This window comes from Ctenopharyngodon idella, chromosome 1, assembly GCF_019924925.1.
Source record: "Ctenopharyngodon idella isolate HZGC_01 chromosome 1, HZGC01, whole genome shotgun sequence".
NCBI lineage: Eukaryota > Metazoa > Chordata > Actinopteri > Cypriniformes > Xenocyprididae > Ctenopharyngodon > Ctenopharyngodon idella.
Genome location: NC_067220.1, coordinates 39,298,064 through 39,561,503, shown reverse-complemented (window position 1 = coordinate 39,561,503; position 263,440 = coordinate 39,298,064). Strand labels below are relative to the sequence as shown.

At 36.6% G+C, this 263,440-nt stretch overlaps 10 protein-coding genes across 28 annotated transcripts; 3 read left to right on the top strand and 7 right to left on the bottom strand.

Moving 5' to 3' along the window:
• Positions 1–1,430: 1,430 nt before the first annotated feature.
• Positions 1,431–14,973, bottom strand: ugp2a (UDP-glucose pyrophosphorylase 2a). The gene is made up of 10 exons (XM_051910599.1): positions 14,595–14,973; positions 14,255–14,382; positions 11,832–11,939; positions 8,911–9,096; positions 7,321–7,454; positions 4,884–5,181; positions 3,665–3,862; positions 3,349–3,591; positions 1,765–1,869; positions 1,431–1,675 (listed from the first exon to the last, which is right to left on the bottom strand). The coding sequence occupies exons 1-10, from the start codon at positions 14,608–14,610 to the stop codon at positions 1,568–1,570; spliced, it is 1,524 nt and encodes a 507-aa protein (XP_051766559.1). The 5' UTR covers positions 14,611–14,973; the 3' UTR covers positions 1,431–1,567.
• Positions 14,974–17,215: 2,242 nt separating this feature from the next.
• mdh1aa (malate dehydrogenase 1Aa, NAD (soluble)) lies at positions 17,216–28,547 on the bottom strand. Of its 3 annotated transcripts, none has more exons than XM_051910623.1 (9): positions 28,315–28,547; positions 23,173–23,271; positions 21,337–21,433; positions 20,302–20,477; positions 20,009–20,131; positions 19,502–19,678; positions 18,743–18,856; positions 18,540–18,629; positions 17,216–17,652 (listed from the first exon to the last, which is right to left on the bottom strand). In XM_051910623.1, the coding sequence occupies exons 1-9, from the start codon at positions 28,366–28,368 to the stop codon at positions 17,530–17,532; spliced, it is 1,053 nt and encodes a 350-aa protein (XP_051766583.1). In that variant the 5' UTR covers positions 28,369–28,547; the 3' UTR covers positions 17,216–17,529. The 3 variants fall into 3 exon arrangements, with proteins under 3 accessions (XP_051766583.1, XP_051766601.1, XP_051766592.1); XM_051910641.1 differs by lacking the exon at positions 28,315–28,547 and adding an exon at positions 23,861–24,043; XM_051910632.1 differs by lacking the exon at positions 28,315–28,547 and adding an exon at positions 23,380–23,445.
• Positions 28,548–50,444: 21,897 nt separating this feature from the next.
• On the bottom strand, positions 50,445–84,250 carry otx2a (orthodenticle homeobox 2a). 6 transcript variants are annotated; one of them, XM_051908962.1, is made up of 9 exons: positions 84,018–84,250; positions 82,454–82,645; positions 79,058–79,159; positions 56,245–56,275; positions 55,082–55,172; positions 54,832–54,927; positions 53,098–53,215; positions 52,728–52,879; positions 50,445–51,599 (listed from the first exon to the last, which is right to left on the bottom strand). In XM_051908962.1, exons 7-9 carry the CDS (start codon positions 53,192–53,194, stop codon positions 50,841–50,843), a joined length of 1,008 nt encoding a protein of 335 aa, XP_051764922.1. In that variant the 5' UTR covers positions 53,195–53,215; positions 54,832–54,927; positions 55,082–55,172; positions 56,245–56,275; positions 79,058–79,159; positions 82,454–82,645; positions 84,018–84,250; the 3' UTR covers positions 50,445–50,840. The 6 variants fall into 6 exon arrangements, with proteins under 6 accessions (XP_051764922.1, XP_051764913.1, XP_051764894.1 ...); XM_051908953.1 differs by lacking the exon at positions 55,082–55,172; XM_051908934.1 differs by having other exon boundaries at positions 54,832–56,275.
• An 8,974-nt stretch (positions 84,251–93,224) lies between these two features.
• gprin3b (GPRIN family member 3b) lies at positions 93,225–100,749 on the top strand. 2 transcript variants are annotated; one of them, XM_051909177.1, is made up of 2 exons: positions 93,225–93,382; positions 98,080–100,749. In XM_051909177.1, exon 2 carries the CDS (start codon positions 98,173–98,175, stop codon positions 100,159–100,161), a length of 1,989 nt encoding a protein of 662 aa, XP_051765137.1. In that variant the 5' UTR covers positions 93,225–93,382; positions 98,080–98,172; the 3' UTR covers positions 100,162–100,749. The 2 variants fall into 2 exon arrangements, with proteins under 2 accessions (XP_051765137.1, XP_051765147.1); XM_051909187.1 differs by lacking the exon at positions 93,225–93,382 and adding an exon at positions 93,470–93,607.
• Positions 100,750–107,667: 6,918 nt separating this feature from the next.
• On the top strand, positions 107,668–132,177 carry zgc:154142 (uncharacterized protein LOC555481 homolog). Its single transcript, XM_051909333.1, has 20 exons — positions 107,668–107,879; positions 108,810–108,946; positions 110,207–110,300; positions 110,803–110,943; positions 111,286–111,383; positions 113,713–113,839; positions 113,946–114,170; positions 114,819–115,040; positions 118,987–119,127; positions 121,699–121,935; positions 122,137–122,322; positions 124,084–124,193; positions 124,484–124,584; positions 124,989–125,266; positions 126,609–126,772; positions 127,758–127,941; positions 128,036–128,254; positions 128,368–128,508; positions 128,760–128,984; positions 131,270–132,177. Exons 1-20 carry the CDS (start codon positions 107,753–107,755, stop codon positions 131,416–131,418), a joined length of 3,306 nt encoding a protein of 1,101 aa, XP_051765293.1. The 5' UTR covers positions 107,668–107,752; the 3' UTR covers positions 131,419–132,177.
• Positions 132,178–133,685: 1,508 nt separating this feature from the next.
• Positions 133,686–190,922, top strand: fam13a (family with sequence similarity 13 member A). 5 transcript variants are annotated; one of them, XM_051870021.1, is made up of 27 exons: positions 133,686–133,927; positions 137,591–137,789; positions 140,261–140,470; positions 143,784–143,961; positions 147,155–147,302; positions 149,563–149,649; positions 151,363–151,455; positions 153,858–153,950; positions 156,363–156,565; positions 160,536–160,577; positions 165,706–165,747; positions 165,905–166,066; positions 167,904–168,060; positions 170,898–170,965; positions 171,507–171,546; positions 177,658–177,760; positions 181,130–181,195; positions 183,019–183,235; positions 183,321–183,462; positions 184,153–184,234; positions 184,473–184,678; positions 185,020–185,103; positions 185,203–185,298; positions 187,340–187,423; positions 187,881–188,077; positions 189,336–189,437; positions 189,544–190,922. In XM_051870021.1, exons 1-27 carry the CDS (start codon positions 133,901–133,903, stop codon positions 189,665–189,667), a joined length of 3,252 nt encoding a protein of 1,083 aa, XP_051725981.1. In that variant the 5' UTR covers positions 133,686–133,900; the 3' UTR covers positions 189,668–190,922. The 5 variants fall into 5 exon arrangements, with proteins under 5 accessions (XP_051725981.1, XP_051725235.1, XP_051727557.1 ...); XM_051869275.1 differs by lacking the exon at positions 133,686–133,927 and having other exon boundaries at positions 137,494–137,789; XM_051871597.1 differs by lacking the exons at positions 133,686–133,927; positions 187,340–187,423 and having other exon boundaries at positions 137,495–137,789.
• An 833-nt stretch (positions 190,923–191,755) lies between these two features.
• Positions 191,756–223,375, bottom strand: herc3 (HECT and RLD domain containing E3 ubiquitin protein ligase 3). The gene is made up of 25 exons (XM_051875682.1): positions 223,221–223,375; positions 221,464–221,786; positions 217,910–218,069; positions 214,234–214,310; positions 213,920–214,141; positions 213,063–213,154; positions 212,658–212,788; positions 211,335–211,489; positions 210,796–210,869; positions 210,286–210,410; positions 208,834–208,893; positions 206,139–206,250; positions 205,745–205,934; positions 205,470–205,633; positions 205,159–205,272; positions 204,726–204,749; positions 204,554–204,643; positions 203,587–203,757; positions 202,050–202,193; positions 201,105–201,271; positions 197,920–197,983; positions 195,752–195,834; positions 193,926–194,109; positions 193,719–193,821; positions 191,756–193,362 (listed from the first exon to the last, which is right to left on the bottom strand). Exons 2-25 carry the CDS (start codon positions 221,687–221,689, stop codon positions 193,154–193,156), a joined length of 3,141 nt encoding a protein of 1,046 aa, XP_051731642.1. The 5' UTR covers positions 221,690–221,786; positions 223,221–223,375; the 3' UTR covers positions 191,756–193,153.
• A 1,129-nt stretch (positions 223,376–224,504) lies between these two features.
• Positions 224,505–247,910, bottom strand: LOC127506238 (probable E3 ubiquitin-protein ligase HERC4). 2 transcript variants are annotated; one of them, XM_051883680.1, is made up of 25 exons: positions 247,762–247,910; positions 233,460–233,695; positions 233,088–233,205; positions 232,934–233,010; positions 232,591–232,812; positions 232,057–232,148; positions 231,837–231,967; positions 231,565–231,692; positions 231,397–231,467; positions 231,197–231,306; positions 230,905–230,964; positions 230,704–230,809; positions 230,430–230,616; positions 230,183–230,346; positions 230,009–230,083; positions 229,514–229,603; positions 229,343–229,426; positions 229,151–229,252; positions 228,871–229,011; positions 228,300–228,466; positions 228,089–228,149; positions 227,395–227,465; positions 225,668–225,851; positions 225,472–225,574; positions 224,505–225,249 (listed from the first exon to the last, which is right to left on the bottom strand). In XM_051883680.1, exons 2-25 carry the CDS (start codon positions 233,671–233,673, stop codon positions 225,038–225,040), a joined length of 2,970 nt encoding a protein of 989 aa, XP_051739640.1. In that variant the 5' UTR covers positions 233,674–233,695; positions 247,762–247,910; the 3' UTR covers positions 224,505–225,037. The 2 variants fall into 2 exon arrangements, with proteins under 2 accessions (XP_051739640.1, XP_051738887.1); XM_051882927.1 differs by lacking the exon at positions 247,762–247,910 and having other exon boundaries at positions 233,460–234,665.
• LOC127502994 (probable E3 ubiquitin-protein ligase HERC4) lies at positions 224,505–247,927 on the bottom strand. 2 transcript variants are annotated; one of them, XR_007927167.1, is made up of 25 exons: positions 247,530–247,927; positions 247,173–247,287; positions 247,012–247,088; positions 246,670–246,891; positions 246,441–246,532; positions 246,216–246,346; positions 245,960–246,087; positions 245,788–245,858; positions 245,583–245,692; positions 245,290–245,349; positions 245,086–245,191; positions 244,815–245,004; positions 244,568–244,731; positions 244,409–244,483; positions 243,733–243,828; positions 243,562–243,645; positions 243,347–243,448; positions 243,064–243,204; positions 240,512–240,678; positions 240,140–240,200; positions 237,943–238,013; positions 237,550–237,733; positions 237,353–237,455; positions 236,773–237,134; positions 224,505–224,887 (listed from the first exon to the last, which is right to left on the bottom strand). XR_007927167.1 is itself a non-coding variant. In XM_051876871.1 (24 exons), exons 1-24 carry the CDS (start codon positions 247,786–247,788, stop codon positions 236,923–236,925), a joined length of 3,021 nt encoding a protein of 1,006 aa, XP_051732831.1. In that variant the 5' UTR covers positions 247,789–247,927; the 3' UTR covers positions 236,345–236,922. The 2 variants fall into 2 exon arrangements, 1 of the variants encoding a protein (XP_051732831.1); XM_051876871.1 differs by lacking the exon at positions 224,505–224,887 and having other exon boundaries at positions 236,345–237,134.
• A 575-nt stretch (positions 247,928–248,502) lies between these two features.
• Positions 248,503–257,766, bottom strand: LOC127503889 (E3 ISG15--protein ligase HERC5-like). Of its 5 annotated transcripts, none has more exons than XM_051881683.1 (24): positions 257,470–257,754; positions 257,142–257,259; positions 256,978–257,054; positions 256,634–256,855; positions 256,278–256,369; positions 256,051–256,193; positions 255,725–255,852; positions 255,561–255,631; positions 255,356–255,480; positions 255,039–255,098; positions 254,830–254,935; positions 254,563–254,752; positions 254,277–254,440; positions 253,309–253,382; positions 252,932–253,016; positions 252,760–252,843; positions 252,579–252,683; positions 252,297–252,440; positions 250,070–250,236; positions 249,828–249,888; positions 249,633–249,703; positions 249,345–249,528; positions 249,149–249,251; positions 248,503–248,849 (listed from the first exon to the last, which is right to left on the bottom strand). In XM_051881683.1, coding segments are annotated over exons 1-24 (2,790 nt in total). In that variant the 5' UTR covers positions 257,684–257,754; the 3' UTR covers positions 248,503–248,847. The 5 variants fall into 5 exon arrangements, with proteins under 5 accessions (XP_051737643.1, XP_051734456.1, XP_051735246.1 ...); XM_051878496.1 differs by having other exon boundaries at positions 248,503–248,935; positions 257,470–257,750; XM_051879286.1 differs by having other exon boundaries at positions 248,503–248,935; positions 256,051–256,181; positions 257,470–257,750.
• Between the last annotated feature and the right edge of the window lie 5,674 nt (positions 257,767–263,440).

Here is a 263,440-nt window from a genome sequence, read left to right as displayed (position 1 = left end):
AAAATTGTAATATTTTTTAGTTATTTATAATTTATTATTAATAGTGCTGTCAATCGATTAATTTAATCACATTTTTCTGTAATCGCGATTAATCGCACCTAACATTAACGTTTTTAATATATTTTTATATTGTAATTTCACATTTAATCTTCAAATTAATGTAGAAACAACATAAAAACAGTATATTTTAAATATTTGATCTAACAGGTAGGAAATATCCAGAATAGACCCTTTTCACATGTCCGGGTTTCTCGAAGTCGGGTAGTTCATAGTTGGGTAAAATTCTATGGCGGTGAACGAGAGAATACATTAAATATAGTTTTTGTGTCCCCATTTTCTCAAATAGCAAAACAAAAACTCGAAACAGAGTTTTCACAAATTTCAAAAAGAGGAGAAAAACAGAGAGATAACGGCAGTTAGAAGAGAGAAAGATGTCAACTTTACCGTCACTCCCACAGCTGCTGTATTAGAAACACCCTCATACAGCAGTGTTAACTAGAAAAGGTAATACAATACTAAGTATAGTGTTATAAATGTACATACATTTAAAAAAAAAAATTAAAATATAAATAGGCTATTTACGATGCTGATGACCGTTAAAACGCGTCATCACAGTCCGTGAAAAGAGTCCATCAAAGCAGTTATCAAACACTTCACAGTCTTCACTGCATAATTAAGATTCAAATATAGATTAATTTTTATTAAAGCTACAAAAGTTATTTAATTAAGAGCAGTGAGTGTTTTTTCTTTGATTAACATTAATGACGGACTGTAGCAGGTTTATAAGGCTGCTGTCACTTTAAGACCTGTCGCACATGACGCGGATCTGCATCCTATTTTCTCACAACTCTTTGGGTTCATTTATGACTTTAACTCATTCAAGACTGTGTTTACGTGGATACTCAACAAATTTTCATATTTTGTTTGAAACAGCATTCTGTGAATCAAGTGTGTCTGTCTGTCTGTCAGACAGCGCGTGCCAGGACCTGACGTTCTCTTTTGTGTCTTGTCGTCGCGGTTGAATGGTTTAAAAGCATTTTGCACGAATAAGAGCCTGGTCCTATAATGTAACGCTAGCTAAAGGATGACGGAAAAAAAACGGATGCTGCGTTAAATATGTTTAATGCGTTAAAATGGGGAAAAAAATAATCGCATGCGTTAACACGTTAATTTTGACAGCATAATTATGCATTTACAGTCATTTGAGCAATTTTCTACACTCCAAAATCAACATTTTGAAGATCTAAAACATTTTAATTTCTGCTGTAAAGTGTAAACATCCGTTTTTAAAGGGACGTCTACTGCTTTCATCCTCTGCCACTTCTGATATTAATCTTTTACTGAGTGAGCTACATAGTAGCAAACCAGTCTTGTTAAAACTGAATATACAGCCCTTTTTGAAATTCACTGTGAAAAGCATTGACAGGAAATGGTTTTCTTATGGGCATTTAATACTGATAATATGGACGGCTTTTGATGGTCACACTCAAATCTGACACACATTTCCACACATACACATATAAATGTCCAGGTGACATGTTGGACAGCTGATGTGGTTGTAAAGGCCTCAGTGGTCCAGGATGCGCAGGTTTCCTGAAACGATCTTGTTCTCTAGCATCGCTCCAGCCGGGATGTCAATTCTGTCTCCATGATTGGCAATAATGATAACCGTTCCCTGTTGTACAGAAACAACAAGTTAAACAACAAAACAACACACAATGCTTGTGAATGCTCACAAATGCCTACATCCATATCCATCCGTACCTTGAGTGTGACTTGTTTTCCAAAGGTAACGTCCCCTGACACAGTGAGGTGATCCAGTTCCAGCATGTCTGGGATGCTCTCAAACCTTTTCAGGAAGTCTCGAACCTAGAAAGTTCAATTTCTTTTATGCTGATATGCAAAGTATGTTCTTACAAAGTATGCTTAATATGAAAACATGAAAATGTATAAAAAGTACTGATTGTGTAATTGTGTAAAATTACTGAACAATGTTTCAAGCCTTAAAAGCTTGAATAACTGAATTATGTCTTGTTTTAAATGTAATATAAAATAAACATTTTAAATCTAAAATATTATTATATATTAAATATTTTTTAATATTATTAATAAAATAAATAATTTAAACGTATTTCATTACTGAACAGCTCATTTAATGTTTAATTGAATACTTCTAGGAAATGATTAACTTTATTAACATATAATTTATATAGTAATAATAATATAAATTGCTTATTATAGTCTATTATTATGATAATGAGTGACTTTACATTAACTTTCCCTGCCATTGACAGAATTTTTTAGCTTTCTGTGTTTTCACTGTTATACGCTAGGGGCGCTATTACGCATCTTCTGAAAGTACAGAATCTCTGGATCAAAACAGGCAAAAAATGAGCAGAAACAAGCGATAAAAGCATTGCTTATGCACGTTGTAGTCTTGCCATTTTCTCAGCTTTTTGTTCAAACTGTTGTTTTTTATGAAACTTACCCACATTCAAGTGTTGATTAAAAAAAGAATAAATGTAGCTAGAATAAAATAAAATAAAAAAAGCAGAGCAAAAAGCAGGCTCTGTTCTTTCTTTTGATATATTGCATGTTTAGATATTCATACTATAAAATATTGTGACCATGAAATTTTTATGAAAATTATCAAAAACACTGGCGGTGGCTGGCAACTTTAAGTAAAAAAAAAAAAAAAAAAAAACACTGGTGGGGAAGAAGTTGAAGGGCTTTTCACACTTGAAATAGTTAACCCTGGGTCATTCTAAACAGAATCCAGGGTTATTTTGCTTCATGTTTCACACTGTTTCACGTTTCACATTCATAATTTACCCGGGGTTAACAATTAATCCCAGGTATTCGTAAAATGATGTTTCACATTAATATAATACATAAATGTAAGAATAAAATGGTCTCTTCACTTAAATTGTCGCGTTTTCTGTCAGCATACTTAATTTACAGTTTATATACAATGCGCAGTGTTTCCGTGACTGTCCAAAGCAGGCAAATATGAGTACGCGATTGGTGGTCTGTGCCAAGCATCTAGCTGTAACATTTTAACACCACATCATTTCACACTGTACAGGTTTGGCACCGCAATGTGGGGTTAACACTGCAAAAGCAGTGCTAACCCTGCTCTGGAGCAGGCTTTCATAACCCCAGGTAAAAAGGGGGCGCTAAACTCGCTTCTAAATTACAAGTGTGAAACGTTCCATTGCCCCGGGTTAAAAACAGTGTTTAGAACAATGATAACCCGGGGTTAAGCGCAGTATGAAAAGCCTTCCTGTCTAAGTGGGTGGCTCTTGGCTAGAATAAGCCGCCCAGTGAAAAGTCTGCCTCAATGCTTACCTTGGTGAAGGAGCTGCCCAGTTTGACATGAGGTGTTGAGGGGAACTCTCTCTTGGGGCTCATGGTCAGAGATCCCGCGTCCATGCTGTACAAGTTGGACATGACCAGCAGGAGGTCAGAGGTAGTTTTGACGGGCAGGAAGCGGCTACGGGGCACGTTGATGCCAAGCGCGTTTTCGAAGCTCTTCATGGCAGAGCCCACAGCCGTCTCCAACTGAATGACATTCAGACCGCCATCTAGAGTCTGGAGACAGAAGAGGAATGCTGTTTCGTACACAAAAGTTTACATGTGTTAATGTAGATGGTATGGTGTTCACCTTAGGGTTAACAATGATCTCCATGTCCATCGCATTCTTTTCGTGAAGCCTTTTAATGGCCGGCAGGCTGATCCACAAGTTGTTGGTGTTGAAGATCTTGAACTTGGTGACAGATTTAAACTCGTCTACATGAGCTTTGGGCACCTGAGCGATCTCCAGCAGCCTGAGTTTACCATCATACTGTGTCAGCGTACCACCCTGAAACAAACAACAACAACAACTGATTTGCATTAGCCAATGAGCGTCAAGGCCCTGATATACTTACTCAGTTGTTTTTCATTCTTCGCTTAGGGGTAAAAGAACTTTTGCAGCATTATGCTTTTAGCGAACATCCCGACGCCGTCCACACTGCTGAGAGTGCGGTTTAGATGAATATGTGAATGTGTGCCATGCACTTTCCTCTCAATAGCAATACAAAATTGTAACGAAATTGACAGCTGAGAGAAAACAGCAGTTAAGAAAGTATCTGATCATAGCGATGTGGATTTGTTTGCACCAGCTCTGTAATTCAACACTCAAGTAAAGTAATGTCACATTGATTTATAAAGCACTTTATACAATAGACTGTTTAAAAGCAAGCAGCTTTACAGTATTAAACATGAAAAACAGAGTCAGTGTTGTGTTTGATCAGAATTACAACTTCAATATCTACTAAAAATGCGGCTCTCCAGCGTTCATGTTTTTACTCACGTCTGACCTCAACAGACTGAACAGAAGAAATGAACTGGAAAAGATATCCATGTCAAAGAAGGCAGTATATATAATATAATATCATATAATACTAATTAAAGTCACACATTTATTTATATAGCACTTATACTACAATATACTACAATAGAGTGCTTTAAAGCAAACAATTTTACGGTATTAAAAATGAAAAACCGTGTCAATGTTGCTTTGAATTAGAATTACAGCTTTAATTTCTACTATAAATCTGCACTCCAGTGTGGTCATGTTTTTACTTGCATCCGACTTCGACAGACTGAAAAGAAGAAATGAACCGGAGAAGATTTCCATGTCAAAGAAGGTGGAGCCACAGAGCACAACTACCTATTATGCGATGTTTACTTTTCTGAAAATTTTGCTTTGGCAAGCTGTTTAAACTCCAAAAGCAACCCAAACCCAAAAAATGAGAAATTTTGAAGAATGTTCATGTTGCTCTGCTTTTGTGTTTCACAGAATGAAAAGAGGAATACATTAGCATGGTAAACATGCTCACCTTCACATCAGCTCGCGTCTTATCAGTGACCTCCATGACGAATTCACAGCGTTTGCCGCTGGGCTGGCTCATCAGGTGGTTCAAGATGTGCAGGTCCACTGTGGCGCCCAGGTTATCAATGTTGGACACAAAAATGTACTCTTTCCCTTCAGCGATGAGCTTGTCCAGCAGGCCGGAGTTGTAAAAGCTGGTATAGATGTCTCCGTGCCCAGGCGGGTACCAGGCTTCTTCATTCTCACCCGTCAGGCCCATGTTAGTGGCCACTGGTAACAACGACTCCTTATTGATCCTGGGATACCTGTGCAGGAGCCGAAAAAAGACAAGTTGACAACCGAAAAGCAGTTAAAGGTGCAGTAAGCGATATCTGAGAAACATTGTTGACTATTTGAAATCAACCCAAACAAACACACCCCTCCCTTCATTGCTCCACCCCCAAAACACGCAATGCAAGAGTGGATATCTCTGTATCATAGATGAAGTGAAGCAAAATAATGCTTCATAAAAAAAACAAAAAAAAAACAAAGATGACGAATGAACGACAAGGAAGAACAAAAAGTGAACATACAGTACACAAGAGTATATACAAGCAAGAGTTGGTTGTTAGTCTCCAGCAACACACCAGCTCCAGACAAACAATGACACTCAAACTGTCCTGTTACTATATAGCTAACTTTAACAGAAACAACGCAACCTTGCGTCCGCTTTCAGGCCTTACTGCTTACGTCTCTCCAGCGCTGGAAAGCTTTTCTAATATTAATGTGGGTCCTAAAACTCTTGCCTGATCATAACCCTTTTTTTCCCCAGTGATATTCTAATGACCTTTTCTCTTTTGTAATGTCTCTCAGCCTCTTTCTACAATCTCTCTTTCTACAGTCTTTCTTCAAATCTCCCTCTCTCTCGCCCCTCATCATCATGAGTGGACATGTCCCCAATTGCTGATTAGCTCACTCTCTCTCCTCCCCCATCATGAGTGGACACGCCCCCTACTACTGATTGGCTCACTCTCTCCTGTCCCATCATGAGTGGACACACCCCCTACTGCTGATTGGCTACAACTGTGTTGTGCTGCTCTGTCCAATCCACTTTCAACAGTGTTTCTCAGAAATCACTTAAAGGATTAGTTCACTTTCATATAAAATTTTCCTGATAATTTACTCAACCCCATGTCATCCAAGATGTCCATGTCTTTCTTTCTTCAGTCGAAAAGAAATTAAGGTTTTTGATGAAAACATTCCAGGATTATTCTCCTTATAATGGACTTCAGTGGCCTTCAAACGGTTGAAGGTCAAAATTACGCAGTGCCAGTTAAATTTTTTCCGTAAGTAGAATAGGGAAGGCGTAGGACGTAGGACGTACAGTGCAAGCTTTTTGAAGAATACGAAAAGTACGGTTTTGGTAAATCATTTGTTTATATAAAGCATATACATTTACATTTTTTTCGAAAATGACCGATCATTTCGCTAGATTAGACCCTTATTCCTCGTCTGGTATCGTTTGAAGCTGCACTGAAACTATAATTTTGACCTTCAACTGTTTGGAGGCCATTGAAGTCCATTATAAGGAGAATAATCCTGGAATGTTTTCATCAAAAACCTTCATTTCTTTTTGACTGAAGAAAGAAAGACATGGACATCTTGGATGACATGGGGGTGAGTAAATTATCAGGAAAAATTTATATGAAAGTGAACTAATCCTTTAATGCTTTAATCAATTTTAAAGCTGTGGCCTAGCAGTTGGGTGAATCAATCTTGAAATAATAATACCACAATAACTGATGTTTTACTGTGAGAATGGATGTTCCCTAAAGCTGGCTGATATTTTTTTTTTTGCATATTTACAATATATTAAAATTAACAGAAAATACCAGTGTTCTTTTTATGTGGCCATTAAGTGTTTTGTATTTACAATATAAAACTTTATATTTACAAAAACACCGGAACAAATGATTTTCAGGACATTCTTAGAAAATTTGAGTACTGTATTTTCTGGCAAATGAGTTGCACTGGATCAAAATTACATTACTGAGAGAAAAAAAAAAAAAACACTGATATAAGAGATATTTTATTATTACGTTCAGAAATAATATAAAATACTGATAAATAAAGTGAAGGGTTCACAAACAAACATTTCAGTTCCCTTAAATTTAAATCCTTTAAATTTAAAGGTATTCAGAACAGAACAGGAATGAAAAATATAATTATAAAACAAATTATAGTGCCATTCATTTATAAATGCCAAGCCTAAAGAAATGTATTTAAAGCAAAATTGCACGGTTTGTGTGCTTGGTGTTAATAGTATTATTTAAATCGCTCAGGAATATAAGTCACTGCATGTTTCTGATGATAAAAAACTGCGACTTGTATTCTGTAAAATACTTAAAGTTCATATTTCTCGCTGGCCTGCATAAGGATGTGTGTACTTGTGTGTGTGTGTGTACCTGCTCTGGTTGAAGGTGTGTATCTTGAGGCGGTGATGTGTGTACTTCTGCAAGATCTTCTTAGTGTCCTCATCCGTGTTGAAGGAGTTCATCAGCACCAGCGGCACGTCTGCATTATATGACTTATTTAGATGCTGAAAGAGAAAGATTCACCCGAAATCTTTAATTCGACACACCAAAATTCTCCAGTCACTTTATTTTCGTTGTTCCATGTGAAATAACTTTATTATATTTAAATATGATCGCAAAAAAGTCACTCAATTAAATTATTTTAGATGTTAAAATACATTATTTTCAAAACTGGGAGCAAAAATCTTAAAGAACACAATGTTTTATTGATAAGGCTGTTCGTATGTAGTTATGTAGTAAAACAGTCAGTCATGTCACTGCAGAGCCCAGCACGGGTTGTCATTTCAGTGTAGAAAGTGTAGCAGAGGTATTTTTTATTACATAACAAAATAGTATTTCTTTTGAATTTCTTTCTAAATTTCTTTTCATTTTGTCATGTGGAAAAAACCTGTTATTATGCAACTCTGGAGTAAACAGTCATTGACACAGAGGGAAACCTTTACCAAGGTCTGAAACTGCAAACAGGGTCTTACATCATCTTAAATAGATTGTAAATAAGCCAAAGAAATGTCTAAAACCATGTACTTGAACTATAGGACACATCATTCACTGTTCTGAAGTTATACACAATTCAGTTGTTCAATTATAAAAACTTACAAAACATACAAAAAAGTTTGATGTCAGTAAGATTTCTTTTTAAAGGGGTCCTATTATGCCCTTTTACAAAGTCTTGATTTTGTTTTTGGGCTCTACTAGAACAAGTTTTCATGCTTGAATGTTCAAAAAACTAATTATTTTTCACATATTTGACATTGTTGCAGCACCTCTCTTCCCAGTCTGCCAGTAACGCTCTGTTTAGTTCCTGTCTCTATGAAGCCCCTCCTTCTGAAAAGCACAATGTGCTCTAATTGGTTGGCTGGATCAATAAATAATACAATTATATAGCGCATTTGACAAATGTGGGTAGTTTTAGTTTTACTTCAAGCATGTTTGGGAAATGTCACGCCCCTTACCATAACCAGGAGTTTCAACACACTATTAATGCAACTTAACCAGGTCTCGCCTCTTTTATTTCGGTATGCCTTGTTCGGGAAATAATGAGTAATATTGTGACATGTTCATTCCTGAAAGAAAACTCAAGACTACAATGGAGACGTTTCAGGGAGTTCAGAAACCGTGGACTCTGATATAGAGAATAACTCTCTTTGGAGTGACTTTGTGCTTTGGAACTTTGCAGACCTTTTCATTCTCAAACAGCAACATTACACACTAAAGAAAGTTAAAAAAGCCTAATAAATTAATACTTTTATTCAGCAAGTATGCATTAAATTGATCAAAAGTGACAGTAAAAACTTTTACAAAAGATTGTCTATTTAAAATAAATGCTGTTCTTTTGAATATTCTATTCATCAAAGAATACTGAAAAAAAGTTTATAACATGACAATCTCATCAGCAGTTTTTGCTGTTAATCGTAATGCTCTTCTTGTGAATAATGGCAGGAAGCAAGTGTGATGTAATACCTCAATCTGCTGTACAGTCAGATCCAGGAAAGTGTTTTCATTCCGCACGCTGATGAGACTTTTGGGTCCTTTGCAGCCCATGCTGGTCCCCAAACCTCCATTGAGCTTCACAACAGCCAGTTTATTTAGGCTGGATGCCACATCTGCAGGAAGACCCTTCAACTTGATCTTCTCATAGGGCTGGATCTGTTGAAGCAAGAGAAATAATGAGGGACAGAAAGACACATATAAACCACTGAGCTGTATGGTTGCATGCCAATAATATTGTTTTATTAGAGAAAGTCCTTTTTTGAGGTTAACAGGACATCGCTTTTATTCAGAGCGAAGATTTTGGGATGTATACCTTATTTCACTTTTCAGTGTAGGGTTTATTTACTCCAGTCAAACAGAGCTGGTCCTTCAAACTGACCTCAAAAATCTCATATCTTGCAAAGGCATTAACCCTGAGATCATGACATGAAGAGCAGAACACTGTGAGAGCTTTGAGAGACTGAAGCAGAGACTTACATACTATTATTACATATTACTTTATATGAATCATAAGCTGATTTAATCAGATCTCTCAGAATTTGGGTGTGTTGTATTTGATAAGAGCTTCCTGTGTGCAACTGATCTATATCTGCACACACAGATGAACAAACCATGAATTAAAATTGTGTAAAGCAAGTCTTCCTACGGTAGTTTCATCACAGCAGCAACTGTTGAATTTATTTCACTGCTGTCAAGGCAAAAAGGTCACAGTCCAATGACTCAGAGTCCCCAGCAACTAGAAACTCTGTGCATCTAAACTTCAAGTTGCCATTTTATTGATTTTCCTTGTGGTCCACTTAAAATGTTAGTCTATCATTTTGCATCAAAAACAATTCAAAATAATTTAAATTTTTGGGTTAAAAAATATTATGCATTCATGACAAGCTTATCTGACAGCATTTGTGGCATAATGTTGATTACCACAAAATTAACTTCCACTTAATTTCTTAACTTTTTTTTCTTTGTAAAGCAAAAATCTTGTTTACACTTATAATGGAAGTGAATGGTGCCAATTTGTAAACATTAAAGTCGGCATGACACAGACGTTAAGATGTTTTTTTTCTTCCCTATTGTGACGTATATCCATGTGAAATGGCTTTAAGAACAAGAAAAAATGTAGGACAGGACTTGATTTCGTCCATGGGGAAATGATAAAACAAAACATTTGAGATGCCGATTGAGAAAACGACACGTCGATTGAGAAAACGACACAAATACACACTCGTTCAGCTGTCCGATCAAGCATCCAGCCAATGAGCGCTTCCACGGATGAGGACTGAAATAGGACCATTGAGAATTATGCTTTACGCCTCAATGCTGATCTAGAAGCAGCCGTGACGTTTATTTCGTAATGGGTGTGATGAGTGTCGATCTAATGGAGCTGATTTCAGATCAGCCTGCTTTACTACGTGCTGTAACATGAGTTTCACAACGGCTGAGTGAAAAGAAATGTCAGCCAAGGTTGTGGGATGCTGGAAGTGCTGTACTATTCATAGTTTAACCTTCAGTGTGGGGGCATTTCTAGAGGGTTAAATGTGGGTTATTTGGGGAGGGGATCAACAGGGAAATGTCATGGACTTGATAAAGCACCCATACACATGCACGTTCTGCTGCTGCCGCTGCTGTTCAGCGGCTCTATGAATGTGGTGATAGGAAAGTTGCAGAAGCACAAGCATATTTAAAAAAATATGTAATATTTTATAATTTTGTGTTTTAAAAAGGACATCTATTTAGGACAACTGCAGTTGAATTACATTATATGTAATGTACACCTAAAATGTACAGTGGACAGCACTTTTCAAATGCACTTATTTATTTTATAAAAAGGAAAAAAAATATTGGGAATGATTATATCCTGTTTTTTTTAAGTAAAAATGAAAAGAATTGTTTTTTTTTCAATGTATTCATAATATATATATATATATATATAAAAGGTTATCATCGTTAGCTAAAACTATTAAAACATTTCTGTTAATTGAAATAAAGATGAAAATAAAATAAAAATTAAAATAAAATATTAATATTTATTAGTTTAAATATTAGTAAATTTAAACAAAAAAATCAGAAATGTCGCCTTGGTAACAAACTGAAATAAATAAATAAACAAATAGTATATATTATATTAGTATATATTAAAAATATATACTAAAATGACAAAAGCACAAAGAAATTACTGAAAATTAAATTAAAATTAACATGAAAACTGAAAATATAAAAATTAAAGCTAATTCAAAATATTAATGGAACTATAATAAAACTAAAATAACACTGGTAATAATGTGATAATTAATATGTAACATTGCTGAAACAATATCTATTTTTAAACAAAAAACATTTTCTATATACACAGTAGTGGCCAAAAGTGATGTATAGTCTAGGAAAATTGACATCTTCACCCTTTATTCAAATATTATTAAAAATGTGTTAAAGATTTTGTAAGCATATTGTGTAGTTGTGCTTGGAGTCAATTGTTTTATTTGTGATAACTGCAGAATTGTGCAGACAATTTTTGGCCAGCCTGTCATACAAAGAAATTATGAACACATGCACAAAAAAAACAAGAGAGAACCAAAAGAAATATTAATAACTGACGATGTTGTATTCAATGTGTGCTTTTTCTTTTTGCACAGTAAAATAAAACCTGTAGCTGTAGTTTTTCTTTTTTGCCATATAATTTTGTCAGATAAATACCTTAACGAAGTTTAGTGTTTTGTTTTTCCTTCATACTTAAAATATTTAAAAAATATGATTTTTTTCCCCCTAGTATTTTGATGGTTAAAACTTGTAGGGTCATTAAAAACAAATATCCACTCCGAACATTACTTTTGGCCACTACTGTATATCTTAATATGTAATTTTTAATTCCTCATCCAAGCACTCATCAGTCTCACCGAGTCTTCAGGTGGTCTCTGGATCTTGGCCCAGTCAACAGACGGTCCCTTCTCCTGAAGGAAACGGTGAAAGAGCTTCTTGAAGCCCTCAAAGTCCTTCCTAGAGATCTGCCAGAGCACAAACAAGCATATTACAGTTACATTTCTCACAATTTCAGCACATTTTTAGCTTGGTAGAATGTTAAGCTCTATATCCTGAAGTTCAGTATTCAATAATGTGGATTGTTTCAGAGCCAATAGTGAAGAAGAGTCTTTCTATACGAAATCAACAAATCCCAAGTCACACTAGACAGGCAAACATTTGTGAGGGTTTTGGGAAGCTGTCAGCCTTCACCAGAATTATGAAGAGAAAATACATCTAAAAAAAACCCTTATCCCATTGACTGCCATTGCATTACTGTACACAAACTGCACACTACAACACACTACTCCATAGAGATGAACTTGTATTACACCTGAATATTACATACTAGAATATTGAATCTGAATGATTTCTAAAACTGAAACTGAATCAACACATCATAGAGTTACGGATGCGTGATTAATCATATCCCTAATTACTCTGTATAACACTGTGCAGCATAAATGCATAATTAATACTCCTTTAACCTTTAGACTAAACCCTCTGGTGCTGCATCATGGGACGACAGACTGTAATTAAGGCACACTTCCTTCGTTAGGTCAGAGTTTCATAAAAACTAATTAATAAGACTGCATGCTGTGTGTGCCATAACTGATCACATTATTAACAGCAGCTTCATTGTGAATAAACATTGCAAACTAGGCTGAATAAAATAGATTTCCAATATGCGCAAAAGACTTCAAATTAATCACTTAATCACTTATTTTATAAAGGCAGCTATTTACTATTTATTTAGATGCTATTTACACCAAGTGTAAATAGCATATTTTCTTAGCGATAGATGCTATTTACACTAACTGACAATAGCAGCATTTTCTTAGCGATATGCTATTTACACTAGGTGAAAACAGCGATAGATTCTATTTACACCATGTAAAAGTATCAGTTCTTGGCAGATACTATTTGCACCTCAGTATTTTTGTACATCAATAGGATGCAATAATATCATTGAGTGTAAATTATTATATTTAATAAATTATTAAACGGATGCTGCCTTATTGGGAGAATAAATCCCTCCCTACACCTTCCCCTAACCCTACCCAATAAACACTTTTAATATTATTGAACACTCGTTCGCAGTTTATTTTCAATTTTAGAACATTATTTTCATTTTTATTGAAAATAAATGCATTTCTGATGTGATATCATATGTGATGGGAAATGGAGAAGAGCAAGCTGGATCTGAACCCGCATCGATCGCTTAAAAAGTCAAATCTGCGAGCCTTACTCGCTACTGCTGCGCCACTGAAGACGTTGAATTCTGTGCATCTTTTTTAAAACTTGAGTGGTCCAACCAGACATTGGCGGGCGGAGCTAGTGTAAATAGCATTTGCCAACAAGGGACGCTATTTGCACTTTCCGTTTTATATTAGGGCAATGCGTGTACCAAGTTCTTAGAAATATAAACATTTTTTGGTAACACCTTACAATAAGGTTTCATTTGATAACTATTAGTTAACGTATTAACTAACATGAACTAACAATAAGCGATACATTTGTTAAAGTATTTATTAATCTTTGTTAGTGTTAGTTAATACAACTCCAGCTGTTCATTATTTGTTAACTAACGTTAACTAAAAGTGTTTTTTTTTTATTTTTTATGTTACATGCATTTTGGAAAAACAATCATACTTTTTTCAAAACAAATTTAATGTGTTTGATTTAATGACTCAAAAAAAAAAAAGTCAAGTGGTGTAACCTTCAAGTAAAAAGTGATCAAATATTTACCTTACACCTTGAATAAATGTGAGTATACACATTATAATCATTATTTTCAAATTTTTCACAGTAGAAATAGGTCATACAAAGTTCATGGATTTTTTAATCATATATATCATGAAATTTTCATTATTTGGCAACCTGAAATGTAAAAAAAACCTATTTAAAATGCATACAGATACAGATATATCTATATCTTATATTTATTATAGTAATAATCTGTTCATTACTTTAATAATTCATAAAAATAACTTACGTAAATAAAATCTTGATGTGCATCACATATGATTATGGAGGTCTACTGTCACAGTCTGTATGATTTGCATTTATAATGTATTTTTGAATAATTTAAGAGATACAGACAAAAAAAAATTGCTTCAAGTCATTACGGTTATTGACCCTTAAAACAACGCAAGTCTATAGCACGTTCCCATTCTGCTATGTAAACATGTGTGTGGTGATATTTGGGTACATGTGTGAGTTGGGCATTAGACATGTATATGGAGTCAAGGACAGAAGCACCACTGGAACGAGTGCATAGTTCGCAGGACAAAGGACTCACCTCGGCCTCCAGTGTCTTTGCGGTGGTCAGGAGCTTCTCCAGCTCTGTGTGCATGGAGTTCTCATGCTGCAGTCTCAGCTTCTCCTGAAACTCCGCCATCCCTGCATTAGGACTGCTTCTATACAGATCTGACAAGCAAACACAAGCAAAAGAACACATTACTTACAATATTAAACGCTTTGATGACTTTGCAACTGATGATTATTATCATATTTTGTTCTACCATGGTTCTCTGAAGTACCATGAGTGTCATGTCAGTAATGTAGGTATATATCAGAGTAGCATTATTATCATCTAACACCATTGTACCACCACAGCAGGCTATGAAGAAACCACTTACCAGCAACAAAAGACATGATTTAAGAACTTCTGACAGCTCCCAGCTTTAAAAAACAGTATATATCAATCCTGAATGGATTTCACAAGTCAAGAGATGTCCAATTAAACCATCAACTGTAGTACAGTTTCTTCTATTACACTATATAAAACTACAACAGCCTCAAAGTAGCAGTAGCAAGATGCTTTGAGAACATGTACAGAGACAAAGCGTTCAAAACAATGCAACCAGCTCCCAGCATCCGAACTCGAAGCGAACCCTCAGTACAGCCTGATCAGATGATATTTCAGACAGATTCACAGACTGTCATGTTCAGGACACCCGATCAGGGCTTTGTAACGCACTGCTGCAATGACCGAATGCGCAAAGAGAGAGAGAGAGAAATACGCACGATTCTTTTAATAAACTTCAGCACTGCCCACCCGTCACGTCACGGACTCGGGGGAAAAAGTAAATAAGTACAGAAACAGTGAACAACTGTTGCAGGTGCATTATTTAATGTGCCAGGTGAATTATTAATCACTTCACCATCGCTTTGTCACGTGCAGCACGAACTGGACGCTGTTGACACAGGATGCGTTCTGAGCGCTGGACGTTCGAATGGAACGCGTTTTTGAATCCGTCTCTGCTCTACTGGTGGCGGGATTTTGATTAATCCCATTGAGTGACAGGAATCTTTTGAATTCTTTCACAAAATAATAATAATAATAATAATAATTGACTGAACATTTCTTTGGGTAAGTGAATTCGGTTAATTAAAACACCGTTTCTTTCTTGGGTTCGTCTGCTGTAATTGTGGTACTTTTGATTAGGATTCATCCCAGTGACTCGAATCTTTTCAATTCGTTCACTAAAACGTTTCCTGTTCCTTTCTGTGGGTAAAATGACCGAACCGGAGTGAATCCGATTCGTTAAAAAAAGTTTAACGAAACAAAGTCATTTTGATTGTGTTTGTGTGTCAGTTTTACACATTCTTCTGCCTTCATTCTCTCTGAATTCTTGTTCAGTGAATCGCGTTCAGACTCAAAACTGTATTGTGAAAGTGTTATTATATGTTAGTATAGTATCGAGATACTATTATAGTTTTTATTTTTCTGTTTTCCGTTTTCATTTTAATAATTGCGACTTTATATCTTACAATTTCGAATTTTATCTCGCACTTTGCGGTTCTTTTAGCTATTTTGAACGCAATAACTGTTTGAACGCCCCCTTTAAATGTCAAGTGAACAGTTACAGTTTGACTGATAAAGCACACAGCTATTGCATGAGGGGAAGTTATCTTTTTCTGCTTTAATACTGACCTAAATAACTGCTTCTGTCTGTCCAAACACGACAAAAGTCATAGATAACCTCCTTTTCCAGTTGATAGGATTAAATCTGTCTTTGCCCTATATGAACTCCAAGCTCAATGGCCCCTTGCAAGCAAGCACAAGCACACTGCCCACACAGATAGTGGTTTTGAGGGGTTGGGGAACTATAATACTCAAGCACATCTAGACAGCAGACAGGCTTGCTTTGCTCATTTTTTGACAAGCCATGCGAGGATACTCACGTCCACTGCACAAAACGCTGCTTCAAGGGCGGAAGTGTCGCATGAAATCGGTGTGTGGGTATGATGTTTGTTAGCGGACCAATCAGAGAAGGGGGCGACTTGGCTCGACCAATCAGATAACAGCTATTTGGGTTTATTTGTGGATGGCGTTCGACTGTGAAACAGCGTCATCTCTTGGATATGGTTGTAAACAAACACACTTTTATTTTATCCGTGCTTTTATTTAGCCTATAATAATTACAGTTTTATATGAACGCTTTATAAGAAAAAAACAACAACAAAAAAAAACAACATTTTTTGCTAAATCATAATTTACCAAAGTCATAATTCTGACAAAAATTAGAAATTACGACAAAGAAGCCTAAATCATATTTATGAAAGTCGAAATTGACATACCAAGTTATAATTGTGACAAAGTCGAAATTGACATAAAAATTATATCATAATTTGAATCTGATGGCACAATTGTAACCTTTTATGTGATAATTTCGATTTTTTTTGTCAATTTCTTTATCTCGTATGACTGTCAAAATTTCGACTGTCCTAATTTTGACTTTTCATCTCATAAATATTACTTAGTATGTTATAATTTTGACCTTTTATGTCATAAATAGGATTCACCAAAGCATGATTGTTTTTCATGTGGTGGAAATGAGCTTCCATAGGTTTACCATCTCTTTTGACCAATGAATTTCAATAATTGATTGATGATGAGTCCTTCTTTATTAATAGATAAGGATTTTTAAAATAATTACTTGCTATTATTCATATTCACTGTAATAATTTCATGACTCTCCCAAGCCATGAAATAATACAGTACTAAAATTTTATTTCCAAGTTCTCCATGTTATACAAGTAAACTGGCCTGACTTGCTGTCTACAATGAAACAGGAGACTCAGACCAAAGCTCCAAGCTTCCCCTGGAGCTAATTATGGAAACCTATTTACACAATAATTTTGAGCTAAATATTCAAGTAGCTTTTTTATATTTTTAACTTCAGTGTGTTCATAGCTTGAGATGATATAGACATGATCTTGAATGAGAATGGCATAATCCAAAAAAAATCTGACATCCATTTTCCACATGTACTTTTATTGTTGTATGACAGATGATCATCATTTTGGTCAGGACAACCATGTGCGTAACGGTTATAATTGGAAAGGTTCTCCTTCAGGTGTTGCCCCGGACACTCCAAGCAGAGTAAGTTACATTGCAAACGTTTCTTGAGAAGTTACACACGCACTCACGCATACGTTAAGATACATGAATATCCACACACACACACACACACACACACACACACACACGGTCAGCTGTGAATTCTACAGTCGGGGATTTGGGGCCTTTGAAGGGTCTAACTGCTGCGGTGTTGTCGTGGAGTCGAGTCACGCTCCAAGGAAGGTGACTGCCGTGTCTCTCTCCTCTACCAGCTCAGCGGAGGTGGCGTCCATCTTAGCGCGGGAGAAATCGTTGATGGAGAGTCCGTCAACCACCTTCCAGGTCTTGTTCTGTTGGGGTCGACATACAGAAACACATGGAAATGATCAGTACTTACATAAGCCTTCTAAACCTTGTATTTCTAAACTACTACTTAATGCTTTGATTTCATTTCTTTATTATTTAAAGTGCCCCTATTATGCTATTTCTAAAGATCCTAATGTTGTTTTGGAAGTCTTCTACAATAGGTTTACATGCATCCAAGGTCAAATAACACTTTAATTTTCTCATAATATACACTGCAGCATCACCTCTTTTCTCAGTGTCTGAAATGATTCAGTAAAGATTCGGTCTCTTTAAACCCCTCCTTTCTGAGAACCTGCTCTGCTCTGATTGGTCAGATGGCCCAGTCTGTTGTGATTGGTCTACCACTTACAGCGCGTGTCAGAAACGAAAGGCTCATTACCATATCTGAATTTCAGCATTGGATCTTCCTCAGCGCTTGATACACGGTGATACGAACAGTAACAATGGTCAGTTTTACCGTTTCAATTCAAGGTTGAGTCCTTACCCTGTAAAGTAGATTTGCTTTTGCAACGCAGAAAACAGTGTCTTCTCGACATGTTGACAACATGAACCAAACTTATCTTAGCTACAACTAGTGTTTGAGGGTCAAAGTAGACATTGTTCGAGGGCAGCCAATGAAGAGCATAGGCTGGCCTTTTGCAAATTTGTTCAAAACCTACGCAGGTTCACACAGGAAGTAAGAGTAGAATTACTGACGACTTGTCCATTTACCGTGCGCTTTGATCTTTGAAACTTTACAGACCTTTCACATTCACAAACAGCTATATTACAGACTGCATGAAAGGTAATATCCAAAAAAGCATAATATGAGCACTTTAATTTTACTGTTTTTTTTTTTAGGAATTTAAAACTTTCAGTGACGAAGACAAACCTTAATCTTAACAGGGAAGGAGTACATGAGATCATCAGGAACTCCATAGGAATTACCAGAGGAGTAGACGCCCATAGACACCCACTCGCCCTGCTCAGAGATGCATGAATAAACTCGTTGACATGGAAATATACAGGAAAAACTGGAAATGTTTTACTTTACTTTCAACTAGACACTCAGTGGAAACAGAGGTGCAAACTCACATCAGGAGTGCCGAACCAGATGTCCCTCATGTGGTCACAGATGGCTTTGGCAGCAGACATTGCGCTGGAGAGCTTCCTGGCCTTGATGACAGCTGCACCTCTCTGCTGCACCGTCTGCCGTAAAGAAATGAAAAGATTTACAGATGGGTAAATTAAAGCAGTAAAATACAAGAGGTCATGTGTAAAGGTGCGGCCACATTAGAGCTTTGTCTATTGTCAACAGTGCAGCGATGAAACAGAGCTCACACAGAAGTCAAGCAGCTTTCTGCTGGTCAACACAGTGAATCTGACTTATGAGGAATCTGCATGGGGAGATCTTTTGCCCTCACATGCAATTCCGGATTGCATGGATTACTATTAAATCATCATGAAAATTTGCCGAACAACGATAAAGTAATGCTACTTTAACAGTGACTTTGCCTCAGATCAGTTTAAAGGGCTGCACAATTCGGCCTCAAATTTTGTTATCAATGTCAATATCGCTATGAAATAAAATAAAATAATAATTATTATTATTATCCCTAGATGGAACTATCCATTTTTTAATAAACGTAAGACCCGACAAAGGCAAACATAATTTGTTCACCATTTACAAATGTGACAAGTAATTTCTTTGATCTTTCTTTTGGGATCACTTATTTATACTAGAAAAAATTAGACCACAGACAGCAAATTTTGGCTTTTCAGACTTTTCACCTAGAAAAAAAAAAAAAAAAGGGCCTGATAATCTCACAAAGGTGGTTCAGATGCTGGACTTACGGAGATGAAGTCGCCCTTCAGCCAGCTTTCATCATTCACGGCGTCAAAGGCTGCCAACTCCTTCCCATGGTGGTTCACGATAGCGTGGTGCACATCTGGGTACTGAGTTGAGGAGTGATTTCCCCAGATAATCACATTCTTCACATTGTCAGAGGACACACCAACACGCATCGCCACCTACAGGCATGGAGGAAAACTGCAGATGAGCAAGAGGCCTGTATGTGCAAACAATGTTATCTGCAGGGAGAGCTAAAAGTTCCTCTAAAATGGCATATGATAATCACACCTCATCTACATTGACATCGAAGTCACTCTGATGGTCTATGAACTAGAGTACATAACTACAAATAGCTGCTCTAGAACTAAGCTAGTTGTGGGACACTGCATTGAGTTGGACAATAAGAAAAACTCAGTTACCTGCAGCTCTGGAAAGCACAAAGACTCAGTTAGAGAACTTCAATAAAGCAGAATAACAACTGAAGGTGAATGAGGCAGTGGGGTTCGGACCTGAGAGCGGGCCCTGTTATGGTCCAGACGGGTCAGGCAGGAGAAGTTCTCCTTAGGAATGGACGGAGCAGATTTGGAGGCGATCAAACAGTTGGTATTGGCTGGATTCCCGACAACTAGCACCTATGCAAAGAAAAGAAAAAGTAAACGGCAGAACAGCAAACACCAAAAACTGGTCTGTATCAATTTATCACATTGTTGTCTAACATTAAATGGCTAGAAAATTCATGAAAACTATAAATCAAGGGCACACAAAAATAATTCAAGCTGCATTATTTGTTGCAGACATTTACCTTGACAGTCTTCTTGGCGTACTTCTCCAGTGCTTCACCTTGGGTTTTAAAAATGGCCACGTTGGCCTTCAGAAGGTCCTTTCTCTCCATGCCCTCTTTCCTTGGCATAGAGCCCACCAAGATGGCAGCATCAAGGTCCTTGAAGCCCACCTCAACCTTATCAGTAGGAATCACATCTGTGAGGAAAGAGAAACAAAAGGACACATTTAGGTCAACAAAATTCCATGACAAGTTCATTACTGATTTTTAAAGATCATTGTATGAAACCTTTCCAGCTATTATTGCAAATTACACATAATTTTATGAAAAAAATATCTAAAAATAAAGAAAAATAATTGCTTGTTAAATGTTGTTAAAAAAAAAATTTGTATATTGAATATTAAAATAAGTTATAGACTATTTTAGTTGAGCAAGCAAGGGAGAAACGTGTGACTGAATGATAAACTGCACATGCACACATTTTAGCATCATTATTGGGTAATGCAGCCTTATTATATTTCTACCTAGACTATTATTTCTCAGGAGCATGTGCTGACATTATCTCCTGACACTTTCATCTCTCATCACCATAAATCATTTATCAGGCTGTCGATATTTCTTGAAGTGGCTCATTTCACTGATAATCTTCAGAATGACAGTTAGTAAAGATCTGTTTATCAGAATGGACTTCAACCAAAGCACAACGTCTGTGATACAAGTTGTTCGTTGGCCTCCTCCTCCTCTCCGCCTCCCATTGTTGCGGCACCATCACGATTCTCATTGGTCAGTGACTATCCTACAGTGCGAGCCAATAAGATCAGTCAGAGCTGGTTACACCTCCCTGCTCTTCAAACACAGCGTACCACATGCTGTTTTATGCTACTGCTGCAGATCCGTTCTGCAGAGTCATGCTTGCTCTTCTGCATTTTAATACATGCCACATGCTGGCTATAAATAAACCAAGCTGCAGTAGAAAGCGTCACTTAAGAGTCCGACGAAAACTGTTCCATTGTGATCAGGTCCAAATTGCTTAAATCAAGAGAAGTAACCCCTCACCCCTCAGAAGAGGAAGAGCACAATCCTGCAGTTCCATGACGACCCCATCCAGCACAGGCAGCATGGGAGTGATGTCCAGAAGCACCAAGATGATTGGCTGACAGAGGCAAGGAGAAACAACATGCATGTTTCACTGCATCAGCCACAGACAAAAAACATGTTCGGAATAGAATACGTGCAGCATAGTATACATTTCAGACAGCATACATGCAATCATACACTTCGTACAAGTCGTCTTTGCGTTTCAGGTTTTAAATTAGTGAGTAAGTGACATCGAGTATAAGTGAATGCACATTTTGACAAGCGCAGCAGGGAGTAGTGATCAACCGATATGACTGATGTTGATGTAATGCCAACATAAAACAATACATATATGATATAGGCTAAGCTATTGAGATGTACACATACAATGAAATTACACATATTTAATGAACATTACCAAACATTTACACAACATTTACTCAAGACTTACTAAAATGTTTGAAAACGAATAGTTCAATACAGGCTATTGACGGCCACCATTTGGTGGCTCTCTAAAGAAGAGCACCTAATAATGCCATAAATAAATTTATATATATAAAAAAAACATTTGCATTTATTTATGGGAGCTTGTTTTCACCCCTGAATAAAGAATACAAAAAAAAAGGTAATTGTGACTTTTTATCTCATAATTCTGACTTTTTCTCAGAATTGTGAGATATAAACTCGCAATTACGAGTTATATAGTCCAAATTGTGAAATATAAACTAAATTATGAGAAACAAATTCAGAATTGCAAGATATAAACTAGCAATTTGGACTTCTCTAGCAATTGCGATTTTCGCAATTCTGACATTTCTTTTCTCAGAAATGCAAGATATAAACTCGCAATTGCAAGAAAATATCAGAATTGTGAGCCGACTTTTTTCTTAGAACTGGACTGTTTATATCTCACAATTTTGAGGAAAAAAATATTCTCTCGCAATTGCAAGTTTATTTTACAGAATTGTGAGTTCAGTTTAGATCTCGCAATTCAGACTTCATAAGTCGTATTTGCAAGTTTATAGCTTGCAATTGCAAGAAAAATGTCAGAATTGCAAGACAAACTCACAACTTGGACTTTTTCCTCGCATTTGAGAGTTTATATCTCACAATTCCTTACATTTTTTTCTCTGAATTGCAAGATATAAACTCGCAATTGCAAAAAATTGTGAGCTGACTTTTTTCTCAGAACTGGACTTTATAACTCGCAATTGCAAGTTTGTTTTTCATAAATGCGAGTTTATATCTCATAACTCAGACTATATATTTTATATTTATTTATATCTTGCAATTGGAAGAAAAAGTCAGAATTGAGAGCTAAAAAGTCGCAATTACCTATAGTATTTTTTTATTCCGTGGCGGAAACAAGCTTCCATATTTATCTCTCAAAACATCTAGCAATATTATTGTTGTATTTTGCTGTTATCATTCAAATAAGAATATTTTATTGTTATAGGCTACCTATATGATTAGGCTATTAATTATTGCATCAATTGTATTGTATTATCGGAAACATAAACATTTACCTGTATCGGTCGATTTCTAATTATCAGTTAAAAACAATCCCAAAATGACTAAATATTTCAAGTGGTCCATGCATATATGCACACAATACATGATTTACGTACTGCAGAAATAGTCAGAGCCTAATTCTGAACATACACAGACATGCATCACAGAGGGACCAAAAGAGTCCCATATTTTAATCACACATTCTTATATAACACAAGAGCATGGTTTAAAATCTAGTTTGTTCCACTTGCAGTTTCCCCCCAGTGTCCCGTTACGCAATAACACAGTCCGTCTCTGTCTCACCTGGTCCTTGCCGAACACATCTCCTTTAGCAATGCTGTAGAGCAGAGAATAGGCGATCTGTCCGGCTGCGCCAGTCACCAGGACACGGATCGGTTCGGCCTGCAATCAAACACAAAGTCAACAGCATGACCTATTTATGTGAACAAAGGCCTAGCGATCTGGAAAGAGTCACAAATCACATCAGAAGTTGCAGATTTGAGTATTTACCTGTTTTACACAGTCTATGGTATTTACACATAATTGTTTCAGCGAATTCATTTCTATGTATATCCTCAGTGAATGAATGAAACGGGAATGCAACGGATGCTCCGCACAACTCGACGCACCGTAACGATGGTAACGTCACTGTGTGCGCGAGACTGTAACTTCGACGAAAATGTCCACCACGAAGTATTTACAATGTGACAAAATAGCGCCAATGGGTACAAACGATGCCACCTCATAATTACACCCACTCCACAAACACGGAAATGGCAGTTAAACGTTCATAAAACTGCTTCAAAATGATTCGATATGAATAGTTACGTGGTTTGTGATCACAGATTTCAAATTAATCCAGATATAAAAACCTAAATCTCACCCAAAAGTGATTAAATCAAACTAACCCGCCATTTTATACAAAAAACACTGCGAACTTGATTTATGCTGAAATATCGTGCAGGACTAAAATGGAGGGATGAAATCTCACCATGTTTCAAGTCTGATTGTGCAGGTTGAGATGTGCGCCAAAGATGTGCTGCTCTGCCACTCAGACTGAACGGAGGGTCACCTCTATTCTTGTATGGAAATGTCATATGCGTTCAGACACAGAAACGCTGTACACTGGGATATGTAGTTGATATAGCTGCTCTCCCCCACCAACCAGATTCCAGAAGGAACTCAATTACCCATGAGAACCCGCGCTGACGCCCTCCCATCCTACACGCCCCCTGCACTACCATATATGGAGCATAAGCCTTAAGAAACGTATAAAGGTCGAGTTTTGAAACTCCTGTCGAGTTATGGTGTAAGGTTTGGGTCCTTGATAGGTTTATGAACACTAACTAATCTGTTTCAAATGGCTATTATGTTTAAGTTTTGCCATTTGAGTGAACAGACAAACAGAATAAGCATCTTTTGCAGCCTGATAAAGAGGACATTAAAGACAAAAATTAGTCACATAGGCCTGTGTGTATATCCTTGTGTACTTTAGAATAGACATTAAGAGGACATTAAAAACCATTAAAGACTGTGTGTGTGTGTCTGCCTGCCTGTCATATGCTAAAAATATATAAAATCGAAAAAGTTTTGGCAGGGTCACAGAAGGTTGCTCAAAGCAGCTATTTCTAACTCTGCTCAAATGTTGACACAATAGCTTCACGTTGGATCAACCTTCAGATGACATTAACAGAACAGCATATGTAGACCAGTAAGAGCCCTGCAGATTCCTGTGACCACTTATACCTCAACTTCCACTGAAGCACAAAAGGCTTTTGGAAACATTCTCAAACCATATACTGGATAACATGATCAACATGTTTTGTTCAAGAGGCTTAAATCAAAGTTCTATGCACTTTTCTCTTATATTGTTATGCTTATAATATAATTTGAGAATTTTTATTATAAATTTCAAAATAAAAGCACTTTCAATAGTGGACTCTTACTTTGGACTCCATTGAAATATATAACTAAGCTTACTGTCAGTTCAGTTAGAGTGAAATCATGTTTGTGCTCTCTGGGAGTTTGTGTAAAGAATCGAAAACAAGTTCCCCTGTCAGCACAGCCATATTTACATATACACACATGTCATGCCAAACTAAAGACGTGGTTTCACTTTCACATAGAAATTCATTAACTCCACTGTCCTTAACGGAAAATGTCCTTTCTGGCTGAACAGGAAATGCGTAAGAGCATGTGCATTTCCTAAAGAGACCAGTAAAATCAAATAGCTCATGTGCTTTCACTTCTGTTGTGTGATTTTAGTGTTTTTAACCCTATAAAGCCTGTATCATATTTGATACATTCATTTCTAAGTTATCAACATGACAAAACATTTGCTGAAAAATCTGTTGTACACAATCTACAACATGCCTTCTGTCACCTGATTGATATTTTATACTTTTAATCAAGTAAAAGGCCTTTCAGAATCATTCTAAAACATACTGTACACCTTCAGGTTTTTTATAATATTTCAAGATGATCAATTACTGGACTGAAACAACTTAGGCTTACTTCATTATCCATACATCATTTTTTTTTTAGAAAAATCATGTTAAAAATATGAGTATCAAATATGATACAACAGGCTTTTGAGGAATGTTCATCATTATATTGCATTGCATTATATGTTTTACCCCACAATTAAAACTACAGAGCTTATTAAGCATTTTAATATCATCTTAAAATATTATTCAGAGATATACATTCAGAGTGACAAATTATATTTATGCATTTCATGCAAGTGTGTCTGTTATACTGTTATAAAAATCTCATTGATTTACATTACAAGCTATTAGAATTTAATCCAGAATTTCATCTCACTTTTTGGCCAAATAAATATTTGCACCAAATTGCACAGTTTAGGCCTCTGAATAAAATTGAGATTCTTTTATATGTAAGTCATACAAGCATGATACTCAACAAAATTTAAAAATTTGGCAATGATTTCATACACTATATTGCCAAAAGTATTGGGACACCCCTCCAAATCATTGAATTCAGGTGTTTCAATCACTTCCATGGCCACAGGTGTATAAAATCAATCACCTAGGAATGCAGACTGCTTCTACAAACATTTGTGAAAGAATAGGTCGCTCTCAGGAGCTCAGTGAATTCAAGTGTGGTACCGTAATAGGTTGCCACCTGTGCAATAAGTCCATTCGTGAAATTTCCTCACTACTAAATATTCCACGGTCAACTGTTAGTGGTATCATAACAAAGTAGAAGCAATTGGGAACAACAGCAACCCAGCCACGAAGTGGTAGGCCACGTAAAATCACAGAGCGGGGTCAGCGCATGATGAGGCGCACAGTGCGCAGAAGTCACCAACTTTCTGCAGAGTCAATAGCTACAGACCTCCAAACTTTGTGTGGCCTTCAGATTAGCTCAAGAACAGTGTGTACAGAGCTTCATGGAATGGGTTTCCATGGCCGAGCAGCTGCATCCAAGCCTTACATCACCAAGTGCAAAGCGTCGGATGCAGTGGTGTAAAGCACGCCGCCACTGGACTCTAGAGCAGTGGAGACGTGTTCTCTGGAGTGACGAATCGCGCTTCTCTGTCTGGCAATCCGATGGATAAGTCTGGGTTTGGCGGTTGCCAGGAGAACGGTACTTGCCTGACTGCATTGTGCCAAGTGTAAAGTTTGGTGGAGGGGGGATTATGGTGTGGGGTTGTTTTTCAGGGGTTGGGCTTGGCCCCTTAGTTCCAGTGAAAGGAACTCTTAATGCTTCAGCATACCAAGACATTTTGGACAATTTCATGCTCCCAACTTTGTGGGAACAGTTTGGGGATGGCCCCTTCCTGTTTCAACATGACTGCGCACCAGTGCACAAAGCAATGTCCATAAAGACATGGATGAGCGAGTTTGGTGTGGAGGAACTTGACTGGCCTGCACAGAGTCCTGACCTCAACCCGACAGAACACCTTTGGAATGAATTAGAGCGGAGACTGTGAGCCAGGCCTTCTCGCCAACATCACTGCCTGACCGTACAAATGCGCTTCTAGAAGAATGGTCAAAAATTCCCATAAACACACTCCTAAACCTTGTGGAAAGCCTTCCCAGAAGAGTTGAGGCTGCAAAGGGTGGGCCAACTCCATATTAAACCCTACGGATTAAGAATGGGATGTCAATAAAGTTCATGTGCACGTAAAGGCAGGCATCCCAAAACTTTTGGCAATATAGTGTATGTCAGGCTTTACAGGGTTAAACCCTGGGTTTATAAAACCTTGCAAATACAGTGTTAACCCCAGATTGTGGTGCTAAATGTAAAGGGGAGGTCAGGGCTTGTTGACACAAGCAAAAATGACAATTGATATTTTTATTTTTTTACATTTTTGCTTTGTATTTTTTTTTAAGTTTTAATCTTTCAATGCTAAAAAAGCCTATAATTAACTATTTAATGGTTGGTTCCCATTGTGATCTTGAATATCAAAACATCATTACTCTATAAAATGTGACATCCCCACCATTACAGCATGTTGTCACAAAAAGTCAACATGTGTTAAATACGCTGTATATTTCTTTATGAAGTATGAAGTGTGAAAACATAGAATAACCCATGATTACACTACCTCAGGATTAAAAATGACCCAGGGTAAAGTGATAAAAGCCTCTAATGGGCTTGGATCTGTTCCATGACCCCTTCTCCTTCATGTTTAATGATGCATTTTTACTATCATAGTCTCCCTCTGCATTTCACTGTTGTGATCAGCATGGGTGTGAGTGTAAAATGCAGAGCCTTTTAGAGTCCAGTGCTACATATATTTGCTCCTGTTTGGGACAGAGGTACTTCAGCCAAGTTAACATTACATAACACACCGTTGGAAGGGTGGAGCGGCCGTATGGGGCTCCAGACTGGAGCGAGTGCTATCCATGGTGCTGGACTCTGCTTGCCAAAACATCGTAAATGAATCATCAAAGAGGTCGCTGCCCTGCCGCCGTACTATAAAATTTCAAGGCGTGCATAATGAATGAAACTAATGCCAGTATCAACCAATCCCTACTGGAAAATCCAGCTTAGTAACTGTGTTTTTTTAAACATGATAGCAGGTCCAAGATGGTTTTTACTTGGTCCACTGACTGGTTTACCAGATCTTAAATCTAACCTGATCACCTTAAATTGCTATGTCCTGCTATTAATTACTAGTCCAAGATGACCATCTTGGGCCAGGTAAAGACTAGGTTGGACTACCTTGGACCAGCTATAAACCAGCTACCACATTCCAAAACACAGCAACCATTTTAATATGGAATTTCCAGCATGCAATCACTTGCACTTAGCTTTAGAAACTATCAGATATATGGCGAATTATGCTTTAGCATGCACGGTAAGGATAAATCCTTAGATAGTACTGATATTTTAACGCATACGGATTGTGTTCAAAGAAAAACCGTACGTTCATGGTGCATCTTACGCCTCCGTTGTCAAGGAGAGGCGTCTTACCTGCGCCGAAGCCGTGCGCACCACCAAGTACATAGCCGACAACAGGGTCAACATTTTCAAGCAGTTTGTCCCTCGAAGTGTCCGATGGAGTCTGTTTTTTCCCTCGGAATACAAAAGTGGGTGTTTAGGGATGTGCTGAGACGCAGAGCGGTGTTCTGGTAACCTGAGCTCAAAGGCGCGAGACAGATACACAAGAGCCGCTTCCTACTTTCGTGCGGAGTGTTTTCACAGTCACCCTTCCACACCTAATGAGCTTTGGGAGACAAAAATAGCTCGACATCGAGTAATCTTTCCGCCATTTCTGATCACAAGGCTAAATTAAAGAGGTGGTGATCGGAGCTGCGAAATTTGGGGGTGACGTCAGTGTAGGATTGATGCTGCAACGCTGAGCTGAGTGAATAAAAACATCCCTCATGGGCTTCAGCAGGACATGCTGCGGATTTCCAGATGAGGGGACCCACGTTCACAGGGACGAGTGCTTTGATCATGTAACCTGAAGTATAACAATGGCTAGGCATTTTATTGTGGGTTATAGTTTTATTTAATTATTTATTTATTTAACAATGCATAGGCCGTTTATACATTGCAGTACGTTTTCATGTCCCCTTAACCCTCTGGTTGTTTCATTTGGAAGTCACACTTGTGTTGTTCGCGGTCAAAAGGGACCCAACACCTGAATTTTTTTTTTTTTTTTCATTATTAGTAAAATCCATGTAATATATTTTTGTTCAATAATATTTTTTCTTTTGTTTTTTGAGAGAATTTAATGTTACTAATTAATATTAATCCAATTATTATGATTTAAAGGCAGATTAGTGTCATCTGGTGTGAGTAATAAAAGAAAAACATGTATACACATCCTATATAGCTCTATATAAAAAGGCTTGTAAACTCTATAGTTGTTTTTAGACATAAAAATGTACTTTTATTAGGTTGTGGATTTGGATATATATTTAGACATTCTCAAAGACGTTTTGGCAAGGTTTAGATATTTTTTGTTTGAAATGTTGATTTGAAGAGTCAGTTTTTCCATTAATTTTACTACAGTCAAACCTGAACACAGAGAAAGACATTTTGTTATATATATATATATATATATATATATATATATATATATATAACATCAAAATTCAATAAAAATTTGAATTTTATTGAACACCCACCATGATTTCAACCAGAACGCGATCTAATCTGAACGCGATTTCAACCGCGATTCCACCCATTTCATTTTAAGGTTTACACGACAGTGCTTTCATCAAAAAACGTAAAACCTTTTATGCATTTCTGCCGTTCATTTCCACGACAAGAGTGTTTTGCGGGCCTGAAAATGCCAAGCGTGCCACACAAGTCCTGAAAAGTGAAGCCAAAGCGTCTCGATCGCCCCCAGGTGGCTAGATGCAGAATAGGTCATAAACCCCGCCCCTCTACATGTAATGTAATGCGACGTGAGACAAACTAAACGGTCAAATTACACGTCAAATATTTCTTTTCCAAATATGGTTTCTGTCATTTTAGGCAGTTTTTAATCATGCTGATGTTAGTTAAAGTGTTCGTTCTTTAAATAAATTTGTTTTTAGCTAGTTATTTGATGCTACAAAAACGCGGGTTTCCATGTAAACTACAAAACAATGAATTTGTAAAAACAGTGACGTCATGCGCATGTGTATCACGTGTTCAGTCTGTAGGTGCGTAGTTTTTCTTTACAAAGTGACATCGCCAACTACTGGCCTGGCATAAATAATACACCGTCGTTTTTACGGATTTGTGTGAACGGGGATTGTTTTGACAACGTTGTCGTCTGTACTCGAAAAATGCAAAGGAAAAATGTTTCCGTTTTTAGTAGTTGTTGTGTAAACACCCTCAGTTAATGCAACAAAAATTATTTATGTTTACAGCACTTATTCTTAGTTATTTACCTATAGGCGCTAATGAATCAGAAGTCTCACACATTCGAAAAAATAGCTTACTTCCACGTTGCAAAATAAAGTGCATATTGTATATAAACTCTACACAGTATGCACATTTTCTGTGAATATTTGGCTATTCTGTAGTTTTACTGAGTATTAGCAACTTTTACTCTTTACTTGACTACATTTTTGAATAAGTATATGTACTCTTTACTCCACTACATTTGTAATAAGCAAAGCAAAAACTTATTACATTTTGCATGCCACCTAACTTTTTCTGCAGCTGTTTATTTCTGCTACAAAAGAAGCATTATTGCCATCTACAGGACACTGCAAGTACTACATCTTGTGTGGTTTGACCTTACTCACCCAAACTTGTCAACAAGGCTTCTTTACGTGAATGCGAGTGCATTAGCAAGTAGTTGTGAATTGCTAGTGTTTTATAAATGAGATGAGGACATGACTGCAGTCGCCAATGAGACAGAAACTGGCCAGTGCAAGAAGGACAAGCTTTTTAATTTTACTTAACATTATTTTATTTATCTGTTTATTTATCTGAGCTTTTTGAAGAATGTTGATTTACTTGTGCTCTTTTTGAGCTTAACTGAGACTTGATTGTCTATAGACGTTTAAGAGGCTGTTGTGTCAACCTTTATTTATTGCAATTTTGAGGTGTTCGGTTTTATTTTAATTACAGAAAATAAATATTGCTCTTCCCACAAATCAACTGTTTCTTGTGTCTCACTCGCATGTCTCTTTGGTGTTGAGGACTAGTGCATCTTTGAGCCAACATTCAGTATGAGTAAATACTTAAGTACTGTTAAAATCAGATACTCAAGTTGTTTTGGAATTGGTGTCTTGTAACTTGTAATGGAGTCATTTTGACTGTAAGGTATCTGTACTTTTACTCAAGTATGGTTTTCAGGTACTCTTTACAGTAATAGTAAGCGCAGTGTGGCAGAATGACCATTGATGTGTTCAGTAGTGAGCCACATGATGGAGGCAAAGTACCTTCCTCAGAGACACGTGACAACAAGATGGATTTCTGCTGCACTACTTGCATCCACCAGAAGAGGGCAGCATAGTGTGGCCATAAATGCTTCTGAGTGACTTCTGTTTAACAGTAGGGATTACACAAGTTATCAGGCCTGCTTTCAGCACTTGCCATTTGAAACACTGTCATTTTACAGCCAAACAAACTTCTCTGAGCATATTAAGCACACAGTGTCAACAGTTCATTGAATGAGCCTGCCTGTGAAGAGAGACGGCATTCCTCACTTAGCACATCATTGACAAACATCTTATGCTTGATTAAACAGCCAAGAGCCATGTTACACAAGTCATAACCTGACCTCCCAACACACACTTATTCACAGAGCACATTATTATCACCTGTCAGAAGTGAGCCGTTTTAATGAGCATTGTAATTTTGTCTGGACAGAACAAAACTTTTGTCTGCAATGACTGACAGTTTCAAGAAATGGAGAAGGACATCATTCATTCAGAGGCCAAGACATCTCCCCTCTCTCTGGTTTCTCTTCTTCTGTCAGTCAATGTGAAATGGCCAGAAGAGAACTGCAAGAGCTATTTTCAATAGTTAATGGGTGTGAGTGCCTTGTTCCTGTCCTCTCTCTGTAATTACACTAGCCGTGACAGGGGCTGTCAGTACTAGATTAGAGCAGCAAGGCATGCTGGGAATGTAGTTTTATTTGCACATTTTAAGAATCGTCTATCATTGCATACGTTAACCAAAAAATACTGCACAGACAGACATCAAAATCATTTTCTTTAAAAGGAATAATCCTTACAAAATTAGAAAATTATTATTTATTCTCCTTTATATTTTATTATTATTATTATTTATATACTATCATTATATTAAAATTTTGAATTAGTTTTTATTTTTTATATTTTTTTAGTTTTCATTTTACTTTGTTTTAATCATTTTGTTACATGCTTATGTCATTTTTTTTTTTGGTTTTGTAATATTTCTTTTTAGCTTTCATTTATTTTTTTATTTCAGTTATAGTTTTAGTCATTTTAATACTTCAGTTATTTTATTTCAGTTAGCTGCCAAGGAAGAGTTTAAGTTTGAAGTGTAATATTTATATTTTGTTTTATTTCAGCTTTATCAATTCCATATTTTATTATTATTTATATACTCTGTTTAGTTATTGATATATTGAATTAGCTTTGATTTTTATATTTTATTCAGTTTTCATTTTACTTTAAGTTTTAGTAATTTTGTTTCTATTTACCTTTGATTTATTTTTTACTTCAGTTTTAGTTATTTTTGTACTTTTTTTGTTACAGTTTTAATAACTTTTAACTTGCACCTTTTTAAGTCAGTTGTGTTAAATGAAAATGATTTTTTAAAAACAAACTGAACAGTATTGTAAAATAATGTTTTTGAGTCTATTTAATAGTTAATAGTGAGAACTTGACCCTAATCTACTGAAAAGTCTAATGAAAAGAGCTGCATAAACCTTCAATGCACCTTCTTTTGTGTTTATGGAAAAAAAAAAGAGCATATGGGTTTGGAACAACATTAAGGTGAAAACATAATTTCTGGCTTCCTAATCCTTTAAAGCTGATCATTATCATGATTGTGACATCATTGCAAAACAGCTTATGAGATTCAAATACAACAAAATGGAATTTTGGATGTATTCCAATGGAATCCATTCATCTGTTTCTCTGAAGCTCCTCCATGTGTGTTATTATGGTCAGAATGTGTTGCTGTAGGAGGACAGTGGAGAACTGTGGGCATTCTATCCTTGACACACACTTGAACCCTGCGCTTGTGATCAGACCTGTGATTGGTGGGTTTATCATGAGCTCTGCATGATCATGAAAAGCTGCCCCACGAGCTCTATGTGAGCTGTTTGTGCTGTGACCCGATGACACTCAGTGTCTTGAACTGCACAACTTTTCAGCTCTCATGCTTCAGCCCTGCTGTGTCCTGCTGCGAGACAACACAACGGCTTTGTTCCAAAACCAAATCTCTCTGTCTACATAGGCAGTTTCCTTCTAAGGCAGCATTCTACTCTAAATGGAACATCATAAAAAGCAATTTAGTACACTATACATATCGTAGAACCACCATTTTTGGTTCCTCAAAGAACCTTTCAGTGAACACTTCTTAAACATTTTTTTTGTGTGTGTGGGAAGAACATTTTAATAATCTAAAGAATTTTTTTCCACTACAAAAAAAAAAAAAAAAACTTTTGTGGAGTGGAAATGTTCCATGTTAAATGTTCTTCATTGAAGCATAGATTGCAATAAAGACACTTTTTTTTTTTAAGTCGGCATGAAACAAAAGTTGCGATAGGCTTTTCTTCCCTATTGTGACTTATACTCGAGTGAAACGGCTTCTCGAACTAGAAGAACGTAGGGCGGGACTTGATTTTGTCCATGGGGAATTGATTGGATGGTTGTGGTTTGCTATTGGTGGATCTCATGTGAGTGACAGGTTGCCCCGCCCTCACGCCAGTAAACACGTCATCAGAGGAGAGATGAGCTGCAAGAGGGGAGGGGAAGATATTTTGATTAAACATTATGAGGGCACATTAATTAAATAAAAAAAAAATGTGCATGATAAATCTTTTATAACAAATACTACAAAATGCAAAAATAAGAATTGACAGTTTTGGTTTCATGGTGACTTTAAGAGTGCAGGTACATACTATATTTAGGCATTAAAATACATTGCAGTCTGAAGGAATGTGTAAAGTAGAACTTTATTAATATATTATGAGTATAACTGACATTCTGTGCCCTGCAGAAAAACAATATCCATGTTTACTCTAGTTTAACATGTTGCTTTTACATGCTTTAATATCGTTCTTACTCAAGAGTTCATTGGAAGGTAATATGTGCGATCAGTATCTTAATACGGGTAAAGCACACACACATTCCGACAGGGATTAACCAACAGAAGCGGGATTGCTATCTTCATCTGGATTATTGTAGACTAGCTGATAAACCGATACGAGACGCTCACGGAACACAGAAGCAATCGTTCCTGGTTTTGTTTTGGACTGGATGTTTTCGATACTGCATCAGACACAACAGATCTTGCAGACATCTCGTCGTCTCAATGACAATGCTGAAATTCCAACGCACAAAGATTACTAAGGTTAAAGGGTTAGTTCACCCAAAAATGAAAATTCTGTCATTAATTTTGTCGTTGCACATGTTGTTCCACACCCGTAAGACCTTCGTTCATCTTCAGAACACAAATTAAGATATTTTTGATAAAATCCGATGGCTCAGTGATGCCTGCATTGACAGCAAGATCATTTCCTTTTTCAATGCCCAGAAAGCTACTAAAGACATAAAACAGTTCATGTGACTACAGTGGTTCAATCGTAATGTTATGAAGCGACGAGAATACTTTTTGTGTGCCAAACAAACAAAATAACTACTTTATTCAACAATATGTAGTGATGGGCGATTTCAAAACACTGTTTCATGAAGCTTCGAAGCTTTACGAATCTTTTGTTTCGAATCAGTGGTTCAGAGCGTGTATCAAACTGGCAAAGTCACGTGATTTCAGTAATCGAGGCTTCGTTATGTCATATCATAAGTGTTTTTAAGGGGCGTGACTTTGGCAGTTTAATACACGTCCCGAACCACTGATTCGAAACAAAAGATTTGTAAAGCTTCAAAGCTTCATGAAACAGTGTTTTGAAATCACCCATCACTACTGTTGAATAAAGTCGTTATTTTGTTATTTTTGGAGCACAAGAAGTATTCTCGTCGCTTTATAATATTAAGGTTGAACCACTGTAGTCACATGAACTGTTTTAAATATGTCTTTAGTACCTTTCTGGGCATTGAAAAAGGAAATGATCTTGCTGGCAATGCAGGCCTCACTGAAAAATATCTTAATTTGTATTTCGAAGATGAACGAAGACCTTACAGGTGTTGAATGACATGAGGGTGAGTAATTAATGACAGAATTAAAATTTTTGGGTGAACCCTTTAATGTGTGAAAAAGTCAAATTTGATGGAAAAAGCATAATACTACTGCTAATAACCCAACAGGGAACGTTCTCAGAACAACGTTCTGGCAAGGTTCTGTCAAAGATATGAGCAAAAATTCTTCCAGTAACATTAATAAAACATTTGTTCTGAGTTATCTGGTCTTTAATAATGTCCTCATGATGTTAGCACAAAAACATTATTTATACATCATTCATGGGACATTTTTTTTCTGAAAGAGTTGCATGTTCGTCTAATGTTACTACTTGTTTCAGAACGTTCAGAGAACATTCGAAAATAATGTTCCCACAATGTTTGCAGAATTATAAAATGGAATGTTTCCTTAAAGTTCACAACCAAAAAAAATAAGTTTTGAATGTCCAAAGAAAATTCAGAAATAACATTTTCATAACTTGGGAACGTTACCAAAACATTCTTAGAACATATTTTTCAGTGCTGTCAAATCAATTAATCGGAGACTGTAATAATTTACAGCGTTTATTGGAGGTTATAAAGAATTATATAAAGATTCTGCACTTTTTTTTTTTTTTTCCCCCATCAACTTTACATTCTCAGAATGACTCAAATGTGTATTAATAAATGACTGTTAATAAATGATTGTCTTCATAAAATTTTGTTCTCAGCAGCAAAATGTCTTGCAGGTCAATTTTGATTGCAATATATATATATATATATATATATATATATATATATATTAGTTGCAATCAAAATATATATATTTGTTAGCTGGAAAGGTGCATAATATAATATAATATAATATAATATAATATAATATAATATAATAAATATAATATAATATAATACCTTTCAAAAGTTTGGGGTCAGTAAGAAATTAATACTTTTATTAAGCAAGGATGCATTAAATCAATCCAAAGTGACAGTAAAGACATTTATAATGTTACAAAAGATTTATATTTCAAATAAATGCTGTTCTTTTGAACTTTCAATTCATCAAAGAATCCTGAGAAAAAAATCTTCATGGGAAAATCTTTCGCCCTATCTGAATAAATTACATTTCAAAATTTATTAAAGTATAAGTTTTACTAAATTTATAAATAAAGTTTTAAAGTCAACTTTACAGTGCAGAATTTAGCTTATTCACTATGTTTCTGATGATACTGAATATGTATATTTTGTGGTCTGTTGTTATTTTCTTATTCTGCTGTCATCAGGGTGACATCTGTCAAAAGCAGACATGATCTCTTGATCTCATCATCACGTACCAAAGAAGGATTTTTTTTGCCACACACACACACACACACACACAGACACACAGACACACAGACACACACACACACACACACACACACACAAGTGCAAGCATGCATGCATGAAAGCGCACACATGACAATACACACATGCATACGCACACACTTACACTATGAACTGTCTTGTCTGCCATTATTTTTAGAAAGAGACACTTGATCGGCCACTAGGATGCTTTGGCTTTTAAACACTTGCTCTCTCTCACATGTACACTGGCGCCGCTCTGTCCCTGTCCGGGGCTGAATGGGAATCCTGTGCAACCGGGTGCGGTTGTGCAGGTTGTTTTCCTGCCCTCCTCATCAGCCTTTTCTTTATCTCCTTCATGTCTCCTTTCTTCTCCTCACCCTCCCTCAGGGCCTGCAGGACGAGCGAGAGAGAGACTCTGAGGAACTGTAACTCTAGAACGGAAATTAGTGTGACGCAAATTGGGTTTGGATGTCTTTTTTTTTTTTTTTTTTGAGGTGTGCAAATGCACTGAAGTGATCAGTCAAAACAACCCAGCCAAAGCCTTAAAGGCCTCATAAAGATTTGGGAGTATTTTAAATTTATTTAGATGAAATAGTATAGAACATTGGTCATAACATAAATATAATTAACGGCTTATCGTTGCATTGCATTGGTGCATTCCCTTTTCAAAAGATTAAGGAAAATGTGATCTGACACATTGAAATATCACTGTACGTGCAGCTTCTCAGTGATTTATTTCACATACAGGCCGTTTGTCTTAAGTCAAACGTGTGATGATAACAGCTCTGCCATTTCAGGACAGATATTATCAGGCGATGTTAATCAAATTGCAAGATTTGTGCCATCAAATCTTTCATTGTTGCTGAGGACAACTGCAACCAATCAGATTCATCTGCCTTCTCGGTCTGAATGAGATTAGACCGTATCCACACACCACAATACAAGACTCATGAGGGTCGTAATCCAGATTACTGTTAAAACCATCGTTACCTGAAGAGATTGTTGTGTAATCGTTTTGTTTGAGCATCCAGCAGGATCGATCTTATTTTAAAGCATTTTAATCCCTCTGATGCTCATTTCTTTGGCTAGTATTGTGGCTCTGCTCTTTCTTTCTAATGGTCAGATAGACTGATAGAGGAGGAATCTATCCTATAGTACAGGCTGGATCAGGAGTGGGAGGGCGATAAGACTTTACCCCGCCGTTTTTGTCTCAAATCCCTTCAAAAACCCTTGATTATTGTACTGACAAACAAAACTGAATGCCTACCCAGCTAACAGGAAACATTCTCAGAACTTTAGCCAAGGTGCTCTCAACGTTTTGAACAAACATTCTTCCAGTAACATTAATAGAATGTTTGTTCAAAGTTATCTGGTCTTTGATAATGTTCTCAAAACATTATTTATACATTGTTTATTTTACATTGTTATTTTTTTCTGAAACGTTTGAAGGGGCAGTCACACTTCACTTTTCATTCCATTGATTTCCATTCATGCAGAAAGTTCATGCGAAGAAATTTCACATTATGAAATTGTTCCAAAGTTCAAGTTTGGTGAACTCTGATCTGCAAATTACTGTCCGAACTGTCCATTAAGACCGTAGGGTGTCCTATTTGTCATTTTTGGTTTCAGGAGGGTGCTCGTGAGCGCCTCCTTTGCGTCTGATATGCACCCTCAATATGCACTTTTGCAAACCCACAAGCTCTGCAGCAGACTTCTAGTCAAAGCAGCATTATGTTACGGAAGTGTGGACTTGTTGGAGGAAGATCACGAGGGCTTAGGGTTCCACGTTGTATCACGTGAAGACGTGTGACCAATAGAAGTTCAATACGCCATGCCGTGACTTCTTTTCTGAATTAAAAGTAAAAAAAAAAAAAATTATTTGCAGTAAAGTGGAGTAGATTTGTTATATGTTGAATTTATGTTTATAAAAAAGATGCTGCAGAGTATGACGTCATATTATGACCGTTGCAGTGTCCATAGATATTTTGCATGCTCAAAGCTTAGTGTGGCGGTGGCTTGAGTGTTCATCTTTTTTTTTTAAATGTTACTTGTTACAGAATGTTCAGATGACGTTCAAGAGTAACATTTCTGAAATGTTTGTTTGCAGAATGATGAAATGGAATGTAACTCTTTTCCCTCCATTGATGGAATTTTCTAGCAAATGTATTTTGAAAATGTAAACAAAATGTAATTTCTTTGCATTTTATTGTAGTTTAGAGGTGACATGTGACCTTGATATGTTCCTGACAGGTGAAAAGTGTTTTTGCACAAAAATAACACTAAATGTCAAAAAAGCATGCTTTGAAATTCCCTGCCCAGTGTTAGATGGTGTACTTGCAACATCTACCAGCAGGGACTTGTCAAAACCTTGGTGACCATGCCAATTGATTAAATAAACTTCTGGTTTACAAATGTAATACAATGCAATTAAGAATTATGTTGCATTTTAATCAGGTAAACTGAGCAAGCAACAAAAATAATTTCGGTTACACTGTATTTTGATGGTCCGCTTTAGACATTCTGTTGACTACAAGTAACATTTCAACTACATGTCAATAAGTTGACATGTACTTGCAAAGTAACTTATAGTCAGTAGATTGTTTGGAGCATCAAAATAAAGTGTTAGCAGATATTAAGCAGACAGTCTACTAATACTCAACTAATACTCTAATGAGAGTTAGTAGACATGTAGGTGCAGTGTTACTAATAGTCAACAGAATGTCTTAAGGGAACCATCAAAATAAAGTGTAACAATTTTTTTTTACACTCATAAAGGTTCCAAAAGGAGGTTTTCGCAGCAATGCCATAGAAGAACCATTTCTTAAAAGATCAGTTTTTTTTAATGTGAAGAACATTTTAATAATCTGAAGACCCTTTTTCCACTATAAATGACCTTTTGTGGAATGGAAAGATTCCATGGATGTTAAAGATTCAACATGGAACCACAGATGCGAAGTGTAAGATGTGTCGTATTTTAACTTGATCAGTTTTGTGTCATAGTCGCTTCCGTGCGTGTGTGTGTTTCCTCTTCCACACATATCTAATTAAAGTGTGTGTTGTCAAACGGCTGATCTTTAGCGTGAAATCATCTTAGCGGATAGAAGGCCTGGGAGAAAGAGAGAGCGACAGAAAGAAAAGAGACAGGGACTTCAATCAGCTCCAGCTGGGATGGTTGTTTTCATTGTTGCTTGTATTAGCTGTAGTTTAAGCCTGTTTTCTACTTAGAGCTGCAGCTTTTGCACAAATGTTATTGCGAGCGCTCTCACTGTGCTCTTCACCTGCTCTGATTACTGAAGCCAAACATTTGTACAGCACTCACCAAAACATATCCACTACTATTAGAAACACATGATTTCAGTTTAGAATTTGGCATTGGCCTATTTTTGCAATTGCATATAGTTCCATTTTTATCCCTCCACTGTAAAAAAAACAAAAAAACAAAAATTCAAATTCTCCATTCAAACTTTTATTTTGTAAATAATTTCTAATTACGATCTTTACAAATTTTATTGTTTTTAAAACATGCTTTATTTGTGTATTAATATTTATTATATAAGGTAGGTAGCAGTTTTTTTTAAATTTCACATTGTCAGAGTGGCCTGGAAGGGAAAGCATGTACTGTCCATTAGCCACTAGGGGCGCAGTCTTGTTGTTGTTGTTTTTTAAATGATCTTAGTCTGCTTTTAACTCTACTTTTAGACATAGACAGCTTCCAAAATTGCATATAAATAGACACTTACTGTATTTTTTGAATAAGTAATTACTTCACAAATGCTACAAATTTATGTTATATATAGTATGAATGTAATCTGGACATACTACATCTGCAATGTTGTCATTATCATGTGACCGACCAGTGTCAGTTGTGTCACTTCACCGCCATTCATAAATCCTCTTCCGTGGCCTAATGGGATAGTAAAGTGTCCATCATATGCACATTTCAGAATCTCGCTGGAAGTAGTAGGTCATACTACCTTTTTGCCTACTCTTTTACGAGTACTGTGAATTCAGACACACTTCTTTTGTCACATACTGTTTTTCACCTACTATATAGTAGGGAAGTATGTGATTTCGGATGCAGCCACACACTTAAGAACTTCGCTAAGCACTTCCCTCGGGAGGCCATTTTGAAGAGCGTTCAACTTCATCAAGTGGGCCAGGGAAGTTTATATGAACAGACCCTCAACCCCTCGATTTTGACTGAGTGAACGAGTCTACTCAATATGTACACTTCAGGCAGCTCCATAGACCAAAAGGCAACAGGATTTTGATGTCACAACAGCAACTCACAGTCCTCGCACTTAATTTATCCACACACCTTTCACACACAATTCAAATGAGTTCAAAATAGTTTACTGCTAGAAGTTAAGTCAGGTAAATTAAGCAGTTTAGAAGAGTTATACAGAGATATAACATCATGGCTCCATTGCAGATTCCAATTGATCAAGTGCTTAGGGCGTTTCATTTAAACACAATGTAAGGGTTCGGTAGTGGGCACTCGTAAGCAATGACGTACATCTGAGTGAACGAGACGGAGGGAAGTTAGCGAGGGAAGGGCATAAAAAAAAGTATACTTAAACGCAGCCTCACTGACTTAAGATTCACAGTATTGATTCTTTAGGCTAACTGTTGGCCAGTTTCCCTCCAGAACTTTTTCCCCTTACAATTTTTATGACCATAAAAAAGGTCAAGCCCTAGTGGCCAGTGTTGACACTACATGCTACTTATTAGCCTTCCAGGACAAAACGAGGTAAAAATATGAATTAGGAATTATTTCCTTAAGTATGAGACCAATATAAACATTACTGGATTTACTGGATTTAAAACAGTGCAGAAGATGCAGGAACAGAAGATTTAGTCTCGGCCACAACAGGGAACGCTCTCAGAACTTTAGCTAACGTTCTAGCAACGTTTTCTCAAAGTTCCGAACAAACGTTCTTCCAGTAACGTTAACAGAATGTTCGCTCAAAGTTATCTAGCCTGTAATAATGTTCGCAAAACATTAGCAAAAAAATGTTATATATACATTGTTTATACGTTCTTTCTGAAACATTTAGGTGAATGTTCATCTAATGTTTTTTAAATGTTACCAATTGTTTCAGAATGTTCAGAACATTCAAAAGTAACACTGCCAAAATGTTTAAAGAATTATAAAATGCATAACTTAGAAAGAACGTTTTTAAATCCTTTAAAAAAAATGGACGTTTTGAATGTTCAGAGAACTTAATGGGAACATTACCAAAACATTCTTAGAACATATTCTTGTTAGCTGGGTACTTACATATGAACCTTCACTGTAATCCCTTACACACACAGGGAGATTCCAAAGATAGCAACAGTTCCAGTTGAGCCGCTCTGAGAGAGTCACTGCGGTGCGCCCAAATTGAAAGGGTGGGACCGGGGCCGCCAAGCATGAAAAAGGATAGAAGCGAGGTATGGGAGAGAAAGAAAGCATGAAAGAGAGAGAGGAACAGGGAGGGCGGCACCCTTAAAGGACCCCATCCCGCTCTCTTAAGGAAGATGAGAGAGTGCGAGTGACGAAGGATGAAAAAGAAGGGAGAGAAACAAATTATTAACACCCCACCGACCACTTTAAAGAGGACAAAAGCAGGGAATGAGAGAGGAGCGGACACAGGGAGAGGTGAAGACACAGAGGAGGGAGGGACGCTAACGTTTCACCGTTACACCCAACAGAGTTTCACCCGTTTCATTCAGCCACAGAGGATAAACTGACCAGATCAGTGTGTATGTGCATGTTTATAGCCACTATATATATATATATATATATATATATATATATAAAATACTTACAGGATGACTGCATTATTCCTCAAAAAATAAAACACAACCCCATAGAAATTATTATATGAAAGAATTAATATTAGAAATAATAAAAGCATTATATAAGTATAATATTTTTAAGTATTAATAAGAATTAATACAACATATAGCCTGTTGACTGTTAGTGTCCAGGTATAGCGGGACACTTGGCATGCTTTTTTAATTGCATTTTTCCCTATCACATATTTTAGTAATCATCATAAATTAGATATCATTCAAACGCTAAAATTCTCAAAATTCATCCAGTGAAATTGGACACCGAGTTAACATAGAAATGTTCTTTAAACCTTTTTAGTGGGCTCAATTTTTGTGATAGCAACTTCAAATTTGGAACACAACTTGGTTAGACATATATATGTATATATATATTTTGTATAAAATAAAAATGTTTAGTTCAGTACAGTAAACACACTTCTATTTTTACACATTTTTACACTTTCCTTTTTTTGAAGCTGCTTTCACTTTCAAGTGTCTTCTTTAAAAGAAAAGCCCAACCTTTGGTCTGATCTTTAATATTTTAATATAAAAATGTAGTACTTTAATATAGCCTAAAACTGCTGATTACTGTTTATATTGTTATATTGCATTTAAATGTGACTTACTACTGTCTGGTACTAACTTACATTTGCTATTACTCCACACTATAGTGATTCCATATGATGCTTGTTATTCTTATTTGTGAACTTATTTGAACTTAGTATTGTGTAAGGGAGTCACAAACTTTTCAAAAAATGTTGTATTTGTGCAATAATAATTGTTCTTATTAGAGATGCACCGATACTACATTTCTCCACCGAGAGCCGATTATTCAGAGTGAAATCTGCCGATACAGATAGTTTGGGGGTTCTGCCTTTTATACCGTTTAAATTAATGATAATTTCATTATAATTAATAATTAATTAAATCCTTTTTAATTATTATATTTTGAAAGAAATGCAAATAAAAACTTCTCTCCATTTCATCCACTTGTTTCAGAGTATCAGTTACAAACAAACACATTACTCAAATTAATATTAACACACATTAACTAAATTCTGAAATTTCTGAAATTCTGAAATTCTAAAGATTAAATGAATATATCTTAACCTTCAGAACGTTATTAATTCATACAATTACTATAAACATTGAACAATTTCGTAGCATTTTCTTTACACAAAGCACAAATTCAGTGCATTTTCCTGCCCTCTTATGATTGACAGGACATATCGGGCCTGAATCTTTTAAACGTTTTCTGAATTTTTTAAACGATTGGCCGATAGCCGAAAATTTGCTTTTATCGGCCAGTACTGATTATTGGCCAATATATCAGTGCATCTCTAGTTCTTATACATTAATGCTAACGATAAAGATAACTATAACGACGATAACTTTATTAGCATCCAGCCGATGATATCATTCTGTTTATTATAAGCACGCGCTGCAGTTTTGTCGTCTGCCGCTTTAAATGCTCTAGCTCTTTAAAGCAGCATGGATTCTGATTGGCTGTCAATGTTTTTATTGTCTGGAAAAAAAAAAATAGTTCTGAAAATTAGTCCAACGGTATATGCATGTGACCACATTGAATTTGCAATGTAAATGCTAATGTAATAAATGTAGATAATGTTGAAATACAAATTTCTTAAAATCTTTAAAATCAGGTTCTTGACTAAAATAAAATAGGCCAAGACATTTTTTCTTAATTAAAAGCAACAGTGGCTTTATCCTCTTGAAAGAAAACTTAGATTTTCTATAAACATACAACACTATGGAGTTTAGTTAGGGGAAACATCTCTAGACCTCATCTGTCCCATCAAGGACACAGTCCATCACCTGCATGTGTTGTGTTTTGGGTGCTGGTGTCCCCACCAAGACTCTTAACTAGCTTAACCAGCAAAACACCATCTAACAGAGTTAATGTTCTGGCAAGGTTATCTCAAAGTTATGAGAACATTATTAAAAGCCAGACAAATTTAAACAAACGTTCTATTGTACCTATGTTACTGGAAGAACGTTTGTACAAATTTGCCTGGTTTTTAAAAATGTTCTCAAATACATCAAAAACGTTATTTCTACGTTTACAGAGCGTTTTTCTGAAACGTTTTGGTTTTTTAAACGTTATCACTTACTACTTGTTTCAGAATGTTTAGAGAACATTCAAAAGTAACGTTTCCTTAATGTTTGCAAAATGATCAAATGGAACGTTCCCTTAATGTTTTCCCTTACTACTTGTTTCAGAATGTTTAGAGAACATTCAAAAGTAACGTTTCCTTAATGTTTGCAAAATGATCAAATGGAACGTTCCCTTAATGTTTTCCCCAACATTCGCATAACAAAGAAAAAATGTTTGTAACATTTAAAAAAAATGTTTGTTTTTAATGTTCAGAGAGAAATTAAAAACATTAGCAGAACGTTCTTAGGACATATTTTTGTTAGCTGGGATGTCCTCATTAGCTAACGTTAACATTGGGACAGCAACGGACCAGCATAAACCAGCCTAAAAATTGAGGTTCAACAAGACACTAGACTGTTGAAAGAAACACTATTTGCTTTTTATGATGTTATATCAGTAGCAGACACATACAAAACTAATTAAAATAGTCAGACGAGCACTTTCTCTAAAACTAACTAAAAGTGTGTTTCATAATGGCCACCAACATGCTCTTTGATTCCTGACCCATCAGAACTTCAGAAGTTCAAAGGGTCTGCTCAAATATTGTCTGAGTCTCATTCAGGACCATAAATAGTCATAAAGCGTGTGCGAGTGGTCCTCCAGACCTGTGGCAGATGAAACCTCGGGGTTTGTTTATGCTCGGCCAGCCTTAATCCTGCAGCTCTCTGCTGTCACTCAAAGTCTGACAGTACCCAAGGGCTGCTGGGAGATCCCTTTACGCTCTTGCTCAGACATGCAACACAAAGCAAACACACAACAAGCTCAGCTGTAAACACACTTTGGGCAGGGTTGTGGCATGCTGGATATAGTTTCAAAGTCAGAACATCGACGCATGTGTGTTCAGAAAACACACAAACAGATTGGAGAGGTCGAGCGAGTCATCTTTAGGGTGTTTGTGCATTTGGGGCAAGATGGGACCCTGTCATAATTTATTCACCCTCATGTTGTTCTGACTCCTTCTTCTGTGAAATAGCACAGCTGTACTATAGGAAATCTGTTACTTGCATTGATGGTTAAATATAGTTTAGTGTTATTATACAAATATATTAGACCACAGAATGCAGCGAATGCAGCGATTGGCTATAGTGAGGAAGGGAAAGTATATGTCATTTAGGGACGCTTAAGATATATTGCTTTTATCTAGTCTTAATCATCTTTTCTCTTTCCCCTAGCACCCATAAACACCCATCTACACAACATGCAAATCATTAATGCTTGCATGGTGGAAGCAGTGTGCAGTGAGGTTTTAGACTAATAGAGAAAATAGACTTAATTGACTCCTTTCTTTCCCTTATCTGAATTATTCAAACAGAGAGAGAAAGAGAGAGGGAGATATGGTAGAGCTGATACCACACATGCTATTGCATGGCTATTTTGAGACAGGGTCACGCCATGATCAAGTGCTTCAGTGAGACGATAGAAAAAAAGCAGAAAGACAGAAAGTACTGAGTCACTTAGCATAGAAAATGCAGCTAACCACACAATCATGCATAACTATGGTAAAACAATAATATAATAAGTTACTACCGTAGTGGTACTCCGGCTGAGTGAACCAGCAGCTCTCATATAATATTCAAATCAGGATGACGGAGATGCGCACCATTGGTTCTCGAGCATCTTGTAAATAAGCACTTGCTACTGATCTATTTTTTTTTCACTAAAGTGGCTGTTAGTATGAAAATTATTAGGAATTTCTTGGTGGACCGCAGCTGATATGGAAATTCCTAATGGGCAGTAGCACGTCCTAGGCAATCAGATCATATACCTTGAACATTTGATGGGTATAAATATGAGTTTCAAGAGTTCACACTTACAAATAAGTCAGATAAATTAAATGGTAAACGTATTTGGCGTGCTGTCCGGGGAGAGGGCTCCGAGCTCGGTAATTGGCCCAAACACGGATTACCCCCACCCCTCACCCCTATTCAGGTTAGAAAGTAAGCCAGTGAGTGTGAGGAGACGGGGTGGTGGAGGGATTCTGAAAACTGTCGAGGATCCTTAGGTGAGTTTGACTGTGATTATATATAGGCCTGCACTCATGCTGATTGATTACTGATTGTTGACAGCTGGTTGAGATGACGTGATAATTGGGTAGCTTATTTGACTTGCTCCTCCCGAACTTCGTAAATAAAACGTCATGTAGAGAAGTTCATGTTTGGGCATTTGTAATGGCTCATCATGGAGTTCTGATGCCACATAAGGCAATAACGAAGATTTGACTTATAATTTTTTTAATTGACCTTTATTTTGTATTATTCTATATATTCAGATTTTATATAAACACTGTTTGTCTACCCCCTAACATTCACATTCACACTTACGGATTTGGGCTGAACTATATGCAAGATGTCTACTTATATATCTTTTTATATATATCCTATATATTTTATCTAATTATATGTCCATATTATATAATGTACATTTTCAGGATTACAGTATGTATTCATGATTTGTAACTATATATTTAATATACAATTTTTATAATTTAATTAGATTTCTGACTATATATTCAAAATGTTTAATTAAACATTCAGAATCAGCAACTATATATGCATATTTCTAATTATACTTGTATATATTCAGATGTTATAAATTCTTTTTCTGTTCACATAATATATAATGAGGGGAAACCCAAGCCCACCTGGACCACTGCAGCCAGAGGCCCCTATTGGGGAAAACTGAGCTTCTTCCCTCGGGTCCGGAAACATGCTCCAAGTGTGTCTACACCCATCATGCCTACTTCAGGTGAACCAGAACCACAGATGACCTATCATGCAGAACATACACACAATATAACCTGATTATACTATAGAGGAAAACCTGCCGTAGATTTTGTTTATGAAAAAGTCATTAATGAACCTAGCTTCCTTTGACTTGCATCTGCTCCATGTAAGTCATACATGAGTGACAGGTTGCCCCGCTCTCGTGCCAGTAAACACATCATCAGAGGAGAGAAGATGCTGCAAGAGTGAGGGGAAGTTATTTTGATTAAAGTTTACAAGGGCACATGAAAAAAAAAAAATGTGCACAGATAAATATTTTTAATAAATACAGCAATATTCCATATAGAAAACAAGAATTGACCATCTTGATTTCATGGTGACTTCAAGCTACAGATTCTTACAAAGGTCATCATGCACGAGTGTGGTCCAGGTATAAACTCCACAGTGACTGCTGCTCACCACTATTGAAAGCCCCTGGACTGCAAAGTTTGTGCACCTCAAACCACACAAACAAAGCAGTGAAACACAAAAATAAGAGTCAATGTGCCAACGACCAGAATTTTTTTTGTTTAGCCTTTTTTATACTTTATTTTGATATACTTTTGTATAGACTTTTATGTAAGTATATTTACAAATATAAAAAGTATGATTTTTTTTTTTTTTTTTTTTAAAGCTACCCTTTATGTATGCTACAGTTAAAAAAATTGTGGTCAATAAGATTTTTTTTTTTTTTTAATAAAAAGAAATGATTATTGTTATTCAGCAAAGATGCATTAAATTGATCAAAAGTGACAGTGAAGACATTTGTCAGGTTGTAAAATATTTCTATTTCAAATAAATGCTGTTGTTTTGAATTTTATATTTATCAAAGAACCCTGAAAAATGTATCATGATTTCCACAAAAATATTACGCAACAAAACATCAACGTTTTCAACATTGATAATTGTAGCCTAATAAATATTAGAATAATTTCTGAAGGATCTTGTGACACTGTAATGTCAAAAATTCAGCTTTGCATCACAGGAATGAATTACATTTTAAAATATATTCACATAAAACAGTTATTTTAAATTCTATTACTATTTCACAATACTATTCTTGCTCTGAGTAACTGTGCAGATGAATACCTTTCCCTTCATAACAGATAATGCTTTACAATAACTGTTAGAGAGCTACATATGGCAGTTTGATATCTGTTTGATAAAATACCTTACTCACCTGTTGATTACTAAAAACGCCATCATCTCAGCATCGCTTTTACAACAGTCCAAATCCCTCAGTTCTCGCCATCTCCGAAAAGCCAAGCCAGTGTTGATTGTCCGTTGATTATGAACCCTGTCGCATTCTCTCTTTGCCAGCAGACTCTCCCCTGTTCCACGTCTTTTTTAAACGGGTGATTCCCCGGAGGTTCCAGATTTATCTGCTCCATGTCAAACTTTCTCGCTCGTTGTTCCAACTAACCTATGCCACTCTCACACCAAACACGCGTCGAAGCAGCCGGAGCAACTTTTCTCTATTTACAGATACGACCAGACACGCACGGGCGAGTGACGTATGTACGCAATTTCCCGCGAAAACCATCCCGTCGGGTCTAAAAACGCTTATAATAGGCTTACCATACTGAATCAGGGTAAGACAAAAACTGATGTATTGGCATTATTTAAATTTTGTTAATTTTGAACAAAAAAAAGTTACATAGCGTAGGCTACTTTTAAACTAATATTCATGTTTCCATAAGTGTTACAGCCCACTCCACCAACGACAGCACTCTTTGTACTTGAAATGTACATAGTTAAGGTCGATGGTTTTTATTTCTGTTGTTTAGTAATCTTCCTCAAAAAAATGGTGCATGACACCCTATGTCATCTTAAAGTCCCCCTGTAGTCAATAATTTTGTCCCTTAAAACTCATCTTTGGTCACCAAAATGACATATTTAAACGTTTTTGTTTTTTTTTTCCCTGTGAAAATAATTTCTTCATGCCTTAAAATAGCTTGGATGTAACTCTACACCCTTGCTTTATTTAGCATATGTGGATCCATGAATATGCATATAGTGTTGACTGGTGAATTTGCACATAATTTGTCTTAAAGCATATTAAAAACCACATAGACATATGAACAACATTAAAAACGTGATTTTCACCACAGGTGTTCTTTCAGTGCATATTGTTGGGTCTAGTCCTAGACAGTTCAATAAATACATTTTGAGATTTGATAAACAATTTCAGTACTGTTAGGTTACCACTTGATTTCCAATGCAAAATCTGGGTCCTGAACTAAAGAAGAAGTTTTATGTCATACAATTATGAAGTGTCTGAATACCGGGATAAGTACGGGAGATGGTGTTATGTGGTGAGAACAGGTGTTTGGATTACTTCGGTCCAGTTTTAACCAGACAACAGCATTCCTCAAACATGCTCAGAGATTAGTTGGGCTTGTTTGATGCAGATGTACCAAATCCCACGATGTTTGCGCCTCAGTAAGATGCCATGCAGCTACAGCACAGCAGGATTCCACTGACCAAACAAGCAAACATTGCCATCCCGTTTATCTAACCCTATTTACCCAGCTGCGTCTCAGAGAGTCTTGAGGTAGTTGATAATTAAATTCGTGATTTGTCATTTTTCTGTTGGATAAATAAATCTGCACATCTTTGCAAGCCACTGATTACCGGTCAGAATACCAATACGTGTTCATCAATGTGTTGATATGACTTAATTATTGTTTATATGATTTGTGAGCTTTTCTCTTGGATTGAATCTAAGCCACCCTTTTATTCCAGACAGAACTAAACAAATGAAATCATGAGCAGTTTACTCACTTATTAAACTGTGAAGCTATCCTCAATTCATACAGCTTTGTGAAACAGAAACATTTCCGTTTTGAAACTGCTGTAAAAGTTCCTACAGTTAACAGGCTAATGATGAACTACATTACTTTGGTGCCACCACCATTTTTGAGAAGCAACAAACCATCTGAAGCCATATGTTACAGTGATTTTACCATGGTAAAATGACTTTTAGGCCCTTTGTGTTGTACACATGGCCTTGAGTGGCTTATTACTTTATTACAAAATGAATAAAAAAAAACCCTGATTGGATAAGCCACTTCTGAAGCTGTAAATATTCATGATGGGTAGACCGTGTATATATATATACACACAACTGAATTAAGAAGATCACCATTTCTGTCATTTTGAACCTTATACTTTTAGCACAAGTTTAAGTTTAAGTCAAAAAGGAAATGAAAAACAATGTGTCTCAATTTTTAAGCTTATATTTATTAAATGAACATGAATGCAAATTAGTTTTTAACATCTCACATGAGCTGTAAGGCGCAAGTCACCTTTTCCTCTGTAAAGAAAATCATATATAAAATTATTATTGCCTTCATTGTTTCAAACACCACGTGTCTCTTTCGTTCAGTGCGTCGTGCCGGGAGTGCGACATATTTGGCCCTCGCTTCTTCCTCTGTCCATTGAGGGTGACGAAGAACCCGTCTCGATTTTAAAATGCACAAGAAACTTTGGTAACCCTTGTTCCTACGGCTGGAAAAAGTTGGCACAAAAGTCACTACTTCTTCCCAGTGGTGTCCGATGTTTAGGAAGGGACTTTCTCCAAAGGAAAACAAACAAGTAAACGTCAGTAAACAACATCAGAAGTCCTTACAAAACCTGAAAACGCCAGGCGGCCTGGTCTTTGTAGTCCAAGCAGTCCGCCGCCGCAGAACTGAAGTTCAGTTTCCATGATGATGCCACGGCAGCCTGCTCTTTGTAATCTTTGTAATCCAGACAGTCTGAGGAGCTGAAAGGCAGCCCAGTGCCGCCGTATCCCTGGTGAGGGTGGTGCGGGTGCCCGCCACTCTGCCCGATGTGGTGATGCGGGGCGGTGCTCAGCTGTGTGTGATGGGCGTGCGGGTGATGGTGGGCGTGACCTGGCATGGGCGCCAAGTAGGATCCGCAGTCCATGCCTCCAAAATAAGAGGCGGCGTTCGAGGTCGGGTAGCCCTGGGCGTAGCTGGGAGCCTGATTGTAGGGCATGGGATATGACGGCACTCCTGTGGAGCTCCCGGCGCCCGAGATGGCCCTCTGCATGCAGGACGCGCTGGCCGGGGGGGAGATGTCGGGTAGCGAGGAGGGAGCAGGGAGTGGCGAAACTGGAGCGGGACTCCAGATGGACGAGACAGGTGTTGTTCCTGAGGACGAGCTGCTGATCAGACTCACTCCGCTAAGACCGGAGGGGTTGGAGCCTGAGGACGAAGACGAGGACGATGAGGAGACGGCGGGAGGAGTGAAGTGACCGCTGCTTTCTGACCCCGGGCTCTCGCGGGACGGAGAGGGTTTCTTTTTCGCTGGGCGGATCTTCGAATTGCTGCTGCTCTGCTGCTGCTGCCGACACTTTGCCCTTCTGTTCTTAAACCAAACCTGTCAACAAACACGTCACAGGATAATGAGTGTTATGCTTATGGATGGATTGGAAATCTGCAAATATTGTCAATGACCTGAAATGTTACAAAAATAACTGCACTGACACTTTCGGATGAGATCAAAATCTGAATTGAATTGAGATGATACTATTTTTGCAACATCGACACAAGTTGAACTGAATTAACATTGAACTGAATAACAACACTGTTTTCTTTTGTAGAGCTGCTTTATAGCTGAATTGAACTTTCATAATTGATTAACTTTGACACTATAATTGCACTGAATTGAAACAACATTGAACTAAACAGAGCTCAGTAAAGACACTTTCGGATGAGAACTAAATTTGAACTGAATTGAGCTGGATAATGACACTAACTTTGCAACATTGACACTGTTATTGAACTTAACTGAATCAATATTCAACTGAATTGAGTTGAATAACAACACTATTGCCTTCTATACAGTTGTTTTACAGCTGAGTTGAACTTGTTTTATAATTGATGAACTTTACAACACTGAAATTGAATTGAACTGAAACAACACTGAACTGAATCAAGTTGAATAATGACACTATTGACTTCGGTAGAGCTGCTTTATAGCTGAATTGGGCTTGTTTCATAATTGATGAACTTTGCAGCATTGACACTTACTGAACTGAAACAACAATGAACTAAACTGAGCTGAAAAATGACTCTATTGGATAAGAACAAAAATCTAACTGGATTGAGCTAATGACACTCAATTTGCAACATCGACACTGTTATTGAACTACATTAAACTCATTTCATAATTGAACATTGCATCACTGACACTGAACAGAATTGAAACAACATTGACATACACTGAGCTAAATAACATTCTATTGTCTTCCGTAGAGCTGCTTTATAGCTGAATTTAACTTGTTTTATAATTCATGAACTTTGCAATAGTTATTGAACTGAATTGAATCAACATAATTTTTAATTTTCATCACAATTGATGAATTTTACAATATTAACACTTATTTTCCTGTTTATTAAAGCGAAGCTACTTTAAAACAATCTGTATTGTATAAAGCGCTATATAAATAAAAGTGACTTGACCTGAAATCTATCATCATTAGGAAACTGGCACAACAACACCCACCTGCACTCTTGACTCAGGCAAATTGATTTTCAGGGCCACCTCCTCACGCATGAAAATGTCTGGGTAGCGCGTCTTAGCGAACAGGTTCTCCAGGATGTCCAGCTGAGTGCGAGTGAACGTGGTTCTCTCTCTTCTCTGTTTACGAGGATTTGCTGCAACAGGGAATTAGCAAATCAAATAATCTAAATCAAGTCTAAAGAGTTTGAAAAGTCATACAGATGTACTTTAAAGTCAAGGTAATTTGCTTGAAGTGCTCTTGAATCATTTTAGAATTACCATGCATTGCTTAAAAGTACTGAGAAGTTCTTATTTGTTGCTTATTTGAATAAAGATTCTACTCTTTAAATGTTTATCTTTTAGGGATGCTTACCCGGATATCCCACAGAGGGATGGAGGAGGTCCATGGTTGCCCCGCTGAGCCCCAGCCCGTTCATGGCATAGGGGGCCTGTTTGAGGTATGACATCATTGTTGAGCTCCAGAGAGACACCTGCAGCAAGAATCAATGATTAAAATAAATAAAACAATAATCAAAAATGTGTTCCCCCCCCCCCAAAAAAAAATATTAAAAAGAAGACTAACAAAGTGCAGAAATTGCCTGTAATTTTATCACGCATGCAGTAGCCTATCACAAAGTGCAGCATAAATAAACAGCATTTGGATACACAGTCCCATTGTAAAAACATGTAAAACGCATCAAACGCATGTCACGAGAGTGATCATCAGTCTGAATATGACTAATGTCTTGCCTTTAATGATCTCCTTTTTCACACTCGACTAATCAAGGGCTTCACACACTAATTGGCCATTTGCATGTCATGCCCTGTTAAGCGCTCCTGATGGACGCAACGCCGCGGAGTGTTTGATCTTTTCTTTTGTCGCCGGTACAATTATGAATTTACTTAATGGTCGTTTTAATCTAACAGATGGTAACAGACACATTTAAAGAGCTATGTAAATTTCATTTATATATAAAAATAAATAAGTTGCATTAATAATTTAACTCCAGTTAGGGAAAGACTGAACTTCCAAAATGAATGAATGCACAAAAGGCATATAATATTAGTATTTAAATATTTAAATAGGATATATAGGCCATATATAGCCAACAATCTTACAGAACAAACGAACAAATAAAGTAAGTAAATAGTTAATTTTATTTTTTAAAACGAATTTTACTATTAGAAACGAATATCTGAATTGTTTTTTTTTTTTCCTCAAATCTTCTGCATTAACTCAAATCAGCAGCTCTGAAGCGCTTGTTTCGGCTGTTTTCGTGCACACAGAAGGCCGCTCGGATAAACTCGAGGCTTATCCGCATTTGGAATTATTTGGGAGGACCAAACTGTGTTTCGCTGCAATTGTTATGAGGCAATCGTACAAATGTATTAAGACAAAAGTTCTGTAAATGACATGTTGCGCTTTTTCTCCGTCGCTCATGCCTATGAATGGCCCCATTAATCCCACGCCGAGGACAGATAACATGGGCCTAAAGACTCCACAATCGAGCTTTAACTATATGTAAATGACCACTGAGTGTGCAAATTATTCGCCATAGCCATTTAGATTAGACCCAGAGGGGACTCCATTTGCAGAAGAAACCTTATCAACTAAATAAACGACACAAACTCTCCTATTCTCCGCGCACACTGCGCCTACTCTGCAAAGTTTGTTAATTACGACTGCAATTGCGCAATTATGTTCTGAAGGAAACAATTCTAGAAAAATATATTTATATAGGCTATAGCCTATATATAGACATAGCCTATATATAGGCTATGTCTATATTTTTTAAATATCTATAGGCAACGCAAATTATGTATAATTATTTTCCTAAAGCAGCATACAAATATATTTCTAAGCGCAACTTAATGAACCCACTAGAATTGAAAAATTAAGTTGAATTGCTGCCTTTAAAATTTACGCAAAATCAAAGTTGTGCCAGAGTTACAACCTGTGAAGTTTACTGCACTTTTAAATCACCCTAAAATCTGTGTGGCAAATGGATGGGAAAATATGTTGCTATACAATATAATTATCTGTAGGCTACCTTTACATTTAGATACTAGGCCTACTTAAAATATATATAAAACATTTATACTGTACCTTATATTATTGGTCTTCTGTGCTCTTTTCTTTGAGATCCACTGAAAATCCACAAAACCAAGTAACACTTTTTTTGAAGAGAAGTCTGAACTCCAGCTGGTTGGATTTGTTAGAAAACAAATTAGCCACAAACTTCAAAAGTTCCCAATATGACCAGAAAGTCCGTTTGCACTCAGTCAGATGCGGTGCCTAAAGTATCCACGCGTGATATTAAGGTGATAGCCAATGCTGACGAATTGAGATTGATCACCTTCTTGATGGCCTGTCCGTCTATGAGCAAAAGACACCTGCGGACCCGCCCACCACAGCCAATCAGAAGTCTCGCTTGTTCTTACAGACGACTGCTCTAGCCAATCAGAAAGAAGAAGAGCTATTTAACTCCTCCTTTTGATGCGACGACATATTAACCTGGCGTGTGAAAGCGCGAGTCCCGAGGAGAGTAAACTATTTGAATACACTTTTAATTCGAGCCTTAGTGAGCGTAACACCGCGGGAAAGGAAATACGAATGATAAGAACACAATTCTTAAATCGAGCTGTGTTTGGCAGATGAAAATGCGTCGTCAAATCTTTTCTGAGCACCAATTAGCCTATCAACATGCATAAACAATTTCATATTCACATGTACCCTAATAAAGAAAAGTTTGCTTGGGTATAAACCTGAAATAATTATAAGCACGTTTCAATTGATTAGGCTATTTTAAATGAGATTGTGACAAACTTTGAAGTCAGACAGTTTTAGAAATGCGCCTTCCTCCCTTCCTTCTTTTCTTGCGGATCAATTAGCCTGTTTTTTTGTTTTGTTTTTTTTTATCTGGATTTATTACACTAAAACATATTTAGCCTAAATACTATTCATGCAAAATGATTTAATTCAGTTTAAAAATTTGAGGCTGTTTTTTCTTTTTTTCCCCTCGAGGCTTAATATGCCTATATTTAGCTTATAGGTGGTGTAACCGAGAAAAAGCGACGTTAAAAGGAATGAAATTCTTTAAAAAATAAATAATTCTAATAGAATAGCCTATATGATCACGTGGGCCTGTTATATTTTTTTAAGAAGCATAAGCAGTGAAACGATTCTTTTTTTTTTAAATATTAACATCAAAATCAAAGTCAGTGTGGCGTAACACAGTTTAGTTTAGTTTTAGTTTAAACAACAACAACAAAACATAAAAACATGTGTCAAGGTCATTAAGTAAAAGTTTTTAGATGTAGGCTATTTAAGACAGGCCTATAGTTTAACATAATTTTAGATTTTAACAGGCTATTTATTAATTTAGGCCTTAGTTATTTGTTTGTTTGCTTATTTTTAACAACATGTAGGCCTAGTTTTTTGTTAAAACAACAACAACAACAACAACAAAACATAAATCAGAAGTGACCCCCATGTCAAGGTTATTAAAAAACAGAGTACCTACAAACTTCTTGATGTCGACTCGATGTTACTGCAAAATAAAGAAAGAAAGAAAGAAGAATACAATCAAAAGACTCGTGTTTTAAAGAAAAGTAGAACTTTTTTGACATTTTAGAGTGCGTAAATTATTAATGAAGAAAACTGTAACGTTAGGTTGCATTCAACTTATATGAATATAAAGATTTAAATGATCAGTTCTTCATATAAAGTTACGATGAGGCCTATATGAGAATAAGTCAATAAAAGTTTCATTCAAATCATCAAAAGGGCATTATATAAAGCCATATGCTTTCTATATTCACACAGTTAGCTAGCCTATATTACCAAATAAGAATTAATGCTTCATATCTGACATTAGCTACTACTGTCGCACCCACAACAGAGATATGAGAGACAACATAATCCCAGAAAAAACAACACGTACTTCTAAAACAATTTTGCGTCCACCAAAAGCTGTTAAAGAGGATCGATCCCGTAAAATCAAGATATCTGCTGGCACTAACCTATTGTCCAGGGGTATTTGTGTAATCCCAAAATGCAGTAGAGTTTCCTGAGCAGTATAAACCCGTAAAGCCGCGGGATCAGCCGGCCTGAAGCAAGTGAGTGTGTGTGTATGTGTGTGTGTGTGTGTGAGTGAGTGGTCTCTTTGCTAGGCGGATTGTCGTGTCTCTTGTAAATTGTCGGCGCTTATTAAAACGATGGCGCATAAAATCCCCTGTAAATCCCGGAGTTGTCAGAAAGCACGAGCGCCGGACGCGTCGATCTGTCAGTCACCGCGCGCGGCTTCTGCGAGAAGAGGAAGAAGCGGGAAAGTTTTTCACCTGGATTGCGGAGTTCATGGAGGTGGATCAGCAGGTAGCCATACCGACTTCCCATGCCCTGCTTTAAATCAGAAAACTATAATATGAGATTTCCAAAAGTTCTAGACTTCTTTTATCGGTTTAATCTACTTTTGTGTTTTGTTTAGGTATTTTATAGCCGCATATTTATGTTTTATTATAAATGAATTGGTAACGAATTGGTAAGAAGTTGTAGTTCTGTCGACAATATCCACCGAAAATGAAAATAAAACGTACTTTTCAATTCGAAAAAATAACTTCCTGTGTCGTTTGTGATCTAAATGATCTTGCTTTTTTTTTTGGTTAAACCTTTACTTTTAATACTTTTAAGTATTCAAAAGTTGCACGTCATTTCACACATAGCCTAATTTTAGATTGTAAATAGTGGTATTTATTAATTCAGGCCCTATTTGTTGGTTTGTTTTACTTTTTTTCATGAGAAACAAATCATTCTTCATTTAAAAAAAAAAAAAAAAAGTTTCTGGACTCCTACAATCTTAATGAATCTTCAGCTCAAACATGCTTCAGATATTCGTTTGCATTGAATACTGATCCAAAACTAAATCCATGCAGCACAATGTTGGGAGAACATCAAAAATGCTTTGATTGATAAGAAAGCTGCATTTAGATATCAGTTCAGTGGTGTCATAATGCCTTGGCTGTCAAAAAGGGTAAATATAGTCGAAAGTTAGTTTAAGAGAAATGTGCACATATCAAGCTTAATATCAAAGAAAGCATGACTGAACAAATGTACTGCAGATGAATTACAGCAGTGATTAGAGAGCTCACTAACTGATCGAAGCTTTTGTTCATGGAAAATTAAACTCGTAGCTGCTGCCAGAAAACAACAACCTCTCGCCTCTAGCTTTTAGCTGATCTCAGCTCAGAGTTTGCATTTTAAATCCAGATAACGTGACTGCTTCGAGACAGAGGTTCAGACCCCAGATCAGAATTATAATCCGAGACCCACACAGGCCCTCAGCACTTAACCTGAACACTATACATTATTCAGAGGACTCATTTTAGTTGTCTGAGTTGTGTAACATTACAAACTCTGTGCAGCATGGCGTAATAATTCATAAGAAACCTACACTCTTAAAAATAAAGGTTCATGGGACCTATCCACTGCACAAAAGGTTCTTTATAGTGGAAAAAAGGTTTTAAAATGTTCTTCACACTAAGAAAAAAAATGTTATTTTTTAAGGATCAATGAAAGGTTCTTTGGGGAACCAAAATGGTTCTTCTATGGCATCACTGGGAAAAAAACCCTATGGAACCTTTATTTTAAGAGTGTATTTGAGTTTCATGTCATTTAAGTAGCGTTAGTAATTAAAAATGAAGTTATCCCCAATTTTTTCCTATCTGGGGTCACAAAGACTAAAGAATTTCCATGACTTTTCCAGCTGTTCAAGATAAGAACTTTAAAAATAATGTTGTTGTGATTTTTATAAAGAAATTCCATAATGTTTTAAGATTTATTTGACTATTCCAGGCCCGGAAAAATCATAATTTTAAAATCATAATACATTTCCATGACCGTGGAAACCCTATATGACCATGCTCAGACCATGACCAAGTTCAGATAATGATTCTATAGAATTCAGTCCAATGTAATACAATATACGTAATGTATGTTGTTAATTATAACGTTACGTAATTAACCTAACAAAAAAAAAGCTGTTTCCTTCGATGAATTTCTAAGCAAAAACGTTATCATGATTACATTTGTGTTGTTCAGTGCTACTTTTGTATTATATTATATTATATTAATTATATATACATACATATTACATATATTAAAGCTATTATTAATATTTTGAATTAGATTTTTCTGTTTTCACTCTAAAGTCATTTTATTGTTTTTTCATTTTTATTGTTTTTTTTTTATTTTTAAAATACTTTTTATTAATTATATTTATTAGTTCTAGTCATTTTATGTTTCAAGAAAAAAAGGAGAAATGTAGCCTTGGTAACTAGCTGAAATTAAATAAGTTTAATTTTTTAATATTTAATTAATATAATCTTTTGTTTTAAGTATTGACAATATTTTTTATGGTTCTAGTTTTAATGATAATAACCCTGGTGACGTCACTTGATGATGGAGGGTAAAAGCCAAACACTCACTGTGAGTGTGGACATGAAGATAATGGAGAGGAGGGAAGAGCAGGAGAGTGTGGAGCTGTCAATCACAGCACAGGGGTCCCGCCCCCCTCATTAGGACGGTAAATAGAAGGGAGGAGTGATGAGAGATAGAATGAGAGAAACAAGACTCAGGAGGAGAAACCAGATCTTAAACACACACACACACACACACACACACACACACTACAATAACATACAAAAATCATCACTAGCACACTTAATTTGGTTATTTTGCATTTGAAAGCATCTTAGCTGCTATATAACCTCCAAAATGAAAATCTTGAAATTGTTTTGCATGATACATTACTATTCAATGAATAATGACTTAAATTTCAGTCTGTTCCTCAAACTGACTTCATTGCTCTTCAAAATTTCTCTTTCTGTGTTCCATTGTAAAACTAACAGTATGGGTTTGGATCGACATCAGGGTGAGCAAACAATGACAGAATTTTAATTCCTTTTCAAGCCAAGTTCATTTCTGTCACTCCTATATCCCATCTCAGCATTTCAACTACACCTCAACACCTGTTAACAAACACAAGCGGTTCATCTCAACAGGAAGAGCACAAGATTTCGCTGCCAACAGATGGAAGAGTGTGTTTCGTTTCCTTCAGGTCTTTCTTTCTTGGCTTGTGAAGACTCACGTTATAACTTGCATGGCTGCCATAATCTCTCTCTCTCTAACAATGCGGTTCACTGGTTACCATGTGAAGCTCACACAGCCCCACAAGAATGTGCAGGATCAGATCCTCATGACCCGCCCCACAGAAACGAGAGAGAAAACAAAAAAGAGAGGGATTAAGACCTGCCTGCAGGACCGAACGGAGAGGAGAGGGGAAACTCAAAAGTGGCTCTATTGATAGACAGTCTCAAAACTAGTTTCCAGTGAGAGGAAAATGCCATCTTGGCTGTCGTGATATTGATCCAGTCGTGTAAATTGCAGAGAGCAATTAGATTAGAAAAAAAAGAATAGTGTTAAAGTTTTAGCCGCTTTCAGGTCGTCTGACACTGAACATGCATCTCGTTTTCTATTGAGTATGAGGATTAATATAACGTGACACATACATCTTTGCGGTGTATAAAGGCAGCTTTAAATACAATAAAATATAGTATTTAAAAATGTTGAATTAGTTTAAATGTTTGTATTTTTCATTTTACAGTTTAATTTTAACTAAAATTATATATACATATAAAATAAATATATAAATATATATATATATATATATAAATGCTGTCAACTTGATTAATCGTGATTAATCACATCTAACAAAAGTTTGTAAATACATGTATAAGTGTGTGTGTGTGTGTGTGTGTGTATATATATATATATATATATATATATATTAATGCTGTCAACTCGATTAATCGTGATTAATCACATATAACATAAAAGCCAAATGTTTGGGACAACTGCCTTTACATGCACATGAACTTTAATGACATCCCATTCTTAATCCGTAGGATTTAATATGGAGTTGGCCCACCCTTTGCAGCTATAACAGCCTCAACTCTTGGGAAGGCTTTCCACAAGGTTTAGGAGTGTGTTTATGGGAATTTTTGACCATTCTTCTAGAAGCGCATTTGTACGGTCAGGCAGTGATGTTGGCGAGAAGGCCTGGCTCACAGTCTCCGCTCTAATTCATCCCAAAGGTGTTCTGTCGGGTTGAGGTCAGGACTCTGTGCAGGCCAGTCAAGTTCCTCCACAACAAACTCGCTCATCCATGTCTTTATGGACATTGCTTTTTGCACTGGTGCGCAGTCATGTTGGAACAGGAAGGGGCCATCCCCAAACTGTTCCTACAAAGTTGGGAGCATGAAATTGTCTAAAATGTCTTGGTATGCTGAAGCATTAAGAGTTCCTTTCACTGGAACTAAGGGGCCAAGCCCAACCCCTGAAAAACAACCCCACACCATAATCCCCCCTCCACCAAACTTTACACTTGGCACAATGCAGTCAGGCAAGTACCGTTCTCCTGGCAACCGCCAAACCCAGACTTATCCATCGGATTGCCAGTGTGATTCATCACTCCAGAGAGCACGTCTCCACTGCTCTAGAGTCCAGTGGCAGCGTGCTTTACACCACTGCATCTGACGCTTTGCACTTGGTGATGTAAGGCTTGGATGCAGCTGGTTGGCCGTGGAAACCCATTCCATGAAGCTCTCTACGCACTTTTCCTGAGCTAATCTGAAGGCCACACGAAGTTTGGAGGTCTGTAGCTATTGACTCTGCAGAAAGTTGGCGACTTCTGCGCACTGTGTGCCTCAGCGTGCGCTGACCCCTCTCTGTGATTTTACGTGGCCTACCACTTCGTGGCTGAGTTGCTGTTGTTCCCAATTGCTTCCACTTTGTTATGACACCACTAACAGTTGACCGTGGAATATTTAGTAGTGAGGAAATTTCACAAATTTACTTACTGCACAGGTGGCAACCTATCACGGTACCACACTTGAATTCACTAAGCTCTTGAGAGCGACCCATTCTTTCACAAATGTTTGTAGAAGCAGTCTGCATTCCTAGGTGCTTGATTTTATACACCTGTGGCCATGGAAGTGATTGAAACACCTGAATTCAATGATTTGGAGGGATGTCCCAATCCTTTTGGCAATATAGTGTATTAATATAACTGTGGTATGCAAATAGGCCAGAAAAAAGAAAACCAATCAGAATCCAGCATGATATGATGACCTCATCTTTATCAGTTATAATTTGCAAGCTGAACATTCTATTAAAGTCCAAGGGTGGGCTAAAGTGAGTGGAAGATCTTAAAATTCTAAAGTTTATAAAAAAAGTAGATTGTAGAATGCAGAAACTATCTGCAAAACAACTTGAATGGAGTTTGAATGAACTGTTTCATAAAAGTCTCATATAAGTTGTAGAAATGTAATGTAATTGGGGAACATCAATGCATCCTTCCTATGAAAAACTACTTCTGAACGTGTACTTTCTATTAATATATATGGTGCCAGTAATATATGGAAATTGCAGACATAAGGAAAACTCTTAAAAATCATAATTTGTTAAAAAAAAGAAAAGAAAAAGAAACTGTAATAAGTGAAAAGGCCATTTCTACCTGACCTGACCCTTAAAAATGACTTTGTGGATGTATCTTACTGTAGTCAGATTGACTGAGTCATATTAAATAACATGTTTGACATGAATAAAGCCAGTTCATTGTGATGGTACCACATTTGTAGGTCACTTTGTAACCGTGTTCAGAAACGTGAGCAAACAGCAGTCACTTCCTCCTCGAATGTTACCCACTAAAGCACCTAGTTAATCTCTGCTTCATAATCTCATTACTTGATATCACACCAACAGATTATGAGAGCCAATCTCCTAATTACCATGTAAAAAAAATACAGCATTAAAGTGAATTGAAAAAGTTAAGCCGTCCGGTCATCAAACTAATTGCAATCTATTGATTATGGATCTGAATCTTTATCTTGAGCTCAGTGGATTCACCATGGCAACTGGTGCGGCGCTGGCAGGTTGCCATACAAATGTCAGAATCGATCAGATGGAAATTGACTATTTAAATAGGTTGAGCGACATATGGACGAACCCACTGGAATAATGCTTTTATACAGGCCATTCCTGCCCCGCTGCTGTTCATAATCAGTGGCCAATGTGTTTTGCCTGGGTTAAGCCGGTTATTGTCACTGAAACATATGACAAATACAGATAACAAAGACTGTCGTTTATGTAATCAGTGTTTTGTTCTCAGCATTTTTAAAAATCCTTTAGTGTCCCAAGGCAATTATCCGTCAGGAACCACTGATAAACCTACTGCACAGTGTTAGCAGGCAAAACCATGTGACATACCTATATTCAGACAAATGCATCATTAAAAAACATCAGCTGATAATCATGAGGTTTTTTTTGGGGGGGGGGGGGTTATTTTGAGCAAACATTGTGTAAAATAATATATATATAAGTGCTATCACATCGATTAATCTATTTATACTCACTTGAATACATTAAAACAATTTAAACTCAAATAATCTGTGAAGCATCAACATGTCATAATTTTGCTCTTTCAGGCTTTCAAAATGTACGTTTTCGCTAATAAAAATGTAAATACTAGTTGTTATTAGGTAGGCCAATATTAGCAGTTACTATTATTAGTTGCACAAAGGAATTTGTGTAAAAGGAATTTGACTTATGGTGTAAAATGTGTGACTTGTGTTATATTTGACTACTGGACACACATGGACACTTCCTTATAACACTTTCATAACACATTAATGCATGTTCTTGCACTTATCCATATGTAAAATTACCTACATGCAGTCAGATAATATGGCAGTCCTGCCATTTCATAAATGAATATTTATAGAGACAATGTTTTGACTAGCAGGTGCATATTTTCCTGGCAGGCAGAAACTGTTAAACCTGAATTAATGTGAACAACAATCGCAAACATGCAGAACCTTTTCGGTTCATTTTTGCAACATGTCTCGATGGCTTTCCTCCTTTTGTGAAGGACACATATTACAGGCATACGACTTTCACTTAATCTGCAAAGCTCTCGAAAGCTCCTTAAAAAAGCTCCCTCTAAAACTTCAGTGCTTCACAGTCTTTTGTGCGTCTATTTTATTGCGCTTCACCCTGTTTGCTTTAGATAACAAATCTGCTGCTCACCCTCAGGGTAAAGGGAGCATTACAAATTAATCCCAGCTTTAATAAGTCCAGACTAAGCCCGAGTTTTCCCTCCGTAAAAAAAGAGAGAGGGAGAGAGAGGGTGGGTCAGTGGGGAAGATGAAAAGGAAGAAGGGAAAGAAATATATTAAAGCCTGTGATCACAGCCGGCTTGTCTTGTTTGTCATCCCCTCTTTTTTATTTAATCCTTTGCTCTGTAATCCAATTTGTCTATCGGAGTTTCGTCAGGGCCTCAACCTCCCCATCCACCTTTAAAAAGCTTGCGTTTACCATCTAAAATGATATTTCCTCTTCCTGTTTCCATGAAGGGGCCCGGTTTGATCCCAATGCACACAATTTTATTTACACAATTTTTTTCTGTTTATTTGTATTTGTATGTACACAGCCATAATTGAAGAATTGTAGTTTTGTTGACTTTTGAGAACCGAAATTCAAAGCTTTATGAAAACATATAACGGTTGAGGGTTTATGTTTTTGCAGGAATGGGAAGGCGTGCGAGTCAGCATAACGCTGGTCGTTTGCTCTCAGATGGTTGAAGGAGGATTATAGATCTTGATTTAATTACTGTGAGAGGATGAGTGCTCAAGAACTTAAGAGCTGCGCTCGCTGACAAATGAGTGGAGAGGAGCAAAAGACAGAAAAATATGCTATGGATATGTGTCCTATATCAGGGGTTTTCAAAATGAGGTCCACAGACAAGAAAAGTTTACATTTACTGAACTCTTCATTACGACCGTCTCACTGTGCTTTTTTAAAGACTGGTAAGAAATCATGAGATAAATTCTAATTATTTTAATATTGACAGTCAGTTTTTTTAGTTCTATATTTCTTATATAAATATATAAAAACTGGCTATTATATACTATATCTGATAATAATATAGTAATGCAACAATGTATATGAAAATGTAAAGGAAGGATGGAAGGATGGATGGAACGAACGATGGATAAATGATACAGCGAATGATGGAACGAACGATGAATGGTTGGATGGATGATATAATGAACGATGAATGGATGGATGGATGGACGATAGAAATGATAGAATGAACGATGAATGGATGGATGGGTGGATGGATGATAGAAATGATAGAACAAACGATGGATGGATGGATGATAGAAATGATAGAACAAACAATGGATGGATGGATGATAGAAATGATAGAACAAACGATGGATGGATGGATGATAGAAATGATAGAACGAACGATGGATGGATGGATGGATGATAGAAATGATAGAACAAACGATGAATGGATGGATGATAGAAATGATAGAACAAACAATGGATGGATGGATGATAGAAATGATAGAACAAACGATGGATGGATGGATGATAGAAATGATAGAACAAACAATGGATGGATGGATGATGTAACGAACGATGAATGGATGGATGGATGATAGAAATGATGGAACGAACGATGGATGGATAGATAAATAATAGAAATGATAGAACAAACAATATATGGATGGATGATAGAACGAACAATGGATGGGATTATGGGTGGATGGAAGAAATGATGGATAAATGATAGAACAAACAATGGAGGGTGGATGGATAGATAGATAAATGGATGGATGGATGATAGAAATGATAGAACGAACAATGAATAGATGGATGGATGGATAAATTATAGAAATGATAGAACAAAAAATATATGGATGGATGATGGAACAATCAATGGATGGATGAAATGAACAATAGAGGGAATGATGGATGGAAGAATGGATGATGGAATGAATGATAGCTAAATGATAGAACAAACAATGGATGGGTGGATCATGGATGGAACAAACAATAAATGAACTATGGATGGAAGAATGGATGGATCAATGACAGAATGAACAACATGATGGATGGATGGATGGAACAAGGGATGGATGGATGGATGGAACGAACTATGGACAAATGATGAAACGATGGATGGATGGACGGATGGATGGATGATAGAACGAACGATAGACAGAACGATTGATGGATGGAACGAATGATAAATAGAACGATAGATAGATAGCAAGATTCAACAGCACCATTACAACCTCACAACAAATGAAGGCTTAAATAACCGAACACTTCAATCTTCTGTGAGGCAGGAGCCACACAATGACGAACTCAACCTGAGCTCTCTCTCTCTCTCTCTGCTCAGTAGGTTACAGACCGAACAGAGCGGCATAACAGATCCTCATAATCTCATGACAAAAGCTAAAAGGTGTCCTCCTGTTCAGCGAGCAGACCGAGTGTATGATACGTGCGGCCTCCCGCAGCTCTCGCTGTCTGTGTCAGAGCTCTCAAAGACACTGGGACGGGAGCGGTGGGGGACAGGGAGCTCTCATCTCTGTCCTCCTCTCTTCCCTGAAAGAGCTTGATGTTTCAGAGGGAGTCCTCGTGTCTGAGGGGGTCCAATCTGGCTTCCTTTTCAGAGGGAAAGCTTATAAAACACACTTGTGGATGTGTTTGTGAGTGTGTAATGTCACTGCCTTTCATGTGAAGTATGTCATTTCGGGAAGAAAAAAAAGCTTTTCTTTCTCTTTTGCTAATCTAAGATGGAGACCGTTGAGGTTGAAATTATGTGGTTCATAACTGGGTATATCTTACGGCAGAAGTGTGTTGACTGCTATACTATTCATATCTTGAGATGCAGAAAATTCCAAAAAGTAAAAGTGCACTTTAAATACCCGAATGATGCACTAAATTAACGTAAAAAATGAAGTGTGGAATGTTGGACACTTTATGCACTCAACTGTCACAGCTTTAATTATGTAGTGGAGGAGGCGGGGCTATTAGACTACAATGTTTAATGACAAAATAACCTTATAACATTCATACACTACATGGAAGAGTACATAGTGCATAGGTACATTGTGTATAAGTGCATAGTGTATATGCATCATTTGGGACCTAACTATGGTATATATATTTGCATATTGAACAGTGGCCCCAAAAATATTTGGACACTTTAGACAGTTAGAAATGTGTGAATTTCATTAATAGCATCTGCAAATGCTTGGTGTCAAGGTGGTTTTTCATGAATATATATTTCTTTGAAATAAATGACATTTGTTTTGATTTTTTTAATATAATATAATATAATATAATATAAAGACATTTATTTTTTGGGAAACCACTGTCTAAATTAAATATCAGGGTTTTTATGGTTAACTAAAACTAAAACAAACATAAACCATTATAAAAAACATGTTCATTACTTTATATAAAATAAACACTAATAAAGCAAAAAAAAAAAAAAAAAAAAAAAAAAAATATTTCAGCTATAGTTGCCAAGGGAACGTTCTCATTTTAATTTAACTTGATGGACTACAATAAATAAAACTAAAACTGAAATAAAAATTATTAAAACTATAGACTTTTTTTTTTTTTTAAACTACTATTAAAAATGAAAGAAAAAACAAAAATACTAAAACTTAACTAAAATTACAGTGAAAATGGAAAATCTAAAAATAAAAACTAAAATCTAAAAATAAAAACTAATTAAATAATAATAATAATATAGTAATACAACAATGTATATGAAAATGTAAAGGAAAGACGGAAGGATGGATGGAATGAACGATAGATAAATGATAGAACGAATGATGGATGGATGATGGAATGAATGATGAATGGATGGATGATAGAAATGACAGAACGAACAATGGATGTAAAGATGGATGGAAGACCAAATAAAACTAAAACTGAAATAAAAAATGATTAAAACTATAGACATTTAAAAAAAACTACTAAAAATGAATACCCCCCCCCCAAAATACTCAAACTTTAACTAAAATTAAAGTGACAGTTGAAAATCTAGAAATTAATTAAATAATAATAATAACATTAAAGGGTTAGTTACCCAAAAATGAAAATAATGTCATTTATTACTCACCCTCATGTCATTCCACACCCGTAAGACCTTCATTAATCTTTGGAACGCAAATTAAGATATTTTTGATGAAATCCGATGGCTCAGTGCAGCTCAGGCCTGCATAGCCAGCAATGACATTTCCTCTCTCAAGATCCATTAATGTACTAAAAACATATTTAAATCAGTTCATGTGAGTACAGTGGTTCAATATTAATATTATAAAGCGACGAGAATATTTTTGGTGCTCCAAAAAAAATAAAAAAATAACAACTTATATAGTGATGGCCGATTTCAAAATACTGCTTCAGGAAGCTTCGGAGCGTTATGAATCAGCGTGTCATATCAGCGGCCATCACTATATAAGTCGTTATTTTTTTTTTTTTTGGAGCACCAAAAATATTCTCGTCACTTTATAAATGTCATTGCTGTCTATGGAGGCCTCACTGAGCCATCGGATTTCATCAAAAATATCTTAATTTGTGTTCCGAAGATTAATGAAGGTCTTACGGGTGTGGAACGGCATGAGGGTGAGTAATAAATGACATTATTTTCATTTTTGGGTGAACTAACCCTTTAATATAGTAATACAACAATGTATATGAAAATGTAAGGGAAGGATGGAAGGTTGGATGGAATGAACAATGGATAAGTGATAGAATGAACAATGGATGGATGGATGATGGAATGAACGATGGATGGAAAAATGGATGGATGATAGAAATTATAGAACGAACAATGGATGGATGGATGAATGGATGTAACAAACAATGGATGTAAAGATGGATGGAAGACCAAATAAAACTAAAACTGAAATAAAAATTATTAAAACTATAGACATTTAAAAAATACTAAATAACAGAAAGAAAACAAAAAATACTTTAAAACTTTAACTAAAACTAAAGTGAAAATCTAGAAATAAAAACTAATTACAAAATATTATGGTATCTCAGTAATACTAAAATAACACTGATGATAATTTAGAGTTGAGACTGTTTGTATTAATGTTATTTCTGTCGTGACAACTCTCTGAGTGTTTGGCATGGTAATGGATATGACAATGTTGAAATTTTTGGTCTTGGTGGAATAGATCTGCTACGCTGCTGCTGTTATTGCTACTGCTGCAGATCAAGTAAGGGACTTACTACTGCCAATACACACATGACACGCTGCTGTGTGCAAATAACACATGCTGCTGCTGTACAATATAGCATACAAGAATTACCCATAGCAGATATACAGGTGGAGCTGGGGAAGGGTTTCTGAAAGCGCGCTGCACTGCTAAGGCAAATGCTACTCATGTATTTTGAAGGATGAGCACGCATGTTCATTGGCTACTGATACAGCAGGAACCAATCAGCTGTGCCCTATAGATAACGATGTACAAGCAGGTTGAGTTAAAGGACCTATTAGCCTGTGCCATCTAGGGTTTCATGAGAGAACTTTGTATTAGTTTGTATTAGCCCTGATATTGTAGGTTGCATTTGGCTTTATATTCGGTTATATATAGTATATATCTCTCTTCTTTAAAAGGGATATAGTTCACCCAACAATGAACATTGTGTCATCATTTAGTCACACTGGTGTCATTCCAAATTCTTTCTTCTATGGAACACAATTTGTGTAGAATATTTTAGCTGCTCTATTCCTTATAATGAAAGTGAATAGGGACTAAGCAAGACTTTCCATGAAATTTCAGTCTGTTTCTCACACAAAGTTATCATATGACTTCAGAAGACTAATTACATAGTGCATGATTCATATAGACTACATTTAGGATACTTTATTTGAAATTTTAAAGGTTCGAAAACACCCGTCTCACATTACATTCATTGAAAAGATTGGCCTGGACAATCTGCCTAACAACCCCATTTGTATTCTTTGGAACAAAGAAGTCATATGGTTTGGAACAACATAAGGATTTATAAAAGCACTAAAAATCCTGATAAAACTCACTAACGTTTCTCTAATTGGCCTTTCGTTATCGTGCTCACGCGCTGACTCCAAAAAGAGCAACATTTCACATCTAATTACCCAAAGCTTCTTTTTAACATGTTCTTAATCTCTAGAGAGAGAAAATTTTATACAAACAACAATAAAAGGATCGCCGCTTCTCCGCAGACGTTGCCTTTTCTCGCCCGCTAAAAAGACAAACCCTGACCAGCACCAGATGTCACTGGACCGGCCAACATTGAGAGCAGTCAAAAGCAGCCGAGAAGCGAGGGAGGAGGGAGTGAATAAATTAATCACTCGCTTTTCTCTCTCTTTGATGGAATTAAGCTCACTCGCTTCTCAACGATCTGCCTTGCTGTGTGAATGTCCATGCGTTTAACATTTTTTTCTCTCTCTTTTTACTGGCACCCCCTCCACGCTCTCTCTCTCTCTGTCTCCATTCCTGATGGGAAGCATGAGGCCACCCAGAGGAGATGAAGGACAGAAAGAGAGAGAGGGAGAGAGAGAGGTAATCCCTCCGTTGTGTAGGGGTGCAGGCCCCTGTCCTTTACCCCCACATTATCCTCTAAAAAAATCCTCTCTGCACCCCCCCCCCCCCACCCCACCCCCACCCCCTTCTCTCTCCTAGTGTGTCTGCATTTACATACAGCAACAATGTGTGTTGCACCGGACTGATTAGTTGTAGGGGGAGGTGTTTGGTGTATGTGTGTGTGTTTGTTAGCATTGGGAATTGAGAACCGGTTCTAGAACCAGTGATTTCTATGACATTCAGTTCCTTTAAGTGTTCTCAAATGGCCGTGTTCTTCTGCCAATGCAGATGGAGCAACACTAAAATATTCAGGTATCCTGAATCATCAGTTTGCCCCTTGTGATACACTTTAGCACAGTTTTAAAATGAATACTTCATATGGAAATTACATACTTTAAAAGAATATCCTTGAGTGTGAACTGAATGTAATGTTTTTGGACTCTTAATTGTATGTTACAATTAAATTTGTATTATAGTTCAAATTTATATTTAATGCTATTCATCAAACTTAAGAGTGCTTTTTTGACCCACTTAAAAAGGACTTAAGTACAGAGCCCCGCACATGACATGAAGGAAAAAAATATTAAATCGTGTGCATGACACAATAATTCGTTCCCTTGTTTTACTAAATCGTGCACACTATATAAATTCATTTCCTCATTTTAAAGGGGACCTACAATGCCCCTTTTCACAAGATATAATATAAGTCTCTGGTGTCCCCAGAATGTGTCTGTGAAGTTTTAGCTCAAAATACCCCATAGATCATTTATTATAGCTTGTCAAATTTGCCCCTATTTTGGGTTTCAGCAAAAAATGTCGTTTTTGTGTGTCCCTTTAAATGAAATAAGCTGCTGCTCCCGGCCTGCTTTTTAGAAGAGGGTGGAGCTTGAAAAGCTTGTGCTTCAGTTGCTCAACAACAACAAAGCTGGACAATCTCACGCAGCCAAAATAATGAATGTCAGTAACGTGTTCAGCCTTACATTGTTCAAACTGGAGTCGGACAATGATGGAGAGACTCAGGGAGAAGTTACAACTTTTAGAATGCATCTGAACGTTTCTGAACGGTTAGTGGATAAATTAATGTAGTTGCTGTGGAGTTGATTCAACTCATCGACTAGCATGTGCCGTCATGTTAATCTTTTATGCAAAACCCATATGGACGCCCACTATAGCATACCTGTTTTGCCAAACAGAGCCATACACACCAGGCTAACGTTTATGATTGCTATCAAATGCTATGAATGGTCTGATAATTTTTCCAAAATATCGCTCGGACAGAAACGCTTCTTTTTTTTTAGCAATCAAGCTTGCCAGGGTCAACTCCAATCTAACGAGACTCTAAATAGTGTTCTGTGCTCGTCTGTGCAGCCAACGACAGAACAGTTAGCATGCTTTGGGCGAACATTTGCCATGGTGTTAGAACTGGTACAAAGTTGTTGCTTGCGAAAACAAAATGACTGCGCTGTGCATGGAAACATGCAGATTAAGGGGCGGTAATATTATAATACGATCCCCTTCCTACATCACAGGGGGAGCGAAATCTGAACAGCTCGTTTTTTCACATGCTTGCAGAGAAAGGCTTGTCAAAACTAAGTTACTAGGTTGTCCTTTTTCACGTTTTCTGGGTTGTAGATGCACCGGGGACCCGATTATAGCACTTAAACACAATTATAGCACTTAAACACCGATTATAGCACTTAAGTAAATTGTGCACACAATATAATAATTTATTCTCTCGTTTTACTAAATCGTGCGCATGATATTATAATTCACTCCCTCGATTTATTGAATCATGGCCACATTGTAATAATTTGTTCCCTCGTTTTGATTTTACTTAAACGTGGTCACGATTTAGTAAAACAAGGGAACAAATTACAATATCATGTGCACGATTTAGTAAATTGAGCGAATTAATTTATATTATATTATATTATATTATATACAGGGCTCTTTTCTAAAATTCTAAAATAATCATTAATGGAATTAAGGAACAGAAATAATTGAATACAGAAATACATAGGCCCATTATTCTATTCTTAGTGTGCGTGCGTATGTATGTGTGTGTGTGTGTGCGTATGTATGTGTGTGTGTTTTTGTGACATATCAGGACACAAATTTGTATAATGACATGGGTATGACATAGGTATTACAAGGAGAGGGTGACTTATGAGGACATTACCCCATGTCCCCATTTTTCAAAAGGCTTATAAATCATACAGAATGTGTTTTTTTGAGAAAGTAAAAATGTGCACAGTTTCCTGTGATGGGTAGGTTTAGGTGTAGGGTTGGTGTAGGGCCAGAGAAAATACGGTTTGTACAGTATAAAAACCATTTCGCCTATGGAATGTCCCCACAATTCACAAAAAACAAATGTGTGTGTGTGTGTGTGTGTGTGTGTGTATGTGTGTGACGGACTCCACCTCAACAATTAGTGAGGGAAACAAATCAGTGCAGTGTCACATTACTCCTCACACAAACACACACACACACACACACACACACACACTTTACTTAATGAATTAATCTCATACTAAGACATCTTAAGCTAACACCATTAACTAAAGTTGACTCAGGGGTGTAGGGAATCTCCAGAGACCCATGTGGAAATTCTGCTTAGCTAAATCCTATCTGCTTGTAGTAGGATGAGAACATCTCTCTGGGACTACAAATCATTTAGATTCATATACTGTAATTTCAAGTCAAATCCACTATAAAAAGTCCTTTTTATCCCCCTAACAAACACCATTTTCTCAGTCTCATCAGGACATTCACATGTCAATCAGCAAACCCATCTCAGTGGACGTCCCTCAAAACACAAAACAAACACAACAGGCACTAAAGAAAACAAGAGCGCTGAAGTTTGAAGAGCAGAGCGGTCTGTCTTTATCAGGCCGCAGGTAAGAGCGTCTGCGCTGGTTCACATGTGAATGGACCTCTAATTAGCTGCATATCTAACATGGAGAGCTCTGTGGAGTTAATGACGCTCCATTTAGGACAGAGCCTTTGGCTAAGACTTCAGTTTCTTCAGGATATCCTGAGTGTTTGTTTATCTGATACTGAGGTGGGAGGGAGAAGGAGGGAACCGGGGAATGAGGGAAAAAAAACACTTATAAAAGGTAGAAAAAAGTATTATCATTCCACGTAAAAATAAAAAGTAATGTGGGAGTAACAGTGTCGGGGAAGCTATTGAACTTATAAGCTAGTTTGTTAAGTATACAAGCTATTCATTATCAAGTTACAAACAAAGTAGACAAAGTAGATAGCTACACCAAAGCTATTCAGGGAGTCAATATCTTTTAAAATACATAAATCATTATGCTTACAATCAGAGCAGTATATTTATCTTGCACAACAATGTGAATTTATTAATTAAAAACAATAATCAACACTGTAAACGCAGAGACTTCTGTACAGTGATTCAAATCAGTGAATCAATTTTAAATGATTGATTTAAATGAATCGTTTCAGTAAGACTCAAAAAGATTCACCGAAATGAATCCAATTTCCCACTGCTACTAAAAAAACAGTGTTGTTACTTTTATCTTTTTTAAAACCAAAGACCATGGTCATATATACCATGCTGAGGAATGATTACAGTATTAATTTACCATGGTATTTGCATGGTACTCCAAGGTACTTTAAAGAATACACTGAAAATTTGGTGTAGGATTTACATTTTTCACTCAGAAATTGCTTGTAAATTTCACAAATAACTACTAAGAAACAGCAAGTAACATTGAATTAAATGTGAACTTTTGAAATTGAAAGACTGAAACAGTATTTTCTTAATAATCCTTGTTTATAACTTCGAAAGATCTTTTTTTTTTTTTTTTATAGTCTACCATAATGTTACCATGGTGCATATCCAAAACATTAGACTAATTAGAATATTTTCTAGTTTTATAATTTTTTGCGCAAGATAAATAGGCTACTGCTCTGATTGTAAAAATAAATTAGATGATTTACATAAAATCAAAACATGACTTTACTGTGGCAAATGATCAAAACAAAATGGCTTTACCACAATAACATAGTAATAACACTGTACTTTTTAATGTAAGAATAAGAAGCTAGACAGATGCAAGACTCACTGTGCAAGATCACTGAAATGCAATGCAATCAGAATAATAACGCATAAATTAATGGGCTTATTTTGCTATAAGGACTCTACATTATGACACTTATTATATGGCTAGTTAAATAAACTGATATAAAATACTGATTTGAAATGAAATTACTTTACTGTACAAAAAGAAAGTGCATAGTTAATTAAAACTAGCACAATTATACAGTTTTAGTGTCACTATACTAAAATACGTGACGACTGACCAATCAGAATCGAGTATTCCATCGAGGCGTGTAATAAATATACATATTTTTATCAGGCTAATTTAATGTGTTATAGTGCCATTCATCTCCTCTCAACTCATCTGACGGATCAGTCAAAGATGAACGGCAAATCTAAGTGAGCATCCTTAGAGTTGGGTCACATGTGTCTCTTGAGCTGGACGGTGACTGTGCTGAGTAAGAACATACTCTCCTCTAATGAATGCATGTTTGCCCCCAGCCTTTCAGATCAGCACCCTGAAACACACCTCCCTCCCCCTGCGCTCTGACCACCTGCCCCTTCCTTCTTTATCTCCAGATTTCCAGACAATGCCCAAGGGATCCTGATGCCTAATCCTCTCCATCCCTCTCTCTCTCTCTCTCTCTCTTTACCTCCATCCCCCCATCTCTTCTCCCAACACCCCCCCCCCCCCCCCCCCCCCCCCCCCCCCCCATTTACCCAGACTCCCCCTCTTTTTTTAGACAATGTTTGGGCATGTGATGCTTAAAATGTGATAATAATAATGATGATGCAGATGCGATGAAGCAACATTAAAAAAATGTGATCTAAACGAATCAACTTTGGAGTGAGCATTTATTAGCCTTGGGAATAGGCTTCATTTTCTCATAAATACTGTGACCAAATGATTTTTTATGATGACTGGATCTGCTAATGAAAAGTGAATTGTTCAAAAAGACTCAAAAACTGTTGGTTTGAATCAGACTAATGACTCACTGAATCTTCTTGACTTCGGTTCTAAAGCTCGTTCAGTTAACAATAAACAATTTGTTGTAGTAAATGTTACTTTTATACAAAAACAACATTAAAATATGTTTGTATTGTTGATTTTTTATAAAGTTAGCACAGTTGGTGCTGCCTCAAAAGTACTAAAAGAATCATTCATGGAATTGTTAATGAACTGGAACTGTTAAAAGGAATCCTTAAAATCCTTATGATTCCCAGCTATACAGTTTCTTGTCTCCTTTTCCATCTTAAAATCTAAAGAAATATGAGAATTCCATTTTTCCATATTCCCTGCACTGTGAAAAAGAATTGTTGGTTTAACTTAAAAGCAAGTTACCTGTTTAAGTTCATTGAAATTAAAAATTTGAGTTAGTACAATGAAGGCGACTGGTTTAATCAACAGAAACTCAAAATATTATGTTATCTGAACCACATTAATTATTGAAGTTGATGTGACAAAAGAAAAAATGTTGTGATAACAAATCACAAAAATATTTTTTTTAATTTTTAAAAAACATAATCAAGCTACCTTTTAAAAAACTTAGCTAGCTAACTAAAGTTGCCAACTACATAGAAGCCATTTAAGGGTTCAATATATTTTTAAATACATAAATTATGTTCGAAAGTTTGGGGTTGGTAAGATTTTTTGAAAGAAAAAAAAAGATCTTCTGCTCATCAAGGCTGCATTTATTTATTAAAAAATGAGCAGTAATATTGTGAGAAATTATTACAATTCAAGACAACTGTTTTCTCTTTGAATATATTGTAAATTGTAATTTATTTCTGATCAAAGTTGAATTTTCAGCATCATTACTGTCACATGATCCTTCAGAAATCATTCTAATATAATGATTTGATGCTTAAGAAAGATTTATTATTATTATCAGTGTTGAAAACAGTTGTGCTGCTTCATATATTTGTGGAAACCGTGATATATTTTTCAGGATTCTTTGATGAATAATCACAATAATCAACCACAACTACATATTTCACTATAAAAAGCAAGACGTAACCGCGGGGGCTTCAAATAAATCGGAAGAAATCCAAATCAATCAGAACCTGAATCATGAAAGAATCCCAAATCTACAGTTTGTTCATCTTCAAATCTTAAGAAATATGAGAATTCTCATTTCCATATTTCCTGCTTAAAACATTTTTCTTTCTGTTCCTCTAGAGTTATATATTTAAGACCAGATCTTTTCTATGCTAACAAAGCTCTCAGACTGGGGAACCCAGCTCCCCTCCACACCCATCTGAAATGAAACACAGACTAAGACTAAACTAAATCTGCAGAGGCCTGTGAGGGACTACAGCACAGATTCCCCACGAGTATCCCTTTCCTAGCACGCTCCTCCTTTCCCTTCCGTTGGAGGATTTGGACTTGAAACTCTTAGCATGTCTAACTCTTGAAAGATTATAGCAGTTATCCCATTTGAGTTGTTTAAGAACGGCATTCTTGCATGAGCCAGGTCAAAAAGACCACAGCGCTGATTACAAGCTGAAGTCCAGTGTAAAGCTTGGCAGAGTAACATTAATGAATGGTAAGCTTCTTTGGCCGTGTGCTCCCTAAAGAACCGGCCTGATAATATACTTAAGGCAGGACGCAGAGTTGTTTGTGTCAAAGCCAAGGTGGTGTTTGGCCGTCCCGCTCACGTAGAGGGGCTTAACACCAGACTAACAATGTGGCATCATTTACATCGCAGGCCGCTCAGGGTTCAGAAAAGCCTGCAATAGTAAGTAACAGAGCTTTAAGTGTGAGTGCTTGTCATGTTTTAGAAGCTTTTCCAAAGTCAACAATATTTATGTTTGAAGACCTGCTGATTTATTCCCAAACATCTAAAGTGACACATTTGTTTGCAACGGGTTTTGCTTTAGGACCCAGTGGACATCAAATGGCAACCCAACAAAAAGTTTCTTATGATCAAACATTGACTACATGCACCCCCATTTGATTATAATTATAATTAGGCAATATTGTGATCAGGGCTTGACATTAACATGTCATTTTACATATAATATATACATTTTTAAATTGTAGTCATTTAAAAGGGTATCTGAAACAATAAACTAAGTGCAATAGTGTTGTCAAAAATATCGATTTTTCAATACATATCAATACTGAAATATCTGAAACACTTCCAATACTAATTTTCCGCAGAACAGATGCATGATACCAGCTGCGCTTTCTCACTCTCTCATCTCTCTGACAGTGAGTTGACACACAAACCCGCCTCCCCTCACTCATTCATTTCATTTGCTCCGGATGAATATTGTTGGTGTTACAGGGCTTGAATTTCAACGTGGGATTGCCCGTATTGTGCAAAGTTTTACTCATTCCTGCAGATTTTGTGCTCACACCCCAAGTGTGCACACATAAAGCGGCCTTGAGATCGTTTTCGCTTGCATATTGTGCATAAACAGTCAAATACACACAAAATAATGTCAAAATGCAAAAATTAAGTGAATGTAAACAGTTAAGAAAGAAAACGCATGTGTAACAGTATAATGGGTCTGTGCTTCAGATCTTAAAGTTACAGCAGCCTAATATACCTGCTGCCAAATTATGGGATTATATTAAAAATATCTATATGTCAGTTTTCCCCATGGTATCGATGTCAAAATTGTGACCTCACTCGTACGAATTTGTAAGTTTTTTGCTAAATCGTGCAGTATTTTACGAGTTGCCGAATTCGTACAAATGACCTACCCCCTAACCCTGCCCCTAAACCTACCCCTCACTGGGGTTTAGACAAATCATATGAATTCATACGAGTGAGGTTGTGCGAATTCGTACGAATTAACCACCTTGTAATGTACGCACGAATTGATCATGAGATCAGGTTGATTTAATCACAATAAATATGCGTGAAAACACTTTAATCGCATCTATTCCACTCTGACCAAAGTGCGCGTGCTCTTGTGACGTACACGGATTGTCATGCACAAATAAACATAGTGGTGAAGAAGGCATCACAATTTTGTAGTGCTGAAAAAATTAATGTTGACAATGTATAATGCAATTTACTGATGGTCGAAAACATTGAAATTAAGACATTTTAGGCACGTCACTGAAAAAATCCAATACATCCACAGAATTTGACGTAAGTGGATTAAAACAATGGCCAGTAACACACCTACTGTATGTGAGTTCATCATTTGTGCTGCGCATTGGGGTCTGTGAATAATGGCGGTAAAAATAACCACAATTCTTAGCGAATAATCAGAATAATAAAAATTGCATGTTAACAGGAGTGAAGAGGTTTGATCTTGTCATGTAAACATCTTATTGCGATTAAGTCCTTACTCTAATTATTAGAAATAATCACATTATTGGTGCACATGCAAACGTAGTCAATGACATACAGTACATTTAATCAGTATCCAAATGTCAAATGATTTTTACTCTTAGTAGTCAATAATTAAACCATGATTGGACTGAATTTGCAATCTTAAAAGGACAGAAAACAAAAATTATGTCATCATTTACTCACCCTCATGTCGTTCTAAACCAGTATATTTGAAAAATGCCTATGCATTGACAATGACAATTTTTCAAAACAATATAATTATTTTGTGTTCCACAGAAAAAAGAAAGTCATACAGGTTTGGAATGATATGAGGGTAAAAGACAGCATTTCTTAAACTATGTACAATTGTATGGTTATCTGCATTTGATTTTCACATTAAGCATGTTTTCCATTTTTGGATGACAAATGTGGTAACAAATTACTGCATTGACAGATACACTAGGAAGTACCTTCATCAACGTTCCTTTCAAGCCATGTCTGGATTGTGGCACCTGGGTTATTCCAGTGTGGAAATCCAAGGGGAAAATCACCTTAATCCAGATGATTGTCGCCTGTTAATGTCATTAATGAACAGGGTTAATTAGCACCTATGTATCAGTATAAACATCAGTCAGTTGAGCAATTACCAGCTTTGTTGTTAATGAAAGAGTCATGTTGGGACACAATCACCACACCTACTTCTACTCACACTGACACATCCAAATCCCAGAAGAATCCACAACATAAAGACGAGACAGGAAAAAGAATTAAGTTTACAATCATTTAAAAATTAATCATATCTACTTCACCTCAATGAACAGGGTTTGACCTTATCCAGAGGGTTCATCCAATGTAAAAAAGCAATACATTACATTCAGCATGTGGGACTTTTTGAGACACAGATACTAAAAATTATAAGGAAACACATTAGACTAACTATTTCCTCAACAAATAAGTTCATATTGCACAACATTGCTGATTTGCCAAGGCTGCATAAATAAAGTATATGGTTATTGTTTCTGGGTTATTATTTTGCTGTTTATATATTTTCACTAAATGATTGTTGATTGGCATTGAGAATTTGGGTATTAATTTGAGTTCTATGTATGTCTATATAAAACTATTGCACTTTTCTTGTAAAATGTTGTTTTTTCAGCAGCAACGATTACAGTTCACGTTATATTATGAACCAAATAAAACAATATGCAATAATAAAATGATGCTGAATTAAAATTTCTTGTGCTAGCAGATAATTTTGTAAACAAAGACAAGATGTTAGCATTTCACTTTTTTTTGTGATCACATAAATTCAAATTGGCTAAAGAATATAGTGTTACTGGGAAGAATTAGAAAAGGATTATTCAAAAATCTCAGTGCATCAAGTTGCCTGGATTTTTCTTTTAACTTCTCAATTATTTTTTTTTTTTACAAAGAAAACTATAAAAAAGGCATCACAAACAGCTGGTCAATAACCCTCACAGTGATGTGACATACACTAATGTCCCCGGCCAGTCCTGAGGAAGTGTCTTCTTGCCATTAACGGGACAATAATGACAAAAAAAGCACTTAATCAGGCTTATTCAGTGCTCTTGATGAGGTCATTAAAATGTGTCATTTAAAGCCAAGCTGTTAACAATCACCAATCAACAATCAGCTGGTTAACACGTGATAACAAGACTTGTGGATTCACACCTGTGAAAGAGGACGATAAACAAATGAAAATGACATGGACAAGTCAAGAAGACTAAACATTTGTCTGCGGGCCAAAACAAATTAACAAAACTAGGAGGACGAGTCATAGGTTTAGATTAAACATTGTGTTATTCAAATACATAAAGAAAGCTGTGTTTGTACTAGCTGGAGAAAAAAAAAATACTAAGCTGATTAATGTTTACATGTTGAGAGTAAATAAATAAATAAATTCAATGTATTTCAACAATGTTACAGCAGAAGTGTCTCAAATCTTAATGTAAAATCTGTCTGTCAGAAAAGTGGTAGAAATATATATATGTAACATGTTATATATATATATAACATGTTAACATATAACATTTATAAAAAACATTTTAAGCAAAGGCCAGAGGAAGATGAAAAAAATAAAGAAAAATAAATGAATGTTACGCAAAATTTAGGCAAGTCACCACAACACTCAACTAGGAATTTCTGTCCACCTGAAATGTTGTTAATTCTCTTAGAGAGACAGACAGAGATCTACAATTATCCACCCCCTCTCCCTGCTAACAGTCCCAAACACAGATAACTAATTAGCTACATTACAGTCATTTCCATTTTAATGCTTTGTTTGCTGCCATTGTTTAGGAAAACAATGGGGAGAATTGCAAATGGGAGAGAACTGGTGAGACTCAGCTAATGAAACTGGCCATACACTGCCCTACCCTCAGGACAAAGAGAGAGAGAGAGGGGTTGGACTTAGAAATGGGGCCATTGATAGTCATTTAATTGACAGATATGACTGTTAATGAACTGGGACTCAGAAGCGAGGACTGTTAATGTTTTCAGAATAAAACTGCTTGATGCTTGAATTAAGTTTGAAAATGTAATAATAAGACATCAATACAGTTTTGCCTCTCATTTCCTTCCCAAACTCAAATTCAGTATTTCTTTCTTTCTCATCACCTTTCAATAGTCTTTCAAATGTTGTTTCAGTATTAACATGATGTTTACATACTTTTATCTAAAGTGACTAACAAATGAGGAACATCACAAGCAATTTGTCATAAAGCAAAATAAAATAACAATAAATTTAATGTAAATGTAAATGTAAACAAGATGTTTAAATTGTAGATGACACCTGGCTGGAACATGATATGATACATATGTCACACATGTTAGTTCATTGTAAATGTGAATCTCAGGAAACCTGTCAAGAACATGTTTGGGCCATATTTCATCTAAATTTCAAAAGGAATCACTTTTTTTTTTTTTTCTGCATTGTGGCATTCTTTTTTTTTCACGATATAGCACATTTTATGTTCAAAATTTTGTACTGTAAATAATGATGAATTAAAATTAATGAACTGAAATGTGTTTATGCATCATGGTATTTGTTGTAATGTCTTACAGTCTTTAGTTAAATAAGTAATAACTTAATCTGGGCATGCATATTAACTTAATGAATAAATTATTTTATATTATATAAATATATATGATATGCTATATTATAACATTATATAAATAATATATATATTTTTACCGTATTATTGTAATGAAACTAATGACAATCATCATAGAGAATGATAATAATTAAAATAGAGACAGACAAATAGACAGACAGACAGACAGACAGATAGATAGATAGATAGATAGATACAGAAGATAGATAGACAGACAGAGATAGATAGATAGATTCAGAAGATAGTAAGATAGATAGATTCAGAAGAGACTGACAGACAGACAGACAGATAGATAGATAGATATAGATTCAGAAGATAGATAGAAAGACAGACAGACAGACAGACAGACACAGATAGACAGATAGATAGATTCAGAAGATAGATAGAAAGACAGACAGACACAGATAGACAGATAGATAGATTCAGAAGATAGACAGACAGACAGACAGACAGACAGATAGATAGATAGATAGATAGACAGATAGATCGATAGACAGACAGACAGACAGACAGATAGATAGATAGACACAGACAGATAGATTCAGAAGATAGACAGACAGACAGACAGACAGATAGATAGATAGATAGATAGATACATAGATTCAGAAGATAGATAGATAGATAGATAGACAGACAGACAGATTCAGAAGATAATATATGATATATTAAGTAATATAAATATATGAAGTAAATTGTCATTCTGTTAATGACTTGTTCATTAGAGAATCTTACTGGTTGGAGAATGATGTTGTTAACTCTGTTGTGACGGTGTGAGAGCAGCTGAGGATTTTTTCTTTGGTTGAAGTCATGAGGTTTCAGTGTGAGGTAGAAGTCAGAAATCAGGTATGTGTGGAATGCTGGCGACGGCACTAATCTCTAATCCCCCTCTGAGTGCAGACACTGGAGGACCCCGGGTCACTTACTCTGAGAGAGAGAGAGAGAGAGAAAGACGAAGGATGAGAAAGTGCAAAATGAACAGAACTCGCCTTGGCTTACCTGCTTCCTGTACTTGTTGCTTCTGCTGACCAACCAGATTCGAGTTCCCCTTTGTTTGGAATGGAGTGCTCTATAGTTTACTAGGCCAACTACACTCGCTTTTCATTTTAATTTGCACATTAATAAAAACAAGGCTCTGCAGAATAGACATATGATGTTCGATGGGATTTAATACTCAAATATAAAACACTAAAATACTAATGTAGTCAAAACCTTCATTTGCGTTTTAAAATGGCATCTATTCTGACTAAGCCTTAAGGAATGAAGCTGAGAAAAATAGGTGAGGTAACCCAGTCTACCACAGCGACGGTCAGCGGGGGATTTTAACCGCCAACACACTAACAAGAGCCCTTTAATTTCTTAGTAAGTGTTGTAAGATTTGGCTTTGAGTTTTGACATGGCTTGTGGTCCCCTAAAGACTTTGAGGATTACGAGGGCCACCCAAGAGGAGCGAGGGCCGAGAGAGAGGAGCGGAATACATGAATTCGCAAAAACCTAGCTGAAAAATCTAAGATACGGATGGAGGCCAGGAATATGCCACCTAATGAGAGGTCAAGGGTCAAATGAAACATGCAGCATATGACTGGAAGAGATTTGCTCAATTAGTCTCTCTGGTTTTCAGCCCGTTCTCAAATTATTGCCCAACACACACACACACACACACACACAAGGTATTGTTTATAATATGTATAGGGCTAAATAGCATAAAATTAAAAATGAACCAATGAATCTATGCTAATGCACATCAGTCTCACAATTATATGAATGACAGTTTTGGTGCTCAAGGGTGAAATGACATCATTAGCATTAGCTGACTGCTTCTGCCCCCTATTGGTCCCAAAATATATAGTATTGGACATTTAAGGTACAAGCACACTTTTCACTTACACTCTAAGAAAAGGCCAATGTAACGGGTTAATATGAACATTTCTGTACTGATTTTTTCACACACTGTTAAATGTGGTAACCTGCTATTGTTAACTTAAAGAGCTATTTCCACCTGGTTTAACCCATCAAAATGAGCTTTCTTGGCATAAATGAATGTATTTAGTTTGATTCCGTGATGTTAAATAAAATTCTTGAATTGAATAAAACCAGTAAATTTAGATGTTACAATTTTTAGGTTGCAGTGCAGGTAATTATTTTTGGGAAACCAACCTGAGAATGGACCACTTGCGGCTAGGATAGGAAAAAATATTTTAATGTTGAAAAAAATACACAAATCTGCCTTTCCAAGAATTAGTAAACAAATTTAAAGGAAACAATGGTAATTATTAAATGTATGAGTATTAATTCTAACCTCTAGAATGAAAAAACGTCCCGTCTCGTGGCACGTGTGCTGTGTATGCTCATCATCGGAGTGTCTATGGTTCAGTGGGCTGATGGCCTTTATTCCCACCAATCAAATTAGATCCATAAATCCATTCCTGTTATTGAGGCCGCCACTGCTCAAAATCCAATACAGCCACTTCCCTCTCATCTCCATCCCTCTCTTCCTCTTCGGGTGCTGATGAGTTTAAACAGCTTAGCCTGGAAGAGAGCAAGTGTTAGCTGCAGTTTTAGTGTTTAGTGCTCTGAGGGGTTTAAACAGTAAGTTGCTTTGACATAAAGAGGAGGAGATGGACCACTCATGGAAAGACGAATGGGAGAAATCACAACACTAAATATGGCAGATGTAGGAAAGGAAGAGTCATCCTTCAGTTAAAAGAGCTAATTGCCTTTTTAATATAAAGGCATCGTCTGTCGTTTTGGTGTCATATGTATCATGATTCGACTGTTTAGGAGTCAGTAAGATTTTTCTTTGGATGTATTAAATTAATTAAAACTGAGAGTAAAGACACTTATAATGTTACAAAAGATTTATTTTTCAAATAAATACTGTTCTTTTGAACTTTCCATTCATCAAAGAATCCGGGAAAATATATCAAGGATTTTACTCCAAAATATGAAGCAGCACAACTGTTTTCAACATTGATAATAATCATAAATGTTTCTTGAGCAGCAAATCATTATATTACAATGATTTGTGAAGGATCATGTGACACTGAAGACTGGAGTAATGATGCTGAAAATTCAGATTTGATCACAGGAATAAATTACATTTTAAAATATTACAATTGAAAATCGAATAACATAAATACATCAAAATTATGAATGACATCAATTAATCAAAAACTGGCCTAAAGTTGTTAATTATAAAAATGAAGATCGACTTGTTTGCATCATTGACTATTCATTTTAACATGGTTTATGATTTGAAAATGACCGCTAATTCCGACCTTACCTAGGATTTGGCTATTAAATAGGATTTTGAACTTGTTTTGGCCTAGCATAAGAATTTTATTGAATTAATAAAGGAGGCACATTAAAAACCCTCCTGTTGTCTGGGGTCAGTTTGACCTGCATTATTTCAAAATGCTTGAAAAACTGGTTAAACTATTCATTTCTTCTTTAAATTTTGTGACTATTTCTCATTTAGGGTCATGAATGTGCATGCAAAGTGTCAGCTCAGATGTATTTTGGAAAGGCTGTACAAATTTTGTAACCACTCTTGTTTTGGGGTTGCGTTGACCAAACACTTGCAAAGACTCTTGTCAAATGCTAAAATATGAAATATACAAGAACTTTGAAATGTAAGACTCAAAGTTTACTTGAAACTGAAGACCTCTGAATTATCCAAAGAAAATTCACTGTTTCTTAGTCCAGTTGAGGTTCACAGTCCAAAAAAATCTGTCAAAGGATGTTTTTGGTTGTTAGTTTTTTGGATCTCAATTACTAGACACTAAAAAAAAAAAAGTGTGAGAAACCCATTTTACCCTCACAAGGGTTTGAGAACCAGTTTACACTAATTACAAATAATGTTAGATACTATTTATACTTATAGTTATTTGACCCTCAGTGTGCAAATAGTCACTACAAGTAAACAACTTTTTTTTTTGTATTTTGTGTCTATGCACATAAAATATGTGAGTCAAATCGAACACTAACACAATAGAAATAGATGGGAATTGTTAAATATTTCATATATTTTATATAGTTTTAGGCCCCGTTTACACTAGTGCGTTTTTGTTTTAAAATGCATAACTTTTGCTACGGTTACGCCTGTCGTCTACACTACGCCGGCATTTTCGAACCTTGAAAACGGAGACTTTCGAAAACGCTACAAACCCCGTTTTAGTTTGCAAATGCCGGGGTTGCGTTTCAGTGTAAACAGATCAAATCGGAGACTTTTGAAAGCGATGGCGTGGCTGCCCATGTTCGCACTGCGTATCCTTGACGACCGTGTAAACAATAACTCGGAGACTGAACTGCAATCTTTGCTGGCTTTGTTGTCATTTTTAGCAGCCATTGTGCAGTTAAAATCTGCATTTTTTAATACTGCACCTACCTACATGCACAAGAGGCAGCTGTTTACACTTGTACGCGCATGCCCAGTGTGCATGAATGGTCATGTGACACCTGTTTTTGTTCGTGTAGTGTAGACGGAGATCGTTTCTGAAACGCTGTGGAAACGCTAGTGTGGACAAGGATCGTTTTCATTTTAAAACAAAAACCACTAGTAAATGGGGCCTTAGTTTCTGACAAGCTACAATAGAGCTTGTTATACAATTTTCTGTTTCACATGACTCATTAGTGTTATTCATTGTGTTGATTTTTGGCAAATTGCATGGAAACCAATGTGGATCTGTATGACCCGTGAGACAAAAAAATGATACACAATTGTTTAACACAACAGGAGGGTGCATTTGTTTACAGAGAGCTTACGACTTACTAGACAACTCTAGCTTTATGAAAAAATCACAAATGTTAGTGGCACACTAAACTCCTAGCCCGTCGCAATTTAACTTTACGAACAACTGGTGCAACCCTACCCAGGTTCTGCTCCAAGTTGAGCAGTACTTGAATGCTCCTTATTAAAAAGTGTTAACGGTTAAAGTCGTGAGCAGAAATGAAATCTAAACTAGCTCTGGACCGGAGGGGTGGAGCCCGAGTTAATCCGAGGCCCTGGGCCTCTCTCTCGCAGATCCTTGGCCTCAAGAGGTGTATTGATCCTCGGGGTGAGATACAGAGAGAGGTTTGGGTCCGACCATCCCCACAAAGCCAGAGGGCCACACACACCTGTGAGCGAGTGTGTGTGTAGCAGCGCTAAGCCTAGATTAAGCTAAAGTTACCCGTCTCTCTCCCCTCTTGCCATGTCATTCAAACCCTTGATAGTTCTGCAGCCACACGGCACACACAAAGCCCCTTTCTGGGCCGTCCTCAGCATCGCCATCAGCTCTCAAACATCAAACAAGGGGGATTATGGAATTGCGAGAAGTCCCTAAGGGCGGAAAGAGAGACAAAATGGAGTTTTCCGAGGGAACCCCTTGGCCCGAGCGTCTTCTCTCAGGAGATTACTCTACAATTTGTTTCCTTTTATTCCGCCATTTTGTCCGACCTTAACTGCGCTACTGCGGCCGTACTGTAATCCCTGCGCTATGACAGATTACACACGGCTTTGTCAACTTGTCTAATACCTGACTGTGAGGGAATTGCGAGGTCTTAAAGCACTTAACTCCTTAAGAAGGTTCACACACACCTGATGCATGAGCACAATCCATGTCATGTGTCATGTCTGCTTTGTGATTCACTACTAATGAATCTGCAGCGAGTCATATGCAGGCCCAGATGGAATTTGCTGACTTTTTGGGCATTTTCTGTGCTGTTTTAGGGGGGTAAATTAAAAGGTTAGTTCACCCAAAAATGAAAATTTGGTCATTAATTACTCACCCTCATGTTGTTCCACACCTGTAAGACCTTTGTTCATCTTCAGAACACAAATTAAGATATTTTTGATAAAATCTGATGGCTCAGTGAGTCCTCTATTGACAGAAAAACAATTAACAATTTCAATGCCCAGAAAGCTACTAAAGACTATTTAAAACAGTTCATGTGATTCAACCTTAATGTTATAAAGCGACAAGAATACTTTTTGATTGCCAAACAAACAAAGTAACGACTTTATTCAACAATATCTAGTGATGGGCGATTTCAAAACACTGCTTCATGAAGCTTCGAAGCTTTACGAATCTTTTGTTTAGAATCTGTGGTTCGAAGCGCGTATCAAACCGCCAAAGTCACGTGATTTCAGTAAATGAGGCTTCGTTACGTCATAAGTGTTTCAAAATTTCAATGGTTCACCACTGGGGGGGCGTAACTTTGGCAGTTTGATACACGCTCCGGACCACTGATTCGAAACAAAAGATTCGTAAAGCTTCAAAGCTTCATGAAGCAGTGTTTTGAAATCGCCCATCACTACATATTGTTGAATAAAGTTACTTTGTTTTTTTGCCGCACAAAAAGTATTCCCGTCGCTTCATAACATTAAGGTTGAACCACTGTAGTCACATGAACTGTTTTAAATATGTCTTTAGTATCTTTCTGGGCGTTTGAAAGTGTAAATTATCTTGCTGTCAATGGAGGCCTCACTGAGCCATCGGATTTTATAAAAAATATCTTAATTTGTGTACCGAAGATGAACAAAGGTTTTACAGGTGTAGAATGACATGAGGGTGAGTAATTAATGACTGAATTTTCATTTTTGGGTGAACTAACCCTTTAAGTTAAATTCTAGTCAAATTTGCAGATGATACGATTGTCATTGGGCTCATATTGAATAACAATGAGGCTGCATATAGGGAGGAGGTTCAGAACCTGACAGCGTGGTGTGACATCAACAACCTGGTCTTAAACATCAAAAAGACCAAAGAAATTATTGTGGATTTTAGGACCACTAAAAAGATCACCCACAGTCCTGTGAATATTAAAGATGAGGTTGTAGAGAGAATCCATAACCACAAGTTCCTGGGAGTTGGGGTGATAATACTGCATGTTTAATAGGCAAAGCACAACAACGCCTTTTCTTCTTGAGAAAGCTAAGGAGAGCTAACCTTCCTCAGAAGCTGTTAGTCAACTTCCACAGATGTACTGCAGAGATCATCTTGACTAACTGTCTGACAGCCTGGTATGGCAGCTGTACTAAAGCACTGCAGCAGGTGGTGAAAACAGCACAGGACATTGTTGGCACTGATTTATCATCTCTTGAACATCTTTATAAAACTCGCTGTTTGAAAAGGGCCAACAACATCATTAAGGATATCACTCATCCTTGTCACAATTTGTTTCAGCTCCTCCCATCTCGAAGGCGCTTTCAATCAATCCATGTACACACAAACCGACTAAAAAACAGTTTTTTCCCCACAGCAATAACTCTGATATCTCCCTGACCATGTAAAATAAGTTACTGCTAAGTTATTTTTATGCTGCTATACATTTAATTACTTGTCTTAACATTGTAGTTTTTTTATAGCATTATTTATTGTATGATGTCAGTTATTTATTAGTAACTATTTCATTTTTTTTTTTTTTTAACTATTTTATTTCAGTAGATGTTGTTAGTTATTTGTATTGTCTTTTAATGCACTTCGGGGTTGGCACAATATAAATTTCGTTGTGTTACACAATGACAATAAAGTACTTGAATACTTGAACATGGTAAAATGTGATCACTTGAGCTGAGAATACTGCAGTGGTGGCTAAAGGCACTAAAATAAAGGAAACTATAATAAACTAATGAATCTGTAGGTTTTTATGCAGAAATCTCTTTCCGCTTTCTGCAGAGTTCTACATAAGCAGATTTCATGTGGGCCTTGCCATATGTAAATACTCCTTAAATATTTATGGATTATGAGCTGGTGTTGTTGCATGTTTGTCCTTGAGACAGTATGACCTCTGAGTGAAAGTGCCTGCTGAGATGAACATGAGGTGTGACATTCTCTTAATTGTCCTTGATGTCAAATAAAGAGACCAATGACAGAGCCAGTGGATGGATAAACCTCTAACATAGCACAACCTTAAAAAAAAAACTTGGTAAATCCAATAAAAATACAAAAAAAAAAAAAATGTCAACACCCACATCCGGGTCATATTTTCCACTTTTTTTCTCATAGATGGGTATAGAGACAGAGAGACAGACAGACAGACAGACAGACAGATAGATAGATAGATAGATAGATAGATCAAAAAAAAATCCTGTGAGTATAAGATACATAAGATAACATAAAACCGACATAAACTGAAATAAATCATATCCATTAAAAGTTAGTGTATCACAGGTTACTACGACAAAACAGAGTATGTTATCGTTTCCCATCTCTCATCCAATGGTGGGATGACCTTATTTTGAATAAAGTCAGGGAGGATTAAGAGGAGGATGTGGGGTGGGGGTGTCTCCATGGCAACAGCAGGTCCAGTCTGGGAGGAAGGTTCAAAGAGTAACAGATGCTGTCTTTGTGGGACATGTGTGGAGGGTGGAGACCTTCTCCACTTTAGAGAAGAAAGTGTAACATAACATATCCTCAGAGAACGAGAGAAAACCGAGTCCCTTAGCGTCATTTTGAAAGCTCAAATATGATAAATATACATAAACTAACCATTTTTATTCAAATCATTTTGGACTCAACAAACACAAGAAGTGTTTAGTAGTTCTCAAATCTCTCAGGCCTGAACAAGTGGACATTTACCCTTGGTTTCACAGACAAGGCTTAAGCCATATCTTAAAATATGTCAGTGCCATTGTTTTGTCTCAAGATGCACACCACCAGTAATGTTTTTTTTTCTTTCTAAGGTACGTTTATAAAAGCTACTTAAATATCCTAAATTAATTAAGGCCTAATCCTGGCTTAATCTAAGCTCTGTTTGTGATACCAGGCCATAAAGTTTTATTTTTGGCCAATATAATGATTATATCTATATATATCATAAAACATATATAAACTATGGAAGCACTACAACATGTCTTTGTTTCTCACATATTTATTCATTTAAATCCATGCCTTAAATTGATGAAAAATATAATGCAGTTCTATACAAATGTTAGAAAGTTACTATTATTTAAGTTAATTTACAGTAAACTTATTGTTTTTGATTGTATTTTATTATTATTATTGAATATATCATACATATGTAGAAAATGTATAAAAAATTATGAAATTCATATGAACAATGGAATGGTTTGACACAATATTCAATAAACTACACAAACAGATTGTGGGGGAAAAGTTGACACTGGTTACAAAATACTGACTGGACTAAATCACAACGCTGATAACAGTGACACCTAGCGGTGAACATGTTATATGAAGTTTGTCGATGAGACGGTTATGCCATCGTTTTTAAACAATATTAAATTAATTTAAACTCCGGATTAACTTTAATATGCTATTAGAAGACTGATTTATAGGAGTCAAGAGAGTTATCCCTGTATATCCCAGTATATAGAGCTGATGGCTTATTTGCATGAAGGAAGGTTTACTTCAGAATTTACCGTCCGTTTATAAAGTTTATGAAATCAAAATACCCGAGTTTCAGACATGTAAATATATAAAAGATTAATATACTTTGTTAAAAGTTATTTGACCTTATACAAACAGGTGGGGAAATAGACCACACTGTTTATAAATTAGAGACGCGACTAGTCAGAAATTTGATGACAGTGACACCTGCTGGTGAACCTGAGTCATGAGTCATTTTGAACTGAGGAGGTACTTGTTTTGTCATTAGGGGTTCAAGCGTGTAGCGGTGCAGCCCTATTGTAGTTGTTAGAGATTCCAATGATCAGCATTCTCCCCTAAAATTGATCGTGGATACCAAACCCTAAGTTGCAGAGACTTGAAACTTTTGAGGGATGATACCACCCCGTGTACAACGTCACCAAGGCTTGCCCCAATCGGCCTGATGGTGGCGCTACAGCGATCAAACGTACATTATGGCTCATAACTTCTAAACGGTTCGTCTTTTAGGCTCAAGTGTCTTATATCATTGGAATCCTTGGCTCAATGCAGACAAAATGCTAATTTTTTCAAATTTGATTCGGCTCAGATTTGATAGTCGAAAAATAAAAATTTTTCGGGTATTTGGATTTTTTGAAAAACCTACTTTTGTGAACTAGTCCTAGGTTTTTCCTGACCGGAACCAATCCAAAGATTTTCTGGAGTCTGACTGTCAATAATTGAAAAAAAAAAAAGTTGAAATTTTGATTCAGGTCCGCCACGGAACGGCAAAACGTTAGAAGTGGGCATGGCCAGTTTTACGAAAATGGCTATCCCTCTTGACCGGAATAATTTCACCAAACTCAGTACACCTATGTATGGGCTCAGTCTGTGGTCGCGTGAAAAAGGACACAACGACTGGCCACTTGGCGGCGCTATAACATGAAAAAAAACAAAACAAACAGCTGTAGCTACCCAACAGTCAGTCCGATTGACTTGAAAACTGGCATGTGGTGTATTTGTCCAAAGGTGCCATGATTGTCTTTGAGGACATCTGCATATCTTGAAAAACACGGCCGCCGTCGGCTAATGAATTTCGAGCAGCTGTCCGACAAGGTTAACGTAGGCCGATCGGAACTAAACTCGCTGGGCCTGTTTGACTCACGGCCCTGTGAGAAATTCAAAATAAATCGGCCACCAGGGGGCTTCCTTTGTTTTATTTCATGTGCATAAAGGATTGTATATCACACAATTTTTCACACATGCCCACAACATTTATAACACATGGTAGAACTCCTCATTCTGAGCAACTTTGCCTCTAGGACCACCGCTGTCAATCGAATCATCTGTTAAAATATTGGATATTATTTCAAAAACCTACTTTCACGTTGGCTGTTAAAAAGCTTTAAAACATATTTCCTTAGTAAATTGCCTGTTTTGGCTAAATGGTCTTTTCCATCTACGATCTAGGTGGTTACAGGCTTGCTAAATAAAACATAATACCTTTTTACGCATGTGCTTAAAGGCCTTAAAGTGCTTGAACCCTGTTGCTTGCAGCTATATTTTAAGAAAGTATTTATAACAAATATGCTATCATCAAGCTTATACACGTTATTTATTATAACTTGATTATTTGCACAATGACATGAAAATTAAAGTTAGACATTGCTATAGTAGCCTAAGTGAAGGATTGAAAGTAAGTTTACCTGAGGATGCCAGCTTGAAGTTAATTTCAGAACTAATTTCAGGCTCATGTTTGTGCTCTTTACACCCAAAATGATTAAGGCTACCAAATTCAACACTATTCCAAAACATTTTTTCGTTGAAGAAACACCTTGAATATTTCCTATTAAATTCTTAAATTATTTCAAATTCATTTAAATCCAAAACCATTTAAAAAAAAAAAAAAAGTTTAAGTTTAAAAAAAAAATGTTGTGAAAAGAAAATAACCTAATATGATTTCCATTTTCAAGAAAAAAAAAAAAACAGCGAGTTTAAGTTTTTTTTTTTTTTTTTATCCAATATTAAGACATTTTTTGATGGAAGGACATGAATTACGTTCCTTCTGAGAGATCCTCATATTATTCCTAGTTAACTTGAGCAGTTGATTTTCTTAAAGAACTGTGGCGTCATCTAGCGGTGATGGAGAGAACCGCATGCTTCCTGCTGCCACCCGCCACAGGATGATTGAACTTGCGGTTCGGATGCGCTTGGAAGGCGTGGTTTTATCTCACTGACACGCGCCTAACATTCTTTCATTGATAATCCGTCGAGTGCACTAACTAGTGTACGAGCAGCGCGACAATTGCGCACTAATCAAAAGGAAAATGATGTGAGACAGACGCACACGTACCAGGTAGGAATTTTATGCGCGTGTATTCTTATCTGCAGCTCCTACAGGGATACATCACAGTGATGAATTTGCCAACAAGGTCAAGTTATGGGATTTCAATAGGAGTCAAAGCAAGGATTTGTATATGAATGGGTGGGTTCAGCATTTTTTGGGGGGAAAATGATTAAACTAAATATTTTCTAATGTAAAGCTTTTTCTAACATTTTTCATGGTTTTCTTAAGATAATGGTAAGTATAACTAACAAATTCTTATTTTTAAGAGATATAACCAATTAATCTGGGTTTAATTCATTTATCATAATGCATGGTGCTGTTTAGACTTTGGTTTTGCTTTTTGTCCTACTGTGTGTGTGTGTGTGTGTGTGTGTGTAGGTCAGGTTTTGCCTATTGTGGGGGACCAAATGAACCCAGAAGGATAGAAAATCCTGAAATTAGCTACACTGTTGCCAATGGTTCTAAATAATGTTTTATATTGTACATAAAAATGTAGAATGCAAAATATTTAGTGATAGGGAATTGAATATCATTTAAGGAAACTGAATATAGCAGAAGCAGAAGTCAATGAAAAAATGTGTGTGCGTATGCGCACTCGTAACCCAATTTAAAGATGAGTTTGCTAGTATTTGCAAATGAAACGTGTGTGTCTCTTTGTGAATTGTTGCATGCATCGCAGTCTGTCGTCTTATTTACAGCCCCAATCAATATGCGTGACTTCGCCCTATTAAAATGGATTATTTTTAGGGTCATTTGTGTAGAGCCCTGTGTTAACCAGCTCCTGAGAAAGAGGCATTTCTCTGCCTGAAGTCTGGATGTATGTATGTTCTAGTGGGATATCTGCTGGATGTAGAAATTAATGTTTAATATGAGACACTGACGCCAGAACTTAATAATATTTGATAGTGTGTTCCCCACCCCCACCCTCCTGCAGATTCGACCGTCCTCCGAGCGGCTCTCATCAATGACAGGTCACAATTTGAGACTTGCCATAATTGACTTTCATGCTTTTGTCAGGCAATTAGAGTGAATGTTTCCGCAGTGGCCAGTGAATCGCACTGGCTCAGTGTTTCGTTTTTTATTTATTTATAGTGTGTGTGTGTGAGAGAGAGAGAGAGAGAGAGAGAGAGAGAGAGAGAGAGAGATGGCGCACAGTTTTACACATAGACTTTCCTCTAATGTTTGTTATCAACTTGAAAGGAAGAAAATGTAAAATACTATACCTACTAACTATACACTATACATTACTATTCAAACTTCAACAAAAGTGCTGCAGCAGAAAGAACTGTTTTGTTCATATGCATATTAGTGGTAAACTGATGGGTTTGTCATTGGCCAATGCAATAAAAACAAGGCAATCCAGATAGTATGATAATTATAGCAAAATGTAGCTGTTGTTTTATGAATACATGATGCTTAAAGGAATAGTTCACCCAAAAATGAAAATCTTGTCATCATTTACTGTATGAAACCTGTATGAATTTCTTTCTACTGCTGAACACAAAAGATATTTTAAACAATATGGGTAACCAAACCATTGACTTGGAAGTCAAAGGTGCCCATCAACAGTTTGATTACAGAAATTTTTCAAAATATCTTCTTTTGTGTTCAGCAGAAGAAAGAAATTCATACAGGTTTGAAACAACTTGAGGGTAGAGCGGCACGATTCTGGATAAAATGAGAATCACGATTTTTTGATTTCAAATAGAGATCATGATTCTCCCATGATTCTGAATATACAACCAAACAAAATAAAATGTAATTACTAGAGGTTCTGACAAAATATAAATTGCTGACTCTAATTGCTGGAAAATGTTTGAATGATTTAAAAAATGGTTTTGAATGAATTCAATGACTCATTAATAAATACTTGTTTCATTGCTGGATGAATCACCCTCCGACCCAATGTCCATACTATCCATCCTAAATAGTATGTGAGATTAAAATAAGTGTGTCCCAAAGCATAGTATGTTGAAAAGAGTATGCCAAAAGTCCCCGGATGGTCTACTATTTCCAGTAGATTTTGAAGTGTGGATCCGTGCACACTATAAAGGCTAATATTGCCCACAACCCATTGCACTTTGGACGAGGATTCAGTTCAGAACTACAAACACGAGTAAAAAGTGTTAAAAAAAACTACAAAACATGGCGGATATGCGCGACCGACGGTGAGAGGTTTGAGTGACTAATAATTAGTTAACTTGATAGAAAATATTTATTTAATGTTATCGTGTTATATTTAATCTGCAATACCAATGTGGACTTTTATAAAGATCCGATTGGCCATTAACTTTTAAATGCATGGGACGCAGCATCAGTGTTTTTGAACGAATCTTTGAAGAATCGTTGTCATTAATATAGTAGGATCACGTGCTTGAATCGAGATCTTTTTACGATTAATCGTGCAGCTCTACTTGAGGGTGAATAAATGATGACTGAATTTTGATTTTTGGGTGAACTATCCCTTTAATGATACTTCTGCATGCTCAGAATACTATAAAACATTTGTATCGTATTTGTAGTCTTCATCGGTGAAGCTATCATTGTTCAGGGTTGCTGAGGCTGTTATTTTCCCTGAATCAGCTGTGGTTTGTGTTCGACTGTCAGATTTCCATTTTTGAGGCTCCTCGGGGCTATTTGAGTTGCTAAGGTCAAAAACGGAATAATTGCTCACCAACTCTTCAGAATAGAGAAAGATATAGAATATGGTGGAATGAATTCTAATACTTACTTGCTACATTTATATGTAGACTACTAGTAAAATTGTTATAAAATATACTGAATAAAAAAAAAAAAGCCACAGTTTGGATTTAAATTGGCAAATACTTTACAGTCTGTGACTGGATCAATATTGTTGTGATTATATTGTTGTGTTTCTAGTATGTTATATGTTTGGGAACAGTTCTTTTAACCCTAATTGATGGAGTGTGTAGCTTTTCATTTCTTAAACAACCGTGTAGGAAGACACATCATGGCCATATTCCAGGATGACAATGTCAAGATTCACCAGGCTCCTTTGTGAAATTGTAAAAGAATGGTTGGGAGGGAGCATGAAGAATCATCACACATTAACTGGCACCTTAAATTCATTGAAGGTCTTTGGGATGTGCTGGAGAAGACTTTAGAGAGTGCTCACCTCTTGCATTGCCAATACAAGATCTTGACCAAAAACTGATCAAGTGGTGCATACATTTTTGGTCAAGATCTTGTATTGACAATGCAAGAGGTGAGCACTCTGTAAAGTCTACTCCAGCACATCCTGAAGACTTTCAATGAATTTAAGGTCTGGACTCAGAGGTGCCAGTTCATGTGTGAAAATGATTCTTCATGCTCTCTCCCAACCATTCTTTCACAATTCGAGCCTGATGAATCTTGAAATTGTCATCCTGGAATATGGCCATGATGTGTCTTCCTACATGGTTGTTTAAGAAATGAAAAGCTACACACTCCATCAATTAGGGTTAAATGAACTTTTCCCAAACACATAACATGCAGAAACATAATAATCACAGCAATAATGATCCAGTCATAGACTCTTAAGTAAGTATTTGCCTATTTAAATCTAAACTGTGGCTGTTTTTTTGACCGGGTAGTGTATATTGCTAATTATCATTATCATATACACTCTTAAAAATAATGGTTTCAAAAGATTTTTTTTCAGTGATGCCATAGAAGAACCATTTCCACTATAGACCTTTTGTGGAATGGAAAGATTCCATGAATTTTAAAGGTTCTACATGGAACCATCAAGAACCTTTACTTTTAAGAGTGTATTGAAACAATGTGTTGTTATGAGTTTTGATGCCTGCAATGTATTTCTGATCTAAATCATTTGCTAATGAATAGGATGGAGGGAGCATCACATAGTGAAAATATCTGGGATTGTTTGAATATTCCCAATAAATCAAATGTTGAATTAATTTGGCACTAGAAACTAAATCTGTCCTTCTAAAAATGTAATAATATATGCTGAAATGTATGAAATGTCAGTTTTTATATTATACTGTAGAGACAAAATGTACACTCTAAAAATGCTGAGTTGTTTCAACCCATGGTTGGGTCACATATGGACAAACCCAACCGTTGGTTTAAAATTTAAAATTAGATTTTTAAACCCAATTGTTGGTTTTGTCCATATTTGACCCAAACATGGGTTGAAAAATTCCATTAAAAGTCTATAAAACTGCATTTAATTTATTAAAATAAACTATGGAATATACAGTTAAACTCATGCAGTAATTAACATTACAAATATGTAATACAATTTGTATGAATTGTTTATTGTTTTTGGGTTTTTTTCTCATATTGTCTGTATATTTGCATTAGTAGTTTTTACATTGCATGTACATGTGAGACACGGGATTAAGCATTTTCCTAAATAATTTATAAGCCTGTGTTGTGCAGTGTAGTTGATGTTACAAAAACTGTTTCTATATTGATATAATGCTTTACAGAACAAGTAAAGGATGGCACTGCTACAAGTAATGGCTTATGATGGATTAGTTGTACTTTTGTTTCATTTTATTGGAACTTCCTACTGAGCTGTTCTGTACAGTTATAAATAACCTCAAACATTTACACTACATCATTCCCTTATAACTGTATATATTTTGCAGATAAATGTTCAGGCAGATTCTAACACAGTTCATTTATAATGATCGCAAGAAGACAGTGTATCTAAAATTATTTTTATCTCTCTGCTCTAGGGAAGTCTTGAAGGGGACAATATCAGGCTTTCAGAGGGGAACCAAATTGGAATATTCTGACTTTGGATTTTCATTACATAAAAGGGATTCAACATGGAAAATGTACCAAACCCCAAAAGGACTGTCACTGTCCAGATGATGCCTCAGCTCACCAGTATAGATGTGCTGGGAAATAAAGAGTTAAATGCTAACTGGGACATTGAGCCAAAGTTAACCTTAAATCAGGATTGCTCAGATCAGGATAATATGCATCTCAATTCCTCCATCAAAGATTCCCACACCACTCTTCTTGGAGGGACTGTCCTTGAAGACAAACACGTGTCGTCCCATGGCAGCGAAGAACACAGGCAACCTCAAAATAGTCACGTAAACATAAAGACCTCAGGTCAGTGTGCCAAGAGCACTGAAGGTAGAAAAACTGATTGCGATATGAATTCAAATTCAAAAACTGTCCTTTCGACATCCAGCCCATCATCTACAACTACATATAACGCTGACCAGGAGAGAAATGGCAATAGCACAACAAAGGCACTTCAAAATGAACAACATGAGCCCAAAGTACAGAGCAAAGCATCAGTAGTTCAAGAAACTAGTGCGATCAAAGTGACTCTGCACAATCAAACGCCAAGCCAGGCTCGGGCTCCCAGCACCAACAACACAATCAAGGACATGTCACTTTTATCTGAATCAAAAGATGTGAGTTGCACCACCAGCATAAGCATCAGCAGTTCCCCGCTTGAACGGGTATCCACTACCAATGCTCCTAAAACCAATCACTCAGTGACCAAAACATCTGGACCAGCACCTGGGACAAGAATTCAGACCCCGCAACCACACGAGATCCATCATATGCCGGTTAAAGAGGACAAATGTAGCAATGACGGCGTGAAGGATTTTAAACCACCAGGAACTGCTCAAGAGACTTCTTCTGGACGCCCATCTTCAGCTAACAGTGCAAGTCACTCGGTCCACACGGAAGTGATTGATGAGGAGGTCCAAACACAGGGAGCTGCTCCTGAAGAGCAGAAGCAGGTCCACTGTAAACTCTATCGTGAGGCATCTACCATGACTTCAGCAGCTGAGTTTGGCGACCAACCCGGCACGCAACGGCATGACGTGGAGGTGCAGGCGGTTGCTACAGTCTGCAGTCAATCTACAGCCACTAGCCCTAGTCTTCTGTCTCTACAACCCCATCGGAGATCAGTTGGCCTACTACCTGAGGAGAATGACAGTATAGCAGTGGTCGTTGGGGTGAAGACCACCTCAGAGGTCCCATCTGTTGTTGCATCCAGTACGATCCTCCCTGGGAAGCCTCCAAAGTCAGACACAGTGATGGTGCATGTAGATGCTGACCTTCAGGAAAAGTCCAAGCTTGGGCCCAAGCCTAAAGAGCCTCAACACAACAGCCAAAGAGGATTTTCGCCGCTTCAACCGGTTTATCAGATCAATATCGAGACCTGCAGCCAAAGCAAACAGTCAAACGAGACTACCTGTCACCTTCAGAGCCAGGGTTCACCTGCGGTCTCAGCATCTGGTCCTCATAAAGTGGCATGTGTGCAGGAGCCCAAGACAACATCTGCTCAGATCTGCCAGGATCTGCCAGAAAAATCGGCCAAGCCTCCTGCATTGAAATCCAAGGAGGCAAGTTCTGCAAAACCTCCAAAGGACATCACAATGACCACTCCTCCAACATCAAGCTCGACACCACAAAGTAAAAAGACAGAGCGCCAACAGAAGGGAGCGTCAAAGCAGGAGCATGAGAAAGAAGACCAAGAGGAGGAGAGTACCAAGCAATCCAAGAACAGTGTGCATGACGTTGTGTGGGACGAGCAAGGGATGACATGGGAGGTATACGGAGCGTCTGTGGATCCAGAGTCGCTGGGATTTGCTATTCAAAGTCACCTGCAGTGCAAAATCAAGGAGCATGAGAAGAAGATCATCACCCAGGCGACTATCAGAAAATCCTTGTCTTCGCCTCCTGGCAAGAAGAACAAGAGGAGGCAGGTTAACATCAACTTCAGGTCCATGTTCCAAAATGTCCGCCGACCCAACTGTTGCGCACGTCCGTCTGTACTAGAATGAAAGATGATTGGTTTTCATTGAGAGGACAATGTGATCTTCCATGAGACTGTGCAAAGCATGTTGGAAGATGTCTCTCGTTTGTTTTTTGAAGAGTTTGTTAAACATAGAAATGGTGATTTGAGTGTTATGTGGAGAACAGTAATGTTAAAAGAAAATATTTTTAGAAAAAGATGAAATTATTTATGGTGATAGTAAAGCTATAACAATGTTTAGAGTGCAATGGCAATAATTATAATTAATATAATAATAACAGTAATGATAATATGTAGCAATCTGCATGTGTATTAGTTCAGAATGGCAGTCTTCTAAATACCCAAGATTATGCACTGTACTGACGAGCAGATGTATGCATATAACCCTTTTTACCGACTTTGTTTAGTTGAATATCTTTTTAAACTTTAGTAGGTTTGTTTGGTAAATATTTGTTTTGCATAATTTTGTTTGTAACACTGTTGATTTATTGTGAATATATTTTATTTTATTTAGAAAAAAACAAAACAAAAGAGCTTCACAATGCTTATTATTATCATATTTGGTGTAAACTGAGCCTGTTTATGATTTTATATTAAAATAGTTTGGCAAGCATTTCATCATATGGCAGTGTCTTATCCTATCAAATTTAGCACAGTGTATATTATACCACTGACATATAATCATGGGCAGCGTGCCGACATATAGCGCCGTTACACTTCGGGCGACCCAAGTTCGAGTCCTGGCTCAGCGGACCTTTCCCGATCCCGTCCCCCCCTCTCTCTCTCCCATTTTGTATCCTGTCTGCTTACTGTCCTATAATAATGAAGGCAAAACGCCTTCTTCAAAACGCCTCTTAAAAAAAAAAAGATACATCATGGATTATTTTGGGGGTTTACATTTCTGTTGCATCTGTACAGTTAGATCTCATGTGTATGTCATTTGCAAATGCTGTATAATGAAAAACAGATCCTCATCAAACCAAAATTTAGATAATTTAAGCTTCAAAATACTTAGCATGATCTCAGAACAAGGCCGTGCACAGCTGCTGGAGGCCCTATAACCCAAATAGTCAGATAAATTTAAAGAAATGCACATTTTTAAAGCAATCCTTCTCTATTATTCATACCATCATTAAGACTGCTAATAGATTCCCTGTGGATCTCAGATTTGAACTCGCTGCAACCCTGCTGGAGTTCTGCGTGGTTATTAGCGCGTTGCTGTATGGTTGCTACATGGTTGCTAGGGTGTTTTTGGATGGTTGTTTACTGGTCCAAGTAAAAACAGATGACACCCAGATCTCTGTGATCTTCTGGTCTCTAGATATGACTAGGGTCTTTACTTCAATGTTGGTCTATGGTGTTTTTTTTTGTGTTTTTTTTTCCACCTGTTTAATCATCTTCCAGGTGAAAATCTTAAAGGGTTAGTTCACCCAAAAATGAAAATAATGTCATTTATTACTCACGCTCATGTCGTTCCACACCCGTAAGACCTTCGTTCATCTTCGGTACGCAAATTAAGATATTTTTGTTGAAATCCGATGGCTCAGTGAGGCCTCCATAGCCAGCAATGACATTTCCTCTCTCAAGATCCATTAATGTACTAAAAACATATTTAAATCAGTTCATGTGAGTACAGTGGTTCAATATTAATATTATAAAGCGACAAGAATATTTTTTGTGCGCCAAAAAAAACAAAATAAAGACTGATATAGTGATGGCCAATTTCAAAACACTGCTTCATTAAGCTTCGGAGCGTGTCGAATCTTTTGAGTCGAATCAGCGGTTCAGAGTGCCAAAGTCACGTGAGTTCAGCAGTTTGGCTGTTTGACGCGCGATCCGAATCATGATTCGACACAAAAGATTCATAACGCTCCGTTATTTTGTTTTTTTGGCGCACCAAAAATATTCTCGTTGCTTTATAATATTAATATTGAACCACTGTACTCACATGAACTGATTTAAATATGTTTTTTAGTACATTAATGGATCTTGAGAGAGGAAATGTCATTGCTGGCTATGCAGGCCTCACTGAGCCATCGGATTTCAACAAAAATATCTTAATTTGTGTTCCGAAGATGAACGAAGGTCTTACGGGTGTGGAACGGCATGAGGGCAAGTAATAAATGACATTATTTTCATTTTTGGGTGAACTAACCCTTTAAGTTTGATCACTTAGAAAAGTAAAAGCCACATCATTTGAGGTATAATTCATGTTCAAATGGTGTGATTTATGCCCTGAAGTTTAAAAATTAATATATAACCCTAAGTATGAGAAATAGTAATGATTAAGTGCTCCTATTTAGAGGTAAAACAGCAATTAGTTTTGTGATGGGTGAAATCAGCTGTCAGTTACTGTATGTTGTCAAGTAAGGTCTTATGAGATATCATTTGCCTTGTGAATGACTGAATGTTTAAATTTATTTGATGTGCATACCAAAAATGTGCCACCCCTAAAAAGCCACTGTTTGGATTTAAATAGGCAAATGCTTAAGAGTCTATGAGTGGATCATTATTGCTGTGATTATTATTTCTAGCATGTTATGTGTTTGGCAACATTTCTTCTAACCCTAATAGATGGAGTGTGTAGCCTTTCATTTCTTAAAAAACCATGTAGGAAGACGTTTTCATGGCCATATTCCAGTATGACAAAGCCAAGATTCATCAGGCTCAAATTATGAAAGAATGGTTGGGAGGGAGCATGAAGAATCATTTTCACACATGAATTGGCACCTCTGAGTCCAGACCTTAAATTCATTGAAAGTCTTTGGGATGTGCTGGAGGAGACTTTCCAGAGTGCTCACCTCTTGCATTGTCAATACATGATCTTGACCAAAAAATGGACCTTTTTATGGAAATAACATCCCAACATTCATTTCCATCAAGAGCTATATCGCCCACCCCTAGTCATAGGGCATCAACATAATTTCAGGTCAAACAATTGTAAGTGGACCCCTCCTCATAAAAGGGACAAATTTCCACGTCCAGGCACATGCATAGATTTTAGTATTTAAAAAGCCTTTACTTGCAGGGCTAAATATTGAAAAACACCACAGTTTCAGGTCATACTGTATGCAACCAAACGCAATGCCTCACTTACTTCAGGGAATTCTGCAGTTCTCGTAACTGCAAACCCAGCAAGTTCTCATGCTTTTACAGTACATATTATAGTCTATTCCCTTGCATCACTGTATGAAGCTCTCTATGGGGCCAGGAGCATCAGGAGATTACATCAGAGCTTCTCCCCGGTTGTCTGATCAGTTTTGCATCAGCTGCCGTCTCCATCACAGCTCCCCTTTGTTTACTTGCCGCTGCTGCATTAAATAATTGGAGGAGCTCCAGCGCTTCCTCTCATGGCGGCGCTCCCTGTGGAATATTTGCCCTACATATGTTTGTGCAACACACACACACACACATACAAACACACCTTGATTTACTCTCTCTGTCCTTCTCCTATACTGTACCTCCCTCACGTTTTGTCTATGTATATACAGCACGTTAAACCATTATGTCATATTATTTTATCAAAAAGCATTAGACACACAAATACCATGTTTTTTGTTATAATATCTATTAGATCAACGGTTTCTAGTTAATTATCTAATTAATAATTCTACAAAAATTTGCTCTAATCACAGTTATAATACATTTGAATTTTTACCTATTTATTGTGGGGTTCTAAAGTCTGAGACCTAAAAAAAAAGTAGTGCATGGATGATTTCAAAAGTGATCCCATAAAAAATAAATCCATCAAATGTCTGAGATTTGACTTTCAATGTCGCTGGTCTTTATGCCATTCTTGATTAACTCCAATGATTCCACCTGTTATTTCTAATCTACAAGATTAAAAATAGTCTGCATTGAAAATATTATTAAAATACTGAAGGCTGTAAAAAGAAGTTGCTCTCTTTATACAAGATACATGGGCATTCTGGTTATGTGGTGACAGCACTGTCACTTCCTATTAGCCACAATTTGTGAGCGGTGCTTTGAGAATATTCGGTCTTCTTATCAGCTCATATTAAATGCTAAATAAAATATCTGCAAATAGCTGCAGGGTGACAGACCATCATCTTCTACGTGCACCTGATCTCACGCTGAGACGCCGCCTGCCCTTCACTCTCCTCCTCCTCTTAATTAAATCCTGACAATATGGCGCTCTTCACTCACAGCTTCGGCTCCCAGCTAACAGTGACAGTCCAAATTAGGTGTCAGTAACTGTACATTGTACCCCACATATGACTTTATGGCAGGTGATATTGATATAATATTACATGAGATCTCAAATCCTTCTGTTTACTTCTACTTTTGTCCCAATCTTGGTGCCTTGATTGTCTGTATCTGGACAAAAAAAGATCTCCGTCTACACTACATGACCTAAAACGCATGTCACAGTGACCGTTCATGCACACTGGGCATGCGCGTACAAGTGTGAACAGTTGCCTCTTGCGCATGTAGGTAGCTGCAAAAATGGAAACAGCCACCAAAGATTGCAGTTCAGTCTCTATGTTATTGTTTACATGGTCGTCAAGGATACGGAGAGCGAACGTGGGCAGCCACGCCATCATTTTCAAAAGTCTCCGTTTTGTTCAGTTTACACTAAAATGCAACCCTGGCGTTTTCAAACTAAAACAGAGTCTGCAGCGTTTTCGAAAGTCTCTGTTTTCGAGGGTCGAAAACGGCGGAGTAGTGTAGATGACAGGCGTGACCATAGCAAAAGTTATGCGTTTTAAAACGAAAACACGCTAGCGTAAACGGGGCGTATCCTTGACGACCGTGTAAACAATAACATGGAGACGGAACTGCAATCTTTGCTGACTTTGTTGTCATTTTTAGCAGCTACTGTGCAGTTAAACTGTTTTTTTAATACTGCAGCTACCTACACGCGCAAGTCATATGCATGAACGGTCATGTGACATGCCTTTTTGGTCATGTAGTGTAGACAGAGAAAACGCCAGTTTAGACGAGGATTAAGACACTTCTTCTCATATACAACCTTTTTGGCGTAAGGGTTTCTATATAGAACCTTTTTTTCTAATGATGCATTTAAAATGATAAACTTATTAACAGGAGATCTTCTACAAATATCAATAGCTTTGTTCCATACCTCGTTTTCACAAATATCATTCACAAACAAAGTAACAAAGTTACGAAAATGCTGCAGACCCATTTTAGGCCTTGTTTACACTAGTGCATTTTCATTTAAAAACGGCGTTTTCAAAATGAAAACGATCCTCTTCTACACTGGCGTTTCCACAGCATTTCAGAAACGATCTCCTTATACACTACATGACCGAAAACGCGTGTCACATGACCATTCATGCACACTGTGCATGCGCGTACAAGTGTAAACAGTTGCCTCTGGGCAGCCACGCCATCGTTTTCAAAAGTGAAAAGTATCTATCAAAAATTGTTCTGAGAGATAAAACCTCTCCCAACATTTAAGTGACATTGTAATCCTATTGATAGCAGGTCATTGCCAGTAATTCCAAGTGAGCAACACACAGTTCCTCATTATCTTGATGAGATAATGAAGTGCCACTCGGTGCAGAACTATGCAAACTTATTTTTTCTCCAGAATTCCAGGAAGAACCTCAATGACACTCTTTAAAGAGCAGGCCAGATAGTGACACTGCTTTCCAAAGGCTCCTTCAGAACAAACCTCTGGTGGAGCGACTGAGCATATATGGGCCACTTCAATGAAAGGGGCTCTTTAAAAAGATCCTCTTTCATTCGCCCTGTTCAATGCCTGAGCAAACAGGCCTTGTGTGTGGCACAGCAAGCTGTTCTTTCTCTTCACTGTTGATTTTTTCTTCCCAAATACAAAGTATTCAGTCAATTGCTGGCCCTTAGGGTGTTTATTTTTAGACCCAATAGATCCAGGTATTTGTATGAACTAAAAAGTATTGTGTCCAGACATGCAGGAAAGTCATAAAGGGATAGTTTTAGCCAAAAATGAAAATTCGGTCATCATTTACTCACCTTTATGTCATTTTAAACATCTATGGCTTCTGTGGAACACAAAGAAGATATTTTGAAGAACATTTCCTGCAATGACAGACAATGGTGTCCAATTCATCTGAATGTCGCTCTCAGCAGCGTGGATGACGGCGGTATGTTCGTTAACAGTATATCGCAGCGAAAGTATTTCCAACTTCTTTTTACTATGGAGCCTTGCACATGACATGGAAGAAAAAAATAGTAGGCTAAATCAAGATTTACTAATTCGTTCCCTCAATTTACGCGCGCTCCCGATTTATAAATCGTGTGCACGATTTAGCAAATCGAAGGAACGAATTAGTAAATCATACACACGATTTAGCAAATCAAAGAAACAAAATAGTTAATTGTGCACGTGATTTAGCAAATCGAGGGAACAAATTAGTAAATCGTGTGCACGATTTAGCAAATCGAGGGAACAAATTAATAAATTGTGCGAACGATTTAGCAAATCGAGGGAACAAAACGGTTAATCGTGTACGCCATTTTGCAAATCGAGGGAAGGAATTAGTAAATCATGTGCAAGATTTAGCAAATTGAGGGAACGAATTAGTAGATCGAGGGAATTAATTAGTAAATCGTGTGCACGATTTAGCAAAACGAGGGAACGAATTAATAAATTGTGCAAACCATTTAGCAAATCGAGGGAACAAATTAGTAAATACTGAGTACAATTTAGCAAATTGAGGGAACAAATTAGTAAATCGTGCATGTGATTTAGCAAGTCGAGGGAACGAATTAGTAAATCGTGCAAACGATTTAGCAAATCGAGGGAATGAATTAGTAAATCGTGCGCACGATTTAGCAAAACGAGGGAACGAATTAATAAATCGTGCAAACGATTTAGCAAATCGAGGGAACGAATTAGTAAATATTGAGTACGATTTAGCAAATTGAGGGAACAAATTAGTAAATCGTGCACGCGATTTAGCAAGTCGAGGGAACAAATTAGTAAATCGTGCAAACGATTTAGCAAATCGAGGGAACGAATTAGTAAATCGTGCAAACGATTTAGCAAATCGAGGGAACGAATTAGCAAATCGTGCGAACGATTTAGAAAATCGAGGGAACGAATTAGTAAATAGTGCTCACGATTTAGCAAATCAAGGGAACGAATTAGTAAATAGTGAGTACGATTTAGAAAATCGAGGGAACAAATTAGTAAATCGTGCGCAAAATTTACTTTGTTTCCTGCATGCCATGTGCGGGGCTCCATATTTTACTTCTAAGCAAAGAACAAAAAAGAACTTCACCGTGAGTGAATCACAAAAGGTCTACAAGTGGTCTACAACCAAGATACTTCTTACTTAGTTAATCATTTGAGACTGTAATCATTGTTTTCACTTAACCGATAAGACTTCCTAGATAAAACCAGTACAATTTCCTAAATTTACAACCTGACCTGTCACACATGCAGTAAAATGCATCAAGGAGATACTCACAGAAATTGCTTTTGTGGATTTGCACAGTCAACCCATCCGAGAGTAAAGTACAGCTAAACAAAGGTCAACACAACATTATAAATATTAGAACATCTGTGAGGAGAACGTTAGTCAGTCAGCTTCGGCTGAAGATCATCACACTGTTTCTCGATTGGATGACGCTGAGGAACATCAGAACAAATGAAGTCCAAGAAAGGTCTGACAACCCTAGAGAAGAGCCTGATTTTCTTATTTGTAGCCCTGACTGCAGTCAGTATTGGACTAGTTGTGGTGTTTGTCATTGAGAAGAACAACTCAAGTCCAAGAGGTGGGTCAAGTCCAAGAGATCAAGATAATTAGTAATTTAATCAAGATAATTATTCCACTCAGATATAAATGTAGATGTTATAGAAATTTAAAGCATCTCAGTGGTAATAAAATGCAACAATAGAAATGGAGTAGTTATTTATGATTATAAGAGCATATAATGTCTAATCAATAGACTTAATCAAAGCCACAAAGATGTTTACTTGATAAACAACTAGTCTGTAATGAACCTCTGCTACTTTAAGTTCATGAAAACAGCTTATGTTATGTTAATTTTAATTAAATTCTAACCCAAATGATTTTCTTGCACTCTTCTTATAAACTCCAACTATAAAATTACTTTTGAATGATTAAAGTTATTGATAAAACTTTAAATCATTTCTCAGCACAAAAGTACTATAGCCTACGTTTGTTGAATCAGAAATCTGTGCCATACAATGCAGCATTCTCCTCTTTAGAAAGCACTTGAAAGCAGCATATACATGCAAATTACAACGTGAAACTGTGTAATACTCTCAAAAATAGCTCTCAGAAGCTTCCTGTAATCATTTTCTACTTCCAGAAGGACTTTTACACTCTGGTGCACATTAATGTAAAAGTTTCATGCGAGTGAAATTACACCTAAAGTATTTATCGGAGTATAATTTGTTGCAAAAGTTTAACTTACATTGTTTCACATAACCATTATTACCCATAAGATTATTTTTGCAACACTAATGATGAATGCAGCGCAATATATAGGCCTATAGGTATTGGCACACGCACATTATCCTTTCTTTTCAAATTCAGTTACCAGACTAAAACTGCATTATGTTCCACGAGGCTGAATCCATGAAATAGCTTCACCTGCAGGGTGCTGCTGAGGAAATGTAATCAATCTGTTTACACAGGCGATGTCAAATTCTATTTCTCGCTCTGTCTCTGTACGCAGAGGATGAGATCGATACGGGATGTGGTAGTCTGCAGGAGCTGACGGCTTCCTCAGGGGAATTTTCCAGTGGGAATTACCCCAGCAGCTACGACAATGGCATGAGCTGCAGTTGGCACATCACAGTAGAAGCCAATAAGGTACCGGGTGACACTTACCTCAGCTCATTAGCCGTTAGCTGCTCATTAGGACACTGTAAGGATTTTGTAAGATGACCTACATGCTTTGGTTTCTGAAAGCTCTTTGCACAGGCTTCAAATAGGGAAATCCAATGCTAAAAAAAAAGGGGGAAAAAAAACAAACATTGTTTTTAAGTGTCAGTGAAAGGGGGTTCTTATAACTACTATAATTTAAATATACATACTGAATGTGCTGTTTTTGGTATATTTATTTTACATTAGATTTTCAAGGTAGGTTAAAAACAAAGATCGTCTGAGCATGTTTTATAAGAAAATACAATATTCTGTATTTCAACTTCAAAATGTTTATTTCAATGTGTTAGTTCCTGTTTCTTTGTAATTGTTTGTGAAATTTACTACACTCTTAAAATAAAGGTTCTTTATTTGGTTCCAAGAAACTTTAACATCCATGGAATCTTTCCATTCCACAAAAGGTTCTTTATAGTGGAAAAAGGTTCTTTAGATTTTTAAAATGTTCTTCACACTATGAGAAAAATGGTTCTTTTAAAGGGCTAGTTCACCCAAAAATGAAAATTACCCTATGATTTACCCTCAAACCAACTAATGTCCTGGCTCTTCCAAGCTTTATAATGGCAGTGAATAGAGGATGAGATTTTGAAGCCCAAAAAAGTGCAACCATCCATCATAAATGTACTCCACACGGCTCCAGGGGGTTAATAAAGGCGAAGTGCGTATGCCTGTCTGCCGGAAGCTAGTTATTTTAGTTTATAAAGATTTAAATATGGATATTTTTCTTACACAAATGCATCATTTCACTTCAGAAGGCCTTTATTAACCCCCATGGAGCTATGTGAATATCTTTCATGATGGATGGTTGCACTTTTTTTGGGCTTCAAAATCTCATCCTGTATTCACTGCCATTATAAAGCTTGGAAGAGCCAGGACATTATTTAACATAACTCTGATTGTATTTGTCTGAAAGAAGAAAGTCATATACACCTAGGATGAGTGTGAGTAAATCATAGGGTAATTTTCATTTTTGGGTGAACTATCCCTTTAAGAACTGTTCACTGAAAGGTTCTTTGGAGAACCAAATATTGTTGTTCTATGGAATCACTGTGTAAACACCCTTTTGGAACCTTTATTTTTAAGAGTGTAGCAATTTCTAAATTGTTTCTACAACACATTATTTCCAGTGTAATGGGACACAAATGTGTACCCCATTCATGGAAAATTAATTCTTATGGTTTCTACTTATAGTTGATCCATCTGTGGTTTGAAGACTTCTCTATAGAGGACTCCAATACGTGTGAGGCCGACTTCGTCACTCTCAAGGATGAACTCGGCACCATTGGTGAGTCTTGTGCTGAGGCTGGTCATCATTTTGGCAAAACCATTTCTCTTCCCTGCAGAGAGTCCGAAAAAAAATCACTGTAAGTTAATTACCATGAGCGCAGAAGAGATCTGCCTGCATTTATTCCAGAGGGCATGAGGCAATTAACTTCTGACAGACTGAGTGAATGTTACCGGTCACCATTTTTTGACTGTTGAGCCATTGCTTATGCTAAGCATGTTCTGCCAAATTTTCAGTTTGAATGAGAGGAAACACATCAAGACAAAAACTGGTCACTCTACCTAAAGCAAAAGCGCTGTATTTTCCTGGGTATTCTAGTCCAGAGGTTCTCAACTGGTGGGTCACAACCCAAAAATGAAAAAATAAATTCAGATAACTATATAATCTTGATTAGTTAGGATAGCAAAATAAAAACTTATGAGAAAATGTAAGAGAAAATCTTTTTTATTGATGTCAAAGGCTGTGTGTTCAATAAAAACTCTACGATTTCTTTCTCTTGCAGGGAGGTACTGTGGTTATTCAACGCCTAAACCAATAGTGTCCTTAGGAAACAGCATTTTTGTGTACTTTGACACCAACGACAGATACACAGAGAAGGGATTCAAAGCCCTGTACCAAGCTGTGGCCCCTGAGACGGCGTCAGGTAACGACAATGAGAGTTACATAATGACTTAATTACATAACAGTATTATTAACACGGTGGAAGAACATTAGAGATTTAACAATGCACGTCTGTTGCACTTTTCATATCATCATTTAGTGACTGTATCGTACTCTGCCAGATACTGAGAGGCTGTTATAAGTGTCTCACTGCAGCTGACCTAGAAAGAGACGCAGCGCGTTAATGTGTGTGTGTGTGTGTGTGTGTGTGGTGTGTAACTGGGGTGTATGGGGGGGGGGGGGGGGGGGGGGGGGGGGGGGCTGTCAGAATACCCTTTTGGTGTCTCTCTATGCAGCTAAATCTCTCTCGTTCCCATGCTTCTAGAAATAGTTGGGGCTGGTGGCGTTCTTCAAGGTGACCGTGGGGAGCTGTTGACCCCTGGATTTCCTGCACAAAACTATGAGAATGGCGTGCTCTACCAGGTGCTTCCAATGATCAATATGACCTCTACACCTGCTCTTGAATTATCACAATCTGTCTTTTTCCCATTTGTTCTCTGGAGTCTGTATCTTTGTCCTTTTCCACCTACGCTATTCCATTGCTCTGAACATTGTTTTCAATATCTGCTGTCTTAAAGGGGTCATGAACTGCATTGTTTTATTGTTTTAGAATGTTTCCTGGGGTGCACTTAGTATGTTAGTATGATTTTTACATCAAAAATTGTCATAATTTAGAAATAAAAGGCATTTTTCCTACCCTGATTTTAGCCCTCTGATTTGAACGCTCTGTTTGAAGGGGCGTGTCTGCTGTGAGACTTCACTGTAAATGCCCACTGCTGTGATTGGCTAACATCTTTGCATATGAAATAGCTTTAGTATTACATGTTTAACTCTCTCAAAAACTTTTACCACATTTTTACTATTGCAGCTCTCAAGGTTAACTAATTGTGTAAAGTGTTGATTATATTTAGATCTATGGCATTTTATTTAGATTGTGGCATGAAAGGTTGCAGTGATGAGCATGTAGACGATCACAGACATAACTAACAGTGCAAACACACTGTAGATAAGAGATTCGATTATTACAGGAATTTTGGCGCGAGTACTCAGTCACTGATAAACTCGCGCTGTTTGATTGACAGCTCCAGCGATTGCAAAGGAAGCGTTCTTTGATCGCTTTCTATTTATAATTTAATCACAGTTTATTTTTTAATAATCACAAGATTATTTTCATCCTACTAAGAGAAACAATGTGAAGTTGACCGTTAAGTCATCACTTGTTTGATTTACTGGCACATAGACAAAGAACATTTGACTGTACATGAATCGTTGTAAATCAGAAATCACTGGTCACAGATCAGGCATTAGAATTAACGCTTATTTACCAAAGAATCCACAGTGTAATGTACCGCATAAAAATAAATAAAATAACCACATTCCTAGCATTAGGATCATTTGAAAGGTGTTATTTTTAGTCCAGTGAGTGATCCTGTGCTCTTCTCTCTTCCTCATCTCACTAACGCTAGTGGGCGGGGCCAAAGTTGCAATGGTGAAGTAGGTGTTGATTTTCTTCTGCAGAGGAGGTCTTTCACCTATCTATTATAGATTGGCACATTCCAGGATGAGTCGTTCGCTGGGCTTGGTAACATTAAAAGCTGTTTTTGGACTAACAAGGAAGTTTTCAGTTCCGAAACTTACAGGATATTGTTAAAGTATGATGACCTCTTATATATCAAAAGCTCAAGGAAAATTTGATTTCTCAGTTTATGACCCCTTTAAAGAGTGGACACAGTGAAATTTCAGCAAGCAGCTTTCTGTTGGTCACTGTGGCAAACTGACATAACCAACTGAAATCAGCTCAAGAACTTTTTCGTCCTCATTTGAAATTCCCAATCGTGTGGATTCCTATTGAAAAGACTGGATTTCGGATTAACAGTAAATGTGACCGCACCTTTAGTAAGATATAACCTTCACCATCATATTCAATAGCGTGAAATATATTTGACTCCTGCATTAGAGGAAATTGCCTTTGTTTTAAAGCGCTAATGCAAGCATCACCATATTGCTCATACTGACTGTTAGCGATTGTTTGTGCTACAGGCATGAATGATACCTCGGATTGAGAGTATGGTACTGTTCTAAGCGATTGCAATTGATTTTCAGCTGCCACATGATAAAACAAATGAAAAAAAAATCCACAATGAAAGAGAATACAAGCCATATTCTTTAGGAGATGAATATCACTGGGATTAGTTTCTTCTGACCAGGCCAATCAGCTAACAACCACCCAGAACAAACTAGCAATGTCCTTGCATCCATTCACAACATTCTAACACATTTTCTTCATAACTTCTAAAAATATAGTTCCATCATGTTTTTTGACAAATGTTTATGAATAATGAATCCAGTCCCGATCTGATTGCACACAGAGGAAATTGTGGAGTTTGTGAGGAGGATTTGATGATCAGTTTTGACATGGGGGGCTTTGATTGTGGAAGTCAGACTGCTGGAAGCTTCCTCACGGTGCGGCTCCATCTGGCAGGATATTTACCCACATTAGCTAATCTACAGCCAGCCTTCCAGCCTTCCAGCCTTGACTTGAAACTAACTAAAGATGCATGAGAAAGCACATTTTCACCAGCCCTGTCAGGATACCAAAATTGCATTTGGATCAGTCTATGTATTGTGCATTTGCAAAAGTGTGCAAAACAAAATGCCAAAAACAGCAGTTTAAATGCACTCTAATCTAGTTATTCTAAGGTGAGGATTAATGTTAAATTAACTAATTTTTTTATATGTATGTGTTGCCCAGTGGATGATACGCGTACCTGATTGGGAAAAGGTCCGGCTAACATTCACAGCTTTTGACCTTGTCCCAGAATCATGTGGTGACTTTGTGGACGTCTATGATGGTGCTTCAGATGGTGCCGCTCAACTGGGTGAGAACTGACATTTACTGAATCCAAAAAGCTTGCCTTTGTGCCTCGCCCAACATCTGTGCACTCATTTTTATCTGCCAAAAAACCTAAATCTCAATTACTGTAGGTCGTTTCTGTGGAAACAAGGTCCCGGCTCCGGTGTTGTCTAGTGGCAGTAGTATGGTGGTTCGTTTCAAGTCTGATTCGAGCGGGACTGCTAAAGGCTTCAGCGCCACCTACACCATAGCAAGTGCCCCACCAATTACAACCACACCAACAACCACCACCAAGACCACGACCACTGGACCAACAACCACCACACCAGTTCAGACACCCACACCTGCTCCAGAAGGTAAGTACAATAATGGCATTTTGAAAGAAACTGCATCAATGCATCACTTACCTGGTCATATTAAAGTATAAGGCTGATGATCAATGCACCTCCTGCAGTCTAATGACTAAGGAGGGCAAATTAATATGGCTTGTTGTGCACAATAAAGGGGATTAAACATGAAACTAAACAAATAATAAATCTAATTATGGCATTAAAGGTTGACCCAGAAGACAACTGTACTGCAGGCGAAGTTTATATGTTGCTTTGAAGTTTATTAAGTTAAAACGTTCTAAATTATTTAAGCTTTATATACATATATATATATATATATATATATATATCTTTAAATCTTTATTGATTTAATAATATTAAGTTCTTATTAAAATCTCTGACTTTTGATTGAAGACTTGGATATACTGGCAAATCTGAGCACAGTTTGACACTGCAAAAGTCTAAGTTTACACACCATTTAATTTGATTTCTTTCTAGGAAAAACAGTTTAGGCATTAAAGACATGAAGAGATAACAAGCACATTTTGCAGTGCTATCATCAAGCATGACATGCTTCTACCCTACATGAAGCCAGATGATATTTAAAGATTGCAGGGTCTGATGAATTTCTTTTGAGCATTATTGTTCAGACAATAACACTCACTCTCTGTTCAGACTCTGGCTGTGGGTCTCCTGGGAAGCTGTTCGGACGTAAAGGTCAGATAAGCTCCAAGAACTATCCTCAGGCTTATCCTGCAAACTTGAGCTGCTCTTGGGACATCACAGTGGATGAGGGCTTTCTTGTCAAACTGCACATCACTGATCTGGCCATCGTGGGTGAAGCAGGCCAATGCGGCACAGATAAACTCACCGTCATCGATAGTCAGCAGTCACTGGGTAAGACACGACACTAAAAAAAAGATACAAAGGTTACTTACTATAGCTTTATGTTTAATAAATGGTGCTTGCAAACTCTGAGACACCTTAGCAACACCCTGGAAACCACCCACAAGACCCAAGCATCATGGCGGCGAGTTTTGCAACGGGCATTTCTTTCAAAAAACATTAAAATCTAACATGTAATCTATAGTGCACTCTAAACAATGTTTTGTTTAAAACCAAAAATCTTCTAGTTTTGCAACTGCCCGAATCTGCATTATTAAAACTAGGCTTAAAGAGGACCTATTATGCTTTTTTACATTTTCAACTTTCTTTAGAGTATAATGTTGCTTTTTGAGCATGAAAAAGGTCTGCAAAGTTATAAAGCACAAAGTCACTGCAAGGAGTTATTCTCTATATCAGTAAGCACTGTTTCTAAACTCCCTGAAATGCCTCCATTGTAGTCTTGAGTTTTCTTCCAGGAACAAATACGTCACAATGTTCCTCATTTAAATAATTCCCGCTCAAGGTTAACACAAAATAAAGGGGCAAGGCCTGGTTGAGTTGAGTTAGTAGTATGTTGAAACTCATGGTTATGGTAAGGGCGTGAAATTTCTGAAACATGCTTGAAGAATTGACCAATCACAACACACTGGTCCAGCCAACCAATCAGAGCACATTGCTCTTTTCAGAAGGAGGGGCTTCATAGAGACAGGAAATAAACAGAGCGTTACTGACAGACTGGGAAGAGAGGTGCTGCAACAATGTCAAATATGTGAAAAATAGTGTTTTTCAAACATTCAAGCATGAAAACCTATTCTAGTAGACCCCAAAATCAAAATCAAGACTTTGTAAAAGGGCATAATAGGTCCTCTTTAATATGTGACATCCTCCAGTAATTTAATTAGATAAAATGTGTCAAGCCAGCATAGCACTGTGCCAAAACGTGGCCTATCAGAGACGACCTTCGACTCTGTTTTGGGGCCCATAACTAACACTAAATGGCACTGCTGGCGCAAGAGTAGCTGCCGTTCTCATCGCTCTCCCTTATCCCTCACACAAAGGGACTGTAAAAACTGATTATCATCAGTCTCCGTGAGGCATGAGCCAGCAGGCGAGCGTACTATAAATTACGGCTCCTTATTACTGAACATCAAACAGAGCTGTGAGCAGCCGATACGCTTATCTGCAGCAGCTTTTCAAGGACTGCACCCCAGATACTGTCAATGAGTCCTGGTGCAGGTTGAGAAAGAATGAAAGAGAAAGTGTGAGGGGAAAGAACCAAAAGTTTGGGATGTTTGAACTACAAGAAAAGACAAAAAGGACAAGTGTTTTTGGCTATTTGCAGAGCAGTGATATTGTAGAGGAATAGTACACCCCTAAAGCGTCACTTCATGTCTGCCCAAACCTGTATGACTTTCTTTCTTCCGTGGGGCAAAAAAACTGAATCGCTCTTGTCCTTTCAATTACAATGAATGGAGAATGGAGCTTTCATAAAAGTATACAGTATATATGGTTCATAAAACTATATTCCAAGAGTTTTGAAGACATAAACAGGTATGTTTAAAAAAAAAACAGATGGAAATGTATCACTTTTTATTGTAAATGCATGGAAAAGAGTGACCAGTGCATTCTTGAAAAATTCAGTGCAATAAAAGAACATTATTGGAACAACAAAACTCAAAAATAATAATTACTAATTGTTTTTGTGAACTAAATGTGATACTAAATGTGATTTTGTGATACTAAATGTGAATTATTCCATCAAACCACTGAACAAAAGGGCTTTGAAATTCATTAAATGAATAAAAACAAGTTCAGTTTTGGTCCACCAGCAGTCATGGACTGCATGGCTCATTTGTCTTGACACTGTGTCCTTACTTGCCTGTTGCAAGAGTGTATGTGTATGTTCTTCACATCACTTTCTTTATCCTGGCTGTCAAGATGAAGCGGTGTGTGAGTGTTAGTTCTGCTGACAGCCTGTATTACCCTGAAGATAGGAGTTCAACAGTTTGAATAGAAATGCATAACAAACCATGTTAACCTGAGCTATAGGCCCACAGTAGGCCTATATGGAATTCTTAATATTAATAATGAATTTGACTTGTATTGCAGGAATACTGATTAGCACACATGGCACGAGTTAATTTCTCTCACATAATTAGATGCCATTCGACAAATGAAATAATCATTATGTTCATATGAAATGGAGATGATGACTTCCTAAATGCTTTTTGTACTATTAAAGCTGAAGTATTTTTTAATGCATAACAACTTGCCGTTGTTTATTACTGACGAATCAAATCTACATTAACAACAAAGCTTGCACAGGCCCACCGTCGAGTAAAAAAAGTATATCATAATTTTCTATGATCCAATCATTAATTGAACACAGCTTACCTTAAATATTCATTTACAGTCACAGAAAATTCTTGCGCTGTATTTCGTGAATGAAAAATGAAAATATCAGACGGAAAACGCGTTAAGTAGAGTGAAAAAGAGACAGTTATGGTCTGAAAAGTATATTCAGGGCAAACGGGATAGTACAGTCAGGAATGAGCTGCTATTTAAACAATTCGCGCGCTTCGCTTGTCCAATCAATGACATCGACACCCCATATGGAAATACAAACTTTAACCCGGGGTTTATGAAAGTACAGTCAACCCTCGAATCCTGAATATCCAGGATTAATTTCGAAAAGATAAGCCCTGGGTTAAAAGTCCTCTAGAAAACTGTTTACCTGCAACAGGGCCGTTCACCAGCTTCACATGCAGGTGTTGAACTTAATAAACACCTTCTTCATCGCTGACAAAACATAGGATGCATTTGCAGGCTTGTTTTCAATTAACTGAAGGTAAAAAAAAAATCCACTTTATCCAGCGCTTATTGTTCTCTATGTACTAGAGTATCTTTTAATGTTTTACTTAGTGAGCAACGGCTCCAAACGATCCCTGAATTCGAATCAGACCGACGCGCGAACCGATTCAAACGGTTCTGCTGGCTAACTTACTGGACCGGTTGATTAAAAATTACAGACTCAGAAGAATGATTTATTCACGATTTTGGAGCATTGCAGCCAAAAGATTCAATAAAACATGGGACACGAGACACGAAATTACGACAAAAGATTATGACAAAATTACATAATTATAATAATTAAAAGAAAAAATGCAAAAAGTCATTATTAAAGCCTATTATAATTTAAAATATCATATGCCATAACTATGACTATATAGCCTACTGTATATATAATTATTATCCAAAGAATTATTATTTTTTTTTATGTGGCACAAATGGTCTTCCTTAAAGGTACAGAACCTAAAATAGCCTGTTTGTTTCTAAGAGCCAGGAGGGGGTGAGTGGTTTTGTGAAACTAAATGTGACCCTGGACCACAAAACCAGTCATAAGTCGCATGGGTATATTTGTAGCAATAGCCAACAATACATTGTATGGGTCAAAAATTATCGATTTTTCTTTTATGCCAAAAATCATTAGGATATTAAGTAAAGATCATGTTCCATGGAGATATTTTGTAAATTTCCTACCGTAAATATATCAAAAAAGTATTTTTGTGAGTGGATATGCATTGCTAAGGACTTCATTTAGACAATTTTAAAGGCGATTTTCTCAATATTTAGATTTTTTTTGCACCCTCAGATTCCAGATTTTCAAATAGTTGTATCTCGGCCAAATATTGTCCTATCCTAACAAACCATACATCAATGGAAAGCTTATTTAAGATGATGTATAAATCTCAACCTTCAGTCAGATGATGTATAAATCTCAATTTCAAAAAATTGACCCTTATGACTGATGTCTTGTTGATACAAGAAACTTTGACTCACATTTTTAGTGGACTTAAGTGCAACTGATGCAAAACCAGTAATGTCAATGTTCTGACTTTGTGCCATTAGATGCAGAGTAATGCAGAAACTTTCTCTTTCTCTTTTATCTCTCTCTCAGGCACACACTGCGGGTTTGTTCTTCCCCCAGTTCTTATCAGTGTCAGTAACAACATGTTGCTAAGTTTCCAGTCAGATGCTCGGCTAGCCGACCGTGGCTTCTCTGCCACATGGGAAGCTGTGTATCCAGAGGACCTTTCTGGTAAAACACCTTTGCAAACTTATAAAGACATCCATCTACTCACACCTACACACACACACACACACACACACACACACACACACACACACACACACACCTCGGATGAATCCTGCTGATGCAGCTGCGAGCCAACAGCCATCAGCAGCCCTGTGTGTCTTGTGAGAAGTGTGTGTGTGTGTGTGTGTGTCCTATGGAGATTTTGAAATCCAGGTAATGAGGGTAGAATAGCAATGCAGAATAACAAAAGAGTGTGGCAAACAAAAAATGTCAACATCATTTAATCGTCCAATTTTACCAATAATTTAATAATATTTTAGAACTCAAATTATATGTTTGAAATCTCATTTTAGAGTTGCACATCTCCAAACTGGAATAGTGCCAAATCGCTCAAATAAATGCCCTGGCTGACACAGTGGCAATTGAAAGAGCTATATTTCACAGTAAATATACACATTCCTGGATTTATGAAAAACATTTCCCCCTTCACCAGATGGTACACCCCTAAAAAAGGAGAGGAAAGCATCTGGAGTCATGCTGATTGACGCCTGCATTAACATGCATTGCAAGAGCTCACATTTAAAGCTTGTCTCTATGACATATTCTACTTAGACTCACAGTAAATTCTGCCTGCAGTTTCCCTCTGCCTGTGCAGTGAACTAGAAATGTACTGAACAAAAAGAAGGCCTTATAGGACATTTTATACTGTATATGTAGTTTTAATATCATTTTAAAACTTTCTCTGAAATACAAAAATGCTGTTAAAGGGGACCAATTATGAAAGGCTTGATTTTGTTTTTGGGGTCTACTAGAATAGGTTTTCATGCATGAATGTTCAAAAAAACACCTTATTTTTCACATATTTGACATTGTTGCAGCACCTAACTTTCCAGTCTGTCAGTAACGCTCTGGGGTGTGTTTCCCATACAACGACGTAACTCGTAACTCAACTAGCTAGTAATGACTGTTTCCCGAAACCGTATTGTCGCAATCCTGTCATTCAGCCATGTTGGTTAATGATGTCACGCAGGTGGTGGAGTAATAACTTCTTTAAATTAATCCGTTTGAGATCGATGTTTTGCTATAAATTACGGACATAGCATCAGAGGACTGCTTCTCGTTTTTCTCAGTTATTTTGCTTTATTTCCAGATTCAATCATAGGCGCGTTCTTACGTACTAGAGCACGTACTCTTCAAAAACGGCGCTTAAAATATCTTGACAAACTAAAATATGTAAATGACATTTGTATGTATTCGAAATAAAAGATATGCATTGTACTTAATGTCAGCTTGCTTATTTTGCCCAAGATAATGATTTTTAAAGTCCACATGTTATAAAAACAAGAAACTATGCTTCTAACCACAGCTCGAGAGCTGTCGTTCCAACCACACAAGTTTGCGATGCAGTTTGCGAATGTTCGTTTGAATGATGGTTTTGGGAAACACCAAATCATTGAACTATGTCAGTAACAACGAAACTTGTTTTTGCAATGTTTGTTGGCTAATGATGCTTTTGGGAAATGCACCCCTGTTTAGTTCCTGTCTCTATGAACCCCCTCCTTCTGAAAAGAGCAATGTGCTCTGATTGGTCGGCTGGACCAGTGTGTTGTGATTGGTCAACCGCTTTCAGCGCGTTTGGGAAATGTCACGCCCTTACCATGACCGCGAGTTTCAACACGCTATAACTCAACTCAACCAGGCCTTGCCCCTTTATTTGCATATGCCTTGGGCATGAATTATTTAAATGAGGATTCTTGTGACGTGTTTATTCCCGGAAGAAAACTCAAGACTACAATGGAGGCGTTACAGTGAGTTCAGAAACAGTGTTACTGATATAGAGGATAACTCCCGCTGGAGTGACTTTGTGCTAAAACAGTAACATTACACACTAAAGAATGTTAAAAAAAAAAAGTAAAAAGGCATAATAGGACTCTTTAAGCCACAAAACAGCTTTTACATTTTCTGTGATCTGTGGTCATCTGATTTTGTATATGATTTTGCAAGTGTAGCCCAATGACCTGGGCTGCATTTCCCAATCGTGCAAACCATTGGCACCAATTGTCTCTACAATCTACTTAAGCTGTGGTCACATTTACCATTGTTCTGCTGAATTTCATGAGCGAAATAGTCATTTCAAAAGAACATGCAGATATCGCATTTTTCATGCAAAATCACTGATTGATTAACAGAAATCTGTTTGGTTTGAAAGTGCAGCCCTGTACTGTTTGCAAGGAAAACCAGCTAAATAATCCCATTGTCATTGGGACAAAAGATATGTTTATAAAATTACAAAATACTGTCTCATGGATGGTTGGAAATAATGATAAAAGTTTCTCAATTCACCTGCCACTGGTAGGTCTGGCAAAAAGTTAATTTTGGACCATGGTGACATGTGGCTTGTCCTGGGCCTGGGGCTAAAACCTGAGATTCCATGTACAGGCTGACTTCTGCTTTAACAGCAAGACACAATTTCATGACATTTTGCTTGGTTGGAACAATTCTACCTTTCACTGTCACATTTTATAGCCGTTACTCTGTCCGAAAGCACCAAACCGCACTTATGATGTCCTGCAGATATCCAGGGATGTGGAGGTTTCTCACAGGAGGAGACAGGCATCATCAAGTCTCAAAACTGGCCCATGAACTATCCGGCTAACAGCATGTGTCTGTGGACCATACGCGATCCCAAGGGGAAGACCATTAAATTGACGTTCACTGACTTTGACGTGGAAGAGGCTGGCATCCTTTTCGGCCAGTGCAATGACAACGTGGTTGTCTACGACGGAACACAACCTGGAGCAAAAAAATACGGTGAGCGAGGACAAGGAATGCTTTGCAAGGGCACCTTTTTATGAGACCCTTTAAATCAGTTAAAACTGTGACATATTTATAACCTCCATTCATTCAAACCAGACATATGTTTATAATTTACCGTCCACTAAAATGGTAGGGCTTGCATGCTTTTAAGGACTATAGAGGGCAATACATTCAAATAAATGTACTTTCTTACAGGCCCCTTCTGTGGCTCCAAAATGCCTGCTGTCATCGAAAGCACAACAAATGAACTTGTGATACGTTTCTATGCCGACTATTTCATTGAGGGCAAAGGTTTCCGTGCACACTGGACTACCGATTCTACCTTACCTACCCCCACCGAACCTCCGGTGCCACCCAACCCATGGGATGACATTACGATAGGTATGAGCAAAATCATTTCAGAATCAGAATGAGATATATTGCCAAGTAAACATCATTTCCAGCAAATATGAAACAATACATAGAATCAATCAAGCGCTGATAATTCTAACCAGATATTGCATGTGTGTATTGTCACAAAGTAGTTCAAAGGAAATTCTACCTGGGCTAGAAATCACCAAGAACAGCTTAGTAAAGTAACCACCAAGCAATGCCATCACAACCACCAAAACTGCATAGAAATTTGGGTAATTTCTACAGTGTTTTATGTTCCCATGAAACAATACTGCATATTTTACATAAAATGTTAATCAACTTTCCATGCATAGATGTTCCCTAATTAACACAAATTCATAATGATTAGTACCTAAGAATAATAAAAAAATAAAAGAAAACCTGACAGGCAAATTCCTATATCCCAAATCATATTTTCTCAACTTCACTTTAAATTAAACATCACATATATGTATTTCTAAATGATTAATTTTGAGTATTAGTATACATTTATTTATTATCTTTGACATAAAACACAATTTATAGTTATAAATGTTTTTTTTTTTTTATGTGTAAAACCACTTAATTATTTTATGTCCCAACTCCAGTCCACCCTGTTACACTGGCGCTATTTGCCCTTTAAAATCTTAAGCATATGCCCTAAATCACATGACTTGCTAGAAGTGACATCATTTCCTTGGAGGGAAAGCAACTCTAAAGCTGCGTCTCATTTCGGAGGCTGCGTCCTCCGGAGGTCGCATTTGTTGGCCGCATACGTCATCGACACGGTCTCATTTAAGAAAAGTAACCATTAGATTGCAAAGAAAAGAAAGAAATTACAGTATTTTACACATCACAAGGAATAACAGTCAATTTTATTACCGTTACTTTTCTTAAATAAGACTATCCTTGATAATCCTTGATGACGTATGCAGACTTCTAATACGACCTCCGGAGGACGCAGCCTCCAAAATGAGATGCAGCTTAAGGCTGTGTCCGAAATCACGCCTTATACCCTTAAATAGGGCACTATTTGAGAGAACAGCCATTTGTAGTGGTGTCCAAAATCATAGTGGACGATCTCGAGTGCACTCATTCAATCCCATAATGCACCACAATAACGAGTGTACAACCGATGTACGCTCAACGGCTAGAGAATACCCATAATGCAGTATGAGGTTTGTGCCGAACGAATTCCCGCGTCTCGCCAGAAGATTGCGATAATTGATTATTTTGTTTAATTAAGGCTTATAGATAGTTTCCATGAAAGAGATCACAGCCTATATCAGTCATAAAGACCCTTTTACAAATGTGTTGTAAAAATGTTATGTAATCGGGTGGACATATTCCATATAATGTGAAATATTTGGTCATGATTATTAGATTATACAAGCCTGAGCTTGACCTGTATGTTTTTCCCATTTTTCCCTCTTAAAAGACTAAAAAATAATTTAATTTTACTTTTTTTCCCCAACAAACCTAATCGGTACAAAATCCACCAAACTGTAGGAATAACTCATGCACTCAAAACCACCCAGAACAATGACCTGGCAACCACCCCAAAGTTTGCTATGGCAAAATCCCTGGCAACATGGTCATAATTTTACAAGCACCGCTCACATTTTCAATATATTCCTGTGCAATACCAAAATATCCTTTGAAAACTCTGGTCTATTTTTCTGGGTAATTTAGAGCAGAGGTAATTGACAGCTGAAATCATTCAGCATGTTAGAAATCTCCTCAGATAAAAGCCTTCATCTGAATGCACAGACTGGCCTGAGAGCTGTGGGAAGCCCACGATCCCTCCCGCTGTCAACACTCGCATAGTCAACGGAGAACCTGCCAATGCTCACTCCTGGCCATGGCAAGTATCCATGCAGGTACGGTTACGCCTTCATCCAATCTCGCACTCTTCCTCGAAGAGATTTCAGATATCTTACATGACAGGAAAGTTAATGTTTGTCGTTTTATCTTATTAAAGATAAAATTATGTTTATCCAAAGCTAATGATATGAGAAATGAACTTACCATGATGTTACTAAGGTTAGTGTGCTTAAGGTCAGGTATTAATTCAGCTTGTTGCTATTATTAATTATGTTTGCTAAAGGAAGGATTAATATTAATATTGGTCTTAAGGACTAGGGATCTCTTACATTTGTTTTTGTTGAAGGTTTGGCGTGACTCAGAGCCTTCACCCAAGTTCGGTCATACATGTGGTGGAACTCTCATCCATAAGAATTGGGTCCTGACAGCTGCTCACTGCTTCATCAGGTTACAAAAATGATTCAAAAGTTTGGAATAATTAAAATTTTGTAGTCTCTTCTGCTCACCAAGGCTGCATTTATTTGATCATAATACAGTAAAAATTGTAATATTGTGAAATATTATTACAGTTTAAAATAAATTTGATGCTCAATAAACATTTCTGATTATTATCAGTGCTGAAAACATTTACATGCATGAACCTTTTCACAAATATGACACATGGAGCAAGATATCATTAAATTATTTTTAGGAATATTTTATTTCAATTTAATTTAAATGAGATTTTATTTATCTGTAATGGAGTATTTTTCATAGGTGATGATTTGTCTCAGTCCTGATGACCCCATCAGGGCTTTTGCTGTAATGACCGATTCGATGTACATGTGTGTGTGTGTGTCGATTTTCATCAGGTATGCCGATGAGCTGCAGCGCTGGAAAATGTGTTTAGGGAAACACAACCTGACCTTCTCTGAGCCAACTGAGCAGTGCTTTAACGTGCTTGGCATCTATCGCCACGAGGGCTTCCAGTACCCAACTGTGCCAACCGTGGAGTTTGATATCGCCCTGGTGCGACTGGATGGAGAGGTCACACCCACCGACCATGTTGATTTCGCCTGTCTGCCTTCAGCTGAGGAGGTCCTGCCCGAGGGCAAAAAATGCTACGCCACAGGCTGGGGAGATGAAACAGGTTAGTTTACTCATTTTAATCGCATGACATTGCTCTATGTTGTCCAGTCCCTGAATTAAAGTGATAGGTATTCAGCTTGACAGCTCAAACATGCATTTTGGTCTGGGACTACGCTTAAGCCTTGTCTGTGAAACCGGGGAATGAAGTTTTGAAGTGGTTTTGCTCATTTAAAGCTGCTGTAAGTGGTTTTATTACAGTACATAAAATGTAGTAAATCAAAAAACTTGGAGAGGCTTTCTGCCAGTTCTGTGAGTTTTGGGGAGGACTTCCTGTTTGTGGGTAGTTGATGTCAGGAGGTCAAAGGTTGTTAGTTTCAGAAGCTAGACTGTTAACTTCAGCAGCTGGTAGATGTCTTCACTACAACATTATTTAGGGGAAAAAATCTTTATCCTCTGATGGTCATTAAAAGTAACTCTGTGTTTCAAAGTCATTATAATAAATAAATGAATACAATCTTAAATGACAACTTTTTTAGATAATAAAAAATAATACTATTCTTGCATGCAAAATCAGTGTTGTTATTGTTAAATAAAGCTAAAACTATAAAACATAATTTTCATTAATTGAAATAAAACTGAAATCAGTGAATTCTTTATTTATATACTATTAAAATATTTATTTATATTTTGAATACACTTTTCATTTTATATTTTCTGTTTTCACTTTAAGTTTTAGTATTTTTATTATGTGCCATTTTTATTAGTTTTTTATTTCATTGATTTCATTTTATGTCAGCTTCATTTCAATTAAAGAAAATTATTTTTAATAGTTTTAGTTAACAATAATAGCACTGGCTGAAATAAAATATAAATATTAGATGAAAAACTTAAACTTAAAAAAATTAAAGCTGCCTTGAATGACCGGATTTATTTTATTATATTATACTAGATATTTTGTCAGTGATGGATTTTTGGTGGGGTGTTAACAGCGTGACTTATTTTTCTGTCTGCTACAAGGAACTAATATTATCGAGTGATCTGTCTCATGGCATTTTTTTTTACACTCAGGCAATTGGATACTTTTTCAACATCCCCATCTGAATTTGATTTATAAACATATTTGCCCTGATGTATAAAAACAGGCACTAAAAATGTACAGATCCAACATGTACAATATATACTCCCTGGCCCACATATCTGACAGTCCCGATAGTCCCCAAAGACTCTGGAGTGATTGCTCCCTCTGCTGTGCAGTTTTGATAATGCATCCTAGAATGCACAATCATATAAGGTTGGATTAGAATCCTTATTTATCTTCCAGTTATCAGCTCTAAGCCTTAACCTCTGCAGTAAGAGATAATAAGTAAAATATCTACAAATACATAATGCCATCTTGCCCACAGGTAACTCCACTGCTCCTAAAGTTGCTGAGGCATTGAACCAGGTGGCCCTGCCGGTAGTGCCGTACGACACCTGTAAACGCATGGACTACTGGTGGTTCCAGGTCAAGACCTCCATGATCTGCTGCGGCTACACTTTACCTGATGAGCTCAAGTCTGTCTGCCAGGTATGGAACTATTCTGAGATAAAGTAGAGTAAACATCTGCTGTATTTATATTCAATGGGCATTTTCAACTCTAATTTGAACAGATTGTCTTGCATATCCAATAGATACTAGACACTCCAAATATGCTCTTATTTGTAATTACAGTTACAACCAAATGAAACTGAGCAGAGCAAACAACAAACCAACCAAAAACAAGGATGCTAGTCATGGCACCAAATATAACCAGTCCTACTCTTGAGGCCAGGGGAGTGAGGTTTACACCTACAGATCTTATTAGCTTGCCTCCATTACAATCACTCCCCAAACCTCACTCCCATCTGGGTCACATCACCAAATATAACCAAACCGAATCATACTCATGCCTAGTCGAACCGGCATCTCCGGCATGGGAGGCGGGTGCACTAACAAGGATGCTAAAGACCGCAGTCTCTAGCGTCTGTCGGTAGTGCGCTTCTTGAGGCCAGGGGAGTGAGGTTTACACATACAGATCTTACTAGCTTGCCTCCATTACAATCAACCCTGTAAACCTCACTCCTATCCGGGTCATGGCACCAAATATAACCGGTCCTACTCGACCCGCTTTGAAAGGGATTCAAACTGGCGTTTCCCACATGAGAGGTGGCCACGCTAACAAGGACGCTAAAGACCGCAGTCTCTAGCGACCGACGCTTGTGTGCCTCTTGAGGCCAGGGGAGTGAGGTTTACATGTACAGATCTTACTAGCTTGCCTCTATTACAATCACCCCCCTAAACCTCACTCCCATTCCGGGTCACGGCACCAAATATAACCACTCCTACTCGACCCCATCTGAGTGTGAGTTGAACCGGCGTCTCCCACATGAGAGGTGGCCACGCTAACAAGGACACTAAAGACCGCAGTGTCAGGTGCTAGTGCACCTCTTAAGGCCAAGGGAAGTGAGGTTTACACATACAGATCTTACTAGCTTGCCTCCATTACACTCATAGCATTCATTTAATGTGATAGGGTGACTCGGGTGGACCCCTGGTATGCCAAGACAGCTCCTCGGCCCCTTGGGAGGTGCATGGCATCACTAGTTTTGGTCCAATCGGCTGTGTCTTTGATAAGAAGCCCAGCGTCTTCACTCGTTCCTCCGCCTACCTGCCCTGGATTGAGAACATCATTCGCAAAGACATATATGACCTCATCGGTATGTACGTTAGCATTGCTGGACGGGAGAATCTTGGTTCTTTTGGAATCAACTGAAGATTTTAGAATTTAAAAAGCATTCTCTTTTTCTCAAGGTTCTGGTTGTGGTGGCCTGAAGGATCTGGTTGGCACGGAGGGCATGCTGGCATCAATGGATCATCCATATAGTTACAGTAACAGAGCTTCCTGCCAATGGAATATCCGTGTGCCCACAGGACAAAATGTCTACCTTCACTTTAGCAACTTCTCCCTGGAGGATACCACACTGTGCCTCAATGACAAAGTCACTCTCAGTGATAACATTGGCACTCTAGGTAGACATATCCTATGTGGCATGTCCATATATACTAGTTTGCTCTCATGTGGGCCGCCGCAGTGTTTTGGGAATATGGATATAATATACTGTGTATCCTGCTCTTTTTCTCAGGTACCCACTGCAGCACATCTCCTCCGAGAGATCTAGTCACGGCTGGTGACACACTGACTATCAGTTTCTCCTCCAATGACAAAATTGTGGACGCAGGGTTCAGTGCCGAATGGAAAGCAGTGGATCCTGCTGACATAGAGAGTGAGTGAAAAAACAAAACACTTCTTTTCCCTCTGAGTGAATATTGTCATTCCATCAAATACATATTATGTTTAAGATTTGGGTTATGGTCAATGGTGTTTGCTAAGACGAGCGTCAGTGTTATGTTGATCATACATGCATTTCATTTGAACAAACCACTAACACCATAAAACAACCACTCAGAACACCCAAAATAACATCACATCTTCTCATTTCCATACTTTGGACCACCTTTATCTGTACATCTCCAGCTGCTGTTGGTTGCGGTGGGCACTTCACAAGTCAAAAAGGGGAGCTCCAATCACCCAACTGGCCCAATGAGTACCCAAGCCAAGCGGTGTGCACCTGGACTATCGACATCCCCTCAGCCACTGGAATCCATATTGTCTTCACTCACTTTGAACTGCAGGCTGTTAGTTTGCTGGGGCAGTGTGTGGATTATGTGGAGGTCTTTGATGCTGCTGGGTCATCACAAGGTTTGATTATATACCATAGCATAGTTAATAAATAGTTATAAATATTTCTGTCATGACAACTCTCTGAGAGTTTGGCATGGTAATGAGTATGACAATGTTAATGTATTTGGTCTTGGCGGAATAGATCTGCTACGCTGCTGCTGCTTTTATTGCAGCTGCTGCAGAGCAAGTTCGGGACTAGCCACTGCCAATACACATGACATGCTGCTGTGAGCAAGCAAGACATGCTGTTGCTGTACAAGCATACATGAATCGCCCCCGTAGCAGATCTATACAGGTGGAGCTGGGGAAGATGGAGGGTTTCTGAAAGCATGCTGCAAACTGCTACAGCAAAATATAGGCAAGAATTTGAATGTTGAGCAAGCTCATTGGCCAAAATAGTGGGAACCAATCAGCTGTGCCCTATAGAGAATGATGTAATTGCAAGCAGATAGGGTTAAAAGGTTAGTTCACCCAAGAATGAAAATTCTGTCATTAATTACTCACCCTCAATCCATATAAATTGAGCGGTTTAGTAGGGCCCTATGAAATCCATTTTATTTTTTCACAAATTCCATTTTTTTCCGTTTTAATTTTTCTGGATTCCGTTTTTTTAAGTTTAATTTTTTTTTGGACTCCAGTTTAATAGTTTAAATAAAATTTTAGTCATCAAAAAACATGTCTAATTAATTGAAATAATGAAACTTACCAACAATTTATTAAAAGTTTAACAAAAAATTACATTTTTTAGGGCCCTGTGATACACGTTTTATTCTTTCCCCTCAAATTCTGTTTTATTTTTTACCAAATTCTGTTTTCTGTTTTAACTTTTCTGGATTCCATTTTAATGGTTTAATTACATTTTAATAATCAAAAAGCATGTCTAATTAATTGAATTCTTAAAAACAACAAAATTTATTAATTAAAAAAAAGTATTTTTATGAGTTTTTTTTTTTTTTTTTTTTTTCAGAAATTCTGTTCCGTATTTAAATTTTTCCGGCAATCAAATGAACGCATACCATTTAATTTATCTTTTAATCATGAAATTAAACTTTTTTTGTCAAACAATGTGCTGCACAACAGAGCTTTACTGTTAAAATTGGAAGAAAAACTGAGATTATTCCTTAAAAAGATAGTTTTAATAATTTATTATTAAATTAATTTATCTAAATTCAAACGAAGCGGTTAAATGCTGATGAAGTTTCAGAGCGGCTCTGGAGATGAATTTCGTGCGTTCATTTCCTCATATAGTGAGGCGACAGAGGATAAAAACACAGCGGGCGTCGCACGTGCTTCAGTGTGTGTTTGTGTGTGTGTGAGGTAAATGAAACCGCGCTTCCGCGTCATTCATTTCAGAGGCACACAGACATGCAGGATTTATATTTAAATAGTCTATTTGTGGCATAATATTCACGGACAAAAGTCTATATCATGATTTCATTTAAGTGTACTGACCTGCTTTTTATTCAGTCATCAAAAATTGGACAAATTCCGTGACATTCCGCGTTATATACTAAATTCCGTTTTTATGACTGTATTCCGCGATTCCGTCCGCGTTTTCTGCATCGCGGAAATCATAGGGCCCCAGTTTAGTCCAAAATTTTTGACACAATCGCTTTATATGATGAACAGATTTAATTTAGGCTTTTATTCACATAAACATTAATCAACTCAGACATCAGTTGTGGTAAACCAATGGAACCTCAAGCATTTTCGCTTGAAGTGCAAGAACCAATGAGGTTAATTCTTGTGCGTTACACGGCATGTTTGAGCTTCTGCGAGAGCCAGTGAGGTTCGTGTGTTAAACAGCACGTTTGAGCTTCCACAAGAGATTTGTTCTTGTGCGTCAAGCAGGTTTGGTTGAGCTTCTGTTTATGTTCGCTGATCAATGTTTATATGTGAATAAAAGCCTATAATTCAATCTGTTCATCATATAAAGTGATCAAGGCTCTTCAGAAAATTTGGACTAAACTGCTCGATTCATATGGATTAGCTTTATGGTCATCAAAGTTTCAGTTGCGTAGCTGTCTATGGAGGGACAGAAATGCTCTATGGAAACAGCTCTATGGAGCTCTCAGATTTCATCAAAAATATCTTCATTTGTGTTCCAAAGACGAACGAACGGATTTGAAACGGCATGAGGGTGAGTAATTAATGACAGAAATTTCATTTTTGGGTGTACTATCCCTTTAAGGACTTATGAGCCGGCGCCGTCAAGAGTTTCATGGCAGAACTGTGGATTTTGTTGCTTTTATAATCAGCCTGCATTTTCCCATTGTCATACTGCATCCTGTTTCTTTGTTCAGGCAAATTTTGCGGCTCTATCCCACCATCTTTAACTGTCAATGGGGACAAGGCCACCATCCGCTTCCTCAGTAACAATGCTAACCAGAAAAAGGGTTTCCAAGGACACTGGACCACCGATTCTGCTGTTTTTCCTAAAAAACACGTCTAAAATGGGAAAGAGCTGTTGTGCGATTGACTGTACAAAAAGATTCAACAAGAAATCTGAGCTATTTTTTTACAGACTGCTGAAAGGTACAGAAGCAAGAAACAACTGGAATCCAGGCACCAATATGTGGATTTGCAGTTGCCATTTTGTATAAGACATGTTGAAGTTTGGGGTAAAATCATACCCTAGGTTATATAATCTATTGACAACTCATCAATTAAATATGTACCATATTATATTCTGTGTAACTGTTTCAGTTTTTGTCAGTGTTTATTAAAAAACCTCCATTATGATGAGCCTTATAGTGTTCAGGGGGGTGGTTAGATAATGTGTGCCAGCCAATCATTTTTACTTCTGGAACCCGACTGGTGCACTCTATAAAGACCTCACCAATGACATCGCCCTGATGTGATTGGCCAAAATGGTTACCATGACACCCAAGATCAGACCCAAACCCGAGTCTGTCATGCCTGCCGGAGATGTTGGTTACGTAACAGGCTGGGGGAATGACAGAGGTCAGAGGAACAAAGACCTGTTCATCTGAGTTGATTGATTTAGTTGAGCATCTGTTGTCATTTGTTCTAGTTGCTATTCAGTGATTAGTGAGCATCAGAGGATATTAATTATGCATTTATTGTGAAGTGATTACGATGCAAATGTAGGGTCAAAATGTGCCCTTTGACCTTGAAGATAACCCTTCTGAAATGTTAAGCAGTACATGGACTTGTAAATTATAATAGGTATAAATATTTTTTGAGTGTAGTAATGTATATTATTTCCTGTCAGTGGACCTCCTCAAATCAACCTGCAGGGAATGACGCTTGATCACATGCATGAACACAACAAATAATCAAGCTATTTGAAATGCCCTTCAGGTGTGCTAATGCTTAACTCAACTGGAAATGTCGTTTTAAATTCTGATATTGTACTTCCTTCTTGTGATTCTTGCTACTGATTTCACGCGCTAAACAATCTCTTCTTTTACCTAATGTTCAATAGGCTGACTGGTGGTCTGCTTGTGTGTAAGCCATTGGGCAGTGAAGCATCATGGGAAGTTCATGGTGTAGTGTAGTGTAAGTTTCGGTTGTAGTAAGTCATTGGCTGCAAAAATCGCATACTTCCCTACTATATAGTAGGTGAAAAACAGTATGTGACAAAAGAAGTAGGCCTATGCCCGAATCCACAGTACTCATAAAAGACTGCCAGACCACCTTCCGTATTCAACTTATAAAGAAAGTGTAACACCTCTCGTAGTTCAAAACACTTATGCTACGTCCTACACCTTCCCTACGCTTTTTCTGTAAGTTGAATACGGAAGGCGGTCTGGTGGAAGCTAGGTATTTTACTTTATAACTTAATTATGGATATTTTTCTTACACAAATGCATCCCTTCGCTTCAGAAGGCCTTTATTAACCCCCCGGAGGCGTGTGGAGTACGTTTATGATGGATGGAGGCACTTTCTTCAGCTTCATACTAGTTGGTTCCGTTCACTGCCATTATAAAGCCTGGATGCGTCAGGATATTTATTAATATAACTCCGATTGTGTTCATCAGAAAGAAGAAAGTCTCATACACCTAGGATGGCTTGAGGGTGAGTAAAGCTTGGGGTATTAAAGTGAACTAATCCTTTAATGGTAAGATAACTTTTGATAACTTCTGAATTTGTTCCTAAAATCTTTTGATCTAAAGGCAAATGCCAAAATGATTGAAAGTAGCTTTGTAGACAAATATACATTTTGAAATTGATGAGAATTAAACCTGGATAGTGAAGGAAAAGCAGCCAAGTGTCCAGCCTACATGTGAACTCCTTAAATAGTTTAAAATCATCCCATACCCAATTACCATGCATCCATTAGCGAAGCTTTTGAAGACCAGCACTCTTTGTACTCGTTGCACACAAAGACTTTGTCTTCAGTCCAAAAGCCTGTGCATGTGTGCATACAGATATACATGCCTTTTTATGTTGGTCTCGAATTTCTCACTTAAATGAATGACAAAATTCTAAAATATCAAAACATAAACACATGCAAAGAAAGCCAAAGTTTAATTTTCTTTATCATTTAAGTAGATTCTTTAAAATATATCCAACAGACAACAAAGACCCCTCATACCAACACAGACAAGTTGTGAATTGGTAAGTGATGCAGCTTCCTTTCATTTGCCCCATGTGGAGAGACTTTCAAAGGTTTGGGCCAGCTGGTCATGTGACTCACAACACCAGCCAATTGGAGCACAGGGCTCAGATTTCATCTGGTGAAGAGTCACTAAACTCCTCCACTGAGCTTTTAGGAAAGGGAGGCTGACTCCTCTGCTTAGCCTCTGAAGTTTTCCGATACATTTAATCGGTCCAAAGATGGACTAAACAACACATTATGAGCTGTGGACTTTGTTATGGGATGTTAAGGAGGCCACTGTAAGAAAGCAGAAGGATTTTGGGGAATTAATTACTCTTTCACCACAGGCTCTTCCTGGAAGAAGAGGGAGATGGGGGCTGGAGCAATAACCATCTGTGTAAGTACAAAAAAAACATGCTGGTCAACTCCATATAAGGCAGCCAGTTTGAAAGAGTGTGTGTTTGTATTTACACACTGAGGAGTTTCTGAATACATCAGTGTGAATGAGTGCTGGCTGTGATCCTGGACTTAAAACTGAGTAAAATCCGCTAGACTGAGGTCATTTCTTCCCATCTGCTCACAATGTCTCCTGTGTTGGAACTGTAAACATCTTCTGTCAACTTCAGTGAATCTTTAAATATAAGTCAACATTATTTTGGTGCAGTGTGCATTTGTCCAAAATTTGTACATTTAGGGGTACAACAGCTACTCAGACAGTAGGACAACTTTTTACCTTGTTTACCCATATAAGGTCCACAATCGTGTCGTATAAGGGGACATATTACTACTCTAAGGTATTAATATGTACCTTTTAGGTGTAGATAAGGCACAAAGTTGTCCCTTTAAAGATACTGCCCCATTGACAAGCTGTTGAACTCAGTTTTTGCACACTTCTTCTGGCAGTGTTGCTAGTTTCTACTATATAATAGCAGGGATGTTCTGCAGCTGTTGCTAGCGTGCAATGCTACAACCAGTTGCTCTCAGGACCACACACAGCATATGTGCACGCATGCGTGTGAGAAATGAATGAACATGCTGAGACTCGCTTCTCACCGAACAGAGATGGAGTTTGTGATATTTAACCATGTTCTTTTAACAGGGCAAATCCTGCATTCAAAATCCCACCATTTTCTTTGATGAACAGAAAGTTCAAAAGAACAGCATTTATTTGAAATAGAAATATTTTAACATTATACATTTCTTTACTGATGCAATTTAATGTGTCCTTGCTGAATAAAAGTCTTAAAAAAATCTTACAGACACCGAATTTTTAAACAGTAGTGTATTTTAGTTTAGTTTTTGAGCTAGCTTAACTACACTATTCAGCTAGACGTAAACAAGGTTAGACATGTTATGTTGAAGTAACTCATGTGATATGAGGAGCTTACTGAGGTGTATTTATCAGACTGTGGGGGAGGGTTTGAAGATCCACAGACCTCAAAGTAGGGGGGGCGTCATTAAGTAATTAGGACATTGTTTGAACTTGTAATGGAAACTTGCAGCACAGAGTTCTTTATTACCCTCATTGACTGTAAATAGCATGACTGTATGCAAACACATGTGTGGCCCTTTCACATATGAAGTGTTGTGAGGGTTGGGGGTGATTTCATGGACATCTGTTCCTGTAGGTCTCTCATGAGTAGCTCAGATGAGCTTATGTTCTTAACACCAAATTCAGGGACTTAAGGAAGCATAATGAGATGTATAGCTTTCCTGCTAACTAGATTAAATATGTACACTACTGTTCAAAGATTAGATTTTTTTTTAAAATGTAGTAATACTTTTATTCAGCAAGGACAAATCAAATTGACAAAAGTGACAGTAAAGACTTTTTCATTGTTACAAATAAAAGCAGTGTTTTCTGCATTGCTAATAATAAGAAATGTTTCTTGAGCAGCAAATGATCATATTAGAATGATTTCTGAAGGATCATGTGACACTGAAGACTGGAGTAATGATGCTGAAAATTCAGCTTTGATCACATAAATTGCATTTTAAAACATATCCAAATAGTAAACAGTTATTTTAATTTGTAATAATATTTCACAGTATTACTGTTCGTACTGAAATTTTGATCAAATAAATGCAGTCTTAGTGAGTGTAGGTGTGATTCCAAAAGGCCACTTAACAAACTGAACATAAATATTAGCATTTGCATGTCCATCATGGAAAACATAAAAGAAACCAAATCATAGTATTCAAACTTTTTTATGATTATGAAGCAAATTAGACCTGTAACTAAGAATAAAGTTTGTGTTGAAACCTATGAAGCAGCACGTCTCCATATATGCTTTAGTGTGTGTGGTAACAGTGGCTTCCTGAAGCAGATCCCCTCTGATTATTCTCCATGTATTCTCTATGCTGTCATGCCTGCTCTTGAAAGATACATGCAATTATATTGTATATGATCCTCTTACTATTGAAACAGAAATAATTGGTATTTGAGCTGATTATGCATTTGAGCATAAGATATGCACGTGTGTTTACAATGCAGCCTGGGTCACACTTTGCCGAACGAGGACATTTGGTACAGGACACCCAATTAGAAGATGTTCACAATAGGCTGTAGAGCACAGAACGAGCAGGAAACCTTCTCATTTATTGAAGGACTGCTAACAACATCTGAATGCAATCCATTATTTTGCTCTTTCATTCATAAGGATGCATTGTATCTGTATGTTTGTGACACAAAGAATGAATTTTGACGAATGTTACTTTAAGATCTTTCATGAAAAAAGCTTTTTGTTAATTTATTGTCCATATGAACTGTCTTCCATGATGCAACTGGATACTTTATTATTGCATTTTAAAAGTTGCTGCAAAAAGATTATATAGCCCTGCTGAAAAATATCTCAGCCTAAAAGGGTTTGCTGGTTTTCTAACTGGTCTCCTGTCTTAGGCTGGCTTAAGAGGGCTTTTTTCCCTTAGCAATATTATATAAGAAACCCTTAAAGAATTGACCATGATAACAATAATTTCTGCTACATTAAAACTTGCTATTAGCCAGATCAGTTGTAAAAAAAAAAAAAAAAAATGTTGTGGTAACCATCAAAATATGTGAATGCCTTTTAAATGATCAAGAAATATATATATATATATATATATATGATTATACACACATATTATATTATATTATATTTATTTATATATATATATATATATATATATATATATATATGTATATTTTTTATAATATGCAGTCAAACCAAAATTTATTCAGACACCTTGAACATTTCATTCATTAATACAGTTTATTCACCATAGTTTTAAAAAAATGGTAATAAAATATGACAAGATCTCAGAGTTAAACTGTGTCAGAAAAAAAAAAATCTTAATTATGTCAGATAACACTTAAGCAAAACATGGTCAGGTAAAAGTGTCTGAATAATTTTTGGTTCCAAATTTTTATCAATTTTACTGGTACTCCACAGTATGAAGAATTTTTGGGTATAATATGTCACAGTTTACTTTATTTTGCTATCCTCACTTACATAAATGAACTATAGTGTCCTACACCCACTAGTAAAAATATATCAAAAATGTCTGAATAATTTTTGGTTTGACTGATATATATATATATATAATTTATTTATTAATTAAATAAAGAAATGTTAAATATATATATATAATTTTTAAAAATAATAGCTCACCAAGCTCTTTTCATTGAAAGAAAATATTTATAATTTATATTTATTATTGTAAATTTTTGTTCACCATATTAGTGTAACTTCCTGAATGCATAACATTCAAAGTGTTCCTCCTCTAGAGCATGTAGGGTACACCCTGTTCTCTGGCCACAGCTGAGTTTGATATATTGTCAGCTGCCAGCTTGAGTCTGTGTTTCCACTCACCTGGTTACAGGTGCATGGCAACCTCTCCTGACGTAGACACACATACACTAGCCTCCCTCCCTCCTGTTTCCTGCCAGTGACAGATCCACCTACACTGGCAGTGGGAAAAGTCTCAGATAAAGGCTGATATATGGACTGGGGTCTTCATGATGCAGACAGTCAAAACAGTGGATGTGGTTGACTGCTCCTTTCTCTTCTGTTTTTCAAAGCACAACAAAGCAGCGGTGCAGATTAAGGAGGACATGAAGTGGATGGTGCAGTTGCCCATGATCAAACCTTCTCCGGTCACCGGCACAGGGGGAGAGAAGATCTTTGGTGTGTCCCTGATGGAGTTGAGAGATCTGGGGCTGGTCAAGGACGGGGTTCCTGTGGTGGTCCGGTGTATGGTGGAGTATCTGGAAAAGCATGGTAAGTGTCATGGTTTTCTAAGTTTTTGGTGTCAAGAAATCTGATCTGGGGACAATGATAAAGAATTAAAAGTAACCTGAGTATTTCTTTAGTGAGCTATTATAATGCAACTGATAAGATGTCATATCCTGGCCTGCTACATTCTCACAAAGAAATCATCAGGTGTCTAATATAGGCCTAAGAGTTACTTGGCAATTTATAATATATGATTGTTTTAAGAGGTGTAACAGGTTCTATAGTAACAAATAGCAGAGTACTTTGTTTTGCCCTATTAAACTTAATGGGAATGATCCCAGGCATTATATATTATATTATATTATATTATATTATATTATATTATATTATATTAATACACTGGTTTTAAGAAACAAGTTTTAAAAAACAGCATGTTTTCTTTTATATTAGTCCTTTTCTATTTTTCTTTTGCTACAGAAAACGGGTTGTTGACATAAAATATACATATTATTAATCATAAATTCATATTGCATTTAAGGTTAATTTATTCACACATTTATGTCTACAAAAGATCTTTTTCAAGATCTTTTTTATCATTTTAATTGCCTTATATACCTTTAATTTGAAGTAATCCTGTGGAGTGACATTTTTTAAAGGTAGGCTACAAACATTTCATCATTTCAACATTTCAAGTCATGATATCTCAATTGATATGAGGTAATAGAATTTTTTTTTAGAAATGTTATTTAAAACAGTTTTAGATAAAGTTCAAAGTGTGAGACATACACAACTTTTTTTGTTCAAAATTAACAAAATTTAAACAATGAGTCAATACATCATCAATCCTTCTTCCAAAACGCGTTTTTGTCTTACCCTGATTCAGTGTGGTAAGCTTATTATAAGTGTTTATATTTTAGACCTGAGAGGACGGTTTTCGCGGGAAATTGCGCACACGTGACTCGCCCGTGCGTGTCTTGTCATATCCGTTTCTAGTATCGGCGCTGCGCGGACCGGTTGGCTTATGACATCAAAGTACCGAGAGAATGGTTGGAAAGCATACGACTCCTTATGCTTTTGAATCGCTTTCGCGGTACTTTCATGTCATTCACCGATCGGTCTGAGCTTCGCCGATGTTTCTTGAACATGCCTTTTTCCGGCTATACTTTGACGCGTATGGTGTATAGGTAGGTTAGTTGTTGTCACAACGAGCGAGAAAGGTTGACATGGAGCAGCTAAATCTCAAACCTCCGAAGAATCAACCGTTTAAACAAACGCCGAACAGAGGCGAGTCTGCTGGCTAAGAGAGAACCGCGACAGAGCTCGTGATAAAACTTTTCGGAGATGGCTAGAGCTGAGGGATTTGAGATGTTGTAAGCGATGTGGAATGGATGCATTTTTGTTTTTAACCACTAGAGGGTAAAAGTTACATAATGTACCTTTAAAAAAATCACCTTTTTGTGCGCTTTTTAAAGAATACTGTGGGTATAATCAGTGCACTTTGACCATGTTGGCTGCAGTGAATGTGAACTGGCAAGTAGGCCTAGTCTATTTTTTCTTCCTGCCAATAGTACATGTTGTCTAAGAACACAAAGTCACAGCTTTTACTGCTTTAGTGAACGCTCCAAACCTTTAGTCAACAAGGACCAAGCTGTGACCATTACAATTAGGTAATTGGGTAACGGTTCAAGGTCAACCCAAATAAAAAAGGAAGGACGTGTACATTTAAAATAACACCATCTGATTTTTACCATTATATATGATCACTTTTGGAAAATTAATAACCTTTAATATAATAATTTTAGTGATATTTCATCGAGTATTTTGTATTTATTTGAAAACACAAAGGATAGCAAGCACAATTTTTAAGTTACAAACATTATAAATGTATAAAGAAGTTTAAATATGATTAATAACAACAGACAAAAACATGACAACTGCAAGGATGAAATAGAGAACAATACTATTCATACTATTACTATATAAATTTGTATGATAAAAATTGATCATGATATTCAATATGGGACATAGTGAACTTAAATCTGAATATTTCCTCACTTATTATTAACACAACATCGCTTGAATTAGAACTTTATCCATTAACCAAATAAACTTTCATTAGGCTACTAAAAGATTATAATTCGTTATTATCATATTTATGACATATTGTACAAACAAAATCAAACGTGATAAATCTGAAGCCTAAAAGCTGCAGTTGTGCTTGTTGTCCACTAGATGTTGCTGTGCCCTTTCAGATCAGCCAATCACTGCACTGGGCCTTTGAGAAAACATGGCAGCATGTTACTGTGACGCTACATTTGAACTTGTGAACACAAGTGTTTTACTTGAACTTGATTTTTATGTAGATTTTATTACGTTGAAAAATATTTATCAAGGTTAGCTCTGCATTTGAGCTAAGAGTGGCATACATTTGTTTATTACCTGCTGTTGAAAACCTAAATTGTTAGTTTTAACTAAAAATAACTTTGCGTCTCTCATATGATGCCACAATCTGTCAGGTCTTCGTCAGGAGGGTCTGTTCAGAGTGAATGGCAGTGTGCGGACAGTGGATAACCTGCGCCAGAGGTTTGATGGTGGAGAAGAGGTGGATCTGCATCAGGAAGCAGACGCCTTTGCAGTTGCCAGTTTACTGAAGCAGTTTTTGAGGGATCTACCTGAAGGTCTCATCCATCCCTCCATCCACAATCCTCTCATTCAGCTGCACCAGGGTGAGTCACCTTTAGTCTTCATTCATAAGTGGTGTGGTATAGTGCTTAAACATCTGTGCTGGTAACTGAAAGATTGTAGGTTTAAACTACAACAACATTTTATGTTAGATGCGATTACTCACTATTATATAACATCATTTTATGTTAAATGTGATTAATCATGATTATATAACAACATTTTATGTTAGATGCGATTAATCGTGATTATATAACAGCATTTTGTTTAGATGCGATTAATCGCGACTATATAACAGCATTTTATGTTTAGATGCGATTAATCGCGACTATATAACAGCATTTTATGTTTAGATGAGATTAATCATGATTACATAACATCATTTTATGTTTAGATGAGATTAATCATGATTATATAACATCATTTTATGTTGATGCGATTATATAACATTGTTTTATGTTTAGATGCGATTAATGGCTAGAGACTTTAGCATGATGTGTTCCTTTCTCTTCCTGCCACCCTTCACCACTGTTTTACCACACATACACACCTTCACCCTTCCCCTACTTCTTACAGAGTAATTTTGAATCAGCTTTATTCACTTCCGCATTTACTATTCATCATAAAAGCGCCACAAATAATCCTTGTAGCCACTTGCTGTTTTCCAGCTTGTTTCCCACCATCTGCCACTGTTCTGGAGCTCTGGTCCTATGTGACAACCAGCTGATTATATAACAACAATTTATGTTAGATGCGATTAATCGTGATTATATAACAGCATTTTATGTTTAGATGCGATTAATCGTGATTATATAACATCGTTTTATGTTTAGATGCGGCTATATAACTGCATTTTATGTTTAAATGCGATTAATCGCGATTATATAACAACATTTTATGTTAGATGTGATTAATCATGATTATATAACATCATTCCATGTTAGATGTGATTATATAACATCATTTTATGTTTAGATGCGATTATATAACGGCATTTTATGTTTAGATGCGATTAATCGCGATTATATAACATCATTTTATGTTTAGATGCGATTAATCGCGATTATATAACATTTTATGTCAGATGTGATTAATCGCTATTATATAACAATTTTATGTTTAGATGCGATTAATCACGATTATGTAACACCATTTTATGTAAGATGCGATTAATCATGATTATATAATATTTTGTTTAGATGCGATTAATCGCGATTATATAACATCATTTTTATGATAAATGCGATTAATCGTGAAATTTGTAACACCGTTTTATGTTAGATGCGATTAATCGCGATTATATAACAACATTTTATGTCAGATGTGATTAATTGTGATTAATCGATTTGACAGCACTGTTTCTAATGTTTTGCGAACGCAAACGGTCTCGGGGAATGCAAATGTTTTGCGAACGAACGCCTACTTTTACGAGAGAATGCATTACTTTTGCGATAGAACACAATAGATAGATACACACAATGCGATTAATCGATTTGACAGCACTAGTTGTAAATAACATGATGTGGGAGAAAAAGCTATACTTCAGTGCTTTTGTGAGCAAATTCAAAGTTTTTCAGGGAACGAAATAGCTTTGCGAGAGAGCGCAGGGGAATTCGTTACTTTAGCGAATGAATGCAAAAGCATTAAAATATAATTTCCTCTCCCATCTCATATTTTTTTTAATACCATATCAAAGTATTTGACCATGTCCCCTTAGGCCGGGGCTTCATATTAAACCCCACATGAGACGATAAGTGAATTCTCACCATTGTACATCCTCATCCCATGCATACGTTTTTGATATTTTTATACTACTTTTACACATCATAGATATATTTAATTCATAATAGCAAAGTAGGTCAGCGGTTTAGTGCCAGTCAAACCTGTTAGCTGTTATCAACTGAAATTATTTGTGTGAAGGTTATGGTTCTATCTTAAGCACCTGAGTCATCTCTTCAGGCCAGTGATTGAGCAGAGCACTCTAAGGTTTTCTTTTGTAGTAGAAGTTGAATCTAGACTGTATAATAGAAAGTGCTATAAATCATGCTCCGTTTTTTCATACTGACTGAACAGCTGTAGAAAAAAATATTGAATTTGCAACTGTGTCATCCTTCACTGACCTCTGCGACATGCAGGGAGAATACTTTGCTTAATTAATGTGGTCTTGGTGTCAGAGATCAGCAGTGCAGTGATAAACACTTCAGTTCCATATTAAAGATTGCAACAAAAAAAAAAAAAAAGGAATTCCTGAATGAATTACGTGAACTGTTTTCTTAACAGACTTGTTTGCTGCAGTTTTCTTTCTCTGGTGTCCCAGTCTCCCTCTTTTTGTGGCATGTGCGAGACACCATATATCCCAGATGGTGCATTTTGGGTGCCAGAAAACAAGGATTAAAAAAGACATATTTGTATTGTGAATGTTATGTATTCATGCACATACCGTAGTTACACAGATTATATCTTGGATGTGATTTCAAACATGAAAAAAAAAAATTGTTATTAATATTCATTTATTAAAATATTATTTTTTTATATATACAAAGAAAAATGACATCTGTAAGTCCCCTAAATCTAACATTGTAACAGCTTTTAATATATATATAGATATTTGTGCGTATTAAATGTTAGATGATTGCTAGTGAATTGTAGCTTACCTTTTGCTCATAGTGAGGTTCTCTTTTTCCATTAGTGGTTATGAAGCAGGCACACTTCAGCAAATTTGTCCAACTTTCTCCATAGGCTGACTAGAGACTTTAGCATGATGTGGTTCTTTCTCTTCCTTCCACCCTTCACCACACATACATGCCGTCACCCTTCCCCTGCTTCTTACAGAGTAGTTTTGAGTCAGCTTTATTCACTTCCACATTTACTATTCATCATAAAAACGCCACAAATAATCCTTGTAGCCACTTGCTGTTTTCCAGCTTGTTTTCCAGCTTGTTTCCCACCATCTGCCACTGTTCTGGAGCTCTGGTTCTATGACAACCAGCTAAAATAGAAAATATATAACAATTACAATATTATTATTTAAAATGTATTATTAATGTAAATATGAATGAAACATTTTATTTCTATTATTTAAAAAATAATAATAAATAATAATAATAAGTTTTCTCTCTCTCTCTCTCTCTTTCTATATATATATATATATATATATATATAGGAATACACAGACTTTATATAGACTCTTTTTAACAATTATTTATTTAATTAAAAATTCCATTTCCTGTTTCTTTGGCCTTGTTTGCTCAGAAGATTCAGAGCTTTACTGGGCACATCTCTTTTATTTGAATTATATTAATATCTTCCTATTTAAAATATTAAACCCTTCATCATATTTCTATGTTGTTCTATCAGAATCTAATGAGGATGACTTCTGTAAGGACCTGTGTGAGCTCCTACATCAGCTGCCAGATATCCACTACAGTCTCCTGCATTACCTATGTCACTTCCTGTCCAAGGTGGAACAGGAACACGCTCATAACCGCATGACTGCGACCAACCTGGCCACAGTGTTTGGGCCCAATGTCTTCCAGTAAGTCAGAATCACACCATTCAACACAAGCAAACCAATGAAATATTTTTCACTTCCATCAATCATATCAACTGATCCTTAATCTGATACCACTCATCTCCTTAAACTTTACACTTAAGTTCACTTTTACTACAATTTATTTTTGAAGCACAGGCTCATTAGAATAATTTTAGCTCTTTGTGCATGTATCCGCAAGCTATGTGAACCGTGTCTCGACTACTCAATGCCAATAACTGCATGTTATGTAATATGAGTGTCATGTTCTCAGTCTTGCTTCTCATTGGCTGTATTGTAGAGTGATCAGCACTTGCACTTCACACAAACCTTGACCAACCCCACAGACCAGTGCATAGTTTAAATGCTCTGCTGTGATGAATGGTTGTGTTTACATACTAATATATATTTTTATATATATTATATATATATATAAAATATTAGGGCTGTCAAAATTAACGCATGCAACTAATTTTTTTTCAGTTTAATGCGTTAAAAATATTTAGCGCAATTAACGCAGCATCCATTTTTTTCCTGGCATCCTTTGGCTAGCATTACATTATATGATGATGCTATCATTCATTCAAGTGCTTTTAAACCATTCAAGTGTGATTAGATGCAAAAAAGAACTCAAATCTGTACTGCCGTGATCTGTGAAGTGGCTCTCTGTGAACAAACACCCGAAATGCGCTCACAGAAAGTCACTTCAGACAGCATACCAGTGCTGCATTGAGTTCTCTTTCGTGTTTGAACTGACAAAAACACACAAAATTATGTTGAAATGCCTGTTATTGGCAAGTATCCTCGTAAGCATGAAATAAGACCTCGTAAGTCTTAAATGAGTTTAAAAATGTTAAATGAACGTATAGAGTTGTAAAAAAAATACGACTTGTCAGATCCGCGTCATGTGCGTCATGTCATGATCCTGCTAACGAACCTAATAAACCTGCTGCTGTCTGTCATTAATGTTAATCAAAGAACAAAGGTAACAGAGAAAATCACTCACTGCTTTTTAATGAATAATTTTTGTAGCTTTAATAAGGATTAATTTATATTCAATTTTTGCAATGATGACTGTGCAGAGTTTATTAACTGCACCAATACAGAAATTATTCAAGAAATGATTCAATTTCTCTGTATTTACCTGTTAGACCTACCTGAAAATCTTAAAGCTTTCTTTACAAGGTTACATGGGTCAAAATCAAAGAACTTTTTTGTGCATTTTAGCAGGGCAGGTAAAAATCTGAACCGTCCCGACTTGGCCAGTAGAAAAAAAAGTCCTGATATACTAAAGGCACAGCTAAATGTGACATTTATTATGATGGGTTTATGTGAAGATTGTTTTAAGTTCACAAATTAAAAGTTGATATATTTTTAAAGTCTATAATGTTAAAAATGATAGCTTTCAATTATACTGTAATTAATGCCTAAAATTGAGAAAAAAAAATCCATTTAATAGAGGCATCAGTATCAGTGATACTGACCTTCATTCATAGTGCTTAGGAAAAAGATGCCATTAAACAAATATTTAAAATATACCGCCTTTATGTTGTTTCCACATAATTATGGAGATTCAATGTGAAAGTATTACAATATAAAAAATATTAAAAACTTAAATGTTAGGTGTGATTAATCGTGATTAATTACAGAAAAATGTGTGATTAATTAGTTCATTTTTGTAAATCGATTGAAAGCACATTATTATGTGTATATATATATATATATATATATAAATATATATGTCATCATTTTGCCATTTTATCTCATTTTAATTATGACTTTCACATAATTTAAACATTTTATGTAATAATTATTATGACTTTTTATGTCATAATTGTGATTTACCAAACCATGATTATTTTTTTCCTTACATGACAGAAACATTCCTATAAATTTTAAACTAAAATCTTGATGTTATTGTCATTGTGTCCGTAATAAAGCATGTTTTATTCCAATTTTGTCGGTCTATCTTACATCTAGGTATATCCTGGCTTTTGACTCCAACAGAGGGGGCCAAAGTCCAGGTGGAATTCTTTACTCAATGTCAGCGCTAACACAAATAGCACTTACATACTTTCTATGGTCATAAATTCTTTGGTTGTTATTTTCAGGCACAGAAACATTTAGGCTGATTATTCTCAAGTCAATAGCTCTGACAAATAACAGCCCAAGATTATTTGAGATACCATCTGCCCCTACAATGCAAAGCATACAGATGTATTAAAAAAAAATCCCTACATAACTAACTATATATTCAGTTTTAAACAAACACTCTTCAATATTTTCAGTGTACCCCCGGTTTCACAGACCAGGCTTAAGCCTAGTCCCAGACTAAAATGCATGTTTGACCTGTTTTAACTGAAAGCAACTTGCACTGACATATCTTAAAATATATCAGTGTTATTGTTTTGTCTCAAGATGCACACCAGTAATGTTTTTTAATAAGGTATGTTTATAAAAGCTACTGAAATGTCCTAATTGAACTAAGGCCTAATCCTGGCTTTATCTAAACCCTGTCTGTGAAACTGGGCCATAAATTGATTAATTAATTTTAAATCAGTGCAATACAGTTTTTAAATACGGTTTTATATATTCCCTTTTATAGTGACTAACCCTAAACCTAAGTAAGTTGCCAGCTGATGCAATATGAACGCCACCCCTAATAATATATCAGCCACTCAGTTTCAGGGAATCCCTGTCACCACAGCATGTGTGTTTGACACCTCAGCGTTTGTGTATATGTGATGTGTGTAATCTCTGCTCAGTGAGGTGGAAGTGACAAAACTGTTGCCTATTATAGCCACATACCTCTCCTGCTTGTACCCTTGTACAACATGTTCTTTTTGTCGGGAATAATTAAACCACAAATACAGCTGTCAGTCGAGCACTTGGTGACCCCATACAGAAGCAGCATTTACTGTATGTGTTATGACAGTCTATCATGGGACAGTATCTCAATGTGGCTCCACATGCTGACGGGAATAATATTATTTATTTATTTCACTCTTACTCCTAAAGTTTTTTGTTTAACCTAGCCTGTGTGTGTGTGTGTGTGTGTGTGTATATATATATATATATATATATATATATATATATATATATACATACATATACTTATTTACATACATACATACATATACATACTACACATGCACTGTAGTTTTTAAAATATGTTTATGTATGTGTTGTTTTTCTGCAGTGTGTCATCTGGTTTCGATGGTATACGGGAGCAGAATATCTGTAATAACATTATGGCCAAGCTGATCCAGAAGTACAGCGCCATCTTTGAGTCTGTGGTGGAGAGAAGACCGATTGAAGAGGAACCTTCAAACATCATCATGGTCAAAGTAAGTGTTGACATAACACATTAACTCCCAGTGAACTGACTCTTCTCTTTGCCTTTGGTTGGTAATCATCTAATATGCCATAGTAAAAATAATTTAAGAGTAATAATTATAATTGTGCAGTGCAAGGGAACAGAATACTCTTTGATGTGTATCGTATTAGTAAATTCAAAAAAACTAAAATTGGGGTCGAAATCAATGTTATTTTAGTATCGTTGCTGTACTGTCTTAGTATTTATTCATATTTTGAATTCATTTTTTATATTTTCCAATATTTCAATTTTAGTTGTTTTAGTAATTTTGTTGTGTTTTAGTCCTTTTTATTAGTTTTTTTTTTTGTCTGTGTAATTTTATTTCAGTTTTAGTTTTTAATTGTAGTACTTCAACTAAACGATAGCTTGAAATTTTCCCTTCATAACTAACTGAAAATAAGATTAGCTTTTAATATTCTTTTTTATTTCTGTTAACATTTAATTTATTTCATTTAACATAATTTTTAAAAAATATTTTTAGTTTTAGTTAAAGGGATTACAATTCTGTCATCATTTACTCACCCTCAAGTTGTTCCAAACCTGTATGAGTTTATTTCTTCTGTTGAACACATAAGAAGATATTTTGAAGAATGTTGTTAACCAAACAGATGACGTAGCCATTGACTTGCATAGTATTTTTTTTCCTACTATGGAGGTCAGTGGGGCCCATCAACTGTTTGGTTACCAACATTCTTCAAAATACATGACCCGTGCTGGCAAATGAGTCGCAATGAGAAAATTATCAAAAATGAGTTAGTGTTATTTTCACATTCTCTATAATTCAAAATTATGTATGATTTGTTGGAATCCGGCAAAAAAAGTTGATAGTCAGCAATTTTGAGAAAAATCGAGTTAAAGTTTCCAAAACAAAATCATCTAGCAGCCATACCTTAAAATCCCTGGTAATACCACCAAATTTGGGACAAACCAAGTCAAAACCCATATCTATAGGAAGAAATATATATTCAACTTTTTTCCATAAATCCACAGTAGTTTGATTAACATTAATGAAACAGACAGCCTATATATTAAGACCTACTATATTACACGGATCTAATATAATGTTACAAATCAGATATTTTCCCTCAACAGTTAACCAAATGTTCACTTAAGACATAACAGATAACGTTTGCGAGAATACATGCCAAGACCAGTTTTTTTTAAAAAATACTGTAATTCTGTGTATATTGGGATCGCGGCGTGTTTGTGAGCACGCTTCGGATCTGTCAGTCAGCGTGAGTAAGATCGTTATGTTTACATCAACATGAGTTTGAAAATAACAATTCATTGGTACAGACTCATGCCATCGAGAATTCGCTATGAATATTCACAAAGTTGGAATGCTGCATTTTACAATGATACCAAACTTGTGCCGAGAGGAAGTGGCAGTCGACCAGAATTGAGCTGAGAAAAACGGCATTTTTCATGGACAAAGGAAAGGTACTCCTCTCAAAAAACATACAAATAAAGATACTTTTAGATGTTTAATTGCTATTTGGAGCATTGGGATAGCTAGACGAGGGCTTAATTAACTATTTTTTTGTGAAAACCTCAAATTCGACTAAAATTGACATTTTTCACTTGTTTTGCCTGCATCTCGAAAATAGCCCATGCGCATTCCGACTCATTTTGACAGCACAGGTCACATATATTTTGTGTTCAGCAGAACAAAGAAACTAGTACAGGTTTGGAACAACTTGAGGGTGAGTAAATGATGACAAAATTTTCATTTATGGGTGAACTATCACTTTAAAAATAACAACACTGGTCTAAACATTAAGTCATAGTACTTATGTGAGCGATACAAGTTTGAATTTGCAACATTTGTAACATTTCCCCATCCCATTTTCCCCTCTTCTTTTAGTTAGTTGATTAACTAACATCTGAATTTTGAAAAGACATAACTCAGTATGTCAAAGGGCCTCAATAGTGCAGACCGACTGAAAACATCACACTTGTGTATCGAAGCACATCCTTCACACCCCAAAACATGCCACTCTCTCCTGCTTTATCCTGGTTGTCACATGCACAGCCAGTGTGTCTCCCTGACCTTGCATTGTTGCTGTTTGCACCTGACTCGCTAAAACTTCAAGACGTCATCGCACTATCTCTCTTTTGCCACCATCAACAATGTTTCTTCTGAAATGCAGCCCAGTCATGTGCACTGATGCTTCATTGCTGTGGTCAGTGGGTACAGGTGCTCTCATGTGAATCCCTTGTTCTGTTCCTAGGAGGCCAACACAAACACTGAAAACACAGAGACGGCACCTTACAACCCTGTCCCAAAGGCACATGCTCCACGTGTCAAGAAGATGAAGGTACGGCTGATAGTATGTGTGTGTATTCGCAGACAGTGTATGCCTGTATAGGCAACCTGCTACGGTACACAGAGTCAGTGTGGGTATGTTTCCACAGTCATATGCACTTATTGTGTCAAACCTTAAATTCCAGTGACGTAGCAATTCAAAAACCTCAGCAATCCAATAACACTACTCGGCCTGAGGTGAAAGGTACAATCACAAGACTCAGCTTTCAGTTTAATCCAAATGATGCAGATCTTAAGTCAGTCAAAAGCTATTTTTTTAAGTCCATTAATGCAGTCATTTGGATTACTGTTTCTTTAACAGCACATCAAGATTATTGCCACAGATGGGGATGGGAAATAAAAGTGGGGGCTCGTCCGGGATACTAAAACTCTTGATATTCATGTCATGTTGACTTTGGATCGAGTTCTTGTGACCTTAATTCCCATTAAAGGCCCCGAAGTTTCATGTATTTGTCTTTCCGATGGGTATTAAAGTTACACCCCTGAGTATAACACAAAAGGTGTTTTTGTGGACTACAGGATGTTTGCTCATGCCCTGAGGAAAAACACTGAGTGAAAGATGAAGAATAGATCTACGGTAGCTTGTGCCAAGTACACATCTTGATAAACACTAAGTCAATAAATATATAAAGTCATTTAATCATTTGTGCATTGCTCTCTTGATAAACCACACAAACAGGCATATTGTTATTGAGTTTTCCCTGATTTCCTTATATATGCTGGAGTTTCACAATATGTACACAGAATGAGAGTTCTGTTTTCTGTGAATTTAATTATCCCTCTCAATTGAATTATGTCAGTTGCATGTGACGGCGGCCATGTGTACGTGCTCAGAAACGCACGGTGTAGTGTTTATGTGTCTGCTGGAGACGGGCAGGATCTCATGTTTGTGTGTGTTCTCTCTATGAAGCAGTGTGAACCGTGACCCTCTTAAATGACTGGCATGATGTTTTGAAAACAATAATATTGTTTCTGTATTTTGAAAAAGCTTGTATGGAGGTGGTACTTCCTCTGCACAGTTTTTCTAAGTACACTATCATTTGAAAGTCTCTTCAAAAATACAGTAAATATTGTGGCATATTATTACAGTTTAAAATAACGATTTTCTATTTGAATATATTTTAGAATGTAATTTATTCCTGTGATCAAAGCTGTATTTTCAGCATCATTACTCCAGTCTTCAGTGTCACATGATCCTTCAGAAATCATTCTAATATGATGATTTGATGCTCAAGAAACATTTCTGATTATTATCAATGTTGAAAACGGTTACGCTGCTTAAAATAATTGTGGAAACCGAGATACATTTTTTAAAAATTTACTACATTATAAATGTCTTTTATGTTCACTTTTGATCAATTTAATGCATCCTTGCAGAATAAAGGTCTGACCCCAAACTTTTGAACTGTAATGTACTTCTTAAAGTGCCTCACGTTTTTATAAACTTCAGATGTAATATATATCTATATCAGGGGTGTCCAAACCTGCTCCTGGAGGGTCACTGTCCTGCAGAGTTTAGCTCCAACTTGCCTCAACACTCCTGGAAGTTTCTAGAATGCCTAGTAAGACCTTGATTAGCTGCTTCAGGTGTGTTTAATTGGTGTTGGAGCTGAACTCTGCAGGATAGTGGCCTTCCAGGAGCAGGATTGGACACCCCTGGTCTATAATATTGAAATCATTTGACTAATCACTGTCTTTTTCTTAGGTCACTCAGTGCACTCCAGTTGAAAATACAGATTCCTCAAGAGAAAAGGAATCAAGTTCAGACAACCCTATACCGACACCAAGAAAAAAGAAGGTAAGAACCACCAACATTAGCTATTCATAATATTTTTTTATTTAGGTATCAATATCTGTTTTAGACACTTGCTTCATCAAATATACACTTGTAGAAAATGTGATTTAATAGCCAGCAAACTCAAATAATATTAAAATTATACACAAAATATGATTGTTAAACTACTTCATTTGATATATAAAACTTCTCACTTCCTACTTCTGGAACTGTTGTAAATTACAACCTCCATTCACAAGTTACACATCAATAAAATGGATTACAATGTCAATAAAATAATTGTATTGCTTGTTGTATTTACTTAAGCGAAATCTCTATACCCTTCATGTATTCATTATCAAACTTTATTCTGTAAACCAGAAGCAAGTTCAGATCCTAATTGTGGCTTCCTAGCAGGAAGAGTCTTTGCGTTCATAAATCTGAAATATTTCACCATCTTCCACCTTCCTGAAATATCTCAGCCAAGGAAGGTCTTAACATGTACTGGCTTATGCTGTGTTTTTGTGTTATCTTTGAAATTCAAAGCTATTGAAAGTCCTCTGTTTACATAGACATGTGGTGCTGATCAAACCGAGTTTGACCAGATAAGGCCTGTGGGAGAACCGTCTAATCGGCAAAACGATGTCGTAAACAGACTCAGAATTGCTGATGGAAAAAAATACATGATGTGACTTTCATGAAAAATAAGACCACTTCCTACAGCGGAGATGTTTCCAATTACATAAGGGGTCAAAAATCATTCATCTTAACACGTAGCGCTAAACGAACTGGCTTGCTCGGATTACCTCATTTTGTTTTGGGAAAGCCAGCATAAACAAACAGGAACTTTATACACGGGACATTTCTTGACATCAACGCTGATTATTTTGAAGTGATAGTTTAACGAGTGTGTTCAGTGGAAGGAGATGGATATTTATTTTATTTATTGACTTATTTTATAGCATGATGAGTTTGTTTGAATGGAATACTTGTTATCTCTCGGAACGTGAACATTTCCTTGTTTTGGATGATTTCATTGTACTTAACATGAAGTTTTATGATTTCATTTTTCTTTTGTTGTGATCAGTAGCTGACACACAGTCAAAGAAACATGAAGGAAATGTTTGCTTATCATTAAACTTCACTAAACAAGGGTCAAAGATTACAGAGACCTCATTTGTCCTATGCTTACTTGAACTTTGTATTGGGATGGTTTTGAACATCCAGAAGGTTCGAAGATGTTGCAAAAATGTACCGAATATTTGAGTGAACAAGTGCACCAGCACTGTAGGGCTGTCAAAATTACTGAAAAAACTAAATTCGAATTTTTGTTTACTTAAATATTACTAATGTTTGAATTATATTCAAATTTAAAAGGCATAATTTCAGTTTAACAAATGGGTTAGGCAAAAAATATTAATGCACCGCATTAAGTTGTTTATTCAAAGAAATGAAATAACATGACTTATACATACACTTATATACTGCATAAACAGAAGCAACAAAAAAACAAAAAAGCATTATGTATTTAAGCATAGTTTAATACAAAGAGCCGAAGCTCCGATCACAGAGTACTTTTTGCGTTTAAAAACATGAGATGCAGTGGAATAGAAACCCCCCCACAAAGTATCGAGGCATGATTTTTTTTTTAAAGTTGAACTTTTACACCTAAAATATGAATGCACTGTTTTTGCATTAAAATGTGCATCTGATTTTTATTTTAAATTCAATGAGTATTCGAAATTATAATTTTAATTTGACAACCCTACACCACTGTCTACCATCTCTATTTATATTTGCAAAAGTGTTTTGTTTACTGTTCAGTTACGATGATTGATTATCAGTGAGGAAACTGAATCTGGTAGGGCTGTGTCATAAGTCTATAAGTTGAAATGTAACTAGTGAGTCAGTTTTGTTAGTGGAAGACTTTCTACCAATGAGAGGTGAGGACAGAGAAACATCTAGGTCTGGACTATGACAGTGTTGAACAGGCCTATTAAACTCTGGTTTGTAACTCGTTCCCCACAAAAATTATGGATCTTGGTGTTTCTAAGTATGCTAAGGGATAAAGTTGGTAAACAAATCCAATAGACTTACACTGAAGCAGGGACGCAAGCCATGATGTTGGGCTAATAAGCAACCACCCAGGGCACCCTAGTAACTGCATAGCAACACACTCCGAAACTTTGGTGGGGGAAACAGAACTCTTATTTAAAATGTAAAAATCTAGTTCTGTTATTCTGGATGCCTAGCAGAATCACATAGAAAACAAGGTAGAGAGAAAACAAAGTAAATACAAAAAAACTACTTGACAAAATGTTGTTTTCAAATTAATCAAGTTTTACCATTTACTGTTTAACAGAATGTATTGTTTATAAAAACTATAAATTAAAGATTGTTGACTGATCACTAGGTGTTTCCGTTAGGTCACTCCTTGCACTTCAGTTGACAATACAGGCCCGTCAAGAGAAAGTGAGTCAAGTCCAGACAATCCTGTACCCACACCAAGAAAAAAGAAGGTAAGAATCGCTGCAAGACTTCAGCAAAGAGCAGAGAAATGTTTTATTTTATTTTATTAAAATTGATAGTAAAGAAATTTACAATATTACAAAAGATTTCTGTTTCAAATAAATGTTGTTCTTTTGAACTTTGTTCATCAAAGAATCCTGGAAAAAAATCACTGTTTCCACAAAAATATTAAGCAGCACAACTGTTTTCAACATAGATAAAAAAAGTTTCTTGAGCACCAAACCAGCATATTAGGATTATGTCTATAGGATCATATGATGAAAATATAATAAAATAGAAAACATTTATTTTAATTGTAATAACATTTCACAATATTACTGTTTTTGATCTAATAAATGCTCAATTAATAATATAAAATAATTAACTCAATTTAATATAAAATAATTAATAAACAAATTTGAATAATTTGTAATAAATAAATTTTAAGAATACTTTCCCCATCAACCGTTTAAAATGCACAACACCGCTGTATGCTGCTTCAAAGGGACACGCGCACTCACAGATGTAAACAAGCCCAACGTGCATGAGAAGCACATTGCGGAACGAGTGAAGGAGACGCACTGAATGAAAGTACACGTTCACTCTCTGACAGCAGCGCTAATGGAACAGCAGAAATGCAGCGGTTACCCCGTAAACCCATAAACAAAGCAGCTGCGCTAACAGTATTTAAAATGCTTTAAACAGCCTTTTTTTTTTTTTTTTTGTATTCGCAATGTTGTTCATCACAGCAGCAAATACTTAAAGACTTAATAGGTTTAATATTTTCAAACTTAAACATTTTTATATTTTAATATGGACTACATTATGCCCTATAATGATTGAACATTTTCTGATTATTTGTTATTGTTCAGTAACACTTGACATATAAGGCTTCATTAGTTAACATTTTAATTCATTATTACCAAACTGACCAAAAAAAATAAATAAATAAATAAAAATATTATAGCATTTATTAGAATTTAATTTATTAGAATTTAAAATAACATTTATTAATCTTAATGTTAATTTTTTAGTTAATGTAACTAAATGTTACTAAAAATAATATCGTGATAATACCGTGATAAAAGCTTAAGCAATTATCGCAACATGAAAATTTGATACCGTCACATGCCTACATGTATATTAATAAGCCGTATAAATTATAATAATGAGCCTTTAAAGGATTAGTTTACTTTAAAATGAAAATTACCCCAAGCTTTACTCACCCTCAAGCCATCCTAGGTGTATATGACTTTCTTCTTTCTGATGAACACAATCAGAGTTATATTAATAAATATCCTGGCGCATCCAAGCTTTATAATGGCAGTGAACGGAACCGAGTATGAAGCTGAAGAAAGTGCATCCATCCATCATAAACGTACTACACGGCCCCGCGTACTGATCGCGCCGGTGCCTCCATGTCTTGCAGTAAAAGCGCTATACTTCAGCTTCCACACTTTGCACGAACACTTGGATATGCGCCTAATAATGGCACACATTTATCTAGGTTAACTTTAGAGCGAGCGGCTATGTAAAGTTGCTACTACTTACATGTTTCAAACCTTTTCATTTACGTCTACCATCTTAAAAGACCACACGACAACACAATGCCTTTGCGTCAGTGCTTCGACCCTTCTATAAACAGTCAGTCGAAGGCGTTTAATGCAGAACTCAATAAAACAATGATTTTCCGGTGCTGTTTGCATCATTAACACATTAGTGTATCGATGTCCAGATCTCACTCAGTTACTGTGCCTTAAATAGGTCCCACGTGGGCTCGATCGTTAGTGTCCCCTTTACCGTAGTCAAAGCCATTACCTACCTTTGCCTAGTGCCTTCAGGACTAAATGGGTTGAAGATCAATCTAATCTTATTGTAGTCTTTGTGAATTTGTTGCATGATCTCATTTGCTTTGTGAGGTAAATTTGGTCATCTCTTCCGCTTTGCTGTGAGAGATTGGCTTGTAATTCAAAAATCAGTGCTCAAAAGTTTAGATTTCAGAGTCTCTTTTGGATAAACACAGTTTTGCAGCTGCGGTCCAAGGATGATGGTGCCATTATTTGCTGGGGTCCTGCTAATACAAGTGGTTTAGTATTAGTTTAAGGTCTGTTTACCAATAATACATGGGTATTATTCATTTGAAGGTCAGTTAGCTGTTCAGCATCATTAAGTGGCAATGAATCGATCTGAATTTGACTTGGCTCTTGTGCGGGTCAGATTTTTTACCTCTTACACTTACTCAACTGGTTTTCGCCGTGTACAGCCTTTATCGTTTAGCAAGGTAAGACCTATGTATGCTAAGCTTATTTATTAATGCTTGTTATTGTGCTTTATATCACTATCTTGATGTCAGTCCAAGGGTGTTTCCTTCAGTAATCAAACAAACCACCCTCTTTGTCTTTCTTTTTATCTGTATTCTTAAGGTGAAGAAGATAAAGACAGAGGAAATGCCTAGATCTTTTCCTCAACCGGCCCCCTCTGGTGATCCCGACTCCAGGCTTTTGTCCCATCGTCCGGACAAAAGCCCTCTGCACAGTCCAGACCGGAGCATCAGCCTCAGTGTTGACGGCATGAATCTGACCCATCAGACCGTAAGCTCCGCCACATCCACAGAGACCTTCAACAGGTCAGTTCATACCTTTCAAAAGTTTGTTGTCAGTCTGATTTTTTTTTTTTTTTTCGTGTTTTTGAAAGAAGTCTCTTATGCTCACCAAGGCTGCATTTATTTGATCAAAAATACATATATCTGTCTATCGGGAAAAAAAGACTACTGTCAAATAAAAATAAAGAAAATAAGAACAAATAATCAAACTACAAGCAACAGCACAAATAAATGCAAAAGAGCAAAGATACAAATAAAATCAACAGTGCTTTTCAGGTTATTTGAATAAAGCAATCAAATATAAAATAACATTGCATATAATCTTCACTGTACAAATTATATAAAGATGAATCATTATTAAAGTTACAAAAGTTATTCAGTCAAGAGCAATGATTGATTTCCTTGTCTTTTGTTTGATTAACATTAAAAACACACAGCAGGAATATTTGGCTGCTGTCACTTTAAGACCTACTGCACGGATCCAAAATACTGATACTGATACACATGCATTGTCTTTCTAGACTGTTTATGTTCTTTTAAGACATAACCTACTAATAATGTTTGCTAGGATACTCACCAAGACGGGCATGTTGACATAATTTTTGTGTGAATTTGTCCATTCAAGCGCAAGACTTCAACTTAGTATTTGCGCGCGGTCTGAGACGCGACTTTCCGTCTTCAAGTTGAGTCATTAATATGAGACATGTTAATTCTAATATAAAATCTAGTTGTAGTCCGCTAGTTGTCTTTTTACTCCAGTAGTAAATATTTGTATAGGAATATATTACAGTAAAATGCTGACAAAATTTCTTTTTTGGACAAGCTATGCCTTTTCTATACTGGTTTTTCAGACAGGTGCATCATGTTTGAAATGTACTTGTCCAAAAATAGATTTTTGTTTACACACACCACAAGCATAAAGATATGTCAATAAGAACAACTGATGTGAGCGGTTCTGTACCTGACATGCTTATGTAACACTGTGTGGGGTAAATGTCATCTACTATTATTACATTGGTGTTATGCCAATTCATCAAAGCACATTATTCCAATGAAGAAAAAAAAAAAAAAAAAAGGTTTGTCTTTATAATATTTCAACAAAATATAATAACTTGCGCCACCTCTGAAATGACCTTACTTTTCAGCTGATGTTATCAAGCCCAACACTTGGTTCTATTCTACCATTTAGGAATAACATTAAAGTCACCATAAAATCAAAATTGACAATTATAATTTTTTTTTTAATTGAATATTACAGTATTTATTTTAAATGATTTATCCACGCACATCATAATTCATGTGCCCTCGTAATCTTTAATTAAAATAACTTCCCCTCCCACTTGCAGCGTCATCTCTTCTCTCCTCTGATGACGTTTACTGGCGTGAGGGCGGGGCAACCTGTCACTCACATGAGATCCACCAATAGCAAAACACAGCCATCCAATCAATTCCCCATGGACAAAATCAAGTCCCGCCCTACATTTTTTCTTATTCGTGAAGCCGTTTTACTTGGATATATGTCATAATAGGGAAGAAAAGACTATCGTGACTTCTGTTTCATGCTGACTTTAACTTCTTGACTTTATGTGAGTGCAAATCGTGCAATACAGTAGCAGCAGCTACTGTATGTGTATTGTGGCTTAAAACAATAATTCAATTTTTATTCATTTTTAGAAAACTTTAATTGTAATATTTCGTCCAACAAGTTAGCCTTCCAATAATTAACCCTGGAGTTTAGAAAACAGTACAGTTTTTCAGTTGATCCAGCTGTCTAGTCAGCTTGCTGTGACTTTCCATACGTATATGTGGACATTGCATCTTCCTGTGGGTCTTTGAAGGGAATAGCAATCCCGCAATCTCGCCTTTGTGCCAAATATTAGATACCTTTTGTGACTGCTATAGATTTATCAGCATATACACCTCATGAAGTCTGTAGATTAATGCATTGATTTAACTGTGATCAGTAATAATTAAAATTGTCCTTTGTAGTCAAGTACTTTTCCATAATTTCTCACAGAACAAAAGCTCAGTAAAAGGGCCTTGTTGTTCCCTCAGGGAGGTGGTGGCTAAGCAGGATTTCCGTTTTGTAATTCATGACGGCAGTCATTATTTTAATACCCTTGTCAGACTGTGTAACACCACTTAAGAGCTCTAGTGAAGTGGAAAAATATTTCCCTTTTATTCAGATTCTCCAAGAAATCTTGCGAAATGTCTTTTCAGGTATGTGCGGTACCCTAATTCTTGGTAGGCTTTACGGGAAGGGTTGTTTCGCATTTTACAACAAAAAGGAGGCACCCCGACAAACACACAAATGCACAAGAACTTTGTCTGATAATCATGTTGTGATTCATGAGCTGTTTGGAGCCAAATGGACTTGGTTTAATTTTTATTATTTTATGTGTGAATGGGATCTAAATCCGTTGTATTGGATGGTCGTGATTCAGTGTGGCCAACTCTCAGATTATTTACTTCCCTTTTGACACACACACACAACAACACACATCTTGCAACAGCGTTCATGGTAATATCACACGTACTTCTGAACAGTGCATGCCAACTCACTCAATGAATGGACCTTTCAATGATCTCTACATTTCTAGTACCGTTTTTTTTTAAACACAATCCAAGCATAGCAGTTATATGGATTATTACAAGAATTTGCGCCCACAGAAATTTACACAGATTTCTACATCATTTGAATGTACAAGAATATCAAGTTATACAAATCCTATGCCCCTTGCATGTTTGTTTATGAAATATTTTGGATTATTTGATTATGCCTTCAGCTACACTGAAAAGAAGTGCCTTAAAGGAGACCTATTTTGCCAAGATGTAATATAAGTCTCTGGTGTCCCCAGAATGTGTCTGTGAAGTTTCAGCTCAAAATACCCCACAGATCATTTATTATACCATGCCCGAAATGCCCCTTTTTGGGTGGAAGCAAAAACACAGTTTTCTTGTGCGTATCTTTAAAGGGTTTGTTCACCAAAAAAATTAAAATTCTGTTATTAAATACTCACCCTCATGTCGTTCCCAACCCATAAAACTGTCATTGATCTTCAGAACACAAATGAAGATCTTTTTAATGAAATCTGAGAGCTTTCTGTCTCTATATTGACAGTTTACGCAACTACCAAATTCAATGTCCAGAAAGGTAGTAAAGAGATCATTAAAGTAATCCATGTGACTCCAGAAGCATACGAAGCATGAACAAAACAAGAACAAATAAGATAAAATCCATCCATCCATCCATCCAATGCAATGTGAGTCATTTTATTTATTTAGATCCTCAAATAATTAAATTTTATTTAGCCTTCATTGTCTGTCTTATCTTATTTAACTTTATTTTATATTTGATTATTATAGTTTTAGTCAGAAGGATGTTTAGATATTTTTACCACAAAAAGTAAAAAATACTGATTCAAATTAAGATTTTCAGATTGTTTTGTAAAAATGGAAAAATCTAATAAATATGTATTGAAAATATAATTTTGTGTGTGTGTAATACTCTGCTCCATTTAACACATTTGACCATTTTTAGTCCATTCCACAGATATTCCTCTCACAAAAAAAGGGGGTGGGGGTGGGGGGGAATTCAGCTACAATATCATGACTATATTAGCCATTGTTTATTGACACTAATGCAGTCCCACTGGTTTCCTGGAGATGTGGATTGTTTTGTTCTCCATAACGATATTAATTCCCAACAAATCTGAATCTGTGGAACATCCACTCCTGAGCTCATCATGTTTTGTTGGCCGGACTCCAGCATGTGGAGTGGATACGGTTCTTTCCAGCTGTAGTAATTACTGGAGACAAGTCAAACAAAAGCTCTGAACTGCGGCACGACGTGTTCATTGTTCACCAGACAATAGGCACTCTTAGACACTCATACCATGTGTTCCAAAAAACGGTTTTGTTTACTCTGGCAAATACCAGATATGTGTAGATTGTGCTGTTCAGTAATTGTGACCTGTTTGTTTCTCCATTCCAGCCTCCAAGAAGATGAAAGACCAATATCTCCTTTCTATATTAGGTAGGACCAGTCACAGTTTCTCTCGCTCTTTTTTTTTTTTTTTTTTTTTTTTCCTTCTGTTCTCCCTGCTGTTGAAAAACATGTTATTTTGGTGGTGTGAATGGACTTTTTTTTTTATTTATAATATCTCAAAATGGAAATGATCTACACATGAGGACCACCAGGGACCAAGGTCTCAATTTACGTCCTCAGATTTGACAAAACAACTTTGTGTTTATTTTGTACATTAAGCTTCAGCTGCTAGATGATTTGTGGTAGTAAAGTAAATGTCACAAATGTTATTTGCACAGATCTTTTACATAACGACACAACACTATGTACAAATGATCGCTCAAACAACTGAAATCCACTTAGCGTCATGTCAGGGGCAGCTGCTAATGGTTTCTGAGCGTGATGAATCTGGTAGCGAACAGGTCAAAACAAATCTCTCCTGTGGTTGTTTTCTCAGTTCCTTCATGTGTTGACTCATTGCATCAGCTCAGGTCCCCTCTCGTACCATAGCAACTGACCCTTCACACATTTCCCATCACATAGTTTACCCAACCCAGCCCTCGTGCTGCAGACAGTCACACTCTCTCTGGCACTAGTGAACAAGAGCAGAGAGCCTTAAAGGAATAGTTCACACAAAAATGAAAATTCTCTTCATCATGTACTTACCCTCATATCATTACCAACCTGTACGACTTTATTGTACAAACAGAGAAATTGTAATTGATCTTGGTTGTTTATTTACAGTGTTGACATTTCAGCCAACCAATTTGCTAGTGTCTTTTCTTGTATTCCACTGCATTTTACTGTCAATAAGGAATGCAAGCAAATAAATATAATATACCTTTAACCTCTTGTTTGGGTGTGTACATGGTTGAAGTGTGTTTGCCCAGGCCAGAGATGTCAGTCAGTGAGTAAATAATTTTAGCCTGCCAAATAAAGCTCTTATTAGCTGTGTTGTTTTATAGTTCTTGGGTTTTCTACTGCAATAAAAGTTTATATAATAAAAGGCTTTTGAGAGAGATTTAATAATAATAATATGTTGATTGGCAAGATTTATTTTTATGTTTTTGAAAGATCAGCCTCACCCAGGCTGCATTTATTTGATCAAAAATACAGTTCAAATATTACAGAACAGTAATACTGTGAAATATTATTACAATTTAAAATAACTATTTTCTATTTTAATATATTTTCTTATTTTATTATATTCATCACATGATCCTTCAGAAATCATTCTAATATGCTGGTTTAATGCTCATGAAACATTATTATATTTTATAATAATTTCTTATTGTTATCAATGTTAAAAACAGTTGCTGCTTTATATTTTTTTGTGGATTTTTTTTTTTTTTTTTTTTTTTTTAAACTAATATTTTTAAGTAGAATGTTTAAAAAGAATAGTATCTGAAATAGAAAACTTTTGTAACATTAGAAATGTATTAACTGTCTTTTTTTTTTAATCAATTTAATGCACCCTTGCTAAATAAAAGTATTAATTTCTTTCACAATGAAAATTAAAAAAAAAAACATTATATATATATATATATATATATATATATATATATATATATATATATATATATATATATATATATATGTGCATTTTAATTTAATATTTAATTTTTTTTTTTTTTTTTGGACATCTAGATATTGATATAGGCATTCATTAATAGGATCCCTGTTCCATTTCTATCGATAAGTGGTCCTTGGTCTTACAAAATGTTAAAGAGTCTGTTTTAGAACATTTTTTGTTAGTTTAAAATTAATTTTTAAAATCAAAATGGCAAAAGGCACTTTTCCATATCTGCCCTTAAACATAAAGCTTATATTGAAGACATATTATTTGCTCTATGATCCTTAAAATGTCATTAAAATGCCATGTTTGTATTTGTTAGTTTTTCAAGTAACATGCATATCTTAGGACCCGTTTTCTGTTAGCATCGCTAGTTTGGTTCACTCCTGTTTTGCCCACTGCTGTGAACTAGATTTGGGAGATGACTATATGGAAGAAATGTCTAGGGTAGGAGACTAGTTTTAGCGCCAGCTTCTACTCAGTCCTTGCCCTTGGAGTGCACCCTATGACCACTGTGTTATGTAAGACCGACAGACCTCATCAGATCATCTTTAGTCCTCTGTCTCAACTCCTAACTGTTCTCACTGCCATATTCTTGCCAGCCTTTTATAGCATCTATGTTTGCATCTAATAGTCATCCCTTTTGATAGTGCTTAATCCTGAGAAAAGTGTTTACTCACTCATGGTGTTTAAATAGCGAGTAGTCAGCTGTGAGCGGTAAGAGACTGGCTCTGACCCTGAAAGCGCTGCTGGTAAAGGACATAACTGTTGTGTCTGGAGTATTTCCGGATCCAAAAGATAACGCAGCTATTTTTTTACCGTGGAGTCATTCTCTGGAACTTTCTTTCCAATGTAAGAGTATTTAGATTAGTTTTTTTCTGGTAAATCATATTTGTTTTTCTGATTTGGATGGTCGAATGAGGTCAGTAATCCAATGGGAGATTTCCTGGCTTCAAAACAATGTGTACAATGCAGTGTTCTATTCAGTGCTTTATACTACAGGGCTGTTGAATGCTTGAATCTGATTGGTTGACGAACATTCTAAGGTGTGCAGGTCTTGACTGCATTACATGTCCTTATCACTTCGCCAAATGATTTCAGTTATTTCAGAATGTCCTTACAGCCTACAACAGCAAAAGAACCAAAACCCACAATGACACTGACCAAGAAAATAAATATAGTAAACGATAGGATAAAAACGCTACATGACATTTCTCACTAGCGAGGTAATAATGGCACTGTTCTTGAAGCAGATAAACTTACATTTTTGCTATTAGTACAGACACTGCTGCCAAACACAGTTGAGAGAATTAGGTAATGCACACACGCTTAATCTCTCTCTCTCTCAATTCAATTCAATTCAATTCAATTCAATTCAATTCAAACTAAGAAGCTAAAGCTTGGGAAAGCCTGAATGGGCAGCCTGAGTCAATGCACATGTCTGTTCGGTGTTCTGCAGTTGGACCTGCCACAAAATAAATAATAAATTTAAAAAATTTCTTGTATATAGAGCTGTAACAAATGATTATTTTGATGATTGATTAATCTAATGATTTTTTTTTTCTTTTCGATTTATCGATTATTTTTTGGCCCCACTTAAGAAATAAGTCCTACACACAAGCATTTTAAGGGCCTGACAAATGCCTTGAAATACAACATGTGAACAATGTCTTGAGGTGTAATAACCGTGGAATAAGTGGAATAATTGACTCCAGGCCATTGAATTATTAGAAAATAATGCACCCCCGAGGTGTAGCCGCATTACCACCTCGGGTATACATTATTTTCTAATAATTCAGTGGTCCGTCATCAGTTATTCCTTATGTAACAACATGAAGGCATTGTCTGAAAAAAACAACAGTGGTTCAAAAATATATTAAAACAGCTCCCTAGAGTTTCAAATACAGTACTCGCTAGAGGTCCAAAATGTATTGTAGACTGCAAGCAAAAGTTTAAAATATTTTCTGTGTAATATTTATATATATATATATTTGGAGGCAGGGCATCATTTCAGTGCAGAATTGTGTTACTCGTGATACTAAGGCAAGAATCAACTGAAACCACCTCGAACAATTATCAAGTCTTTTGTTGTGATTGTGTGTTGTATCTCTGATAGCAGTTTACAACTGTTTAAACCTGATTAACAGGAAAACACATTGAGTTGACTATAGTAACTATATATATAAATGTATATTACCGTTCAAAAGTTTGGGTCATTAAGAATTTAAAAAAAAATTATTTGGCAGGGATCTATTAAATTAATCAAAAGTGAAAGTAAAGATTTTTACATTGTTGCAAAAAATTCTATTTCTAATAAATGCTGTTCTTTTTATGAGAGAAAATCCAGAAGAAAATTTAGCATGATTTGCACAAAAATATTAACTTTTAACATGGATAATAATAAGAAATGTTTCTCCATCAACCGTATAAAATGCACAACACCGCTGTATGCTGCGTCAAAAGAACACGCACGCTCAGATGTAAACAAGCCCAACGTGCATGAAGCACATGGCGGAACGAGTGAAGGAGACATGTTGAATGAAAGTACACGTTCACTCTCTGACAGCAGAGGGCGCTGATGGAACTGCAGGAATGCAGCGGTTACCCCGGAAACCCGGCAAACAAAGAAGCTTTGCTAGTACAGTATTTAAAATGCTTCAAACAGCCATTCATTTTTTGTATTCGCAATGTTGTTCAAAACACCAAATACTTAATACTTAAATACATAATAGGCTATTTATTTTCAAACTTAAACATTTTTATATTTTAATCTGGACTACAACATGCCCTATAATGATTGAAAATGTTCTAAATATTTGTTATTATTCAGTAAAACTGACATACGGCTTCATTGGTTAACATGTTAATTCATTATTAACAAACTGACAATGAAAAATACTTATAAAGCATTTATTAATCTTAGTTAATGTGTAATATCATTACTAAAATCAAAACTTGTAACGTATTCAATATACCTAAAACTAACAGTGATCAGTTGTATTGCTTAGCTAACATTAACAAAAAAATAATACCTTCTGTAACAAATGTAGCTATTGCTCATTCTTAATTTTATGCATTAACTAACGTTAAATAATGAGACCTTATTGTAAAGTGTTGCCTGTTGTTCTTTATAATTCTTTTGGACTTTAATCTGTTTGAAAAATTTTACTTTATATTTTTTTGTATTGCGTTATTGTATTTAAACATTTAGAGTTCTTTTTGTTATAAGAAAAAGAGTTCTTAAACCTGTTATACTATGACAACAGTTTTTTGCTACTCATTTCAATATCGTGATAATACCGTATACCGTGATAAAAGCTTCAGCAATTATCGCAACATGAAAATTTGATACCGTCACATGCCTACACCCTGAACACCTTAGCAATGTCCTGGCAACCAACCACTGAAATATTTTGAAAATTGCATTGATAATTTTTTTTTTTTTTTCAAGTCGGTGAGTCCAATGCTATTTTGGGCCCCACTGACTTTCATTATATGAACAAAAACTAAAGCAAATTTTTAAGCTTAATAATTTAGTATTTTCTTCTTTGTTCTTTTCTTTAGCTCACAGATCTCTCCTAGACACTGCAGATCTGACTTAACAAAGTAAGTGATTAAGCAGTGCCGTAATATGACAATTCAATTATTTGAATCAATGATTAGTCAGTCTTCTAAATAGACAGAAGAGTTCCATTTGTCAGGTAATTAAAGCAATCATCGTTTGACCATTAACATGTCTCTCTCTTTTTCTCTCTCTGCCTAGTTTTCTGGAGAAGACCATTCGCTCAGCAGTCGAGCAGCACCTCTTCAACACACACATGCACACAGGTTCAGAGGGCTTGGATCCGACTGCCCACTTTTCATCTCCTGTGACAACGGCCCGAGAGAGGAGGAGACATCTACGAGAACAGGAGCAGAACTTCAGGTAGGAGCAGGTTACTCCTGAAATAAAGCTATTCTTGGGTTGTATTGACTCTGGTGTGGCTGCAGCCAAACGCCATGGCAGCTTGTCTGTGCAGTGAATTATCCAGGTCATCGTAGAACGTTTAGTAAACTTATTCTAATCAACGTCACATGGTTCTTAGTTGCCCAAGATGTTTTGCAGCTCATCAAAACTCCTTCATCGACTTGCCTTTGGCAGTTTCACTGCAATAAACATCTGTGATGTCAATCTCTAAAGCCACTCCCACTACAATTAACAAGTTGTTTGTTGTGATTGTGATCTGGGTTATATCTCTGATATCAATTCACAATTGAATAAACCTGATTAACACAAACACTTTGAGTTGACCAGATTATATTATACTACTTTTCAAAAGTTTGTGGTCAGTACATTTTTTTTTTTTTTTTTTTTTTTTTTTTTTTTAAGAAATTACTTTTATTCAGCAAGCCAAGGATACATTAAATTAATTGAAAATGACAGAAAAGACATTTATAATGTTCTAAAAATATTACAAAAATATTAAGCAGCACAACGGTTTTCAACTTTGATAATTAATAAGAAATCATCATATTAGAATGATTTCTGAAGGATCATGTGACACTGACGACTGGAGTAATGATGCTGAAAATTCAGCTTTGATCACAGGAATAAATTACATTTTACAATACATTAAAATAGAAGACAGTTCTAACATTTAAATTGTAATATTTCACAATATTACTGTTTTTATTGTATTTATATAAAATAAACGCAGCCTTGTGTATTATTTAATTTGTATTAATTTATTTATTTATTTATTTATTTTGGAAACTTAATGGCAAATTATGCTAAATTCAATAATTTGAGACCAAATGTTCTCAGACTTTTGGCATCCCCTACATCATATACAGTTATATATAATTTATATGGTGTATATATAATTTATATGTTATGATATATGCACATAAGATGCACAGAAAACTTGCATTTAGCAAGTTGGCATTCAAAATATTTGAATTGTAAAACTAAAAATATTTAAAAAAATAAATAAAAAAATCCACTAACAAGGATGTCCAAGCTGACACTGAATATGAATATCTATGAAATAAAACAATTTAAAAGATAATTGACTTTTTATCTAACAATTCTGACTTTTTTTTTCTCAGAATGTTTATATCTCGCACTTCTGACTTTATAACACTGACTTTTTTTCTAAGAATTGTGAGTTTCTTTTTATATCGCAGTTGTGAGTTATAAAGTCAGAATTGTGTGATTAAAAAATCGCAATTATCTTTTTTTATTTTTTATTCTGTGGCGGAAACAAGCTTCCATAAATATCTGATGATTGTTGATAATCTTAAAATGGCCAAATATCTACTATCCAATCGGCCTGGCTAATATAATGTATGTCAGTTTATAGCTAATTGTAACCTAACAAAAATGATTAGTTAATCCCATATAATCGCAGTGATTCAAGCAAAAAAACCCATTAGATGTTAATTTTTATGAATCACTATCATCCACTCTAATTTCAATTCCAGCTTGGGTCGTTGAAGCCTGGATCTCAGAGCGATCGAACTAATCCTGTTGACACGAACTCTAAGCAAACTATCCACAGAGACACTGAAAACATTAGATTAGTGGCTCAACAGTTGTGCTGTGTTACACAGATGTAAATAAACAGTCACGTCTGCTTAAAGTAGGTGAGGTATCAGAGCAACGGGTTCATTTCTGCTCTCGTCTTATGATTTGATTCCATGAATAATGGACAAGCACAGGAAGTCCTTGGCTGATCTCTCTTCATTCTGTGGTGTCTGAAAGTGAACTGTTTCTTTCTCAGGGTCGAGGGTGATAAAGAGAACATCCCGTCTCCGGGTGTGAGGGTCACAGAGGAGGTTGACGGGCGTCTCCTGCTGCCACACGAGGCTCAGAGAAACAGGAAGCCCAAACACAGTCCCACACTGACTGAGCTCTCTGACAACCAGGACGCCCTCACTGTAAGTCTGATTTTTAGTCTCATCTCCATGGCCTTTTCTTTGTCTTTCTGCAAGCAAGGCAAGCATCACTATAAATATTTCACTTACTAAGGGTTAGTGATTTCAATAAACCACGAACCGTAAGTAATCAGTTTAGAAGTGTAACCTGTCCCACAGTTCATGCAATAAGACTTAGTTTTCACTTGGCGGACAATAAAATAGGCTCTTTTGACTTGGGCCAGTAAGCAACCACTTGGCAACAGCCTAGTACAACCACTTAAAAACCACCTGGAGTGTTTCCAAATGGTGTTTTTGAATAATCTTTTGCCCCTAATAAATAAATATATTTTTTAGCGAACATATGCATTAACCCTTTACAGTAAGCTTTCATTTGTTCACATTAGTTAACCATATTAGTTAACAATGAACAATACTTCTCCAGCATTTATTAATTTTAGTCAATGGTGATTTCAACATTTACTAATAAATATTTAAAATCCAAATGCACTGTGAACAAACATGAACAAACAATAAGAAATCAGATTTTTACTGTTCGTTTATAATAGCTAATGCAGTTAAGGCCCTGATATACTTCGAGTGAAATCGAAGAACAAACTGATGTGATATCATTTCTAACAAAATCAGGCCAAAACGAAGTTCGTTTTGGGAGTTTGAAATGGCTTGCCAAAGCGAACTCTCAGAAAAAGTTCACTCCAGCTGCAAAACACCTTTGTACTACCATTGGTCCGTGATGATAATGTAATAAAAATAATATAAATAATACAACAAAATAGGTAATTGTGACTTTTTATCTCACAATTCTGACTTTTTTTCTCAGAATTTCTAGATATAAACTAACAATTGCGATTTATAAAGTCAGAATTGTGAGATATAAACTCGGAATTGCATGTTACAATGTCCAATTGTGAGGGGAAAAAAGACTGACATTTTTCTCAGAATTGCGAGTTTATGACTTAAAATTCTGACTTTATAACTTGCAATTGCTTGTTATAAAGTCATAATTGCAAGAAATAAACTCACAGTTCTGAGAAAAAAGTTACAATTGCGAGTTTATATCATGCAATTCTGACTTTATATCACGCAATTCTGACATTATAACTCGTAAGTGCGATTTTAAATCTTGCAATTCTGAGAAAAAAAAGTCAGAATTGTGAGACGGAAACTCGAAATTACCTTTTTTATTTTTTTATTTAGACTTTTTTCTATGGAACGCAAACTATATTGGAATATTTTGAAAATTGCATCAGTACTTTTTTTTTTTTTTTTTTTTTGTCAATACAATGAAAGTCAATGGGTCCAATCAGTCCCTTTCAAGAAAAGTCTGTTCACTCGGCGGCCATATTTGCAACGCCTTCGTGCAGCTATTTCGGTCATCCAATGGGGGAATCCTGAAATCTCAAAAACTGCTCGCCGAACTCACAATTAAATAACATATTTCAGATAAGCAACAAAATCTGAAATGAACTGTCCCATGTATGTTGTTTCTTATGCTCAAAAAGCATATTTTTCAGACTATACCAGCCAATGCGCATGTGCAGTCGTAAGCGCGCGTCTCAGATTTCTATGGGACCTAGAGCTACTAACGGCAGCTGCAGTGACGCAATGACTTTATCAATCAGCGATTGGCTCTTTTGTTTAGAAGGCGGGACTTATTCCACCATATTGTGCTTTGCAGTTTTTCCCCATGCATAAGTAATAGGAGTGCATCATCTTTGTATAGTCTTTGGTCCAATGTTGTTTTGAGCCCCACTCATTATATGAACAAAAACAGTTGACTCATTCTTCGAAATACTTTCTTCTGTGGATCTGAGGATAAGTCATGCAAGTTTGGAATGACATTCATTTGTCTTGAATTGTCATTTTTGGGTGAACTATCCCTTCAGTACTCTGAAGGTCATTGACACCCCCCCCCCCCCCCCCCCCCCCCCCAAAAAAAACCCTCACTAATTAAAGTGTGGTACGAAACAGTGACAGGAATAGCTAATTATCTTAAAACCCTTCTTAATGCATCTTTTTGGAAGATTGGAGGTAAATTGCAGGTTTGCTTTTATGGGAATAGTGTTTTGACAAAGACACTGACTCATGTTTATACTACGTGTGTGTTTGTATTTTGGATTCACCTCAGCTGATCGGACCACAGTGTTCAAAGCATTTGTCGGGACACCACAGTGACGCGCGTTAGACACCATTACAGACGTCTTAGTAATGTCTCGGTTATACTAAAACATCTCTTGGCCAACTTGTGGTCGACCAGTATGGGCTTTTAATGGCAGATAACCAATCTAATTAGATAAACAGTTTGTAATGTAGACACAAGTCTGACACCACACTTTTAAAAAAAATCAAAATGTAACCGTAAACCTAGAATTAAAGCAAATGCATTAAACATGATGTACTAAGAAATCACGAAGTTCATGTTTGTTTTTTAATTCTACTTTTCAACCAAACTGATGTACTCCGAATTTATTAGGGGAAAAAAATCAGCAGCAAAAAGTGAGTTTTAAGCTTTTTCATTAGTACTCTCAGATTTTGGACCCTACACTATGTAAAGCAGTTCAATGATAGTTTAAATAATTGCTGAATTTAAACGAACGCAATATTCACTGACTAGACTTTATATATTTGAAGTTACACTAGGTGGATACTGTCCAGTCACTTTTACAACTGTTAAACATGATAATAATATCCCTGAATTTGATTGCTGCAAAAACTTGTACATGCACACTTTACTGTTACTTTATTTATTTTAATGTTTATTTAATGTTGGTTTATGTTTTCTTTGTTGTCCTACTGTTAATATATTAAGAACATACGTGTTGGATTTCTTTTAAATCTAGCTAATGGACTGCCAAGTGCCACCTGGGGCATACGATAGAAATGCTACAGAAAACATGGCTGATAACAGGTAATTTAAACACCTCTAAATGCATTATGTGCAGTTCTATGTATGTTGGGCAGTAGAATTAAATAGATCACATCATGAGAAATGAAATTTTCCTTGATCTTTTGAGAGCAACATGAGTAACTTTCAGAACTCAACCAAAAAAAAAATCTATTGAATTTATTGGGGGAAAAAACATCTGTTGAAACTAAGCTTCTTTAACTGAGACCCTTGGGTTTCTGAGATCAGAAACCTGAAAACATTACCATATGATAATGACATTTACAGTACAATGTTGCTTATTTGGTGGTCATAAATTATGGATATCTAAACACTCTCATTTAACAATACGAGTAAAATCACTGAAGGTCAAATCTTGTGCTGTTTCTGACCGTGTGTAGCACCTACCGCTCTGCACACTGGATCCCAGCATTTCAAACAATATTCTTTTTTTTAAACAATATCCCTGATCATTTCAGTCTGATCTTTACAGATTGAGGAGTGCATATATCATTTTAGCAATGTTATGCCATTATAATATCACTAATGAAATGTATATTTTTAGGGGGAACCATCAAAAGGAACACGGGTTAAATTTTATTCAGGTGAGTGTAGTTCTTCTTGCATTTCTTTTTCTGTATCACATTTCCTGCCCTAAACCTACTTTTCTTTCCTGCTTTCTTTATCTTGTTTTTTTTTCCTGTTTGAGTACCGGTCATAGTTTTATTTTTTTTTACCAAGACAAGTTCATGTAATAACAGCCTTGTTTTTTAAAGAAAAATGTAGATGAACAAGATACTTGAGTGAGTGGCTTATTGTCTTAGGTGAGAAGACACCTGCAGGAAGGACACCAAATAGATAGCCGTACTAAATCTTTGGGCTTTCACAATGTCTTGTGATCGTCTGTTACGGCGGTGTTAAGACTGTCAACACTGATATACATTGTCAGGTCTTTGAATAAAGCGATTAGAAGAGCATCTGAATTGCATCCAAACAATTGTGTCTGTTGGTGTTACTGTGAGAACATCCTGGATTTGTTGGACCACCACCTACCTTTAGCCTGCTGTCATGCCATCTGGGCTCTGGCGCCGTTTAATGTCAACGTGCCAATAGACCAAACCATCAGCTTTAATCGTCTTCCTGCATGTTTATAAAGCTGTGACAATTATTAATTACTCACCCTCATGTCATTCGACACCCGTAAGACCTTCGTTCATCTTTGGAACACAAATTAAGATATTTTTGATAAAATCCGATGGCTTAGTGAGGCCTCCATTGCCAGCAAGAAAACTACTAAAGACATATTTAAAACAGTTCATGTGACTACAGAGGTTCAACCTTAATGTTATGAAGCGAGGAGAATACTTTTTGTGTGCCAAAAAAAACAAAATAATGACTTTATTCAACAATATCTAGTGATGGGCGATTTCCAAACACTGCTTCATGAAGCTTCGAAGCTTTACAAATCTTTTGTTTCGAATCAGTGGTCCGGAGCGCGTATCAAACTGCCAAAGTCACGTGATTCGTAAACTAGCAAACGAGGCTTCGTTACGTCATAAGTGTTTCGAAATTTCAATGGTTCACGACTGGGGGGCTTGACTTTGGCAGTTGGATACACGTGCCGAACCACTGATTCAAAACAAAAGATTCGTAAAGCTTCGAAGCTTCATGAAGCAGTGTTTTGAAATTGCCCATCACTAGATATTGTTGAAAATTGTTTTTGTTTTTTTTTGGCGCACAAAAAGTATTCTCCTCGCTTCATAACATTAAGGTTGAACCACTGTAGTCACATGAACTGTTTTAAATATGTCTTTAGTAGCTTTCTGGGCATCTGAAAGTGTTAATTATCTTGCTGTCAATGGAGGCCTCACTGAGCCATTGGATTTTATTAAAAATATCTTAATTTGTGTTCCGAAGATGAACGAAGGTCTTATGGAATGACATGAGGGTGAGTAATTAATGACAGAATTTTCATTTTTGGGTGAACTAACCCTTTAAAAATAAAAGTTCTTTATTGGCATCTATAGCCGCTTTTTCACCATTGGGCCGAACGGTTCTTAGAATGGTAAGGAACGGTTCCAGTTGTGTTTCCACTTGAGACTGGTACAGCATGGCACGATTACAAACCATTCTCGGCACGGATGTCTAACCATGCTGAATCGTGCTGGTAGAATCCGTGAAGGATGTCGACACACAGGATTGGTCACTTGTCTGTTGCCTGGCTACCAGTTTCTCCATAGCTGGGTAAGCGCTCTATTTGAGCGAAGTAAAAAAACATTAATAATAAAATTAAAAGAAATATCTAATCATCCGCCATAATGCAGTCGTTATTACATCTCATATCATAAGTAAACCGTTACGTTACCAAGGCAACGACTTACGCTTTTATATTACGTTCCAAAGAGCGGCCGTTATCAACCCCACAGTGGAAAACGAAACCGTAACTGTACCAGCTGGTCCGGATCGGCACGGAACGGAACGGTTACACATTCGGCCCGATGGTGGAAAAGTGGCTTATGGTTCTATGAAGAACCTTTAACATTCATAGAATCTTTCCATTCCACAAAAGGTTCTTTATACTGGAAAAAGGTTCTTCAAATTCTTCACACTAAGAAAAGTGGTTCTTTTAACAGTTGTTCACTGAAAGGTTCTTTAGGGAACCCAAACTGGTTCTTCTATGGCATTCCTTTTAGAACCTTCATTTTTAAGATTGAAATTAACAAACTCCTTGAAATGAAATGTAGTGCTTCTGCCTATTGTTCTTTAAAATGAACGTCACTCAGTTTGTTTGTTTAACTGATACAACAACATTCATGCATTTTTGAGAGTGACTCAAGCGTTCAAATACTTTGAGGTTCAATGAAAGAGTTGATATAGTCACGAACATCCTCTGTCTATCGACGGTTCAGTCTGTAAAACAGTCTAGTCTAAATAAGATAGAAATCAAGCAATTCAGTTTTCTTTCTCTTTGTCCTTCAAAGACGTTTATTTATTTTTTAACAAGGAATATTGGTTTTGTTAAGCCCAAACATGATTCGCTGCCATTGTGTGTCACTGCATGTCATGCGTGAGATCTTACTACTTCATGCGCTCTAACAGTTAGAACATGTTGTACCCAGAAGTGACACGTGCGCAATGCATTGTGGTATAAGTGCTTCCCATCTCATTGATACTGGCAGCTGATTAGAGACTTTTTTTTTCTTTGAACGTGTTGAAAAGCACAATCCTTCACTCATATGCAGAGCTTTACAGCTTTATCAGTTAACCACAGTGTTTAAAGCCGTCTCTGACAGTTTCGTTTCTATACTGAGCATGTCAATTCGTTAATGAATACATTTTTTTTTTTTTTTTTTTTTTTGGTAAATTCATAATTTTGTCTTAGCTTCATATTTAATGGCTTCTTTTAAGGTGTACTCCATAATTTTGTCCTTATTTAAAGTTTTATAAGTACATAAAGAAATGGGGGTCTGTCATTTTGAGATCACATGACCAGCTGAATATTACTCGCTTAATCTTGGTGACTCTCTGTGATCTTAATCTTGGCTGACTGCGAATATAGCATTTCTGTAGTGGCTTGAATATGAGAACCAACATAAAACATTACTAAGTACACCATTAACTTTTTCAACTTCAGTAAGTTTAGTTAAGGATTACACTGTTTGAAATGAATGCATTATGAACATTTTATTTATTTATTTATTTCCCCCTAACTTTTCAAAAAAACCTTTGCTTCAGAGCTTTTGGGCCACAGTTTGAGATTCTAGATAAGATTACTGGTGTTTTGGCATCTCTGGATATGATGAGAAGCGTAGATTGAAATATTTATATCCATAATAACTCCAATCTCATCAGCCATATAATCTCATTATTGTTGTCACCTCTTTAATCACAACGTGAACAGATGATGACAAGAAGATTATCTGATGAATTGTTTACTGTTGATTGCCCTTGATTGGAGAGATTTTAGTCAGTGTTTTTCTGGGACAAACATCATGTGAAGGCTGTAAATCTGTGGAAAGCCTGTTGATCTAAGTCAACTGACTTCCAACGCTCAGATCTTAAAGTCGTTTTCGTCATGGTTTAAGCAAAAGCATGTAGACGTTGTATATACATTAGGTTTACGTTCGTACTGCAAACACATTCTCGTTTTAAATAAGCAGTTAGCCTGCTCATGAGCTGGTGTTTATTTTTCAGTTTTGATGAGTGTGTATTTGTGCAATGAGGCTCATTTCAGGTTAAATGTTTGCTTTTAGTCTCATTGCATTGAAGTGGCAGTGTTTATCACATTCAGGAAGTCTGGACAGTCTGTTTCCCATTCTGTTCCTTATCTACTCTGGTGGTAATAAACATCACATCTGTTGGCACGTTGGCAGAGGTATTTTACAGAGCCAAGTGCACAACTTTAAACAGCACAAAGTCCTCTTTCTAAGTTTGGATTGACACAATATCAGCAGTGTTGCAATTATGGACCATGATGAGGCACGTAATAAAAATCACATCGCCAAAAATAGCACGTCTGCAATGGCCCAAGTGCGTTTCAAATCCAGTTGCATTAGCATGAGTAAGCCATGTGTGCCGTAATAACGAAACGGGACTGTTTGTCATGCTGTCAGTAATGCACGGCGTGTACACTGGGGAAAAACAAAAAACTTGGTGTAGAACCAATTTTAACTCAGAAATTGCTGGTAAATTTCACAATTGGTAATTAACATACTGAATTAAAGGTAACACTTTACAATAAGGTTCATTAGTTAACATGAACTAATAATGAACTGCACTTATACAGCATTTTTTAAATCTTTCTGTTAATTTCAACATTTACTAATACATTATTAAAATCTTGTTAACATTAGTTAATGCACTGTGAACTAACATGAACAAACAATAAACAACCGTATTTTCATTAACTAACGTTAACGAAGATTAGTAAATACAGTAGCAAATGTATTGCTCATGGTTAGTTCATGTTAGTTAATACATTAACTAATGTTTAACTAATGAGCCTTATTGGAAAGTGCTACCGAATTAAATGTGAATTTTTGAAGTAGAAAATCTGAAAGAGTATTTCCAAATAGGGCTGTCACGATTCCTCGATTCGAGTACTCGATTTATAAAAAATAAAAAAAAAAAAAAAAAAAATCTCAAATGCTGTTTACCAGTGTCGAATAACCGGCAAAATACCGGAAGTGGCGCATTACACGGACGAGAATACATGAACCGCATTATTAGACCGTTTTCTAAGGCTAAGCTATTTAGAAATCTTAATATAGCATGGTGTTATTGTAAATTCACAAAGGCTGCGATTAAATTAATTAAATATATGCGCTGTGGGTTTAATAGCCGGTATTCGCTTTATTTACATGCGTGCACGTTACGTACGTACGTGCGTCTCAGAGCGGCTCCGTTCACAACAAATGCTGCTCCACATGAGCCGTTTTTATTTACATGAGTGAAGCGCGTCTCAGACTTCGTCTTTACATATGCTGTGAGTTTGGTTTGCTTATAACGTTCATCTGGAAACACATTGTGCGCCATTTCATCACATTTGTAAGGTAAATCATTTATAAACCTACGCCAACACAGGAGAATAGGCTACATCAGTATGTTTTTTTTTAAACATCCAAAACAGTTCATCGCGATTTCAAAATAAAAGTTTAAACCCTCTATTTGAGTGTTCATGTCCACATATTCTTGTTCAAGAAATAACCGTGGCTGTAGCATTTCTATCGCAAATTATATAAAAATATCCATTCTATTCGCAAATGGCCAAATATTAAAGATTAAGTGGACATTTGAATTAAATGTAGTTTGGCCAGTATTAAACAAGGATTTGATCTGCTATAAAGTGTAACAACACCAGGCCGTTGCCGCCCTCTTCAGGCATTTGTTATAATACATAATGTACATAAGATGATTGTTTATATTATGTAGCCTATATTATGTATTTTTACAGTGTCGTTCTAACCATACTTGCTTTTGATAACTTTATTTCAACCAAATATTATTTCCTCATTGTTATTATATATGTATTTTAAGTCATTTTAAAGGCTTAGGCCTTTGCTTAGGTCTGTTTTTTTTTTATTACTGATTATTTGATTATTCATCAAAATAATCATTAATGACAGCCCTATTTCCAATAATCTTTGTTTTATTTGCAACTTCCTTTTCACTTTGTAGTTAGGGAAAAAGTCCCCATCTGCTCCAAAAATAGACCCCATCCCACGCCCCAGTGGCGGAAGTGTGTGTTTGTGCGAGTGACCGAGTTGCACGTTTGTCCGGATTAGATGTGTCTGCGCCCTTCACAACCCCTCCTGCGTGATTGATCATTGCCGAAACAGAGGGAAGAGTCCCGGCAATGCTAAAGTGAAATGATTGGGAAGGCATTTCTGCCTGCGTGCTCTGCGTGCTCGGCATGTTCCCTCTCTCTCTCTCTCTCAGCTACTGGGACACAGCTGCGCAGAGAGAAAGGGAGGGGTAGAGAGATAGAAAAGAACATAAAATTAACCACACCCACCCTCAAAGGAACATGGGTGGGGTTTGAGCAGGGCAGACAGCCAATCAGCAGGTAGGGGTTTGTCCTGCAGTGCCGCCCCCTGCCTCCTCCCAGCCTGTAAGTAGACGGGGGCAGGCGCAGGCAGGGTATTGCTCAACTTAAGAAGCGCACTACCCCCACTCTGGTGTAGTTGGTGTTTATCCTTCACTCTTTTCTCTGCTAGACGCCTGCCATGAAGATCCAGGAGGCTCTTAGTGGTGCAGAGCCGTGCGACGATGTCCCTCGACTGGACCTTTCTACTCTGACAGACGACAGCAACTGGGCAGGTTAGTGTTTTTTTTTTTTTTTGTATTTGTCTCTCTCACTTTGTTGCTGTCTCTCTCTCATCACATGGGCGGCAGCTGCAAGTCTGCCTTGCCCACATTGTGTCCTCATGCAGTGGATCTTATTAAGTGACTTAACAGGAAGAAGATTACATGCAGTCTGCAATCTGTTTTCCTCCTCATGCATTGCATACTGTGTTACGTTTAGTCTATAGAGGCTTGTTTTGCATTGCAAAAGCGTGCTAGCAATGCATTTTTTGAGTCAATGATTGTTGTAAATACTGAGGTTGGAGCCACAGCTTCTTCAAAGCCCTTCGATGTCCCTTGAGAATTTTGACTCGGATGCTCCTGGGATTTATTGAGTTTGTGCTGGATTCAGCTGCGGTTCTTGCTGTTGCATGTTTTTTTTTCTTTCCCCACACTTCCCCTAGGGCCATAATCCTCTGTTTGTAAACAGTCGAAAGGCTGTTGATTGCATATTTGTGCTTCTTTATGTATCATATTCTTTAAGATAAAATATATATTTTTAAATTTATATAGGTTTTTATTAAATTTTTGTATTTAATGTATTATATTTTTGTATTTGTAATTAATGTATATTAATGAATATAGATTATAGCACTTTTTTTTAGTTATCATGTTCTTTAAGATAAAATGGAATATTGTTTTTTGTTTGTAATTTTTTTTAAATTAAATTTCAATGTATGGATTAATTTATAAATATAGATAGACTTAAAAAAAAATTATATATATATATATATATATATATATATATATATATATATATATACACACACACACACACACACACACACACACTTATATAGGTTTTTTTTATTTTAATGTATATTAATAAATATAGATTATAGCACTTTTTGTTTATTCATCATATTCTTTGAGATAAAATGGAATATTTATTTTTGTTTTTAATTTTATAGATGACATATAGATGACAGACTTTGTGTGTATGTATGTGTGTATATGTGTGTGTATGTATATATATATATATATATATAATTACTATATATATATATATATATTACTATATTTAATGTAATATGTATATATATTTAATGTAGATATGTATGAGTGTTTTTATTTATTTTTTAATTTAAATGTAATGCATAGATTAATTTCTAAATATAGATGATAGACTTTATATGTGTATATATAATTGGTGTGTGTGTATGGATTATAGATTATAGCACTTTTTCATCAAATCCTTTGAGATAGATCGATAGATAGACAGGACTTTTTTGTTTATTCGTTTCATTTATCTTTTTCAGCATTCATATTTTATTCTCTATAAGGCCATGCTTTATGCAAGCAGTCCATAAAATCTAAATGAACTTCACTGATCAGATGCATCACAATAAAATGGTTTGGTGCATTTCCACAGCTGCTGCATTTCAGTCCAGTTTACGATGAACAGCATTTGTCGTCTTCAGGTTTTAAATTTGTTTGGGGTGGAGGAGGGCGAGCCTAGCAACAAGCAGACGTTTTGCTCTACAAGTGGAGGACCGTATAGTCATAGCAACTGAGAAGTGAAACAGGAGGAGGTTTAAATCCAGGAGTCTGGGAGCTGTTGCTATGTGCACGTCACGTCTGAGCCTTTAAAACTTATCATGGCTATTCACAACACTCTCCCTTCCTGTTTCCTCTCTTGTTCGTGCATCATGTGCCAGTTGTTGACTTGTACAAACATGCGCAAACACACCCCTTTTCGCATTGACCTTGGAAATGTTGTAGTATACGAAATCTTAGATTTCTCCGTTCAAGGCCTGGCACAGATTCACCCGAGGCGGTGAAGTGCACATATATGGAGCTGCCCTGCTGAGAGGGTTGCCATGTTGATTCACAGTTACCCTTTACTTTAATATAGTGCTTAATATTGTGGTCACAGCCTTGGCAGAATCTCTATACTGTATAATGTAGTTGTTCAATGGCACCCTCTAGTGAGAGCTTCAAATGGCTGCTTACATAATGACACATCTCGGTTGACTGTTAGACTAAGATGGTCAAAATAAATCGCCCTGTGGTTTTGCAAGGTACAGACATTCCTGGTAGTGCAACATGAGATATTTCCTCCATGTGCTGTCTTGTGTTTAGACAAAAGTTTTCTGCATGTTTTTTTCTCAAGGGATTTTTGATAGTTTTGGAATATGTATTGTAATATGCACTATACTTAAGTAGAATTTGGGATTTAAATCATTTTAAGGCCATTTCATTGTGTATTACATCTTATACACAGATCCTTACAATTAAGTCTGCAGCTAAAATTGCAGATAACATGATGAAAAAGACTAGTTTTGGGACAGTATTTATTGTGAAAAGCATTTTAAATTAAATAAACTTACCAGTTTTGGGGCGCATATTTCCTGGTTTTATTCTGCAAATCCTAGCTATTTAGTTTATGCTAAATGGAGCAACTGAATTAAGAAAAACATGATGAAAAAGATCATTTCAGAATATTTATTATTATTTTGAAACGTGCTATACAGATAAGTAATTTGAATGGTTTTGTGTACTTTACCTAGTTATATTCTACAAATCCTTGCAATCATGTTTGTTATGCTAAGTGGAACTACTTAATCACAGATAACATGATAATAGATCAGTTTTAGGACAATATTTATTGTGAAAAGCGCTTTAAATAAATAAATTCACTAGTTTTTTAGGCAGTCAATGTCCAATTGTGCATTATTACCTAATTATGTGCCACAAATCCTAGCAATTTAATTAGTTATGCTAAGAATAACATAATTTATTTTGAAATGAACTATTTTGAGTAGTTCATAGTGCATTTACCTAGTAATTATGTTTGTTATGCTGAGTGGAACAACTTAATCACAGATAACATGATGAAAAGAATCAGTTTTATGTGTGGTAAAAACACTATACAAATATAACAAAACAGATCTAATGCTTTGTGCATTCTGCTGTACATAGTTATATTCAGTATAATCATAGCAATTATGCTAAGTGGAATAAAATCACAGATGAAAAGGGTAAATGATTATACAAGCTAAAAGTGTTTTGTTAACATCTCTGGAAGCATATGGTTGTTGGAAAGGAGCTCACGTGACTGTAAATATACAGTGGCACTAAAAACAAGCTGTTGCTCCAGCTCATGGGAGTGGTCAAATGAGTGTTCAGGACTGTATGTAACATTGAGCTGCCAGACCTTTGTCCCACTGAGGCCAGTGCCAAAGCACATTGCGGTGACCCACTGCAGTGCCAAGAGGCAGCTGTTTGCCAGCTGTGATGTCTACAGTCTTATCTATTACTCCCTGCTTTTCTTGCTCTCTTGAGTAAAACAGCATTTCCTTGGGTCGTTTTCACAGTTTTCCTCTCTTTCCTTTTGTCTTTCAGATTCTCATTTCTTTAGCGCACCTTTCCTTGATTTCAAAAGCCTTTTAAAATCAAGTCACAATGAGGGTAAGGGCTGAGATCTGCTTTTGTTAACAACTTGACATCCCTTAGCCCCATCTCTCACCAGTGACCTTTAAAAGCTGCATGGAAAACCAATAAAACACCCCAAACTGGCATGTACCAACCTAGCATCTAACAACCTGCAGCCTTTGAGGACAGGCACAGTAATATGTGCCTTTATTTATGTTCGCAATAGCCTACTAAGAGACTTTGTGAGCCTTTCAGTAAAAGGCCATCTTGTAGCACATGCTTGGATGTATTATGCCGGCTCAACAAAATGGCTCCAAAATGCGCTGCCATGAGGGAGAGGTCCACCTGACCCATTAGCTCCTCAAGCATGACTGTTAAGCACATGACACAAAAAGTGCACAGAACCTGTGGGAATTTAAGCTCTAACAGATTGGCTGCACAGCATTTTGAATGGCATATTGAGCCGTTTGTTTGTGTGTTTGAGTAAGTGTGCATGTATTGAAATTATGTTCTTTGAAATAGCATCCCTGCTAAGGCACACATCACTGCTATTACTGCTTATATTGTGAATATTAAACATTGATGATAGCAACTGCATAGCAGTGTGCCAAAAACACTCTGAACTCTTTTTGAAACCACATAGCAACACCTAAGCAACCACCTACAATACATTAGCAACTGTATAGCAAGTTAGCAACATGTTAAAAAATCACTTAGCAGTTGGCAACAACTCACATTACCTAAACAACTGTATAGCAATGTGCTAAAAACCACTCAGGACACTTTAGCAACCACACAACAACCACCTGACAAAGACTCACATTACCTTAGCAACTGCAAAGAAACATGCTAAAAACCACTTAGAACACCTCTGCAACTGGCAACAAACTAGCAAAGACTCACATTAGCTAGGAAACTGCATAGAAACATGCTAAAAACACTTTAGCAACCGCATAGTTGCTAAACAACCTGGCAAAGACTCACATTACCTTAGAATCGCCTTAGCAGCATGCCAAAAAAATCGAAACACCTTTGAAACTACATAGCAACACCCTAAAAACCACCCACAACACATTAGGACACCTTAGCCCCATAAACTGTTGATGCGTATTTTAATTTTCCTTCTAGAGTTCAACAGGTACATCAATAAAAAAAAAAGTACCAAACGTGGGCATAAACACATTGTTTTATTGTTTGTCCTAATGAACGTTGCCTTGTGCAAACACTCTGGGGGTTTTACCGTTTACTTCAACGCTGTAAATATGCTGATATCAACTTAATAACAACAGATAAGATCAAGTTTGATCCATCACGCATGCCAGTTCCACAGGTCACATTGCAGTCAGCGTTTATCGCAACATTCTTCTTTCTGCATCATTAAATTGCTCTTCTGACCTTACTTTACGGTCACAGCATCTGCATAGTAAATAAACAAAACATTCCGGTATCACAGCATGTGCTCACTGTGTTTGATTAATAATCTGTAGTACATGATACTCTTCAGAACACTTTGTCACACTTACATTTAATAGTCTACAATGTTAAATACACAATACACGTGTCCTTTTTCAAAGGTGATAGTGTGCTTCTGTTTCTCAAAGATAAAAACAACTGTCTACTGAGCTGAATAGCACAAATTTTAGTGGTTTTGACCCGAAATGCAACAAGGTCAATAGAGTATCAGGCTTAGTTAAAATTTAATGTGTACTCAAACATTTGTTTGGCTGTGACTGTATAACAACAAAGACAAAATCTACCCTGTTGCCACTTGTTCGCTGTTTGGCTATTTACTAAGTGACTTGTGAAATCTAGGCACGCTGCTTTGTCATTTCCCTCAATTTTAATGCTTGTGTTGACAGAACCAGTGCCGGCCTACTCGTCGTGGCAAAGGGAGAGTATGGACCGCGAGGAAGCTCGTCTGTCTCCCCACGCCGGTGGCAAGCTGATTCGCCAACTCCTGGAGGAGGACAGTGACCCAATGGTCTCACCTCGGTTCTACGCTTATGGAGACGGTCAGCAGTATCTGGACGACACCGAGGTTCCTCCATCACCACCCAATGCCCACTCCTTTGTCAGGTAAAACAACAAAAAACCTTGTGAGGTCTGGAAGATGAAATACTATGTATTTCGGAGGGTGAAATGAGTGATGTTCTTCATACAGTAGGCGAAGAAGTTCATCGTTAGGCTCCTGCGACGACGACCGGGAAGAGTTGACATCTGCTCAGCTTTCAAAGCGGATCCACGTACTCAAGAAGAAGATCCGGAGGTTTGAGGAGAAGTTCGAGGATGAGCGCAAATACAGGGTGAGCCTTAGAGATGTCTAAACAGTAAAACATTATGGGCCAGCGCAAACCTTTTACCGTTAAAAAAAACTACTGTTAGGATTTACTAAAGGCATGCAGTGAAAAATCAGCGCTGAAAAGGCATGAACGCAGTTATTTTTGTGGCTGACCTTATTGCATATGCATTTGTAGGAGTTTCCCTTTCAGATGCAAAATTTATGGGAGGAGAGTATTTAAATGAATCATGCAAGGTGGTTTACTAAGGTTTGCACTAGTCAATTAACTGGTATTTGCGGCATTATGTACCGCCCAAAAAAGCATGTCTTAATCCAGATGCTAATATGCGCTGCTCTTGGTAGATTGCGTTGGTCATTTTGGAAATTATCCAGCTGCATCTGTGTTCTTTAATTTGCACGTCATCAATAGATCACGCACAGAACTTTCCACTCCTATTGGTGCTTTTTTGGAATTGCACTCTCATGCTAATTGGCCCTGTTTTGTAAATCTGGACCTATATCTGATTGGATAAGTCACTTTTAAATCTGTTGCGACAACTAAAAATCCTGCAATGTCTACACTGATAAATCGATCCCATTATAATAATGAAGCAGTCTATTCTGGAAAACATGTCAATAAACCATTTTCATGATGAAAATGACCAGTGCAAAATGTATTTTGCTACAAATATTGAGCCTAGTGTTTTCTCTTTAGCCTTCACACGGCGACAAAGCTGCCAATCCAGAGGTTCTGCGCTGGATGAATGAACTGGCCAAGATGCGCAAAGACTTGAAAGGTATGACTGTCTCTGCAAGAGAAAAAAAATACTGTTATGAAAGTGGTTTGTATCATGTAAGCCATGTTAATCCAATCTTCATGATGTTTTGTTCAAACAAAATGTTTTGGGTGTAATTTCTCACTAACCTTTGTGGGTTGGGCCTACCAGGAAAACAACATCTGATCTAATCTGCTCTGCTCATGGCTTGCAAAGTTCTTATAAACAAGTGGCTCCATGTTCTGGCTTTACATCACAGATCACAAGTTGCTAAAGTCAGAAGAGGATTTGACGCCCATCCCCCGCCAGCGTAGCAACACGCTTCCCAAGAGCTTTGGGTCTCAGCTGGAGAAGAAAGCTCCTGAGACCAAAGCCCCCAAACCTCCTGTGGAGAGTACACTGGATGCAGTCATGAACAAACTGCAGGAGAAACGCAAGGAGGCTGGCCGACCTGAAGACATTAAGGTGTGATATTAACCTCCGGTTTCACAGACAAGGCTTAAGCTAGTCCTAGACTAAAATGCATGTTTGAGCTGTTTTAACTGAAAGCAACTTGTACCGACATATCTTAAAATATGTCAGTGCCATTGATTTGTCTTAAGATGCACACCAGTAATGTTTTTTTTCTAGTGTACGTTCATAAAAGTTACTTAAATATCATAATTGAACTAAGGCCTAATTCTAGCTTAGGCTAAGCCCTGTCTGTGAAACCGGGTCTAAGAGTTTCTTTGTCTGCTTTTGACCTTTTTTTTTTATTGTAAACAAATACATGAATCTTTAAAATTTCATTCTCTGTTCTTCATTAGGACATGACCCGTGAGCAGATTGGAGCAGAAAAAGTGGCCCTTCAGAAAGCTCTTCTATATTATGAGAACATCCATGGGAGACCAGTGAGTATGCAGTTCTTCAAAAGTTCTGAAGGTTAAAAACTTATTATCTACATAGGTTGAGGTTGATTTTAATGTCTGTCTTCTTGTCACTCATTCTAGATCACCAAGAATGAGAGGCAGGTCATGAAGCCTCTGTATGACCGGTACCGACTCGTCAAACAGATCCTCTGCAGAGCTTCCGCCATTCCAGTCATCGTAAGTTCTGTTTTTCCACCATTTTTCTTTTCTTCTTAACCATGTTTCACTTTTTCCCTTTCCATTGCATGGTTCTGTCCCAACTCTGTTTCTCCATTTACTGGAGAAATCTCTCATCTAGGAGTTTATGTACAGCAGGAGTGTCCTATCCTGCTCTTGGAGAGCCACTGTCCTTCAGAGTTTAGCTCCAATCATGGCTGTTGCAACTTCATTATTTTGCCTATAAGATACCTCACTAAGGCCCTGTTTACACCTGGTATTATGACAAATTTTGTTCGATTGGATCACAAGTGGACGACGCTAAGTACAGGTGTAAACAGGGTGTAAAATTTTGAGCTTGTCCACTTTCGACCACTTCCAGAGGTAGCCGAAAATGCATTAGACAGGACTGTTTTCGTAGTATAGAAGCTCATGTGGTCGAATGTGTTCGAACAACCACAAAAAAACGCCTACTCGCCACCTACTGACCTAACGTATAAACATAAATGAGAAGCGCACTAGCCAGATGGGATTTAAACTTAAACTTAGTTGGCTGAAGACCCAGTTTTGGTTTGAAGACATAAATGTACCAAGCACAATGTTCTCTTGCCATTCCTTATTTCTAACAAGCACTCACCGCTTTCGGCTGGTCTTGCGGCCATCAGAGCAGAAACGAAAGCTGCTGCTTTTCGTATGTTTTTCCATAGTCTCCGGGCGCATTCATATGTAAGTTGCACAAGCTTGTTTTGTCCATTAGATTGAAAGATCGGAGCCCATACATTTACCCGCCCATAGACCCTCCTTCAAACAAATCAGGACAGAAGTGGTTGAAAGTGGACAAAAGAGACAGATTAAAACACCAGGTGTACATGGAAATGTGTCTCCCTCGTCTGCATGTGATCTGATCGGCCAAAACGCATCTTAATACCAGGTGTAAACAGGGCCTATAGCCAAATTACCAGTATGCCATGGAGCAAGATGGCTGAATAAGCAAGAGAACATTAATAAAATAAACTGGTTATTTGACCTAATATTTGTGAATACTGTATATATTTATGCTTAGAGTATGGTTAGCTTAGCAAAATGCTAACATTGAAGTGTGTTGAAACCATTACGAGTCAAGTGTCCCGCATTGGGCGCCATATATGAGCTTTGCAAAGTTGCTGCCTAATGTAGACTGTTCCAAGCCACTTGTGAGGTTCATGACAGTTTGTTTGCTGACCATGTAGGCATTTGGCAGCGAGGCAGCTCATTTGGTTTTGGAATAAAGCTAATACTTATCCGAGCCATGCTAGCAGAAATGCTTAAGCTACTGTTGTTGTATTAAAGGCTAGCTAACTGCTATTTCTACTTTATTCTTGATCTAAAAGGTATGGATAAATCTCCACGGTATTAGTAGAGGAAATAGCATTAGCAGTAGCACAATATAAGCATTTAGCTGCAGTATTGATGCAATGGCAGTGCTGGGGCTTTTTAGCACCTATAAGCCCGTCTTTAACAAGAGCTCAAGAGTAGCTCACTGAGGTCACATCCTGTAGCTGGATATTTGCAACAGTATTCCTTATAATTCCTAAGTCTCTTACATACTCTAAAAACATTAAACCGCAACCCTGGGCATATTCCCACACCACAGGAAGCCTTTTTTCCCCACTTAATACAGTATGATATGCTTGTGAAATACAACAAAACATCCTAAGTGCATATTACATTGGTATGTTCTGAAAACATCTGGCTTATGTAGCACAAAATGGACATTACCATTATATAATACTCTAAAGCCTGATTATACATGTTTGAATTGAATTGTCTTTTAACTTTAGCTTCTCCATTTTTGAGTCAAAGATATGGTTCTCTAGTTACATTTTCTGTTAGCATCGGTTAAACCGTGGGTTCCCAATTTGGTGAATATGCCCTAAAACAATTACTTTAAGAGCCACCTTCAGATTTCAAGGTTTATTTAATGTGAATCTTATAGTTCATTAGTGGAGTGAGTCCTGCCCTGAAGTGGGCTTTGTGAAGGTAGTTTACCGGGTTGTAATGTCACTATTAACACCCACCACAGGGCTCGCCTTCCAGCAAGCGCAGAGGCCCCCTGCTGCAGCCCATTATCGAGGGTGTACCAGCCCTGTTCTTCAGCGACACAAAGGTGAAGAGCTGTTACTGCTCAATCAACCAGTGATTCGGCTGACCCACCTCCTTCCCCCCCACTAGTTTCCTCATTAACCTAATCATGAATCAGTAACTGCATGGGCACATACTTGGGAGTGCTGTGAGATTCGACTCCTGCTGATTCCATTGCCGTTTGATCACATCCCTGTTGGGTTTTGGCACCAGGGATGTGAAAACTTGAATTGGTGACTCAAATGTAAGGCAGTGCACTAAATACTCCAACTGAAATGAAAATTATTTATTGCACTGTTAAAGCACTGATGCTTTTCATTTGTACTAACACTTGTCACTACAGAGGCTTGATGCACAATGATTCCTAAATGATTCCCATTTAGATTTGCCTTCCAAATCAATGTTTCAGACTTAATACTGCTTAGTCATGGTAGTGTAAACCCTCGGAGTTGAACTAACCAGTGCCATCTGCTCTTTTCCAGGAGGAGGAGGATGGCTCGGACGACGACAGCGACACCAGGACACAGTTCACGGTCACGGTTAAGCCGGAGCTGAGCATGCTGGGACTTCTTGACCAGCTGGATGAGGACACAGATGGTTTCATCTCACCTGTTGATGAACTATCACCCTCCAAGAACACCATGGACATGAGATTGTCCAATTTGCATGCTGCTACGATGTAAGTTTTCGGCTTAGAGTAGAAATGTATGTCTTAGGGCGCTGACACACAAGATAATGCTTGGACAAAGTGTTTTCAGATAACGTTTTGAGGATGTGGAAAGAGTTGGACCAGACCCCTAATGGCCAGGTCTGTCTGTTACCAAAAAAAAAAAAAAAGGGTCTAACCTGGGCTGCGTTTCTCAAACATAGTAAACCCAAGTATATCATAGAGACCATTAGTTCCAATGGTTTCTACAGTCTACTTACACTTATGATGCTTTTGGAAAATGCAGCCCTGGTAAACTAAAGGTATAATTAATAAAGGAATGCAGTTTCCAAAAGCACAGCTGGACAAGTTGTCATTGGTCAATGCATCGTAGTTAAAATGTTGTCAACTATTGGTTGTGCGATGTATCGCAAGCCTAGCCATTTTCCTTTACATCCTTGCTACGCATCATCCCCATTGAAGTCAATAAATTTGTGTTTTCTTACATCACAAATTCTAGTGTGTAAGCGCCCTTACAGACCTTTTACCTTTCTTGTATTGATAATTCATCCAAATATGTACAAACAGCTAAAAGTAATTTGTACATTTAAAGGATTAGTTCACTTTAAAATGAAAATTAGCCCAAGCTTTACTCACCCTCAGTGTTTTTGACTTTCTTCTTTCTGATGAACACAATCGGAGTTATATTACTAAATATTCTGACGCATCCAGGTTTTATAATGGCAGTGAACGGGACCAACGAGTTTGAAGACCGCCTTCCGTATTCAACTTAGGAAGAAAGTGTAAAGCCTCTCACAGTTCAAAATGCTTACGTTACATCCTACGCCTTCTGTATTTAACTTAAGAAAAAAGCACAACGTCAGTTATTGGTGGTCTGGTGTAAGCTAGATATTTTACTTTATAACTTGTTAAATATGGATATTATTCTTACACAAACGCATCCCTTCGCTTCAGAAGGCCTTTATTAACCCCCTGGAGCCATGATGGATGCACTTTCTTCAGCTTCATACTCGTTAGTCCCGTTCACTACCATTATAAAGCTCGGATGCATCAGGATATTCATTAATATAACTCTGATTGTGTTCATCAGAAAGAAGAAAGTCATATACACCTAGGATGGCTTGAGGGTGAGTATAGCTTGAGGAAATTTTCATTGTAAAGTGAACTAATCCTTTAAAAAGGCAAATTGTTTGGTGATATTTACCAACTATTGAAACAGCACAAAGAAAGAATGTTAAAACATTCCACTCCTTCCTAACCAAACACACAGGCAGGAACTTGTGGAGCAACTCCAGGAAGCCCGTGAGGAAAAGAAAAGAATCCGCCAAAACCTCCGTGAATTTGAGGATGAGTTCTTCAAACAGAATGGAAGGTAAAGAAAACGTACACATTGTAAATGTTCATATACTTGAATCCATGTCTCTACAGAGAGAAACCGAATCTTATTATTGAATGCTCTACTTTTGCTGTTCCCATAGAAACGTGCAAAAGGAAGATCGCTCACCCTTGGCTGGGGAATACAATGAATACAAGCATATTAAAGCCAAGCTAAGGCTGTTAGAAGTGCTCATCAGTAAAAGAGACTCCTCTAAGTTCATCTAGTGCTCAGCTAAGACTTACTCCACTAGCCAAACAAGGACCAGCCACTGCTATCCAAAGCAATACAGTGGGTACAAAGACATGTTTCTCTTGGACAAGTTTTACAGGCACATTTGGCTTTGAAGGACACCAAGACATGCCTGGATCACCAATAGCAGATGTACAGTGCCGTTTGTTCCACTGTAGAGTGATAAGGACTCATGTTCTGCTTTTGACTTCTGATTATTTTGCAGTCTGCAATGAGACCGTGGATTTCAGAATGCAATCAGATTACTTGCGAATCTCTGATCCCAATTTCCTTGAAGCCCAGAAGAATGTTTCTGTTATATTTGGTGTTGTGTTATACGACAGTTCGTATTGGTTTTTAGATTGTTTTTTCTATATTAATATCACTGTAATATAGAAACAACTGTGTTTTCACAATCAGGCACAAGCTTTGAAGAACATTAAGCTATTGCGTCTTAAATTGCCTATGTATATACTTAGAGATGAGGAGAGTTTATCATTATAGGAACTTTTAGTATTTGATGAATTGAAGAAAGTAACCAATTAATGGAAGGAAGGCTCTCTGTATATTATTTTTTGTTATTTACTGGTGCCATAATTCATGAAAATGGCTTTATTTTGAATATTAATGCTTTTGAGAAAATGCATCATTTGCATTTGTTCAGCATTTATCTAATTTCTCTCCCCTCCATTTCTGAAGCTGTAATCTTTAAGGCCATTGACTAAGCTAGAATTTACTCAAGTCAGTAATTTTATTTACGAAAGAAAAAAAAATGTGCAAATGAACAACCAAAAAAACAAAGGAAAATAGTCTCTTGTTATGCTGTAATGGTGTAGAAACGCACAAACCAAGGTACTATAAACCAGCTTTCATTGTGCTTTTTTTTTTTTTTTTTTTGTTGTGTGTGTATATTTTTGTACTAAACAGTCTCCAGTGTCTAACTCACTGTTTAACAGTGATGTGGGTGGATCAAATCCCCTCAAACACATCTCTATTGTTAGCCAGCAATAGAAAGCGAACCTATGGGGCCTCACTGAGCGTTTGCGCCTGGTGAACGTGGATACAAACCGAGTGAACACGTCACCCACTTCTCTTATTCTCCAGATTGGAAAATTGTAGCGTGAATTTTGTTTTTACTGAACGTGACAAGAATGATGGATAAAGATGATGAATACTGTGTGTACATTTTAGTACATGATTGTATTTGTATTTTGTATATATGATATAAAACCAAAATATTTTTTCTGACTACACTGGTGTTTGGTGTTCATTTCAGTGCCAATGAAATCAAAATTTAAGTTTTTTAGCTTTTAGTATGAATATGTTAGCCTTAAGGTTATGAATAAGCTGGTGTGTTCCAAAACAATGACAAAATACGCATTTAGGAGATATAAGCATTCAAAACTTACAGTCTCTCACTTCTGCTAAAATGGATCACGGATTTTCATGACATTACATCGCATTTCAGCTTCTCATCAAATCTTCTGTCCAATCAAATGCTCTCTAGAATCTACAGTCCCGCCCCCTCCTACACTATCAACAGACGCGGAAGCTGCAGCTGAAATCGGTCATTTGTTCATACATTTACTAGTTCCTACAAGGTGAATGGCACATAGTGCACTATATAGAGAATAGGGAACGATTCAGACAGTGTAAATATGCTTTCCATTGACGCGAATTATGTCCATTTCGCGTTAGTGTCACGTGAACCGCCGCAGCGCGAGCACAATCTGCTCTGGTCCAGAGACACGAGAGCACAGTCGATCATATCCGCGGACCGCAAGTCGGCTCAGACCACAAAAGGTATCGGAACCATTTGAATTCTGTCCAGAATGCTGTATTTTAAAGTGAAATAGAGAGCATTAGGAGGAGAAACGCTAGAGATTAGAAAGAAACGAAGGTTTTACCGAGTTAACGGCTCTGGCCGAGCTGTGATATAAGCGAAACGCTATTGGCTATTTTAAAAAAGGGGCGGAGTTGTTCGATATGTCCCGCCCTGTCTTCCTGTTTCAGTTGAAATTACGTCAACACATTGAATAATGCTCGCGGGCCCTGCTTAAGTGCAAGAAAAATGATTGATAATCTGAGGTGAAATAATTTTATTGTTCTGGAAAAAAATAGATAAAACAATATATTCCATTTGAAAGCTATAAAAGTAAATATACTTTACTAAAATAACAATGCATCAATAGCCACTAAGAAGCCCTTGTTTGCATACATTGACAGAAAGGAACAGGTTGGATAGAAACACTTCTTTATATGGCCTTCCATCATATACAAACAAATACATCTCATGCAGCTAGATGCAAAACATGACTGTGGTTTCAACAGTCCCGTATCATCCCCCATCTCAGGAAACCACCCAGGAACTATAGGTAAATCACTCTGGTCCATTTTTAATAGCAACCCAACATCAGAAAGAAAATGTGAGTAGAAAACAAAATTTTACAGCATATGACCTTCCTGTGAAACAACAAGAAGGATTAAATTGAAAGCGGCAATGGACTGACTGGAAGAACACAGCTGTTAGAATATTCACATTTGCTGGATTAAAACGTAATTAAAATCCCATAACTAGTACACGTCATACATCAACCAGTAGTTATTGCTGGATCACATCCTCAGTGAAACCCCATATCATTCTAAGAGAAATCTGATTTAATTAATTTAAATATTTCCGAAAAGCAGCTGGGCATGGCATGCTCATGCATGCCTATCATTAATAAGAGACATTTTTATGCTAATGACTTGCTACTGTACATAAAAGGAAAACCGTTGGAATGGATTCAGGAGGTGTGCGAAAATGCTTAACTTCCGATTTGAGCATGAGCTGAAAGGGTAAAGCTCAGAAACAAAAGGGGTTACTCAAGTTAAAATCTTTTAATATATTGGGCCTGTGACGGTGTACCGTGCTGATGGGGCTGTGTTATCGCTACCATCTTGAACCCGGACGAGCCCCCAATTTAGAGGGCTGTGACGGCTCATTCTGGATCTGATCTATATCGAGCTTTTGGGTGGGCATTTCATATGCTTAGACTAGTAAATTTGTTCCAAGTTTGTTTCCTTCCTTCAAGTCAAAATGGCAAAATAACACGGTCTAAACAAGAGCAACCTATCGGTTTTGAAATGTGATTCAAAAACAATTATATTCAGAAAAAATATAAAGAAAGTCAAGTCTTTAATTTATTTTGCCAACTACTCAACTAATCCCAATCTTATAATTTATTTTTGTCATTTAAAAAATATAAATTTTAGAAAAAAAAAAAAAAAAAAAGAAAAAAAAAGTGCACATCTCAAGATGCAACCAAATAAGCAAGTCAAGAGTCAGTCTGTAAAAATAGGAAAATAATAGATTTACTCGCATGAGATTCAGGATGTGCTCTTCTGTGGTAAAATAAATGCGAGAGCAACGTTCGTTTCCATTTCTCCACAGGTTTAAAGTGCAGTGCCAGCATACAGAAAGCCACCTCCGTAGTTCCTGCTCAGACCAGACTGAAGCCCTCGTACTGCTCCACGGCTTGTGTGAGCCGGTGCCGCAGGGTCTCTTTGGTCTGGTAGCAGGGCATGTCCAGCATGTTATAGCAGGTGTGAGCCACAGGAAGGTAGTGCTCCTCCGCAGCAGTGGACTGGATGACGATGCGTAGACTGGCCATGCCGTGGATGGGGATGCGGTCACTGCCGGTCAAGAACACTGTGGGAGGACAAAAACAACACTTATTTGGTCTGCGCAGTCACATTAGCGCAAAGAAGATCCACACAGGAGTTACTTTCAAACCAAGTAGCATTCAACAAAACTTGAAGCTAGTGCAAAAAATGTTTCTCCTTTACGTGAAATGTCAACTCCTCTGCAGTTTATGGACGATGGCAGATCAAAGGTGCACAAAATATAGTTCTGGTGTACATTTCAGTTTCATTCAGCACAATAAATAAATTGATTTGTGATTTTCACTTTTGGTTTGAATAAGTCTTTACACTGGCTTTGCATTCAGACGGTTTTATATTATACATTCAATAGCACAAACCATTATGCAGTTGTCTCTCACTTACATAAGAACTGCTTTTTTTTCTCCAAGGGAAACTCATGAAACACCTCCCAAAACATCTTAACTGTTGGGTGGGATGCAGAGAACTCGCCCTTGTAGGAGGCATTCTGGGAGGAAAAAGAAGAGATACAAAGTCATGAAAAAACACAAGGCATCAATATGAATGTTGAGTTAGTGTCTTAAAAATTTGGAGCACAGCTCTGTGTCCCACCTTCTCCATCTCCTCCCAGTTGTAGTTGCTGTTGCCCACCACCATGGCCATGAGTTCAGAGGGCTGGAAGAGAGAGAGAATCTCCCCACCACAGACCTTCAGGAAACCGCTGGAGAAGGCCGAATACAGCTCCTGTACGGCGTCACTGAATACATACTGCAGATACGCCTGAACAAACTCCTTCCTGAGAGAGGAACATACAAAAACAAGACAATTTATATATATATATATTCATTAATACAGTTTATATTTACTATAGTTTAAAAAATGGTAATAAAATATGACAAGATCTCAGAGTTAATCTTAATTATGTCAGATAACCAAAACATGGTCAGGTCAAAGTGTCTGAATAATTTTTGATTCCAAATTTTTATCAATTTTACTGGTAGTCCACTGTATAAAGAATTTTTGCGTATAATATGTCAGTTTATTTTGCTATCCTCACTTACATAAATGAACTATAGTGTCCTGCACCCACAAAAATGTCTGAATAAATTTTGGTTTGACTATACACACACACACATATATATATATATATATATATTTCCCATAAACAGCTGTATCTAGCATTTTGTGTTTTATTTGAATTTTCATTGCATCGAAAAATGAAGCATATTTTATTCGTTTTTTAAAAAACATAAGCACATTTTAAATTCTTATTACTGTACTGTAGAAAACACCCTCTCATTACATTAAAATAAAAGAAAATATATATATATATATATATATTATTTAAATGTGGTTATACATCATGGTAGCATTTGCTGTATTCATTCTGATTTTAATTTTTTTTTAAATGATGGTATCACAGTCATTTTTACTAAAAAAAAGATGATTGTTATATAATGAAAATGCTTATATTAATAAAAAATATGTACTAACTAATGAGAAACTAAAGTAATTAGAATATAATCACATGGAAAAAAAGAGATCAAAATTAAAAACTAAACACATTCTGAACACATTGCTGAATTATCTTAAAAAAACAAACAAACAAACAAACAAAAAAACATAGGCTTAAAAATAGGCTGTATTTTCATTATGCAGATATAATCTCTCATTTCCCTCCTTGTGACATGTTCTTGACGGTGCTAGTTGCTGAGATGAGTTTACCAGTTAGTTAATTCTATCAGCAATGATTCTACTGTACATGTAGAAAATGCATAGAAAGGGAATATTGAATGTCTGCTTGTCAACAGTTTGTAAAATCTTCCCTTGAGGATTCAAATGCACTCACGCACCAGACCGAGTGAATTACGATTGAAAATCTGAGCTGGGCTAACGGCCTGTAATCTCTTCAGGAGGTCATATAGCAGCGTCAGTTTTGCTAAAGAATGTGATCTGAGCGTGCGTGTGTGTGTGTGTGGGGAACGGGCCTTGATCTGAGCTCAAGATGACTGGCCCTCTGCCTAATCTCACCGTCAGACAGCAGGACGCACACACATATGCAAACAAAACATGCACAATCCAAACAAACACATTCACCATTTTCTTTTCATACAATCTCCACTTAATATTTCATTTTAAATTTTAACATGGCAACAGTTCTAAATACGTCACAAATGTGTGTGCATTTACATGTTTTTTTTGTATGGTTTGGATTTGCATTGATGCTGTCCCATCTGTTCCTGCAGCTTCTGAAACTGTGCAATTTTGTCACCGCTGACACACACACACACACACACACACACACACACACACACACACACACACTCTCACTCCCACAGACACTGAAATATGGAGCACAGGCAGGAACAACATGACCTCTTTCAGACCTTTATTTAAAGAGACACACACCACAGACTCTTTACTGCTAACAATCGCACCTGTTTGTCTTGTCCACAGCGATGTTCTTCCCGCCCTGTACCAGCTCCTTAACCTCTGTGATCCCATAATACTCTCTTGTAATCTGTGGATACAGTTGTTACATTTTGTCAATGAGCATTTTGGTTTGTCTAACACAAGTGAGCCTGCATCCCAGTAAACACACACATGTCAACAAGACATCTGTGACAGTGCTCGTCATCACCATCAGGGAAGAATCACTAATAAACATCAACGATTGGGTGAAATATTAAATATTTAGGATATATTGGCAAAGATTTTGTTGGTGCTATTAAATTAAGCAACATTGTGAATATCACAGTAAAATTAGTGCGTGAATTTGAACAGTTAAAAAGTTTTCACTCCTCCTTATGACTTGCAAGTATGAGTGTTAAGATGGATACATTTTAAAAGGATCTTGTTAAAAACGTATTTATAAAATTTGTGATAGATTTGGGACTGTTATATTAGCATTTTTTATATACTATTATATTATTTATTCATATTTTAATTGTCTTATTTTTATATCTTCAGTTTTCATTTTAAATATAATTTAAGTTTTAGTAATTTTGTTATGTGCTTTGGTAATTTTTATTAGTTTTTTTTTTTTTCAATATTTTATTAAGCTTTAATTTATTTTTATTTCAGATTTAAGTTTTAGTAATTTTAGTACTTCATCAAACTTATTTCAGTCAGCTACCAAGGCAACAGTTTTTTAAGTGTAAGTTTTTCTACTAATTTTTGTATTTTATTTCAGCTTTATTTCTATTATTAAAACAATTTTTAATATAAGTTAAGTTAAAGTTAATTTTTTTTTTTTAGTTTTAGTTAACTACACAGATTTGGAAAGTCCTATAGGCCACAAATCAGCTCTATTTTATATTATGAGATTATATTTTATTAAAAGCAATAAGCCCCAAGAAACCGTGGTTTACAGTAAATTTATAACAGAATTTATAACCGTGTTAGTCACGGAGCACAGCTGTTAATTAAATTCACTGTAAACCACGGCTTCACAGGGCTTTTATAAAACGGTTACCACACAATACAAATATTAAAGCCACAAAATATGTATCAATGTAACTTTCATAAAGTAAAATCATTAAAAGCCTTCCTTCCGCTAGAAAAAATAGTCCCTGACCGTGAACAGCAACAGAAGTTACATTATTATGCCAATAGGTGGCGGCAAAGATTGTCTTTATGAGCGAGGCTCTCAGTCGCAAAGACTTTTATATTGAAACTTGTGAACACATAACAAGATTTAAATGACAAATGCTAGCGCTGTCAGGGTCAGCAGGGCACGGGGAAACCCATTAACTGTTAAAAGGACACGATCGCAGCGGACATTCAAACAGATTTTTTTATTATGAACATAGGATTGACCTGAAGGAAAATGCTAAATCTGAATGCAGGTAATACACTCGATCACTCGATATCTCTCTCACAATACTCTTCTACATAATGCAGTAAGCTTCAATGAACAAAATCAATAGGGAACAAACATTGCTAAGAGTGGTTGCTAAGACAGACACAGCAACATACACACTCAGTGGCGCAGCGATACTTTTGTAATGCGGTCAGCTGTGTGTTTTCGGGAATTTTACAACGGCTTTGAACGATAAAACAATATTTTTATTTCAAAAATAGAATATATTTGTATAAATATATATAAATATGAGTGCATATTAATTTACTGAAAAGTCAAAATTTTCTTTAGTTCTGGCATTAATTTTTATTTTAATATAAAATTCCCATTTAATTTCTTTTAATTTAAGCAATTTCAGAGCTAATATTGTCAAAAGCTTGGAACATACTGAGACTGTTTCATCTCTATTGCCCATCCCTAATTCTAACTCATAAATCACAAAAACATCTGCTGAATATCGCTCTATCATGTGATAGGAAACGTTGACGGGACATATGGCAAATGAGCGAACTCTCTTCATCTTCCAGATGTAAAAGCGCACACATTTAAATAACGTCTTGGCAGCATGTGTGTGATATCAAGGATAGGTTCAGCTGAATTTCTTTATTTACTAAAACAGTGACTTGTGAATTGCTCCATAATATGAATTAGTTATCAGTCACTTTCATCTAATCAGACAAATGCTCTTGACTTGATGTGGCCTAATTTGAGGGGTCATGTTTAATTTGGTGTCCATCAACTTACTGCAAAGTTCAGACAGAAGGTCTCCTCCACATCGCCTTCATAGTCCAGCAGCTGCTGAAGACTCCTGCAGACAGATGAATATGTACAACAAACAACAAACATTTAGTGAAAATTTTGCATCTATTTTTCATGTTGACAGATGCGCAAGCCAAACTTTATCATCAATGTCTCTCTTTTTATCTCTAGAGTCTTCGACAGGCATTTAATTGTCTTTCTCTCCTGTAATCGCAGCTAAGAGCTCACCAGCTGCAGGGTATAAAAGCAAACCCCTGGCTTACCTGAGCAGGGACAGGGGACACACATCATCTCCTACATTTAACAAATGACACTCTTCTGCCTATGACATTATAAACCTCATATAAATCATGATGTTTGCTTTTTACATAAGCAGCCAGTCTAACTCAGAACACAGATTCAACTGAGGTCTCAAAACAAGGACACGTTTATAGCTAGCTACATGAATACATCCGCTTTACGTTTAAAGTTAGTAGCATTTAAAGGTAATTTTATTGCCCTCTTGAGTACTAATGTTTGTTTCCAGCACAGTGACATTTTGTGTGATAAAAAAAAAATAGAATAAACACAAAAAATATATAGTTTTTGATTTAGAATATATTGTATATACAAATATATATACACAATATATTCAAATATATACAAATATATATACAAATTTTATAACCCACCTGAATTAAACATGAAAATGTCACTATAATAATAAACAGCCTTGAGAAATTTAAAGTGTTATTTTAAAGGCTGTTAATGTTGGAGTCTCCTACAATAGGTTTACATGCATCCAAGGTCAAAAAACACTTTAATTTTCTCATAATACACATTGCAGCATTACCTCTTTTTTCACAGTGTCTGAAACGGTTCAATAAAGATTCGGTTTCTCTAAACCCCTCCTTTCTGAGAGCCTACTCTGCTCTGATTGGTCAGATGACCCAGTCTGATGTGATTGGTCTATTCTTCTATGATTGGTCAGCCAGGAATTACTGACAACTCATTTCAGGCAGTTCAGAATCGTATCCTTCTTTTGGGAGACAATGACTGCATTTATCGTGCACTTTGATCTTTGAAACTTTGCAGACTTTTTACATTCACAAACATCTATATTACACACTGCATGAAAGTTAATATACGAAAAAGCATAAAAGGGGCACTTTAATGCTACTTTTTAAACTAGTTAACATTAACTTTAGCAAATATGGAGCACAAAATTCAAAATTACAATTTAATACATTTAAGTAAGCAATAAGGTACGAGAGGCTGTGCTATATCGTGAATAAGTCACGGCTGAAGGGTGCTTCGCGTCGTACCTGGAACCCCTTCAGCCATGACTTATTCACGATACAGCACTAGCCTTGAGCACCTTATTGCTTTTATATAACAGTTACCACACAATACAAATATTAAAGCCAGAAATATGTATCAAGTCCCTGACCGTGAACAGCAACAGAAGTTACATTTTCACGCCATTAGATGGCAGCAAAGACTGTCTTTATGAGTGTGTCAGTCAGTAGCGAAGACTATTATATTGAAAAGACTGAACACAGAACAAGACACAACTGACAAATGCTTTGACTAACGCTGTCAGTCACGGGAAAACCCCTTAAATGTTAAAAGGACAAGATAATACATCGGACATTTAAACAGATTTTTTATTATGAACATAGGACTGACCTGAAGGAAAATGCTAAATCTAAATGCAGGTAAGAAAAACTTGCTCACTCGATCTCTTTCTCACAACACTCTTCTACATAATACAGTAAGCGTCAATGAACAATATCAATTGAAAACAAACAGTTTACGTTGCTAAGAGTGGCTGTTAAGGGTGTTGTGTAGTGATACACAGAAAACTAAAAGACAAACTCAAAATAAAATAGAAATAAAACCTAAATTCAAAATTCAAAACTACAACAACACTGGTCTGTATTTGAACTTGTACTTGCTATTTTAAATCAAATAAGTTGAGTATTCTCTTCAATTTCAAGTTGCTGTAAATCTTGTTCCTTAGCTGTTGATCAGATTAAAACCGTCCACAGATAAATCCAACAATGTGGCAGCAGTGTCAAACACATCTAACTGAGAGGAAGTCAATTAATCCTTGATCCTTTTAAACACATTAGCACACAACAAAATCATCTGCCATGGAGTTGTAATTGCCAGGTCAAGGTCTGCTGATGGCTGTTTTCATAAGGTGATATGACTCATGAACTACAGTATGTGGGGAACAGCCTTGAAGGCGCAAACCGCAAACACGATTACAGGCTTGAACCGGCCATCAACTCTGAGCAGGGCTGATCTCCTTCTGTAACCATTTAGTGGTCTGATGGTGACTCACAAACTTGAGCAGTTCAAAAAGCTTTTTGGGTGGCTTTTAATTAATGTTACATAAAAAAACAACTTGTTTATGTAACGCAGTGGCAAAGGACACAGAGCGTAGGGCGAAAAACGAGACAAAACGGTTCCTCTTCACTGGTCTGTGCAGTCCGTTTAGGACTTCGATTTCTCAGTAAAGCCTCGGGGGTCACAGGAACTCCATTGATTTCGGCTAACGAGGACTGTGATACAGTGGTCTGTGGGAGGCCGAGCTGATTTGATTAGCGAGTGATGACTTTTCGTGGAAAAACAACAACATGTTGCCTACAAGAGCTAAGTGGTACAAGTTTAGATACAGACAAGCTTAATTTGAACAAGCTGGATTCGGCAACTCTGGAATACCTATTTTAAAAACTTCCCTACCTCATATAGTGAGCTACAGCGAATTAGAAGATTTTCTGTGAATTACGTCTATATGGACTACTTTTATGCCATTTTTAAGTCATGACAGAATTTTCATTTTTGAACAAACAATCCCTAAAAGTCACCATGAAATCAAGATGGACAATTCTTATTTTATGGAATAGTGGAGTTTTATTATATTTATTATAAAAGATTTATCCGTGCACATAATTATTATTTTTTACATTTATGTGTCGACATCTCTTCTCTGATGATGTGTTTACTGGCGTGAGGTGATCCAATCATCCAATAAATTCCCCATGGATGAAATCAAGTCATTTTTTCTTGTTCAAGAAGCTGTTTTACTCAGATATACATCACAGTAGGGAAGAAAAGACTATTGCACCTTCTGTTTCATGCTGACTTTTAAGACAGTCAAAAAAAAGCATCATGTTGCATACCTTCCCTCTGTAGGCGAAAGCTCTTTGAGGTCATCCAGAGTGGGCGAAACGTCTAGAAGCTTCTTGTAGAGCACCAGGGGAAAGTGCAGGTCCACCACAGTAGAGTTATAAATGGCCAAACCACAAATGATCCCAATCAAGTGGAACCAATTGTGCTCCACAAAACACTGCAATGCAAACGCACAGACATGAGTTATACATAAAAATACTGATGTCACCACGATTCCTTTATCTAAAAGCCATCTTTCCATTACAACCCTTTAATTATCCAAGAATGTTTGTCTACAAAGTCTCTCCAGCAGAGAAAGTAAATTGAACTCATTAAACTCTGTAGAATCACGTGTAGTCCTCATCTCAGTCTTGTTTTGTACACAGCTGAAGTGTTCTTGAAGTCATCATGCCATAGAAAAATCCAGCAGGATCATCATGTTTGCATGAAAACAGCTGAGCTGGCCCAGATATTTCAAAATCACCAGGGCGATAAGATTATCTGTTTATGTTCTCAATCACGCGGCACTTTGAGAAACACCTACTGTATAGAGTGCATTAGCGTCCACCCTCTTTTTCATTGACATTGAAAGTAATTTTCCATTAAGTTTTCTCATATGTTTTTTAAAAAAGTCTTCGTTAAAGCGTTATAAGTCATGAACTAAAACCAACCAGTTATGAGGTGAAAAACAAAATTACAAACTTTTATATAAAGCAAAAAAAATTTAAATAGTATTTGAAAATCAGACAAAAACAAAGGTACAAGACAGTGTACTTAACGGCTCTAGTGAGGGAAAGAACTACAATCCCATGAAGCATTGTGATTGACAATCAAAAACAAAATCAAGAAATATAAAACTATTCATTTAAAGTCATTGATTATATCTATAGAAACAATATATTTTAAGTTTATTATGTAATGTTGAACTCTGTGGTAGTAACTAAGGCTGAACTCACTTTATCAGAGAACCACAGCAGATTGGACTCTGAATACTGGGTGAACATGCCGTAGATCGGATCCATCAGCTCTTTTAGCAGGAGCAGGAAGAACTCCTTGGTGACTCCTCCAGCATCCACAGCTTCCTCTCCATCAAAGATGACCTGGAATTATTAAAGGCTGATTATGATTTTACTTTTCTTTTTACTTTAGTTCGTGTGTAATGTTGCGAAGCTCAAAGTTCAATGCAAAGGGAGATATTTTCTTTTCACAGAAATCACTTTTTAAGGACTACAACGAGCTTCTTCCCAGGTTGGTGACATCACAAACCTTAAAATTTACATAAACCCTGCCCCTGAGAACGCAACAAAGGGGGCGAGGCCATGTTGGCCTGCTTTACACCGTGTCCTAACCAGACGCGATGCCGCGACACGCGATAAATGATATCTTTTCCATGTTAATCAGAGTTTTTGTCCTAACCAGCCGCGATGGCGACACACACGCGAATATTCTATTTTGGAAACGGTTTCTATTTCTCCGCGACGTCACGACTGGAACAGCAACACAAACACTGGCTAACTCACCTCAGATCTTGAAAATAAATAAATGGGCACAAGAACGTTCAAACTGTCAACTCAATGCGAACAAACAAGTGTATTCTATGACAAAGATTGGTTCAGTCACTCCGTATGTACTTTAAATGTTTAAATTGAGTAATATTTATGAATTTTACTAAGTACTTGCCCATTATGTCCGCTGTGCTCTTGCCGAGAGAGCCTGCCCACGCTCTCTTCTGATTGGCTTTGTTTTTTTATCGATTTTATCACTTCTCATTTTCGCGTCGTCTAGTGTGGACAGTCAAATTGCTCATCGCTGGAATCTTATCGCATCGCGTCTGCTTGGGACACGGTATTAGAGAAGAGGAAGAGTTGTTGTAGTAGAGTGTTGTTACCGTGCCGTCATTTTACGCCGGACTGCTTCACAAACGAGGGTCAATTCAACGCTGGATTTGCACAAATGACGGCACATGCTAGTCGATGAGTTGAATCAACTACACAGCAACTGCATACATTTATCCACTAACCATTCAGAAACATCCAGATTCATTCTAAAACTTGTAACTTCTTCCTGAGTCTCTCCATCAGCGTCCGACTCCGGTTTGAACAATGTAAGGCTGAACACCGTTACTGACAATCCTCCTTTTGGCTGCGTGAGATTCTCCAGCTTTGTTGTTGTTGAGCAACCGAAGCGCAAGCTGTTAAAGCTCCGCCCTCTTCTGGAAAGAGGGCCGGGAGCAGCAGCTCATTTGCATTTAAAGGGACACACACAAAAACGGCATGTTTTTGCTCACACCCAAATTGGGGCAAATTTGAAAAGCTATAATAAATTATCTGTGGAGTATTTTGAGCTGAAACTTCACAGATATTACATCTTGTGAAAAGGTGCATAATAGGTCCACTTTAATAAGATTGTATGTTAGTCAAACTTATGTCTAAGTGGGTGGTTCTTCAAAATATGCTACAATGTGGAACAGACAAAGGGATGACAAAGACAAACCTTGAGCGGCTTCTTTAAGTCTACGTCATTGTAGACTGTGAGCTCCCGGAGAGCGTCGCTGACTAAGTGGTTCCTTCGTACGTGGAGCACAAGGAAAGGGTTTCTTGCCAGCAAAGGTTCCATAGTCAACAGCATGAAGACGTTGTGCAAGTTAGCGCCGCTTACAGCCATCTGTACAGTAATGAAGCAGGCAAAACAAGTCAAATAATAAGAGTCAGATTCATAAACCCTGTGTATTTTTATGAGACGATAATAGTACTATTCATGCAGAGCACATTCTCTGTCCTTGCTCTAAAACCAATAGCAAATCATAATTTTGCCAGGCTGTAACTGTAACATGAACTAATGTAATATGTCCGCATTAACTTCTTTGTTTAATAGGAAACATTGTGTTTGTCAAACCAAGTAATTTTTTTAAATAAAATACTATTTTTTAAAAGCTAACAACATTTCAAAAGTTTGCTGTCAGTACGGTTTCTTTTTTAAGGAAATTAATACTTTTATTTAGCAAGGATGAATTAAACTGATCAAAACTGACATTAAAGATGTATAATGTTACAAAAGATTTCGATTTTAAATAAATGCTGTTCTTTTGAACCTTGTATTCATCAAAGAATCCTGAAAAAATGTATCACTGTTTCCACAAAAATATTAAGCAGCACAACTGTTTTCAACATTGATAATAATTCTGATGTTTCTTGAGCACCAAAATAAAGCAAGTAATGATGCTGAAAACAGGAATAAATAACATTAAACTATAGCAAAACACAAAACAGTTATTTAAAATTTTAAAACTATTTCAAAATATTACTATTTTTACTTTATTTTTGATCAAATAAATGCAGCCTTGTGAGCATAAGAGACTTCTTTCAGAAGCATTGAAAAATCTTACCGACCCCAAACCTCTGAACGGTGGTGCAAGTTAACAGCTCAAAGTTAAGTGTTGAGTTGTGTCAATTTTTTTTACCTGCATTTGCAGCTCAGCATCTGTTTGCAGCACGGTTGTCTTGGCTTGCGCGTTCAATATGAACGGATAGGCACATAATGTGACAGAACCCTGGGAAATAAGATTCAGATGATCAAGCTGAGACCACCACAACTGTCTAAAAAAAAGTTATTGAGTTATTGAATCAACAAACCTGCACTGGAGGGTATCGCATTTTCTACAATAAAACAAAATGAGAATATATGTTAAATTCTGGGGTACTACTTATATTTTTCAGCTTGGGCTAATCAAGATATGAGGTGTCAATGTGAAACGATAACATTTTGTGTACAGCTTCTCAAATGTTGGTTTGGTCATTCTGAAATGCACTTCCGAAACTTAGAGCAAGAAAGAAATTTATGATGTACATAAAAAGAGCCCTGATATTTTGCACCAATTTCCCAGGAAGTGATGATTTGGTTCTCATAAACACATATGATGAAAATGGTGCTTTTGTTTGCAAATGTTTTACGTGAGTTAAATTTGCAATTTTGAATGGAAACATAACTTTACATGCAAATATGCAACCCTTAGCAAGCATCTATAAATGCTGCTCATCTGCAAAAGGCATGCAGCAATATACGCACAATATCAGCTTTGCGCAGAAACCATTTGAGGTAGTCTTCCTGGATGTCCACCAGGGTGGCGATATCAGGGATGTAGAAGTGGTTGTATTCCACATGATGGGCTTTCAGATTGACCTGCAGCAAAATACTTGGATCCGTCACTAACAGTAGTTTATCATTCAACAACGCTAGCTAAATTACGCAAGTATGTCTGCAAAAACAGATGAAAAACAGCAATTCAGCTGGGGAATATTCAATCAAATAGCTTATTAATAAGCAGTTTATCATTTACTCATTAAAACCAAAATCTGTTGTGTGGATCTTGGCTGTACCTTGTGTAGTTTCTCCAGCAGTCGAAGGGCGGCACTGGTGTAGCTTTCCAGAAACACAGGCACCAGGAGAGCCTTCCCGCCAGTCAACAGAAACACAACGATGCTTTTGTACATCTCCACTAGTCTGGAGAAAACCTCGCAATCCATCAGAGACCACCAGTTATCTGAGAAACAGCATACAGATTCATTTCAAAAGCCTTTTTGATCTTGAACTTTGTAATGAAGCAACAATTAATGGTTTTGCTGGGCAGTGGAACATGTTGGCGACGTCATACCGAGCACTTTGCTAGGGTTGGCGTCCAATCTGAGGATGGCCATGGCTAGAGGGATGGTGAGAGAGATGTAGTTTTTGGAGTCCTGGAGAGCGGGACATTCAGACAGGATCAGGTATATCCGCATGGCTTCCACGTCAGGAGGAGAACAGGGCAGCTGGGGGATCAGGAGACTCTCAAAGCTCTTTGTGGCCTAGAAGAACACATTTGGGAGTGTTTTTTGTTTATTAAAAATACATATATATATTGATCAAAAGTGACAAATAAATGCTGTTCTTTTGAATGCTTTGAATGTTTTAGAAATCTGATAATGTTCGCAGCAGAGTAATTGCCTTCCAAGTACGCATTGCATTAAAGACCTAAATAAATGATTATGGTGACATATCAAAGCTCACACCTGCTCCAAAAGTCTTGCAAAGGCTGGTTTCATCAGCGTCTCAAAAAGCAGCCTAACGGCATTGAAATCGATGCCTGGGACTTTGGGGTTTGTCTTGAAATGTCCGTCATCACTGTGAAAACAGCAGGTGAAAATTAGTTTCCGAATGTTGGTTTGCAACAAGATATGAAATCTAATGCTGTACAAATTTAATTTACTAATTTAAGATTAGAAAAATGGCTTGCATTTGCTGAATTAGTTACTATATTAGTTAAAACCGTTTGGAAACATATAAGAGTGAGATTTAGTACATCCAAGCAACGGTGGGTCCTGGCCTAGGCACTAGTTAAGGAACAGATGAACAAACAGATAGATCTGAGGTGAGGAGATTTAAGGACTTTTCTCTCCATTGCTCTTTATCTGTGTCTGTCACTCTGGAGGGATGAAAGTAGGATCACACGCTGGGTGTAAATACAGAGCTGCAGGTGTTTAAGCCTGATGCTGATCCCTGCACTACAGACCAGTGAACCCCACACGTTTGAGCATATGAACCGAGGCCAGTGTATTTTAAGCGGGTAAGATGGTTGATCTATAATAAACGACTTGTCACACACCAGGACAGGTTTAATATGTGTCCAGTTTCAATAGTTATGTTTCCATCCACCTATTTTTATGCTCATTTTGGGATATCAAGTTAAATAAATAATGCTAAAAATGCACATAAAAAAAATGTATGTGCTCAATTTAGGCTGATACATTTTTTATCCGATAGGAAGAGATGTGCATAAACTAAGATGGAAACACATTTACAGAATAAATCCCTCAATGCTCAACAAAAAAACTCAAGTGACTTTGCCTCAGCAGTGGATGTGACTGGATAACTGGACTAACCAGTGGACCAATTTCATTGCATAGCATCTCAGATGTGAGCCAAGGTCTGTCATTGGAATGATTTGGTATAAGGACCTCTCAGAGGCATCTCACGTGATTGCGTTCCCAAATACCAGACATCCGAACGCAAAATAACATGAGAGTTTATTGTGTTTCGTCTGCACATTCTGAGATGCAAGTCATTTATGAAGTAGGAAAAAAAAGAGCACAGTGGCTTCCCCGATTGCAGCAACTTCCATTTTTATTACAGATATTTTGCAGCAATTTCCCAGAAAGGGATGATTTTGTTCTCTTAAACACGTTGCTTTATTCGCAAATGTTTTATGTGATATTCCAATTTTGCACATAAGTTAAATTTGTAATTTTGAATGGAAAGACGGAAAGGAGGGAGGATGTTTGTTTTTAATGACCCAACAAATTTGATTAAACCATCAAAATATGTGGAAAATATTTTATATTTTTTCAATATTTTAAATATATGGGAAGAACAAAAAACAAAAAGCTCACAGGAAAAAGCAAACATTGATTACAACATAATCAATTATTAATATTTTGTTGGTTCTCTCATTTTTGCATGTGTTCATAATTTCTTTGTATGACAGTCGGGCCAAAAACTATGCTGGCACATTAACAAATTTTTAATAATATTTGAATAAAGGGTCAATTTTCCTATGCCGAACATCACTTTCGGCCACTAATGTACATTCACATTAATTCAATCCAATCAGATTCAAATCAGTTTGATTCAATTTTATTCAACTCAACTGAATCCAATTACATTTTATTTGGTCGTTCAGATTTTATTTGATATGAATCAATTTAATGGAATCCAATCCAATTATCTGATTCATTTCAACTTGATTTAATTGGATTTGATCAATCCAATTACATTTCACTGGATCTGAATAATCTGATTCATTTCATTTTTATTCAAATGGATTAAGTAATCTGATTTATTTCAATAAGGTATCGTATTTGGTCAGTCTAAATTATTTCAATTTAATTCAACTGGATTTGATTCATCTGATTCATTATATTTAAATTCATTGAATTTAATCAATCAGACTAATTTAAAACCAATTAAATTCAACTGCATTTGACCAATCATATTCATTTTTAATTTGAATAATCAGAATTATTTCAATAAGATCTAATTGGATTTGGTCTATCTGATTCATTTCAATTCAGGTGGATATTTTTTATTTAATTAGATTTTCTTGATCTAATTTATTTAAAAATCAGTTTGATCCAATTCAATTTGTAGAAATAAAGCCGCCCAGTCAGCAGTGAAAATTTCTACAGAAACTTCAACTCTTGATCTAGAGTTCACTGTGTGCCAGAGTCCATGGCACCATGTGTCACTCCAAATGCCCGCCAACCCTGAGTTGGAACATGTGCACAGCTGAGTTTTAATCAAATATCCAAAACCACATTATAAAATGAAGACTTGACCTCAGAACTCATAATACCCCGTCTGAACGCCAGCGACACCAGTTGTTCCTTATGTAACCAGATAATCTCTTGAAATGTTTTCGGCCGCAGTGCAGATTATGAACATCAAGGACTGCATCAGGCACAATGAGGTTTCTAGAGTCTCTCTTCAGAAAAAGATCCCCATTGAGTCACGTTTGCTCTGAAAGAGGGACTGCTCTTTTACACACAGAGCTGTAACCGGGAGCACTGCGGGTGACTGCGAAGAATTTGCCTCCTGACATTAAGCAGAAGTCACCTATGGAAAACAAGCGCTCCACTCTCCATGGCGTCACCCCGTGCACTTATGCTTATTGACATGGGTATGCAAGGCAGGAACATCTTAACTGCTCACCTTTGGTCCAAAAAGCTGGCATTCCAACATGCAGTTGAGGACAACAGGAGTATGATGTCACTAGAAGGGGAGGGAAGAGGTTTGAAATTAGCATCGAAATCATAACAAATATATTTTATACAGTGTAAAAAAAAATAAAATAAAATAAAAAGGTGTTCTTTTTTTTCCCAATTTAATATTTTCCATCACCTCTGAAATTATTTATTTTATACATACACATATACATATATACAGGGCTTGACATTAACACCCGCCAACCTGCCAGATGCGGGTGGATTTCAGCAGTGGCATGTAACGCAGTCACTCCTACTAGCCACTTCGGTGGGTTGCATTTTATATATAGCCTATATATACATTTTTCAATTGTAGTATTAAAAAAGGCATCTGAAATAATAAACTAAGAGCAATGCTGTCAAAAATATTGATTTTTGATACATATCGATACTGAATATCTGAAACGCTTCCAATACTCATTTTCCACAGAATAGATACATGATACCAGCTGCTCTTTCTCGATCTCTCTGACAGTGAGTTGACACACAAACCGCCTCCCCTCGCTCACTCGTTTCATTTGCTCCGGGTGAATACTGGTGGTGTTACAGGGCTGGAATTTTGGTGTGGGTTTGCAAGTATTGCGCATAAATGTACTCATTTTGTGCTCACACCCAAAGTGCGTGAGCTAGCGCTTAAACAGTCAAATACACACAATTAATGTCAAAATGCCGGTCACATGATCCTTCAGAATGATTTCTGAAGGATCATGTGACACTGAAGACTGGAGTAATGATGCAGAAGAAACTTCAAAAACATTAAAAAAAAGTGTGCGTCATATTATGAAAGTTAAATACTTTAAAGGTATATGATCCACTGTGCTCTTGTGTCTCTGGAGCAGAACAGACTGTGCTCGCGCTGCGGCGGTTCACGTGACACTAACGCGAAAACGGACTTCATTCAATGGAAAGCATATTTACACTGTCTGAATCATTCCCTATTCTCTATATAGTGCACTATGTACCATTCACCATGTAGAAACTAGTAAATGTGTGAAAAAGTGACGATTTCAGCCGCAGCTTCAGCGTCTGTTGATAGTGTAGGAGGGGCGGGACTTCAGATTCTAGAGAGCATTTGATTGGACAGAAGATTTGATGAGAAGCTGAAATGCGATGTAATGTCATGAAAATCCGTGAACCATTTTAGCAGAAGTGAGAGACCGTAAGTTTTGAATGCTTATATCTCCTAAATGCGAATTTTGTCATTGTTTTGGAACACACCAGCTTATTCATAACCTTAAGGCTAACATATTCATACTAAAAGCTAAAAAACTTAAATTTTGATTTCAGGGGGACTTTAAAATGCAGCTAATCTTGCTTTAGAAATTATAAAACATTACAAGTTGAACATTTCTGTAAGGCCTCTATCATAACTATGAACCGGATGAAGTCATACACTCACTTGGTGATGCTTGAATCGCTGTTGTCATGGAGCTTCATCCTCCAGCTGTCCAGACTCTCAGAATTAATCAGAGCGATGCTTTTGGTGGTATTTATGATGCGGAAATCCTCAGGACAAGATAAACCCTGTTCTCAAACACACACACTTAGAAATGTAATATTATGACCCCAGGGCAAAATTTACCCCGGGTGTAAACAAGTGTTTCAGTGTTAATTGGGCACATTCCTAATTGTCCTACACAGAAACTAAATTAATAAAACAAAACAGGGCAGGCATCAGTCTTTATGTTGATCCCAAAAACCATTATACTGATGTATCGGCGCCACCATGTGGATAACAGTAGCTACTGACCAATCAAACTTGCAGACACGATTGATCAAATAAACATCAAATACATCACACAAAAGGCAATTGTATGAGCAGGTACAAACTACTCAATTGATGAGAAGATATTGAGGAATACATTGAAGACAGCGCTGATGATACTACAGTGAAAAGCAGCAAGGTTACCTCCTTGGCAGACAACAACAGGAAATTGTGATCACCTCCACTGTGAATTTTACTGACGGTGTAGCGCTCGGCTTCTGTAGAAAAAGAACATATAGAATGGTTCCTTTTATAGTTACAAAGAAGAACATGAAGAATCATTTCTAAAGAGACCCCAAGACTTTTTTAATAAACAATGTGCTTTTAGAGAAGAGAAGTTAGAATTGATACCAGGCACATTTCTGCAAAATGCATGCATAGTTTGTGGTAAAACAAATTTCAAATATATTTGCTTACATATGAGAGGAACTTGAGGGAGTTAAATCATTTACAAATTATTACTATTTTTACACATTCAAACATAGCTTTTGAAGATTCAGCAATCAGACGCATCACAAACCAAACTACAGATCCTGTTCAACTGCATCTATTAATATCTGACTATCCCTGTCACTCCAGTTAGAAGTAAGTTGTCATTAACATTTAGCTTGTTCACTTATTTAGAGGATTTATTTAATCCATACAGAATGTTGCACAATGGCCTGGTGATCATATGTACGTACTTGTGTATGTATTTCCAATGCACAGGGGTTGGATGTTTCTGACAGGAAGTGGGCTCTTCGCATTTCCTCTGAGGCCTGTGCCCAGCTGGCCCTGAGTGTTGCACCCGAAAGCATAAACCAGGCCCGTAGAGGGCACGAATGCCAGGGTGTGGTGCCTGTGACGTACACACAGAGACATGTTGTGAAATATCCCATCTCATTCTTTTCTGATGACTGCATGCTCAAAACGAGATTAAACCAGAAGAACTATTGCATGCATGTTGCACAGTGCTTGAGATATGAGGTGCAACTGAGTGATAATAAGTAAGTTTATGGAGGAGTATAAATAGTATTTGTAAAGAAATGACCCTGTAATAAGTGTAATGCAAGTCATGGATAGAAGCGTCTGCAGAATGACTACATACTCAATTTAAAACATCTTTTATGCTTCTAATCCATATTTTTGTTCCTGCAAATTTGTGGCAGCATACAATAGTTTGATTCATTTAAATAATTATCTATACTAATGGTTAACATATATGTTTTTTCAATGGATGTTGATTTCCAGAGATCAGGGTGTATGATATAATACAATTTAATGTACATTAATTTATTTTTAAATCATGCTTTTTTGAATTAAATAATAATGTACACTACTGTTTAAAAGTTTGGGGTTCGTAAGATTTTGTAATATATTTGAAAGTCTCTTATGCTCAAGGCTGCATTTATCTGATTAAAAATACAGTAAATAAGTACTGTGAAATATTGTAATTGTAAAAAAACGTGAAATATTATTACAATTTAAAATAACGGTTTTCTATTTGAATATATTTTAGAATGTAATTTATTCCTGTGATCAAAGCTGTATTTTCAGCATCATTACTCCAGTCTTCAGTGTCACATGATCCTTCAGAAATCATTCTAATATGATGATTTGATGCTCAACAAACATTTCTTATTATTATCAATGTTGAAAACAGTTCATATTTTTGTGGAAACCATGATATATTTTTTTCAGGATTCTTGATGAATAGAAAGTTCAAAAGAACAGCATTTATTTGAAATAGAAATCTTTTATAACATTATAAATGTATTGGTTGTCATATGCATCCTTGCTTAATAAAATTATTAATTTCTTTAAAAAAATCTTGAACCCAAACTTTTGAACGACACTGTAATTAATACACATTAGCTACTCAAAAATACAAAAAAATTGTGCATTATCCATACAGTGTCAGTATATTTTTGGACACAAACGAAAGCTAACACTTTCAAAGAAAAACAGCACATCATTCTGAAACAGATGGACACAGAATGTGCTTCTTGTCTAGTACATATACTTACCGCCCACAAGCGATCTGAGACACCTCAGTGCCCATGAGCTCCATAACTCTGCGTGGAAGAGGCTCGTTGTTGGTGGAATCGTGGCCCAGCTGTCCTCTTGAACCATTTCCAAATGTGAACAGACCCCCTTCCTGAAACAAACACGGCACAAACAGCAATGCTTTAATACTTCAGATTAAAAATGAAAAATGAAATCAAACAACTTTTAGCAAGCTAGTTCAACAGAAATTCTTAGCAACATTCATTAAAAAAAGATTAAAGATTAAATTAATGGATTGTTCAAATAACTGTAGCAATTTGTCTCAATTTTTTTTTCAAAATTTTAAATAAAAATAATTTGAATAAAATATTTTTAAAATGATTGTTTTTCAGCATACTGCTATACTTCGGCTGTATGATCAATACCTTTGTCAAGGCAGCGGTGTGTTCCTCTCCACAGCTGATGTACACCACCTTCTGTGACCGCAGGAACTTGATGTGGCAGGGAACAGCCCGGTCTATGAGATTACAGACAAAAATATCAGGCAACATAATGCCAGTCTATTAAAGAGGCCATATTATGCCCTTTTTCAAAGTCTCGATTTTGATTTTGGGGTCTACTAGAATAGGTTTTCATGCTTGAATGTTCAAAAAACACATTATTTTTCACATATTAGACATTGTTGCAGCACCTCTCTTCCCAGTCTGTCAGTAACACTCTGCTTAGTTCCTGTCTCTATGAAGCCCCTCCTCAATGTGCTCTGATTAGTCGGCTGGACCAGTGTGTTGGGATTGGTCAACCGCTTTGAGCATATTTGGGAAATGTCACGCCCCTTAACATAACTGCGAGATTCAACACACTACTAACTAAACCATATCTCACCCCTTTATTTGCATATGCCTTGGACGGGAATTATTTAAATGAGGAATATTGTGACGTGTTTGTTCCTGGAAGAAAACTCAAGACGACAATCTAGGCGTCCAGGGAGTTCAGAAACAGTGACACTGATATAGAGAATAACTCCATTTGGAGTGACTTTGTGCTCTGTAACTTTGCAGACCTTTTTAATGCTCAAACAGCAACATTGCACACTAAAGAAAGTGAAAAGCATAATAGGTCCTCTTTAATTATATTCAGTTTGGACTGACAAACCAAACCTAAGTTTTGGCACCTTGCTGAAGGGTATAAAAGTTTCAAGAATAGTCTGTTGCAGAATTCAAACCAACAACCTCCTGGTTCGCAGACCAGATTTTTAACCACTAGACCAGCATGTGCGTTTTACCTTGCTCATCATTGAGGCCTAGTTGTCCAGCGCCGTTCTTCCCCCAGCCGAACACAGCTCCAGAGAGGGACAAGGCGAAGCTGTGGTCTCCTCCAGCGCTGATCTGAGCCAGTGGGATCCCACACAGAGATTTGAGCGGTTGAGGAGACAGCGTGCTCGGCTCTCCCTTTCCTAAACCCAGCTGACCACTGGAGTTCTCTCCCCATACGAACAACTGACCATCTGAGAAGAAGAGGACAGCGGGAATCTTCTTTAACTGACACAGCAGAAGTGCAACAGAAAATAAAAACGACTGATACAACATCTGCTCTTACCTTTTGAAAGTGCTATACAGTGTTGGTTGCCACACATTACTTGTGAGATTCGATGTTCGCACAACTTTTTAATCAACCTAAAGAAATAAAAATAAAAAGGAATATAGAAAAAATACAGAAACTTAAGAAGACAAGTTCTGGACTACATCTCCTAACAAATTTACCTGGTTAATGCAACTCCATTTTAACTTTAATGGTGATGTTGGAGAATAACAACCATTCACCATATATAATTGATGACTAGGCTCACACGGAATGTGATTTTTTTTTTTTTCGTTTTAATTTTCTGCACCAACTTTGGGTGGAAATCTGTGAAATTCTATGGAATGGATTTGACACTTTGATTATTAATTATGAAATTGCGACTCAATTAAATTAAATTCAAGGATTTTTTTTTTTTTACTTCTAAACAGAAATATTCATTCCAAATGTTTTTTTTTATTATTATAAAATAATTATATATTTTATATAATAATCAAATGATGTATTTTGAGAGAGTTACACATCTGTGCAAATTAGATACACTTTCTCAGCCAATTTGAATTGTTGAAGGCATATAAATAGGACAGACATATAGAATTATGGGAAAGGGTCAAAGGTAGCAGGTTGACCAGTGAGTGTTATGCAGGAAAGGGCTACATCTGACTGAACTGAGCTGAGAGTACTGCACTATTATTGGCAGCTGAAAGCATTATCAAAGCATCCAAATATTTAATAAAAAAATTCCTGATTTATTAACTGGCCAGGAATCTCACAGTCGAATCCCAGTGGTCTTGATCACATTACAAAATGTGACCCAAATAAATAACCCTCAATCATAAACCCACTCTGGTTGCATTATACTTGTGAAGTTATTCAAATAACCGAGATGACAAGTGATGATCTCATTCAAATAGCTGTCAGGAAATGTTGTTCCATCTGTTGTGGTTTATTCAGCAATACTAGAGCAAACATCTAATCCACAACAGAACAGAAGAGCTTTCAGTAATAGCACATTATAACTATCATTAAGTCTAAATCACTTGCATTCGGGAGACCCCTGCGGTGAGGAAGGCCCCATGCAGAGACCCCCTCACGAGGTTAGGAGCCAATTAGATTCCCCTATCTAGAGCAGCTTTCACAATGCAAAGGAAGTCGAATATGAAAAAGCATATATACCACAAAAAAGGATGCAATTGTTAATGTGGTATAAATGCATTTACACTAGAATCAAAATAACAGGAAACAAAGCATCACATGTTTGAAACTTGAATGTTGGTTCTGATGCAGAGCAGATAAAAACAAGATGTGCATTAAAGGGAAAGTTCACACAAAAATGAAAATTCTTTCATCGTTCGCTCAACTTTTTGCCATCCTCAATATATATGACTTTCTTTCATCAGATAAACACAAATAAAGGAAAATAATCCATCTCCGTGAGTGCATATAATGCAAGTGAATGAGTGCCGCTTGTTTGATGCTTAAAAAACCACACACAGTAATCGTGACTGTAGTAATCCATATGACCCCAGAGGATAAATCAATATCTTCTGAAGCAAATGATAGGTCATACAAGCGATCACTAGGGGGCGTAGTGAAGTACGACGTAATTGCGTCAAGTTTGTGTAAAGTGGTGGTCCTCTGTGATTCTACTTCTCGCACAAACTTCACAATGCAATTACGTCACGTGTCACAACACCCCCCTCATGAACACTCGTATGACAAAAATAAATAAATAAAAATACACTCTTGTCAGTAGACCTGGCTGCTCTGTTAAGTCTTCGTCGTCACTTAGGAACCTGGGTGTGCTCTTTGATACCAATCTTTCATTTGAAGGCCATGTTACTAGCATCTGTAAAACCGCATTCTTCCATCTTAAAAATATATCTAAACTACGACACATGCTCTCAATGAAAAATGCAGAACAGTTAGTTCATGCGTTCATGACCTCAAGGCTAGATTACTGTAACACTCTACTGGGTGGTTGTTCTGCTCGCCTGATAAATAAACTACAGCTCGTACAAAATGCAGCAGCTAGAGTTCTTACTAGAACTAGGAAGTATGACCATATTAGCCCAGTTCTGTCAACACTGCATTGGCTTCCTGTTAAACATTGTATAGATTTTAAAATCTTGCTAATTACTTACAAAGCACTAAATGGTTTAGCTCCTCAGTACCTGAGCGAGCTCCTAATTCATTATAGTCCTTCACGTCTATTGCGATCTCAGAATTCAGGCCAGCTGATAATACCTAGAATATCAAAATCAACTGCAGGCGGTAGATCCTTCTCCTATTTGGCACCTAAACTCTGGAACAATCTTCCACGCATTGTTCGGGAAGCAGACACACTCTGACAGTTTAAATCTAGACTAAAAACGCATTTCTTTAACCTGGCATACACATAACACATTACCAATTTATATTTTCAAATCTGTTAAAGGATTATTAGGCTGCATAAATTAGGTCAGCCGGAACCGGGAACACTTCCTATAACGCCTGATGTACTCGTTACATCAGAAGAAGAATGGCATCTACGCTAATATTAGTCTTTATGGTTATCCCGAGGTTCACCGTAGTCAACCGGATCCGGGCCGTATCCAGGTGAGACCAAGGACCTGCGCCTTGACACGACCACAACGCAGCCCTGAAGTATCAGCAGAGATTGAGTCAACTAGATCATCCAATGTGAGGGCCTCATCGACACGACAGCCACGACACAGTTCCTCAACAACCGTCCATACCGGCGTGATGAATACGATCCTCAATTGGATGGAACTGGAATAAATACTTTGAATGTTGCGATCCTGTCGGACTTATGATAGCTACCTGAATCGTAACAAAACACTGTTGGCCAGAGGAGAACTGGCCCCCCGACTAAGCCTGGTTTCTCCCAAGGTTTTTTTCTCCATTTAAACACCTATTTGCCACTTGTCTGCCACCTGATGTCACCTGATGGAGTTTGGGTTCCTTGCCGCTGTCGCCTCTGGCTTGCTTAGTTGGGGACACTTGACATTTGACTTGACATTTGATATTCAACAGTGCTTTGATCTGCCTGCATTGATACTATTCTTTTAAGAGCTGCTGTGCAGCCAAATAATGTACCAGTTATCAATGTAAAGCTGCTTTGACACAATCTACATTGTAAAAAGCGCTATATATATATAAAGGTGACTTGACTTCAGAATCTCTCCGGAAGTAGTAGGTCATCCGGGTACTTTTTGCCTACTCTTTTATGAGTACTGCGATGTCAAACATACTTCTTTTGTCACATACTGTTTTTCGCCTACTATATAGTAGGGAAGTATGCGATTTCGGATGCAGCCATTAATTCATCCAATGGGGTCGTATGGATTACCGTCACGATCGGAACCCATTCACTTGCATTATCTGGACTACGGAGACAGATTATTTTCCTAAAAATCTTGTTTGTGTTTATCTGAAGAAAGAAAGTCATATACATCAGGGATCGCATGAGGGTGAGTAAATGATGAGAGAATTTTCATTTTTATGTGGAGTATCCCTTTAATTTGCAGATCACCATATTTAAACATTTTTCAAGAAAACTCTGATTTCAACAGCGCATGTGCTTCACAGTGGGCTTTGTATTAGGTGTTTTAGTCAGACTGTTCTCATTTAAAATTTTATGACACATTCTTATTCATTTATGAAAACTTTGCATTAAAAAGTGATGTTTTACCTGGGCACGCGAACCACCTCTTCAGCCGTACCCAGACCGAGCTGCCCTCCTTCTCCAGCACCCCAGGCAAACACCTGCCCCTGCTCATTCACCGCCAGAGAGTGAGCCTGACCACATGACACGCCAGCTATCTTCTGAGCATCCAGAGCTCCAACCAGCTCTATGAGAGATACACACAAACAAATTCATTAGATAAAAATATCACACTCTGGCCTTGTGAATTTGGCAGGTACTGCTTTTTGCAGTAAAACGTTTGTAATTGCTACATTGTTTTTGACATATTAAAATATCAGAATTCCCTGTACACTACCATTCAAAAGTTCTTTTTTTAAAAGAAATATTTTTATTCAGCAAGGATGCATTAAATGAATCAAATGTGACATTTATAATGTTTGTATATAAAGACTTCAATCACAAATAAAGGCTGTTCTTTTGAGCTTTCTATTCATCACAGAATCATGAAATAAAGGGTTTCCACAAAAATATCACTGTTTTGAGCAGCAAATCAGCATATTAGAGTGATTTCTGAAGGATCATGTGACACTGAAGACTGTCATGATGCTGTAATGATGCTGAAAATTCAGCTTTGACATCACAGGAATAAATAACGTTTGAAAATATATTCAAATAGAAAAATATTATAATAATATTTCACAATATTACTGTTTTTACTGTATTTTTGATCAAATAAATGCAGCCTTGGTGAGAATAAGAGACCGTAACACTTTACAATAAGGTTCATTAGTTAAACATTAGTTAATGTATTAGTTAACATGAACTAACCATGAGCAATACATTTGTTACTGCATTTATTAATCTTCGTTAACGTTAGTTAATGAAAATACAGTTGCTCACTGTTTGTTCATGTTAGTTCACAGTGCATAGTTAACAAGATTTTAATAATGTATTAGTAAATGTTGAAATTATCATTAACAAAGATTAATAAATGCTGTATAAGTGCAGTTCATTATTAGTTCATGTTAACTAATGTAGTAAACTAATGTTAACTAATGAACCTTATTGTAAAGCGTTACCGAGACTTCTTTCAAAAACATAAACTTTCTGACCCCAAACATTTGAACAGTAGTGTGTATTCAGATGAAGGCACCTACTGTGAGTGACCAATCACAATCTTCTAGGTTGTGTGGCATCACAACAATGTCACACATAATCTTTCTTCTCATCAAGATGTCAGCAATACAGCAGTGGCTTAAAGGAAACCACAAAAAAAAAAAAAAAACCTTTTGGCATGTGAATGTGGTGAGACGAAACTGAATGCCTACTTAACCAAAAACTTTCTCTACAAGCTGCAGTCTTGATGGACAAAAAAACAATTGCTCAACATCTGTTAAGAATTTTTTGAATTTACAGTAAGCAATAGCAACACAGCTATTTGAAAAATAAAGAACAAAACCTCACCAGTGTGTATTTCTACAATCAATGCAACCCTTTTAGATACAAAATATGTATCATTCTGCACATTAAGATTCATATACAGTTTCTTGAATCTGTATCTGGTTTCTACGCTGGACATACAATGACTTGACTACATTTAATCAAGCAGTAGTGCTTCTTGTTGGGTTATTTTCTGATTTATCATTTTGGAAGGAGACTAGTTTCTTGACATCTTTTACATGTCCCTCGTACCAATTCACATATCAGGGCTTTGTATTGAACAAATGGTGCGATCTCATTAGCACAGACATGTGAGAGACCGTCTGCTGCTTGGAATTGTTTTCTTATAAACCGGATTAACAACCCTGTTCTGGCGAGTCCCAATGCATGCTGGATAAAACAAGATCTGCTGTCATCACTGACTGTTAATACACTGTAACGCAATAATAATAATAGCATGATCAAGCAAGTAATGTTTTTGTATCCAGGCCACATGATTAGTTTGTTGCCTTATTTCTGAGAATAATGTCAATTCAAATTTCGATTTTAGGTGTGTGCCAAAACATACTGTGATTACATGAGATTGTCAAATTAATAGACATGGGACATAAAACTTCAGCAGGAACATGAGAAATTCATTATATTTAAACACAAAGGGCTACATTCATTAAAAAAGGCAACATTTCAATGTGCAAAGACTGTAAAACTTTTATTACATCAATTATTATGGCATTGCATGAAAACAAATGTTACATAATGCAAATATAAGTGTGGTAGCAGGTGTGGTATGAATATTCAAATCTAACTTTTGAGCATCATCAACAAATTCTGAACATTACAATCTAACTGTTGGGGCATCATAGGCGTATCTGGAGCGTCAGTGCCATGTTTCAAAACTGTAACATGTATGAATTGTTGATGCATAATAAATGCGTCCTGAAATATCATACTCAATTTTTGAAGACATATATGCATTCTGAACATTCAACGTTTTGAAAGCTTGAATGGAGTTCTGGAGCATCACTGCCAAATTATATGCCGTATGTTCAAAATAAATTCATGGTAAAGATACGTTCTGAACATGAGAATTACATTTTGAAGCATTATAAATAGGTTAGAAATGTTTGAATCTAATTTCTGTGAAACAGTAGGCATGATATGAATATTCGAATCTAAGGGTGCTTTCACACCTGCCTCATTTAGTTCGGCTGAACCGCACTAAAGTTCGTTGTCCCCCTTGGTGCGGTTCATTTGGGCAGGTGTGAATGCAGCAATCGCATTCGGGTGTGCACCAAAAGCGGACCAAACAAGCGTACCGAGACGAGAGATGTGAAAGCAAATCGACCCAACATTAATTCATAATGTTATATAAAAAGCAATAGTGTCTGATTCTGTGAGTGAGCACATTAGTTTCCGTAGTTGAAAACCAAAAAGCGTCTCTTGGTCTAAAAAAATGTTGTGTAATTGCGCTTCGTGCAAGAATGCTGTCCCAACGAAGCCTTGATTCCCGCTCTACCTGCATTATAACATTCATATATGGTCTCAACACAGTTAGCCTACTAGACAGCACTGGGAGATCAAGAGAGAGCCCACCTGAATTTGCCGCAGTATTGATACGAATGTAGTATATAATTATTGTAGTATATAACGGCAGGAATAACGGCTACATTTGTATAGTGTTTGCGTGTGTCTCAACAGTTACAAATAAAGCTACAATAAGCTCATGGAGCGAACTTGTCGATCATTTTGATGGATGATGCTGAGAAAACTCTGACCAATAAGAGGACAGATGTACTCACATGTGACTTGCATAAGCACATTTTGGTACACTTTGAAATGTTGCCTTGTGAAATGTTGCCTTGTGTTGCGAACCGAACCAAGAAGAAAATGCAACATTGTAACAAATTTAGTCCCTGTTTTGGAACAAAAACAAACAATCCATAGGTGTGAAAATGCCCTAATTTTTCAGCATCATCAACAAATTCCGAAAGTCCAAATCTAATATTATATAACACAGGCGTGTTATATAATATAAATCTTTTAGAGAGACAAGAGCATCCTGAACAACTATTTGTGCATTACTGATGTGTTCTGAAAGTTTAATTCAAATTCTGCAGCATCACTGTCATGAATCATGCTGTACTGTATGTTCAAATTACCTGGCCTGCATCCTCGCTTATCATGGCCCAGCTGACCGCTGCTGTTGGAGCCACAGGTGTATACGCTCCCATCATGCAACAGGAAGAGCGAGTGCTGGCTGCCACATGCCACTTCTTTAAGACCCCTTCCATCGAACATGCAACAGCTCCTGGGCTCAAAGACAGACGCCTCTGACGCACCGATGCCCAGCTGACCCGAGGCACTGCTTCCCCAGCACAGCATCATGATTCACACATAAAGAGAGAGACAGATGGAAGGATCTGGAATAAGGGAGAGCTCCTAGGCTGTACCGCCTTGCCGTCTCCGCCTGGAAATGACGGATCTGGAACAGAACAAAAAGTCTGGCATAAGATACTGGGAAGCAAATAGGTGAGAACTCAGTAGAAGGGAAGGGAAGAGGTCACACCCCATTCCTGTTTCCATATTGGGCAGCGTGTGTGTCAATGACAGCTTGTGTGGAGGGCCAGGCACTTGAGACTAGAATGCAGATCATAAACCACCTGATGTGGTTATTCTGGTTAAATAAAATCATAGATTTAGTAATCCATCCGCCTAACTCTTCCAAAACTTCATTCATCACAATTCACTATGTGAAACATGTACTAATAAAATTGGGCATGTATGTCTAGGTAGAGGAAAATTATTATTTGATTAAACCCACCTACATGCATTCAGAACATGCTGGGAAGAGTGATTATATATATATATATATATATATATATATATATATATATATATATATATATATATTTACTAGAGATATAAAGTAATGACTATCAATATAATTTAATGCACTTGACACGTTCCAAACGTTTTAATCAAGTGGCATGTTCCATTTGTTCCATTTTCGTTCAAATTTCGAATTGAAAGTTCAACTTTATGGGCATTAAATGGGTTCTGAACGTTCGAATCTAATGTATGTAGAATCTTAAACGTGTCTCAAAATATCATATTAAATTCGAACTTAAATTAAATTAGAAGATATATTCTCGTTCCAAACGTTCGACTTTATGTGCATTACTGACACGTTCTGAAATTTTAATTCGAATTCTAAAGCATCACTGTCATGTTCCATACTGCACGTTCAAAATGAATTTATGGCAAACATTAGAACCAAATTTTGGAGCATTATAAATGGGTTCCAAACATTCGAATCTAATGTCCGGGGAATCATAGGCGTGTTCTGAACATTCGAATCAAATTTTTGAGCATCATCGACAAATCCCGTGCGTTAGAATTTAAATGTTAGGGCATCTAGGCGCGTTCCAAAATATTCTATTAAATTATTGGGCGTTACGAACGTTCGACTTTTTGCGTATTACTGGTGCGATTTATGGGCGTCAACAGTGCTTTTCGAACGTTCTAATTGAAAGTGCCTATAATGTCTAGAACTGTTCTCTAGGTTGGTAGCTCACTAGGTTTAGAAACACAGACGAAATCTTCCATATGTGGGTACAATCTGTCCAAGATGAGTTCGGCCTGTAAGAACAATCCTGACATATTTCAGTTTCGTGTCTTCAATAAGTCAAGACAAACTGTAGTTCATTTACTGCAGACATTAATGCTTAAACATCTGATCAGACTGTCTATGCGTTTAATATAGAAGCTCAATACTAATATTCAGGATAATGTCAGGACAAACTGACATAACAGCGCACTGACACTCACCAAACTGTCATTTTCTATCACGCAAATGCAGTTCTCTAACTGACACAAGTCAAAAACAAACATGTTCTTATGTAGCGGATAGTGTTACCTGGTAAAATGCATTTCGTCTCCTGTTTATTTGTCCGTATATTACTGAAATGGTTTCAGTTTAATGGTTCCGACAAAAACAAGGAAGTTACGACTCAGATTACGGCGTCACTGATCACGTGACTCCTGTCAACCAGCCTCGAGCCATACTTGGCTCTAGTAGCGCTAGAGTCAATAGAGGGCGACATTGAGTATAGTTTTGTCTTTTTGTACGTGTTCTTGATGTGTACATTATCCTCCTGGGACCCAGGAATAGACTTTTGTCCTCTGTAGTGGACAGAGGACAAAAAGGAGACACAACAAGTGAATAGCGAAATAAATTATAATATATTAATATTCCTATTAATTATTAGATATTATTATGAAAATGTTGCCAATTTTTACTCCCATTATTACACTTCTTTTTTCATTACATGTTGCTCCAAGAACACATTAATATGCAAATTAGATACAGTGTATAGATGCATTGTATTAAATGGGAAAATCCATGTATGGCCATTTTACCCACATATTGCATAAAGTAAAATGGTATAACGATTCATTACGTTATATCTTTCATAACATAGTTGAGAATCATCTTTAAACAAAATTTAGTTAAAAAAAAATCCTGAAACCTAAAAAATTGATTGGTGAATTAAAAAAAAATCCATTGTTTTTGCCTATACGTGTAATTTATTGTCATTTTATTTTTTATACAACTTAGTCCTGGTGTCCACTACAGAGGACATAGCATAAAATATCAATAAAATATAATTTTTCAAAAATGTTATTTTTCCATTTTTTTCTTATGCTCTAAACAATGTAATGATGTGAAACAAAATATTAAATTCAAAAACTTTTTTTTCTGGGTACCAGGAGGATATATATTTTTTTCACATATAGTTTATTAACAAACATGCAGTGTTGGAGGTTGACTTGATTTAAGTTTTGCCTTCAGTTAATGTACACGAAATAGCAATAATATAGCAAAAAAGCAATAGTAATAATATAATACGACATAATACTGTAATGCTACTATACTACAATATAATTATGTTTATACAGGGTATTTATTTAATATTTTGAGGATATGCTTCTGTTTTACTTTAATGTGGGCTATTTTTATTCATTTTATTCTTATAACATATTCTTCTAAACTATGTGATATTGGATGAGGAGTGAATTTTTCATCTACTTTTTCATTTTGCCCCAGTCTTAGATGTTCTTTTTAAAGATTTTTAAAATAAATTTAAAGACTATTAGTTTCTTATAGCCTACTGTTTTTTTTTTAAATTAGTTTGATCCATTTTATTAAGACATGTTTATTTTAAATTAAGTTCATAAATACAACACATAACATTACAGCATTTGGAAAAGAAAATGTAAACATTGTTATCAAAAATTGCTTTCTAACCACAAAATTTTTTCTATTTCCCCCCACATATTACAGCAGGAACTGACTGTTGAACATGAGCTGTTACAAACATTCCACCATCTCAGGTCATTTATGTGATTCATGTAATTCAAAACTGAATGTAACGAGACTAAAAAAATTAACAGAGACATTTTTGGCATATTAGGCAAACCATTAAGAGTGAATGTGCATATTTAAAATAAAAGTATTATTTGCAAATAGTTCAAGTAAATTCTAGTTCTTTTAGAGTTCTTCTTCTTTAGTACCTTATATCCCTTTAAATACTTTTATTAAATACCCCTCTAAAAATAGTTTGGTCCCCCCAATGTTTAAGACACGGTTAATGCCTTGATCATGGATCAAGTATCAAGTTATTAGATCTGTGACTTGAGTCCACAGATGATCTCAGAACTCCAGCATCTGTCTCACTCTTCCCAGAACCCCCTCTTGTGGTTGATGGCTTCAATTACTTTTGCCCTGAGTGTTTTCTTGCTTTGATAAAAAGGAAGTCCCAACAAAGCATGGCAGGTGAGGGCTTCTGGGAGATGGTCCTGAGTAGAGTTGAACAGAGGTCTCACCCTCATCTTCACCGCACTCATACCCAAAATGGGCACTTTCTCAAACCCTGTTAAGAACACTTGAGAGAGGAAAACAGGGGAAAGATTTATTTGAAATCACTCTACAGTAGATGTGCTCAGGCATATAGTACAAAGTCACTACCTCAAAATCTTTGAATCAGCTAGAGTAGATGCCAATTAATTAAGTTTGATTTCTTAAATTAGATCTCTTTTTGGCAAACGTAATTTTCACTAATTACTAAGACAAAATCACAGCACCATATAATCACTAGTGAACTTACATAGGAAGGCCTTCTTCTCATTTGGTGTCAGTTTATCAAACACCTCCCAGAATGAGATGATGGTTGGATGCTCAGCATAAAATAATCCTTCATATGTGGTGTTCTAATGATCAAAAGGTAAATGTAGTCAATATTTACTTGTTCACAATATCAAGAGCATAGTAACTATGACATTTCTGTTTGACATAACATGGACCTGTTTGAGGATGTCCCAGTCATATTCCTCATTGCCCACCAGAACTCCTCTCAGCTCCTCCGGCTCAAATATCTCCACCAAGCATCGGTCACACGAATTGAAGAAGCCCCTCTTGAATTCTTCAAACACTTCCTCTACTGATTTATTCAGGATATAATCCACATACTTGTCCACAAATTCTGTTCTGTTGCAGAAATTATATAAAAAAACAAAAACAAAACATCAGTTAAGTTTTGCATCTTATTAAGATTATCAAATATTATCCAGGATTAAGAATAATGTGTGATTAAGAATTATGTCCACTGATTATATTGCTGTCTATGGACGAGTCATATACCTCTCAGATTTCATCAAAAACATCTTAATTTGTGTTCCGAAGATGAACAAAGGTCTTATGGGTTTGGAACGACATGAGGGTGAGTATTTAATGACAGAATTTTTATTTTTGGGTGAACTAACCCTTTAAAATAGCTTGAATGTAACTCTACAAACTTGCTACATTATATATATGCAGATATATGAATATGCCAGTGGTGTGCAGTGGTGTTTTAAAATGAGGAGGCAAAGTCCTCATTTATGTCCCTGTTACACAATTTTAAGTTAACATTACATAAAAAGAGAAACCAAATATAATTCTATTTTGTATTTTTACACTATGTAATGTTCTATTTATTAAAACCAAGTATAAATTTCATCAAGTTAGTGTTTTTACTCATTTTTACATTTATTCCAAAATAATAACTAAAGGCAGTAACTATAAATAATATATATTGTTTAAATTAACTAATATTAAGCTTTTCTTTTTTAATAGTCAATTTATTTTCAGCAGTCATCAAGCTTGTACACACTCACAGACACAAAGATGTACCTTTAATTTCACCACGCTGATTGCTCACTAAAACCCCCCGCAATCATCATGTTTTCAGGCCATTTCGAGTTTGATTTTGACATGACACAAAGCGGTAATATGTTAGTGTATTTTGTAACATTTGCGTTGTTTTATTTTTGTAATATCGATTATTTTCTCATCCAGTTTTTTTGAGGAGGCACTGCCTCCCTTGCATCCTTGGAGGAAACGCCCCTGGAACATGCTAATTAGTCCCGCCCCCACTCATTCGCACAAGCTCAGAGATCCACTCTGTCAACTTATTGAGGTAAACGCTGCACAATAGCAGTGTTGGGTGTAATTAAATTACTTATCCACTGAAAAAGTAAAGTAAGGGATTACTGTTCATTTTTAGGTAATTTAATTACAGTTACTTATAATGTACTTGCGTTACATACTGTAAATTAGTTCAACAGTTGTGTATAAATCAATATTGAATTTAAAATCTAAATTTGTCGTCTAAAGGTAAAAGTGAACGCTGCCCCTTTAAAATCGTTAGCCGTAGTGCAGTTGTACGTGAGTTCGCAACTTCACACCAGTTGGCTGCGTAGTCGCTGTCTGAAGATGACGGCAGAAGTGAGTGGCTGTTTTGCAGAATGGAAATATTCCAATTACTTCACTTTTTTGACACAGGTAGGCAAGAACGTAGTTTGTTATAAGTAGTTTGTGACGTCAGACATGAGCGATTTCAAACCACGTTTTTGAAACTGTCTTTAAATCACTGCAGTTTTAAACAGAAAATACTCAGCAATGGTGTTGACATGTAAATTTGCACATGGTTTGTCTTAAAGCATATTAAAAACACCACATAGACATATAAACAACAAAAAAAAAACCTGACCTGTTATAATTTGTGACAACTTTTCCAGGCTCAGCTGGATCCAGTTCTACTTCTGTTCCATTCCATGCGATCTTATGTAGAAAGATAAAAAAATATTTTTAAGAAATAACGGGTCTCATTCACCAACCTTGTGTGTAGACAAATATGTGTGTGAAATTTGCATACGAACATTTTCATTTTCAAGGTATATTTAAAATTTATGGGGAAAAAAATGTAGAAAAATAATTAAACCATACATACACAAAAAACACATGCTCTGGGTGGCATTATAAACATGTTAAGATGAAATTTTATTCAGCTATTTCATCTTAAATATATTTCATCATAAAAGAGTAAGAAATTGGCGAGTTAAAGCTCGAGCTGCGAGGTTCCTCTGCATAAAAATGCAGATACGTTTAATGAGAGGTCTGAATTCTGGGACTGTATAAAAGGTTTTTGAGGATCTTACTGCAGAGCGAAAGCACATCTTTAAAAATCATTAGCCTTTAGAGTGCAGAAAATCCTTATATGGAGATGGTTTGGGGTGTGTCTCATTTAGAATACTCCAAATCCATGAATATTAGAATGAGGTTCAGAACAAATTCTCCAACAAGTTCTCCTGTGTGTATAAATTTTAATAATCCACACAACTGAGACCCGATGTCTTTAAAAGCACATTACTGCACATGATAACACAAGAACCAAACAAACTAACCGTGAAGTTCATGTTCATTTCCTCAACGTCATCGCTGTAGTCCAGGATGTATCGCAAACTCCTGAGAACATCATGTTTCAGATTCATTAAACAATGTTACTCAATGATAGGTGGCAGCACATACACATAGAACATGGACATACATTTTAGCAGTCATTATACAAAAATATACCAAGAGAATCAAGATAACATTGATTGCAAAAACACTCACTTGCCAAGAACCGGACTGAACTCTATCAAGTCTTCTAGAGATGGTTTGACATTGAGAAGCTTCTTGAACAAAGCTAAAGGAAAAGGCAGATTCACTACAGAGTTGTTGTTGAAGGCCAAGCCACACAGAGTCCCGAACAGGAAGTACTTCTCCTTCTCCACGCTGGGCTGGTGTGGGATAATGAGTGGTTAAGGCCAAAGAGAACAATAATAAAAATGTAAATTAATGGGAAAACACAAAAGAGGCATTAGGCATCTTACAGGACATTCACACAGGAAGCGTTTTCCCACTCCACTGTGCTACTCTTCCATTGTTCTTCCATGTTAACAAGCACTAGATGGACGTGTTTGAGCATTGCACTCATGTCTTTTGTAGCGTCTAGCATATGACACAGCATTCTAAAAACACTGTGCTCAAGTTAAAAGAAGTTCAACTTTTTAAAAAAGATCTTGTTTTTCCCCCCATTCCACCGTCCGCGCCTCACATTTTTCAATGAAAAAGCATGTTCCATGTGAATGGCCCATTCAGATATGTAACCTGACTTACCTAATGAAAAAAGTCTTTGCCTTACCTTTGTCGGGAACCAGCTCAAAGTGTTGTTGTCATTGTACATGAGCAGCTGAGACTCTGGTGCACAAAGCTCTTTAAACACGTTGAGAAAAAAGTCCTTCTTGTTCACAGCTGTTCTTCTCATATCCTCTGTGTAAAACACCTATGTTAGATAACCAAAATAATTAATTTATACTGCAGCTCCAAATAGTTTGTATGTTCCTGTCTTGGTTTGAAAATAAAAACTGTACAAAAAAAAAATATCCTGTATGTTATTGAATCTTCATATTCTTTTTTCTTACCGACAGCAAATTTCCTCCGAGATGTTGCTGGGTGGCCATTCTTAGTTGACAGAAACAATCCTCAAGCAGTGCTGTGCGTCTCAGAATCAGCGGAAAACAACACTGCAATTAAAGCATTTCATTCTGTGATTAAAAAGAACATGGACACAGAAGTAATTCCCAGGACTTTTCTTTAGGTCAAGGCAAAATTACCTGCCATACTCTGTTCTTCATATAGCTACATTTGGCCTCCAGGTTAAAGATGCATGGAAGTGATATAAGATTTTTTAAGATTGTCTGTAAAAAAAGAAATAGGAACATCACGCTTACTTGATCTGAAATGTGCATACATATCAGATATGGCCAAAAGTCTTTGGTACTCACGTCATAGTAGCTTTGCTGTTTCTTCAATGCTTTGATTTGCCCAGGCAAGTTAAACTGCCTGTTATTCATATCTTCATTGATGGTTTGCAGCTGTTGATTTGGGGAAAACAAAATAATCTGTTTTATTTTCTATAAAATATCTTGTGTATGTGGGAATTAATGGTTGAATATATATCGTTACCAATACACGAAGTCACGTGTTCACACTTACTTATAATTATATATTATATATTAAAAAGATGCACCATAAATCAGGGGTGTCGAATCCTGCTCCTGTAGGGCCGCTGTCCTTCAGAGTTTAGCTTCAACCAAGGTAATCAAGGTCAAAATTACTAGGCAGAAATATTGGGACAAGTTGGAGCTAAACTCTACAGGACATTGGCCCTCCAGGAGCGGGATTGGACACCCATGCAGTAGATGATACAGTAACATCATTGGCCATTGAAAAGCCTATATAGGTTGACCACTAGAATTTCAAAATGATTTGGTTCTCACCACATCTAGGAGACCATTGACCTCATGAATGATGAAATCACTCTTTGTGATGTCTCTGTGGGCACTGCGGCAGACCTTTCCAATAGAAACACTTGTTGAAACAACTTTTATTAAAAAAATATGGTTAAATGTTTATTTTAGATCTAATTTTGATCTAATGTATAATAAAGGCACCTGATATACTATCTGAAGGATCCCCACACATTTTTGTAGGTGTTTCGCTATGTCCCGGTTCAAGTTTTCAACAGCAATTCTGCCAATTAACATAGCAGACACTTTTTGAAATAAGTCCACCAAGTTTTTGAGCCAATCATCAGGGAGTTTGGACCAGTATGTCTCTGAGAATACAACATAAATAATATAAAAATACAAACAGAACGAGGTCTAAAACACAAAGGATGTAAATGTCCTCCATCTTTACCTAACACCTTGAGAGCATCAGGACTCAGATCAAGGATTTTGGAGGCCAGTGCTCCAGTGAGTTCAGTCTTTTGTCGTTGCTGGAGTCCTCTGATGAGCTCAGGGAGGAGAAGGTAAAGTCTCAGAGATTCAGCACCAGCTGGATTTGGATTCAGAGACAGTAGCAGTGTCTGATGAACCTTCACTACCTGAGATACAAAAAAAAAAAACATCAACTGCATCTTACCATTTAAAATGTTATTAGCATTTTTTGTAAATGTTGGATTTACTATTACCTCTGAGATCAACCTTTCATTCTCTGATAACTTTGCAAAGGATGTTTTAACCAGATCAAAATCCAACCCACAATGCTCCTCAGAAGTCTGATAATGTTCATCACAACTACAAAGACAAATTTACCTCAAATCGAAGTCATTTTAGGCACAAAAAGGAGGAACTACTAGATAAGACTACTTAATTCTGATTAGGATATTTACCTTGTTTTGAGAAAACTTCCACTCAGAGAGGCAGCCGAGGAGAACACTTTGTTTATGTCCCTGTAAACAACAAAACTATACTTTAAATATTATTTTTAGAGTCTGTTGATATTATTTCCTATGTCTAAAATTCATCACCTTGTTGGCACATATTTCTTGAATCATTTGTTAAGAAAGATGTTAGAAAGACTATTTCATGGACCTACTGTACAGTAGTATAAATAAACTCAGGAGCGTTTAGCATTAGTATCCCAATAGAAGCACTGTCGTTAAAACTGAGTCAAACACTCACTTCTTTATTACTTTCCATGAATCACTTCCAGACACCCATCGGTCAATCATTCTGTCATCTAATGTCAAAATCCCTCTGCTTGGATTTAGTATAGAATCATTCCCAAGTTCCTACAAAATACATAAATAAACATAAATAATCACAGAGCAGCAATAATTTTATTGTTAATTTGTGAATGAAAACTGTCTGTCTTACTGTACCTTGAAAAACAAGGCAAAGGAATGATTCTCCCCAGCAATGAGTTTTTCAATCATATATTCATGATCACATTCTGTGTGCAACATTTAGTTTAGAGTTCTGAGCAACATCTTGAGTACAAAAGTATTCATAAGAATATAACCTACTGCTAAAAGATCATTTTTATCTACCATTTGACAGATCCACAGGGAAAGGCACAGACTGCTTGATCATTTCTCCATTTCCCAGCTGCCCTTGCATCCCACATCCAAATGAGTAGATCAGTTTTGACGATGCGACTGATACGAGTGTGTGACGTCTTTATACAAGAAAGAATCAAATGCCTAATTACTAAACTGATCTGTTATGACGTTAACCATGTGAGGAATTAGAAAGAAATCTGTAGTGTACTACTGCTCTGAGAAACTGATTGCTAATGAAGCTTATGAAAAGTCTAGTTTACCTCCCACATGTGACCTGTGACACTTTAGATCCCCACAGTTCAGCAACCACCCGCGGATGATGTTCATCTTTAAACGAGTTGTGCCCAAGCTGACCAAAACCTCCGGATCCAAATGTGAATACTGTGCCACCCTGAAACATAAACTATTTTCTGTCAAGCTTGTTGAATCCTCTTATCTAATATCAAAAACATGAATATATAATATATTTCAACATAGTACCTTTGATAGAGTGGCAGTGTGTTCTCCTCCACATGAGATGGACACAGTTTTCTTTCGGTTCAGACTATTTACAACTGTTGGGACGTGTCTGTCTGCGGTGGAAAAACAGTAAATTCATCACTTCCAGTGCTTTGATATAGATTTGATTAAAGTATTGCACAAATGTAGTACATTTATATGTGCTTTTATACTATTACTCATTTAGTTTGTACACAGCAAAAACTCCAGTGTTAAATTAACTCTACAGGGAGTAAATGTGAGACCATACTCAAGAGTGTTAAAGTGTTAAAATAAGAGTGTTAAATGAACACTTAATGTCTTTTGTGTTAAAGTTAAAGTGTTAAAGTTAATGAGATAATTAAGTGATTAATTGAGTGATGATTGGCCATTATTGAAGACACCTGATGTTAACAAGGAGAATCACCAAAGGAGAAAATCATAATTTTTAAGTCACCATCATGGAGATCAGGGTTTGTTTTTATTTGGGCTCTTGACCCTTGACTTTTTGCTGTGTACATGATGAAGTATTCAGACCTGTAGTGTCTCCAAGGCCCAGCTGTCCAGCCGAGTTCTTTCCCCATCCGAACACGACTCCAGAGAGAGACAACACAAAGCTGTGGTCTCCTCCAGCGCTGATCTGAGCCAGTGGGATCCCACACAGACTCTTCACCTGTTGAGCTGACGGAGAGCCGGGATGTTCTTTCTTCAAACCCAGCTGACCGTGAGAGTTTTCACCCCATACGAACAACTGACCATCTGAAAGACCAACAACAGCTCTGCAAATCTACACTCAAATGCCAATCAATTCATGTCAATCATAAGACATCAAAAGATTAAAACAAAAACATCAGATGTTAGATGAAATGGTGGTGAATACCCTTGGTTAGTGCCATTGAATGCTGGTCTCCACATGTGATCTGAATCACCTGCCTGTTTTCCAGACCTTTGAGAGGCCTGCAGGGACAAGACAATCTGTCAGATATATATATTTGTTATTATCATTTATGGGCATTTTGCCTACATAAACATACCGGCACACAGTAGATTTGTCCATAATGAGAACTCTTCCTCCATTAGCAAGAAGAACCGCACCAGCTCCTCCACAGACAATCGATCTGATTCTGTCATTCTTTTTTAGCTGTAGTTGCTCTGGAGTAAATAAAATATTTTCATCAGTTCAACTTCTGTTTAGACTGTAAACATACAAATAGACACTTATATAATTATAATTAATTGCATTAATAAGTCAAATATTAGGCCTATATTTTACAGCAAAGTAACTCATGTACTATCAAATATAAACAGGCTATATGAAAATAAAAGATTCAAGACTTTTATCTGTTAAGTAGGCTATTAGCTACATAACGATGTCAACATTAAGGCTGTATAAGGCTGTATCATACTTAGTTTTCCATCGTAATTACGTCCTTCACCGCGCAAGCTTAAGACCGAGACCTTCCCATCCCGGATAAATCCAACAAAACTCCTTCCAGCTGACATGTCCTGAACTGCTGATTTCGGACACATGGATCGTATTCCACATTTGCCATGTTTGACTTTGTCAGGCTGTAACAGACCGAAGCCCTCTCTGACCTGAGCTCCCCAGTAGCACAACATGTTCACAGCTGACGGATGAAACCTTCAGACTCCAGCAATGTCTCTGCATCCTCTCGTTAGACATAAATAGGAAACGAGAGTGCAACTGCTGGACTGTTTCCAAATCAACTAAGCGATTTCCCACGAAACGAAAGTAATGTTTGTTGTTATTCTTCCGCGTTTATAGTGAGTCAGAGACAATGAATTTTTTGATGATGATAATCGGAAAACGAAAGCAAAATCTACCCAGCTAACAGCATTTTGTTATAAGAACGTTCTCTAAATATTCAGTGTTGGTTCTGGGAACGTAAAAAATGTCCAGTTTTCTTGACGTTAGAGGAACGTTTTTTTAAAGGTAGATATGATGTTCCTCAAACGTTCTTTCAACTTAATTTTGATTTAAAATTCAACATTCTAGGAACGTTGATTTGTAACATTCCAAGAACATAAAAATGTCTAGTTTCCTTAATGTAGAGGTCTGCGCGGGACTGTTTTTTTCGTCCCGCTCCCGCAATGGTTCTATTCCGCACGCACCCGCTTCCGCCTAAAATTCACTGTGTTCACCCGCTATCCGCATATAGTGATTTTCTTCCCGACCGGAGGGGTCCCGCTAAAGATCGTTTCCAGAATCTCGCGTTTAAACTTCCCCTAAAGAAAGAGATTGGGGATAACAAATATAAAATGTTGCATATACACGATTTGTATTTGTTATTTGTCTATGATGCTGTCAACACCCTAAAAAATGTCAGAGAAAAAATGTCACAAAGAGGCTAAATATCACAGAGAAAAACAGGCTAAATTAAATAGCCTACAACATGTCCCTCAAAACTATAGGCTATGCCAAAATTAGGCTACATAAACGAAAACTGTTGGCTTACTAGCTAGCCTACTGCAAAATGAAATCTTTTTTAACATCCACGCAAGAACAGAATGACGCTGACTGACGACCGTTTCAGAACGTCTCCTCCAAAATCCGATCACAAAGGCTGAATGTTCTCTGAAGGTGCGCTCGCGCAGACCTCTGATGCAAAGAACATATCTTGCCAGGTTTCTCAGGATAGGGAATTGGGGACTGTGTGAACGCCACCACTGCAGAAAGTTTTGTTCACTTCAAGTTCAAGCACAATGCGCTGATGTCAAAGCATCTCGGGAGCGACCGGGTTATTGTCAGACCGCCCGCGCTCCCGCCTAAAGTAGGCTACACTAAAGTTACCGACCGCAATCCGCCTTTCATTCAAAATTTAATCTCACGCAGCAAGAAATCTTATCTGGTGCAGACCTCTACCTTAATGTTAGTAGAATGTTATTTAAAGGTTAGTGTGATGTTCCTGAAACATTCTTTCAGTCATTCCAACACCTGCTGTGAACAAACACTGAAAGAGAGAGAAATAACACAAACTACAACTTTCTTCAGCCACAGCCTTAGATGAACTGAAGATAAAAGACATTAAATCTCTGAAGATCTGATTAAACAACTCCACAAACAGCAGACTAATGCTGTTATTAGAAAGAGAGAGGGAGAGAGAGAGTTATCAAATGTGTATGAATTACCCGAGTGTGTGTGTTTCTCAACAGTGTTTTGCAGCAGCGTCTCAAGCGTTATTTCAAAGAAACACATTGTGTCTTTGCCTTATATTTACTTGTAGCCTATTGGAATCGGTTGACAGACAACATTGCTTGGGAAAAGGTCTGGCTTATACGTAATCAATATTTAATTACAAACAAAGTCTCATTTAAAATTATAGGATTTACCCAGTGAAGCATTACCTTGTAAAATTTAAAGGTGATATTGATGTTAAATGCACTTTCTGTGATAATTGCCCTGAAACTGTGATTCATCTGCTTTTGGCACTGCACATTTATAAGACCATATTGGCAAAATAAGTGTGATTTTATGGCAAAAAAATATTGAGTGCAGCCAGATTTATATAAAAAACATTATACTCTTAATGGCAAAATTCCATATTCATGAATGCAAATTTTCTTGCAAAAAACCGTTTTATATATTTCAAGAGAGAAATTGAACATTATATTGACTCTATACAATTTTCTATGAAGCAAAAAGCAGTTAAAACTTTGGAAATTTGTAAACTTTTCAATATTTTTATGTAGATTTAAGTTTTGCCTTCAGTCAGTGTACACGAAGTAGCAATAATATAGCAAAAAAAAAAAAAAAAAAAACAAACAAACAAAAAAAACAATATAATAATGATAATAATAAAATACTACACAATATAATACTACTATATTATACTACAATATATTTATTATTAGGTTTTTGCTGGGTATTTATTTCATATTTTGTGGATATGCTTCTGTTAGTTTTACTTTAATTTTGGCTAATTTTTCTTTTATTTATTTTATTCTTACAACATATTCTCCTAAACTATGTAATATTGGATGAGGACTGAATTTTTAATCTACCTTTTTTTTGCCCTAGTCTTAATGTTTTTTTGTTTGTTTATATATATATATATATATACACATTTCAAAGAAATTTAAAGACTATTAGTTTATTATAGCCTACTGTTTTTTTTTTAATAAATCCAACATTTAGCTTGATTCATTTTATTATTATTTAAACCTGACAGGCAAGATAAAATCTGTGTTAAAGAAATGTAAATATTTTATGGCTATAATCTTGGTTCATAAAAAATGTAAAAAATAATATATAAATAAATATATTTATATATTATTAAGACATGTTTATTTTAAATTAAGTTCATAAATACAACACATCACATTACAGCATTTGGAAAAGAAACCTCTCCACTCTAGTGTTAAAGTACTGGAATCTGTTTGTGGATACAAATGTAAACATTGTTATCAAAATTGCTTTCTAACCGCAAACATTTTTCTATTTCCCCCCACATATTACAGCAGGAACTGACTGTTGAACATGAGATGTTACAAACATTCCACAATCTCGGATCATTTATGTGATTCATGTAATTCAAAACTGAATGTGACAAGACAAGAAATATTAACAGAGCCATTTTCAACATATTAGGCATACAATTAAGAGTGAATGTGCATATTTAAAATAAAAATATTATTTGCAAATAGTTCAAGTAAATTCTATTTTTTTTTAGAGTTCTTCTTCTTTAGTACCTTATATACCTTTAAATACTTTGATTAAATACCCCTCTAAAAATAGTTTGGTCCCCCCAATGTTTAAGACACGGTTAATGCCTTGATCATGGATCAAGTATCAAGTTATTAGATCTGTGACTTCAGTCCACAGATGATCTCAGAACTCCAGCATCTGTCTCACTCTTCCCAGAACCCCCTCTTGTGGTTGATGGCTTCAATTACTTTTGCCCTGAGGATTTTCTTGCTTTGATAAATAGGAAGTTCTAACAGAGCATGGCAGGTGAGGGCTTCTGGGAGATGGTCCTGAGTAAAGCTGAACAGGGGTCTTACTCTCATCTTCACAGCGCTCATTCCCAGAATGGGCACTTTCTCAAATCCTGTTAAGAACACTTGAGAGAGGAAAACAGGGGAAAGATTTAATTGAAAGCACTCTACAGTAGATGTGTTCTGGCATACAGTACAAAGTCACTACCTCAAAATCTTATGAGCAGCTAGAGTAGATGCAAAAACATTAAGATTTCTTAAATTAGATCTCATTTCGGCAAACATAATTTTAACTAATTGCTAAGACAAAATCACAGCACCATATAATCACTAGTGAACTTACATAGAAAGGCCTTCTTCTCATTTGGTGTCAGTTCATCAAACACCTCCCAGAATAAGATGATGGTTGGATGCTCAGCATAAAATAATCCTTCATATGTGGTGTTCTAATGATCAAAAAGGTAAATGTAGTCAATATTTACTTGTTCACAATGTCAAGAGCATAGTAGCTATGATATTTCTGTTTGACATAACATGGACCTGTTTGAGGATGTCCCAGTCATATTCCTCATTGCCCACCAGAACTCCTCTCAGCTCCTCCGGCTCTAACATCTCCACCAAGAATCTGTGACACGCTTTGAAGAAGCCCCTCTTGAATTCTTCAAACACTTCCTCTACTGATTTATTCAGGATATAATCCACATACTTGTCCACAAATTCTGTTCTGTTGCAGAAATTATATAAAAAAACAAAAAACAATTAAGTTTTGCATCTTACTAAGATTATCAAATATTATCCAAGATTTAGAGTAATTTGTGACTAAGAATTAAGAATTATGTCCAAGATTAAGAATAAAATACAATGTTCTGGTGACAGTTATATGGGTATCTCAATATAATTAGATTTCTTTATAAAATTATAAAAAAACCTGACCTGTTATAATTTGTGACAATTTTTCCTGGCTCAGCTGGATCCAGTTCTACTTCTGTTCCATCCCATGAGATCTTATGTAGAAAAAAAAATTTATTTTTTAAGAAATAATGGGTCTCATTCACTAACCTTGCGTGCAGAAAACTTTGGGCAAGTGTTTTTTGCTAGTTTCAGCCCGACGCAGTTATCATTTTCACATCCTGCTCCATGTTGTTTAAATAGCAAATGCATTTGCGCCCATTTGTGGGCCCAGGGGCGTGCTGGTCTGAAATCGAGGTGTGTTCAGGCGCATTGTCGGTGCATTGCTATTTTGAGGCAACTGAAATAGACTGCACCATTGACCAACTAAAACCTGGTCTAAAGTCAATGGCGCAGTATTTGTTTTGTTATTTAAAGAGCGCGTTAATAATATGCACATACATGCAGGCTTTAACCTCGCTCATGAGCAGATTTTTATGGAAAATGTTTCTGCATTGATAAAGCAGAAAAACATTTCTGTTTTGAATAACATTAAAGTGGTTTAAGCAACTGCTTTTTCTATAACTGCTGTCTTAAAAAAATTGAAGCATTAATTATAAGTATGAAACTCAAACAATGTGAAAAAGATAACTTGTAATTAGATTGTTGTAGATGTCTGTGAGTGTATAAACAACACTATCATTGTTGATTTTCTGTTTAAAACGTATGTTGTGTCATTTATACACTCACAGTCATCAACATTTGGCATATGAAACACAACAATGGTGACATGTTTCATGGCAGCATACAAAACACATTCATGGCTCCCAGCATGCATTGCAGCATGAATAAATTATGCAGCTGAATTTTGTTTTTATTGTCACCATTGTTGAGGTTTGTATGATGAGTGCTGATGTCTAAGTGTGTCGTTTTTAAACTTTTAAATAGTTTTGGACAATCTAACACAAATTACTTTAGTGTTACAAATTTTTAATCACAATTAATTATTACTTTCTTCTCAGATAATGATTCAGTTCCAAAAGGAAGTAAAACTACAGAAAAACAAAACTGTTGTTTAAACCACATGTTGATCTGCTTTATTAAAGCAGAAATGCTTTTGCAAAAACATCTGTGATTGTTGATAAAGAAGCAACTCAACAAAAGTCAAGGGTCAAGAGCACAGCTAAAGCAAACGCTGATCACCATGATGGTGACCTCAAACGAAACATCTAAACCTCTGTTAATTCTCAATAAGAGCTTCTGTAGACGTCTGACAGAAATAAAGTCAGTCTGGTTAGTAATAAGTGAAGCTGGTAATGCTGTTTGTGGAGTTGTTTAATCAGATCTTCAGAGATTTAATGTCTTTTATCTTCAGTTCATCTAAGGCTGTGGCTGAAGAAAGTTGTAGTTTGTGCTCTTATTTCTCTTTCGTTCAGTGTTTGTTCACAGCAGGTGTTTGAAAGATTGAAAGAATGTTTCAGGAACATCATACTAACCTTTAAATAACATTCTACTAACATTAAGGAAACTGGACATTTTTACGTTCTTGGAATGTTACAAATCAACATTCCTAGAATGTTGAATTTTAAATCAAAATTAAGTTGAAAGAACATTTGAAGAACATCATACCTTTAACGTCAAGAAAACTGGACATTTTTTACGTTCCCAGAACCAACAGTGAATATTTAGAGAACGTTCTTATAACAAAATTCTGTATGGGTGGGTGGCCTTATAAACATGTTAAGATGAAATTTTACACATAGATATTTGATCTTAAATATATTTTATCATAAAGAGTAAGAAATTGGAGAATTGTAGCTCAAGCTGCGAGGTTCCTCTGCATAAAAATGCAGATAGATATTTACAGCTGTTTAATAAGAGGTCTGTAATCTGGGTCTGTATAAAAGGTGTTTTGACTCCTTTGAACTGGTTTATGAGGGTCTTACTGCAGAGCGAGCGCACATCTTTAGAAATCATTAGCCTTTAGAATGTGGAAAGTTCTTCTTGTATGGAGATGGTTTGGGTGTGTTTTGTGCAAATTAATAACATCCGACAATTCATTAAAATTAAAATGACGTTAAGAATAAATGTATGTGTGTACGCACGTTTTGTGAATGAGGCGAAAAATTCTCATTAAAAGTTCTCCTGTGCGTATAAATTTTAATAATCTACACAATTGAGACCCGATGTCTTTAAAAGCTCCATTACTGCACATGATAACAGAAGAATCAAACAAACTAACCGTGAAGTTCATGTTCATTTCCTTAACGTCATCGCTGTAGTCCAGGATGTATCGCAAACTCCTGAGAACATCATGTTTCAGATTCATTAAACAATGTTACTCAATGATAGGTGGCAGCACATACACATAGAACATGGACATACATTTTAGCAGTCATTATACAAAAATATACCAAGTGAATCAATATAATAACAATTTATAACTGATTATGCTGTCTGTTCGGATTAAATTATTGTATATGAATTCTGAAACTTATCCAAATATTTATAATTTATTATAATTCATTGTAATTAATTATACATTTATACATAACATAAGCTAAAGACAGTCAAAAAAAAAAGAGAAGATAACATTGATTGTAAAAACACTCACTTGCCAAGAACCGGACTGAACTCTATCAAGTCTTCTAGAGATGGTTTGACATTGAGAAGCTTCTTGAACAAAGCTAAAGGAAAAGGCAGATTCACTACAGAGTTGTTGTTGAAGGCCAAGCCACACAGAGTCCCAAACAGGAAGTACTTCTCCTTCTCCACGCTGGGCTGGTGTGGGATAATGAGTGGTTAAGGCCAAAGAGAACAATAATAAAAATGTAAATAAATTGGAAAACTCAAAAGAGCCATTAGGTATCTCAAGGGCTGTTCACACAGAAAGCATTTTTCCATTTCACTGCACAACTTTCCATTATTTTTCTATGTAAACACGGTGGATGGATGTGTTTGACCATTGTGCTCATGTCTCATGTCTTTTGCAGTGTCTAGTAGTGCATCACAGCATTCTAAAAACACTGTTAAAATAAGTTAAAATAAAGTTCAACTTTTAAAAAAAGTCTTGATTCCTTGTTTTTTTTTTCCTCCCCATTCCACTGTCCGCACCTCACTTTTTTCAAACGAAAAACATGTTCTGTGCGAATGGCCCCTTAAGCCGGGTTCACACTGTAAGATTTTGGCCACGATTTGACAGGCTGAGACAAATTTTGTGAATCCTTGATCGTACTTTGATCGTTAGTTTGACATGTCATGTTCGCCGACAGTCAATTAATGATAATTGATTAATCAAATTTTACATCAGATGAAATTATGTCAGTGTTTTGATGCACAGTCCTGCAGTGTGAATTCTTCTACGACAAGCGTCAAATCAGAAACAAGTAGGAACCTGATGATGCAAGTAGTGAGACATCACTTGCTCCACATACATCGTCTTTGTTTTTACCAGTTTCCTTTTCAAGAGAAGCAAAGATCAAAATTAACACAAGAGATTGTTTTTGTTTGCTTGCCACCATTTCTAGCCCGCATGTAATGCAGCTCACACCACTGAACGTGTCACAGATTGATGTCTTGCCCATGTAGAAGGCGACGTTCTTGGACCTTGTGTAACGTTCCCTAAAAGTTCTCTAAAGGTGACGAAAATTCCGAACCTTTACAGAACATTAGGGACGTTCCTAAAACGTCCTCTTTTGGTAATGAAAGTGCTGCAGTTCAAGGTTCCTTATATGACTTTAGGGGGACATTCCATTTTGGTTATTCCATGGTCACATAAGAACATTACAAAGAGGACATTTGGGACATTAACAGAATGTTCCCACATGGTCCTCTGTTGGTCATTTAATAACGTTCCCGATATGAGTTTAGGGGGATGTTCTATTTTGGTTATTTTATGGTCGCGCGAGAACGTTACAAAGAGGACATTTGGGAAGTTAACAGAATGTCCTATAGTACTAGTCCCCTAAACATTCCCAGAACGTCCTGAATGTTCCCTGTTATTCCACCAAATAACATCCCCCAACCCTTAAAAGAACTCCACATCGTGACCATCTCTGAACGTTCTGGGAACATTACCAGATGACAGGTTAAATGTTGATGTTTTATAGAAAATAATAAAGTTTGAAGTACCGTTATGGATGTGAGCGTTTGCTTTAGATGGGCTCTTGAGTCTTAACATTTTAACATTACATTTTTTTTGGCTGCTTTAACTGTGTTGCCAAAACACGCTTGTTACAGCAAAAATTGTAAGAGAAATTTTGATCAGATGAATTTGGTTATTTAATGATGGTGATTCAATCATGGTGGAGTGTCCTGATCCACTCCAGAATCTAAACTCTAAATGTGTTAACTGTTAGTTTTGTCTTTTATGACAGTCAAATATTCAGATTTTAAAATTCATTATACAGACAGTTTTCAGCAGTGTCTTTTAGACTCACACAGACATCAAGAGTCAGCGTATGAACATCAACAATGGTGACAATAAACAAAAATCCTTTTTTTGTGACTTTAGTAGCTTGTTAATCTGTTTATCTGAAAATTTTGTCACCATTGTTGAGGTTCATACGCAGAATCTTGATGTCTGTGTGTGTCTACCTGATCCTGCCTGAATAATTTCTGCATAATGACTTGACTTTCAAAATATCAAACCAGGACAGAATTTTATCTAGTAGTATTATTTACCTAAATGTTCAGAGAATGTTCTGTGAAGGACTGCCAAATAACATTCCCCCCACAAATAAATTATGGTTACCTAAACATTCAGAGAATGTCCTGAACGTTCTGTGAAGGTCCGCCAAATAGCGTCCCCCAATCCTCAACATCGTGACTGTCTCGGAACGTACTGGGAACGTTTTTAGGCAACATCCTTAACACCACTGGGGACGTTCAGAGAATGTTCTGGGAACGTAAAATTTCTAGTGGGGTGTGTGTCCATTTTTAACACATCTTCGTATAGTCTGACATTAGTGATAACTGAGATCCCACAGTGTGACATGACTTATAGCGGGAATCAAGTTCGTACAGTCTGACAAGCAACAGTCATAAAGGACTATTATAAATCATACAGTGTGCACCCGGCTTTAGGTATGTTACCTGACTTAACTAAACGTTGTTACCACTATTTACATATTTGGCATGACCTAATGAAAAAAGTCTTTGCCTTACCTTTGTCGGGAACCAGCTCAACGTTTTGTTGTCATTGTACATGAGCAGCCGAGACTCTGGTGCACAAAGCTCTTTAAACACGTTGAGAAAAAAGTCTCTCTTGTTGACATCTGTTTTTCTCATATCCTCTGTGTAAAACACCTATGTTAGATAACCAAAAGAATTCTTTCAGGCTGCAGCTTGTAACTGTTTGCATAATAAAAACTGCACAAACAAAAAAAAACCCTGTTTGTTACTGAATCAAATTGAAATCAAACTGAATCGAAATTAACTTTTTTCTTACCGCCAGCCAATATTCTCTGAGATGTTGCTGGGTGGCCGTTCTTAGCTGACAGAAACAATCCTCCAGCAGGGCTGTGCGTCTCAGAATCAGCTGAAAACAACCCTGCAATTAAAGCATTTCATTCTGTGATTAAAAAGAACATGGATACAGATGTAATTCACAAGATTTTTTTTTTTTTTTTTTTTTTTTTTGGGGTTAGGTCAAGGCAAAATTACCTGCCATACTCTGTTCTTCATATAGCTACATTTGGCCTCCAGGTTAAAGATGCATGGAAGTGATATAAGATTTTTTAAGATTATCTGTAACAAAAGAAATCGGAACATCATGCTTACTTCATCTGAAATGTGCATACATATCAGATATGGATAAACGTCTTTGGTACTCACGTCATAGTAGTTTTGCTGTGCCACCAATGCATTGATTTGTCCAGACAAGTTAAACCACTGCCAGTTGTTATTCACATCTTCACTGGTGGTTTGCAGCTGTTGATTTAGAGAAAACAAAATTATTTTTTGTAAGTGGGAATTAATGGTTGATGATCAATATATCATTACCAATACAGAAATTATCGGCAGATAACTATGGGTAACAGGAGTATTAGTGCCTTCATGTCACTTCTAAAATGTAACAACAGTCTTGTCAATTGATAATGTTTTGTTTTAGTTTTTTTTTTTTTTTAAACATAAATTGAGTAATTTCAGTCTTTTTGTATGATAAATACAGTGATTGCTGCCATATTTACTGTAGCCAATATATTAAAAAGATAGATATACCATACATCAGGGGTGTGCAATCCTGCTCCTATAGGGCCACTGTCCTTCAGTGTTTAGCTCCAACCCCAATTAAACACAACTAAAACAAGGTCTTCCAATCAAGGTCTTCAGGATTACTAGAATCTTCTAGGCAGGAATGTTGGGACAAGTTGGAGCTAAACTCTACAGGACATTGGCCCTCCAGGAGCGGGATTGGACACCCATGCAGTAGATGATACAGTAACATCATTGGCCATTGAAAAGCCTATATAGGTTGACCACTAGAATTTCAAAATTATTTGGTTCTCACCACATCTAGGAGAGCATTGACCTCATGAATGATGAAATCACTCTTTGTGATGTCTCTGTGGGCACTGCGGCAGACCTTTCCAATAGAAACACTGTGTTGAAACAACTTTTATCAAAAAAATATGGTTAAATGTTTATTTTAGATCTAGTTTTGATCTACCTGATAGACCATCTGAAGGATCCGCACACATTTTGGAAGGTGTGTCGCTATTTCCCAGTTCAACTTGTCAACAGCAATTCTGCCAATTAACATAGCAGACTCTTTTTGAAATAAGTCCACCAAGTTTTTGAGCCAATCATCAGGGAGTTTGGACCAGTATGTCTCTGAGAATACAACATAAATAATATAAAAATACAAACAGAACGAGGTCTAAAACACAAAGGATGTAAATGTCCTCCATCTTTACCTAACACCTTGTGAGCAGCAGGTTTCAGATCAAGGATTTTGGAGGCCAGTGCTCCAGTGAGTTCAGTTCTTTGTTGTTCCTGGAGTCCTCTGATGAGCTCAGGGAGGAGAAGGTAAAGTCTCAGAGCTTCAACACCAGTTGGATTTCGATTCAGAGATGGCAGCAGTTTCTGCTGAACCACCTTCACTACCTGAGGTAGAAAAAAACAAAAACTGCATCTTATCGTTTAAAATGTAATGAACATTTTTGCAAATGTTGGATTTACTATTACCTCTGAGATCAACCTTTCATTCTCTGATAACTTTGCAAAGGATGTTTTAACCAGATCAAAATCCAACCCACAATGCTCCACAGAAGTCTGACAATGTTCATCACAACTACAAAGACAGACACTTACATTAAAATCAAAGTCATTTTAGGCACAAAAAGGAGGAACTACTAGATAAGACTACTTAATTCTGATTAGGATATTTACCTTGTTTTGAGAAAACTTCCATTCAGAGAGGCAGCCGAGGAGAACACTGTGTTTATGTCCCTGTAAACAACAAAACTATACTTTAAATAATATTTTTATAGTCTATTGATATTAATTCCTATGTCTAAAATTCATCACCTCAATGTAACATATTTCTTGAATCATTTGTAAAGAAAGATGTTAAGAAAGACTATTTCACGGACCTACTGTACAGTAGTATACATAAACTCAGGAGCGTTTAGCATTAGTATCCCAATAGAAGCACTGTCGTTAAAACTGAGTCAAACACTCACTTCTTTATTACTTTCCATGAATCACTTCCAGACACCCATCGGTCAATCATTCTGTCATCTAATGTCAAAATCCCTCTGCTTGGATTTGGTTTAGACTCATTCCCAAGTTCCTACAAAATACATAAATAAACATAAATAATCACAGTGCAGCAATAATTTAATTGTTAAAAAAAATTGTGAATGAAAACTGTCTGTCTTACTGTACCTTGAAAAACAAGGCAAAGGAATGATTCTCCCCAGCGATGAGTTTTTTAATCATATATTTATGATCACATTCTGTGTGCAACAAACATTTAGTTTAGAGTTCTGAGCAACATCTTGAGTACAAAAGTATTCATAAGAAAATAGCCTACTGCTAAAAGATGATTTTTAATTACCAGTAGCCAGATCTACTTGGAAAGGCACAGACTGCTTGATCATTTCTCCATTTCCCAGCTGCCCTTGCATCCCACATCCAAATGAGTAGATCAGTTTTGACGATGAGACTGATACGAGTGTGTGACGTCTTTATACAAGAAAGAATCAAATGTCTAATTACTAAACTGATCTCATACATCAGACATTATTAGAAATAAATCTGCTACTGCTCTGATATACTGATAGCTAATGAAGCTTATGAAAAGTCTAGTTTACCTCCCACATGTGACCTGTGACACTTTAGATCCCCACAGTTCAGCAACCACCCGCGGATGATGTTCATCTTTAAACGAGTTGTGCCCAAGCTGACCAAAACCTCCGGATCCAAATGTGAATACTGTGCCACCCTGAAACAAACTATTAATTAATTTGTCTGTCCAGTTTGTTATATGCTAAATATGGTATTATAATATGAATATATAAAATATTACAAAATAATACCTTTGATAGAGTGGCAGTGTGTTCTCCTCCACATGAGATGGACACAGTTTTCTTTCGGTTCAGGCTATTTACAACTGTTGGGACGTGTCTGTCTGTGGTGGAAAAACAGTAAACTCATTACTTCCAGTGCTTTGATATAGATTTGACACAGTATTGCACAATTGTGGTACATTTATATGTGCTTTTATACTATTACTGATTTAGTTTGTACATGATGAAGTATTCAGACCTGTAGTGTCTCCGAGGCCCAGCTGTCCAGCCGAGTTCTTTCCCCATCCGAACACGACTCCAGAGAGAGACAACACAAAGCTGTGGTCTCCTCCAGCGCTGATCTGAGCCAGTGGGATCCCACACATAGATTTGAGCGGTTGAGGAGACAGAGTGCTCAGCTCTCCCTTCCCTAAACCCAGCTGACCGTGAGAGTTTTCACCCCATACGAACAACTGACCATCTGAAAGACCAACAACAGCTCTGCATATCTACACTCAAATGCCAATCAATTCATGTCAATCATAAGATGTCAAAAGATTAAAACAAAACATCAGATGTTAGATGAAATGGTCGTGAATACCCTTGGTTAGTGCCATTGAATGCTGGTCTCCACATGTGATCTGAATCACCTGCCTGTTTTCCAGACCTTTGAGAGGCCTGCAGAGAAAAGACAATCTGTCAGATATATATGTTATTATAATTTATGGTAATTTTTTTACTGTTTTGCCTACATAAACATACCTGCACACAGCAGATTTGTCCATAATGAGAACTCTTCCTCCATTAGCAAGAAGAACCGCACCAGCTCCTCCACAGACAATCGATCTGATTCTGTCATTCTTTAGCTGTAGTTGCTCTGGAGTAAATAAAATAGTTTCATCAGTTCAACTTCTGTTCAGACCGTAACCATACAAATAGACTCTTATATAACTATAATTAATTCCACAAACATTATACAGTATAGCACAGTAACTCATGTACTATCAAATATAAACAGGCTATATGAAAATAAAAGATTCAAGACTTTTATCTGTTAAGTAGGCTATTAGCTACATAACGATGTCAACTTTATGAATGAACAAGTGTCGTGCATCATACTTAGTTTTCCATCGTGATTATAGTCTTCATCGCGCAATCTCAAGACCGAGACCTTCCCATCCCGGATAAATCCAACAAAACTCCTTCCAGCTGACATGTCCTCAACTGATTTCGGACACATGGATCGTATTCCACATTTGCCATGTTTGACTTTGTCAGGCTGTAACAGACCGAAGCCCTCTCTGACCTGAGCTCCCCAGTAGCACAACATGTTACAGCTGACCGATGAAACCTTCAGACTCCAGCAATGTCTCTGCATCCTCTCGTTAGATATAAATAGGAAACGAGAGCGAAACTGCTGGACTGTTTCCAAAATCAAGGAAACGATTTCCCACGAAACGAAAGTAATGTATTCTTCCGCGTTTATAGCGAGACACAGACTCACTGAATGAATTGATGATGATGATCGGAAAACGAAAGCAAAATCTAGGTGAAATTCCTCCACACCATACACTGTATTTCATAGTTATTTTGTGCAGCCAACTGATTAAAAAGAGTGACGTGCTGAAACTGCGCGAGAACGTGGACATGTATTGTTTACATGTGTAATAACTTCAGACCAACAACTATGCAAAGTACAAACGTCTCTCTTTACTGCTTACTTGTTATCATGGAACGTCATGTGCTTAAATCACGTTTTTTAAAGGTGAAGTGCAACACCACAACATGTAGACCATGGCTTTTGTTACAGATTAGAAGTTCTCTATTGGTCTCTTCCAACGAATGTGAATTCTGTTCTAGCTTTTAATTGGCGACTGGTAAATAAATACTCATGCGACGCCACTCTACCTTGTTATTTTGCTCTAGTCTAGATGTTCAAGATCTTAAACTGAATGACTATTAATACCATTTGTTCAATTAGTCCAACATTTAGCTTGGTCGTTTTTATTAATTTTATTTTATTAAGCCAGAGAAATGTAAATATTTCATAGCCATAATTTTGGATTGTAAAAAATAAACAAATATCAAAATATTTAAATTTTAAGACATATTTATTTTAAATACATCACAGAAATTACAGCATTTGGAAAAGAAACTTATCTGGTGTTAAAGTACTGGAAGCAGAAACCACCAATTTTGTCCCTAAAAAAAAATACTTTCTAGCCACAATATATTTTTCCTTAATTGTTTCCAAATATTAAAGCATAAACTGACTGAGTTTTTACAATTGAGCCCAGAACTCCAGCATCTGTCTCACTCTTCCCAGAACCCCCTCTTGTGGTTGATGGCTTCAATTGCTTTTGCCCTGAGTGTTTCCTTGTTCTGATAAACAGGAAGTCCTAACAGAGCATGGCAGGTGAGGGCTTCTGGGAGATGGTCCTGAGTAGAGTTAAGCAGAGGTGTCACTCTCATCTTCACTGCACTCATACCCAAAACGGGCACTTTCTCAAACCCTGTTAAGAACACTTTAGAGAGGAAAACGGGGGGAAGGTTTATTTGAAAGCACAATGTATTTTGGCATACAGGACAAAGTCACTACCTCAAATTTGTAGGAGCAGCTAGAGTAGATGCAAATTAATTAAGTTTGATTTCTTAAATTAGATCTCTTTTTGGCAAATGTAATTTTCACTAATAACTAAGACAAAATCACAGCACCATATAATCACTAGTGAACTTACATAGGAAGGCCTTCTTCTCATTTGGTGTCAGTTCATTAAACACCTCCCAGAATGAGATGATGGTTGGATGCTCAGCATAAAATAATCCTTCATATGTGGTGTTCTAATAATCAAAAGATAAATGTAGTCAATATTTAGTTGCTCACAATGTCAAGAGCATAGTAGCTATGACATTTCTGTTTGACATAACATGGACCTGTTTGAGGATGTCCCAGTCATATTCCTCATTGCCCACCAGAACTCCTCTCAGCTCCTCCGGCTCAAATATCTCCACCAAGCATCTGTGGCACGCTTTGAAGAAGCCCCTCTTGAATTCTTCAAACACTTCCTCTACTGATTTATTCAGGATATAATCCACATACTTGTCCACAAATTCTATTCTGTTGCAGAAATAAAAATGTAACATTTTGAAATGTTTTTAAAAAATTATCCTCTTTGGAAGATGTTACCACCAAATAAATAAATAAACCCCCCAAACCCCGACCTGTTATAATTTGTGACAAGTTTTCCAGGCTCAGCTGGATCCAGTTCTACTTCTGTTCCATCCCATGTGATCTTATGTAGAAAGTTGAGGAATTGTGTTATTTTTTTAAAGAAATAATGTCTATAAAATTTATTTTAGTGCAGTAACCTTGTTATTCATGGAACATGAGATAACATGAGAACCAAACAAACTAACTGTAAAGTTCATGTCCATTTCCTCAACATCATCACTGTAGTCCAGGATGTACTGCAAACTCCTGAGAACATCATGTTTCAGATTCATTAAACAATGTTACTCATTACAGTACTGCCAATTAGCCATTCTAACTTGTGTTGGTATTAAAAGAAAGACAAAATTATAGATGTATAACATGAGAGTAATGAAGCCAGAGATACTAAAAAGAGGATCAAGATAACACTGATTTTAAAAACACTCACTTGCCAAGAACTGGACTGAACTCTATCAAGTCTTCTAGAGATGGTTTGACATTGAGAAGCTTCTTGAACAAAGCTAAAGGAAAAGGCAGGTTCGCTACAGAGTTGTTGTTGAAGGCCAAGCCACACAGAGTCCCAAACAGGAAGTACTTCTCCTTCTCCACGCTGGGCTGGTGTGGGATAATGAGTGGTTATGGCCAAATGAAAATACAGTAAATTGTAAAACCACTTGAAGAGTTCATTTGCAAAAACAGATAACTCAGTTTTTATTAATTCTCACAAAACATGTTTTTTATTGTGCATTCAAAGTAATATCAATCAAACTGCAGTTAGGTTGTTTTGATTAAGTAATATTAACTAAAAAAAAAAATACAGGTAACTTACAAAATTAAAGTTCATTGAAAGTATGTTTTTTATATATTAAAAGTTTATTTTTTAGCAAACCCAGATAACTCCAAAAGTCGTTTTTTTGGCAAAAGCAGATAACTCCACATTTCATGTTTCAGAGTTAAACAAAACCAAGTAATTGCTTTGTAATTGCATTTAAAACACACTCAAACACACGTGTGCACACAAACACTGACAGATCGGCAAACTCATACACACACACACATACACAAACAAACGCAAAAAGACAACCAATGGTTCAGCATGTAAGACGTGTATGGTGCACAAGGACTTGCAGGGGTCGAAATTATAAATCCTCGATCACTTTTAGCTTTGATGAAACTCCCCTCAGCTTGCGCGTCTTTTTGAAGTGACTAGCAGCCTTGTCACCTGACCTGAATACTGCGCGCTGATTTGCTAAAACAAACAACAAGGTCGCTTGTCAGTTTCTGCTGTAAAACGTGAACTCGCGATGCCTTGACAGTGGACAAAACTGGCTTTTTTGACAAAACATATTTAGGGTTCAGAACGTGCTATATGTGGAGAATAACACACAGCAGTCAGTTTATTTTTTTAAAAGTGCCATTTATCGGTTTTTGTAAATTAACTCTTCACTTATACTGCACTGATATGCAAACTACAGAATATAAACAACTAAAATATAAATAAAAGATCATCACAATGTTTGTTTTTTCACTGTAGCCTACACAAATGATATTAACTCCTATAACAATGGGTGTTCACATTTTTTTGTACCTAACCCCTGTATATAGGCTACACTATGTTGCCAAATGTTTGGGACGCCTGCCTTTACGTGCACATGAACTTTAATGACATCCCATTCTTAATCCTTAGGGTTTAATATGGAGTTGGCCCACCCTTTGCAGCTATAACAGCCTCAACTCTTCTGGGAAGGCTTTCCACAAGGTTTAGGAGTGTGTTTATGGGAATTTTTGACCATTCTTCTAGAAGCGCGTTTGTGAGGTCAGGCAGTGATGTTGGCGAGAAGGCCTGGCTCGCAGTCTCCGCTCTAATTCATCCCAAAGGTGTTGTGTCGGGTTGAGGTCAGGACTCTGTGCAGGCCAGTCAAGTTCCTCCACAACAAACTCACTCATCCATGTCTTTATGGACCTTGCTTTGTGCACTGGTGCACAGTCATGTTGGAACAGGAAGGGGCCATCCCCAAACTGTTCCCACAAAGTTGGGAGCATGAAATTGTCCAAAATGTCTTGGTATGCTGAAGCATTAAGAGTTCCTTTCACTGGAGCTAAGGGGCCAAGCCCAACCCCTGAAAAACAACCCCACACCATAATCCTCCCTCCACCAAACACTTGGCACAATGCAGTCAGGCAAGTACCGTTCTCCTGGCAACCGCCAAACCCAGACTCATCCATCGGATTGCCAGACAGAGAAGCTTGATTCATCACTGTGCGCCTCAGCGTGCGCTGACCCCTCTCTGTGATTTTACGTGGCCTACCACTTCGTGGCTGAGTTGCTGTTGTTCCCAATTGCTTCCACTTTGTTATGATCCCACTAACAGTTGACCGTGGAATATTTAGTAGTGAGGAAATTTCACAAATGAACTTACTGCACAGGTGGCAACCTATCACGGTACCACGCTTGAATTCACTGAGCTCCTGAGAGCGACCCATTCTTTCACAAATGTTTGTAGAAGCAGTCTGCATGCCTAGTTGCTTGATTTTATACACCTGTGGCCATGGAAGTGATTGGAACACCTGAATTCAATGATTTGGAGGGACGTCCCAATACTTTTGGCAATATAAGCTAAAAGAGGCCTGAATTAACAAAAATGTATTACTATGTAAAAAAGTATTTGTCTTACTTTTGTGGGAAACCAGCTCACAGTGTTGTTGTCATTGTACATGAGCATCTGAGACTCTGGTGCACAAAGCTCTTGAAACACATTGAGAAAAAAGTCCTTCTTGTTCACAGCTGTTCTTTTGCTCACATCCTCCTTGTAAAGCACCTGTGTTAAATAGCCAAGGGAGTTCATTCATACTGCAGCTCATAACTCTGCTTGTCTGTTGCTAGAGTACTCAACATTTTTCAATCAAAACTTTACGTGTATTCAATGTTTGTGAATTCAGAAAATGTCTTGCCTTACCAACAGCCAGTTTCTTCTGAGATCTAGTGATGGATCGGCTGTTCTCAGCTGATGGAAACAATCCTCCAGCAGCGCTGTGCGACTCAGAGTAAGCTCAAAACTTCCCTATAACAAAAGCGTTTAAAAATTCTGTGAGCACAAATAACATGGACACAAAAGTAATTTTCAGGGCAATAATTACCTGCCATTTTCTGTTTTTCAGAAAATTACATTTGGCCCCCAGGTTGAACATGTATGGGTATGATTTAAGTTTGTTTAAAGTTGTCTGTAACAAAAGAAATAAAAAATTAAGCATTTTTTTCTGAAATATGCACAGATATCAGATGTATACAGCCAACATCTTTGGTACTCACATCATAGTAGTGTTGAAATGCCAGAAATAAATCAAAGTCACTCCTCCACCAACAATCCTTCAAATCTTCATTAGCAGCATGCAGCGGTTAATGTGGGAAAATAAATTATTAGTATTTTATCTTTCTTCTCAAATGTTTTCATTGTGAGCTTCAATTAGTGATCAATCAATATAGCAGACCAGTATTTGATGTTTTGAAATTAAAGACAGACAACCATGGTCAAAAGGAGTGTTAGTTTCCCCTTGTGTTGCATCTACAATACATAATTTTATGATACATAATTATATCATCCATCTTATACCCTGTTCCCATATTTGTTAACCACTAGAAAGAATGACTTACTTTACTAACAAGTAAAGAATTTTTTAGTTCTCACCACATAGTGCAGATAAATAATCTCGTGAATGATGAAATCAATCTTTGTGATGTCTCTGTTGGTACTGCAGCAGGCCTTCACAATAGAAACACAAATGTATTTTGTATATGAAATTACATGAAATAATAAGGTTAAATGGCTTTTTACATGGTACATACAGCAGCAGACAGCAAACTTATTTTGCAATCTTACCTGAGGTGATCACTGTAAAAATACTGTGTTCTGTGATACAAGTAAAAGCTAATAAACTAACAACATTAAAGAAATAAAATGACGTGTATTTATCAAATGTTTGGCTTTTTCTTAAAGGGATAGCTCGCCCAAAAATAAACATTCTGTCTTCATTTACTCACCCCCATGTCATTCCAAACCACTATTACTTTCTTTATTCTGTGGGACATTAAAAAAGATATTTTGAAAAATATAGTCAATGGTAACCAAAATTGTTTGGGTACCAGCATTCTTCAAAATACCTTCTTTCATGTTATGCAGAAGAAAGAAAGTCATTGTTGGTTTGGAAAAACATAAGGGTGAGTCAATGATGACAGAATTTTAATTTCAGGGGTGAACAATCCCTTTAATTTGATCATAGCTGAACCAAATTCATGTCAAGGGACAGAACAGAGTCCATGTTGGCTTTTGACTACAAATAAGGTACTGTAAATGTCCGGTCTCCATTAGGAGCCAGTATTATCAAACCAGGATGGGCGATTTTCAAACGCTTTACCCGATTTGCTCTTATCCAGTGGGGGCTATAAGGGTTGGTTTTTATGATTTGAGCAAGTCAGGTAAAACAGCCATTTTTGTTCTGGAGAGACATTGTTCTCAAAAGGATTGCCTAATGGAAATCAGATTAACCAGGAGATCTGTCTGTTAATGAAAGCACACCTCACAGTGGCCGGGTACTATGTAAAAAGCCCTTAAATTTTTACTTATTTTGTCTTATGATATAATGTGAAAGAAAGGCACCTTATAGACCATATGAAGGATCTGCACAAGTTTCTGCAGACGTCTTGGTATGTTCCAGTTTATAAATCCAAATGCAATCAAGTCAATTAAAATAGCAGACTCTTTTTTAAATAAGTCCACCAAGTTCTTGAGATAATCATCAGGGAGCTTGGACCAGTACATCTCTGAGAATACAACAAAACAAAATTACTTAGACAAAATAATATAAAATAATACACTTAGACAAAAATACTTATATAAATACAAGGACAACAACACAAATTTTGAAATGGTCTTCCATCTTTACCTAACACCTTGCAAGCAGCTGGATTCAACTGAAGGATTTTGGAGGCCAGTGCTCCAGTGAGTTCAGTTCTTTGTTGTTCCTGGAGTCCTCTGATGAGCTCAGGGAGGAGAAGGTAAAGTCTCAGAGCTTCAACACCAGTTGGATTTGGATTCAGAGATGGCAGCAGTTTCTGCTGAACCACCTTCACTACCTGAGGTACAAAAAAACATCAACTGCATCTTACTGTTTAATTTTTTTTTTTTTTGTAAATGTTGTATTTACTATTACCTCTGAGATCAACCTTTCATTGTTTGATAACTTTGCAAAGGATGTTTTAACCAGATCAAAATCCAACCCACAATTCTCCACAGACGTCTGATAATGTTCGTCACAACTACAAAGACAGAACGTTACATAAAATCTGTGATGGAAGGAATCATTTTAGGCAATAAAAAGGTGATATTACTAGATTACAAGACTACCTAATTATGAGCTACCTTGTTTTGAGAAAACTTCCATTCAGAGAGGCAGCAGAGGAGAACACTGTGTTTATTTCCCTGTTAATAACAAAACAATACTTTAAAATGATCCTTTTATAGTCTATTAATATTCATTAGCGTGCTTAGAATTTATTACCTCAAATTTCATGGTTCACTTATTATTTTATAAAAGATATTAAGAAAGAACATTTCAAAAGTGACATGGACATTTACTGTACATAAACTCATAAACATACTGTACATAAATCCTTAACAACAGCATGAAAAATTATGTCAATGAAAGCAATGTGTGTAAAACTGAGACAAACACTCACTTCGTAATGGCTTTCCATGAATTTGCATCACTTTCGGACATCCAGCAGTCAATCATTCTGTCATTTAATGTCAAAATCTCTCTGCTTGGATTGGATTTGGGCTTTTCTACCTCATTTCCAACTTCCTACAAAATACAAAAGAGTACAAAATAAGTACTCCATGAACTAATAGTTTAACTGTTTATGAATGAAAACTGTCTCTTACTTTTAAAAACAAGGCAAAGGAATGATTCTCCCCAGCGATGAGTTTTTCAAATGTATATTCATGATCACATTCTGTGCAACAAACATTTAGTTCTCAGCAACATCACGAATATAAAAAAATATTCATAACACAATTTCCTACTGCTAAAAGATCATTTTATCTACCGTTTGACAGATCCACCGGTAAAGGCACAGACTGCTTGATCATTTCTCCATTTCCCAGCTGCCCTTGCATCCCACATCCAAATGAATAGATCAGCTTTGATGATGAGACTGACACAAGTGTGTGATGTCTTTATTTAAGAAAAAAAAAATAAGTTACTGTACTGAACTTGAACCATAAAAAGACTTGTATTTGGGCTAATATTTATCTTAACCATGTGAGGAATTATCATTATGTGCTGCATGAGAGCTAAAGAGGCTTTAGTGTACATAAATAAATCTGCACTACTGCTCTGAAACACTGATTGCTTATGAAAAGTCTAGTTTACCTCCCACATGTGACCTGTGACACTTTAGATCCCCACAGTTCAGCAACCACCCGCGGATGATGTTCATCTTTAAACGAGTTGTGCCCAAGCTGACCAAAACCTCCTGATCCAAATGTGAATACTGTGCCACCCTGAAACATAAACTATTTATTCATTTGTCTGTCCAGTTTGTTGTATGCTAAATATGGTATTATAATATGAATATATAAAATATTACAACATACTACCTTTGATAAAGTGGCAGTGTGTTCTCCTCCACATGAGATGGACACAGTTTTCTTTCGGTTCAGACTATTTACAACCACTGGGACGTGTCTGTCTGTGGTGGAAAAACTTCATGCTTTGATATAGATTTGACACAGTATCAGCTAACAGAATTTTGTTATAAGAACGTTCTCCAAATATTCAGTGTTGGTTCTTGAAATGTAAAAAACTGGACATTTTTTATGTTCCCAGAACCAACACTGAATATTTAGAGAACATTCTTATAACAAATTTCTGTTAGCTGGGGTATTGCACAAATTTAATACATGCACTTTTATACTATTAGTGATTTAGTTTGTACATGAGGAAGTATTCAGACCTGTAGTGTCTCCGAGGCCCAGCTGTCCAGCCGAGTTCTTTCCCCATCCGAACACGACTCCAGAGAGAGACAACACAAAGCTGTGGTCTCCTCCAGCGCTGATCTGAGCCAGTGGGATCCCACACAGACTCTTCACCTGTTGAGCTGACGGAGAGCCGGGATGTTCTTTCTTCAAACCCAGCTGACCGTGAGAGTTTTCACCCCATACGAACAACTGACCATCTGAAAGACCAACAACAGCTCTGCAAATCTACACTCAAATGCCAATCAATTCATGTCAATCATAAGACATCAAAAGATTAAAACAAAAAACATCAGATGTTAGATGAAATGGTGCTGAATACCCTTGGTTAGTGCCATTGAATGCTGGTCTCCACATGCGATCTGAATCACCTGCCTGTTTCCCAGACCTTTGAGAGGCCTGCGGAGAAAAGACAATCTGTCAGATATATATTTGCTATTATCATTTAGGGTAATTTATACTGTTATCATGCCTACAAATTCATACCTGCACACAGTAGATTTGTCCATAATGAGAACTCTTCCTCCATTAGCAAGAAGAACCGCACCAGCTCCTCCACAGACAATCGATCTGATTTTGTCATTCTTTTTTAGCTGTAGTTGCTCTGGAGTAAAATGTAAACATACAAATAGACACTTATATAATTATAATTAACATCATGCATTATAGCAAAGTAGGCTAACTCATGTACTATCAGGTATATTTAGGCTATATGAAAATAAAAGATTCAAGACTTTTATCTGTTAAGTAGGCTATTAGCTACATAACGATGTCAACTTTATGAATGAAAAAAGTGTCATGTAGTGCATCATACTTAGTTTTCCATCGTGATTATAGTCTTCATCGCGCAATCTCAAGACCGAGACCTTTCCATTCCGGATGAAACCAACAAAACTCCTTCCAGCTGACATGTCCTGAACTGCTGATTTCGGACACATGGATCGAATATCATTTTTGCCATGTTTGACTTTGTCAGGCTGTAACAGACCGAAGCCCTCTCTGACCTGAGCTCCCCAGTAGCACAACATGTTCACTGCTAAAGGATGAAACTTTCAGACTCCAGCAATGTCTCTCTGCATCCTCTCGTTAAATACAAATCGAAAACGAGAGTGAAACTGGTGGACTGTTAAGCATGTTCTCGACTATTTATCGAGTTCCCACGAAACGAAAGTAATCCGTGACATTCACATTGTTGTTCCGAGTTTATAGCGAATAATGAATGGATGATGATCCACTGATGCGTTTCATTTATTTCATAAAGTTATTTTATGCAGCCAACTGATTGGAAAAAGTGCTGAAACTGTGTGACACCTGGACGTGTACCTATTTGGGGTAGACCAGAGATAGTTGTCACACAAAATTCCCCAGTGTGAGAGTACAATGACTTTCACGAGGGTCGACTATTTTGAATTATTTCAACGGGATTTATACGCCTAATATGGCGAGGTGTGATGTGCGTCACGCATGTGCTGCGCGATAATTTAAAGGGTTAGTTTACCCAAAAATTATTAATAATTACTCACCCTCATGTCGTTCTACACCCGTAAGACCTTCGTTCATCTTCGGAACACAAATTAAGATATTTTTGATGAAATCCGATGGCTCAGTGAGGCCTCCATTGCCAGCAATGTCACTGAAACTCTCAAGATCCAGAAAAGCACTAAAGACATATTTAAAACAGTTCATGTGGTTCTACCTTAATATTATAAAGCGACGAGAATACTTTTTGTGTGACTTTTCAACAATATCTAGTGACGGCCGATTTCAAAACACTGCTTCGAAGCTTTCCAAATCTTTTTTTCAAATCATTTTTATAAAAACTTGCAACAGAGTATATTTTTCTTTGTTGAAGAAAGTCAAATAATTTAAGTTCTATTTTTGACCTAAACAAAAAGATACAGATTTAATCAAAACAAAAATTCTCATTTAAGAAATAATGGCCCGGATTCACAGACAGGGCTTAGCCTAAACCAGGATTAGGCCTTAGTTCAATTAGGATATTTAAGTAGCTTTTATAAACATGCACTAAAAAAAAAAAAAAAAAAACATTACTGGTGTGCATTTTGAGACAAAACAATGGCACTGATATTTTCAGATATGTCAGTGCAAGTTGCTTTCCGTTAAAGGATTAGTTCACTTCTGAATGAAATTTTCCTGATAATTTACTCACCCATGTCATCCAAGATGTTCATGTCTGTCTTTCTTCAGTCGAAAAGAAACTAAGGTTTTTGATGAAAACATTCCAGGATTATTCTCCTTATAGTGGATTTCAATGGTCTCCAAACGGTTGAAGGTCAAAATTAGTTTCAGTACTGCTTCAAAGGGCTTTAAACGATACCAGACAAGGAATAAGGGTCTTATCTAGCAAACCGATCGGTCATTTTCTAAAAAAAATACAAATGTATATGCTTTATAAACACAAATGATTGCCTTGCAAGTGCTTCCACCATTCCGCTTTCTGTATTCTTCAAAAAGCTTAAGATGTATGTCCTACGCCTTCCCTATTCAACTTATGGAAAAAACGGAACTGGCGCCGCGTTCGGAACGAAAGTTGAATAGGGAAGTCGTAGGACATACAACGTAAGCTTTTTAAAGAATACAGAAAGCGGAAACACTTGCCAGGCGAACATTTGTGTTTATAAAGCATATACATTTGTAGGTTATTACATCTTTTACACTTTGTAAATTTTAATATTATGTTTGTTTCATATATTTAATTAACAATAGCACAAGCACACCTACATGTACTAAACCATTCATGAATAACCCAAAGATAATCTTTCATGTTTTGTAATCTTCCATTGTACTGTAAAGTACTTCAGCCTAACCACAGGCTCAATTCTTCAGCACAATGGTAACCCCAAAAACTCGGACATACCAGAAACCATTTTAAATTCCAAAATAATAGAACATCAAACACTAACAGACACTATGTTGCAGTACATTGAAAAATATAAGCACTAGTTTCCCATATATGGAAATGCACACCCATTGAAGCTAAGCAGGTTTGAACCTGGTCTCTATCTGGATAGGAGACCACTTGGGAGACTGGGTAGCTGTGGGAAGAGGTGTTAGAGAGGCCATTGGGTCTGATCAACCTGTGGCCTGAGTGGGTCCTAACGCCCCAGTACGGTCGCAATAAGCTGTACTGTATAAAGGGTGTAACCCTGGTGTAAAATAATCCATCAGCACATCAAATACCACCCAACGCCCCAGTACAGTCGCCATAAACTGTACTGAATAAAGGGTTAAATAAACCACAGAAAATAAGGGGTGTAACCCTGGGGCAAAAATAACCCCTACATTACATCACATACCATCAGGTAGTTAGTTAGTTTCACATCACAAATCATATAGTACTTTATTTAGCCTAGTTCTTGCAACTTACATGGAAGCACTCAATTTTTTACTATTTTTAATGTTTTTGAAAAAGTCTCATATGCTCATCAAGCCTGCATTTATTTGATCAAAAATACAGAAAAACAGTAATATTGTGAAATATTATTAAAATAATGGTTTTCTATTTTAATATACTTTAAAATATTATGTATTTCTGTGATGCAAAGCTGAATTTTAATAAGACATTACTCCAGTCTTTAGTGTCACATGATCCTTCAGAAATCATTCTAATGTGCTGATTTATTATCAGTGTTGGTAACAGTTTTCTAACAATATAAGCCTATATGTGAGTTTATTGTGAATTCAAAATATTGAGCAGGTTGAGAGGAGGCATTTCAAATGTCGGCCACCGGGGGGACATTATACTTCCTGTTTCTCAACACTGGAAGAATGTGGATACCGCAGGATTTATCAGCATGCTAACTTAGCAAACAGTTTGTGCTGTACAGTTGTGTTTTGTACAGAGGTGTAATGTCCAGGGATCAGAAAGTAAAAGTCCTGCCATATGTTTATTCCACCCACAAATCTGTGGGTATCTCAACAGTTAATGAGATAATTAAGTGATTAATTGAGTGATGATTGACCATTATTGAAGACACCTGATGTTAACAAGCAGAATCACCAAAGGAGAAAATCACAATTTTTAAGCCACTATCATGGAGATCAGGGTTTGTTTTAGTTGGGCTCTTGACCCTTGACTTTTTAACATTAGATTTTGTTTGGCTACTGTAACTGAGTTGTAACAGCCAGACTAACAAAGATAAAAGCTGGTCAGGTAGTGTTGGTTATGTTTTCACATAATCATTATTTGACCTGAATCATCAAACTCATTTAGAGCCCAATCTTTGATTTAGATTTGTTATTGATTATAGCAGCCATGTAGATTTAATTATTTCAATATGATTATTTATTAAAAGTTGTCCTGATTAAAAAATAAACCTCTTTCATTTAGAGACACAGACATCAAGAATCAGCCTGTGAATCTCAACAGTGGTGGCCATCAAAAAGCATGTTGCAGTGCATTCAAAATTCATCCATGGCTCCCATCATGCCCGGTAACGTGATCTCAATGACGGTTAGTTTTGTTCCTTTACTAGATTTCAAAGACAGTCGGTTTTGTTTCGTTACGAGATTTCAAAGATGGTAGGTTTCATTCTGTTACGAGACTTCAATAATGTCCGATTTTGTCCAGTTACGTGATCTCAATGACAGTTAGTTTTGTTCATTTACGAGATTTCAAAGACAATCGGTTTTGTTTCGTTACGAGATTTCAATGACAATTGATTTTCAGTGTCAGTTGGTTTTGTTCTGTTATGAGATTTCAAAGACAGTCGGTTTTGTTCCTCTGTTCTTTTTCGAGACTTTAAAAAAAATTGGTTTTGTTCCGTTACGAGACTTGGTTTATTAATGACGGTCAGGTTTATTCGGTTACAAGATTTGATGACGTCTGTTTTATTCGGTTATGAGATTTCAGTGACGGCTGGTTTTGTTCGGTTACGTGATCTCAATGACAGTTAGTTTTGTTCTTTTGCGAGATTTCAAAGACAATCGGTTTTGTTTCGTTATTAGATTTCAATGATGCTTGGTTTTGTTCTGTTACGAGACTTCATTGACGGTCAGGTTTATTCAGTTACAAGACTTTAATGATGCTTGTTTTATTCGGTTATGAGATTCAGTGACGGCCGGTTATGTCCGGTTATGTGATCTCAATGACGGTTAGTTTTGTTCAGTTACGAGATCTCAATGACAATCGATTTTCAGTGTCAGTTGGTTTTGTTCCGTTACGAGATTTTAATGACGATCAAGTTTATTCGGTTTCGAGATTTACATGACGTCTGTTTTATTCGGTTATGAGATTTCAGTGGTGACCGGTTTTGTCCGGTTACGTTATTTCAATGACGGTTAGTTTTGTTACTTTACGAGATTTCAAAGACAATCAGTTTTATTTCATTACGAGATTTCAATGATGGTTGGTTTCTTTCCATTACAAGACTTCAATGATGGTCAGATTTATTTGGTTACGACATTTTAATGACGTTTGTTTCATTCGGTTATGAGACTTCAGTGGTGACCGGTTTTGTCCGGTTACGTGATCTCAATGACGGTTAGTTTTGTTCAGTTACGAGATCTCAATGACAATCGATTTTCATTGCCAGTTGGTTTTGTTCAGTTATGAGATTTCAAAGACAGTCGGTTTTGTTCCTTCATTCTTTTACGAGTTTTAAAAAAAAACGTTTTTGTTTTGTTCCGTTACGAGACTTCAATGTTGGTCAGGTTTATTGGGTTACAAGATTTTAAAGATGACTGTTTTCTTTGTTTATGAGATTTCAATGATGGTTGGTTTCGTTCCCTTACAAGACTTTAATGACGGTCAAGTTTATTCGGTTATGAGATTTCAGTGGCGACCGTTTTTGTCCGTTTACGCGATCTCAATGACGGTTAGTTTGTTCCTTTACGAGATTTTAAAGAGAATCGGTTTTGTTTCGTTACAATATTTCTATGATGGTTGGTTTCGTTCCGTTACAAGAATTCAGTGAAGGCTGGTTTTGTATGGATATGTGTCCGGTTAGTTTTGTTCAGTTTTGACATTTCAATGATGTCTGTTTTATTCTGTTATGAGATTTCAGTGGCGGCCGGTTTTGTGCGGTTATGTGATCTCAATGATGGTTAGTTTGTTCCTTTACGAGATTTCAAAGAGAATCGGTTTTGTTTCGTTACAATATTTCTATGATGGTTTGTTTTGTTTAGTTAGGAGACTTCAATGACGGTCAGGTTTATTCAGTTATGAGATTTTAATGACGTCTGTTTTGTTCGGTTATGAGATTTCAGTGGCGGACGGTTTTGTCCGGTTACGTAATCTCAATGATGGTTAGTTTTGTTAGTTTACGTGATTACATATACAATTGGTTTTATTTCATTATGAGATTTCAATGATGGTTGGTTTCTTTCCATTACAATACTTCAATGACGGTCAGATTTATTTGGTTACGAGATTTTAATGACGTTTGTTTCATTCGGTTATGAGACTTCAGTGGCAGCCGGTTTTGTCCAGTTACGTGATCTCAATGACGGTTAGTTTGTTCCTTTACGAGATTGTAAAGACAATCGGTTTTGTTTCGTTACAATATTTCTTTGATGGTTGGCTTCATTCCGTTACAAGACTTCCATGAAGGCTGGCTTTGTATGGATATGTGTCCGGTTAGTTTTGTTCAGTTTCGAGATTTCAATGACGTCTGTTTTATTCAGTTATGAGATTTCCGGTTTTGTCCGGTTACGTGATCTCAATGACGGTTAGTTTGTTCCTTTACGAGTTTTCAAAGACAAACGGTTTTGTTTTCTTACAATATTTCTATGATGGTTTGTTTTGTTTAGTTACGAGATCTCAA

Bases quoted from the DNA above. Each gene is read 5' to 3' on its own strand.
- fam13a (XM_051869275.1), top strand. From the start codon at position 137,528: ATGATGCAGACAGTCAAAACAGTGGATGTGGTTGACTGCTCCTTTCTC. The intron at 181,196-183,018 runs GTAAGGGCTGAG...TTGTGTTGACAG, and splicing joins AAAATCAAGTCACAATGAGG to AACCAGTGCCGGCCTACTCG. The intron at 187,424-187,880 runs GTGAAGAGCTGT...GCTCTTTTCCAG, and splicing joins TGTTCTTCAGCGACACAAAG to GAGGAGGAGGATGGCTCGGA.
- LOC127506238 (XM_051883680.1), bottom strand. From the start codon at position 233,673: ATGTTGTGCTACTGGGGAGCTCAGGTCAGAGAGGGCTTCGGTCTGTTA. The intron at 231,693-231,836 runs GTAAACTAGACT...TCTTGTATAAAG, and splicing joins TCACAGGTCACATGTGGGAG to ACGTCACACACTCGTATCAG. The intron at 229,012-229,150 runs GTAAGAAAAAAG...TATCTAACATAG, and splicing joins TCGGAGGAAATTTGCTGTCG to GTGTTTTACACAGAGGATAT.
- otx2a (XM_051908934.1), bottom strand. From the start codon at position 53,194: ATGATGTCATACCTCAAACAGGCCCCCTATGCCATGAACGGGCTGGGG. The intron at 52,880-53,097 runs GTAAGCATCCCT...TCCCTGTTGCAG, and splicing joins TCCCTCTGTGGGATATCCGG to CAAATCCTCGTAAACAGAGA. The intron at 51,600-52,727 runs GTGGGTGTTGTT...GTTTGTTGACAG, and splicing joins TGCCTGAGTCAAGAGTGCAG to GTTTGGTTTAAGAACAGAAG.
- zgc:154142 (XM_051909333.1), top strand. From the start codon at position 107,753: ATGAAGTCCAAGAAAGGTCTGACAACCCTAGAGAAGAGCCTGATTTTC. The intron at 113,840-113,945 runs GTGAGAACTGAC...CAATTACTGTAG, and splicing joins AGATGGTGCCGCTCAACTGG to GTCGTTTCTGTGGAAACAAG. The intron at 124,585-124,988 runs GTTACAAAAATG...GATTTTCATCAG, and splicing joins GCTGCTCACTGCTTCATCAG to GTATGCCGATGAGCTGCAGC.
- LOC127502994 (XM_051876871.1), bottom strand. From the start codon at position 247,788: ATGCAGAGACATTGCTGGAGTCTGAAGGTTTCATCGGTCAGCTGTAAC. The intron at 246,347-246,440 runs GTATTATTTTGT...AGTTTGTTTCAG, and splicing joins ACACTGCCACTCTATCAAAG to GGTGGCACAGTATTCACATT. The intron at 245,693-245,787 runs GTACAGTAAGAC...TGTATTTTGTAG, and splicing joins CCTTTGCCTTGTTTTTCAAG to GAACTTGGGAATGAGTCTAA.
- ugp2a (XM_051910599.1), bottom strand. The intron at 1,870-3,348 runs GTAAGCATTGAG...TGAACTTTCTAG, and splicing joins TGGGCAGCTCCTTCACCAAG to GTTCGAGACTTCCTGAAAAG. The intron at 1,676-1,764 runs GTACGGATGGAT...TCTGTACAACAG, and splicing joins GAAAACAAGTCACACTCAAG to GGAACGGTTATCATTATTGC.
- mdh1aa (XM_051910623.1), bottom strand. From the start codon at position 28,368: ATGTTGACCCTGTTGTCGGCTATGTACTTGGTGGTGCGCACGGCTTCG. The intron at 19,679-20,008 runs GTCCGAACCCCA...CCATGCCTGTAG, and splicing joins ATAACAGGGCCCGCTCTCAG to GTGGCGATGCGTGTTGGTGT. The intron at 18,630-18,742 runs GTGAGTTTGCAC...ATCTCTGAGCAG, and splicing joins TCTGGTTCGGCACTCCTGAT to GGCGAGTGGGTGTCTATGGG.
- LOC127503889 (XM_051878496.1), bottom strand. From the start codon at position 257,683: ATGTTGTGCTACTGGGGAGCTCAGGTCAGAGAGGGCTTCGGTCTGTTA. The intron at 256,370-256,633 runs GTCTGAATACTT...TTTCCACCACAG, and splicing joins GGGCCTCGGAGACACTACAG to ACAGACACGTCCCAGTGGTT. The intron at 253,017-253,308 runs GGTGAGAACTAA...CCCACATTAACC, and splicing joins ATTATTTATCTGCACTATGT to GCTGCATGCTGCTAATGAAG.
- herc3 (XM_051875682.1), bottom strand. From the start codon at position 221,689: ATGATGCTGTGCTGGGGAAGCAGTGCCTCGGGTCAGCTGGGCATCGGT. The intron at 212,789-213,062 runs GTATTGATCATA...TGTTTGTTTCAG, and splicing joins ACACCGCTGCCTTGACAAAG to GAAGGGGGTCTGTTCACATT. The intron at 193,363-193,718 runs GTAAGTGAGAGA...GTCCTCCCACAG, and splicing joins GAAAAAAAAGCAGTTCTTAT to TGTTCTTGACCGGCAGTGAC.
- gprin3b (XM_051909177.1), top strand. From the start codon at position 98,173: ATGGAAAATGTACCAAACCCCAAAAGGACTGTCACTGTCCAGATGATG.